The sequence below is a fragment of the Gadus morhua genome, chromosome 16 (assembly GCF_902167405.1).
Source record: "Gadus morhua chromosome 16, gadMor3.0, whole genome shotgun sequence".
Taxonomy (NCBI): domain Eukaryota; kingdom Metazoa; phylum Chordata; class Actinopteri; order Gadiformes; family Gadidae; genus Gadus; species Gadus morhua.
The window spans coordinates 28,352,019-28,640,376 of record NC_044063.1 but is presented as its reverse complement, the minus strand read 5'-3'; the positions used below and the strand labels follow the sequence as shown (position 1 = coordinate 28,640,376).

The following is a 288,358-nucleotide window of genomic DNA, read 5'->3' as shown; positions in this document are numbered from 1 at the left end:
TGTAAATATGATTTTAGTGTTTTCTCACTCCGATCTATTTGTGGTTTCACTGTGCAGGCAGAGGACGAAGCCGCCATCAAAGAATCAATTGTGGACACCACAGTGGGAATATTTGTCGTGAAAAAAGATGCAACCAGTCGACCTGAGGACATTGGGATTGTCCTGGAAGGCCTGCAGATAATGCAAGGAATGGACAACGCTGCATTAGCTGCTGCCATGTTGTTTGGCCTAATGTATGTATTGAACCTCAACTACCCTCCTAGCATAACTGGATGGAAACCATGGACTCCAAGACGATCCGCATCTGCAAGTCGTGTAACACGGGTTACATCTTGCCTCATGACGGTCATGAAATGTGCGAGGGCTGCCCCGGGCATGGACATGCCCTCTTGGCGCTCTCGCCGCTCTGCCTGTGTCAGCACTGTAAGGCGCTGTCGGTGAAATACCGACAGCGCAGAGCCGACACTGCCGCTATCATCGCTGACGGTGCCGACGACTTTACTGTCCCGCTCGACGATGCCCTCTCCCACCTTGCGAACTCGGAGTCGGACGACTCCAACTGCGGCGAGGAGGGGGCGTCCCCCCTGGCTTCCCCTCTCCGAATGGAGGGGTCGGAGCCCGGGGCAGCAGCATTGCCCGTCCCCACCACCTCACTTCCAGTGGTTGGAGCTTTGGTGGCAGAGTTTCCGGGCATTATCGCCAGGGCAGCCACAAATCTTGGCCTTGTGGTGCCCATGCCTCAGGCCCCCCAACGCCCGGACCAGCTGCATGGAATCTGGGGGCTCGAGGCCGCGACACGCCCCGCCCGCCTCGACCCGATCTGGCCGATGTTTCCCGCCATCAGACCGTACTTCAGAGGGGCTGCGGCGGAGCCCGGGAAGCTCGGAGCCCCGGTGAAAACATTCATCCAGGTCACGAAGACGGAGGGTATGACAGACCGGGGTTACAGGGCGGTACCGCCGCTGGATCCCGCTCTGTGCGCTGTCTTTGGAGTGAAGCCGGGGCTCGGCGGCCGCCGCCCCACTCCAAAAGACCAGCTGACGGCCAAGCTTACAGACAGGGCACATCAGTGTATGATGAAGCAAGAGGCTGTTATGAATAACATCGCCCTGCTGGCACATGACATCTCCACCATGGCGGCTGACCCTCATCGTCTGGCCGAACGGGCAGTTGACGTGGCGAAAATTGCCGGTGTCATCCCCTGCTTCTGCTCCACCGGTGCGGTAACAGCGGCCTGGACGGCAGCATGGCAGCACCTCATTCAGAGGAACCTGTGGCTGCAGCAGACCCCGGGCATCCCTGAGCCGATGAGGCGACAGTTGCTGGAGTGCCCCATCAGCCCGGACAGGCTGTTCGGACCCCGCCTTCATCTATGGTGGACGAAATGCAGGCTGCTTCAGCCTCGCCCGGCTTACCAGCGTCGCCCGGCTTAAAAGCCCCGCCCGCCTCCATCGCAGGCTGCGGCGAGCGGCCATCAAGGGCCCCGGGCAGCGGGCTCATGGGGCAATGTCCCGCCCCGCAAGCGCTGGCGAAGGCTATAATGGGGCGAGGGAGGAGCGTGTGACGGCGAGAAGACAACGGCTCTGTTAAGAGCCACCGACCTCTTTACTATAGACGGCTGTTTTCTCCCCACACCCCAGTTAACGCCGGTGCCAATCGACTCAGGCCATTACTGTTTCACACACATCTCCCGCTACATATGGGCAGGCCTTCAATAAACCTTGTATTATTGATCGAGCCAGCCCTTCATTGCTTTTTAAAAGGCAACCTCGCCTTGGCTTACCAGCCCCGCCCGCCTCCATCACAGGTCGCGGCGTGAGGCCAGCAAAGGCCTCGGGCAGCGGGCTCGTGGGGCGATGCCCTGCCCCACAAGCGCCGGCTATTACGGGCCGAGGGAGAAGCGTGTGACAGAGAGAAACACCTCTTTACTAAAGACGGCTGTTTTCTCACCACACCCCAGTTAACGCCGGAGCCTATCGGCCCGGCCATAACTGTTTCACACGCATCTCCCACCACATATAGGCAGGCCGTCAATAAACCTCGTATTATTGATCGAGCCAGCCCTACATTACTTTCCCCTCACCACATCATGCCTGGCATAGTCTCGCAAAGCCAGACCAAACTACAGCAAGTAGAATGGTCTGGAACCAAGCTACCTCGAGCCGTCTATCCTTGGGGAAACTGGGCGGGCCTGTTTTTATTTCTTTAAACCAATCACAATCGTCTAGGGCGGGGCTAAGCCCGGGAAGCAGCAGCGGTGTCCATGCAAAATAGTGCCGGGGGGAAATGCCAGCAACCGGAAGGGGAGGAGTAGCGGTGAAATCCGACGCTAGGCAATAGACGCTGTCCACTTCCGTTCAGCCAGACTATGCCTGGCATGACATGTGGCAAGAAGGCCGCTAAAGCGAGCTCTCTGTCTACGAATGACACGCAGCTCGTTCACAGTGTCAGCAGTCTGCTGCCCAGTCACAGTGTTATTCCTCCTTGCGTCCCAACGCTCAGGAGAGAGGAAGCTACACTCTTGTCACAAGCTGAGCAGGCAGGGCATGGGCTGCGGGGGGGACTCCGGCAGGGGCTCAAGCGTGGCTCGTTTCCATGACGGCCACATCAAAACAAGAGGCTGCACAGCCGCTTTCAGAGCATTACTCAGAATGGCTGAATGCGTGCACCCTGGCCAAATGGATGGACAGGCTGATCAGCAAGGGTCACACCCTGCAGTTCACCTCTGTTACGCCACGATTAAACAGGATTGTGGAAACAACGCTATCATCCATCAATAGCTGTGACTTTTGGCGGAGCTCCAGCAGCTTCTAGCGAAAGAAGTGATTTCCACAGTCGCAAAGGGAGAGGAAATGCAGTTTCGTTATTTCCTGGTACCTAAGAAAACAGGAGGGCTGAGACCGACTCTCGATCTAGCCCTATTCAACAAATGCATCGCGGAGAGAACGTTTCACATGATAACAATCAGACGAGTGTTACAGTGTGTAAAACCAGGCGACTGGTTCACCTCAATAGATTTGAAGGACGCTTACTTCCACGTCACAGTGATCCCCAAACACAGGAAATTCCTGAGTTTCTCATTCCAAGGGTCACACTACCAGTACAACCGTCTCCCGTTCGGCTATTCTCAAGCCCCATGAACATTTCCAACTGCGTGGAAACTGCTCTCCGGCCGCTGCACGCAACAGGAATGAGAGTACTGTTCTACTTGGACAATCTGCTTTTGATGGCTCGCTCAAAGGAGGAAGCAGCTATTCAAACAAAAAAGCTGGTAATTCACCTATCGAATTTAGGCTTCGCCATAATTGGAAGAAAAGCTCCCCCCTCCCCTCACAGAGTGTGAGTATTTGGGGGTAGAGCTGGATTCAGCTGTAAAGAGAGGAAGGTTCTCACAGCAGAGGATGGAGACGCTGTGGACTCTCCTCCGTCGCTGTTCCCCCGGCAGCGTCGTGACAGCCCTCTCTTTCATGAGGCTGCTGGGCATGATGTCAGCCGTTCACACGGTGGTGCAGCTGGGGCTGCTTCACATGAGGCGGCTGCAGAGAGGGTTTTCTCGCCTGCACATCGACCCGGCTCGCCAACGGCGGCGCAAAGTGACCATCCCCCTATCAGTGGGCTGGGCGCACACACTTGCTCCCATGATGTGCTGTTGGACGCATGGCGTATGTTATTCTACGTATGCTATGTTATGCACCTTGGATCAACCCCTCATCTCAATATCTCTGCCGACTTTAACCCTTCCACACACTCATTCTCCTCCTTCCAGCTCCCTGATATCTCAGAAATCACTGAACTCATTCGGAAATCCAAGCCATCCACCTGTCAACTTGACCCCCTACCCACACATCTGGTTAAGGCCTCCCTCCCCTCCCTAATTCCTCTCATTTGTGCAATCATCCACTCCTCTCTTACTGCTGGAACTGTCCCTACATCCTTCAAAACTGCTGCCATCACCCCAATTCTGAAAAAACCTGGTGAAGACCCCTCCAACTTCAACAACTTCCGTCCTATATCCAATCTGCCCTTCATCTCCAAAATCCTGGAAAAGACAGTTGCCTCCCAACTCTATTTTCACCTATCTGACAATTACCTTTATGAACAGTTCCAGTCCGGATTCCGCCCACTCCATAGCACTGAAACAGCACTCATCAAATTCACCAACGACCTCCTTATGGCAGCTGATTCTGGACTGCTCACCATCCTCATCCTCCTGGACCTGAGTGCAGCCTTTGATACCATCTGTCACACCACGCTCCTCAACAGACTATCCTCCATTGGCATCACTGACACTCCGTTTGACTGGTTCACATCTTATCTTTCTGGCCGTACTCAATTTGTCCAACTAAAGTCTTTTAAATCCACCCCCTCCCCCGTCACCTCAGGTGTTCCCCAGGGTTCTGTCCTGGGGCCCCTACTCTTCATAATTTACCTCCTTCCCCTCTGCAATATCTTCTGCAAATTTGACATTCATTTCCACTGTTATGCTGATGACACCCAGCTCTACCTCTCTACCAAGCCCTCGTCCACTCTCCCGCCCACTTCCCTTACTGATTGCATCTCTGAAATAAAAACCTGGTTCACCTGCAACTTTCTCAAACTCAACAGCAATAAAACAGAAGTTCTCTTCATCGGCACCAAATCAACCCAGACAAAACCTGACAGCTTTTGCAGCACTATCCATAACACCTCAGTTTCCCCCTCCCCTCAGGTTAAGAGTCTGGGTGTCATCCTCGACGGCACACTATCATTCCAAGCACACATCAATAACATCACCAGGTCTGCATATTACCATCTACGCAACATCAACCGCCTCCGCCCATCCCTCACACCCCATAGCACAGCCATCCTTGTTCACACCCTGGTCACTTCCCGCATCGATTACTGTAACTCCCTCCTCTTTGGTATCCCACTCAAGTCCATCCATAAGCTTCAACTGGTCCAGAACTCTGCCGCTCGCATCATCACCAGAACCCCCTCCATTAATCACATCACTCCTGTCCTTCAGCAGCTTCACTGGCTCCCGGTCAAAACCCGCATCCATTTCAAGATTCTGCTTCTGACCTTCAAGGCCCTCCACAACCTCGCCCCTCCATACATTTGCGAACTCCTACACACCAATACACCCACCCGCACTCTCCGGTCCTCCTCTTCCATTCAACTCACTGTACCACCCGCCCGCCTGGTCACCATGGGGTCCAGGGCATTCAGCCGATCTGCCCCCCACCTCTGGAACACCCTCCCACCTGACATCCGTAACTCTGACACTCCACTTTTAAGTCCCGTCTAAAAACACAACTTTTTAAACTGACATTTTCGATCTAATTCATTGTCTCCCACCTATTCACCCCACTTGTGTAAATTGTTTCAATGCATCTTGTTCTTGTGTTTGTGTAAGGTGTCCTTGAGTGCTATGAAAGGCGCCTTCAAATAAAATGTATTATTATTATTATTATTATAATACGTCTGACGCATGATACTGGGGCGTATGTAGCTGTTTTTCTGGTACTGATCTGGACCAATGAGGCATAGACTACATCATGCTTCGCCCTTTAACCCAATAGCGATAGCCTTAAAAGGCGAAGCCTATACGACATGGAACGTTAGTTAGATATTGTAACTCTAGATTCTATGAGTATAGGCGCAGCGTTTTAAGTGGTCGGCCTCATTGTCCTTTAAATAGCTGAAGAAAAGCTGTTTATTGGGAGCAGAACGTCCGCCGGCGCCCGCTTGTATCTGCGAACTGCAGATGTGATTGAGGCCCCGCGGACGTGATTGAGGCCCACGCTGTTGGTGGGTTACAAATTCTTCAGTGCTACGGCTTGCGCCTAGGGAAAACCCAATAGCGATAGCCTTAAAAGGCTGCGCCTATACTCACAAGATCTAGAGTTACAATGTGTAACTAACGTTCTTAAAAACAGACTCTATGACTGAGCTGTTGTCCTTGGATCTTTTTGCTAATTGACTTGATTCTGGACTGTTGACATGCAACTCATTTGCTGTTCTTTGTTCTTGTTCTTGCAGTTTTTACATACAGCATGTCTACTGTATTTTCAAAGGAATGTTTTTTCTGGGAGCTCATGCGTGTGTGCCTCGGATTTGCTGTTCTCTCTTAAACTAATAGAGCTGCTGAATGAGCCATGGACCATGTTTGTTCTGTGAATCCACTTGACTTTTGACATGCAATCATGCAACTTTACTTTTTCCTGTATTATTTTTGCAGGATTTACATTTAGATTCTTGGAAGATTCACCTTTGTGGTAGATCTACTGATGTTTGTCTAGGTCTACTGATGTTTGATGTTTGTTTGCTATGCGGTGATACACATTCAAAAAACACTGGCAGTACTTTATCATTTTATTTTAATTAAATTTTTTACCGGTGCAAAGTAAAAAAAAAGCATGATGCAACCTAACATGAAGTTTTGGGATTTCAGTGTTAAAAATGTTTACAGTGTTTTCAAAAAGATTGTTAATTTGGCACAATTGTCAGATTGTAGCAGTTGTGGATGTTTACTGTGTTCTCCTGATTGGGTCCTGCTGTACTGCGTACAATTTGTATGTCCAAACTATTGTCATTTGAAGGTGGAGTCGGCGATTAAGGCAAATTCTTGTTGTCAAAATCAGTGAATATCTCTTTATTATCCACTACCTCTCCGTACTGTATCTGTGCTATAAATCCTTTGTTAGTACTCAGCCTAGGCTCTGTAAACCAAGGACCTACAATATCACATTTACAGAGCAAACAGGATGTGTATTAACTATGGATTCTTATTTTTTTTTGTCAGCAACCAAACCGTACTGGTAGGTAGTGGATCATGAAGAGATATTCACTGATTTTGACAAGAAGCATTCCCCTTAATCGCTGACTCCACCTTCAAATGCCAATAGTTTGGACATGCAATTTGTACACAGGACAAGCATTCTCCAGATTCGTCGACTCAAGGTTACACATGCATAACAATGGCTGTGCTATTTTATTTTCATATCATTAGAATTTTAACCAAGCAAAGTAAAAAAAAAAACTGTTTTGTGATTTCACAGTTAAATGTTGTATTATTTGAAAGAAATACAATAAAAAAAAAACGTTGGTTATTTGTGCCTTATTTATTTTGCAAATGTTATGATAAATGTTTCAGATAAGACATTAGATTAGGATGTACAAAAAGCCATTATTTAAATCAAAGATCTGCACAGAAATATGTGGAAAATTATGCAGATGATTTTTAATTTAATAGTCTCATACTTCCTTGAGCAGGTTAGGTAGATTTAACATGACAACACTAATTGAAATAGAAAAATCATGTTTCTTAAACAGATTATAATTGAATAGCCTGAGCATGTAAAATAAATACAAAATTATATTAAGTCACTTTGGTTTAACATGGGGTAATTACCGGTAAGTATGTTTAACATAATAATAATAATAATAATAATAATAATAATTAAATAACATAAAAAGTCATGTTTGCATGACCAAAAATAATTCTGTCTATCTCTCTAAATTAAATAGTTAGAAGTGAAAATGATTTTAATATGTGCAACCGATGTACACATTTTTTTCATGCATATCCAACAGACTTTTTTTTTCAGTGTACTTTGGGTCATGTGTGAATGGGAACAGGGATCAAAATTCCGGGAAATCTGCACCAGCATTTGGCTTGCTCAAGACATGGGAACATTTCCACTGTTGGCATTGCTGTGTTGAATTTTATTTTATTTATTTATTTAAAAAGGGACAATGCACATCAATTGACATTTTTAGTTGACCCCCAAAATGTAAATGTGCCAGATCTAGCAAAAAAGCTAATTTTCGGTCGGACGGTCAACACATCATCACATTACATTAATAAAAAAAAATGCAAGAAGTACAGAAAGCAAAGAAGAAGGGAGAGTCAGACAGACAGACAGACAGACAGACAGACAGACAGACAGACAGACAGAGAAAAGAGACATAAAAAAATAAAAAAATCTCTGAGAAAAGTACATATAGACTGTTTTGTTAATGTTCAGATATAGACATGACCTTTTTAGCCAGTCTGCAACGTGGACCAGTGCTTCAGTGAGTTTAGTTGCAGCCTGCTGTTTGCTTTTTGCATGCACATAGAGAACTGTATATTCTGCATACATTTTGTATACTCACAGATGGACAGACTGAAGGTAAGTCATTAATGTACAGGCTAAAGAAGATAAAAGTGTCTGATGATTGACAGTGTCAAAAGCCTTCTTAAGGTCAAAAAACAGTGCACCTACTATACCACCCCCATCTAATTGTGACTTGATGTTTTCAAGGAGGAAGCAGTTTGCTGTCTCTGTAGAATGGTTTGTGCAAAAACCAAATTGCATTGGGTGTAAGGGGTTGTGACCCAAATTTAGAAGTGTTTTCAGGTGTTCTGCTACCCATTTTTCTGACACCTTGGATAACACTAATAGGATACTAATAGGTTTATAATTTGACACCATTGTTTTACCACCAGACTTATGGATCGGAGATACCACATCTTTTTTTTCAAGTGTTTGGAAAAGTACTTTGCCCAACTGATAATTGCTCATCAGATGAGCAATTAGGCTAGCAAGGGCGTCCCTCTGCGATTTTAAAAATGTGGTATCCAACCAATACAAATCCTTTGCTTTTGAGTTCCTCAGGTTATAATTTTTATCACCTCTGATTCAGATATTTCCTTTATTTCAAAGATAGGTTTAGCATCATCAATGGGGATGGATGGCACAGTTCCAGTCACGATTCCTTGAGTCAGTTCCTCGACTGAATTTATAAAGAAATCATTAAATGTACTTGTCAAAATATCATTATCAATATTCCATTCACTGTGAGTTCAGGTAAAGCTGTTCTATGTTCTTTATTCCTACCAGTTATTTTATTAAGATTTCTCTATATAAGTTTCCCACGTCCTTGTGCTCCATTAATGATTCTGATAAAAAAAACTCCCTTTCTTAAATTCCTCAGCACCTTATTTCGGAGAGTGGTAAAGGCAAGCTTATCGCTACTATGCCCTGATTTTAGAGCCCTCTTTAAAGCAGAATCTCTCTCTTTCATTTGTTTCCAGATAGTGTCATTAAGCCATGGTAAGGTGCTCTTTTGTCCATGTTTATGTTTCACCTTCCGTGTGAAGGTTGCTCTTATCTCATTAATGCTAGTCAAAAAATTGCTACAGCTATTCTCAGTGTCTTCGCTGGTTAATAGATAACGGCCCCGTTTCCCAAAAGCATCGTTAGCCTAAGTGGTTCGTGAAGTGCGTCGTAAGAGCATTGTACAGTTTTCACAACATTTCCAGAAAGCATCGTTGGTAACGAACGTCGTGAACTCACTCGTAGATAATGAGGACTCCAGGGGTACTCGTAGGATGCTTAGAGCATCGTTAGCCTACTATAGCCTCAGTGACATCACCAGCGGTCATTCCGTGTATTGGATGCGTTTTATTAAATCACATCCAATACCACGGAATGTCAAGCTGGCACAATTTCGCAATATCCCCAAAACAGTGGTTGCCGCTGACATATTACTCATAGACTACTGCTAGATTTAAACAGCAGAGACATGTTAGAAGTCAACAACTGCATAATATATTTCAGCAATTTAAAATTGCAAAATACATGCGCAGCCGAAATGTACCGATCAAACGCCCCGTCACAAGGCAACCCTCTCATAAGGCATATAATAAAATCAAATGATTCCATTGCTCTTGTGTGGGAGGTCGCTTTCGAGCTGCACTTGCTGTCTGCCTCTGATTTTAATTAAACCATCATGGTTAAAATGTCCTCATATTGATCAATAACAAAAGATATAGCCTACTGTACACAAATCATGCTGAGACAAGCGGGTGTCGGAGAATTTCTGCAGGCGTTTTTTGTTGCGATTGTTTGCCATAAAGCACTGTAGATGCTTCGGTGAGGCTGTGATGAAGTTCATTATTTATTGGACCATGTCTAGACAGTTACAAACATCCTTAGTGGAGTGCGCCATCGGCAAGTTGAGAGAGTGGTTTCTGCAGTGAACGTGGACTGCTGCGGGAAAATGTGCTGCGATGCGTGCCTGAACGACACGTGCTTTCCCACTTACATTACCAGCACCATCATAAGGCGTTTTTACACTGCCAAATATGCCGTCGTATGCACGCCTTTTCGCGGCACATTCCGCGCATTTACACTGTCCGAGGTAAATTGCCTGCTTGAGCTAGCACCCCAATTTACCCTCCCAGACCCTACACACATTTGCGATTTATTTGGCTTCATCCTGAAGTAAATGCGACGGCTCTGCGGTTCCGGGGGTGGGGGCTTGGATAGAGGTGTTGCTGCGCTGTCTCTAAAGAGGGAACGCAGCGATATCATCATGAGCAGTTCTAACTGGAGAGAAAGTTAAATCCGCGAGCTGCTGATCATGTGAGAGAAGGTTATGAAGTCGCATTAAACAAAGGCCTTGAAAGATGGTGCGGTCTACGAGAGAGATGCAGAGGAACTTTCCTTACGAGACTTTTGTCTGGATAAAAAACAACGCTACACTCACGTCTGAGTGTAGGCTACACTCAGACTCATCCTTGCATGCGGGTGTCTTCATTCATAAATAAATAAAAACATTCGGGAGTAACCTATGCAAATGATTCTAAAGAGCCTAAAAGAGGTCTAGACTCCGTGCGCAGTAGGGTAGTAACGGTACACGTATTTGTCCCGAACCTTCACGGTACAGGCACTTCGGTGCGGTAACAGAGGTGTACCTCGGTACGTAAATGTGGCGTACATAGCGTTAATATGGCGAATGTAAAGGCTTGTTTTGCGATGCGGAATTTAAAACTTGAAGTCGGAGTTCCACCCGGACCATTTAGCCAAAGTATACTACTTTTTTTTCTGTTGTATCACGCATGTAGTTCGGTAACTTATCAACCCCAGTGTCCTCGGTTGCTAAGCGACATCAACGTCGTTGGCGGACTATTTCTCTGCTGATCAACACGAATGCTGGCAACACATAAATTGTAAAAAGACACACTGTGTGAAGTTATTTTTTTGACGTGTCTAGTTCACCGTCATGCAGGCTGTGTTCAGTCAAATGAATAAATGAATAGTGATCTGTTTTCGGCGCATGTAGGTCTATCTGCCTAAGCCCACGTTGAAATAATTTTGATGTTGAATGTTGATGGCGCAGTTGTTGAAATAAACAGATGATTTCATACAAATCATAAAAGCCTCTCCCTATGTCATTGTGTGTGCGTGTATCCGAGGTGCGTGCGTGCGTGGGGGGTTCTTGATTGACCGATGTTCGAATATTATTCGAATACTTCTCAGCGAATATAGAATAGTATTTCTGCCAGTAATGCACATCCCATTTGAAAAGTTACCATCTAGGTGTTACTATCGCCGTTGCTGTTGAAAAAAAACCGAGGTGTGCAAACGTTTTTTTAAACCTGTATGCGTTGCTATGCCGGCGTGTCTAGACGCAGCGGCATTGAGCTCTCCTTTTCGGTGCTTTTTCTTAGTGTTTTTGTACACAAATTTGTTTTTAAATTGTAACGAGTATCTTCCACGGGAGTTTACTGTTGTCATGGCACCGAATGCAAATGCTAACTCCGCCCTCAGTCAGCTGTACAACGCCATTAGCCTTCAGCAAAACACTCATCCAGAGGCAGTGCATCTCATAGCAGGCGACTTTAATAATGCTGATCTGAAAGTAGTTCTTCCCAAATTCCATCAGCACATAAACTGTGCTACCAGGGAAGGAAACACTCTGGACAAAGCCTACTCAAATATCAAGCATGGTTACAAGACTAAACAGCTACCTCACCTGGGATCATCTGATCACATGTCCCTGCTTCTGATTACAGCATACACCACAATTAAGAAAAAAGCTGTTAAAAAGCCGTTAAAACCTTGCCTGATGATGCCGCACAGCAGCTGCAGGACTGTTTTGGAAATACCAACTGGGCCATTTTCAAAAATCAGGACTTGGAAGAGTACACCTCCACCGTACTCTGCTACATCAAGCATTGTGTTGACACTGACACTGTGGACAGGTGCATCCGGGTGTATCAAAACCAAAAACCCTCGATGACAAAAGACGTCCAGGCGACTTTAATCATGCTGATCTGAAAGGAGAGGGACACCACCTTCAGGTCTGGAGATGAGGTACATTACAGCGCTGCCAGAACCTGCCTGAAGAGAGGCATCAGGGAGGCCAAGACAGCATATAAGAGGAAGATTGAGGACCACTTCAGCAGCAACAACTCACGGCAGGTGTGGCAGGGGGTCCAACACACCACAAACTACAAGTCCAGCAACCTCACAGTAACCAACGGTGATGCCTCGCTATCTGAGGAACTAAACTGCTTCTTTGCCCGCTTCGAGGCTGAGACACTGGAGGTGGCTCCATCACATCCACCAGCCCCCAGCAACGACATCTTCACAGTGCAGGCACATGAGGTGAGGTACACACTACGGGCAGTGAATCCTAGGAAAGCTGCTGGACCGGATGCTGTGACGGGGAGAGTGCTGAGAGACTGCGCTGACCAACTGGCTGATGTCTTCACTGATATATTCAACCAGTCCCTGTCCCAGTGCAAGATCCCTCCCTGCCTGAAGTCCTCCACAATCATTCCTCTACCAAAAACGACATCATGAAGTGTTTCGAGAAACTAGTCCGGAGCCACATCACAACAAGCCTGCCAACCACTTCTAATCCCCACCAATTCGCATACAGAGCAAACAGGTCTACAGAGGACACCATAGCCACCGCGCTCCACACCACGCTGCAACATGTGGAACATCAGGGGAGCTACGCCAGGCTGCTCTTCATAGACTTCAGCTCTGCTTTCAATACCATCATACCAAACAGACTTCTCACCAAACTAATGGACTTGGGTCTTTCACAACCAATCTGTTATTGGATCAAAGACTTTCTGACAGAGCGCTCCCAGAGAGTTGGAGTAGGTGCCCATCTTTCCTCTGCACTTAGCATCAGCACCGGCTCCCCACAGGGCTGCATGCTGAGCCCCCTACTATACACTCTCTACACCAATGACTCCATCCCCAGCCACCCCAGCAATACCATCATTAAGTTTGCGGATGATACAACGGTGGTGGGGCTCATCTCAGGTGGGGATGAGACTGCATATAGGGAGGAGGTCCAAAGACTGTCTACATGGTGTGCGGAGAACCACCTCATCCTCAACACCTCAAAGACCAAAGAGCTGATCATGGATTATAGGAGGAGTAAGCCGGACATTCAGCCCATCTATATGAACGGGGAGAGCGTGGAGAGAGTCTCGGACTTCAGGTTCCTGGGCATACATATTCAGCAGCACCTGACCTGGACAATAAACACCAAGGCACTTATGAAAAAGGCCCAACAGAGACTGTATTTCCTAAGGATCCTCAGGAAGAACAATTTTCAGGAGAAAATGCTGATGACCTTTTATCGCTGCACCATTGAGACTGTCCTAAGCTACGGCATCTTGCTGTGGTTTGCCAGTTGCACTGCAGCTGAGAGGAAAGCCCTCCAGAGGGTCATAAAAACGGCACAAAAAGTCATTGGATGTCCTCTTCTCTCTCTTGAGGATGTCTAAAATAGACACTGCCTCAGGAGAGCGCAGCATCCTGAGAGACTCATCCCACCCAGCCCATAACCTGTTTGAACTGTTGCCCTCTGGGAGGCGCTACAGGGCAATCAGGTAAAAAACAAATAGGCTTAAAAACAGTCTACCCCAGAGCTGTTATTTCTCTAAATAATGCAGAATCATAAATTATTGCATTATCATACCAATTTGACCTTTAAAATTGGCTGACATTTTAAAATGTATATATTTGTCTGAGTTCTTTAACATTCTATATTTATTTTTTAAAAAATAACCCTTTTCTCATTTAGTTTTTGTTTTAAAAGGCACTTATTTTGAGAGCCTCTACCCCAATTTCGTTGCACTTTGTGCAATGACAATAAAGAGATTCTGATTCTGATTCTGAAACCCAGCCCACGACACTCTTTATATAACAACCCCTGTCTGGGAATTCAGAAATGCCAGGTTTTTCATCTGGAACCTCAATTCCTGCTGCCTCTGAGTTCCCTTTTGCCTTTGCAAAAAGGACCTTGAACTCCTCATCCTTCCTCATTGATTTTACTCTCTGTATAACTCCCTCCTCAATGGTGTATGATGTTGTCAAATCAAGGACTTTCTTCTGCAGTGAAGCAGATGCGATGGCAGTCTCATTGAAGATGGGTCTGGTAATCTCCATGCATAGAATGAACTCAAAATCTTTGCTACGCAGGAGCATCCGGGCATCACCTGCTGCAGCATCTGGTGGATCACTGTCAGCCATGTTCTGAAGCAGATTAACGACGGCAGAAAGAACCTTATTCAGGGTCATCTCTGCACGCCCACCTTGTGTCAAACAGCTTTTTCAATTCACAGACGCTTTGGTCAGGATACATGGACTGTTGCATTTTAACAAACGCAGCATGGCATTTTGTAGATCCGGCAAAAAATGTGTAAAGACTTTCCAATAAGTTGAAAAACCTAACAAAATGCTGGTTTGATTTGGCACTCTCCACCAAGACCAGGTTTAGACAGTGGGCATGGCAGTGCACGTATAAAGCTTTGTAATTATGGATCTGAATTCACGACTGCAGACCCTTGTAGCTTCCACTCATATTTGCAGGTCCATCGTAACCTTGGCCCCTGACATCTTCCAATTTCCGTCCATTCGCCTCAAGGAGTGTCATTACAACATTCTCGAATTCCTTTCCCGTTGTTCCTGCTACATCGCAAACTTGTAAGAATGTCTTGTTGATTTCCAACTGATGGACAAAGCGAACAAGGAAGGACACTGTTCGACATGGAAAACATCAGTGGTCTCATCTCATCCAAGAGAATGGAGAATAACTTTGACTCATCTATTTCTTTGAGAATGAAGAACTCTTCTGACATAGGTGGCAAGGGCCTTTGTAATGTCATTCTGTGTCTTATAGGACAGCTTTCAGCTTTCTTTCTCGCCTTGGCATTCTGTAATGATAGGGGTAGCCCAATGCTAACCCCACTCTTAGATCAGCTTTAGTTAGCTAGCTCCTTAGCTAGGAATTTAGGCAATGTGATACAGCTATCCTATAAAAGCACTTGCAGTGTACATTAGTATTTAGTAATGTATCATTGGTGTAGATCAATCGTTACAACTTTAAAGAAAACTTGCTGTATTACCTACCTCACACACTGTAGTAAGATGTCAGAGAGTAACAACTCTGTCTGTATTCAGCATAGATATTAGGCCCCCTAAGACCTCGGTTCTCAAAGTGGGGATTCCGGACCCCCGGGGGTCCGCGGCGCGTTGCCAGGGGGTCCGTGAAGAGCTTGTTGTTGCAACATAACAATACCGGTATTTATGGAAAAAAATTTGGGCCGGTCGTCATTACTCCCGTCGGCGTAACGTTAAACCAATGAACACTCGGCTTTTACATTACGTCAAACTCCCTCAGGCTTTACCTTCACATCTCACACCTAAATTACTAAATAAAAGCCTATTAAACAGGCGCATTGTGTTCAGCCCTCCCCCTGCTTTAATTTTCGGCCAATAGTAACTCTGTTAACATTGCGTCAACCTGTCAACGCATGCTCGAGTCTGCCCTGCGTTCACACCAAAAGATGCAAAAAGATGCCGCGCAACACGATCCCATTTAAAGTGAATGTAGAGACGCGTTGCGGGTTTGCTGCCGGACCACTTGCTGCCGAGAAAACCGGCAGCAAATTTGATTTGCGGCGCGGCAAGATTTGATTTGCAGCGCAGCACGCCCTCGAGTTGCTGCTCGAGTTGAAATATTTCAACTTTTCGGCAGCAAACGCGTGATGACAGCCAATCAGCGTTCAACAGCGTTGCCAAAGCTGTGTTTTGCGTCCCCTTCAAAGCTTCATCCATATATGCATGGCATGCCGAGCAGGCGATTTGTTACGATGGACCATTGGTTACAGTAGGTAACGTGTTTACGTGGGTGAATAATTTAACTGTTTTGCACCACTTTACTATCTCTCTTGTAAACCAATCCTTGCAGACATTTGGAAATAAACATGTCCTCTGCCGTTGTCCCATGTCCATTGTGACAACATTGGGCAATGTTGCCGTGTCATGTTTTTGATGGTTTTGTTAGGGGGGGGGGGGGGGGGGGGGGGGGGGTGTGTGCGTGTGTGTGTGTGTGTGCGAAATTTTTATACACACATTTATTAAAGGTAAAATCTATTTACATATTGTAAAGTCATGCCAAAATACAATAAAATGCTTATTTAACACTATTGTGGTATTAGCACTGAATGATTGAAGCATAAAATAGTTCAAAAGCATCTAACAGAAAAAATAGACATGAGCCTATTACATTTGTGTTGCGGTTATGAGGGGGTCCTTGAAATAATTTCTGCCCTAAGAGACCTGAACATTCTAAATGGGGTGTGGCTAAAACTGAAAATGTAAATCAAGGGAATAGATCGTTTTTAACAATGGGAATTAGTATATTAGCAACATAATCTAGCCTAAAGGGTGTATTGCAAAAACAGGGAGAGTGCAGATGAGATTACTTTATCGTATTTCGAACTTGGCATCTAATTGCGCTTTTCCACTACGGGCCATGGTACGGGCATACTCTTAATCTGCTTTTTGCTTCGTTATCCATTGCAGATTTCAGTACCACTCGATGTAACTGTTCGTCATAGCAACGCCACATGAAAGCAACGCCTCTTTCACATTCCCCGTTCGTCAGCTACCAAAGAGTGGAACGTCTGCACCTCATTATCTAACCACTAGGGGTGTAACGGTACACGTATTTGAACCGAACCGTCACGTTACAGGGACTTCGGAGCAGTTACAGAGGTGTACCGCGGTACGTAAAAGTGGCGTACATAGCGTTAATATGGCGAATGTAAAGGCTTGTTTTACGATGCAGAATTTAAAACTTGAAGTCGGTGTTCCACCCGGACCGTTTAGCCAAAGTATACGACTCCGACTATGGAATCCGACTCTGTTACTACGAAGACCCCTCAGCAGCTCTCCGTTGGGATGTCGGATACGCAATGCAATTCGCCGCCCCATCTATCTTATATCTTGACTACAAACCATGCAAGCAGTGTTGTAAATGAACTTCCAAAGCTTTTCAAATCTTATTTGGTGTTTTATTGGTCCTTAAGGTACAAAGTAAACAATGTACAAAGTAATTAAGGTGCAAAGTCAAACCGGAGAAGTGATTACGGAAATTAATTTTTGTTAGAGGACCAATCACAGCCCTTGCTGTCTCCGTTGCGTTTACCAATAGGTCCATGTCGTCGACGGATAGTTAAAAAACATTGGATGCTCTATGGAGAAGGCTCTCCGTGTCTACGTACAGCACTTTAACATGTACACGCTAGGGATGGGCAACGATCGTCGAATAGTCTGAGTCACGCAGAATATCGAATAATGAATGTGACTATCGTTATTTATTACACGGCTCTTCTCAATGCTGTTGACTTGCATGGGCCTTCACAACTTCCGGTGGTGAATAGCGTCCTCGGTTGCTAAGCGACGTCAACGTCCAACACTACGAATGCTGGCAACAAATAAATTGTAAAAAGACACACCGTGTGAAGTTATATTTTTGACGTGTCTAGTTCACTGTCATGCAGGCTGTGTTCAGTAGAATTAATAAATAATTAAATAAATAAATAGCCATCCGTTTTCGGCGCATGTAGGTCTATCTGCCTAAGCCCACGTTGAAATAATTGTGATGTTGAATGTTGATGGTGTGAGTGTATCCGAGGTGCGTGCGTGCGTGGGGGGTTCTTGATTGAGCAATTTTTTAATATTATTTGAATGCTCAGCGAATATCGAATAGTATTTTTGCTACAAATACACATCCCTGGCACACATATTTGAAAAGGCACCATCCAGGCGTTACTATCACTGTTGCTGTGGGAAAAAAAAACAAGCTGTGCAAACCCAGTTCACGAGTCACGACACTATTTATAAAACAACCCCTGTCTGGGAATTCAGAAATGAAAATGCCATAACCAAGTTTATTGGTGTTTTCATTGTTGCTGATCTACGGCCATTCTCCGTTGTTGACAAACAAGCATATTTAATTTTCCCCTTAACTATGAACCGTACCGTACCGTGACTTAAAAACCGAGGTACGTACCGAACCGTGACTTTTGTGTACCGTTACACTCCTACTAACCACTTCATGTTTTTTCGGTTTGCCTTATTCTTGCTCTAGAGGGCACATTGTTATAATTTATTGTATGAAGGGGCACCAGAGGGCACCCATTTATTTTTTTCACATATAAAGGGCAGCCAATAAGGCACTTTCTCTCGTCTTGCCACTCTTGAGGGCACTTTTTCAACCATGGAGGCACGAGGGGGGGCGGTCGGCCTGCCCCCCCCCCTGAGTCCGCCACTGGTCCTCACGTTCTGGCGTGAACGGAAATCAATGAGAGCAACTGAAAACGATGCCGGTTTGAAACTAAAACTGTGATTCTGAAAAAAGTATAAATGCTATTGAAATTTCCTTGGACAGTATTGAAGATACAAATGTGTAGATTTGTTTAAAGGTTAGAACGAAGATGAACAGTTGAAATCTGACCGAGTTACGATGTCTTAAGTAATTTAACTGTCAGAATGGGCAGATGGTTTAAATGGGACCAACTGTAGAATATGAGGGTTTGAAACTAAAACTGTGATTCTGAAGAAAGTTTAAATGATATCGAAAATCCGTTTAGATATTATTGAAGATACAAGTGTGTAGATTTGTTAAATGGTACGAAGATAAACGGTTGAAAATGGATTAGTTTACGTTTTAGAAGTACCTGAGAAAATGGGACTTTTTAAACTATTCAGCTTTTTCCACTTTTGACTTCCATGTTTAAAAAAAGTGGAAAAAGTTGAAAAACAGGATAAACACTGATAGAAATCCATCATGTCGTTAAAGAGCTGAACGTTTTAATAGTTGAATGGCTTCTGTAGCTGAAAGTATGGCGGAGGAGTCGAAGACCAAAAAAAGGCGAAAGAATAATAATAATAAAGATTTCAATATCTAGAAGGATTTGAAATAAGGGGGCTCCATTCATTCTGCAAGTTCGATGGCGGCAGGCATCCATAAGCATTAAATTACCGGCCTCTGTTGGACTGTATCTTGGCCCTTTTATTGGAATTGCTATGCCGTGTGTGAAAGGGCAAACGACAGAAACGTCAGAGAACATAGCTGCATGAAAGGTTATCCTTTATTTTCCTGGAACTATGTCTGAAAGTGCATTTAAAGATCTCCAAAAGGGGTAGCTGATGACTCAACGATGACACACTGAGAGTGGGTTGGCAAAGCAGATATGCAAACACACACACACACACACACGCACACACACACACACACGCACACACGCACGCACGCACACACGCACGCACACACACACACTGTGTGTGATCAAGTTGCTGCAGGCGGACACCTCCAACACAGACAGCGCCCTCACCACGTTGGTGGAATCCCTCGCTGAGAAGGAGCATAGCATCCAGCGGCTGAAGGAACAAAGGTTCCAGAATGACCAGGAGAAAGGTGAGGAGCTGGTGGCCAGCAGGACTACGGAGAGGATGAAGGTGGAGCATAAGATGGCCCTGGAGGAGACTGCCGCCAGACACAAGACTGGTTCCGAGAGAGGGAGGCACTGAAGGCCCAGCTGTTGGGATTGATGAAGGAGCTGGAAGAGAACCGGCAGGTCGCCCAACAGCTGAGCTTCAACGTCGGTCCCCAGCCCCAGCCAATTGAGACTCGTCAGGACAGACGGGGAACAGCGCCACCTGGACGGGCAGCCCAGCCGAGGCGACGCGTCCGAGATGTGGAGAGGCGGGATCGCATCCGTCAGTTCCAAGAGGGGGAGGAACGGGAGCACCTGATCCGCAAGAGGAACTGGCTGGAGGTGGAGAAGGGGCGTCTGGACGCCGACTGCATGGAGCTGCAGTTCCTGGAGCGTGAGCGGCAGCGCATCCTGTTTGAGCGCCGGCGTGAGCGGTACGGGATCCAGCGGGAGCGGGTCAAGCTGCGCCGGCAGCAGGAGCAGCTACGCTTCGGGCAGGACTACCGCTCCGGAAAGAGGTCCTATAGGTTCCAGGTGGGACACTGGCTGGGGCGGGTTGCTGGTCAGACAGAGGTGCCCCGAGCCTTCATCAAAGGGTGGAGGAGTGTGGCAACCCGTCTCTGGCACAGCGCCCCTGGAGGCCAAGGGGGCAGGTTGTGGAGGCGGTGTATCACAGATTTTCATCAGATGGCGCCAGTAAGAGCATTGGTGCCAATCATTGAAATGCGGAGCACCTGAGGAGCAGGTGGGGAAGCATGCTTTAAAAAGCATGCTTCCACACTCATTCAGGGCTCTCCTGGTTCGCGTGTGTGGAGAGACCAGTCTCGTTGGTGATGTAATTCCACCTGGAGGAACAAGACTGTGGATTCCTCCAAAGCTGGGTTTTGTTTGGTTTGATAGATATATAATTTATGTTTGAATAAAAGTGCCATTTCGGCTTTAAGTAAGCTCCAGTTTGTGTGCTGATTGGAAGGAAGCGGCTCACTCACCAAGCCGGGTTGCCACAACACACACACACACACACACACACACACACACACACACACACACACACACACACACACACACACACACACACACACACACACACACACACACACACACAGGCTCACCAGGCCTGAGGCTTCCTCTTGAGCAGGCCCTGTCTCCTCCACTGGGAGTGGGGGCTCAGGTGGTAGGTCAGCTGACGACAGACCTTCTCCATGGCGCCTAGGGAGTCCCCCTCCTACAGACAGACAGACAGAGGGTCAGACAGCAGGACACACAGGGTGCACTCATACTAGGCCATCTGTACCGTGCCCAAGTCCGTTTCACACCTGTACCGTGCTCAAGTCTAGATCGTTTGGCTAGTTTGAGCACGCCAACCGTACTCAAGTCCACTTCAATTCCGTGGCCTGAGCACACTTCGGAGAGGTGTGCTCAGGCCACAGTACAGATGCTAGTGAGCTGACACGCGCACACGCACGGCTACGCAACCTGAGCTGGATGACGTATAGTCCTTTCGACCCTTCTTTCCCATCGGGGGGGTTCTAGCTCAAGCAGGCAATTTACATTCAGTAAGTCAATACAGTCAGTAAGGTGTCAACTGTGTTTTCTGTGTTGTTGTTTTACTAAGCAGCGGACGCTTGGTGGTGACGTATTACGACGTGATGTCATATAAGAGGCGCCCAGTTTAGATTGCCTAGTGTGTGCACAGTCCAGTGCACAGCAGGGGGTGGGGGCAATCGTACTTGAGCACGGTACAGGTGTGAAACGGACTTGGGAGGAAGACAAGCAGAAAGGCACAACAGGTAAACGGTCAAACAAGCATGCAGACAGACACAACCACAGATATAGAAGACTGGTAGACAGGCAGACATACATAGGAAGGAAGGCCGGCAGACTGAAACGAAAACAGGCAGAAACATTAAAGCATCAAAGATATATTATCAACAAACCATCCACCAAGGACTCGTGGATGGTCCTTGAGATTGGAGGCCATTAAACGTGCAGGGTCTTCTCACATTTTCTTAAGATCATGATGCGTCTGTAGAATTATTAATTTACTCAATGACCTCTAAAAACACATTTTCAACACCGGAGTAACTGAGCCTCGACCAAGGGGGTGAGAAGGGAAATGAACTGCACCCACTTACCATGTTTAAATTCATCTTAGCTGGTGTGTGTGTGTGTGTGTGTGTGTGTGTGTGTGTGTGTGTGTGTGTGTGTGTGTGTGTGTGTGTGTGTGTGTGTGTGTGTGTGTGTCTGTGTGCCAGTAGGGCCAACAGAGAAGGGCATACATCCATCCATCCATATGTAGCTTTTAGGGTTTACACATTTGTTCAGTAGTCCATAAGGATCACAGGTGTGTGTGCAAAATAACATCACTGATACTAGCTAGTCTTCACCTTGGGGTGGTGGCTCCCAGGGGGCCTTCAGACAGATATCTAATGTCTGACAGCTTTGCTCTCAGTTTCTTTATGTAGTTCTGTCTAACAATCTCTATATCCATCTATCCGTGCATCATTCTGTATCCCTCCCTATCCATTCATCCAACCTCTCCTTGATAAACAGACAGATTGAATGACAACTGTTGCAGACCCTCTATCTTTAACTCCTCCTGCTGTTTCCCCTCCTCTTTTTCTCCCTCCCTGTGTTCTTCTCGATTCTCTCCTTTCCTCCCTCCCTCCCTCCCTCCATCCTATCGCTCTCTGCTATCTACACTTTACAGTAGGCCTGTTTAAGTAGTTGGCCAACGAAAGCACATACAAAACCCTGGCCAGACACACAAAGGGCACGTGCCTGTGCACACACACTCATACACACCCAAACACACAAAACAGAGGGGACAGAAAACAAGTAAAGATGCTGACAGAGGGAGAGACTGTGTCTACCCACTGTGTAACCACAGCCTAGGGCAAGCTAATTCCAATTAAATAGATTAGTATTGCACTTCATAAACTGTTCAGCTGAGGCATACTGATATATGGACACATCCATATACAGCCCACATAGCATATTTATAAAATTGTGTGTAATTTGGTTGTGTTTACTTAGAAGATTTATTTAGTTTTCCCAAAAACGTAACTGTAAAATCTATCCAGCCTGACTTTATTGATCTAAGAGGCTCAGCATGTAAAATAAGACCTCCAATTTGGCATGAGTGATGACTGACAACATTACGTGTTGATTCGTTAACATTGGGGCAAAGTGTTGGATCACTTTCAACACAGTGAGGAGCTCCAATGCGTTTATATGAATGGTCACGGGGGGCGGCCAAACACCGCCCACTACGTGAAACTCGCATGTTCCTCCCTAGCCCGACAGAGAAGCATCCGTGAATACTGAGATGTGTGACGATGCTCTGCCCAACGGCACTCCTCTCGTGAGAGTTCGGGGATCGCCCCAGTGGGTCAAATCGGGGCCCACTGATAGGGGAATGGTCACTTTGCGCCGACATTGGCGCGCCGGGTCGATGAGCAGGCGAGAAAACCATCTCTGCAGCCGCCTCATGTGAAGCAGCCCCAGCGGCACCACCAGCAGCCTTATGACAGAGAGGGCTGTGACGACGCTGCCTGGGGAACAGCGGCGGAGGAGAGACCACAGCGACTCCATCCTCTGCTGTGAGAGCCGTGCTCTCATTACAGCTGAATCCAGCTCTACCCCCAAATACATCACACTCTGTGAGGGGAGGGGGGAGCTTTTCTTCCAATTCATGGCGAAACCTAAATTTGACAGGTGAATTACCAGCTTTTTTGTCTGAATAGCTGCTTCCTCCTTGGAGCGAGACAGCAAAAGCAGATCGTCCAAGTAGAGCAGTACTCTCATTCCTGTTGCGTGCAGCGGCCGGAGAGCCGTCTCCACGCACTTAGAAAACGTTTGTGGGGCTAGAGAATAGCCGAACGAGAGAGGGTTGTACTGGTAGTGGGACCCTTGGAATGAGAAACGCAGGAATTTCCTGTGTTTGGGGATCACTGGGACATGGAAGCAGTGGCGGACTCAGACTGTTTGAAGGGCAGGGGCGAAAAAATATAAAGGGCACATTCTGGACAACATGGGGCCCCACCAGCGGACACAGTGGCTTTTCTAACTTGATGGTGTTTTGTTCCCCCAACGGAGCCTTAAAGGCAGCGCTGCCTGGAAGGTCCTATCCCCTAACCTTAGCAAGCGCTGCCTTGAAGGTCCCATTCGGGGCAATTGTTACATCTCCATGTATCACTTAAAAGAATAGTTGGGCTCATAATTTAAACGGGGGGTCTGGGGAAAATTTTTTGCTTCAAAGACACTGTTTCCCCGTATTCTAGCGACTTTATAAACACCAAAATGAGTTGTTCACATCACTGTGCACTTTCACATTTTAGCCAAAGAAAGGAGGATGCCTTACTGCTTTCATCTTTACTAACATTTAAGTAAAAATTAGACTGGAGAAAATTCAATGTGCCGCTACCATACAGTCTTTGACCGCTGACAGCCAGCTACGGAAACATTTAAGGAAGTTTTCCTTCATGTTGAGGTGATAGCTGACCATTATCGTCTCTCTTGCATGAAATGACCTACACTTGAATGATCTTGAACGCTCAAAAATGTATATACATTTTAAACGGATTATGCAAACTGAAAATATTAAGTTTTTCTAACTTGGCATCTAATTGCACTTTTCCACTATGGGTACTGACATACTCTTAATCCGCTTTTTGCTTCGTTTTCCAGTGGAGATTTAAGTACCACTCGATGTAGCTGTTTGTCATGGCGACGCCACATGAAAGCAAACCCTCGCATTCCCCGTTCGTCAGCTACCAAAGAGAGGAACATCTGCACCTCAATAGCTAACCACAACATGTTTTTTTCGGTTTGCCATATTCTTGCTCGAGAGGGCACATCATCATCATCATCAGGGGCAACCTAGGGCACTCATTAATTTTTGTTCACGTGTAAAGGGCAGCCAATAAGGCACTTTCTCTCATTTTCACCACCATAGAGGGCACTTTAGCACACTTTTTCAACCATGGGGGCACCAGACGGGCAGAAGGGCACTAGAAGGGCACCAGACGGGCAGAAGAGCACTAGAAGGGCACTATAAGGACGAGACGAGCAGAAGGGCACAATCAGGGCACTAGAAGGGCACTAGAAGGGCACTGGAAGGGCACTAGAAGGACCAGAAGGGCACTATCAGGGTACTAGAAGGGCACTAGAAGGACCAGACGGGCAGAAGGGCACCATCAGGGTACTAGAAGGGCACTAGAAGGGCACTGGAAGGGCACTTGAAGGACCAGACGGGCAGAAGAGGACTATCAGGGCACTAGAAGGACCAGACGGGTAGAAGGGGACTATCAGGGCACTAGAAGGGCACCAGACGGGCAGAAGGGCACTATCAGGGTACTAAAGGGGGCACTAAAAGGGCACCAGACGGGCAGAAGGGGACTATAAGGGCACTCATTAAGGCACGTCATTGAATTTTCTTGTTCTAGAGGGCACATCATCATAATTTATTGTATGAAGGAGCACCCTAGAGGGCACCTAATCATGTTTTGCACATGAAAAGGGCAGCCAATAAGGCATTTCCTCTCGTTTTCGACACTCTTGAAGGGCACTTTAGCGCGCTTTTTCAACCATTGAGCCATGAGTGGGGGCAGTCGCCCCCCCTGCCCCCCCCCTGAGTCCGCCACTGCATGGAAGTATGCGTCATTCGAATCTATTGAGGTGAACCAGTCACCTGGTTTCACACACTAACACTTGTCTGATTGTTAACAAGTGAAACGGCCTCTCCGCGATGCATTTGTTGAATAGGCCTAGATCGAGAATCGGTCTCAGCCCTCCTGTTTTCTTGGGTATCAGGAAATAACGGGAATAGAATCCCTGTATTTCCGTTCCCTTCGGGACTGTGGAAATCACTTATTTCGCTAGAAGCTGCTGGAGCTCCGCAAAAAGGGACAGCTGTTGATCCTTGGATGACAGCGTTGTTTCCACAATCCCGTTGAATCGTGGCGGGAAGGAGGTGAACTGCAGGGTGTGACCCTTGCTGATCAGCCTGTCCATCCATTTGGCCAGGGTGCACGCGTTCAGCCATTCTGAGTAATGCTCTGAAAGCGGCTGTGCAGCCTCTTGTTTTGATGCGGCTGTCATGGAAATGAGCCATGCTTGAGCCCCTGCCGCCGCTGCGAGGGGAGGTAATATCCTCCTCGCAGCCCATGGGGAGCTCTGCCCGAAAGGGCTGGGTGTGTGTGTCATTAGCAGAGGCATGCCCCGACTGCTCAGCTTGTGACAGATGTGTAGCTTCCTTTCTCCTGAGTGTTGGGACGCGAGGAGGAATAACACTGTGACTGGGCAGCAGACTGCTGACACTGTGAGCGAGCTGTGTGTCATTCGTAGACAGAGAGCTCGGCCTTCTCGGCACATGTCATGCCAGGCATGATGTGGTGAGGGGAAAGTAATGTAGGGCTGGCTCGATCAATAATACGAGGTTTATTGACGGCCTGCCTATATGTGGTGGGAGATGCGTGTGAAACAGTTATGGCCGGGCCGATAGGCTCCGCCGTTAACTGGGGTGTGGGGAGAAAAAAGCCATCTGTAGCAAAGAGGTGTTTCTCGCTGTCACACGCTGCTCCCTCGCCCCGTAATAGCCGGCGCTTGCGGGGTGGGACATCGCCCCATGAGCCCTCTGCCCGAGGCCTTTGCTGGCCGCTCGTCGCAGCCTGCGACAGAGGTGGGCGGGGCTGGTAAGCCGGGCGAGGTTGTCTTTTTAAAAGTAATGTAAAGCTGGCTCGATCAATAATACAAGGTTTATTGACGGCCTGCCTAGCGGGAGATGCGTGTGAAAGAGATATGGCATAGCCGATAGGCTCCGGCGTTAACTGAGGTGTGGGGAGAAAATAGCCGTCTTCAGTAAAGAGGTGTTTCTCGCTATCACACGCTTCTCCCTCGCCCTGTAATTGCCTTCGCTGGCGCTTGTGGGGCGGGACATTGCCCCATGAGCCCGCTGCCCGGGGTCTTTGCTGGCCGCTCACTGCAGCCTGTGATGGAGGCGGGTGGGGCTGGTAAGCCTGGGGGCCAGGAAGAGGAGCTGCCGGCGGCGCCATGACAGTGGCTGTCGGGGGCCTATGGCGGCGACGGGAGCCTGGAGCGGAGCGCTGCTGCCAGGGTGGAGGCAGAGGGCGGGAGACATGTCTCTGGAATATCTCTGCCTCCTCGGAAGCAGCCTGCATTTCATCCACCATAGACAGACGGGGCCCGAACAGCCCGTCCGGGCTGATGGGGCACTCCAGTAACTGTCGCCTCATCGGCTCAGGGATACCCGGGGTCTGCTGCAGCCACAGGGTCCTCTGTATGAGGTGCTGCCATGCTGCCGTCCGGGCCGCTGCCACCGCACCGGTGGAGCAGAGGTAGAGGATGACACCGGCGGTTTTCGCCACGTCAACTGCCTGTTCGGCCAGACGATGAGGGTCATCCACCAAAGCTCCAACCACTGGAAGTGAGGTGGCGGCAGAGACGGGCAATGCTGCTGCCCCGAGCCTCTCCATTCGGAGAGGGGAAGCCAGGGGAGACGCCCCCTCCTCGTCGCGGTCGGAGTCGTCCGACTCCGAGCTTCGTCTTTGAGTCCATAATACCTATTTATTTACTTCAGTATGCCGCAGGATCATCCTGAAGAAAATGGGAGCAGGACGTCCGCCGGCGCACAGTTATATCTGCGGACGTGATTGAGGCCCACGCTGTTGGTGGGCGGGGATTACAAATTTTTCAGTGCTACGGCTCGAGCCTAGGGAAAACCCAATAGCGATAGCCTTAAAAAGCGAAGCCTATACGACATAGAACCATGTGCCAAGCAGCCTGCAAATCAATGCTGCATTCACACCAAAAGACAGGTTTGTCACCCGTTCGTGTTGTCGCCCAAGTTTTGTCGCGGGACAAATCATAATCTGTCGCTGTGCAAGTTTTGTCAGGCGAATTTGTCGCGCCACATCTTTTGCCCGCCAACGGTGCTCCTTGCCAATTCATTCTCAACCATGGCCGAGATAACCACCATTGCATGTCTTTACCTGTTGTGGAAGAGGGAGAAACGTCAGAGAACCCGACGCAGTCTGTTCATAATATTGTAATGACCACAGAAGAGGCAGTGGATAAAGTATTGATTAAACAGCGATTTATTAGACACCTAATAAACCGTTCGAACACACAAGACTGGTAACCATAGCAACGCCAGTCAAAAAACCCTGCAAAGCCCAATCCCTACGAGAGCTCCCCGCGCTACAGCCATCTGGAAGCGCACAGAGCTTTTGGCCGTGATATTATATATTAAATTATATTATATACTATTATATATAGAGCTCCGGGAGTCGCAAACGGCAACAATCACTTTCTCCTCCATGCTGCAGTTCCACACCGGACTGCACTGCAGGGAACGGTTGGCCGGTTGAACGCTGATTGGCTGTTACGTTACGCACGTCACACAGTGGCTACGCAGTTGAACGCTGATTGGCTGTCATCACGCAAATATCCCCGCAAAGTTGAAATATTTCAACTCGAGCGAAAGTGTGCCGCGGCGAATCCACGTGAACACTTGCCCGTGCCGGGCAAAAGTGTTGCGCTGCAAATCAATCTTGTTGTGAGTTTGCTCTAGCCAGAAATTCGCCCGATTCGCATCTCTACATTGACTTTGTATGGAGTCGTGTCGCCCACACGTATTTGGTGTGAACACACCTTCCCCTGCACGGGCGGGCGCGTGCACAAGGATTAGCAGCGCGACACTTTCTCTCGAGTGAAATGAAATATTTGACCATTTTGCCGCGAGATGACAACTAATCAGCGTTCAACAGTGTGGCCACTGAGTGACGTAACGTAACAGCCAATCAGCGAGCAACCGGCCAACCGTTCCCTGCAGTGCAGTCCGGGGTGAACCGCAGGCATGGAGGAGAAGGGGATTGTTGCCGTTTGCGACTCCCGGAGCTCTATATATAATAGTATCTAATATAATATAGTATAATATATAATATCACCGCCAAAAGCTGGTTGAGCCTCCGGATGGCCATAGCGGGGGGAGCTCTCGTGGGGATTGGGCTTTACGGGGTTTGTTGAAGTTACCGGCGTTGCTGTGGTTACCGGTCTTGTGTGTTCCAAAGGTTTATTAGCGGTGGTATCTAATAAATCACTGTCTAATCAATACTTCATTCACTGCCTCTTCCGTGGTCATTACAATATAATGAATAGACTGCACCGAGTTCTCCGATGTCTCCCTCGTCCACAACAGGTAAAGACATGCAATGGTGTTTATCTCGGCCATGGTTGAGAATGAATTGGCATGAAGCACCGTTGGCGGGCAAAAGGTGTGGCGCATTCCCCGTTGCTAAGCATAAAATGGCGGGGGCGAAGCTTCGCGGCAGTGACCGGTTCTCCTTGAGCATCCCGCAATGTCTTGCGATATTGATATCCCTGCCCCACCCCCTTGCAACTGTTTTAACAGCCCCACAGTCGATAAACTCTCCCAGGCAGGGCCGACGGACTGGGAGGGTAATGGTGTGTTCCTGCATCCTCGGACGCCAGCCTTCCGAGTTGCTTTACATTTGTTGTTTGTGGATTTAAATGATAATTTTTCATGACAAGAATTTGACCGTTTATTGTGTAATTGTTCAGTGATAGGCTGTAGAGAAAACACAATGAGAAAGACTGCACGTCTCGTATGTGACGTCATGCTCCCTGCGACTGGCGTGGACAAGACCGACAATCTCTCAATTTGCATAACTGAAAATCGACACATGCCCCGACTTATAATGGTTTTCAACACTTTCGATGCTGTTATTCTCCCCTTGGAAAAAGGTAGTGAAGTGGAGCAGAGAGATCGCCATGTCTGTATAAGAGTGGTGGTGACGTATATCATTCGCGTTGAGAGAAGCAAAGGGCTGTAGTTTGACCCAACGTCATATCCCGCCCCTTGCAAGCCCACCCCCCTTAACCCCCCTGTTGATTCTACTGATGTCTGAACGACAGCGATCTCCGCATATAAAGCAACAAATGCGGCAAAACTGTGGAAGACATGTCCTTAAAATTATTACGCTTGCTTCATAACAAAAGGAGAAAATGATTACGCTTGCTTCATTGCGTAATAGGGGAACCAAAATGTTATACATTGTAACATTATAGGCAAAATGTTATTTTATTATGCACTCAGAAATTTGTTACATTATCGACCGGGGTTTCAAAATGATAGCTATGGTTTAATTACGAATAGTACGAATAATCCTAATAATACTATTCTCCACAGATTCTCTGAAAAAAGGTGTAAACATAATTTCTTATAAAGACAAATCTAAAGGTACGGCCACACTGAACGCGTTACGCGCATTAGAGGCGTTGAAAATCAGCATTTTTGCATAGGGAACCATTGGTTTAGGAGCGTAGATGTGTTACACGCGCTAAAGCAGCGCGTTAGATGCTTTTTACGCACCTAACTAACACGCCCAACCTGACCCGGCCGGACCCGCGGGCCGGGTCTGGCCGATATTTCCCACCACTATCCTCCAGACATGGGGGACTCGAGTCACATGACTTGACTCGAGTCAGACTTGAGTCGCAAATTTGAGGACTTGAGACTTGCTTGACTAACACTGATAAAAGACTCGACTTGACTTTGACTTGGTCTTCATGACTTGAGACTTGACTTAGACTTGAGACAGATGACTCAAAATGACTTTTTTAAAGTTAGATTAAAGGTTGGATGTGGGATTTGCGATAGGGCAGCAGATTTTAAAAATACACAACTCAAATGGTCCTACCCCCTCTCCTTCAACGCTGACTCTGACTCCACCCATTCCAAGTACATGGACGCGCAATCACGCAAGAGCGCGAACACAGATGCGCGAGAGTGAGCCAGGCTAGCTAGGTTGGAGTTTAGGGTTGTCTTCGGTTGTCTTCTAGTGCTAGGTCCAAATGTGGATTAGCTAGTTAGCTAGCTCCAGTAGCTACCGCAGGATAACAACAAACAGAAGCTTGCTCTGGGTCACGAGCTTTGAGTACGTGCACGTGCACGAAGGGGGAGGGGGAGTGCAGTACGACCGTTTGATTGACGTACTTACTGTCCAATGCAACTCCGTGGTTCTGAAAATCATTGGCTGGAGTTTTTCGAGCCCTGCCCGTTCCACAGATGATTAACTTGTTTAATTTTCATGTCAGTAGGCTACTTCTAACTCAGTGGCTGTAAGTGGGTTATGATAAGGATAAGGATTTCAAGTAATTTTCAAGTAAAATTACACCGTCAGAGCCAGAGCGTCAGACTGGGCTGTACCGCAAAAAAATTAAGAGGGTTCATGTTCCAGTCCCCAAATTCCGTTGAACCACTACTTGGACATTTGTGATGGACAGAGCTGCCGTCCGTTTTGGGCCTATTCACATAATGGTTTTGGAATGTTTTGAATAGTTGGAGTGATTGTTAATGTTAAGACATTGTTATTGTTAATGTTGAAATAAAACTCAACTTATGAACCACTCTCTTTACCTATTTTTAAATGTGGAAACTGGGTTAGATCATCAGATTTTTGTATGACTTGACTTGTGACTTGCTTGACCTGAGCAATGACTTGACTTGTGACTTGCTTGATTCTCACCACAGTGACTTGGAACTTGCTTGAGACTTGAAGGTTATGACTTGAGTCTTGCTTGTGATTTGCACATGAGTGACTCCCCACCTCTGCTATCCTCAGGCCGGGTCGGGCCAGGCCTTTGATCGAGCGTTTGTGTTTTTTTTTTTTAATCATTGCTTTACTGGCCTCATCTGAGGAGAAATCTATGCCTCAAACAGAAATATTATAGGCCTTTATTACACGGGACTTCTCAATGCCGTGGAACGCTCCGTTCACTTGCATGGGTAGTACTCCGGTAACTTGTGAACCCCAGCGTCTTCGGTTACTAAGCAACGTCAACGTCTTTGGCGGACTATTTCTCTACTAATCAACACTACGAATGCTGGTACCGAATAAATTGTAAAAAGACACTCCATGTGAAGTTATTTTTTCGTTTTGGCAAGTAGCCTTGTAATAAGCGGGATAATGGATAGAACATCGCCAATCATTGTCGAAAATTATTTTTGGTAAATGTTATATTTTGATTGTGTCGCCTGATACTCATGCATTCAGCGTTGGCTAAAGCGTGGGAACCGTGAGTCTAAAAAAGATCCATTTTGGGTTGATTTCAGCTTTAACACACAAAATAATAAACTATGTAATGAAAAACATAAGAAGAAGATATGTATGATCAAAGACACGACTTTACTATACGTTTCCATGATGTCCTCCAGATGTTTGTGATGCCCGACGGCTGTGATTGGCCGAGTAAAGCAGGGATAATATGAGCTTTGGGCGGATACCTCCTCCCAGAAGAGGCAGCACCATGCGTCTACCAAAGCTCTTTGACCCCAGGCAAAGAGGGCTGGTGTTCGTTTGTTCTTGCTTTACACGACATGAAGAGCAATTATCACCCGAGGAAAATATCACAAGCTGATAAATGACTTAACTGCATTAGTGATGGAAATGATGAGCAGGAGTCTGTTGACCTCCGGACTCTGATGGTCGCTTGTCTCTGTCTTTGCAACGGGCTGTGATACGTTAGACAAAAACAATTGTCTCTCATTCTTTAATAATTTCACCTGCAAACTAATTCTGAATTCCAGTCGGTCCTTTAGTGATGAATATATATTTTATATGAGCTGAATATTGATCGATCTTCTCTCTGAAAGCGTCAGTTAGGATCTCAGCTAACAGCTGTCACTATAAAAACAGGTATTTAACACAATCTTTTTGATGGTGAATGCCATCAAAACATCGAATCGAGCAGCTCATGAAAGCCTCTTCAACTTCAGGTCATGCATTAGCATTTCAAGACACGGTTACCTTCTCGAGGGGGATTCTTTTATCCTTGAATATATTCTTTCATGACATCATCAAACTGTTCCAAGGTCATATTTTAATTGATTTGCAAAAAGTTCATGCGTATTGCATTTTCCTAGGGCAAATGGCAGCCTTTTGAGGATGTTGAACTTCAAAGGCTTGTTATGGCGTCACCTGTGGTTAATTCTGGCCATTCCTTTGCTTCCCCTACTAATTTCTCTCTGTTCATATTTAGTCACCCTCTACAGTTGTGGAAAGTTTGATAAAATGCGACACAGCAGTTTTGGCTGCGTAGTTCATTCTGGCAAAATAGTTAAAACACTAACAATTACAATGTGGTGCCTGGCCCCCTAATAATAATCCTAACCCACTAACCCTACACATTTTGTAGGTCCCCTAATAATAATAATTCTCACACTCAAAGCTGTCATTCAAGTAGATGGTCTTTCACTTTTGTCTGCCATTAGCGAGCCAGACGAGTCTTGTAAGCAGCAGAGACGTTGTGGTTTTTGATTGTTCTGATGGGAATGGCGATAGGAGAACAGATACAACAAGGAACAAAGGGCCTCTGAATAGGTTCTGAGTTTAACTTCTCGAAATTTCATTCTTTATTTATCGAGCTGTCTTTTGTACGTGTTTCATTGATTGTATTTCCTGCTAAGTGTAAAAGTTGTTCTAAGGTTGCAGGCAAGAAAAGAAGAAAAGCCAGAGAGGAGATAAAAAAATAAAAAGAGAGTAAAAGAGAGAAGGGGGAGAACAGAAAATGCCTTTCTTAACTTCTCATCGCACGGTCGCCATGGAAAGCTACTAACCATATCTACATCGATGCTAGGAGACCGATTACAGTTTGGACCTCGTGTTGTGTCCTCAGTGACCTCGGTCTGATTTATAGCACACGATGAGACCATAAAAGGAGAATCATGTTGGAACACACAATGACGTACATTATCATCAACGCTGTACTCTTCAATCCTTTTCACCCAAGAGTTGAAATTCCCATGCTGTTGCTGAGAGGCTCTGGAGAAAAGTCTGTTGCTAAATGTAATCCTGCAGACGACCACTTTCAAGGGGCCAATGGGATCTAGCAAAACACATCCAAGCTTTGCTTTACGTTTGTGTGATCTAAGAGAGAAAAGTTTGAATTGTCTAACGCAAACAAGTGTTATATATCATACATACATCTCCTGCTTCTACTCTCTCTCCTTGCCTCTCTTGGGTTATCTCTTGTCCCTCTCTCTTTCTCTCCCCCCCTGCTGTTCAGCGTCTCTCTGATCTCTGCTGTGTGTGTTCCACTCCAGGTCCTTTCTGTCCTCAGGCTAGCAGGGCTCTGGGCGCTGCATGCATCATTTAGAGCTATTCTCTAACCTAATGGCTTCGGTGAGACACCAACACTTCATCACACCATCCTCATAGTGTGTTTTCATGTCTCTGTTTATGTATGTATTTATGGTGGTTCATGAGTGTGTGGGTACATGCGTTTATTTGTGTGTTTAGAGTTTTCATCTCAGAACATTCACACAAATATGTGTATGGTTAGAAATTTGTGTTTTGGGTTATGTATGGGTGCGTGCGTGTGTCCTACCGTGCGTGGGCAGTGCACGTATCGCGCCAGGCTGATGATCAGGTCGTGTGTTATGGGGTCCACCAGGTTCCTGAAGCTGGCATAGCGGTAAAGAACGTCATCCAAAGAGGTGGACTCCATGCCCAGGTCCTGCTCATACACACACACACAAACAACATGGAAAATAAATGACATAGGAAGCTGACATAACACACGTACATTTTTACACTGCCAAATATGCCTGTCTTGTACCCGTCTTTTTTCCGGCATGTTCTGCGAGTTTAGACTGGCCGAGGTAATATATCGGCTTGATTTCACACCACAATTTACCCTCTCAAACCCTACACATATTGGGGCAGTGGCGGCTCGCCTATAGAGGGCGCTTGGGCACAGCCCTTCCACCGACCTGCCTCCCTGTTTTTTTTTTATTTATTTGTATTTTTTCTTCTTTTTTTCTTAATCATCTTTTTCATTTTGAGAAATAATCTATGTTAATTGCATTCAAATAACGCATTTACTTTAGAATATCTTTAGAATCCTCCATAATTATATCTTCATTCACTTTCATGTTCAACTTATCATTTTGGTGAAGTAGGTGTCTTCCCTGGGGCGCCAGTTCGCTCAGCCCAACAAGCCTGAGTATTTAGCCAATGGTTCCCCGGTTGCTCAGCAGAAAAGTACATAAAATCGCCAATCAGCGTCGTCGAATTGTATGTCTTGTGGGCGCTCAAAATATCGCCCCTAACACAGTGCACCGTCCACCGCACGTAACCGCGCATTTGCCATTACCTCAGAGATCAGCAACATGCCGACTTTGAGTACTGCTACCACTGTTTCCCTGTGAGTTCAGCTAGCCCCAAATTCAGTTAAGTCTTTGCTTATGAATCCCTTCGAAAGAAGAACATTTGCAGAAAAATTGCAAGTAAAAGAACTCGGACCAGAAAAGCCAAAAGTGAACATAACCCAACAAGCAAAAGAAAAGGATAGAGCCTACAAGAGAAGTTTTTCCAGAGTTTGGTTCAAGGCTTGGCTAACTAGCTGTGGATATGCAAATGCAATTTTTTGCTTTCCTTGTATACTTTTTAAAACAAGTGCGTGTGATAGTACGTGGACACAGACAGGGTTGACCTGAAACATCTGTCAGAAAGGATAAAAAAAGCAGAGCGAGCAAGAGTACATATGAACTGTGAAGCTAGCCATGCTAGGGGTAAGCAACTTCTATTTATTCCATTAGCCTATATGTATTTGTGTTTGTTTGCACATTTTTGTATCCAGAGTTGTCATTATTAGACATACTATGCATACTGTATGTATACTGGAGAATGCAGACAGTCTTTTTTTCCCACATTTATGCTTTTTAATTATTACTGTAAGCTTTATTAAAAAATGAACTGGTAGGAGTATGATTTTATTGTATTGTTGAACTGGGACATGTTTTCTGTGGTTATTATTTCATAGGTCTGTGACACCATTATGAGCCATGCCAAGGAGAGGTTTTCTTTCACAAAGCATATCATCAGTGCTACGCTGTTGCAAGGTGACTTGTTCCCACAACACAGCAGAAAGTTCCCAGATTCAGTGCTGGAAACCACGTTGGATGCCTATCCCATGTTGGACGAAACCAGACTTAAAAAAAAACTGTCCCTGATCTACGAGCATGAGGACTTAAGGGGTGCAGTGGAGAACCGGCTTCAGGTTCTAATGGGAAATAACCTGCAAGACAGACTCACACGGGACATTCCAGATTTCAATAAAAGGGTTATTGAGAAATTTGCCAGTCAGAAGGACAGACGAGCAAAGTTCCTATACAAGTAAGAGTTTTCCAAGAGGTCTCTTACTAGTCTCTCTCACTCGCTCTCTCACTCCCCCCCCCCCCCTTCCCGTGAGGTGAACACTGGTTGCAGACCCTCACAACCCCCCCACCCCCCTCCTTCCCGTGAGGTGGACAATGGTTGCAGACCCTAACAACCCCCCCACCCCCACCCCTTTCAAGTGTACTGTATATAGTTCTCTGCAAACCTATGGTGGGATCAGGCCTTCAGTGTGCATATTGTATATAGCCCTCTGCAAACCTATTCAGTGTACATACATACTGTAAATAGTCCTCTGCAAACCTATGGTGGGATCAGGCCTTCAGTGTGCATATTGTACTGTATGTAGTCCTCTGCAAACCTATGTTGGTATCATGCCTTTAGTGTGTCTTGAACAACCACACACAAAAGTTTGCACATTTATATGAATTTTATGGAATTAATATTTCATTGTATTTGTCTAAATGCATACTAATGCAGACTGTAGATATATTTATGAGTGAAGTTTACCAACACAATGGCTTGGCTGTAACACACTCACCCATTATCTCTATCTCTCTCCCTCTCTCATTCCCTCTCTCATTCACTCACTCACTCACTCACTCACTCACTCACTCACTCACTCACTCACTCACTCACTCACTCACTCACTCACTCACTTACTCTCACACACACAGAGAGAGGATGTTACCTTGTGTGTAATTCACCGTTTTTGTTGATGTATCTGCACTCTTAATGTTGCTGAGTTCTACAAGGCAAATAAATTAACTTAAAACTTAGTTCCCTGGCCCCATTCGTCTTTGTAAGTAAATGTTTTGTTTTGCCTTTATTATTTTGTCAGAATGCACCAGAACACTTAGTTTGTTTGTGAAAATCACAAAAAAATCTTCTGGGGGAGGATGCCCCCAGACCCCCCTACAGGGGATTCAAATGCAAATGTTCAGCCCCCCCTCAAATAAATTCCACCAGCCGCCACTGTATTGGGGCTTTCATTTTCATATAAAAGCGATAACACGTCATCACGGTACCAGGGACGGGACTTGGGTAGAGGTGCTGCTGCGTTATCTCTCCAACAGAGACAACGCAGCGATATAAACATGAGTAGTTCTAACTGGAGGGAAGTTTCAACCGCGAACTGCTGACCATCATGGAAGCGAAGGTGATGTAGTCACATTTAACAAAGACTGGGAAAGATGGTGTGATACCAAAGACCTCATTAGAGGCAAAAAATCATTTGTTTTCCTTGACAGTGGTCAATTATACTTCAAGTTGTGAATGGCCCATGCAAGTGAACGGAGCGTTCCACGGCATTGAGAAGACCTGTGTAATAATTAAAATAATAATAATACAAATACACTATATATATATATAAATATACATAATATATATGCATATAGAAATGCAGAGGCTCAGCATATCCAAAAGTGTGAGTTTGGGTGGGGGAAGGTGTTATTTACGGTTCTTTGTAGAATTTAGAAGTAGAGTGGCTTGGGGAACAAAAGAGTGTTTATATCTGTTGGTTCTGAGTTTTGTGAGTTTAAAGCGTGATCCGGATGGCAACAACTGAAATTCAGCCTGTAAGGGATGAGAACTATTTGACAGGGTAGATTCAACCTTTTTTAGCATCTGCTTCTGTTATGAATCTTTTTTTATTTATTTTTTTGAATTTTTATTATTGTGTCATGCATTAGCATGCCCAGCCCACAAAGGCTTACAAGACACCAATATAAGACAACCTAGACAGACCAAAAACCAAAAGTAGATGCTAAACAACGATATAAACCATCCTGACGTTTCATCCAGGCTTGAGTAACAAAAGAGGCTAACTTATAAACATTAAAGGGTTCAGCCGTAGATACAGTATAAAGGAAGTTTCACATAATCTGCTGAACCCAAGGTTGCCTACGTCAAAGCAGGGCAACTTTCGCATTCATGCTGTAACCACTAAGAGAGTAAACAAAGGGAAACTTAGACACACTACTAACCTCACAAATCTCATATCTATTGCCTCCAAACCAAAAACAACCTTAAAGCCTATCAACAACACCATCAGGATGGCTCTACTTAATGTGAGGTCTCTTAATAACAAATCATTTTTAGTTAATGATTTTATTACCACTTCTAAACTGGATTTTATGTTTTTAACTGAAACATGGCTGGAACAAATTAACAGTGCAACCGTTCTGATCGAGACAGCTCCTCCCAACTATAACTTTTTTGATGCATGTAGATCTGGAAAAAGAGGTGGAGGGGTTGCTGCTATATTTAAAAATGTATTTCAGGGGAAACAGATGTTATTTGGTGATTTTCCATCGTTCGAATACCTTAGTGCTGTATTGAAATGCTCCCCCAGAGTTCTCCTATTAATTATTTACAGGCCACCCACATATTCTGCAAATTTTTTCGATGACTTCACAGAATTATTGTCTATCATCTCCACAGAAATTGACTGTCTAGTTATAACTGGTGACTTCAATTTTCATACTGATGATTTGAATGACAAGTGTGCAAAAAAACTTTTTGCCATTTTGGACACATTTGAACTGTCTCAACATGTGAAAGAGGCTACTCATTGTAAGGGGCACACTCTAGACCTGGTTATCACAAAGGGCCTCAATGTTTCTGATCTCTCTGTGACTGATCCTTCCTTGTCTGACCACTTTTGTGTTTTCTTTAACATATCTTTTATTCCCGACATACAGACAAAATGAAACACTGTCAAAAAACGGTATATCAATGAAGATTCTAATGTACTTTTTAAAAAGGCCATCTCCTTGCTACCACCTCTAAACCCATGTTCTGCTGATGATCTTGTAGAAAACTTTAATTTGAAAATTTTGAAAGTCATAGATGTCATTGCACCTTATAAGGTTAAATGGTTAAAAGGCTAGTTAAAAGGCTAATTTCTGGAAAGCAAAAGGCACCCTGGAGAAAAGCTGCTTCTGTAACGGCACATAAAAAGGAATGCAGGAAGGTTGAACGCATCTGGCGTAAAACAAAACTTCATATTCACCATGATATCTATAAAGAGAGCCTCCGTGCCTACAATTTAGACTTAAAAAATGCTAGAGAAACATTTTTCTCCAATATCATTAAAACCAACACTAATAATGCAAAAACCCTATTTGCAACTGTTGACAGACTGACCAACCCCCCAACAGAAATTCCACCTGATCTCCATTCCACGCAGAAATGCAATGAGTTTGCAGCCTTTTATATTGATAAAATTGAAGGTATCAGACGCGCCATCAATATCTCCACGTCAAACAAAAATGTTGGACTACCACCCTGTTCAGGCAAAAATTACGTGGCAAGGATGGCATGCTTTAATGTTATAGACTCTCAAAATCTTGTGGAAACTGTGACACAACTAAAGCCATCCACCTGTTGCATTGATACTATACCTACCAACCTCTTTAAGAATGTTTTCGACTGCCTAGCAGTAGACATATTGCAGATAGTTAACAACTCTCTCCAGTCAGGCAAGTTCCCAAAAGCTTTGAAAACTGCAGTTATTAAACCCCTTTTAAAAAAGCGGAGCCTAGATGCCTCTATTATTAACAACTACAGACCAATATCAAATCTACCCTTCATAAGTAAAATCATTGAGAAAGTTGTCCTCCAGCAACTAAATCACTTCCTGGCATCAACTGGTTGCTATGACACCTTCCAATCAGGATTTCGACCCCTGCACAGCACTGAGACCGCTCTTATTAAAGTTGTAAACGACATCCGTCTTAACACAGACTCTGGCAAAACCTCAATACTAATGCTACTTGACCTCAGTGCTGCATTCGACACTGTAGACCATACATTACTTCTTGAAAGGTTAGAAAACTGGGTGGGGCTTTCAGGCACTGTCTTGAATTGGTTCAGGTCCTACCTACAAAATAGGAACTACTTTGTTTCCATTGGCGACTTTGTATCAGAATCAACCAACGTGACATGTGGAGTCCCACAAGGTTCGATCTTAGGACCCTCTTTATTCAACATCTACATGCTCCCACTAGGGCAAATCATGCAAAATAACAATATTGACCATCATTGCTATGCTGATGACACGCAAATCTATGTATCGCTATCACCAAATGACTATCGGCCCATAGATCTGCTGTGCCAGTGCATTGAGCAAGTGAAGGAATGGATGTGCCGAAATTTCCTTCAACTAAATGAGGACAAAAAAGAGATAATTGTATTTGGTTCTAAAACAGAAAGGCTTAAAGTAACCCAACACCTTCACTCTCTGTCCCTGAAAACCTCAATCAAAGCCAGAAATCTAGGGGTTATCATGGATTCAGATTTACATTTTGACAGTCACATCAAATCAGTTACAAAATCGGCATATTATCGTAGCGTATTATCGGCATAAATGTAGCAAGACTTAGAGGGCTCATGTCCACCGAAGAGTTACAAAAACTTGTACATGCCTTTATCACTAGTAAGCTTGATTACTGCAATGGTCTCCTTACAGGTCTCCCAAAACAAACTCTGAGGAAGCTTCAGCTTGTTCAGAATGCTGCTGCTAGAGTTCTAACAAAGACCAAAAAATTTGATCATATTACACCAATTCTGAAATCGTTACATTGGCTTCCTGTAGGTCAGAGAATTTATTTTAAAATCATGTTGCTAACCTATAAATCCCTACATGGTTTAGGCCCAAAATATTTAACTGATATGCTTCCACTACATCAGCCTTCTAGACCACTAAGATCCTCTGAGACCAATCTGTTAATTATCCCCAGAGTAAACACAAAACATGGGAAAGCAGGATTTAGTTACTATGCAACAAATAGCTGGAATAAACTCCCAGAGGATTTAAGACTTGCCCCAACTCTGAGCACCTTTAAAACAAGACTGAAGACTTTTATGTTTGCTATAGCTTTCTGCTAAAATCTTAAATACATTGCACTTTCTAAAAAGCTTTTTTTTAACTTTGCCTTTATTTTCTATTTTAATACTAAAATGCCTTTTTCTATTTTACCCATTTCTTTGCATATGTTTTTCTTTTACTTATATATCATTTTATTTTATTGTATGACAATGTTTATATGTGAAGCACTTTGAGTCTGCCTTGTGTATGAAAAGTGCTATATAAATAAAGTTGCCTTGCCTTGCCTGAAGGTAAACAAACATTCCATCCTGACATCATCATTACTCCAAAATATTTCAGGGTTTTGAGCAAACAGTAACAGTTAATTTACAAAAGGTACTCTTATTTCATCATAGAAGGGTCAGTATAAAATAAAATGAGATTCATTCTCCAATTCTCGTGAATCACAAAGTTCACAAAGTCTCTGTTCCTCTGGGATCTTTTTAAATCTGCCGACCTCAAGTGCCAATTGGGCAATCTTAATTGGGCAATCAAGGATCTCTTATTTCTTGGTAAATTTGTTTTAACATATAATTCTTTTTCATAATCATGCTTGATTTGGACGTATGTCCGTAATTTAGGTTTTAACATTATATCATTTAACCATTTTTCATTGAAACCGACAAGTAACTTTTTTCTAATTTTGTTTACGCTGCATGATAAATTATTTCTAGAAATTCGGCTTCTTCAGCATGAATCTCTGCGGCCCATGGAGAGTTCTGGACTTTACTCCAAAGGAAAACTTTGTAATTGATCCTGTCATTTGACATATTAATAAAACGATTCCACAGTCTAATCATATCAAACTTTCTCGTTACTGTACCAGGGATCCAACCCATGTCACCCTAAGCAGCCAAAGAGGGAACATATTTAAGAATACCCAGAAAACAACGGATAGCTTTGTTTTGTACTGCATCTGAGATCCTTCTTTCTATAAATCCCCATACCCCAGCAGCATAATTCACAATGGGAGAAACACATGCATCATACAATTGAGAGTAAGTAGAATAACCGAGGTCTTTACATATTTTTTACTTGTTAACAACGGAACCCAAAACTCTACCAGCTGAATCAGCCAGGAGTTTAATTCCATTTTCATAATTTATAAATTCATAGAGTGGAAATCCTAAATATTTAAAAACAGATGTATTTTCTAATGGCATATCAGAAAAAGTTAAGATTTTCTCACTTTTTGGGACACCATTTTTTCTGAATTGAATTATCTGTGTTTTACTCTGATTTATGGACAGTCTCCACCTGCAACACCAGGGGTCTCATTTATAAAACGTGGGATCATTACTAAAAGTGTACATACGCCCAAAAGGCAAGTTGTGAGTGCGCCAAAAAATATTCAGACTTACAAAACCCTGTGTACGCACACCTCTAAGCAATCTTTGCTTTATAAATCACAGAATGCCTACAAGTGTGCGCAGCTGAATCAGCTTCACGTTCCGCCCTGTACACGCCCTTTTTTAACCATAAATGGTCAATGCAAACGACCTGATGAATGAGATCTGCATATAAAACAGACTCAGATCCAATTATTATGTCTTGTCGGAAACAATGGCAGAAGGAATGAGAAAAGCAAAAAAGCGAAATTTCACGGAGGTTGCAGTGGAGACACTTGTGGGTGAGGTTGAGGCCCGAAAAGTAGTTTTGTCGGGCGATCATGGGATTGGGATCACTAACAACAAAAAGCTGAGTGAGTGGCAACATTTGCTGCAGCAGTGAACTCTGTCTGTGGCACGGAGCGCACAGTCCCAGAATTAAAAAAGAATTGGTCTGACATAAAGGTACATATTTTTATGTACCAATAAATCGTTATGGTCCCTGAAAACCCTCTCCCTCCGAATCCTGCCATTTGCAGGGTCCTCCAGCAGTGCCTGTGTGACGCCCACAAAAGTGTTATATTTATTTTTGTGAATCGTATTATACTTTAGTGTTTTTCTGTAATTAACAAGGGTTGCTGAAGTTACATGATTTGTGCATTTCGGAAGGTTGATTTCCTTGGTAATATGGACTTGTTTTACTCGCTCCACACCAGCAGGGGGCAGGCTTACGGTAGCGATTTCCTGTGCGTTATTTGAAAGCTTTCTCATAACCACAGAAACTTCGAACGAATGAAGACGCTGTTGCCCTGTTTCATCCTTTTTTCCTGATTTTCAGGTTGGTAATGTGATAAACAACACTCGATAGAATAAAACCATGTGAGAAACTTAACTAACTATTCTGGCCAAGTAGTTGGTGATAAGAATGTGGTTTTGTCTAGGTTAGTTATCCTGATATGGGAATGTTAAAGCCCATGGTGCAGGTTTTTATTTTTTTATTTTCTGGCAATTTTCTTGTTCGTAATAAACATTGCAACAATTATCCATTGTATTTGATGTTGCAGGGTATCACAAAAAATAAATATAATAAGGAAAAGTAGGTGATATTTTAGCGGTTAGCAACAGGTTAGCAATGATTCTTATTTCTCCCACAATGCATTGCATGACGTCACATGAGGTACTCCGCTTTGGGACGACAGCCGAAGCCGCTAGTGAGAGAGTGACAGTGTCAGATAATATAAGTAAATATATAGATAGAGATAGCCTAGATATATATATAGATAAATATATATATATATATAGATAGATAGAATAATATAGCATAGATAGGTAGTGAGGGATAGCATAGCATAGCATAACATAACATAGATAGATAGTGATGGATAGCATAGCATAACATAACATAGATAGCTGATAGATAGATAGATAGATAGATAGATAGATAGATAGATAGATAGATAGATAGATAGATAGATAGATAGATAGATAGATAGATAGATAGATAGATAGATAGATAGATAGAGAGAGAGAGATAGATATATAAAATGGTTTACTACTGTGTTTGTGGAGAAGTTTAGTCAACCACATTCAGGACATCCATGACCATGACCCCCCTGCCTTCTCCAGTTGTGCCCATGGCCCTCTAGACGGATATCAGCGCAACAAAGAGTGGCTGGACCCAGGTACAGTACTGGTATTATGCACGCTCTACATAGTTTTGTTGTATTTGCTGTCTTTGAGTAATTGTCTGGATGCTTTGACATGTGACCTTTGTGATGAAATTATTTTTTCATTCCCTGGCAATCTCATAACATTCTGTTTACTGTTTATGTTTGCTATAATTCATATGCAGGACAATTTCATGTGTGTTACCATTAAAAAAAGGAATTCTGTCTGTCTATCTTCCTGTCTATTTGTACATTTTCCGTCTGTGTGTCTGTCTGCCTACCTGTCTTGGTCTTTGCAGGCTCATTGGCAGCAGTAAAGTTGGAGAACATAATGATGAGGACTGCCTTACTGAAAGATGTTCGACAGCTGTCTCCATAGCACCAGACCTTCTCCCTTGAGGCTTACCACTCCCTCATCTTGCACTTCGCGCCCAAGCACACAGGGTTTTCATACTTTGGGATGTATAGCAGGTCAGTGCTATCCAATGGAATAAGACTGCCAATTATTATGCCTTTTATAGTAATAATAGTACCTATTAACATGCCTATTGTAGTATTTTGTCAGACATACACCAAGTTTCAAAGGTTTTCTCAAATGTGTTATTTTGTAGGCTTCTCTTAGCGGCGCTGCATTATAATCACAATGCCAATCGCGAGACAGCACGGAGAAGTGACGGGACGGAGAAGTACTGCGTGCGGTATCCGCACTTCAGAAAAGGTGCCCATGTGGTGCGTCCCATGAAAGAGGCAGCCTCATACGGTAAGCAGTGTCATGCAGTTCTAACTTATTTTGAGATGGCGCACGAGACATCGGTGATCAGTGACAATGATCTTTATAAAGTAATATTATTATTATTATTATAATTAATATTGTTATGTCTGCAGGTTATGCAACATCATTAATGAAGGCCCTTTGGGAGAGCTATGCCAATTCACCCGCGGTTCTTCGAGAGGTCAGCGCCAATTTGTCCTCCCATGCACCCGCCCCCATCGCCAAATCCTTCGAACAGATTCCGAAGGAGGAGTCCGTCAGCCTTTACCTAGCCCGGCAGTCACGCTTCAAGAAAACCTAATTTCACATTATTATTTTTTTCCACAGACATGTCCAATGATTTAGTTGTAAGTATTTATTTTAGTTGTTAGTTATCTTCTAACCTACTGTCCCTGTCATCTCATTTGGTGGTGGTTTCCTTCATGCTGCATGTTTTATTTTTCTATTTTTGTGCTTTGTTTTTTACTTTGCACAAAATCATTACTTTTTTTCGTCAATAAGTGCCAATAATTGTCGCTGTGCCCCATTCAAGGGGTCCTGCATGCTGCATGTCTGCTCCTCTGTCTGTGTGCTTGTTTTTTTTGTTGTTGTTATTATTTGCATGAAATTTCTTTGCATGTAATTCAAAATAATTTACCAATCATTATACCTGTGCCTTGTCAACCTCTGTGTACGGTGTTGTCTGGGCTCACCTGGCCAACCTGTGTCATGTTCAGTAACCATTACAAGCAATGCCAATAAACCGTTTTTTTTTTATCCAAAATTCATGTGTTCTGTGCACTTTATAACATTTTAAGGGCAATTGAGCGATCACAACAGGAAAAGCATAACAATTATTTGTATTCATTTTCATCCAAACGAGGCCATTGAAAGCCCTGATAGGTCTGGTCACCACTCTGGAATTGTGGTCTGATGGTTGAAACCAACAAGAGGGTAGAGGCTTCCTTATACTCCTGCCTAAAACGCCATAAGCCCAGCGTATAGCCTGCCTGTACGCAGTGTACCGGTATTGCCTCGGGGAAGTAGGAAAGATTCTTAAGTTTAAAACTCTGTAAGTAGGTTGGAAACGTCATTTTAAGCCTGTTTCTTATGCATGTTTATTGTGTAAGCAACACATCTCCTGTCACCTATAACTGTTGGTTCAAAGGACTAGGTGTAAAAAGATTGGTGAAGTAAACATAAACCATGAACATACCCGTGCGTGCTGGCTTGAAGGGGACCATGATCCTGCCTGAAGTGTGAGTATGCTATGTGTAGCACAAACGGATTCAGGCAGCGTGCCTCAAATCCAGGATGCTGCGTTAGGCACGTTACATCTGCTGGCCGCGGGGTGAGCTCCTCGACCAGCGACCAAAACGCGCTCACCTCCCTAGTAGTCCCTACAACACAAGCTCTCCACCACAGTTTCCATGGGACGACACCGCCCACACAGTCACCTGCCAAACACAGTGACACAGACACGCTTACTACTCTCTCCCTCTCCCGGTAAGCGGTACCCTGACGGTTTCAATGACAATCAATCACGAGGAAAAGAAGTAAGCACTATCAAAAATAATCACTCTGAAGACATGACCAGCCTACTCGGCGTCGGCTATGTTTTTAAAGAACATTTTCACCGGAGAAAGAGGTACAAGCTTAGAAATAAACAGTAGGGGTTCACAGATGGGACTGTCAAGCTAGCCCATATTTAGAAGAAATAGAAGGCATAATATGGCCTCTATTTCTAGATCTTCTGACTAAGTTTAGGGTACTAATCTGAGCCAACGACATAATCAATGTCACTAGATATAAAGAAAACGTTGACTTTCCCTCGATGCTATTCACTGACAGTAAAAAAAAAGAAGTTGTTATTGTATGCACTGCCGTTCATAGACTACTAGCTCCAGCGCTCCTTGCTGCGTTTCTAATTGGTAGCAACTCACAAGGACACTTTACCAACTCTCCAGTCATTCTCCTCTGACCATGCATTTATTTGTCTTTGACGGCCATCGGCACTCGGTATTTCCTCAATTGCCCTCTCATGTCTAACCGGTTTGAAATTATATGGCTGTGGGCCATCATAAATGTTGACTGTGGGTCTTGCCACCTCTTCCTCATCCCAGTTAGACGCCATAGTGCTAGTTCTAGTATGCGTCTACCTCATGTGACGTCATCGCCGAATTGCGTAAAAAATAACCATACTAACCAAAAACTACAAAAACTGGACTTTAACACCATATTGGAGACATTTCTAACTTTATATACATATTTTGAGTGCTTTATGTACCCATTAATCGAAACTTACGGTTAACCTGCACCATGGGCTTTAAGCGCTGTCGTGGCGCACACGTGTTCGCCCGCTTTGTTTGTATATATTTGCATAGACATGTTAATGTTAGCGCGGTTCATGCATAAAACCCTTTAAGTTAATACAAAGAGGTGTTGTACCGTATGTGTTTATTGTAGTGTTAATGGATTTATAGGACACAGGATGTGATGTCGCCCCCTGGTGGTTAGGCGGGGGAGGTTGTAAACAAGGACTGGAATAAAGTCATGCTTCAAGAGCACACGCTGGAAACCTCTCTCCCCACTTATTTCCGAGTTACAACTACCTAACTCTACATGGTGTCAGAAGACTTCAGTTACTCAGTTCGGTTGAACATGGGATTTGGTTTAGCCAAACTAACTGGAGAGAACTCACGTCCGTTTAGTCAGTTTTGAGTTTTTTAAGTTTTCAGCATAGCTAACGTTTGCGGCAGTTGGGAAACTAAAATGGAGCGATTCCAGATTCTTCCGCCACCCAAGTTTGACTTCACGAAGCCAGAATTTGCCCAAGTGGATTCGGAGGTTTGAGAGATTTTTTTGCACAAAATTTTCGGAGGAGAACCAGGTGAACACTTTAATCTATACAATGGGGGATGACGCGGAAGACATTGTCACTTCACTTCATATGACGGGAAAAGAAGCAAGCGAGTACATCACTGTGAAGCAGAAGCTAGAGGGACATTTCGTGGTGAGGAGAAATGTTATTTTTGAGCTTGCCAAATTCAACCAGAGACAGCAGGAACAAGGGGAGACGGTGGACAGTTTTATCCCTTCACTCCATTGCTTGTCAGAGCACTGCGGCTATGGGCAGCTGCATGACGAAATGATTCGGGACAGACTGGTTGTAGGCCTGTGTGATAAAAATCAGTCGGAAAAACTTCAGTTGGACTCAGAGTTGACGCTGGAGAGAGCGTTGACGCGCGCGCGTCAGAGCGACAGTGTGAAAAAGCAACAGGACCGGTTGAAGAGTAACTTCAAGGCAGAGACCACAGACGTGGACAGCGTTCAAGCAAAACACAAGTTCAACATATGCAGAGGGAGTCAGCAGAAAATGCAGGTTAGAACATATGACAAAAGCAGTTATCACGCACAGCCAGGTAATCAGACATGGTGCATGTGGTGTGGTAGAACGCCAGCACACAGCAAAAACCAGTGCCCAGCTAGAGATGTAGCATGTAACCAGCGCCAGAAAAAGGGTCACAATGCAAAGGTGTGCAGATCAGGGGTTCTCAACAAAGTTAACACAGCTGAGTCAGATGAGGAGGGAATCGCTTTCCTAGGCACAGTCAGCTCAGAGGGTGAACCCTGGCTGATCAACCTTAATGTGAATGAGCACACAGCAGTATTCAAGATAGATACGGGGCCTGATGTGACAGTGTTATCTGAAGATGAATTTAAGAAGGGGCAGTTTCCAGAGCTAGAGAGCGCAAAGAAAGTGCTGCAAGGTCCAGGTCAGACGCCCATCACGGTGAGGGGAAAATTCACAGCTACCATAGGAACTGACAGTAAAAACACTACACAGGAAGTGTATGTAGTCCCAGGTCTGAAGTTTAGCCTGCTGGGACGTCCAGCTATTCAGGCACTTGGGCTAGTGGCTAGAGTAGACACAGTGGCACTGGATTCAGTCGAGAGAGTCAAGGAGCTGTTCCCCAAACTGTTCAAAGGGCTAGGCAAGATGGAGGGGGAATACAAGATAGAGCTTAAAGCAGACGCCAAACCATTCTCCATATCAACCCCACGTCGAATCCCGCTGCCTCTCATGTCTAAGGTGAAGATGGAACGTATGGAAGAGATAGGGGTGATATCAAGGGTTGAACAACCCACAGACTGGTGCGCCGGAATGGTCACTGTGCCGAAGCCAGGCAAGGATGAGGTGCGCATCTGGGTTGATCTGACGAAATTGAATGAGTCTGTCAAGAGGGAGAGACACATGCTCCCGTCAGTCGAACACACACTTGGACAGCTAGAGGGCGCCAAAGTATTTAAAAAAATCGATGCTAACTCAGGGTTTTGGCAAATTCCCCTTGCCAAGGAGTCCGCCCTCCTCACAACATTCCTCACTCCCTTTGGGAGGTTTTGCTTTAATCGCCTCTGCTTTGGCATATCCTCTGCACCTGATCATTACCAGAAAAGAATGTCCCAGATACTGGAGGGACTTGACGGCGTCCTGTGCCAAATGGACGACGTGCTTGTGTACGGAGACACACAGGCCCAGCATGAAACACGACTGCTGGCGGTGTTGGGGAGGCTGCAGGAGGCAGGCGTCACACTGAGAGGTGAGAAATGTGAATTCTCAAAAAGCCAACTTAAATTTCTCGGGCAGATCATAGATGCAGCCGGCGTGAGAGCAGATCCTAACAAAGTGAGAGCAGTGACAGACATGGAGGAGCCAGACGACGTGAGCGGAGTGAGACGGTTCCTCGGAATGGTGAATCACCTGGGGAAGTACTTACGTCATCTAGCAGAGAAGACACAGCCACTCCGGGACCTGTTGAAGAAGCAGAACATGTTTCGGTGGGGGCATGATCAACAAAGAGCATTCAATAACATCAAAGAGGAGCTGAGCTCACCACCAGGGCTGGCGCTCTACAACGCAAAGGTGGAGACGGTCGTCTCAGCTGACGCGTCATCGTTTCGACTAGGAGCTGTGCTACTCCAGAGACAGGAGGAGGGCCACCTCAAGCCAGTCGCATCTAGCTCCAGATCAGAAAAAGTACGCCCAGATTGAGAAAGAGGCCTTAGCATTCACATGGGCGTGCAAGCGTTTCTCAGACTTTCTGGTGGGCATCAGGTTCCATGTGGAAACGGACCACAAGCCTCTGGTTCCGTTACTAGGTTCAAAGAGCCTGGATGAGCTCCCCCCACGCATTCAAAGACTCAGAATGAGGCTGATGGCTTTCTGCTACTCCATCTCCCATGTGGCCGGCAAGAAGTTGGCCACGGCAGATGTGCTGTCAAGGGCTCCGTTGAGCGAGGGCAGCCGGAGCAGGAGAAGGAAGTCAACCTGTATGTCAACATGGTCATGTCAACCCTCCCGGCTACAGAAAAGAGTCTACAAGAAATAAGGGAACACCAAGAACGTGATGAAATACCGAGCCAGGTGAAAGGGTACTGTAGTGAGGTCTGGCCAGACAAATCCACAATAGACAGAGCTTACCTACCATACACACAGGTCCAGGAGGAACTATCAGTGGAGAACGGCTTACTACTAAAAGGAAGTAGGCTAGTTATTCCCAAGCCACTACAGACGGACATACTTCAGAAACTGCACGCAGGACACCAAGGCATAGTAAAGTGTCGTGAAAGAGCCAAACAATCTGTCTGGTGGCCGGGACTGTTTACGCAGCTTCAGAAAGTGGTCGAGGGCTGCGACACATGTGCAAAGGAAAGAGTCAACCCCAGAGAGCCACTGCTTCCTACAAAGTTCCCTGACAGACCATGGGAAAAGGTGGGTGCTGACTTGTTTCAGTGGAATGATAACCAGTACCTATTGGTGATAGATAATTTTTCTATCACCAAGTAGCTAAACTGACATCAACAACCACGGTAGCAGTAGTGGAACATTGCAAGTCCATCTTCGCCAGGCATGGCATACCGTCTGAGGTCATGACAGACAATGGACCCCCGTTTGCGTCTGAATACTTCACTAAGTTTGCTACACAGTGGGGGTTCACACACACAACGTCCAGCCCAAGATACGCTCAGAGCAATGGAGAGGCGGAACACGCTGTGCGTACAGTTAAAGACCTCCTCCAGAAGGAAAAATACCCTTATTTAGCCCTCATGGCTTACAGAGCCACCCCACTCGCCAATGGATACAGTCCAGCACAGCTGTCAATGGGCCGGCAGCTCAGAACAACAGTTCCGGTCACTCTGTCATCTCTGAACCCTGGCTGGACTGACATAACCAAACTCAAAAAGGAGGAGCAGAAGAAGCGACAGAGATTGAGTTGGTACTTTAACAAAAGACACTCAACATCTCACAAGTCTGACACCAGGGGACCATGTCTGGATAAAGGATACGAAGGAGAAGGGGACAGTGATAAGACAGGCGGAAGCACCAAGGTCATACGTCATAGACAGTCCCAGAGGGGTCCTGCGCCGCAATCGAAATCACCTCGTCACTACTCCAGTGGCACCAGCAGCGCAGACCATCCTACCAGAGCCGGAGCAACCCACTGGTCAGCCAGTGACTCCAGATCAAACAGAGCGGGGCCCAGTTCAGCCAGGCAGTCCTGAGCGTCCGGCACGCTACCCTGCAAGAGAGAGACAAACCCCAGGGTACCCGAAGGACTTTGTGGTTAAATAGCAGGTACCCCGGGTAAGACTGGGTGGTTTCTAAGGGGCAGAATAAACCCCAACACTCAGTAGGAGGTTTGGGCAGTCTACCCCACCTTCTTAGTTCAGTTTTGCCAATAAATGTTCATATGCTTATTGTTCATGAAACATAGTCTGTTTAATAACTTTACAGGAATGTTCGAGACTGGGAACAGTTAACCTTTTCAATATAGTCTGTTACAGTTAAGTGTTGTTAGTCAGATATCAGTACAACTGATCTTAGAAAGGGGGATGTAGTGTTAATGGATTTATAGGACACAGGATGTGATGTTGCCCCCCGGTGGTTATGCTGGGGAGGTTGTAAACAAGGACTGGAATAAAGTCATGCTTCAAGAGCACACGCAGGAAACCTCTCTCCCCACTTATTTCCGAGTTAAAACTACCTAACTCTACTTTTATGTTAAAGGTCCCATGACACAGGGACGCGGGAAGTCAGTCAGAGTGGGGGGTGCTGAGAGAGAGTCTATATAATGACATCATAATAAATGCTGCGCAACATCCAATGTTTACAGAGACGAGATGACGGGTGACGTCACATTTAGGGCTCCGCTCTGATAAACACTTACTGGTGTGTAAAAATACTAACTCTGCCAACTAGCCACTGTTATTCGAAAACGTTAGCAAGTAAACAATGTGGAAATTAGAGTCAACTCGGCTGATACTGTGCTGAATTGCACTGACTAACAACATGCCGACAAGCTGTTATGGTCCGGGATTATACGCAGCGTTATAACAAGGATTCAGGAGGTTATTTCTAAAGGTTTACTAAGGAAAGTGACAGTAAACGAAAGCCTTCATTTTCATCCAGACTTACGAGTTGTCTGATATGAGGAAGGTGACGATTTCTCCGTCAAGCGAACCGTCCGTCCGTCTTTGCTCTTTTTTTGCCAACCAGTTTACGTGCGGGATTCCAGAATCAAAACGATAACATTCAACGTGTCTATTAATATGGCCGGCAACATTTTACACCAGTTTTAGAATGTTTGCACTACAACAGATGTTGAACACCAACATGCTTATGTAAAATCAGCATAGTAGGCCTACCATATTAAGCTATGGACAGGTCACATACGGAATGCAGGGAATTCGATGTCCGGCTGGTGTTTTGATCGCGAAGTTTTGCCTTCTTGGTGCCAAAAAAATCTGAAAATACTTATTTTCTGCGACACATTGCACTTGTAACAAGCTTGACTTTTCGAATTTTCCCGTCGCGCACACAGCATTGTTCTGGATTGTGCGTTACTACGTCAGACTACACAGACAATGTCCTAAATAAAATGAAATGCTAATATGATAAATATAACAAAAAGGGTGGATGTCAATAATTTCATGAATAATCATGTTGTATGATAAAATTCTACAAAAAAAAAAAAAGTATTGATTCGTTCAGAAAATGTTCTCACTTGCAGTTACAGCCAGGGACCGCCAGGGGGGTCCCTGCCATGACATGCTATTTTATGTACTTCGCCATAATCCCTTTCTCCTCCATGTCGTGGTTCGTGTTCTTGAGGGAGTCAAAGCCAAAGTTCCTTCCCCCCAATTCATTCTCAACCTCGGCTGAGATAACCCCCACTACGAGTCTTGTTCTAGAAATACCAGAGACGAGAGTCCGACGTGTTATGCGCCATAACACCAAAAGCAGAACGGTTATCCAAATAACAAGGAAGTGTACAACACTTGCGTTACAGTCCTGGAGCTCTATATCTAAATAATATCATATGATACATAGATATCTATATCACATGATACATATTATCACGGCCAAAAGCTGTGTGCGCCTCCAGACGATATTATGAATCACAAACGACTTTGTCGGGTTCTGCGACGTCTCTGGTTCTTCCACTTTCACATCAATCTGAAGTAGACTAAACCGCGCGCTGCCTGCTGCCGGCTGCCCGCTGCCGGGTGATGGTGCTTCGCGGCGATGGTGCCTCGCGACAACCGGGCGGCATGTCGCAGTTCATGAACTTCAGCGAGTCAAAGCCAAAGTTCCTTTCCCCCAATTCCTTCTCAACCATGGCTCAGATAACCCCCACTACAGTCTCGTTGTGGAAATACAAGAGACATCAAAGAACCGACAAGAAACACTTGCGTTACAGTGTGTGTATTCATGTGGCACTCGCAAGGTCGTGTCTCATTGGCGGGCCAACATCTCTGGGCGGGCCAGGCAGAGTAAGGGGAGGAGCTTAGATGCTTTGTGACGACATACCTAAAGACATTCAAAATCAGCGCACTTGAGCCTCCGTTTTTTCAAAGGCGAGCAGAACAGCTAGTGCTCGTTTCACACCAAACGCAAGTTTTAGCCACTGGGGGACCATAGGCAGGCTAGGGGAACTCATACTTATGTTAGAAAACCTCCTAAAGTGAGATTTTCATGTCATGGGACCTTTAAGAATGGTTAATGTTTCATATGCATAAGTAATAGTAGAGATGAGCATTTGATACAGTAAAGTGGTAAATTAGTGCTGATTATAAAGACATGTAATGTCACATCTTGGTCTTAAAAGACAATGTATTCAGATTTGCTATTTAATTAATTAGACTATGATTTATGTGTTAATTCTGTATAAAAAACATTGCTTTGGGTTTTGTATGAAAATTGTAATTGGAACTCATTCTAACGTGAATATATATATTTTACGTTTAACCTAAAGATGGTTTATAAAACAAATGCAATTCCTGAAAGAAAATGTGAAATAAAAATAACTACAGAGACTTCGAACGAATGAAGACGCTGTTGCCCTGTTTCATCCTTTTTTCCTGATTTTCAGGAGTATTATCTGTTAGCACGGTGCGGTACCTGTTACACCAGCAGTGCCATGGTGCAGCATTACTCACGGGGCTCACCGCTGTATTTATAGGGTTACGGTATTAAGACCGACCGAGAACACCTTGGATAATCAGTTTGTAATCACCCACGTAAAATGTTCTTGAACATAACCCCCTTTTAATGAAAAGCATCAAGAGGAACGGACAATAATATAACGATTGTGATGAGGAGAATGTGGCTTGGTTTTCCACACTTGGGATTTAATTGACATTTGATTATGTGTTTACAGTGTCACATAAAAATATTATGTTATTGACACATGTTGGACAGATGCTTTATTCCATGCAGTCGCGCCGTCAGTGGACAGTATGGAGGGGACGGGGGACGGGATTAAATATAGAGAATTTTTATTTTGAATTTTTATTTAGATTCTCAGGAGATGTTTCTGGATTTATAACTGTGAAATAACGCAGTTGACTTAAATTATTCTGATTACATAGATTTAACGTGTGATACGGGTTGCAATTAAACTTATGAAGGGCGATGATAAAACATAATCGTTCTTCTCACTCTACATTTCTTCAGTCTGACTTCAGTTCAGTTCACCACCGTCTGTGTCGCCAATTCTCCTTTTCCCCCAAACCATGCGTACGCATGGGTCAGAGTTTGCTTAGGGCTGCGCACATCCTCCCGTCAAGTTATTTTTTTATATATCACAACCTGAGAGGGGTCTGGCTGCATACATCCACCCACACGCTTCAGACATCCACCCACACGAACTTCCGCTGCAGACATCCACCCACAGAAACATCCACCAGCACACCGGAAATTGACGTTTTGCACTGCGCAAGCGCGAGTTGTAAATTATATTGCCAACGTGGGAAAGGGACGGGACTGCACGAAGCTATTGCTGGGTTTTAATATCCATCCGTCTCGGAGGTCCGAGGACGTTGCCTAGCGACACGCACAAACACGCCCCTTTTCCTCGGACGGCGAACTCGCCATCTCGGTTGAACTCAGTGAGCAACTCGAGCAAAATTCGAGCAAAATTCCGAGACAGAATTCAAGATGGCTGCTCCCATTGTGACTTGAAGTATGAACTGTTTTCATTGTGCTTGGACCACTTTGGTGGTTTAAATGGCAATTTCAATCACTCGTATTACTGCAATACCTTACTGCGTCCGTATCTCTGCTTATGGCATATAGCCTACTTATTTTGGAGCGCCTGGTCCTCTGCCAATGCTACCGCGACAACAGCTTTCCGGGCGGCGTCCATGTTTTCCTCCAACGACCGAGCAAAATAATAAAACGCTTGAAGTGTGGGCGTGGCGTCAGATCCGAGATCAGAGTCGGTTCGCAGAGAATACTCGAACGCAGCAATATAGTGGCACTCCATCTCACTCCTACTCGTCCTCTGTACCACTTGTTGGAGTCAGCTAACAGCGTTTGCCACGTGGGCGAAAAGACAAGACAATGTTTCTTTGTTTGTAAATGTTTACTTGAAAGTCTTCAAACAAAATACACGTCTTCAACGTTATAAACTACGGTCTTACACACGGTCAAAAAAATGTGTAGCTTCCATCAATGTCAGACTCCGAACTGATTTACGTTACTGCCGTTACCGTTATAACCATACAGTGACGTCATTACGTAAAAATCCCAAAACATTGAGAATAACATATTTACCATTTATACATCACTAAATTATGCATTTTAACAGTTTTACACATTATGAATTATTATAAAATTACTATAAGCATTTTTAATCATTTTAAACTAAATATTTATTATGAATCAATTATCGGCATATTGGCTCTTACACTACGTGACACGTTCGGTTCAGCTGCACTTGGAGGTTATGGTAGTTGAGTATTCAAAACAACGATACAATTATGAATGCACGAGACTTGCATTTCTTTACCGATCTATTAGTTTCATTAAGTTTCGATTTTTTCATCAAACAAATAACCGAATGTTACACCAACATGAAGCATTTGTTGTTTTAATCCACACTGACCTGGATAACGCTAGCTAGGTTTCATCTTTGCAAGATAGGCAAATGTTTTTTGTAAACGTTGTGTAGCCTATAGTCAGTCTTATTAAACGATTTTACAGATTTGTAGTGTTGCGAGTGTAAACGTTTTTAAGATGTTGACTTTTGTCATCTGTAGACCAAAACAGAGTTAAATTATGATAAAATAATGAGCACGAATTGAATTGACGCAGCTCGTTCCGCTTTAACTAGAGTTGCACCTATCAGCTGTTCATCTCCGCTGCGGTGGCTGAGAAGTGTGATATCATTCAATAGACAAAATCGATCTTTAAATATTCGATCTTCCTGTTTAGTTCATACAATCTGTTTATAACTAAGAGATCATAACACTTGGTTCCGTTAAAAGGGGTAAAAGAGATGAAAAATGTAATAAAAAGGATAAAAGTTAATGAATTACTGTTATAGCCTACTATCCTGTCTCAGAAATGTTCAATGTCCCCCAGTCAATAGGGTGCTGGGGCTCGGACAGTTCATAAAACATATGACAGAGAGAAACAGATGTAAAGTACAGTATGAGGTAGAAATATATCTTATTATTAATTATATGCCAATAATAGATAAAGTTGATGCTCTGAAGGGACAATAATTGCTGCACCCCCCTAATAAATATTACGTTTTTCCATTTTTCAGCCTGTTTTGTGTAGACTACCACTACTGAATTACCGGCCTTTATATAGTTTGCTGTGCTGTGAGAATTTATCGTCTTTATCGTCTGAGGAGGATCTTCAAGTCAACACCATGTTCCTGGGTCGCTGGGTGGACACTCATTGACATTGCTGTGTGTGTTTGTGTGTGTGTGTGTGTGTGTGTGTGTGTGTGTGTGTGTGTGTGTGTGTGTGTGTGTGTGTGTGTGTGTGTGTGTGTGTGTGTTGAGGTTCTGAGTTTGGTTATCTGTTGAGTGTATGACGCGCTTCTGAATAAAGTGTTAAAACGTTTACAATGTTTTGATATTTTTATGACTTTACTTATTCACTTTGGTTACACACAGAGATGATATGATAAATATGTTGGAGGGCAGTCGAACCTTATGATATTAAGACAGCAGAATGTAACATAACTAGACCTTATACAAATATGTCAGGAAAGGAGATGCTCTATAGCGGAATTGTTCTAACTATTCCTGTCCACTTAGTTGCTGTATTTAAAATAATTATTAGCCTCAATCTCTAATGCCCTTCAGCTTTACAATAAAAGTAAATGTGTCACATCAAATATTAAATTGAGATGATTTCAGTAAACACAGAAGGAATTCTTAATTAAGAATTCTGAAAAAGGTGTATGTATTTACAGAGAGAAGAGCCATGAGCTCCAGCTTAAAGTCAACAGCGAGTGTCAAGTCTTCTGTCCAAAACTGGAAGCGTTTATCCGATTTTATACCGTAATTTATTACGTTTATTTATGTAAGCACATTACGTAACGCCCGATTTTTTCATTTTTTTCGATTTCGCCCGTTCATTTATGTAAACACATTACGTAACGCCCGATTATTATTTTATTTTCTGATTTTGCCCGTTCATTTATGTAAACACATATAACGCCAGAATTGTACTTTATTTTCCGATTTTTATTTTTTATTTTCCGATTTCCGGTGTGCTGGTGGATGTTTCTGTGCGTGGATGTCTGCAGCGGAAGTTCGTGTGGGTGGATGTCTGAAGCATGTGGGCGGATGTCTGCAGCCAGACTCTCTTGGAGAATCTTGGCGTGGAAAGTCACGTACGCCACTTTTAGCCCAGTTTTGTGCGTACGCAATGGTTATAAATGAGACCCCAGGCATGTATTAAGTTTAACATATTCTGTAAATCATCTTCCGATTCAGCCAGCAGAACAATATCATCCGCGTACGACAAAGTACCCACAGTTAAAACATTCAAATGTATACCTAAAATGGCATTTTTGATTTCAAAAGCCAGGTCATTTATACAAAGAGAAAACAAACTAGGGGACAGGACATCACCCTGTTTAAAGGGACTCTTACCTTTGTTGCATTTTTACACTTTTTTTGGATAAGGTTAAATTGGTATTAATAAGGTAATAACACTCTAATATGCAAGACAGACCCACCAGGAGTAAAAACAAACAATTATTTTACTCTCATAATATTTAGTGAAAACTTCAACCAATAAAATTCTTCGGACCGAATGACCTTATTGGCCGACAGACCTGTCTGTTTGCTGCATGGATATATACGGTTTTCCGTCTGCTTCTTGTGGCGCATTCGGGCCCGCGTCATCAAGGCGCGTCCTCAACTAGAGGGTTTGTTTTGATTCCACGGCAGACAGTAGCGAGTAGCGACTGACGATGGCAGACCAAAGTGGTCCACGGCGTACTGAAACTGCACCATTCAGTCCGATTAGGGGACTCATCTCGGACTCAGACTCACAGAGTTACCCTCCTCTGGAGCCTCAGGAAGACCTCCAGACTGTTGGCCACCAACTGCACCATTCAGTCCGACAAGGGGACCCGATTCGGCCTCAGAAGCCAAGTGGTCCCGCTCCCCTGGATGATTCTCAGGACCTCCAGACCGTTGGCAACCAACCGCACCACTCAGTCCGATTAGGGGACCCGTTTCGGACTCAGACGCGAAGTTGTCCCGCTACTCTGGAGCTCCAGACCGTTGGCAACCAACCGCCACACTCAGTCCGATTACGGGACCCATTTCGGACTCAGACGCGACGTTGTCCCGCTACTCTGGAGCTCCAGGAAGACCTCCAGACCGTTGGCAACCAACCGCCACACTCAGTCCGATTACGGGACCCATTTCGGACTCAGACGCGACGTTGTCCCGCTACTCTGGAGCTCCAGGAAGACCTCCAGACCGTTGGCAACCAACCGCCACAGTCAGTCCGATTACGGGACCCATTTCGGGCTCAGACGCGACGTTGTCCCGCTAATCATAAAATTACAGTGAGCCCCTGGTAGATATTATGACCCCTGGGAGTCTAAACATAACCCATGGGAGTCTAAACATAACCCATGGGAGTCTAGAACTTTGGTAATGTAGCGACCCTGGGACAGTTAAATACTTTGTGTGTTATGTGTTACATTATATTTCGTTGTCCGTTATGCCAGTTGTTCTATGTGCATGTATTGTACTGTTCTTCTTGTCAATCAGCGTGGGGGCGAATCATTAGGTCAGCTGGGGGAGGGCCTTGGAAGAACAGGAGGGTGGGGGCCTGCACGCGAGTGAGACCGTCTTGGGGGTTGCCGGGGTAACCGGGGTTTGTTTTGTGTCGGTTTTCTGCCGTTGGTTACAATGTTACGGGTTTCAGTGACCTGGTTTTGGTTCATTAAAACTACCTTCAACTACTAATGACTCGACATCATTATGTCACCGGTGAGGTCGTTACAGTACTCAAAAAAAAAATATCACGCTTAGTTTTGTACTCTAAAAAATAACGCTTAGTGGGTGGGGCATTGGAGGAAGGCGGGGGATGATTTGAATGTGCTGTAATTCTCAAATACAACAAAGGTGAGAGTCCCTTTAATACCAAAGGGGGTTTTAAACCAGTTAGTTTGAAAATCATTTACCTGAACACATGCAAGGCAAGCAGATCTCTATTTACCCAATCAAAAGCCTTTTGGAAATCCACAAAACATACAAAAGTAGATTTATTTTCTGCAATTCTTGTCCTGACAATTGTTGAAATTGTATGAATATGATCAATGCAGGCTCGATTCCTCCTGAAACCATTCTGTTCATCAACTAAATATTCCTCTGTTTCCAGATACTCGATCAGCCTAGCATTCAAAATAGGGTTCACACCAAACGCGACGGGGCGACAAGATCCCATACAAAGTGAACGTAGAGACGCATATCGGGCGAATTTTTCGCGAGAGAAAACCGGAGAAAACCGGCGACAAGTTTTTGTCGTGATGACAGCCAATCAGCGTTCAACAGCGTGACAACTGATTGACATGTGTAACGTAACAGCCAATCAGCGTTCAACCGTCAAACTCAGTGCAGTGCAGTCCGGGAACTGCAGCATGGAGGAGAAAGTGATTGTTGCAGTTTGCGACTCCCGGAGCTCTATATATAAAAGTATATAATATAATATAATTGTACATATAATATCCCGGCCAACAGCTCTGTGCGCCTCCGGATGGCCAAAATCAAAATCTTTCCTGCATTCCAGGACATCATTACTTAGGACAACCTCCATAGGTATTTTCTGTATTCTCCTCAGTGTTGGGAACGTTACTTTAAAAAGGTAATTAGTTATAGTTACTCAGTACTTGTTCCAAAAAGTAACTGAATTAGTAACTGAATTACTCTATAATAAAAGTAACTACTTACAAGGGAAAGTAACTATTTGCGTTACTTTAAAAAAAGAAAAAATTGCTATAGGTGAAAGATTTGGACTTTTCTGAGCAGTTTTCACTTGGCCTTAATGCGTTAAATGGTTGAACTGCCCATTCAAGGCCCGGATATGCTTCCAACTGAGGCCCCGTCCACACTAACCCGGGTAAATCTACAAATGCATCAATATTCATCCGTTTAGTCCTTCCGTCCAAACTAAAACGGAGAATTCCGACACTGAAAACGATGCTTTTCGAAAACGATCGCTGAGGTGGATAAATGTGAAAGCGCTGGGTTCGCGTTGTAGTGTGGACAGACGGAGGCTTTCAGAAAAGATGACGTTCGATTGCCATGACACTGCCACAAGCTTGCACTATAGACCGAGAAGCTCATCAAAAGAATGGCAGGTGAAATGCAAATGAGGATCTCTCTGTACATTGTACTAATTTATCTCCAGAAACAACTCGACATATTGAGTCAAACATATTCGTTGCTCCAACGCCGGAGGCGAGCGCTGTACTTAATGTTCTTAAGTGATGGTAAAAAACACCGAAAGACGACAGTTCAAACCGTCGCCTACTTCGAGCGGCGTTTCTGGACAAGACCAGGTCGAAAATGATTAACCAGCTGATCAACTGTAAATAATATCATCTGATCGCGCGCCTGTAATCTAAACAGAGAGGTGTGGCGGAGTAACGTAACCATGACAACAACTGTTTATCAAAATTATTTCAGTGTGGAACGTGGATGCAAAACATTCTGAAAACGATATGAAAACGATAGTGTGGACGGAGATCATTTTCATTTTGATTGGTTATTTGAACTCCAACTTTAAATGTTAACAATAAAAGTGAGTGATCGGTAAATTACATCTTTCTCCAATAAGGTTCATACAGGTTGCAGCATTTTGTTCTATAAGGTCTGTAGCAGTAATTACTTTAAAGGCAAGACAAGACTCAAGGCAATTATGCGGTGTGACTATATAGTCCACCACAGGTTTTCCTCTTACTGATAAGGAAGTAAAATTATCATCATTTCGATTTTTCCTGCCATTTAAAACACAGCAATTAGAGTCCGAAAGAAATTCAAGGAAGGATTCACCTTGGCTATTTAGTGACCGATCTAAGGCCACTCTCGGTGGAATATTGTCTAAATCCCCAATACAATCCTTTTTATCCGATATACGACTATTAAAGTCGCCACAAATATAAATTGTGTCTGTATCCAAAGAATAAACTTGAGTTAGTAAACAACTCAAAAACGTGTTACGCAGGGATTCTACCGGACTCCTTACGGCAGCGGCACGGAACGGCTGCGACTCTGCCCTGCATGCATTTCCACCGGGCACGTTACGGCAGCGCAATGCTGCCTTGCAAGGCAGCCGTATTCACGCGAGATCACAAGATCACGCGATAATCCTAAACCTAATGTACTCAACTCCCACACCCTAAATTACTACATGTTGCTGAACTTCGACAATGAGTCTCTCGTCGTCCATGTTGCCGACCCTCTGAGACCCTTTGATTGATTGACTGCTGACCTGGTGCAACCGGTCATGACGTAATAATGTTGATGTGAAGTTCTGATAGGCTACATGAGCTGAGTATTGTGTTTTATTTTGAAAATTGACCGGATGCTCTATGGCTTTTCACTTCCTGCCCTGCTCGATCTGCTCTGTTGAAATTGACGCGGTTCAGCAACGGCTTGCGGCAAAAATAGAAATGCTACGGAATGAAAGCGCTGCGGGCCACTCCTGGGACACTGCTGAGACGTTCCGTAGCCGCGCCCGGTGGAAATGGTCTCATTGATTAGAGTGGAACCTATCTGCTGCGGTGACCGCGGCCAAGACGTGCCGCAGCCGTAACGCTGCCGTAACGCGTCCGGTGGAATCAGGCCTTTACAGTCTCTTCCCCTTACAGATCCTTCTGGGGACAAATAACAGGAGAAAATCACGAAACTATACTGCAGCTCTCGATGTTCAAACCGTACTCCAATTATGTCGTCCACAGATTTATCCACAACATTTATTTTAAAGCATTCAAAAAGTAAATTTTTAACTAAGAGTCTGACTCGTCCTGAACCCTTTGGGGCACGTATATGTTTGTTTCTGTTGTTTCCAAACCACGTGTAGTCAGTTAACTCAATAACACCATCACCGGATAAATGTGTCTCAATAAGGGAAATAATGTCTGGATTTTGCAATTGTAATAATAAACTACGGAGCCCGCAGTTTGTAGAGGTCCATCCATTTATATTCCAGTGCACAAGAGACAAACAGGATGAGTCATTCCTTACGGGTCGGGCAGCAGCTCCTCAGCGTCTCCATGCTCCGGTGCTCTGCTGGCCTGTTGCAGGTGTTGCTGCCTCAGGTGTGACTCGTTTGATGAGCCTCCCGTTTCCCGACACGTACAAATCCTTTCCAACTGGTAGATCCCGCAGAAGCATTTTAAACTTTGATTCCATGATCCGATCCGTGTGTGACTTAGCAGATTGGACGAACACTCTTTTGAACATCGGGTTGGATTTCAGGTTTTGTCCAGCGAGAGCCCATCTACCTTGCTGTTTAGCTGTTTTTCAATATTATCCACTTTCACCGGGATCACTTTCATCTCTTTTAGCAGTAGGTTAGTCTCTTCCTCGTCCTTAACCTGCGCTCGGTTGCGCGTTTGCTTCACTTTTTCAGCCATCTCAGATACAGTCTTAGGCCCAATCTCATTCCTTTGCTACATAGAAAATCTCAACCCTAACCCTCGCTGTTGCGCGTTCACGCGCCGTGGAGCAACGTCCCAATACCACTTTAAGGTAGCTTGAGGGGTAAGGGGGAGGGCTAACATCCCCTCAAAATTGAGATTTTTCATGGGCACCCTCAAAGCGCTTCAGTTCTGACTTGCTCCCACAATACCTTGCGAGAAAACTGAAAATCAAGAAATATCCTAGACAAGATGGAGGGCGAAAAGATGCGACAGGATTGGAAAAACCCAAATGTAAGTGTTTTCTCTGTAATTAACTAGTAATTATTTTATTAATTATACTCTGCAGCCCGGCCGCGGGCTTCGAAGCCCGGCCGTGGACTCTCGGAAGATTGCGAAAGTCCGCGGCCGACTTTCGCAGAAGATCGCGAGGCCAACTTTCGCGGGCCGCCCGACCCCGGTTCTCAGCCGGCAGCCCGGCCGTCGACCGGGCTCTGCAGCCCGGCCATCGACCGGGCTGCAGACCGGGCTGCATATCATGTCGTATGATATCCAGATCTTCCATGTTCTAGTGACTCCAGGTTAAAAATAAGATTTATACTAATATATTATATTATATTAGTAATATTCTTCGAAGCCCGGCCGTGGACTCTCGGAAGATCGCGAAAGTCCGCGGCCGACTTTCGCGGAAGATCGCGAGGCCGACTTTCGCAGGCCGCTCGACCCCGGTTCTCGGCCGGCAGCCCGGCCATCGACCGGGCTCTGCAGCCCGGCCGTCGACCGGGCTCTGCAGACCGGGCTGCATATCATGTCGTATGATATCCAGATCTTCCATGTTCTAGTGACTCCAGGTTAAAAATAAGATTTATACTAATATATTTATTATATTAGTAATATTCTATAAGTAATATTATATATACTAATATATTATATTATATTAGTAATATTCTATAAGTATTATTATATATACTAATATATTATATTAGTCATATTACATGCTTAATCAATGTATTTTTTGGCAGTACTATATTGTGTACATAGCTATTATATATTGTACATAACATATGGCCATATCAACCAGTTCTGGCATATAATTCCTAATTCCTTCTTATTCGTTTTCTTTCAGGACTTCGTTGAGTCCACTGCCACCAGCCCCCCCCCCACCTCTCCCTCATGCTCCTCCACCCCAGGCACCTCTTCCACCACCCCAGACACCCCTTCCAAGAGGAGAGTGCCAGGGAGCAGGCGAGGCATGAGGAGAGCGAGGCAAAGTTGGCGGAATGGTTGAGAAGATGTGATTCTCCACCATTCTCTCAAAAGCTGAGAGAGAGAGTGTGTGTGTGTGTGTATTTTTAGGTGTGCGTGTGTGTGTATTTTTAGATGCGTGTGTGTGTATTTTTAGATGTGTGGTTCAGTGTTTCTTATTTAAATGAAGTGTTTCTTCTAAAGTGTTCTTGTTCATAACCGATTATTATCTAAGGGTGCACTCACACTAGGCCATCTGGCCGTGGCCTAACCATGCTCAAATCTGCCAGTGTGAGTGTGGCCAGTCTGGCCAGGCCGGGCCAATTTGGCCACTTGGGAGAGGTGTGCTGCTACGGCACGGGCCGCTACGGTACAGATGCTAATGAGCCGACACGCGCACACGCACGGCTACGCAACCTGAGCTGGATGACGTATAGTCAATGCGACGACCACGGACATAATAAAGGCGACGAGCCTGCTTTCCCATTAAACGGTAAACATCGCGTCAAGCAGTTCAACTGTTGGTGTGTTCTCTGTGTTGTTGTCCATTGTTGTTAAAACTCAGACTGGTGGCAGACTTTATTATGGTCCATGCAGCGGACGCTTGGTGATGACGTGTTACGACGTGATGACGTATGTACAAGAGCCTTCGGTGGCCAGGCCACAGCTGCGATGGCCAACGGCCACGGCCAGATGGCCTAGTGTGAGTGCAGGCCAGAGAACAATGGGGCCATTTGAGCATGGTTAGGTGTGAAAACGGCCAACGGTCACGGCCAGATGGCCTAGTGTGAGTGCACCCTAATACCACCTTTAACATGTAGCTAAGTGACATTCAAAATAAAGGTATATTACGAGGGACAAATAGTATTAATATATATATATTTTTTTAATACTTTATTTAAACATGCCAATTACAAAATATAAATACCATTTCAGGTTAAACATCTTTACAATGGGTCTTGCTCGTTGCCCGAGACAATGGCAGCCAGTCTGTCTCTTGTAACATTACCAGGGGTCTGGTTATCTGCTAGGGGGCACGGGGAGGCCATGATGACATCACAGGGTAGGGTTGTCCCATTTGGTAGGGGATCGGTTAGGGGTAGCAATGAGGGGTAGCAATGAGGGGTAGGGTTGAGACAGTGAGCAAAGAAACGGGATTGGGCCTTAAAGTTAGATGGTAGAGTGTAGTGTAAACCATAAATCACTGGTTTGTATTGCAAAATAATTCATTTTTAACGCAGAAAGCCTTGAATAAACAGAAAATGTTTGTCAGAGGCACATGCACCACATCTGGCCTGGTCGGTTGTCACTTCCAGTCCTGTATATAGATATAGTTCCTCCAGGCCTTTCTGCTTAGAACCTGTGATTATTCTAAAGACGTCTCGGTGCGTATCCCTCCTGCTCCAATGAACCAAGAAAGCCGGCTCGGTGACGAAGGGGAAATATACCCCCTCAGTTTTATACAGGCTAGACAGTGAAATTGCAGGGTGTGCCAAGCTGCGACCGTACCGGCTTGGCAGTGTGAAAATGCCTAATGAGTCCATGAAATTAAAACTCATGAGTCGCAGGGTGGGAAATTGCAAAGGAGCAAATGAAATGCAACACAAACTGGCAGGGGGGCCATTAAACACCCTCCCACACATTGTAAACACAAGCAGATTTAAAATGTGGTCATCATCTGAGAGCCAATGGCCGAGAGAGAGAGAGAGAGAGAGAGAGAGACTTAAGAATAGGGATGACTCACTCTGGCTTCGAGGGGAGGATGCATGAGGGGTGGATGCATGAGAGAAGCCCTCAGGCTGATGCACATACTCACTCACGCATACACACACACAGTTAACATTTAATGTTGTATTACCATGCATTTGTAAGCCCCTTTTACCGTAAATATCTCAATTCTATATTTCCTTGAGTACACCTGTTCGCAAACTGTGATGTGTTCCCACCAATATCGACCTTTGGTTTTGTATGCTGGTTTTCATTTCTCTTCACAAAGATTGGTTTAGGAAGGGTGTATGCGATGAGAGGCACAACATGAACATGTTGTACTTTTATCCCCAATAACACAGCTCCGGATGGGTTGGTGACCAGAGGCCTGTTTCAGGTAGCAGGTTTAACATACTCTGAGTTTAATCCTGCGCTCTGAGTTGGTTGACTCAGAGTTCAGGGTTGAAAAGCAACTCTGGGTTTTCGGTTTCAGAACAGGTGATCAGCGTTGGGTTAATCAACTCTGAGTATGTTCACTCTGGGTTGAGGGCGTGCCTGTTGACTATGAAGAGCCATCATCAATGGATCTCTGATAACATGATCAAACATGGACCAAAAGCGTAGATCCACTTACTTTTCCCCCACGGAATTGGAAATTCTAATGAACGTGTATGCCGAGCAGTTACCCATTTTAACAAAAAAAAGCAATACCGCCGCGGCAGCGAGAGCGCGAGAGAGAGCTTGGCAGGAAATAGCTGAAATGCGTGAGTCAAATAAATTAGTAAAATAAAATAAAATAAGAGGAAAGTTTAATATCTTCCACTTATTCAATATGTAAATTGTGTGTGTGTGTGTGTGTGTGTGTGTGTGTGTGTGTGTGTGTGTGTGTGTGTGTGTGTGTCTGTGTCTGTGTCTGTGTCTGTGTGTGTGTGTGTGTGTGTGTGTGTGTGTGTGTGTGTGTGTGTGTGTGTGTGTGTGTGTGTGTGTGTGTGTCAATTTACGCAACCCCGAGTTGCCCCACGAGGACTTGGCAGCAAATGAAGTACAAAAATGTAGTTTAAACAGGTAAACTAATGTTTAATTGAAATCAAATCAATTGTGCTGTTTTGCCTGCTCTACCTAATTTAACAGCTATGTTCAACATGTATTATATATTTGTATACTATATTTAAGCAGTAAATGTAAGTAGTAGGCCTACATTTCCCAGCCACCCCAACACTGCCAATATTTAATAGGATTTAGATATATTAGAAGGCTACACCTAGGCAAAATACATTATAAATATATATGTGTCTTCAAAATAGCGCTTACTGAATATTAGGGTAACATTTTCCTCCATGTAAGCAAATCGAAAAAATGCAGAGGCCCGGCAGACTGGAGGGGGTCCACCACCTGCAGCCCTCACAGAGGCTGAGGAGATGGCCCTCAGCCAACAGAGTATGTGTCCTGTGGCTGAGGGCATCCCTGGGGGGAGCTCCTCTGATCCCCCCCACCCCCCAGGATAGAAGTGCCTTTACAGTATAAGAGGTTGGTTATTCAAAATAATTAAATATGTACACGCAACCCAGCGCGTTGCAAATTAGATGGGGCAATATTCTGGCTCAAGTAATAATTGCACTGTCTAATCATCTTCTTCCAGTTACTGATGGCGTCATCGCCCTACTTGAACCAGATGCCCTCACCAACTTCCATGCAATTGTAACAATTCAAAAGATGCAAAAGGATGCTTTGGAGATCCACATTTTGGAACATAAGTTATAGGTGGGTGAGGTGCAAACTGGGATAGGCTACTGTTCCCTGCTCTAAAAACATACCCAATATAAATGACTTTTTTTTTTTGTGCTTTCAGGAAATAAAAAAATCCTCATAATAGGTAGATTGTCTTTATTAGAACACGGGCTGTGGTGGGACAAGTTATTTTGTTGAACAGTTTACTCAAAGGGTTTTACTTCAGTGAACAATGCAGACGATTATGCTGAGCATGTGCATGTAGAGAAGAACAGCATCTGGTTAAAAGCAGTACCAGGGTCTTTTCTGCCTTGCATTCTTAAAATGAGTTTCTTGACTTTCAGCAGTTATAGGTCCGTGGTTAGTCAGCTACTCTGATCATGGGAAAGCCACAACGTTGAAGTGACTGTAGTACAGAGCGGGTGGGATGCACGGGGCGGATCATTCTGCACATCGTTCCTCACGGAGATTCCTTCTGAGGATCGCAGCCTCTACGTCCACAGGCTCTCGTAGAAAAGGACATGCCATTTCTAACACTTCCTTCTGTCGGAGAGCTGCCTTCAGCCTTATAGACAACAAACTCAGAGTAGGTCTAACCACCTCCCGAGCAGGTTAGGTCCACGGCGTATGTTGCCGCAGCAACTAACTCTCGGTTGCGCTGAACCTGCTACCTGAAACGGAAAACCCAGAGTTTCCACTAACTCAGGGCGAACAAACTCGGGGTTGCCTCAAAACCAGCTACCTGAAACAGGGCTCAGGGCGCTGGCATGATTACAATCCCTCAGGTTCGAATTGGCAGAGAACTCCGGCATTAATGACCCTTTCACAGGATGGATGGAGAATATGTTTGGGAGGTGGAAAGGCATGATCCAGTAAGTGCCCGTCGCGGGTATAATGGCAGAGACCGTGTTAATTGTCACCGGCTGCCGTTGTATTCCCTGCGCACGAGGGCTACTGCATCTGCTGATCACCACAGCAGTGAGCGCTACAGAAGCGCCAAGTGCCATTCAGGCTAACATGGGGATCAGATATGATCCGATGAAAGTGGACGAGACATCACCTGAGGGGGCCGACCCTATCCAGCTGAAATATGTAGAATAGTCAACACCTATACTATTCTAGTAGTAGCGCCTGTATATAAGATAATCAATATCCCGGATTTACTCGAATAACACATTTTTAAACAACTATACCAGGCTATGTTTGTTATTGTGTGGTGTTGCTTGGTTGCGAGTGCAACCCATTATTTCTGTATCACTGCATTGATAATGGGGCGGTTGATCTTCTTTGAGACAGTTGTTTACAGGTTTCCTGTTGCTGACACGACGATGATTGAACGCCTGAAGGAGGCTCCCATGATGTGAAAGTAACCTCTCTGTGAGCTGAGCCCTTGACAAGGAGGGACGAGTCTTGGGTTCATGAATTACAGGCCCCGACGGCGACAGAAGAAACAATGGCTGCGATAATAACAATGTCCAAAACCACCCACATGCAACAGCGCACCAATACACGAAGATCACCTGAACCACCCAAATCCATGCTAGCCTATCAATAATCTTGAATTTTTAAAAATGTTATGACTACTAATTTTGTACTTTACTTTTGCACATGTTGAAAATGTAATGACCTTGTTGCACATAACCAAAAAGTATTAGCTTAGGATTTCTATGGATACTTTTGTTTGTGTGCTGTTTGACCATATGATTGTATGATAACCAGGATACATGTTCATTGTTGTATTGATAATATGACATGTATTACCTATGAGACCCATCAAGGCAAATGCCGTTTCAGTGTTATGGTAATCCGTGGTGGTTTTATCTCTATTATGGAGTTTTCCCACTCGGTTGGTGGTGTTGATGATTTATCCTACTTTGACTATGTTTTCGGTGTGGTAAATGGTGTTTATGATGTAAAATATTATTGTATGGTCATCTTAGATGACCAAGGAGGGATTGTTACGTATTTTAAGAACCTGAGCTGCCTCCACATAGCCTCTAGGAAGCAGATTCAAACGTTCAAGCTGTATTACCCTCACTTAACCACTAGGAAGCAGGACCAAACATATAAGCCGTAAATACTATACGTAGCCACAAGGGGAGCAAGACCTTATTGAAGGCTGCTCCATCCACAGAAGGCAGCACCTTTAGATAGGTGAAGAAGCCGAAGCCATTACGTCACCACGGCCACGCCCACTGCATAGGCCACGCCCACTTGACGTCCTCTAGCGGGTGATTCGAAGTGAAGAGGCCAGAGATCAATAGGTAGACGGCAGAGAGCCACCGGGCCTAAGCCCGGGGGCTGGAAGTAGATCACGGTATTTTCCTCTCCACGCGTTAGATACAATTCCCTCCCTTAAAGTTCATAGTTAACATACCGAAACAAGCCTACTTTAACAAATAAAGTCAGTTAAAAGCAATCCGGGATTGGACAACTTTCTTCAAGAATGCTGCAACAGCATTGTTAACTGAATTTTTAATAATAAACATTATTCCCAGGTAATCCTCGTATGTCTCTGAAGAATGAGGCAATAACACCCTCTCTGAGCGAGACACACACACTCCATAGTATCACATCCAAAGTTTAATTACAGCTTTAATTTCATTCTACTCTACTCTCTCCTCTCACTTGGTTCCCTGTTCTCACTCGCACACGAGGTACAGCCTTCTTTATGAAATTGTGGAGCCTTCCAATTAAACGCCATTGACTTATTTCTACCCTGTAACAATAGAAGAGAAGGAACTTGTAATTGCCCCACTCAGTTAATTAAGTATGCTTATCAATTAGATATATTCAATTATTTCATGATAAAATGATGAAAGCGATAAAATGTTGAATGCGAACCCCACCTTTGGGGTGGTTCTTGTCAGGAATAAGGCCCCTCATCAGTGAGCAGTACGTCTCTGAATAATTAATTTGAGCAACAGTAGGCAGAGTACATTTTAGCATCTCTGAAAAAAAATTGTCTGTGTTGCACAAGCATGGATGTGCATTTGCTTGTGTGTGTGCCTGCATGTCTGTGACGATTGGTGATTGACACAAAATAGGGTGAATCAGATGAGCGTGCAATGTGACTTCAGCAGGCGCGATAACGATTTGGAGCTGCAACAATGCAAATACATCAGCCCTACACAGAAATGAATCCTCCAATTCACTCTTATCTGCTCCCAATGACAGAGTGGCTTAGGGACCTGCAAAGAACACACGCACCACAGGGCACTGGGATTACAGTGGGTTTGGTTTTTTGTGAGTGAACCATAGCGCAATGTTCTAACTTGGGACTCGTGACATGCTGATCTTTTTTAGAACTGGCCAGCTATAAAATATGCATGATTAAAACAAATAAACATAAACTCTGACCTCTAAGCTCTGTAAGAATCCATTCCCATGCTAAACAATCCCTTCCATGTCCCTTCAGGTCAAAGAACACATTGAAGGCCGACTTAATAACCATGGATTGTCCATCTGGAGTGCAGCATATACTGTATCTCGCCGTCTTTGTCGCATATCAAATCCTACGAATAAAGTGGACCACAATAAGAGTGAAGAACGAACTGACCAGCTTCACACGCTGCTTTGAAAACCATCTTCCCTCCGACAAATGTTGCTGTGGCCTGGGATTGATGACTAATGCTACCGAGGATGGAATTGCCAGCATGAAGCTGTCGTTGTTAAAGCTACCAAGGGTGGATTGGCCAGCATGAAGCTGTCGTCGTGAATGCTACTCCGGATTGGGACGGTGCTTGGAATGGGAGGGACCCTGAGGAGAATCCACTGAAGAGGGAGACCCTCTCATCCATTTGGTGTTGAGTTTATTGAACCGAAGTACAGAAGATGCAGACTCACCTCATTAGCTTTTAACTCAGCTCCTGCTTTATCAATCGATGTCTGGTTATCCGCAGCGCGCTGCCACGGCGATTGTTTCCGGGCAACAAGGAGTCCTACTTAGTAATGGGCAAGGCGACAGCGGCGCATCCGCCCCGGCTCAGAGAGACCTTGACATCTCTAACATATGGCGCTTCTTCTTTTATTACATTGTATTGTTTTATTTCCGCTTACGTGCATTGTCTTTGGTACACTGTCGTTATTGCCCTTTTTTCAGGCTGGTTGTTATCCGTCGGTTTTTTGTCGCCCTTACCAGTTCTATTTTTCTCCCCACTGTTTCCTTCCCCCCTCCACAATGACTTACTGACCTGTCAACCACTGAAACACAAGATAAAAAATACAACACCAAATAAATACTAGAAAATGCATTTCCTGCAGAAAATGCGGTGAGTGCTGTAGTACAAAGTGAGGTTGAAAATATTTTTTAATAAGGCCACATAGATTAAGACATAAAGAAACGTTAAATGGCTTAAATCAAGTGAATGGATTTGAACAAAAGTTCAAAAGTCTAAATGGAGTAAACAATGTAAACATGCACACCATTTAAGCACTTTGGCCACTGAAAACTGTTTTTAAATGTGCCTTATAAATAAATGTTACTTACTTACTTACTTACTTACTTACTTAAGAAAATGTAAATGGTTGGAAACAAATAGAGTGACAGCTGAATGAATAGTGCAAAGCATTGCTAAAAATGTAAAATGAATTGAACTAAAGAATCTGAAAGGTCAAATGTATTGCCCTGCACTGCTGGTGTGTGTGTGTGTGTGTGTGTGTGTGTGTGTGTGTGTGTGTGTGTGTGTGTGTGTGTGTGTGTGTGTGTGTGTGTGTGTGTGTGTGTGTGTGTGTGTGTGAGTTAAAGAGAATAGCGAGCCGGTGCGTGATTAAACGCCCAATAGAGCGGGAAAAACAGCCCAATCTGGCAACACTGCCTGAACGTCCTCCAAAAGTAGCCCATTCTGGCGGGAAAATCCACCCAATCTGGCAACACTGCTGAACGTCCTCACTAGGGGTGTGACCGGGTACACGTGTACACGTGTAACTGGTTAGTAAATCCTAACCGTTTAGGAAAAATCAGTAAACAAAAACCAAAAAAAAAAAAAAAGGAGAAATCAAAAATAACACATACTATTTATTTAGCGATTAATAAAGCTACAAATGTTCCACTTGGACAACATTAAGGAGCTAATAAATGCATACGATACATTTTGGGTAACTGAACACCGGGCATTAGGCTACGTCATGTAACGTGTCAATTCACGGTTCCAGTGCTGGCCCCGTGCGTTCACTCCAGACGCAACGGGGCGACAAGAACCCATGCAAAGTGAACGTAGAGACGCGGGCGAATTGGTCACGAGAGAAAACCGGCGACAAGTTTTGATTTGTCGCGCCACACTTTTGCCGTGCACAGGCGAGCGCGTTCACGAGAATTTGTTGCGTGAAAAATTCGCTCGAGTTCAAATATTTGAGCTTTGACGCGAATTTCGCGTGATGACAGCCAATCAGCGTTCAACAGCATGGCCACTGAGTCACATGTGTAGCGGAACAGCCAATCAGCGTTCAACCGTCAAACTCAGTGCAGTGCAGTACGGGGTGAACTGCAGCATGGAGGAGAAGTGAATGTTGCCGTTTGCGACTCCCGGAGCTCTATATATAATATAATAGTATAATAGTATATAATATAATATTTGTATATATAATATCACGGCCAAAAGCTCTGTGCACCTCCGGATGGCCGTAGCGCGGGGAGCTCTCATAGGGATTGGGCTTCTCGGGGTTTGTTTACCGGCGTTGCTATGTTTCCGGTCATGTGTGTGTTCCAACGGTTTATTAGGTAGGCCTATCTAATAAATCTCTGTCTATTCAATAATTCATTCACTGCCTCCTCCGTGGTCATTACAATATTTTGAATATACTGCGTCGGGTCCTCCGACGTCCCTCCCTCTTCCACAAAAGGTAAAGACATGCAATGGTGGTTATCTTGTTGTTGCGCGACAAATTCGAAATTAGGCCTACCTAATAAACCGTTTGTGTTTTTTTTTTAATCATTCCTATATTGGCCTAATCTGAGGAGAAATCTATGCCATACACAGAAATGTTATGGGCCTTTATTACACGGGTCTTCTCAATGGCGTGGAAGGCTCCGTTCACTTGCATGGGTAGTAGTCCGGTAACTTGTCAACCCCAGCGTCTTTGGTTGCTAAGCAACCAAAGACGTTCGGCGGACTATATCTCTGCTGATCAACACTACGAATGCTGGTAACGAATTATAAATTGTAAAAAGACACACCATGTGAAGTTATTTTTTCGTTTTGGCAAGTAGCCGCGTAATAAGCGGGATAATGTAGCCTATAGAACGTCGCCAGTCATTATCGAAAATAAGCCCCTTCAGGGCGAAGCAAGACACCTCCGCTGTGCGTCGGAGTCCTGTTCGCCCTGTCGGTGCTTCTTTTCCCGATAATGACCGGCGTTCTATACGTTATCCCTTAGCCTGCATATATATTTAGCAGAGTAGGCCTAAGTAACAAATGTGTACAAAGTTACACATGAAACCGGGCTCGGGCTCATAATTACAGTTAATGTGTCGGGCCGGGCTCAGACAGAACGTGCACGGTCTCGGGCCGGGTTGGGCTTGATTTTCTGGGCCCGATCTAAGCTCTACCCTCCATTGGTCGTTTTTTAAGTGGACTGCGGTCCACTTAAAAAAAAAAAACGTGTACACGAAAAAAAGGGGTTGTGTAACCGTTTAAATTTTTTTGTAACCGTTCACACCCCTAGTCCTCACGCTCCAGTGTCCACGTAAATCAATGAGACCAACTGAAAACGAAGCCGGTATGAAACTAAAACTGTGATTCTGAGTAAAGTTTAAATGATATCGAAATTCCATTTGGATATTATTGAAGATACACGTGTGTATATTTCTGAAATGGTTTGAACGAAGGTAAACGGTTGAAAAAGGATTGAGTTACGATGTCTTAAAGGTCCCATGGCATTATGGATGCTTTAAGGTCCCCTACTTTATGGATGCTTTAATATAGATATTAGTAGGCCCCAAAAACAGTATTTGAAGACGTTCTCGAAATTCAGCTGTGGTGCAGAATTACAGCCACTACGAGCCAGTCGCACATTGAGCTTTCCCCAAATGCACCCTTTCGGTGTCTGTAGCTTTAATGCAAATGAGGAGGAGGCTGGTCATGGAGGAGGGTGGGGGTGTGGCCCTGAGCTGCCTGCAGCCACGGTACCATGCGCTCTGCAGTGTTGCCAACTTAGCGATTTTGACGCTATATTTAGCGACTTTTCAGCCCCCTTTGGCGACTTTTTTTAAAAAAAGCGACAAGCGACAAATCTAGCTTGTTTTTCTGGTGTTAGTGACTTTTGGCGACTTTTTGAGGTGAAAGCACGTATCGCTATTATCTCTTCACAACGAGCAACGGTTGCCTGCACGGCCCCTCCCCCTCTCAAAGCACTTACAGGCGGCCCAGTCCTCGCGCAGCAGTCCCTCCCAGCTGCTCTGTTAGCAGGAGCTAACAGGAGACGTTCACGCCTCGGCATACGGGCTGCATATGAATCCGCGTCCCGGCCAGCAAGCTGCCGCCGACTGATCCCGCTCCCTGACGTACAGTCTGGGCAGGATAATGTCATATTTTCTTTGTTTAAATAAAATAATAAATCACTGCACTAAATAAATCACTGTGTTACAGTTTGACTCACACTGCCTCAGGCTCAGTCACTTACTCACCTCACCTCGTCCACTGTGCGTGTGTGCCTTTCTGTGACAAATAGGCTACACAAACTGTCTTTACCATGTCGCAGTCAAAACTGTACCAACACAAATATAGAAAAGAGTGGGAAGCAAACACTGCTTTTAAGGGCTGGTTAAAGCTGTTTATTGGAGACGATAGACGAGCATACTGTCACTATTGCAAGGTAGATTTCTGTGCCATGAACTATGTTTTTCTTAAAACGAGGTTGATACCATGCAAACTGTGTCATGTACAGGGCCTTATATCAAGTCTTATAAGTCTCAATTGGATGGTGATGTAATTAGGGCTAATAATATTTTATAATGGCTATGCTATGGAGAAAATGAATGGAATTTTTACTTCCGGTTATGCAAATTATGCGATGACGTCATCTAGCGACTTTTAGGAGAGCCAATAGCTACTTTTCTTACTGAAGAGTTGGCAACACTGGCTCTGTTTACAGTGGATGTATCGCAATGGCGAGGCGCACACAGCCTTTAGCCGTGTTCGGTAAATATTCTAGAACACACGGGAGTCCTGGAACTCTATATCTAAATAATATCATATCATGCATAGATATCTATATCATATAATATAGGGCTGGGCGATATGGGCAAAAATGAATATCTCAATATTTTTTTACTATATTGCGATACACGATATATATCTCGATATATTTTGAATCTCCTCTAGAGCACATCATAAATGCTCGATTCAACCATGTCTGGCATAATGTTGCTACATGTTATAATAATTTGAGTATTCCTGAAACATAAGTCTGCATGTAGATTACATGAAACAAGATATTGTTTAAACTCATTAGTGCTTTCTATTGGAAGAATTTAGAACTTGCACATAAGAAAAGGAAAATCACAGCAAGTTAGATTTACCAACAAAGCATTTATTCAAACCGTTAATTATTTTCGAGCAAAAACAGAGCTCAAAGCCCAACAAATGTGCATTCAAAACACTGACAATAAATAATGATCATAATACAAAATTAAATCAAAGTGCACCTTTTCTCCATCATGTTTTTTACGACTGGTTAACAAAAAGAGAGCTCAAAGCCAACAAAAAAATGCATTGAGCAACCCCTGACAAATAAATAGTAATAATAATTAACTAAATTAAAGTGCATCTTGTTTGCATTGTTTATTACAACATTAAATCCAAAAAATTGTCAAATAATATGTGAAGAAAAGAAGCTAAGGTCAGAAATGTCACTGTAAAACAAACACTTACAGGACAAGAACAATCATGTCACAGGTGTGTGGCAACATATGAAATGAGCTACAGGTTCTGTGCCAAAAACACAAGCCTATCCACAGTTTCAGGCTTGAGAGATGCCCTCTGGCATGTGACAATGTTCCCACTGGTACTGAATACCCTTTCCGAAGGGGAACTGGTGGCAGGCACACATAGATACTTAATGGCCAGATTTTTAAGGTTTGGGAACATGTCTTCATGTTTCTTCCACCACTGCAGGGGATCAGACTCACTGTCAGCAGCGGCAGACTGCAGGTAGGTGGACATCTCTGTGTGTATCTGGCCTCTCTGTGATGGTGTGGCAGAGGCAGAGCACGGCGTAGCTTTTTTGAAAAAACTTCCGAGAGTTTTCTTCTTTGGTGGCTCTTCTTGAGGCTGTGAAACAGTGGCCTCAGCTGCACCCTGGTCAGACAGCATTTTCTCCATCTCAGCCATGGCTCTGAGCTTGATGTCCTCGATCTTTTCCTCTGCAATGTAGGTCGTGTTGAACCTGGGATCCATGAGAGAAGCCATGTCCAGCAACTTGTTTGTTTCAGGGTCAGCAAATTTCTCCTTCAGATAGTCCAGGATGGTGACTTTGATTGACTTTGTCAGTGGAGTGTCATCCTCCTGAACAGCCAAGATGCTGGACTCAAAGAGATGGAGCACAGGCTTGACGTAGGACACTGTGACATAGCCTTCACCTGATAAGGCATCGGTGAATTCGACTAGGGGTTTTAGAGCCTTATTAACGGATTCAAGGACTTCCAGGTCTTGCCAATGAAGAACAAGATGCCTTGTTTTTTTGTCGGAGCCCAAGACTTTGGAAATGGCACGCTCCTTTTCCAGCACCCTCTCTATCATTTTTTGTCTGGATCCCCACCTGGTAGGAGACTCGCTGATCAGCTGGTGTTCAGGAATGTTCAGCTCTTGCTGAGCTTTGGCCAGGTCTCTCCTTCTTTTCCAGCTAAAAGAGAAGCTGCTCACCACCTTTTTGCATAGGCTGACAGCACGGTCTATCCGGGGGTCTTTCATACTTCTCTCTGAGATTAAAAACAAACAAACATTTTAATGTTATAATATTTGTAAAGAAATCCATAATTCTTCAGCAACACCAAATTTATTTTTTCAAACCTAATTTATAATTATCTTTTCATCTTTTGTACATTTTATATTTGATTTTAAAATGAACTCTAACTTCAAATAGTTTTCTTTCAATATACACATGAATATGCATAAATCACATTATTATTTTTATTCTAGTCAATTTTAACATGGCTGATAAAAAAAAATCTAAAATAAATGATGACTTTACTACCACTAGGTGGATACCAGTACTCACCAATTGACAGGTGCAGCCGGTGGCCAAAACACTGCAGTCTTGTCCAACCAATCAGGTTACAAGCTTTAACGATGTTGGCCCCGTTATCTGTGGTGATGCTGACTTGACGGGCTTGTTGTAAATTCCATGCTGCCAGTACTTCCTCCACGCCGTGTGCCAATATCTCGCCGGTATGATCTTCCGGGAAAAAGCTTGTTTGAAGGCACGCGCTCTTCAACTCCCAGTTGGCAATGTAGTGTACTGTGAAACTTAAATAAGGATCACACGTCCTGCTCGACCACAAATCGGTGGTCGACGCGTAAAAAGTCACATCTGTGAGCGTGTGGGCCAGCTTCTCTCTCTCTGATATGTATAGCTCTGGTAGAGCTTTTTCGGCAAAAAACTTGCGACCAGGCAACTCATATTTAGGGTCAAGCGTCTTAACGAGGTTTTTGAAACCAGGCTTTTCAACGACCCTTATTGGGACCATATCTTTGGCTATTTAGTGTGTGACAGCGGCAGTAATTTCTTTCCATTTCAGACTTTTTTTTTCATACGGGACTGCTTTGGAAAAGGACGCAGCCAAAGTCATTTGCTTCTGGGCTGGTTGTTTGTGTGTTGATGGAGATTGGGCCATGCGCTGTTTTTGGCATTCTTCGTTTTGCAGCGGGTGGCATTTCAAATGGTGAAATAAATTTGTGGTGCTGCTTGATCTCGTGGCAATGGTTTTGCGGCATATTTTACATAACACCGTTTTTTGTTCTACATCTTCCTTTCGGTAGCCAAACCACTGCCAGACGACGGATCCTGTACTATTCTTTTTTGAAACCAAATCCTCCGTTTCCATCATCTTTTCTCTCTCTCTCTCTCTCGCTGTTCTCACTCAACGGTAGGAGATGAGTGACCGGTCGCTGTTCTCACTCACCGGTCGCGTGTGTGACGTCACACACGCGCGTAGAATCCTAGAATCTCGCGGGGGGAGTGAGTGTGTTTAATGCATATGAGTCTGTGAGGCAGAGAGCCACAGGAAAGAGCGAGAGAAGGGAACACAACGAGTATGCCGGCGGCGGCAAAAAGAAACATATTACGTGCCAATTTGTATTTGATGTTCGCGACAGGGGCATTTTATACATCGCCTGGAGAACATCTCGCGATACACCGCATATATTCGATATATCGCCCAGCCCTAATATAATATATATTATCGCGGCCAAAAGCTGTCTGAGCCTCCAGACGATATGAATCTCAAACGACCGCATCGGGTTCTCCGACGTCTCTGGTTCATGTCCACATCTATCTGAAGTAGACTGAACCACGACATGGAGGAGAAAGGGATTGTTGCCCGTGGTTATCTCCCGCCAGAGCCTCACCGCCTCGGCAGCAGTCAGCGCTTAATCACCACCGCCTCCTGGAGCGCCGAGGCGGTGGTCCTTCGGCAGCGGGAAGCGGGGCTCAGGCGGGAGACATTCGCGGCCAACAATCCCTTTCTCCTCCATTTCGTGGTTCATGTACTTCAGGGAGTCAAAGCCATGTTCCGTTTCCCCAATTCATTCTCGAACATGGCTAGGATAACCCCCACTACGAGTCTCGTTGTGGAAATATCAGAGACGAGAGTCGGACGGGTTATGCGCCATAACACCAACAGCAGAATGGTTATCGAAATAACAGGGAAGTGTACAACACTTGCGTTACAGTTCTGGAGCTCTATATCTAAATATTATCTATATCATATGATACATATTATCACGGCCAAAAGCTGTGTGCGCCTCCAGACGATATTATGAATCACAAACGCCTTTGTCTGGCTCTCCGACGTCTCTGGTTCTTCCACTTCCACATCAATCTGAACCGCGCGCTGCCTGCTGCTGGCTGCCCGCGGTGGTGCTTCACAGCGGTGGTGCCTCGCGGCAATCAGCGGCAGGCAGCATGTCGCAGTTCATGTACTTCAGGGAGTCAAAGCCAAAGTTCCTTTTCCCCAATTCTTTCTCAACCATGGCTGAGATAACCCCAACTACAGTCTCGTTGTGGAAATTAGGGCTGGGCGATATATCGAATATATGCGATGTATCGCGAGATGTTCTCCAGGGGATGTATAAAATGCCTCTGTCGCGAACATCGAATACAAATTGGCAAAAAATGTTTATTTTTCCCGCCGCCGGCATACTCGTTGTGCTTTCACGCGACGGGGCGACAAGATCTCATACAAAGTGAACGTAGGAACGCGTGTCGGGCGAAATTTTTATTTGCGTCACACTTCCCCGTGCACAGGCGAGCGCGTTCATGAGGACTTGTGGCGCGACAAATTCGCTCGAGTTGAAATATTTCAACTTTGATGCGAATTTCGCGTGATGACAGCCAATCAGCGTTCAACAGCGTGGCCACTGAGTGACATGTGTAACGTAACAGCCAACCAGCGTTCAACCGTCAAACTCGGTGCAGTGCAGTCCGGGGTGAACTGCAGCATGGAGGAGAAAGTGATTGTTGCCGTTTGCGACTCCCGGAGCTCTATATATAATAATATATAATATAATATAATTGTTTATATAATATCCCGGCCAAAAGCTCTGTGCGCCTCCGGATGGCCGTAGCGTGGGGAGCTCATAGGGATTGGGCTTCTCGGGGTTTGTTTAACGCACAGTGTTCCCTTCTCTCGCTCTTTCCTGTGGCTCTCTAAACACACTCACTCCCCCCGCCCATTGCGAGTCCACGAGATTCTCATGGACGCGCGTGTGTGACGTAGTCTGGAAGGCGCGCTGCTGTAGGTGTGTGTACCTCCGACCAGTGAGTGAGAACAGCCAGAGAGAGAAAAAAGGATGGAAACGGAGGATTTGGTTTCGAAAAGGAATAGCACTGGATCCTTCGTCTGGCAGTGTATATATAATAATTATTATTCAAACTGTTAATAAATAATTAACGGTTTGAATAAATGCTGTGTTGGTAAATCTAACTTGCTGTGATTTTCCTTTTCTTATGTGCAAGTTCTAAATTGTTCCAATAGAAAGCACTAATGAGTTTAAACAATATGTTGTTTCATGTAATCTACATGCAGACTTATGTTTCAGTAATACTAGAATTATTACTGACGTAACATTATGCTAGACATGGTTGAATCGAGCATTTATGATGTGCTCTAGAGGAGATTCAAAATATATCGATATATATCGTGTATCGAGATATAGTAAAAAAATATCGAGACATTCATTTTGGCCCATATCGCCCAGCCCTAGTGGAAATACAAGAGGCGTCAAAGAAACGATGTGTTATGCGCCATAAAACCAACAGCAAACACTTGCGTTACAGTGTGTGTAAACACACACACGTGGGGCTCGCGAGGTCGTGTCTCATTGGCGGGCCAAATTCTCTGGGCGGACAAGGCAGAAAAAGGGGAGGAGCTTAGAACCCTTATGACGACATATGGGACCACATTCCAAATCAGCGCGCTTGAGCCTCCGTTTTTTCAAAGGCGTGTAGAACACCTAATACTCGTTTTACACCGAACGCAAGTTATAGCCACTGGGGGACCATAAGGCAGGATAGGGAAACTCATATTTGTGTTCGAAAACCTCATAAAGTGAGATTTTCATGCCATGGGACCTTTAAGAAGTAGGAGTGTCAGAATGGGCAGACGTCTTCAATGAAAACAGCTGAAAACAAAGCCGGTATGAAACCAAAACTGTGATTCTGAAGAAATGTTTAATGATATCGAAATACAGTTTAGATATGTGTCGCTTTGTTTAATGGTTTGGACGAAGATAAACGGTTGAAAATGTAATTAGTTACGACTTAAACTGTTGAAGTACCAGAGGACCTCCAATTGACTCCAATGTTAAAAAAAAGATAGTATTTTAAAAGAAGAATATCTTAAAAAGTGTAAAATATTAAAAAAAAATTAAAAGAAGCACGCGATTCCAAGCTATTCTGAACATTTTAAAATTTTAATGGAGTCTCTCAGAGAAAAATTTAGGAAGGAGATAGGTCCCAAAGTTTGTAGAGAATAATAAAGAGGAAAGAAAGAAAGAAAGAATAAAAGAACATAGTTGAGCGCTGCATGCAGCAATCACCTGATTAAAATGGTTTCTTTGATGGCTTCTGTCCATCACCAAACTCGAGACAATTCGATGTGGGTTAATGAATCGAAACATGTTTTGTTGTAAAACAACACTATATGTGAAGAGAATAGATAATGTTGATCTCTTAGGAACTTGATACTGCTGCTATTGTAATCCGTTGTGCGTTGGCTCTCTACTATAGCGCGGTGGTATTTGAGACGCATGTCAACCCACTATGAAGGATGGATCTAAACCGATTGGCTGCCTGGTGCAGTACACACGCAGTATACATGACCCTTTATAGCTGTTGAATTCTCCCATGTGTAGGACAGATGGGATATGAAGAGTAACAAAAAGCATAGCATATATTTGTAAATCTATCTATAATAATAATATGTTCCATCTAAATGAAGTGCTTATTTTTGAGTCCATTCAAATAAAGACGTTGCGAGATTAGATCGTTTTCTATTTTCCCTTTTAAACCAAACCACAACACATTCCTGCTTTCAACAACGGTCTTAAATATAGTTTTTTAATTTCAAGTATTTTACTCAGAGCATATTACTCAGAGCATTCATCTTAAATAGGAGTACATGAAGAAATTATGCTTTCTGAAACTTTTACATGTTGGTAATGTCTGCATGATGGGGAGCAGCCTACCTGTCTGTCTGACAGGATAAACCCCTGTGTCAGTTTGACAGAGAGCAGCCTACCTGTCTGTCTAATAGGGGTCAAGACCTGTCTGAGGGGGTAAGGACCTGTCTGACTGAGGGGGTAAAGACCTGTCCGTCTGTCTGATGGGGTAAAGACCTCTCTGTCTGATGGGGTAAAGACTAGGGCTGTAACGATACGCGTATCAAACCGAAAATCGCGATACTCAAAGCCACGAACCTGTCTCGCGGTGTGAGAAGGCAGAAGCGCGATATGCCCTTTCTAACTCTTCGGTCAAATTGTCCGATTGAAATTTGCTAATAATTTGTCTAAATAATACTCTGCTGACAGCGCCCCCTCCTATCGATGCCGTAAATATGTGACGAGATGCCCTCTCTGTGATCGCAGCTCTCCGTGGCTACGGAGGATTGCATTTCTCCACAGCCGTCGATGTCCTCATATGCGATATGAACGACATTTATCCAGAGTGGGCCAAGCGCGAAAAAAATTGCCTGTGTGATCCTGTCTCTATTGTTTTGTGTGATTTGACTGGCAGTTTGTCTGCTTATAGGTCGGAATGAAGCGGCCACCGATTATTGACAGGATGGGTACTTTATTCTACCGGACTCGTTCGCTTCTTCACTAGACACACGCGCTACCGCTCGCTCTCCTCGCTCGTCCACTCACTTGCTGACGTCACTCACACACGCAGGGCCGTCGGACAAAGGGGACAAAGGGGACAGTTGTGGGGGGGCCCAAGGCAGAGGGGGGGCCCATGACCAAAAAAAAAAAAAAAAATTTTTTTTTTTATTTACCCCCCCCCGGCCAGTCCCCCCCCCCCCCCCCCCGGCCAGTCCCACCCCCCCCCCCCCCGTCAACAATCGCCCCCCCCCCCCTCAACAACCTGGCGCAGGGGGGCCCATCAGTACCTGAAAGTTAGGCTATTAAACATGTTGCATTCTATACGGCCTGATTATGTCATTATTTAAGCTACATAGCCTAATAAGAAGCGCTAATAAGGATATTTGAATAAACCAACCAAACAGTTAAAGGGGCCCTATTATGCCTACCAGCAAAAAGCATCCTCCAACTGCAATCTTTGGTTATTTCTTTATTAATTTAGCTATACTTCAATAGTATTCTTTCGGTTCAAATCTGTTCAGTGTTCCAAATTAGAGATGTCCGATATTATCGGCCCACCGATATTATCGGCCCGATATTAGCATAAAAATGTAATATCGGTCAATATCGGTATCGGATTTTTTTTGAAAAAAAAAAAAAAAAAAAAAAAAACATGGCACTTTTCCCTTAAATTAAGTTGAAGTATTTTTCTTATTTTGCACAGACAATGTTAACATTTGGAAAGCCTTGTTGCATTCAAGAATGCATCCAGTGGGGCATCACAATAACATTAAGCATGTTGTGTTAATTCCACAACAGGAGAAATGTAATGTTACCTAAATTAGGTTTGAGGAAAAATAACCCAAATATCGACATCGGTATCGGCTGATATCGGAATCGAAAATTTAGAGTTGGACAATATCGCATATCGGATATCGGCAAAAAAGCCAATATCGGACATCCCTATTCCAAATTATTTAATATTAAATGTTACATTAAGATAATTGGTATTTAAGTGTTGTTTAAATAAAATGCTTTTTAAATTTAAAAGAATCGTGGGATGTATCGAACCGTGGGTCAAAAATCGTGATACAAACCGAATCGTGAATTTGTGTATCGTTACAGCCCTAGTAAAGACCTGTCTGTCTGATGGGGTAAAGACCTGTCTGTCTGAGGGGGTAAAAACCTGTCTGTCCGACTGTGTAAATCCTAGCTGTCTGTCTGACGGGGTAAAACTCTACCTGTCTGTCTGAGGGGGTAAAGCCTACCTGTATGATGGGGTAAAGCCTACCTGTCTGTCTGAGGGGGTAAAGCCTACCTGTATGATGGGGTAAAGCCTACCTGTCTGTCTGAGGGGGTAAAGCCTACCTGTCTGAGGCTCTTCAGCACCTCGGTGGCCTGGTCATGTCGGCCCTGCTTGGCCATGCCCATCATCTCCTGGATCATGCCGATGCGTCTCTGGTAGGGCGGGGGGGGCGGCCCCCGGTTCAGCCTCTCCCCCGACCGCAGCAGGGCCAGGATATCCCCTCCCCCGCCACGCTCCTTGGTTGGGGTCCGCCTCCAGCTGTGCTGAGGGCTGCCACCCCCTTCCTTGGGGCCTTTTGGGTGCTTGGCTCCCATGGTTTCACTGGGGTGGTGTCAGCGTACAGTACTGGTCCTACCAGAGATCATATGGTGGTGGTGACAACAGTACTGGTCCTGCCAGTGATCCTGTGGTGGTGGGGGTGGTGACAACAGTACTGGTCGTAACAGCCGTCCTGTGGTGGTGGTGGTGGTGACGACCGTATTGGTCCTACGAGCCGTCCTGTGGTGGTGGTGGTAGTGACAACAGTACTGTTCATCCCAGTTGTCCTGTGGTGGTGGTGGTAGTGACAACAGTACTGTTCCTCCCAGCCGTCCTGTGGTGGTGGTCGGTGACAGTGCTGAGGGCGGCCATGAACCACCACATTTGAGTAAAGCCTACAAGCCAACCTTAAGAGCCCAGTGAGACAGTAGTGAAACAAGGCAGGTGTTCACATCTTCTTGAAGGCCTCAGGATGAGTGAGGGTCTGGAGGAGGTGGAGCCTACAGAACTGTCTGATCATGTCGTAGGTCTCGATCCGAACTTGACAAGATGTGTTGGCTGTTCATACCACTACCAACCTCGTGGAGTGAGTCAACCATTCTGGGGTGATACCATCCCACACACATACTCATAGGTGAGCTTCGATCAACATCACTTTTTTAGTGCAAAAGAAAACTGGACCCACCTCGGATCGTCTCGTCAGGTAGAGAAAGCCTTCAGCCCGACCTGATGGATAATCCAGCAGACCCTAGGTTTGCTTACGGTCGACACCGGGGGCCCGGTCTCTGATCCCGGGATGTGATACGGTCCACACCTTACGGTCAACACCGGGATGTTTTGCAGTCCACACCGGGGTATGTGTTACGGTCCAGTTTACGGTCCACACTTCTGCCCGCCGCAGTCACTTACTTACCACTACATCCAGACGGAGTCATCGCACAATCCCGGAGAAGAATATCCGTGCAACGTGCATTTCTACCTTGAACCCTCTTCTTTTCATCACCTACCACATGTCTTACTCCTGGTGCATCCTTCCAGAGCTAGATAGAGACGAGGCGGGCGTGTTGAGTGTGAAGCATGACCAGGCAGGTCAGTGTTTACGTCTATCTGCTGGGAGGGAGGGCTCTCGATGTAGTCTGCCCCGCCTTCTGCCATTCACGTTTCATCCGCATGGAAACATCTCACGGTTCTTCTGCCAACCTGGACCGCGTCACGTAAACGTTGCATCCTCCGAGTCGATACGACGGATACCGAAAGGCGATGCATCACCTCACACATAAGAGGGAGGTTGTCTGACTTGGAGGTCTCCAGTCTGAATTATGGATCAGACTTCGTTCACTGGATGAGCGCAGGTCTTCCCAAACAAGGCCATCAGAGGGAGGCAGCGATGGCATGGAGATATGTTATAATTTACTTAACTGATGGACTTTAATGGATTGATGGATTAAATCGAGACCAATAAATAACTTGCTATTTTCGACCACGTGATACAGATGTGATCGAAGATTGAACTTTGCAGACATCTGGTGGCTGCAATCGTAATGCAGAGATAGAGTAAGTAAAAAGAACCAAATGACTTAGCTAATACTTACATAAATGTGTTTCGACATTAATCTTCAAGAATGATTTAGTTGATTACCTATAAATATGGCCTAGAAACAAGAAATGAAATTGAGGTGATCATCACCGGCCCAACTCAGCCACAGAATAATTAGAGCTGACCTTTAACGATATACAGGGCATGCGTATACGATGCAGTTTTAAAGTATATTGTCATGGCCTGTGGCCACCCTACCCCTACTGTTAAGGTTGCAAAGTTGGACTGTAAGCCATTAGCTGGTGGTTGGGCGTCAAACTCTCTACTTGTGTACTGACTTGAAACCCTGCAAACACCCAATTTTTCTGCGCCAATACAAAATTACAAATATGAAAAAGCTAAGGAGACAAATGTTTTTTGAAATGTATATTTATGGTTTGCCTTTAATACATGTCTATTTACAGTAGTACGTCATCAACCATTGTTTTCAATAACTAAATGTTAGTTTATTTTCTCCACGTGGGAGAAGAGTTCAGGATCAACACATTTTAAAAACAAAACCTAATCTGCACCAAACCTACATGAAGTATGGTGAATGTCGAGCACAGCTGCCGGTGGCTTTGTTTTTTTTTACTTGATGGTGTCCTGGTGGTGAAACACCTCCTACTCCCTGACCTCCTCCCTGTCCACCTAAGAGCCACCAGTGGAGGCCTCCCTCATCTCCTCCCAGTGTCTGAGGTCTTTCAAAACTGACGTGGTTGGTTCTGAGAACTCATTTCAGAACTCGCATTTAAAAAGATACTCAACATTGACAGATTAAAACCAACTCAAAAAGTACTATGGATTTGATCGTAGGGCCCTGGGATGAGGACTCTTTGTGGCTCATCGTCATGACCGCCAGACTTTTCTTCACAAGTGCAATGCTGAAATGGACTGCCTCATGGGGAGCCTCATCTCCGCCACTGCTTTCTACTCTTCGTCACTGCACTGTTTTCTGCTTAATTGGCAACACCATAAATTAGACATGAACTTTAACAGGGCTTCAAACAGCAAATTATGTTCCTGCACTACAAAGAAAACCTATGGGGCATTGCATTAACAACAGGAGAGGATTGGACCTGCGATCCGGTTATTTGGAATATCAAACAAAACATAAGAGGGATAATTGATTCCAAATGACTCCTGGGCTACATGTAATGTGAACACAAACATTGGTACAGGAAAACAAGAGGGGAAGGGGGGGGGGGAGAGACAGGGATCCCTACAGATGACTCCCAGGAGGGCTACACCCTGAAGACCTCGACCTCGCATTCAGAAGGTGTAACCTGCAGGGGGAGCCTTGTCATCCTTGTTGCTCTCCAAGGAGAATGGAGGAATGCGGACATCAAAGTGGGAGCCGTCTGTCCTCTCGATGCGGAACGTGCCCCTGTGGAGACACGGGGGGAGGGGGGGGGGGGGAGATAAGCACATGGAGAAGCTAATACAAGCTGACGACGGATGGGCTGAGAGGACTCACCACATGTGACCGCTGGGGGCCTGGAGGGACACGTGGCTACTGTACTGGAAGGCAGGCTGTTCTTTAGACAACACGGGCTCCTGGGTGACAGGGATGTCAAAGGGCGTAAGACGCAAGGAGGAAGGCATGGATAGGTCAGACTTACCAAGTCATGGCTGTAAATGACCTTTGAGGCAGGAGCTTATCCAAATCACATTATCACATTTGTGGTAGTACAAACAGTTTCAGTAGATATCATTTAAAGTGCTAGAAGTAAATGTAGCTTAATTGAAGGAGCTTTAAAGCCCACTATTCACTTTTTGGCATGGTTTCTTCATTCAGTTTGTTTGTTTGTTTGTGAGGCAGTGTGTACTGACCCGGCCCACCACACCACGGCCTCGCACTGTCTCCAGGGTGCCGGAGAGGCTGAAGATCCTCCAGTGTCTCTCCCTCAGCTGGACCACCTCACTGCCCATGTTCTCTAGACGGATGCAGTACCTCCACTGCACAACCCAAACACAATGCCATTACTGAGTGAAAGGAGGAGGATGTGACCAAATCCTGTGCCCCTCGTAAAACATAAGGTACACACCCAGTAGACGTGGGAGTTCTGGGCCTCCTGGGAACAGAGATTACAAAAAAAAAACGATTACAAACTAGAACTGCTAGCCGTCATGAAATGTATTCCCAAATAGGGGTGTGAACAGTTACAAAAAATTGTAAACGGGTACACAACCCCTTTTTTTTCGTGTACACGGTTAACCGTTTTTTAATTAATTAATGATTTTTTTATTCATTTTTTAAGTGGACCGCAGTCGCGCTATAGGGGGATTATTTGTTTATCAACACGGCGGATGCGCAAGCAGAATGATCTCAAAAAAGAACATTTGTTTGACCGGTTGCCATGGTTATCTCTGTGTGGTTAAATTGCAGTTGCGGTGTTAATTAGGATGTTGTCAGCTTACTGTTACATTAAACTTTAATCAGAAAATATGGTTATATGCTATAGACCCTATAGTATCTGTGGTATAAAGGCTGGGACGAACTTGAAATTATAAATATGAACACTTTATGTTGAAAGTATGGACCGTCTCGATTCCCATTGAAACAATGGCGCGGTGATTTTATTTATTTTCTATTAAGGTTTTCGTTTACTGATTTTTCCTAAACGGTTATGATTTACTAACCGGTTACACACGTACCCGTGCACACCCCTATTCCCAAGCACACACCACCGACTGCACATCTCAAGCCAACAGGGCCTATCTTGTCTACAGGAGGTGCCATTTCCTCACCCTCATGCCCATGTAGAAGGGGATGACGGTAACGCGGATGTTCTCGGTGGTCTCGCGGTGAACATCCGACAGCTCCAGCCAGGGATGGTTCTTCTCCTGCCACGCCTTCAGCGTGTCTCTGGCTGTAAAAGGAGGAGCTACACACACACACGCATTTAATTCTTTATTTGAATCCACCAATCACATTACAAGATTCAAATATTTCAGAGATAAGATAAGTCATTTTTCAAGGGTACAAAAAACATCTCCTGCGCCACACGGCCAGACTGCTGATATGGAGCAGAACTTTGCCAATTGTTTAGATTTTCTGCTGGAGAGCCCCGCCAGCCTTAACCCACTGAAAACACGGTTGTGGACATGCCCCAAGCTTCCAAAAATAAACACTATTAGCTTGCATTGGTAGCCTAGGTCCCTTAGTATTTCCAGAATGGGCTGGTATTTAATGATTTTATCGTTGAAAGCAATTTCCATGTACAGATCAAACACACAGCCTATCTCAAGTAAGAGCACTTCCCTTCTGTCTCTTTTTAAAAACACAACATCAGGGGTATTTGGGATGTTACACATCACATCAATAGAGCTGTTAAACCATTCCGGCATGATGCGTGAATGTTTGCACATGGTCGGACACACACACACACACACACACACACACACAGCTAAAGGGGATTGGTGGCGATTTGTTAAGTGGTGATATCCAGCTTTTTTTACTTTTCACTTCTCAGGGTTGTGAATTTGCAGCCACACTCGCAAAGCGAGTGACCGATAACAACAGAGTGGGCATCCTGACAAATCACAGTAGACTGGGCTACTCGGGAGGGGAGCCTTAAAGTGACATGATATTAAACAGCCCGTTTTTGAAAGCCGCTGAAATTGGTATTGCAGAAATGAACACTGAGAATAATAAAGGATATTTCTAAAATACAGCCATGTAACCCTATTCTAACCTCAAATGCAATTATTAACCCTAAAAAAGCATGATATGGGATCTTTAAAACAAGTCTGAGTGATGGATATATTCATTCAGTATGATGGACTGAGTGTTTACCTTTGGCGGGGTTGAACAGCAGGAAGCGCTCAAACAGCTCATGCTGGATGGGGACCTGCTCTGTGGAGTTGTAAGGCAGGATGTCTTCGTGGCTCACGTAGTCCAGACCTGGACCACAACACCGGTCAGAGGTATGGACACACACAGAGGGTGAGGAGGATCAAATGAAATGTTCTGAATGATGGACAGGTGTGCCACTCTAAACAAAAGGCCATACACAGGGCTCCAGAGTGCGACCAAAATATTTAAAAGTGCGACTAAAAAAAAATTCAAGGTCGCACTGGTGCACCTGACGCTGCTCGGGTGAATTTTTTTTTTTTTTTGCGCAAGCGCAGCATCTCTCTATGTTTGCCTGATTTGTTGTCACCAATAAGAGACAGAGCTCAGGGCGTTTCTTTGCCTCTGATTGGCTGTCGTCCTTTTCACTGCTCTAACTGTGAGTTCAAAAAATGCGATCGACCTGAGCAGGCTGAGCGCCAGAGTTGCCTAAATGAAACAGAAAAGAAAATAAACATGACAAAACGAGTGAAAATTAAGAGAGGTAGAAACATTGAAAGCTTTTTCATTAAGAAATCCAGCCAAGACACGGAGACCTCGGCGACGGCCCCTGGGAAGATGCCAACTAGCCCCGGTCCTTCGGAGATAACATTAGATTCGGAACCAGAGGAGACAACCAAGTCCGAGATTGAGCCCGGCCCCGAGACTCAAATTAAAAAGCCCAAAATGTACTCTTTCAGACATGACTGGTTGACACAATTTCCCTGGCTGAGATACGACAAAGGACGGAATGCAATGCATTGCATTTACTGTCGGGAGTGCGGTCAGAATATGGCCGGTAATAGTGCATTCGTAGGCGAGGCAACGGCGTTTCATATCGAAACGTTAAAAATACACATCATGTCCAAAAAGCATACAATATGCCGTGACAAATGTGTAGATAAAGTGGCCCCTCCCCCAGCTGCATTTCAGAGGCAGGCAGTAGTAATCAGGTCCTCGGAGGAATCCGAAATTATCATAAAATGTAATGTTGCATACAACATTGCAAAGGAGGAAATGCCGTTCACCAAATTTAAGTCAGAGATTATTTTGATGAAGAAAAATGGATTAAACGTCAACCAGACCTACAGCAATGATACGGCATGTGCCCAATTTATTGGTGTAATAGGAGATACATTAAAGAAGAGGACAGCTGCGGACGTTGCTAAACTGCGTTCAAGTGAGCCGCCATTAGTTCATCCGCGGTTAAGCCAGCCGTCACACAAAATCTTTGTGCGCCTTTACTCTAAACAGCCTTTGGGTGGTATCTCGCAACGTTTTCAAAATAAAACCCTTCACCTTTTTTTATTGGGCTTAAAATAAAGTATTTCTCTACACCTTATTGTTGTTAAAAAATCATTCACATTATATTAAAGTTTAGAAAGCTATAAAAAGGTGACCTTTTTGGCGTTAAAGGCGACGCAATGAAAAATTTGGGTGCACCTCAATTTTCTGCTGGTGCACCTAAAAAAATAAGTTAGGCGCACCAGTGCAACCAATGCAAAATGTTAGTCTGGAGCCCCGATACAGGAGAACAGATTGAGAACAGAAGATTTGATGCTCGTTTGTGTCGTCAATACGTGATGTATTGACGACACAATACTTATGTTTTTTACATAAGCATTTACAGCATGTTAAAAAAAAAAAAGTTGCCAATAACGTGTTCTCTACAATAATCATCCAACAATGTAGAGTTCTATAGAGCAGTGTTTTTTGAACTCTCTGGGTTAAACGTACACCAAATATCAAACCAAACCCTCAAAGCACACCAACTTAAATTCTTGGTAATAGATTAAGAAAAATGTCACAACTGGTGGAAATGTTTCACTGCATTTCCCACATGTGCGCAAATAGCTCACGGCATGTCGGCAGCATACCTGGGATGGCGTACAGGGCTCTGCTGTCGTCATGGTTGGCCAGAAACGTCACAGCCTCTGTCTGGGACCTCTGGGACTGTCAACAACAGCATACAACAATTAGCAGTCAGAAGAAGGACTTCAAGTCTTTTTCGTTCAAGGGGACATATTGTACCACCAGGTGTGAGTGTAATCAGCCCTTACAAAGTGTTTCGAAAATCTGCCCAGTCTGACATCACTAGGGCGTGTCCGCCTAGATCTGTGCTGAATAGATGAGCAACGTTTACTTCAGTCCACTGGGTAGGCTGGTAGACTGATCTATCCAGCACACATCTAGGTGGAAACGCCCACTTGTGATGTAGAGGGAGAGATTATCGAAACGGTTTGCAAGTGCGAATCACACTCGCACCTGGTGGTATACAATGTGTCCCCTTTAACATTGATCAGTGCTTCACACACGAAGCAATAAATACATTTAATTTAATTAATTCATAATTAAGACTTTAATTGTTACACAAGTACAAATGCCTTTAAAGGAGAAGTATAATAAGGAACACCTAGCACAGGAGGATGCAACGCTAAGAGCCCAAATGGCTAATATTGCATTGTCTACTCTAGGACCATAGTGAACGCTTCCAAATCAGCATTTTTTTAACCACTAATATTGCTAAAAATAGCACCAAACCTCTGCAGTAACAACACTAGGGTTCCTACACATAAAACGAAGCATCAACAACTTAGTTATCATACCGGGAGTTTATTAAAAAAGACTGCTTTACAAGTCTGTGCCTTACCGGTGGTAGGTAAATGTTTACCGGAAGTCCATACAAGTCGATTACCGAATAATCGGAGTTCAGGCACAGACTTGTAAAACAGTATTTTTTAATAAACTCCCGGTACGCCAGCTAAGTTGTTGATGCTTTGTTTTATGTGTAGAGACCTTAGTCATGCTACTGCAGAGGTTTGGTGCTATTTTTAGCAATATTAGTGGTTAAAAAAAAATATGCAGATTTGGAAGCGTTCACAATGACCCTAGCCAATGCAGTGTAAACCATTCGGGCTGTTAGCGTCGCTCTGGGCATTTTTATACTCGTTGATCAATGGAAAAAAAGGGTCTGGAGGCCTTATTTTATGTGTTTTCATGCCGAAAAGACACTGGGTTCAATTTTCCCCGTAATTATACTTTAAGTGGACCAGATCATAGTAGCTGAATGCATGTCACCGAGACCTAGCACATACAACAGAGAGCAGAAAGCCTGTGGTGACTCACTATGTGAGGACAGTCCCTGGTATCGATCAGGACCTGGTAGTAGGTGTGAGTCTTCCCCTTAACCTCCTTGGAACCATGGGCACCGCCAGGGGGCTCGGGTTTACTGGAGGAAGGGAGGGGAGTTATACTAAGTGTCCAATAAGCTTAATCCTCTCTCGGACATGGACATCAAAATACACACATGCGAGTGGAGACTATGGCTGAAAATGATCTCCCAATATCATATTATTCAGTAGCTCTCCTGGATAATTAGCAGAATGACAGGGTGTGTATGGGGGTTTGTGGAGGGGCCTTACCTGTCCGAAACAGGCAGAGTGACGTCTCTGTCGTAGAGGCGGGCGTGCCATGGGAACAGAACGATGCCCCTGTATCCGAACACGCTGTGGAGGAACAACTGACAACGCATGGTGAAACTAAATACCTCCCTGTACGATGTGAATGTGTGTTTGCAATGTACGAAGAATCGTGCTGAAAGGAACATTTCACCAGTGGAGACATGAATCTGTATTGAAAGTGGGTCATATATGTAGTCGAAATAGTAACATAAATTTCTAATTTAGTGCCTTCTTGACAGAGAAAAAGCAGACATTAACTTTTTGGCGCTTGTGGATTGAAGCCAACAACTCTCACAAAATCAGTGTTAACTCCCTGAGGGACATAACATAACAGCCAATCAGCGTTCACTGCCTGCAGTCCAGGGTGAATCGCAGCAGGAAGAGAAATTTATTGTAGCCGTTTGTGGACTCCCGGAGCTCTATATCTAAATAATATAATATATTATATTAGGCATCTATAATATAAACTGCTCAAAGGCGCCCTGTGCTCTTCACAGATGAAAGCAGGTTCACACTGAGCACATGTGACAGACGCGACAGAGTCTGGAGACGCCGTGGAGAACGTTCTGCTGCCTGCAACATCCTCCAGCATGACCGGTTTGGCGGTGGGTCAGTAATGGTGTGGGGTGGCATTTCTTAGTGTTCCCTTTATTTTTTTGAGCAGTGTATTATACAACGGGTGGCTTGAATCCAGCGATCTGATTGGTTCCCAACTGTTGTATAATGAGCGTTTACATAACTGCTGTGACGCCCAATCATTTTGTGAAAGTTTGCATATCACTCCGCGCCTGGAAGTAGAAACAGTTACAAAGTAAAAAATATGTTGAATGATGGAGAGGGTGTAAATGTTGTTACTCCAGGAGTGAGCAAGGCGATGGAGAGACTAACGAAAGCTTAGGCACACGGCGAGTGAACTGCTCCATAGGATAAATTGCCGGCGAACCGCTCTAGCGGAGCCTTCTCTCGGAGGGACGCTAAAGTGTGTTGCATAGCGACCGTCGTGCATTTTTAAGGCAGCCAGGAGGGACTACTTTTTTGTATTCTTTAATAAAACAGCTACATTTACTTTTTTTTTTTTTTTTATGTAGTGCGTCTATGACTTTCGTTTTGCCATAATAGTAACCGTTGTATAAAAGCAATAGATCACTTCAGTCAGTGGTATGTGCTCATTATACCACTGTGAAGGGGGTCAGTGGTATAATGAGCACATACCACAGCCTGTCGTGATCTATTGCTTAAATATAATATATACAGTGTTTCCCTCAGACCAGGTAGCAATGTGTGTGTGTGTGTTGGGGGGGGGGTAAGGGCAGATTAGACGTGGAGTCCTAACAGAGGAGGGGGTTGGACAAGGAGTCCAGCCGGGGAGGGGGGGCATTTTGCGATTGCTCATTCGTGTAATCGAGCAATCGCAAACAAATTACGTTTCAAAGTGGACCGGACATTTTTCTGTTGTTAAAATCGCTGGCAGAACGGCCTGGGGATCTAACTCCGTAATATATATAAACTATAACCGCATTTCACATTAATCGTAATTATTACACGGGTCTTCTCAATGCCATGGAATGTTTCATTCACTTGCATGGGCCCTTCACAACTTCCGGCGGTGAATTATATTTGATAATTCACCTTTGCAAGTATAATCATGAGTATAATTGACCGGTGTCAAGGAAAACAAAGGATTTTTTGCCTCTGATGACGTCTTTGGTATCACTCCGCAAGTACCGGTAACTTGTCTACCCCAGCGTCTTCGGTTGCTAAGCGATGTCAACGTCTTTGGCAGACTATTTCTCTGCTGACCAACACTACGAATGCTGGTAACAAATAGATTGTAAAAAGACAGCATGTGGAGGAGGAGCGGGCGAATCCGCTGTCAGTGCGTGTGCATACTGATACGTGGGTTTATCCAATAAGTGCTGGTGTACCCGCGCACCATTGGCATGTATCAGTGCTGTACAGTGAGACAGTTTATCGCATTTGCTATTAAAATATTTAACGTGCGAAGATAAATACAAGTCCACTCGCACCGGTGCGAAAGGGTGAGAAGGACCCGTGCCGAAAAAAAATACGTCTTTCTGTACGACTTTCAATGGCACTGCTAAGCGTGAGTGTGTGGGAGCATGATGGGAGCGATGCATGTAGGGAAATTTATTTTGAATTATAGTCAATCTTTTTTTTTTTTTTTGAATTATAGGCTTGCCAGTTCCGCTGAACTACTAAAAAACTACATTTCCCGAACATTCACACGTTGAGGAAGAGGCTTTGTAACGGTCGCGGGAAATACACTTTTTAAGCAAAACAGAAAAATTAAAAGGTATTTCTCTGTATTCGGAAGTTCTTCATCAAATAAAGATGGAAACTTGGGGAAAAAAAAAACACGTATGGAAGAGATTGACTCGGCGACCACAAGCACGGAACCGGCACCTTCGGACGAAGCCGACTCCACCCATGACTCCGTCTCGGCCAACGGGAAAACGTACAGGTTTAACCCCCAGTGGTTAAAAACGTTCAATTGGCTGGTCTACGACCAATCCAAGAAGTCTATATTGTCTAATTTGTAATAATTACTTAATTTTGTTGAATGTGTTCACCACTTCTGGCTGCTGATGTTTTAAAAGAGGCTCTCATAGTCACTTTACTATTTAATATGTTCATTGTCACTTTACTGTTGTTAAATTTGTTCATATTGTGTTACTTTTGTATACACGTCCTATTCTGTTCATATAGTTATATCTGAATAATTTTTTTTTTTTGACTATAGTATGTGTTTTACCAAAATTATTTTTGTGCTACTGAATTTTTTTGCTTGCTAGCACAAGTGCTACCATTTTAAAAAGTAAGCGTACAGCCCTGCATGTATGCACGCTTGTCTTTGTGTGCGTGTGTGAATGAGAATGACAGGGAGAAAGAGTGCTATGCGGAGAAGAATGAACGGAATGATATTTACGTATATTTAAAAATCACACATTGGCCTATGTATGGGAAACACTGATATAATATCACGGCCAAAAGCTGTATGCGCCTCCGGATGATATTGTAGCGACCCTGGGACTCTTAAAAAGTTTGTGTGTTATGTGTTTGCAATGTATTTCGTTGGCCAGTTGTTCCATGTGCATGTATTGTATAGTGTTCTACCGGTCAATCAGTGTGGGGGGCGAATCGCCAGGTCAGCTGGGGGAGGGGCTTGGGGAACAGGGGCATGCGCATTGAAGGTGTTCTGCAGTGTGTGTGTTTCGGTGAATTAATTGTTGTTGGTGTGTATTTTGGCGTTGGTTACGGCGTTCCAATAACCAGGTTTTTTCCTAATAAATATTTGTCTCATTGATACACATGTATCGAATTGTTTCCTAAATGTTAACTAATCAAATGCTGCTAAGGGTAGGAAGGAGTGTAATTGTGTGCATGGGTATACAGCAGCAGCAGAGTCCATTCTTACCTGACCCGTTTCATATTTGCCGTGCTGTTTGACTGCCTCAAACACACCAACTGCTTCCAAAACCTTCTCCTCAGGCCTGCTCCTGCCAAACACAGGCAACTCTATTACCATAGGACAAGTCTTCATAAGGAGGGTCGTGAGTGGAGGAGAGGCCAAAATACGGGAGCAACCATTTGCCTTTTTTAAATGGTTGGAATAGATGGCCAAGTGGACACGTGGTAAAGAAAAGGAACACGTAATCGGGCTATGGCCACACCTACGAAAACGATATCCCCCCCCCCCCCCCAATTTTACTTGGCAGCGTGGCAGGAATTTCTCCGTAATGATGGACTCAATGGATAGACGCAACTAGCTGTAGAAACGCTGTAGTACACATAACAGGCCTATATGAGGCGCTGTTTCTGCTACAGAAATCCGCCACCAAATAAAGAAGAGAAGGCAGAGTATGGGTATAGACTGCGCGATGTTTACAAACATACAGTTGAAGAAGAAACTAAGAACCGTAACCTAAGGAACAGCAGCCATTTACAACCTAATATTACCCAAACCTGATATTGGTGAAACACAACACTGCCAACGTTTAATACAACGAGCTATGTGTAAGACGGGTCATTTTCAGGGACGTAATGACTTCAAGACAGGGGTAGGAATGCTTATTGACTATCAGGTAATTGAATCACAGGCTGGAGCCTTCAAATATCAATTGCAACACTAGCTCTGGGTCCACTGGTGGATCTAATGCCATTCTTTACGGCTGTCATCGCTCGACATGAAATCTGGCCCAATCTGGCAACCGTGCCCAGAGCTAACTGTGTTGGCTAAAGTCCTTACCATGGTTATCAGCGCTAGCCCAGGAGGACAGCAGACCTTACCGTGAGGACATAAACCGCTTCTGCTGGGTCTTGTTGGGCAGTCCACAGGCTAGACATTGGAGCCGAGGTCTGGTCACCTCGAACCCGTAGCTGTTGTCAACAATACTCAGTATTCTGTGAGCTTGTCTCTTGTTTAAAGTGTTAACAGTGGCTAATAAACCTCGACGTAGTGCGCAGGCGGCCATCTTTATCCTGTCTTCTCCACCGTGCACGGTCTGCTGTTCATGTCCTCCACGCGCAGGAACGCACACGGAGACGCGCGCACTGGAACCGCGCGGTCACGCGCATGACGCAGCGAGAAACACAAACGCGAATGTACGAGTAATGTTTTTTATTTAGTTTAATTACATTTAATGTTTGATATTTTGTACCCATTCTCTAGGGTCTGAAAAGGAATCATTTACACAAAAACTACAACGTCTAAGTAAGACATTGAAGACCCGTTTGGTGTGAGGTCCGAAATAAAATAAAAACAGCTTCATCATAGTTTACTAAAGTGAGAATAACAGATTTATCATGGTTTACTTAATAGAGAATAACAGCTTTATCATGGTTTATTAAAGTGAGAATAACAGCTTCATCATGGTTTACTAATGTGAGTGGTATGTCCCGGTTATATGAATGCGTAATCTATGTATTCAAAGTAGAATTTGTGCTCATGTGGCCGATTTGTTTGGAAATTGTATTTGTTCATTTTAAACTGCTCTACACTTTGGGCGAGATGACATCTACTCTAGGCTATGAATATCCACACCCATCATAAAATATATTGGTAATTTATTTGATAACCGGTGGAAATAATTCTTTATTCATTGTTAGATCTCCCTTTGCACCTTTTCGAGAAAAATGCCAGTGAACTCAGCAAAGAACATTACACCTGCATGGACCCAAGGCATACCGCTACCTCAGAAGCACGCTGCAACTTCCTCTCCCTCATCCACGCTCATTGCAAAGGTATCGTATGTTTTCTTCGAGAATGAAATAAAACCAACCTCTATTAGTTCTAAACAACAATTTTATATGGTCCGGGCTAGAGAGGTTAAAATGAATTGCCAAGTAGTCAAAATGTACAATCATAATGAATTGCTTGAGGAAAATTAGTGATGATTCCCTGGCCTGATAATATGATAGGTACTTTACTTTTTAATTTTTTTAAAGGTCCCATTACATGCTATTTAATGTATTCTTTAATATAGGTATTAGTGGGCAACTAACACAGCATTCAAAGTTGTTCCCGAAATTCAGCCGTGGTGCAGAGTTACAGCTACTCCGAGCCAGTCCCACATTGAGCTTACCCCAAATGCGCTGTTTTGGTGTCTGTAGCTATAATGCAAATGAGGAAGAGCGAGGTGGGTCAAGGAGGAGGGTGGGGGTGTGGCCCTGAGCAGCTTGCAGCCACGGTACCATGCGCTCTGTTTACAGTGGATGTATCGCAATGGCGAGGCGCATTGCGATACATCCACGCCTTTAGCCGTGTTCTGAAAATATTGTAGAACACACGGGAGTCCTGGAGCTCTATATCTAAATATTATCATATAGCCTACATAGATATCTATATCGTATAATATATATTATCACGGCCAAAAGCTGTGTGAGCCGATATTTTGAATCTCAAACGACCGCGTTGGGTTCTCCGACGTTCCTGGTTCTTCAACGTCCACATCGATGTGAAGTAGACTGAACCGCGACAAGGAGGAGAAAGGGATCGTTGCCGGGCAGCGCTTAGGCACCTCCGCCTCCGGCGGTGGTCCCTCAGCGGGGCTCAAGCGGGAGACATTCGCCGCCAACAATCCCTTTCTCCTCCATGTCGTGGTTCATGTTCTTGAGGGAGTCAAAGCCAAAGTTCCTTCCCCCTAATTCATTCTCAACCTTGGCTGAGATAACCCCCAATACGAGTCTCGTTGTAGAAATACCAGAGACGAGAGTCCGACGTGTTATGCGCCATAACACCAAAAGCAGAACGGTTATCCAAATAACAATGAAGTGTACAACACTTGCGTTACAGTCCTGGAGCTCTATATCTAAATAATATCATATAATACATAGATATCTATATCATATAATACATATTATCACGGCAAAAAGCTGTGTGCGCCTCCAGACGATATTATGAATCACAAACGACTTTGTCGGGTTCTGCGACGTCTCTGGTTCTTCCACTTTCACAACCTGAAGTCGACTGAACCGCACGCTGCCTGCTGCCGGCTGCCCGCTGCCGGGCGATGGTGCCTCGCGGCAACCGGCGGCATGTCGCAGTTCATGTACTTCAGCGAGTCAAAGCCAAAGTTCCTTTCCCCCAATTCCTTCTCAACCATGGCTCAGATAACCCCCACAACAGTCTCGTGGTGGAAATACAAGACACGTTAAAGAACCGACAAGAAACACTTGCGTTACTGTGTGTGTATTCACACACACACATGTGGCGCTCGCACGGTCGAGTCTCATTGGCGGGCCAACGTCTCTGGGCTGGCCAGGCAGAGTAAGGGGAGGAGCATGATGATGTTTAGGACGTCATCATGCTTGACAATGTCGTAAACACAGACATTCCGAATCAGCGCACTTGAGCCTCCGTTTTTTCAAAGGCGAGCAGAACAGCTAGTACTCGTTTAACACCAAACGCAAGTTTTAGCCACTGGGGGACCATAGGCAGGCTAGGGGAACTCATATTTATGTTAGAAAACCTCATAAAGTCAGATTTTCATGTCATGGGACCTTTAAAGGTGGTTGTCATCATTGGATGAGAGGCCGGGCCTGAATACAATGATGCTAAACATGTTGGGGCGTAAATTTGAAGAAGACCCTGACAAGCATGGCCATGTGACATTGATGCTGGATGCCATGTCCATAAAGAAGCTTCTGCAGTACAATCCTCGGACTAATCGAATGTCAGGATATGTGGACCTAGGCAATGGCTGTAATGAAACAGATCCTGCCACAGAGGCTCTAGTGTTGATGGTTGTTGGCCTTAAAGGCCATTGGAATGCACCGATAGGCTACTTCTTTACTTCAACACTCACAGCAGACACACAAAAAGAGCTTGTTGTCCAAGCTTTGGAGGCACTACATGACCGTTCCATCAAAGTAGTGAATATTACCATGGATGGACATGCCACCAGCCTGGGTATCTGCAACTTGCTTAGAACTAATCTTAAGGGAAACCCGAAAGACCCCCTGAAGACCAGCTTTACTCATCCTTCTTCAGGTGATGAGGTATTTGTCATAATGGATGAGTGCCACATGCTCAAGCTCGCACGCAATATGCTTGAGGTAATACATTTCTCTTGGTATTTGTGGTGGTCTTTATATTCCCATCCTCTGTATGCACTATCATCATATATCATATACTATTCTTTCGCATATCTTCATGCAGTTGCTGATGGGCGTATCCCTCTGTAGCTGCCAAAACCATGTTTACATCGTGGTTGTACTCGTGCGACTAATGACAAATAATAATTCTGATTCAATTTCTGTAGTCATACCGGACTATCAACAGTGGCAGTGGCAGGATCGAGTGGAAGCACATTGTTGAGCTCAACAATGTGCAAAAAAAGGAAGGGCTGGATGCCGACAGCCAACAAACTGACAGATACTCATGTCAGTTTCAACAACCAAAAAATGAAGGTTTGTTTGTGTTTGTGTTTGTGTGTGTGTTGGGGGGGGGGGGGGGGGGGGGTTAATACACTGAGATTTGTTTTAAATGTAATATGCAATACAAATTCAAATACATTTCTTATTATTAAGGTTTCCCTGGCGGCACAGACATGAAGCAACTCGGTTGCAGTGGCCCTCCGGACACTGAAAGATCTTGGCTACGAACAATTGAATGACTGTGAAGCCACAGTGGAATTCCTTCAGGCACTGCAACACTATGAATCCCTTGAACCTAATTGTCCCAATTGTCTCCCTGCTATACTTGCATGGCAGTATAGCATGTCAATGTTTTTTCAGTATACAAAACGTAATTAGTGTATTGACAAGCAGGCCTCTCTCACTCACTTCCTACTTTCAGCCTCTTCACCACATTTAAGCCAATATGTATTGAATTTTGACTGAAAGGCAATTAAGTTGGATATCTCTATGGATCATCTGATTTTTCCCTCTAGTTGCTAAAGCTCTAGCATTGAATAACTTGTTACAGTGATTAAGATGTATGAATAAACCCAAACATTTCTTTAGATGATTGACAGGCTCTTTGACATATTGAATAGCCGAAACCCTCATGCTATACGATACAAAGCACCTATTGGGAACCTCCATTGGTGTTTTTTTGAGTTTGAGTTTGAGTTCCTGTCAAAGGCTAGGAAGTACTTGCTAGCAGTCAAAGAGGTTACTTTTTAAATACTTATTGCATGTTGTTCTGAATGGAATTCATGATATGCTATTATGCACAGAGTTCACAATGTGTTGTTTTGCACGGAGTTCATGATATGCTGTTCTGCATCAGGTTTAAAGGAAGTTCTGTATTTTTTTAGGTGGAGTTGGTAATATAATGAGCAATGTTGATAATTTAAAGTTAATGTAGTCTTTAGCATGTCTGCTATGATCAGTTCTACAAAACATTTTGGAAATTTAAGGTACCTGTCTGTCATGGGGTTCGTTATAAACATTGACACTCTGATGGGGATGATTCCTCAACTCCTGGAAGAGCAACAATATGTCCTGAACTACCGCTTCAGCCAGGATCATTTGGAGCTTCTCTTCAATTCTATCAGAGCATCAGGTTTGACATATAAGATAAGATAAGACAATATATTATTTTATTCATCCCAGCAGGGAAATGTAGGTGTTCCAGCAGCTAGCATACATACATACATACATACATACATACATACATACATACATACATACATACATACATACATACATACATACATACATACATACATACATACATACATACACACAACACAACACATACACTCGTACAGCGGTTCAATTTCTTGTTATCTCTTATAACTTATCAGCCAATCACATGGAAGCAATGCATTTAGGCATGTAGACCTGGACAGGACAACTTATTGAAGTTAAATCCGAGCAACAGAATGGGGTTTGAAAGGGGGTTTAAGTGACTTTGAACATGGCATGGTTCATGGTGCCAGACGGGCTGGTCTAAGTATTTCAGAAACTGCTGATCTACTGGGATTTTCACTCACAGCCATCTCTATGGTTTACAGAGAATGGTAAAATCTAAATATTGAAAAAATAAAAGGGAGCAAGACAATAGGTCATATCTCTTTGTGGCGTTTTTGTGTGTGGTTTACTATAATTATGGAATAAGTTAATTGCCTCAATGTTAAGTAGCCCTGTGTTGGGTTTGATATCCTTCCTACTCTACCACTCATGTCTCCTAAGGAAAACAGGAAAACATGTCTCTATAAGGAAAACAGGAATGGTTGAAATATCTTAAAGGGTTGTATGTTGCTGTTTGTTTCTCTTTAAGGAGGCTGGAATAACAACCCAACTGCTGGACAGTTCCAGGGTATCTTCCACAAGCTCATCATGTATAGATGTGGTGTCAAGCCGGTGGATTCTGGCAACGTGAGAGGACAGGATGCCACTGTCACCCTGTCAGCTGAGCACTACACCAGAGTCTCCCTTTCCGCTGCTGAGATGTCCTCTGCAGATGCCGCCACTGCTGAAGAGCTGGTTTCTCCATTCCTGAACATTTCTGCCCTTGTAGGGGACCACAGCTACCTCCCGACTCGCTTTGGTGCTCTAGTAGAAAACGCACTGGTCTACATTGCTGGGTTCGTTGTCCGGTGTATTTTTCGCAGCCTGTCCTGTGTTGTGTGCCGTGCCAGCCTGGTGACAGATGCTGTAGCTGTCCCATTTGACCAGAGCTACCATCTGCTGGAACTTCGTAATAACGGTGGGCTGATGATTCCTTCAAAGGGAACTGTAAAGGTCAGTAAAAACATCCATAAGCTCCTCTATATACAGCTAGCATGCTGCCAAACAATGACCAACAGCCCAACCCATCCTCATACAGTCACAGCTTTAACATTTTCTAAATCTCTTTTTGAAGGTGGTGAGAGCTGCGGAGAGGTCAATACGTCAACACTCTTCAGGGAAAGCCCCTGATGAGGTTGTTGTAGCCCACTTTGTCAGAGAGGAAATCGGGACAGAGGACGTCTTTGCACTGGGGAGCCATGTCCAAGAAAGCCAGTTTGGCATTGACAATCACCTGTCCCTCCTCCTGTCGCTGGTTGTCTCTGTCTTAATGCGAATACGGCTGCATCATATCGCCAAATTAACCTCGCTTACCTGGCAGAGAGGAAATTCCCGAAAAAAACTCGAAAAAACCATCCTGTTTCAGGGATTTTCAAAATGACAGATATAGTTACACATGTATATATATATATATATATATATATATATATATATATATATATATATATATATATATACATACATATATATATATATATATACATATATAGTATTAAATGTATAATTGTAAACATACTGTACGAAACTACATTAGGATTATAAATCAATACAAATTATATATAAAGTGTAAATATAGTACATCAAATTATAAAAACTATTATAGACATGTGTATATATATGTACATATATGGATTGTATAAATATATAAATTATAAAATATATAGTATTTTAAGTTGTATATGTATGGATTGTAAATATCAAATATAGTGTCATAAATAAAGAAAATTGTATATAGATAGATATATAAAAAGATGAGGAACACAGGAAGTTAATTTATTAAATATTTATTGTGCTTTTCTTTGTTTTGTATTTTTCACATGTTTAATTTGTATTTGAATGTCTGAAATAAATTCAATCAATAGTTCCAGTTGTATCTCAGTCTGGAGGGTTGCTGGTTCTAGTCCAGTGTGATGTAGTGTTAGAGTGGTTTGAGAGTTATAAGTTAAATGGATAAGATATTTACTTTTTGAGAAATAAAATGTTCATCAGAGTCCAGCAGAAACATTTCTGATAGTAGATATAATCAGTGGCAAGTTAAATGTCATGTGTTAAAAAGGTGGACGGCGACCAGTGTCCGCCTGACGACCGTGATGGGACAGGACACCGGAATGAGGGGGAGGAAGCGGCTGGCCGTCCGGTTGGGTGACCGGGAGGTGATGCATGAGTTTTGGCTCGCCAACATCAGGGACTCATGCATCATCGGACTGGACCTGCTAACCCGCTGAGGTGCCAGGGTTGACATGGCTGGAGCAGCCATCACCGTGGGAACAGAGACTGTGGCGCTCCAGTCCGGACAGGGAGGGGACTCTGGCGGCCGGCGGAGTAGTCGCCGGGCTATGGCCCGGAGTTCTCTGCCTCTGCCCGTTCCTTGCGTTCCCCGCAGGCCTGTGTTTGCCGCCTTTCCTTCCCCCGAGACTGCCGAAGCCGTTAATGCGCTTTGGCTGCGCAGTGGAGTTGGGCTCGACGTGCAGCAGAGTCAGCAGCTGAGGCTGTTACTCGAGGAGCATGGGGACATTTTCGCGGCTCGGGATGAGGATTGCAGGCGGACAGGGCTAGTGCAGCATGCCATCGACACCGGCTCTGCACGGCCCATCCACCTGCGGCCCCACCGATTAGCACTGGCCAAACGCCAGGCGGCAGAGGACAAGGTCCGCGAGATGGCTGCCGGGGGGGTAATGAGCCCTCGTCCAGTCCATGGGCGGCTCCGGCCGTCCTGGTGAGGAAGAAGGATGGTAGCTGGAGGTTCTGCTTGGACTACCGGCGCCTCAACAGGGTTACGCGGAAGGACTCATACCCGCTGCCACGGATCGACGACGCCCTGGACTACATCGGGGGTTCTAGCTGGTTCAGCTCCCTGGACCTGCGTAGCGGTTACTGGCAAGTGGAGTTGGCGCCCGAGGCCAGACATAAGACTGCGTTCACCATCGGGCAGGGGTTGTGGCAGTTTCAGGACATGCCGTTCGGGTTATGCAACGCACCGGCGACGTTCGAGCGGATGATGGAGAGGGTGCTGGCGGGCGTCCCCCGGAGCCATTGTGTCGTGTACCTGGATGACTTGTTGTTGCACGCCCGCGATTTCGGCGGGGCACTGGCGAACCTACGGGAGGTTCTTGAGGCGATCCGCCTGGCCGGGTTGCGGCCAGACCCTGCCAAATGTTCCCTGTTGGCCAGGGAAACGTTGTTCTTGGGGCACGTGGTGAACGAACATGGCGTAGCCACTAACCCGGACAAGGCGGCAGCGGTCCGGGACTGGCCGACCCCCGCCAACACCAGCGAACTGCAGAGTTTTCTGGGCCTGGCGGGGTACTACCTCCGGTTCGTCCAGGACTTTGCCACAGTTGCCAGCCCCCTCCACCGCCTAACCGAGGCGGGCCGGCCGTATGTCTGGGACGACGCCTGCGCCACGGCCTTCGCCCGACTCAAGGTGGTCCTCACCGAGGCTCCAGTCCTGGTTTACCCCGACGCTGGTCTCCCTTTTGTCATTGACACCGATGCCAGTAATGTGGGGGTCGGTGCGGTCCTTTCCCAGGGGGTGGGGGAAGAGGAACGTGCCGTGGCCTACTTCAGCCGCACTCTCAGTCGGGCGGAGCGCAATTACTGTGTGACCCGGCGGGAGTTGTTGGCTGTGGTTCTGGCCGTGAGGCATTTCAAGCCATACCTGCATGGCAAGCGCTACCTGATCCGCACCGACCATGCGTCTCTCACGTGGCTCCTCAGTTTTAAGAACCCTGAGGGCCAGGTGGCTCGATGGTTGGAGGTTTTACAAGAGTACGACTTCGAGATCCAGCATCGGGCGGGGCGGCTCCACAGCAACGCCGACGCACTCTCCCGACGGCCCTGTGCAGTCCTGGTGTGCCTCTACTGCCTGCGCCAGGAGGAGCGGGCCAACGAGTCTCCGATGGTGGCGGCTCTCCAGAGCACCGAGGCTGCCCAGACCATCGGCAAGGCAGAGGGGTGGCTCCCGCTGTCGGCGCGTCAGTTGGAGCAGCAGCAGCGGGCCGACGAGACCCTGGCACTGGTGAGGGACTGGCTGGAAGCGGGGCAGCGCCCCAATTGGCCGGAGGTGTCGGCACGAGGACCAGAGGTAAAGGCCTACCACTCCCAGTGGGGATGCTTCCAGCTCCATGATGGGGTGGTCTACAGCAGGTGGCATGACCCTAGGGGTAAGGGCGACATTCTGCAGCTGTTAGTGCCCTGTGTGCTTCGTCCCCAGGTGCTGCCGCTAGTCCACGGCTCGTTGGGAGCGGGGCACTACGGGAACGCTAAGACCCTGCATCGCCTGCGGGGGCGGTTCTACTGGCCGGGTTGTCGACGGGACATCGAGCTGCACGTCCACTGTTGTGACACCTGCACAGCGCAGAAGCGCTCCCACGCCCCGCTCCACTAGTACCTAGTGGGAGCACCTATGGAGCGGGTGGGGGTCGACGTCCTGGGGCCATTCCCAGTCGCCGACTCCGGCAACCACTATGTCCTCGTGGCCATGGACTACTTCACCAAATGGCCTGAGGCGTATGCGGTGCCGGACCAGACTGCGCCACCACCGTAGAGAGGCTGCTGGAGGAGATGTTTGCCCATTTCGGGGTCCCTGCTGAGCTCCACAGCGACCAGGGGCGGAACTTTGAATCCCAGGTCTTTGGAGAGGTCTGCCGGCGGGGTGCACAAGACGAGGACGACGCCGCTCCATCCCCAGAGTGACGGTTTGGTGGAGCGGTTTAACCACACCCTGGCCACCCAGCTCGCCGTCCTCACCAGCCTGCACCAGAGGGACTGCCCTAAACTGCGGAGCCACTGACAGGGGCCTGGGGAAATCCTGGGTTAAATTTTCGCCGGAATTACGCTTCAAAAATGAATTCTGAGTGGCTTGCATGTTCCAAAATTATAATTATTTATTTTCAGAAACGGCCAGTATTTTGCCCAGCTTTGCTCTATACAGGGGTGTACAAACTTTTTTCAAAGGGGGCCATATTTGAACAATTTAAAAACCTTGAGGGCCGAATGCCTCTCCCGAGATAAAGATAGACTTTATTTTCACCTATACAACAAAATTGGGAGAATTATATATATTATACATATAATTATAATATCTTTGGACCATAATAAAGTCACATGCAAATTAATTGCATTTCATAATTTTTATTTAACGATATGCAATAGTCTGCAATAGACTTCAATTTGACAATAACAAATGCTTGAAGAAAAAAACACCACATAAGGAACAAGCATTGAGGAATAGCTGTCTAAGTTAATTTGAGAAGACATGTATGATTTCATGACAAATTCACCAACTGTATTGCAACAATTGCAGTCAAATAAAAATATTGTCTTTTCTTCAATTTCATTAACCCAGAACAGTAGGAAACTAACAACAATTTGACCATAAAAAATGCACATGCAAGAAATAAACATACAGGTCTCTCACAATTTCCAGATCGCACCACACAACCAAACTTGTTGTTTCAACATAAGATTTGAGTGTCCATGCTGCCTTGAAATTTTATGCCAACATAACTAAGACAATAAGTTAACTTAAATAGATATTGCTATTTGACTCAACTCCATATTCAGTCCATATTACTTGAAACCGTTAGATGTATGTTTTAAATAGCATTATAAGTAACAGTTTTTTGTTGATGCAACTACAAAACTAGTGAGTTGTACTTACATTTATGAACTGATTGAATATAAAGCCCATTCAGGATTACTTAAATGTATAGTTTGATGTAGCTACAGCAGCCATGATGTAGTAATTCGTCCATGCGATTGCTAACCCTTATTAGCCTACCTGTGGGGGGGAGGGGTCAGATTCATGGGGGTCGCGGATGTGGCTAGCACTAGAATGGTGCTGCCACCATGTGGTGAAAAGAGAAATTGCAACGGTGGCAGGCTGGCAGGCCATAAATAATACATTTTCGTAAGGGAGCCGGTCTTTGGACATGCCTGCTCTAGAGGAACACAGGATTCATGGCTTAAGTAGGCAACAAAATTAATTAGGCACAAAGGTTGTCTTAAGTGGTAACCTCAGAAAATACCTCATGCTGCAGGTTAGATTGTAGAGATGCAAAGTGGGCAGATAAGAGCAGGTGAGTGGTGTGCTGAGGATTCATCCCAAGCTTGGTTTTGATTGGTCAATTTGTCCAGGGAGAGTTCTACTTTGAGAGGCTTTCCAGAATTACTTGTTGCTATGGTTGGTTGCATGGTACGCTTAGTTCTAGCATACTGGTAGTTTTTGAGTCAAGAACTGTTAACCAGACAGAACTGCCATGGGAATGATTGGAAATGATGTCCTATAATAATGATAATAGCATAATAATGTTACATTTCTGAGAAGCAGTTAACTATATCTATTTGCCTGCCAAGTTTCACATCTCTAGCATAGAAATGTGATTACAATAAAATACCTACCAACACCAGGCCCTTCGGCCCTGGAGCCCCCCATGACGGTCCAAGACAACATCCTTTGTAAGACAAGTAATACTTTTAATGACACAAGAAGTAGATACAGCATGTGGGGAAAAAGGAGATCAAGTTAATAAAAAAAAAAAAGATGACAATTGAATAACATAACGGTTGACAAATAACTTTGCTATCAATACCAAAGCAATTGGCATCAATCAATACCCAAACATCAACGCTAAAACTCCCATTCAAATCGTTTGGTCCAATCACCAGGTCCCAGATTTAATGATCTCAAAGTGATCAAGAACAGATAGATATGTTCATATTCGTGATGATCATTCAATGAGAACGTTTGCCGTCGAGGGCCCAGGGTCCTGATGTAACCTCTATGGTTCTCCTAATTCTCCTTCCATGGTTCGGACCAAGACGTAAAGCTCTGCCAAACCGACAACAGACGTGGCGATAACTGCAGCAATCACCCTCTGGAACCAAAGCAAAGGAGTTAATTTGTGTTAAAGAAGAAAACATCCAAACTGTCCACAGTAAGAGGGAACCACTGCACTTTATCCATGATTTGAATGGACATGTACATCAATGACTCCATTTTGAAAGCTGCTCAAACAATGCAGTGACAGGAACTCAAATAGTTTGTGTGTGCATAGTTCAACACACTGAGTAAAGGAGTCAGATGTTATCCAAAGCATACACTGATTGCTGACTCATATCCAAAAGGTTTGGAGAAAGACCTATTTCTAAGCATAATTAGGCATAAGTCACCATTAAATAATTATACATTCAATACATATGCACAAAAACTAAAAGTTGTCAAAGGAAGCGGAAATTTTATGCAATGACACCGCTAAGATAAAGTGCTTGAATTTACCGCTGAAGTCTCAGTGAAGATATACTGGCTGCCCATGTAGGAACAGGCAAACGTTGCGGCAACCGTCACCAGGAAGTTTAACACCGTCACAACAGCGGCCTTAGCTGAGCGCACTGCGAACAGGAATGGTATGATAAAAAGTGAATACATTTATACTGCAGTTTTCAAGTGCTTTAGAATGATTGAACATTATAATTGATATAGCATATTCTTACAATACTTGTATTTTAGCTATTACTTTTCCTTCCATGACTGCCCTACAGACAGTTCATGTGCATGTTGGTTGCGTATTGCTCAAAAGACACCTTGCCAGGATGTACCCACAGGATCTCTTCTAGACGACCCACTCTACATCATGAGACATTCTTGTATTCTTATAGCCCACTAGGCAACAATGCTTCTCACAGAGACAAATTACATCGAAGATCCATATATATAAGATTAAGTATATCTATCTATCTATCTATCTATCTATCTATCTATCTATCTATCTATCTATATATATATATATATAGATATATAGATATATATATATATTAGGGACAAACCTTGCATTCCAAAATCTGCCAGTGTTCCATTCCGGTTAATTTCCTTGAAGGTTAAGAGAGATATATAATATTATACTTTTAGATAACTACATTTTTGTATTCCATTAAAGTGGTCAACAGGGATGGCTGACTAAACTTAAAAAAATTAACCCTGCCAATACCCTATATTTTTTTGAGTAGGTAATGTGCATATTCAAGCAATATCGATTTGGTTACAAAACAAAATATCTCATTACGCATGTTTTCATGTCTCATGCCTTTTAAACCACTTTTTGACGAACCTGAAGAGTGAAGGCACAACAGTTGTACCAACCGCATGGACAGCATTAACACCACAATTCACAATATAACACAATGTGTGTAACATCGTAATAACTTAACTAACTCAAAAAATAAATAACCATTTCAACAATTCAATTCTAGAAAGTGTACCATTGTGGGGTAATCTCTACGATGATGTTGACCCCTTAATGCCGCGTTTCCACTGCAGGGTGCGGAACGGATCGGATCGCAAAGGGGCGGTAGGGAGGGGGCGGTATAGCCCAGCTCAGTTCCGAGGTCGCGTTTCCACCGCCGACAGTACCCTTTGTGGTAGGCCGGATGTCGATCGCCGCGGCAGCTACGTAAACATCGTAAACAACGTCTTCCTCCGCAAGAATGCAGACGAACGTCTCCACGTCCTTGTTCGCCCAAGCAAGCTTTTTACGCGACATGTTAATTGTAAAGAATAATACCTCGAGGCTACTGTTTGTTTGTTTTTATCCCCGCGTCACCCGGAAGTGACGATTCTGTCGACCAATCAACGGAGGGGGGGTGTAGCTAGAATTCCAGGGTACCCTTTCAGGCGTCTGGTCTCGTTTTGGGTACCGCAACGGAGGAGTCCCTAAAATGGGGTCGGAACGGGTACGGCATTTGGCGGTGGAAACGCGATCCGACCCGCACCTTTGCGATCCGATCCGTTCCGCACCCTGCAGTGGAAATACGCCATAAGATGACCCTTGAATCTATGTAAATGCATCATACATGATAAATCATGATCATTGCCAACAAACCCATGCACCTTGCACATGGTTGTCATGTTAACAGAAGTCACCTGAGTGTTGACATTACGCGTGATCCTGTGATACTCCTCATTCGCCAGCTTGGCTTTAATCTTCTCGAGTCGGGCCACCAGCTCAGGGTTCTGGTGTGAAGAACATTAGTATCATACGATATAATTGACTGTCATTAGTACTGTATCTATATGTAGTAGATATACTATCATTAGTATACGTGTTCGGTATGAGTTCAGATATAACTACGATACATTATGTCGGAAACATTGATTTACTAAAATAACTCTGGAGTTCTGAAAGCAACGAGCACTGCAACACTTAAGGCTGAGGGTTAGAGCAAAGGGTTGTAATGGTATCAAGACTTACCCTCGGATGCTTCACTACCTCCGGCAGATACGGCAAGCTGGTCTCCAACAACTGGTACAGGTAGAAGGGATGCCCTGAAGACAAAAGGTCAAACTTAAACTTATACGAGTTCTCAAGACACAGCAGGTGATTATACATAAACCTAGGCTGGGTAGCCCCGACAATTATGCCGGCGATTAAAGAAGCACAAGGGTCTGGAGAAGAGCAATACATTTATTTCTACTTCCGATACGTTTTTGCGGGAGCATATCACCGAGCTGGCATTTCCCCTTGGCGCGCTATTGGCTGGTTTAACACATTGACGACAGGGAAGCGTACGAGGCCCGTTGATCACGCCTCTTGTGCTGAAGAAAATGACAGCAGCTTCCCCAGACTAACGTGCAATCCAGTGGCGGACTCAGGGGGGGGGCAACCATCGTGGCTCAATGGTTGAAAAAGCGCGCTAAAGTGCCCTTCAAGAGTGTCAAAAACTAGAGGAAAATTCAATGACGTGCCTTAGTGAGTGCCCTTATAGTCCCCTTCTGCCCGTCTGATGCCCTTTTAGTGCCCCCTTTAGTACCCTGATAGTGCCCTTCTGCCCGTCTAGTGCCCTGATAGTCCCCTTCTGCCCGTCTGGTTCTTCTAGTGCCCTGATAGTCCCCTTCTGCCCGTCTGGTGCCCTTCTAGTACCCTGATAGTGCCCTTCTGCCCGTCTGGTCCTTCTAGTGCCCTTCTAGTGCCCTGATAGTGCCCTTCTGCCCGTCTGGTCCTTCTAGTGCCCTTCCAGTGCCCTTCTAGTGCCCTTCTAGTGCCCTGATAGTGCCCTTCTGCTCGTCTGGTCCATATAGTGCCCTTCTATTGCTCTTCCGCCCATCTGGTGCCCTTCTAGTGCCCTTCTGCCCATCTGGTGCCCCCATGGTTGAAAAAGTGTGCTAAAGTGCCCACTATGGTGGTGAAAATGAGAGAAAGTGCCTTATTGGCTGCCCTTTACACGTGAACAAAAATTAATGAGTGCCCTATAGGTTGCCCCTGATGATGATGATGTGCCTTCTGGAGCAAGAATATGGCAAACCGAAAAAAACATGTTGTGGTTAGCTATTGAGGTGCAGACGTTCCTCTCTTTGGTAGCTGACGAACGGGGAATGCGAGGCGTTGCTTTCATGTGGCGTTGCCATGACAAACAGCTACATCGAGTGGTACTTAAATCTCCACTGGATAACGAAGCAAAAAGCGGATTAAGAGTATGTCAGTACTAGGGCTGTCAAAATTGCTCAAAAATGACATTCGAATGTTCGTTTGGAAAAAAATCACGAATTCGAACTATTCGAATATCTGGTTGCCTATTTTACGCAGTTGCCGTCAATATGTCAATAATGCGACAAAACCATGGTTCAAATTAGTGGGATATATATATATCCTATAAACAGCCCAGTAACGTGGAGGCCTAATCATGAAAAGCCACAACTTTGTATAGCTTGCATTTCACCACCACACCTGCAAGCGCGCAAACTATAGTAATCTGAAGAAGACGCCCGCTTCTGAATGTTACAAAGTATGCTAGTGGTAACGTTCCTTGCTTTGCTTACCATTTATCGAGAAGGCCTATTAAAATCGATAAAGAAAAAAATGCATGTCGCCTACGTCTTTCACCATGCCAGCGAAAGGGCCAGCACTACGCACCGTTCGGATTCATGAAAAAAAAGCTGTCTCGGACTTTGCCGAGAACATTGCGTTATAGCAGCTTTCACCAGCCAGACTACTAGCTCCCTGAGCTCTACTACGGATGCTTATTGAATGGCATAGCCGGAATACCTATATCCAAGTACGGAAACCCCGAGGGGATAAAACACATTCGCTCTTCACAATACTAGTCTGTTACACTTGTACCGCGGGAGTGTTTTTTCACATTCGAATATTATGAGGGACATCGCGAACAGACAGAGGCTCATTCACAAAGCAGATAGAGGCGCTTGTACCGCGGGAGTGTTTTTTCACATTCGAATATTAACTTTCACGTTCGAATTCGCGTTTTTGGATACATTTCTAACGAATATTCGAACTTCGAATATTCGTTGACAGCCCTAGTCAGTACCCATAGTGGAAAAGCGCAATTAGATGCCAAGTTAGAAAAACTTAATATTTTTAGTTTGCATAATCCGTTTAAAATGTGTATACATTTTTTGAGCGTTCAAGATCATTCAAGTGTAGGTCATTTCATGCAAGAGAGACGATATTGGTCAGCTATCACCTCAACAAGAAGGAAAACTTCCTTAAATGTTTCCGTAGCTGGCTGTCAGCGGTCAAAGACTGTATGGTAGCGGCAAATTGAATTTTCTCCAGTCAAATTTTTACTTAAATGTTAGTAAAGATGAAAGCAGTAAGGCATCCTCCTTTCTTTGGCTAAAATGTGAAAGTGCACAATGATGTGAACAACTCATTTTGGTGTTTATAAAGTCACTAGAATAAGGGGAAACAGTGTCTTTGAAGCAATTTTTTTTTCTGGGGGAGAACCCCCAGACCCCCCGTTTAAATTATGAGCCCAACTATTCTTTTAAGTGCTACATGGAGATGTAACAAGTGCCCCGAATGGGACCTTCAAGGCAGCGCTTGCTAAGGTTAGGGGATAGGACCTTCCAGGCAGCGCTGCCTTTAAGGCTCCGTTGGGGGAACAAAACAATCAAGTTAGAAAAGCCACTGTATCCGCTGGTGGGGCCCCATGTTGTCCAGAATGTGCCCTTTTTATTTTTTCGCCCCTGCCCTTCAAACAGTCTGAGTCCGCCACTGGTGCAATCTATGATTGAGCTTGGTCTGGCAATAGCCAGACTAACATAAACCATGATGAGTGAACACAACGCAGCACGACTAACCATTATCTCGAAGACAATTCTTTAGTTTTCTTAACGTCGCAAATGAGATCCTGTCCTGATCTCTCTTCTCGACCAGTCCCTTCAGTTCGGCCCGCAGCTCCTCTGGACAGGAGAAGCCATTCTGTTCCAGCAGCTCCGTCAGCCTGAGTCTGACTCCGTCTCCTACTTCAAAGGAGGAGGCCATCGCTGGGGAGGTAAAGAGGTCGCTCCTGGTGACAATGTGGTTACACGTACAGCGTTAACTCTCAAACCGGACGGATGATTGTTTAGGCTCTGGTACTACCGTTCAATTAAAAATCGTTCATATGAATATTATTCCGTTGGATATATCAACTGCTCGTTAGACGCTGTCAGGACGGCTGTAAACAAGGTCGGAGGACACAATTTTCTTCTTCTTCTTCTTCTTCTTCTTCTTCTTCTTCTTCTTCTTCTTCTTCCTAATGTTTTATGGCGGTTGACAAAAAACTTTTTAGTGGATTACCGCCACCTACTGGTATGGAGTGTAGATCGGGACTTTTACGCATTCCTGAATTTTATGAATAAATAAATAAAATAAAGAAATCAAAGAAAAAAACAAAAAAAATAGATTCTCTCTATTAAGCTAGTTCTCCTAAGATACTGAAACAAAAAAGGATTACATTTGTCCTCAGAACTTCTTCGTAAAAGATCCTGTAAATCATAATTCAACTTAATTTCTTTAAAGATCCCATGCCATGCTATTTATGGATGCTTTAATATAGGTATTAGTGGGCTACAAACACAGTATTCAAAGACGTCCCCGAAATTCAGCCGTGGTGCAGAGTTACCACCACTCCAAACCAGTCGCACATTGAGCTTCCCCCAAACGCGCTGTTTCGGTGGGCGTGTCAAGGCAGGTCAAGGAGGGGGGTGGGGGTGTGGCCCTGAGCAGCTTGTAGCCACAGTACAATGCGCTCTGGTTACGGTGGGCGTGTCAAGGCAGGTTAAGGAGGGGGGTGGGGGTGTGGCCCTGAGCAGCTTGTAGCCACACCGCTCGCACAGCGCTCGCCGCTCTGTTGACGGTGGATGTATCGCAATGGCTCGTAGAAACCCATATTATACATAGATATCTATATAATATATGATGTATATTATCACCTGGCCCTGCATGCGCTCTGTTTACGGTGGATGTATCGCAATGGCTCTTATAAACCCATATTATACATAGATATCTATATCATATAATCTATAATATATATTATCACCTGGCCCTGAGCAGCTTGTAGCCACGGTACCATGCGCTCTGTTTACGGTGGATGTATCGCAATGGCTCTTAGAAACCCATTTTATACATAGATATCTATATCATAATATATATTATCACGGCCAAAAGCTGTGTGAGCCTCCAGACGATCAAACGACCGCGTCTTCTTCAGATTGATGTGGAAGTGGAAGAACCAGAGACGTCGGAGAACCCGACGAAGTCCTTTGCGATTCATTATATCGTCTGCACACAGGTTTTGGCCGTGATAATATGTATTATTTGATATAGATATCTATGTATTATATGATATTATTTAGATGTAGAGCCCCAGGACTGTAACGCTGCTGGAGTTGTTAGGATCTAAACAACACGTCGGACTCTCGTCTCTGGTATTTCTACAACGAGACTCGTAGTGGGGGTTATCTCAGCCATGGTTGAGAATGAATTGGGGGAAAGGAACTTTGGCTTTGACTCCCTGAAGTACATGAACCACGACATGGAGGAGAAGGGGATTGTTGGCCGCGAATGTATCCCGCTTGAGCCCTGCTTCCCGCCGCCTCGGCAGCGGTCAGCGCTAATCCCCGCCTCCTGAAGCGGTGGTCCATCGGCAGCGAGGCTCCGGCGGGAGACGACCGCGGTCAACAATCCCTTTCTCCTCCATGTTGTGGTTCATGCCTACTTCAGGGAGTCAAAGCCAATGTTCCTTTCCCCCAATTCATTCTCAACCATGGCTGAGATAACCCCCACTACGAGTCTCATTGTAGAAATACCAGAGACGAGAGTCCGACGTGTTATGCGCCATCACACCAACAGCAGAACGGTTATCCAAATATCAAGGAAGTGTACAACACTTGCGTTACAGTCCTGGAGCTCTATATCTAAATAATATCATATAATACATAGATATCTATATCAAATAATACATATTATCACGGGCAAAAGCTGTGTGCACGTCCAGACGATATAATGAATCACAAAGGACTTCGTCGGGTTCTCCGACGTCTCTGGTTCTTCCACTTCCACATCAATCTGTAGTAGACAGAACCGCGCACTGCCTGCTGCCTGCTGCCGGCGCAAGGCACCACCGCCCGGCTGCCCGCTGCCGGGCGGTGGTGCTTCGCGGCGGTGGTGCCTCGCGCCGCGGCAACCGGCGGCAGGCAGCATGTCGCAGTTCATGTACTTCGATGTCGTTCTGCCATTGCATTCAAAATTCTGTAACTAGCCTGTTACTACGAACTAAGCAACTACCATACACGATTAGCATTTAGCACTAGCTCAATCACGACTCCTTCAGAATTCTTGTGGGTGGTTACGAACCAACCAAGTGGGCAGGGCCATGAATAATAGTTTGACAACGCTACGTCACAGTGTCACCTTATCCAGATTGGCTCATTTCTTCTGCCTTTTTCCTTTCATTGCCTATTGCATTCAGCAGACACACTGCATAGATTTCAAACTTACCACAGCTCACAAACTTATTCAGACCTATGTTATTTTACAAACAACAGGAAAAATGTGATTTTAATGGCATGGGCTCTTTAAGATTCAATATCAGTTCCCTTCTCTCAGCATCATATTTTTGACAATAAAGCATAACATATTCTAAAGTTTCTTCTTCATTACAATATTCACATCTTCCCGAATTGGGTTTTCCTATTTTAAATAATTTACTGTTTAATCTTGTATGACCAAAGCATTGCCTGGATATTATTGTTTCCTCTTTCCGGGTTCTCCACGTGCTTGTCATCACGCCTACTTTTCTCTGAATTCTGTGTAAGTGTAACCACCTTCCTTTTTTCTCTTCTTCCCGCTGCTTTTGCCACCTTTCTATCAATTTATACATTGGATTGGATTGGATTCAGTTTATTGTCATTGTGCAGACACTGCAGAGTACAACGAAATGAGGTTTTGTGACCAACCGGAAGTGCAAAGGAAGCAGTAAAGTGCAGTTTGTACATGAATTATCAGAGAATTATCGGAGCAGCATAGTTACAATAAGTGCAGTAAATATAAATAAATATAAATATAGCAATATAAATATTCAAGTAGAGGGATAATTGTTCAGTCAACTAGCATGGATATAAATAGAAATATAAATAAAAATAGAGTACTATGGGTGTTGATACAGGGGATATGTAAATTCAAGTAGAGGGATAATTGTTCAGTCAACTAGCATGGATTAGTGCAATGAATGGCCGCGGGGGGGGGGTAGAGTTTAGGAGGGTGACAGCCGCAGGGAAAAAGCTTCCCCTAAACCTGCTAGTCCGGGTCCGGAGAGACCTGTAGCGCCTCCCAGAGGGGAGGAGGGTGAACAGTCTGTGGTTGGGGTGAGAACAGTCCTTGCACATGCCACGCGCCTTTCGCAGGCATCGCTTGTGCTGGACAGCCTCGATGGATGGGAGTGAGGAACCGATGATGCGTTGCGCAGTTTTCACCACCCTCTGCAGGGCTTTCCGGTCAGAGACAGAGCAGTTGCCATACCATACTGTGACACAGTTGGTAAGGATGCTCTCAATGATGCTGCGGTAGAAGTTCACCAGGATCTGAGGAGACAGATGGGCCTTTTTTAATTTCCTCAAGAAGAAGAGACGCTGGTGAGCCTTCTTGATCAGCTTAGAGGTGTTGAGGGTCCAAGAGAGGTCCTCTGAGATGTGGACACCTAGGAACCTATAGCTGGTGACGCGCTCAACCTCCGTCCCGTTGATACGGATGGGGGTGTGTGTGCCACCTCTAGACTTCCTGAAGTCAACGATGAGCTCTTTCGTCTTCTTAGTGTTGAGAGCCAGGTTGTTGTTGGCGCACCATGCAGTTAGGTGTTGGACCTCCTCCCTATAGGCCGTCTCATCGTTGTTGCTGATGAGACCAATCACCGTAGTGTCGTCTGCAAACTTGACAATCGTATTGGAACCATGTATAGTTGTGCAGTCGTAGGTGAAGAGGGAGTAGAGGAGGGGGCTCAGCACACAGCCCTGTGGAACGCCAGTGTTCAGGGTGAGGGTTGAGGAAGTGTGTTTATCCAACCTGACAGACTGAGGTCTGTTGGTTAGGAAGTCCTGTATCCAGGTGCAGAGGGAGGTGTTGATGCCCAGCTCAGTAAGCTTGGTGATCAGTTTGGAGGGGATGATGGTGTTGAACGCTGAGCTGAAGTCAATAAACAGCATTCTGACATAGGTGTTGCTGTTGTCAAGGTGGGAGAGGGCGGAGTGGAGTGCCGTGGAGATGGCATCCTCTGTGCTCCTGTTCTGGCGGTAGGCGAATTGGAAAGGGTCCAGTGTGGGTGGCAGACAGGTTTTGAGGTGAGCCAGGACTAGCCTCTTGAAGCACTTTGAGATGATGGGGGTAAGTGCAACTGGGCGGAAGTCATTCAGGCTTGCTGCAGTGGAGTGTTTTGGCACCGGCACGATGGAGGAGGTTTTGAGGCAAACGGGGACAACTGCTTGGGCTAGTGACAGGTTGAAAATGTCAGTCCAGACCTCAGTCAGCTGCACAGCATAGGCCCTGAGAACCCGTCCGGGGATACCATCAGGCCCAGCAGCCTTCTGTGCATTAGTCCTGCTCAGTGCTGCACACACGTCAATGGGGGAGAGAGTGAGGGGCTGGTGGTCTGCAGGGAGCACAGCCTTGATGGCCACCTCCCTGTTTTCCCTATCAAAGCGTCCATAAAAGTGGTTAAGCGCATCAGGAAGGGTGGCGTCACTGGATGGGGGGGAGATGTTGGCCGGTTTGTAATCCGTAATGGCCTGGATGCCCTGCCACATGCGTCGGGTCTCAGAGTTGCTCTTAAAGTGCTCCTCGATCCTCAGCTTGTAGCAGTGCCTGGCCGCTTTGATGCCCCTCTTCAGGTTAGCCCTGGATGAGCTATAGGCCCGAGCATCACCTGAACTGAAGGTGATGTCGCGTGCCTTCAATAGGAGTCGGACCTCTCTGTTCATCCAAGGCTTCTGGTTCGGGAATATGGTAATCCGTTTGAGGGTGGTGACACTGTTGATTTCAGAGTTCATACGTTTCAGAACAGAGGATGCGTATATATCAATATCCGTGTGGGAGTCGATGGTGGCCTGAGTGGCAAAATCCCTCCAGACAGTGCTACCAAACCGCTGCTGAAGTGCAGAGTCTGCTCCCTCTGGCCAAACCTTGACTGTCCTCACTGTGGGTTTCACCCGTCTGATGAGTGGGGAGCATATTGCATTGAGAATTGAGAAACGGCCATTGTCATAATGGCCGTTTCTCAATTTGCGTACTTGTGCGTGCTCGTGTGCTCATGGACTCGTGAAACGTCATCAGTCGTTGCCCGAGCACTGTTCCAATTCGAAGCACGCATCAAGCGATTACTGTCGTAAAACCCGGAAGTGTTCTTGATGCGTGCTCGGATCTCGCCGTTTCACCAAGCATGCATCGGAGGTGGCTCGTGTGTGCTTGCAATCGCTATAAATCCCAGGATGCATTTCGCACTCGCAGCAATACGATGGCAGACAATATGGAGAAGACGCACAACTGTAGCTTAAGTTACTCTTAACTTATATATATATATTTATATAATATAATAATAATAATAATAATAATATAAGATAATATATAAATATATATATATAAAGTCGTGTGTGTATAGCTTATACACATGACAGGACACGCACATCTTTTCAATTTTTATTCATTCAGAATATTTACATACTATTTGAAAATGAAAGAGGCTGGGATTTAGTTTTAGATCATTTGTTTATATTGTTCAGTAGTATATGCCTAAATGAGGCCATAGCACAGTTAACGGACGAGCAGAGGTGGTGACGTCATCGAGTCCGCTGCTGTTCCAATCGCAGGTACGTACTCGCGTGCTCGCAAGTATGTGCTTGAAGTACAGACTTGCCAAGTAAGTGCTTGCAAGTCATCGAGTCCGTAGTACGCGTGCTAGGAATTGAGAAACGGCCATACTGTCAAAGGTACTGCTTTACGGCAGTTTCTGAAGCACTTCGGCACTTCCGTATTTCCCTTTTCCCGCAACGATAACACCAGCTGTTGGAGGTAAGGCTTTTTATTGCTTAATACCAGTGGCAGCTGGTGAATTTTATTATAGGGGGGGCAGAAGGTTTGTAAACCAAACCCCGGTAGGGGGGTCTGGGGCCCTCCTCCCCCCGAAGATTTTTTTGTCTTTTTCACATAAAAACGAAGCATTCTGGTGCATTCTGACAAAATAGAACATTTCCTTACAAAGACGAATGGAGCCGGGGAACTACGTTTTTACTAAATTTATTTGCCTTGTAGAATTCAGCAAGATTAAAAGTGTCAATAATAATAGTAGGCTATAGTAATAGTATAAATGCACAATTTAAATATATATTATAAAAAGGCATATTGGTCTATCAATATCTAAGCTATATTATTGTATGTACGTTTTTATTACGTATATTTATTCTGTTCAATGAGATGTTAACTGACAACATAGGCTTTTGGTTGTAGCAGCCATGGTGACAAAGGCTGGCTGCCACAGGTCGCTCATTCAGCCATACCTCTGGTTGGTTGCGACCGATTGGCCGCAAAAAGGGTCGCAACGCTTTTATGGTCGCCTGCCAGAGGCCAGTGGCCAGCGGCCAGTGGCCAGCGGCCAGTGGCCAGCGGCAGCCAGCCAGCCGACACCAGCCAGCGTCGCAGCCCGTCATTACGTCGTATAATTATCATAACATCGTACTAAATCCTACTAAAATGTTAAAATGAAAGAGGCCGATTGCGTCAGTAAGTTTGACGAAAAGGGGAAAGATCTATCTGACCGTGGAGAGAATCAAAACACAACCCCTCGATTAGGCTACTAACCTATAGCACCACTTACACCACTGTGGCTTTTGTGTTGATATTGCTACACTATATCAAAATATATTATACTTTATCTTTCTTCATAGGATATTTTATTACTCTTTGACATTTATAAACCAATAGGCCCTGCAATATAATCAATACAAATTTGTAGCCTACGCATCACTGTATTACAGTTAATTTAAAATTAATTAGAGATGGATAGACCAATAGGCCTATTTATTTATATATATTATAAAAAAGCATATTGGTCTATCAATATCTAAGCTATATATTATTGTATGTACGTTTTAATTATACTGACGCAAGTGTATTTATTCTGTTCAATGAGATGTTAACTGATAATAGGCTTTTGGTTGTGGTAGCAGCCATGGTGACATTGGCTGGCTGCCACAGGTCGCTCATTCAGCCATACCTCTGGTTGGTTGCAACCTATTTACCGCCAAAAGGGTTGCAACGCTTTTATGGTCGCGACCTAGTCGTTCAGCCTGCCAGAGCCAGCTGCCAGCCGCAGCCAGCGGCAGACAGCGGCCAGTGGCTAGCGGCAGACAGCGGCCAGCCGTGGCGGGCCTGACGTCGGAGCCAGCCAGCTGATACCAGCCAGGCGTCGCAGCCCGTCATTACATCGTATAATTATCATACCATCATACTAAATCATACAAAAATGTTAAAATGAAAGAGGCCGATTGCGTCAATAAGTTTGACTAAAAGAGCAAAAATCTATCGGTCCGTGGAGAGAATCGAACACAAGCCTTCTTGATTACTAACATAGCGTCACTACCTCTTTCACCACTGTGGCATTGTATTTCTGTTGCACTTATATTTAATTCTATCACTCTATAATGAAGAACTTTGTGCATAATATACCCAATTAGGCTCAATGACATTTAACAAAACAAATTAGGCTATATATAAGATATAAAATACATTATTTGAATACGCCCGAAATTACCACTAATGTATTTTATTGATACTGATAGACCAACGATTTCATCATTTTAAACTGTACTTCAATATAAAAATATTAAAACAATCGCTGTGTCCCAATTCATAGGACGCATCCTTCGTAGACCGCGTCCTTCGAAGGATGCGGCCTTCGTAGACCGCGAAGGACACTCCGAAGGCCGAAGAAATGGGACGGTCTAGCCTACGGAGCATTTCTGGTTTACGTAACAAACCGTTACCGCCCTTTCACTTGCGTGACCACGCGCTGCTCCTGTCACCTAGCAACCCTGACAGCTGAACTGACCTGTTAGTAAACAGAAGTTAAACCGGACAGCGCGAAAAAAAGAAACCAACAAAAATTATTATTGATCATGTTTTTGTCTATAGTAGTTTTATAATAATTGTTGTAAATAGTCACATGAATGTTTGTTGTCAATAGTTTTATTGTTGTATATATGTTTTATAAGTTATATACGAATACATTAGTCCAGTGGTTCTCAATCTGTGGTACGCGTACCACTGGTGGTACGCGAGCGCCATCTAGTGGTACGTGGAGTATGCGCGAAAAAATTTAAGCAATCGGTAATCGTTACATAAACGTGAATGTCCAGCCACACAAACACTAAACACATCAGTCACACGGTTTCTAAATGGAATTAAAATTAAACTAGGCTTTATTTCTCCTTATTTCTTTCTGTGTGTATGTTGCCGTTGTTTTTCGTGTGCGTGCGCACCGAAAAGAGACGTTACTACGAGCCTCTTCTTTGAAGCATGTTAAACCGGCATAGTTATAACTGCTTTAATGATGAGTGGGGGAAGCAAAAATACTGCAAACTCGTTGCAATCTTGGCTCCAAGGAAATATAAGGAGTAGAAGTGTGTTACAAAATGAAGTTGCCAACAGTCAAGGTGATCCTAGCGCTAGTGCTAATAGTGCTTGCAGTGATTTGCGCAGTGAGGTTTCAGCACCGGATAGCAAACGACGCAAAACTGTAAGGAAATACCACTCGAATTACATTAATCTTGGATTTACTTGGACTGGGGCTGAGGATGAACCAAGACCACAGTGCGTTGTGTGCGGAGATGTTCTCAGCAATGAATGCATGAAGCCATCACATCTCACTCGGCATCTTTCCACCAAGCATCAATCACTGAAAGAAAAGCCAGTTGACTTTTTCATCAGAAAACGCGATGAGCTAAAGCAGTCAAAATCAACAATTAGGCACAGCATTACACCCGTTGCCAAAGCTCAGGAAGCTTCCTATCGTGGCAGCCTTCTTATAGCAAAAGCTGGTAAGCCGCACACGATTGCTGAAGAGCTATGTTTACCATTCGCAAAAGAGATGACGAGCATTATGTGTGGGGAGAACGTTGCGAAACAGTTAAGCTTGGTGCCGCTCTCTAATGACACAGTGTCACGGAGGATACAAGCGATGTCAGAAAATGTTAAACAAACACTGGTGGAACGCATTAAAGACAGTCCCTACTTTTCTATTCAACTTGACGAGACCACCGATGTTGCAGATTTGGCCAATTTGCTTGTGTTCGTCAGATACGAATATGAAAAAGCAACTCATGAGGATTTTCTGTTCTGTCAGTCTCTTCAGACGAGAACTACAGCTGAGCACATCTTTCAGCTCGTGAATGCCTTTTTCCAAGAGACTGGGCTTGATTGGAAAAAGTGCGTCGGAGTCTGCACAGACGGTGCAAGGGCCATGACAGGTCGCCACAGCGGAGTGGTGGCCCGAATCCGGGAGGTGGCACCTGATGTGCAATGGACTCACTGCAGCATTCACCGCGAAGCTCTTGCCGTGAAGAGAATGCCCGCAGAACTAAAGGCTGTTTTAGACACAGCTGTCAAAGCAGTCAATTTCATTAAATCCAGACCGATGCATGCTCGCCTTTTCCATGTCCTCTGCGATGAGATGGGCAGCGAGCATGTCCAACTTCTGTTGCATACAGAAGTGAGATGGCTCTCAAGAGGGAAGGTGCTGTCGAGGCTTTTTGAGTTGCACAGGGAGGTCCAAGTGTTCTTGCAGGACAAAAGCTTCCCCTTATCAGGTGTGTTTGATGACACTTTGTGGCTCAGTCAGCTCGCCTACTTGTCTGACATTTTTTCCCGAATGAATGAGCTGAATTTGGGACTGCAGGGACTCTCTACCAGTGCCTTTGATGTCCAGGACAAAATCAGTGCGATGCTGAAAAAGCTTGAATTATTCCAGATAAAAATACGGACTGGTGATGTGTCTGCGTTCCCTAATCTGGAGACGTTTCTCTCTGACAATGACCTCAGGCTCGCTGATCAAGTCAGGGACAACATTGCTGAGCACCTGAAATCTCTCCGACAACAGTTCGCTGAATATTTCCCTGCGATTGTGCAGGGGAATACATGGATGCGCAATCCGTTTGTTGTTAAGGCTCATGACGTCCTGGAGGAGAACCTATCGGCTCTTGAGCAGGAGCTTTTAATTGAACTGTCCTGTGACGAGACATTGAAGTCAACTTTCAGAGGCCAGACATTGCTGGACTTTTGGATGCAGCGACGAGGCGAATATCCGGCGCTTTCGGACAAGGCCGTGCGCTTTCTAATTCCATTCGCCACCACTTATTTATGCGAGAAAGGATTCTCTTCTCTCGCCTGCATTAAGAATAAATATAGAAGCAGGTTGGACGCTGAACCAAGTCTGAGGCTAAAGCTAACCGCAATCGACCCAGACATCGCTGCACTCTGTTCACAGAGCCACGCCCACCCCTCTCACTAAGCATGATAGGCCCAGGGTCGTCATTATCCATTTCCATTCTATTTTTTTTCTTCTTCTTATAAGTAGCCTACATTCCATTTAAATGCATTACTCGAAAATATCACAGTAGGGCCTACTTTTCATAATTTTCAATGTTCAATTTATCTCTGTAAATGGTTTATACAAGGCAATTTGCTTATGTTGTTTGACTCCAGTATTTTAATATTCGTGTTTTGATGCAGTACAATTTACACTTGTTAAACGTCACTAGACTGACTGGTATTTTATATCCCCATTTGCTGGGTAGGCCTATATTTTGATGCAGATCAGTTGTTAGTATTGTCACGTTGTAAGTTTTTTAAATACAATACATGAGTTTACATTAGTTGCTTCAGTCATATGAACAATAAATCATTAATATTAATGCCTTCTGTGTAATCTCTATGTAGTTACTGGCCTACGCTACTTTATTTTAATTCTGGTGGTACTTGGAGAGCCAAATCATTTCTAAGGTGGTACTCATGGTAAAAAGTTTGAGAACCACTGCATTAGTCAATACAAAAAAGTTAGTAAGGGTATTAATAAATAGTTAATCAAAAAAGTTAGTTAAATAGTTAGTTAACTAAGTTAGTTTCAATAAATATGTAAATAATAATAAACAATGTGTTAAATATAACAGAACATAAGTTATTTGTCCACCAAACGCTCCAAAATTGAGAAAAACCTATCCATTCTTTCCCTGCTTTCCTGGGCTCTTCTCTCCTCTGCCTCCCTTTGTAGCCTCATGTCCTCTTTTATTAACTGGAACATTTACATTTTACATTTACATTTAGGGCATTTAGCAGACGCTTTTATCCAAAGCGACTTACAATAAGTACATTTGTCATAAGAAGTGCATCAATATATCGCTGTCGGTACAGAAAGGATGTTCATAGAACCAAGTGCAAGTACCACAATCGCTAGGCTAACCCATTCCCCGTGTTACAGCCATGATAGCAGCTACTGCAGTTGCTACACAGTTAAGTACTATAATACAATACAATACAACACAGTGTACAATGGTTGCCAGAAGGGGGAGGGTGGCTATGCAGTCGAGGTGGACTCTGAACAGGTGAATCTTGAGTCCTTTTCGGAAGATAGTGAGCCACTCTGGAACATGTCTTCCTCTCTGTCCCTCTTTCTGGACCTTGGCCCTCGCTGTCTTTCCTCCTCCTGATCCTTGTCCTCCACCTCCTGATCCACCACTGCTGTAGGCTACTTGGCCCTGGTGTGTTCTCAGGGATGGAGGCAATTAGGACAGGGGGGTTGGTGGAATGCCTCTGTCCCAATACCTTATCCATGGGGACAAACCAGGGCCAAGTGGCAGCAGTGGGTTTCCCACCTACCCCCTCTCCTGACCCTGGATACTTGCAATCCTAAGGCAGAGTAAATCAATCATGGCAGTTAACAACAACAGCAGTATCAAAACAAATTGGAACAGATTTCTGGGGATGTTGCATCTGTCCTGCTGTTTAATGAGGGCTAATTTAACTAACCTTTACAAGATGGTCAAATGTAGATATATAAATGGCCTATAATAATTTTTATAAACTAACGATATAAATAAACGATTGTTTCCTTACCCCCAAGCCACACTTGCTGAGTAGGCTATTTCACCCCGGTGAACCGCTCATCGTTCTCCCCCCTCAATAGAATAAATCGAGCAGTATGCTGCTGGCTCCCTAAACCAAAACCAAATGTTAGAATTAGTTTTGCTTTACACTACCAAACAAAAGCAGCTTAAATAGCAAGATAACGAAGTTAACTGTGTCATCAATCCCAACGTCTGTAACGGTACGGTCTGAAAACGGTCCACAACCTGTGTTCGCGTTGGTCCATTTATCTAACGTTACAGAATAGCAAATTATCTATATAATCGCCACAATTTCGGTAAATATAACCATTTTGACCTCTTAAATTTGAAACTACAGGGCTTAACGGGTGTTCTTAGTTAACGTTACAGCGTCACTAACTGTAACGTTACCTAACTTATATTGCCTATTACTTTAATGAAAAAAGTTTTAAGGGCCCTTGTTTTTTTAAACATTTGTATCGTTAAATACTCGAGTGACTAGAAACCAAATACTTACATTTAAATGCAAAACTTAAATCGCCATTCTCCGCCATCTCCATCGATTGAGTGCGCAATGAATCTTGGGAGGGATACGTTGGGCCGTGAAGGATCTTGGGATACGTTGGGCCGTGAAGGATACAGCCGATGCATCCTTCAAATCCGGGAAAAGAAGGCTGCATTCGTAGGCCGCATTTGAAGGACCCTTGGAATTGGGACAGCACTTGGCGCGTCGCTGTGACGCAATCGGCGTCGACGCATCCTTCGAATGCAGCCTTCGAAGGATGCGTCCTAGGAATTGGGACACAGCAATAAAGAGCTGTAGGTAGCTTTCGCCAGAGAGCATGGCTTTCTGGTACTTCAACTGTCACAAAAAACCCGTTAATAACATGCAAATTCACTGATTAAGGACCGCCCATAGACTTTGAGCGACCGAGCCAGCCAGCGACCAAAACGGCAGCCAGACGAGAAAACGGCAGCCAGACGAGCGACCAACACAGCGACCAATGCGACCTACGTCGCGACCAATGCGACCTACGTCGCGACCAATGCGACCTACGTCGCGACCAATGCGACCTACGTCGCGACCAATGCGACCTACGTCGCGACACACGTCGTTGGCCACTCAGAGAGCTCGGCCCTACTGGGAAACGGTGTGAAAACTGTACGATGCTCGTACGACCAACTCTGCGATCCACTTAGGCTAACGATGTTTTCGGGAAACGGGGCCCTGGTTTGATCCGGTTTCTAAGGCTTTTGTACACCGTTAAAGTTACGTCAACAATTTCTAAATGTTTAAAGGCCCACTATGCAGAATCGGCCATTTTGAAATGGTGTTTTTTTGTTACAATAAACCCATCCTTTTTTATAGTTGACGGGAGATGTTATATCCTAGATTAGAATTGTTTTATCTTTGGTTGTTGAACAGAATGATCAGTGTAAGAGTGTTGGCCAACATTATACATAACGATAGCATGAACAATTTGCGCAGCAATCATGCGTATCTGGGCCCCGTTTCCCAAAAGCATCGTTAGCCTAAGTGGATCGCAGAGTTGGTCGTACGAGCATCGTACAGTTTTCACACCGTTTCCCGAAAGCATCGTTGGTAACGAACGTCTTGAAAACGCTCATAGCTAACGAGTGCTCCAGGATACTCGTAGGACGCTAAGAGCATCGTTAGCCTACTATAGAGTGAACTCATTATTGCATGCGGGTGTCTTCATTCATAAAAAAATGAAAACATTTGGTAGTATGCAATAATACAAATTATTCTAAAGAGGTCAGAGACTCCGTGCACAGCCCCGCCTTCCCCAGTGAACCAAGAAACCCGTGACGAACGGGGGATTTGACCCCCTCGGTTTTACACAGGAAACTTGAGATAAGAAGGTGAAATCACTGGGCGTGCCAATAAGCTACGACCGAACCGGCTCGGCAGTGTAGAAAGACCTATAGCCAGGGTTCGAGTTAGGTGGGAGGCAGTGGGAGCTGAGCTCCCATAAAGAGAGGTCTGGCTCCCATGAAAGCAGTAAACTCAAATATCTTTGGGGGTCTCGGAAAATACAGCCGCATAATATTGTAATTGCAACTAAAGCTATTTTCCCTTCCACATGCAGAGTAATATTGACGGTAAGTGGGGTAATAGAACGCCGGTCATTATGAAAATAAGCCCAGACAGGGCGACCCGGACACCGACGCGAAACGGAGGTGCTTCGACCTGACGGGGCTTATTTTCGATTATGAGCGGCTACTTGCCAAACGAAAAAATAGCCTAACTTCACAAGTTGACTTTTTACAATTTATTTGTTACCATACGTAGTGTTGATTAGCAGATAAATAGTTAGCCAAAGACGTTGACGTCGCTTAGCAACCGAAGAAGCTGGCGTTGTTGTAAAGGGCCCATGCAAGTGAACGGAGCATTCCACTATGGAAAGCCAAGAAGGCCACAATCCGGACCTAGATTGGCGCGGTAAAAGTGCAAAACCGTACGGAATCCGTACGGAAACCGTACGGTTTCAGTACGGATTCCGTACGGATTCCGTACGGTTTCCGTACGGTTTGGCAAGAATTCCGTACGGTTTTGAATGACTAATAGCCGCGGCTATTAGTCATTCACTCCGGCTATTAGTTATTCGCTCCGGCTATTAGGTATGCAGAACGAGCCCCTCCCCTTCTTTGCTTGACCACTAAGTTTGAAGGCTGTCTAACCAATCAGTGAAGAGAAAGACCAGACTAAAGTAACGCATTGTCGAAACTAGAGCTGCAGTGCCTCCATGTTTCGCCGTAACATAAGGCTGTGTTGTCTTTACGAGTTTCACTACAATGTAATGACCACCACTAGCTAGTGGAAAATATATTTGTGTATAGTACAGTGATATATTTGTATATGTTAGGCTATATATTGAGATGGCAGTCCCTCATCCCCAGATTGTTCGCGATATGCAGTAGCCAGCTCGGCCATAACATTACAATATTTCATGGATGCAAGCAAGCCAAGACAATCGATCTATATCTATTGCCTACATGACAACACGCAGACACACACACACACACACACACACACACACACACACACACACACACACACACACACACACACACACACACACACACACACACACACACACACACACACACACACACACACATATTAAGCACACTGGTAAAGCAATAGGAGCCTGCATTGGCTAAAGTTGTTGGGATGCACCTTATTTTATAACAGGGAGGGGCAAAGTTGTGCATTACAATGCAAACACGACAATAATTGGCACCGTTCTTGCGCACTCAGAAGAACATGAACTGAAAAAATGCCAGGTATATAGCATATCGGAGACGGGTACACAATCAGTGCATTTGCAAATGAGAGCCTGCAGTAGGACCGATCTTGTGACATTATTTAACCATCCATCTACAGCTAATACGATCAGACAGATACATCATTGATCACATAAAAGCCCACAACAAGCCCAACATCACCACGGCAGGTGCGCTCTCTCACGCACATTCACACAATCACTCCAACTTCTCCAACTCCAAGGCAAGGCTGTTACACTAAGACCACAAACAACCACAACTAACCAGCCTACATATCCACAATAATGCACAACAATCAGTTCTATGCATTGCGTCTATCTTCTGTTTGGTGCACATGGCTAATTTGCATAGTTTGCACCGGACTGTCGGCTCCGCTTGTCAAAAAAATAGAACGTATTTGTGAATAAATGCTTTGAATTCTGAATACTGGACTTGGTGAGCTTGAATAGGCTAAATTTAAGTGACCTTTAGTGAGATGGCCTAAAACGGAATACAAATGAATTATTCTAGGACATATAGGCTTTCAGGATCAATTCAGAGGTTCAACTGTTCGGGATCGGGTGTTGTCAGCAGTAGTCATTATGCGCTAAAATGGTCCCTGCCAGTGTTTTTCTATTCTGATGTTTGTGGATGAATCTTTCAGCTACAGCTTTGTTACAGTTCCTTGCGATGGTTTGCTAGTTTAACTATACAGCAATAAATCAAATGATGTAAGATGATGTGTCCGTTGCGTGGCTGTCATGTGAGAGCCGTATACGCATTTTAAAAACGCCTGTAATCAGCGTGACTCACGCTGATGTTTTTAAAATCACATCATCTTACATCATTTGATTTATTGCTGTATAGTTAAACTAGCAAACCATCGCAAGGAAATGTAACAAAGCTGTAGCTGAAAGATTCATCCACAAACATCAGAATAGAAAAACACTGGCAGGGACCATTTTAGCGAATTCAAAGCATTTATTCACAAATACGTTCTATTTTTTTGACAAGCGGAGCCGACAGTCCGGTGCAAACTATGCAAATTAGCCATGTGCACCAAACAGAAGATAGACGCAATGTATAGAACTGATTGTTGTGCATTATTGTGGATATGTAGGCTGGTTAGTTGTGGTTGTTTGTGGTCTTAGTGTAACAGCCTTGCCTTGGAGTTGGAGAAGTTGGAGTGATTGTGTGAATGTGCGTGAGAGAGCGCACCTGCCGTGGTGATGTTGGGCTTGTTGTGGGCTTTTATGCGATCAATGATGTATCTGTCTGATCGTATTAGCTGTAGATGGATGGTTAAATAATGTCACAAGATCGGTCCTACTGCAGGCTCTCATTTGCAAATGCACTGATTGTGTACCCGTCTCCGATATACCTGGCATTTATTCAGTTCATGTTCTTCTGAGTGCGCAAGAACGGTGCCAATTATTGTCGTGTTTGCATTGTAATGCACAACTTTGCCCCTCCCTGTTATAAAATAAGGTGCATCCCAACAACTTTAGCCAATGCAGGCTCCTATTGCTCTACCAGTGTGCTTAATGTGTGTGTGTGTGTGTGTGTGTGTGTGTGTGTGTGTGTGTGTGTGTGTGTGTGTGTGTGTGTGTGTGTGTGTGTGTGTGTGTGTGTGTGTGTGTGTGTGTGTGTGTGTCTGCGTGTTGTCATGTAGGCTATAGATATAGATCGATTGTCTTGGCTTGCTTGCATCCATGAAATATTGTAATGTTATGGCCGAGCTGGCTACTGCATATCGCGAACAATCTGGGGATGAGGGACTGCCATCTCAATATATAGCCTAACATATACAAATATATCACTGTACTAGACACAAATATATTTTCCACTAGCTAGTGGTGGTCATTACATTGTAGTGAAACTAGTAAAGACAACACAGCCTTATGTTACGGCGAAACATGGAGGCACTGCAGCTCTAGTTTCGACAATGCGTTACTTTAGTCTGGTCTTTCTCTTCACTGATTGGTTAGACAACCTTCAAACTTAGTGGTCAAGCAAAGAAGGGGAGGGGCTCGTTCTGCATACCTAATAGCCGGAGCGAATAACTAATAGCCGGAGTGAATGACTAATAGCCGCGGCTATTAGTCATTCAAAACCGTACGGAATCCGTACGGAATTCTTGCCAAACCGTACGGAAACCGTACGGATTCCGTACGGATTCCGTACGGTTTTGCACTTTTACCGCGCCAATCTAGGTCCGGATTGTGGCCTTCTTGGCTTTCCATATTCCACCACCTCATTGAGAAGAGCCGTGTCATAATAGCCCATACCTCCTATATCCCCCCCCTCCCCCGTCAAAATTCAGCGCAATGGAATCATAACTCGAACCCTGCCTATAGCCTACTTCATCCTGCCCAACGATATGGGCAGGATCTAGACCAAGCTCTCCTAAGCGGGTCAGCAATAGCCGTGTTTGAATGATAGTGAATGTATGGAACGTTGCATTTTTAATGTCTACAAATATTCTATACTAGAGAGCCAATCAATGAAACCTTAACTCGGCTCTCTTGCTGCGCAAAGTAGCCTATGTTTCAGAAATCAGCACATTAAGATAAATGTAGTTGTCACACAAGCTATTTTGGATTTTTGTAATACGGAATTATTTCAGGGGGGGGAAATGCCGTGAATAAATGTATGCACAGGGCGTTCAGGATTAGGACTGATAAATATGTCTGCCTAGGCCTAATCAATTGTGTTTTAATATCTTTAGCATTCATATTATTGCAGTCTATTATTTTCGTCGGCTACTCTGCTGTTGGCGTTGATGGGGGGGGGGGGGGGGATATTTTAACCCATTTGAACACCATTTTCCTGCGACATTCCTGCGTCTTCTACATAGCCCGTTTCAGCACCGTGTCAATGGACAGTTACAATCCTACGATCATCGTGAGTGCAGTGAAAGCGCGTTCACGTTAAGAGGAGTTTCAGGAAACGCTCCAAAGAAATTATCGATGGTTCGAAAAATCCATCGGGAGAATGATCTTACGAGCGAAGATCCATCGTTATCGGGAAACGGGGCCCAGAACGATAGTTATGTTATAACTCTATTTCTAAGATAGTAGGTGTAGCAGTCTAGGCTTCGCCTAATGGAGAGGAGAGCAGGTAATGTATTTAACATCCGCAGCGCTTAGTGAGGCACAGACACATGTCTGTCAAAAATAGTATTTTCTGGACTAACAATAATATGGAACCAGGAATAACGTGGTCTAGTGATAATAACTATTATAGTGAATACAACTACATAGCGATAGATACATACAAGTTATTTCCCAATCAGATGAATACATACGTATTCATCTGATTGGGAAATAACTTTGTTTCAACACAACAAGATAAGACAGAATAAAATCATTAACTCCAATTAGACAACAGAAACCTAGTGCGCATATACATTAAGTGCGCAACTAAAATAGTTACATAAATGGGTAGATGGGTAGATATTGGGTGTAGGCAAAAAAAACAAGGTCCAGTGGCGATATGTGTAAGTAACAGACTGTGATCTGCAAATAAGAGGAGGTGGGGGATGGGGGTGGTAGTTACGCATTGTGAAGTCGGAAAGCAGTAGACAGGACCTCTACTGAAATTTTTTGGGGCACTGAGACAGAAGGAGTCTCTTGCTGAACTCCTCTGCCTCTCTAGTGTCATGGTAAGGATGAGATGTGTTCATGATGGCCAGCAGTTTGGTCGCCATCCTCGTCTGCGTTGGTCGATGTTGGAATCCACAGCTTTGATGATGCTGCTGCTCCAGCCACATCTGCCATGAAGAGGGATCGTTCGACCACATTCTGGTGGAACTATCTTTAACTGTCAAATGTATAAATCCATTGGTTTGTCATGTTTACTTATTTGCTTACTGATCTGCGTTTATCTGTTTTGTGAATTGGACGAGCTAAAGCTTCATAAACCGTGCATGTCGATGCATCGGTGAATAAGGATTGCCCTCGTGGACACACATGAAACAAGCTACAGAATGGAAAACAATAACACCAAGTAGTCTGTGTCAAAACAACATAATTTAATACAGCCAAATACCTGCCCCAAATGTTTTTATCCACTCAACACTGAACCCGCCCAACAGATATGGCCTCAGATATAGCTTGGATAATATTTTCATAAGAATCTAATCCTTGTCTTGTGAATAAGCACACATCTGGTTTTATCAGTTGGATTAAATTTGCATTATTACATCTGGAATACAAAAATATAAAAGTATCTACTAAAGATCTGAGATTTGACACTCAGATTAAGGATTTATTTGAAGATTATTTGGTATTAAAAGTGATTATGATATGCTGAGCTCACTCTCCAACAGTAGACACTGATGCCCCAACATTGAGTTCCTCTGTCATATCTGCCTGCATATTATTACATCTCATGTAATACTTGAAGAACTTAAATCCAGGCAGCAATTGCAGAGGCTGTAAGCTGATAGACCCTGAGCTGCAGATTGAATTCAGTTCTTATCATCCCACTCTTTTCCATCCATCCCCCACCCCCCAAAGGATTTAGGATGCAATTAATAGAAAAATAAAAACAATTTCTCGTACAATAATAACTATTCTTTGTCAATTAATCAGTGCTTGGAAATATAATACTTTTCGAGGTCACAGCATAAATGCATGGTGGAACTGTTGTCACAGAGAACAAAACAGACAAATCTATATCATGTGCCAGCCTGAATCCGGTGTAGGAACAAGCGTTCAAGTTATTCATACTGTAAGCTTGCGTCTGTATCTACCAAAACGCATACTTAAAGATTGACACAGACTTAACAGTATGGTCCAAACATCAAATACATTTATTCCTTAGAAATTAGTACATAACACAACAGTCAACAAAGTATCGATGGAATTAGACAACATTTTAACCACATAAGAAATGGTTGTGGGAAATTCACACAAAAGTCACTTGGATAATAATCTTACAGCATGGTTCAGCTCTTCTTCTCTTTCTGTTGCTAAAGCCATTAAGTCCAACGTAGTTATCTACATGATTTAACTATTTGGATATTAAGTTCTACTCAAAACTCCAGGAAGTTGGTGACAATAGCAGCGTTGTAAATGAGGTCTGAGATATAGCCCATAGAAGTCTGAGGCCCCGTCTGTGGGTGGTGGTGATGGTGGTGGTGGTGGCTGAGTCCCTGGGATCCGTCCCAGTACACCTGCTGAGGGTGGGACGGTACCACTTGGTCCACTGACCTATGGCCCCTGCAGCCTCTGGTGAGTCCTCCAAAGATGGACTGATCTCCGGCCTGCCCTGGAAGCACAGGTGGGGGTTTGACGCCCGAGCCCTCAGGCCTGTGGCTCTGGGAGGTTGAGGTGTGGTGATGGTGGGGTGGCCTGCTTTGGTGCTGTGGGATGAGACCAGAGAGGGAGACGGGGAAGTTGCCCATGTGGTTCAACTTACTCTGAGGGTCCTCCTCCCATAAAAGCATCCCAGAGAGTTTATATGGAGACTGGGGAGGGTGGGGGTGGTCATGGGGTGGGGGTTGATGGTTTGGATGGTGATGGGGGAGGGGGGGGTGGTGGTGGGGATGAACGGCTGGTGAAGACGAGGAGCAGAAGCCAGAGTTGCTGCAGAGCTGGAGCCAGTCGGAGAACATCTGTTGACCTTCATCCAAGGACTGATTCTGCTCGGAACGAAATAGGCCACCGATGGTGTTTGCGGTGTGAAAGGTGGAGGTGGAGGAGGTGGTCTGTCCAGGGGAGGGCAATTGGATTCTGTGCTGATTGGTCTCTGGATCTCCCCTAGCACCCAGGATGGTTTTGGACGACTTTGGGAGCCTGACAGTCTTGATACTTCTGGCTCTTCGGTTCTGGAACCACACCTATGGAATGGAATACTGTTACACATTCTACCTTCATATACCACCTGACCCCGCCTTTAAAAACGGTTTGAGGTTGGTTAGGAACATATCAGCCAAGAGAAAGGTTCTACACCCAGTGGTGTTGTGGTTTGGTTCTTATTTAGACAAACTAAGCTGTAGCCTATATAGACAACACATTGTGGGACAGTCATACGTATTGGAAGCAAGAATCAACGAAGGAGATTGGTAAAGGCATTTGGCAGCCTGATTTATGTTTCAATTGAAAAGGCGGCCATCCCGCTCCTGCAACCCGCCGTTAATTGGTTCGTTAATTAGTTGCCACACCCACCTGTATCTTGCTCTCAGGCAGGTGTGTGTGCTCGGCCAGGCGCTCGCGCAGGGTGATGTCTGGGTACGGAGTCACAGCGAACGCCTGCTCGAGCTCGGACAGCTGCACGCGGCTGAAGATTGTCCTTTTGCGCTTCCTCTGGCCCTCCATGCAGCCTGCGTATTGTGGCTCTGCAATGATCAACACAATATTGGGGAAAACCTACGTTCGGTTGTTACGTAATAATACCGCCTATTCTGCACGCTTGGTTTGTGAAATAAAAATATAGGATTGAAAAACTAGGCCTATCGTGGATTCGGGAAAAGTATCACCATTGGAAATATTTAAGAGGAAGACTGGTGTCCATGAAATGTAATGTATTATATTAGTACTAATAGTAGTAATAATAACAATGATAACAATAATAATAATAATTAGAATAATTACTATTATTGTTATTATTATTATTAAAATCCAAGTATGTTGCAAGGATATATTATTATTTATCAATAGGGCTAAAAACCTGTCTGACATACCTTTATTTTCTCCAAATAACCCATTCAACTCCAATTCTTTGTGCTTGCAGTTGAGTAATGAGGAGTTGGATTCCATGAAGAGAGCCATCAAAGTTTAAATATCCACTGTGTGTCTCTTCTCCGGACCTGCTGAGAATGATACGAGGGCTCGACTGGAAGTGTGTCACTTATAGCGGAGTTGTTACTCACGCCCACCATCCCGTCCAGGTGTTGTTGTTGGCTGGTGCGGCCCAACCCCCCTATAGGCCCTCCAAGTCTCTAATCCCCTAACCCTGCGTCACATTGATGAGGTTGCTTTGAGTCTTGGCCCAGATAAATGACGTGCGCAGCGGTAGAATTGCGCATCGCTGTGTTGTCCTGTGGTCTGTGTGGAGGACTACCCTCTCTCTCTCAGGATAAGAGGGTCTCTAGAAGAGGATAATGGGGTATCTAGAAGAGGATAGTAGAAGAGGATACGGGGGTAAGTGGATAGTATAAGAGGAGGAGGATAGGGCCGGAAGTCAGTGCCGCGCGTCGGGAAAAGGCATCATAGGAAACATGAATCTCTGCATAGAACGCATATCCCTCTGCATAGAACGCAGATTTGATCAATGATCAGATGATCTTCCGATACGCTTATTGAGAGATATTGCCATTCCATTCCATTGTCGCCTACAGTTTATTTCTGGTACAGAATTTCCCTAATTCCCTTTCAGACGAAATAGGCATAAGTAGGCCTAAATTAAATGTATGTAAGCCTAATGAAATAATGATGAAATCAATGGTTTCACATAATTTCATTGGACCAAAAATATTGACAATGTAGCTTCAATGTGGAATTTTCTTTAGGAAAGCGGTTTGTGGGCAGTGAATTCAGGCCTCACACCTCTTCTCCCTGCAGTGGATTGACTTTATGCTGGTCGCTCTAGATTGTTATTATTGATTGTTATTATTATTATTATTATTATTATTATTATTATAATAGATGTCTTCCTGAACACACGTGTTAATGACACAAATAGCGCACACAAGAAGTCCAAATCGGGTTCCAAGAAAACACACATCATTAAATGGTTTTACACACTTATGCCTTGGATAATTGACAGTTATATTGACTCGTTCACGCATAATTTAAATTCCTTTGATGATATTCAAAAATGCTTTATAATAAATGTGATTCTCATTTGTATGCCTGTCAAAATCGACTAGGCTTATTTATGAGACCTAAACAGTGAAGAACACAGCGAAGTGCAGATTAAAATCACAGAGGCATTTTTTAAACAATTGACAGATTTAGTTTTATTAGACTAACACAAATATGATCTTAACCTACTATGAGATGAGCTCCGGAAAACACAGTAGGTCCTGTCCCATTAACGCTGTTGATTGCAAGTGTCTCAAATAAAGAAAAAGATGGGCTATGCTAAACATTGGATATAAATGTATACATATTTTGGTGAAATGATCCCAATAAAAATGTTACTATCTGTAATTTAACTAACCTTTCCTAATTTCCTGATTGTAACCTATGGGCTACACACCCCACACAACTATGCTGAGTCAAGTTATTGATGGTAAATGAATACAAGGCCTATCGAAAAAAAAAAACGTTTAATATATCCCTGTTTGCAATACAAAGGGCCAAATAAATGCTGTATAATTTCATAAAACGAATTAGCTTGAGGACCTATGTTTTGTATTATCAATTCATACACGTAAACAGCAAGTCAACCTACACACTACCCCAATGTAGCGTTCTGAGACACACGCACATCACCGCAGCCTTCGGTAATGTACTCATTCTGCCACCAGGTGGCGCTCTCTTCTATGTAAAGCAGGGAATTGGATCGTTCTTTTGCGGTCCTTCACTCAAACTTCCGCAGGTGGTTGTAGAGGGACTGGACGTAGGTAAACACACACATGGGGTCTGGTTTTCGCCCCATGATCATCATGTCTTCCACTTCAATCAGACGGTCACAGCCCGCCTTTGCCCTGAGTACACACAATGATAGACCAATTATTGGTAAATGAATGACCATCATATAAGATTGGTTTGGTTCTGGTTATTGATGTCTGTGTTGTAGACTGGGTTAGATAGGTCTATACCTGTGTGTGTGTGTGTGTGTGTGTGTGTGTGTGTGTGTGTGTGTGTGTGTGTGTGTGTGTGTGTGTGTGTGTGTGTGTGTAAGAGAGAGAGTATCGTAGTGAGTGTGTAGAGCAGGGGTCTCAAACTCGTGGCCTGCGGGCCAATTGCGGCCCGCCGGACGATATTTTGTGGCCCCCTAATTGACATCTAAGTTTAGTCACTTTCTTTTCTTTTTTTTTTGCTGAGTCGCTGCGCTTGCCCGGGGGCCTCATTTATAAAGCTTGCTGCGCACATAAACCTTGCATAAGACGGAGGTGAAATGTACATAGGCCAATAGTATGGCTTCTCCCAAGTGTGTGTGCGCTGGAGATACGCCCTTCTCTCCTGTTTGACTCCTCTGATGTATTTCGAGCTTACTGAAGCATCTGAAACTAACCGCTTAGCAACTGAGTTCCTCAAGTTGTGGAACTTAATATACCTGAGCATGAAAAGTGCTTCAGTTTTTCTCACTGCAAACGTTGGTAGGCTATTTATAGAAAATGTCTATGTTTTGACATGTTTGATTGCATTTTATAACTGTATGGGCCTGGATACGTCGGTAGGTGTGTGTGTGTGTGTGTGTGTGTGTGTGTGTGTGTGTGTGTGTGTGTGTGTGTGTGTGTGTGTGTGTGTGTGTGTGTGTGTGTGTGTGTGTGTGTGTGTGTGTGTGTGTGTGTGTGTGTGTGTAAGGGTGAAAGGGTGTTTTGTATCAAGTTGAGGCCGACACATATTAATTGAAATTTATATATCATGAAAAAAATCATGTTATACATTTAGGAAATTATTACATGCATCTCTTCTCAAAAAACATTTGACCCTGGAAGTTTATACTACTCAGTTTCTCTGCCGCAATCATCTGCGCGTCTAGGGCTTTTTTCTTTTTTTTTCGTCCCCTGTTAAAATGATGAACAGATGAAGAGCAGCAGTGATCAGGAGTAGGCAAGAAAAGCCATATGTTCAGAAGGACAGTTCATGTTCTGAAGAAGGTTCATGTTTTAAAGAGCCGTTCATGTTCAAAAGAGCCATTCATGTTAAAAAAAAAAGCATTCATGTTGCAGAACTCTTAATAGTAAAGCTTGAGAAGACTGGATATTTGTACTTTTTTGTGGAATACTTGATGCGGCCCAGCCTTACCCAGACTACCTCCAGCGGCCCACAGGTAAATTGAGTTTGAGACCCCTGGTGTAGAGAGACTTTATGGTAAAAGATCTCCTATAGATTCCTGAAAGGTGTCCACATGTTGAGTTATCATGTGGTCATGTGTGTCCGCATGATGCACACACAATCAGTGTTGGTTCAGCAGGTCAGATGATTTGAATATAACAGAGTCATAAGATCTAACATAGGGATATTATTGTGCTATTGTATTAACTATTTACTCATTATGGTTTTATTTTGCTAATGCTATTCATTATTATTAGCTCTTAGTAATATCAGATGTGAAATGATCTTATGCTAGAGTTCGTTAGGCTTTTCAGTCATTAACCTAAATCCGTTGGTTGCTCTTACTCTGCCGTTCCGAAGGCCAGCTCAAAGTTGTGTTTTCGGGCGGCCGGGGACAGAGAGGTGTAGTCGAACTCGGAGGGGAAGAAGGAGTGGACCAGCGCGCAAAAGGCCAGGCCGTCGCTCCAACTGGACGAGAAGTTCTGCAGCTGTACACTCTGCAACAAAGGAGGGAGGAGATGATGTGACACCACACACTCACGTTTGTGTGTGTGTTTGTGAGTGTGAGTGTGTGAGGGCACACACACACTAGGCCATCTTTACCGTGCCCAAGTCCGTTTCACACCTGTACCGTGCTCAAGTCTAGATCGTTTTGCCAGTGTGAGTGCGCAACCTGAGCTGGATGACGTACAGTCCATGCGACCCTTTTTTTCCATTAAAAAATAAACATGACGGCTGGCGGTTCACGTGGGTGCGATAGTGAAGTTGAGTTTTTGATCAAAAATAGCCCGTTCGTCACGGCGCGGGCTTTCTTGGTTCACTGGAGAAGGTGGGGCTGCGTACGGAGTCTAGACCTCTAATTTGCACACTCGCGAATGTTTTATTTTTATTTTTATGAATGACAGCCACATGCAAGAATAAGTTCACGTCTGAGTTTAGCCTACAAACGCGACAAACTATTTACAAGTGCAAAAACGCCAACATATTCTTTATTTTGCTGACCACTTTTTTTTATCCCGACAAAAGTCTCGTAAGGTTCCTCCTCTGCGTCTCTCTCGTAGATCGCACCATCTTTCAACGTCTTTGTTTAATACGACTGCATCACCTTCTCTCGCATGATCAGCAGCGGTGGGGGGGGGGGGCAATCGTACTTGAGCACGGTTAGGTGTGAAACAGACTTGGGCACGGTAAAGATGGCCTAGTGTGAGTGCGCCTTGAGTGTGTGAGAGAGAGAGAGAGAGAGAGAGAGAGAGAGAGAGAGAGAGAGAGAGAGAGAGAGAGAGAGAGAGAGAGAGAGAGAGAGAGAGAGAGAGAGAGAGAGAGAGAGAGAGAGAGAGAGAGAGAGAGAGAGAGAGAGAGAGAGAGAGAGAGAGAGAGAGAGAGAGAGAGAGAGAGAGAGAGAGAGAGAGAGAGACTGAAATTAGATTCAACAATATAAAAATAAATCACACCATAATCCACTGATTGTCCAATCAAACCTTTAATATTTGGTATTTGATTTAACTACAAAGTGTGTTAAGAATTGTGATGATAGCAAAGTCAGATTCCATGAGATCTATGGGTATTTCAAGCAGGAGTTTTAGTACCGCTGTATAGCAGACATTCAGTCTATAGCAAGCAGACCTATCTAAAGCTACCATAGTAGAATATTATCAGTTGACTGACCAACCACTACAATTTAGTAATTGGCATAACAGTAAGATGTTAGTATTTTCAAGTGTGCCCGTCGTCAAAGAGTTGTAATTCAGACGTCTTTCCCTCTGAATGAACTGAGGTGTGCACTGTGTGTTTCCATGAAGAGGAGTGGGGTGGCCAGACACAAGTAACAGACTGCCATAGCACAGGCACTGTTTGAACTTTATGACGCTATTGCTCCATTCATTTCCCATCCCGTCGCTGTAATCGATCAAGCAGATGCAATTTCTGAATATATCGATCTGACTTTTATTTCCAGACCCCCTTCTGTGTCACTTCTTCTCACTTTGTACGAGATTCTCCACTCCCCCTATCTCCTCCGACCTGTATAATTTCCTAGAGTCTCCTCTTTCACTCAAATTATACAAACTCTGGTAGTGGTCTACCAGACAACTCTCCAACAAAAAAATAGCCACTTTGTTGCTTGACAGAAAGGGAAACTAGTCAACCCATTTCTTCTTCTCTTTTCCTGGCTCTGCCCCGTTTTTATTTAGGCTCTTATTTTGTCAGGTTACCTCTGGTTGTTTGTTTAGATGGAGCTAGCTTGCTCCCAGTTAATGAGGGCCCATATGAGGGCCCTAGCCATGGAGACATGAGCTCACTGGTATGGGCAGCTGTGAAAGGTGAACAGGGCAGAATCGGGGCCAAACATCAAAGACCCCTTAACAAAATTATGGTAATGCTCACAGACAAAAAAACAGATAAAGTCACACACACATTTACACACACACACACACACACACACACACACACACACACACACACACACACACACACACACACACACACACACACACACACACACACACACACACACACACACACACACACACACACACAGGATGCTGCCTATAGGATTGGCCGATGAATTACAATGAAGTACAAGCCGTTCTGCAAGGGCCATGTGTAGTTGATTAGCCCAATAGCAATGCACTACAATGAAGTGAATTAAAGCTCCAGAAAGGCCTGGGCAGACAGGACTCAGGCAGATCATTACTCCTGTGAGGGCAGCATCTGTTACTAGGGAACCAACCTCCTGCTGGGATAATGGCTGAACCGTATACAGCACTGGTAAAACCTGAGGTCTATGGTGTAAACATTCTAGTGGCCATTCATCTCCACACAGACCCAGCATATGGTCACCTGGTATCCCAGGGTCTTGGATCGGCACCAGTCCAGGAGGATCTGTTTGATGCTGCTGGCGCTGGACACACCGAAGCTCTGGGAGCGCTGGAGTTTAGGTTTATTGTCGGGTGGCTGAGGGTGGCTGGAGACAGGGGGAAGGACTATTATGGGGGTGTTCTCTCACATGGTGGGAATTGAGTAGAGATAATGTTGGATAGAAGAATCCAAAAAGCAGAAGGGAATGAATTTCAGAATAAGTTAATACAAACAAAATAAAGAAACAAATGAGAGAAGAACTTTATGAACCCCTAATGGGAAACGAGTGAGGTAAAAAATGTCATTAATGAAGATTGAAAGCAGGTACTTATAGAGGGAGTGAAGGAAAGGCTTGGACTAACTGGCTGTAATCGGATTAAGAGCTGCATGTAAACATACTGAGAGTGGAGAATGGTGGGATGAGAGCAGAGTGACTACCTATTTGTCTCAGCCTCAAGTCTTTCAAAGATTGATCGACGGGCCTGAGCACCAATGTTACGTGGCTGTTTCTGTGACCTCACTAGCTCCCGTCTCTTCTCCACTACCTGTCCAACGGACGGCTCTCTGCTGCAAACAACCAGCGTAGGTGTTAGTGAGCTTCCATAGGTACAATCGTTTCACTGTTACCAATAGATTTTTTCCCCAAAATTACTTCCGCTGTTGTGTTGGCTAACACGGTTAAAGGCATTATTTCAGGATTAAAATGGTCTGTAGGCATTTCAATCTTCTAGTCTAGTCTAGCCCCATTTGAGAGAACCCGCTATATTTTTTCATCAACCCTTGTGCTAAATAGTCCATATATTTTTCATGCATGAGGAAGCGATATGAATGAAGAACTGTCTACCGCTTGTCTCCAACTCACCCCTCACACGGAGCCAGGCCGGAGTACGTCACAGACTTAGCTGGAGCTGAGTTGGTCTTGTCTGCCAAAAGAAAAACAATACTTTATACCTCAGTATCTCAATATCAACAAAGAGCATATTGTTATTATTAAGATCTGTCATAAGATGACCAATATCATCTCATGTGGTCTGGGAGCCTGCCTCACCAGGAATTCTGGGAAATCCCAAATTTCTGATTGATGCAGGGGTCCAGGCTTTGGCTGTAGACACTGAGGCAAAGACAGAGCGACATGTAAAGATACCTGCTCAGTGCTCACGCTACTCAAAACGAATAATGCATTAGGTTAGGAGCCAAAGATATGGGATAGGAGGACAACTTCAATGAGATGCCCACCTGGCTGACAGTATGACTCTGTTGACTGGCTGGCGGGAAGCAAAGCCTCTGTGACACATGAGGACTGGCAGCCAATGGGGCTGCGAGGAGAGTCTGGGCCCCTCATCTCGGCCACTTTGGTCACGGCTGTCATGGGGAGGTCGAGCATCCGGGAGGACACTGCAGCTGTGTGCTCGTGGGGCAGGTTGTTGGGTGGGGAGCTCTGTCCATGCACCAACATTGGGCTTTCTGATAAGTGGGTTAGATATACTGTACATCTATAATATCTCAATGGCATCAAAATGGCAAATTATTTCGCCATTTTGACATGGCAAAATAAGTGAACGAAAACGGGAACATAAAATAGAAAACACAGAAAAGTGTTAGTATCTTGGAACACTGGGACCACTTGGACTCCTGGGACGCGACTCCTGACCTGCATGGGCCGTGTGTCCGTTCTCTGGCCCGGAATGTTTCAGAGCGGGGTCCACTTTGATTGGCTCCTCGTGGTCAACGCTCTGCAACCCACACATATAGACAATGGTCCTGTGGTCAACACCAGACTGCATTACCACTCATCCTTTAAAATGTTTAACACACCTTTTAAAAGTAAGTAATTCTCATGAAACTATTTATTGTGTCTTGCACAAAGCATTCTGGCCCTTTGGTGATCTGCTGGTCTTTACCACAATAAGTAATATAGACGTCTCTTTGTTGAGTCACTGTTGGCAAACTTTACATATTTGTCCTCAGATGATTCCAGCACGAACACAGAAGGCTTTTTTCGGGGGGGCTGGCTGACTTTCTGTAATATACAGAAAGTCGGGGGGGGGGGATTAATTAGGACCACCAAGGGTAACTTCTGTGGACTCCTGAGGTTTCTCATTTGTTGTTTAGAGTCTGCTATCCTACACACACACACACACACACACACACACACACACACACACACACACACACACACACACACACACACACACACACACACATGCAAACCCACTAACCCACAAACACTTTCCAAGTAGACCTGTCGGCATATCTGCAAACACACATTTTTTGTATAAACACAAGGACATATATATGAGGGGCCGTCTGGGACATTATTCAGAATAAGCATGTGCATACACAAATGAAACCAAAGTCATTCACATACTATACTGAAAACCTTGCACACATACAAGTGAAAAGTTTTTACATACACAACTGAAACACTCTCACACAAACAACTGAAAAATTATCGAGAGACGCCGAGATCGTTTAACCACCGCGGTTTAGCCACCGCGACCACTGACATACCATGGCATATGCCGTTCTGGAACGGTAACTGCCGTTCTGAAACGGTAACTGCCGTCGCGACCACTGACATACCATGGCATATGCCGTTCTGGAACGGTAACTGCCGTTCTGAAACGGTAACTGCCGTCGCGACCACTGACATACCATGGCATATGCCGTTCTGAAACGGTAACTGCCGTTCTGAAACGGTAACTGCCGTCGCGACCACAGACATACCATGGCATATGCCGTTCTGGAACGGTAACTGCCATTCTGAAACGGTAACTCAGACCTGCAAACTCCTCAGAGGAAAAAAGGTGACAGCGTCACGGGGGGATTTTTTTTTTATTGTAATATACAAATGACACTAGTCTGAGCGTGACTTAACAAAACTCAGCATACTTTATCAAAAATCAATGTCAAAACATCCTTGAGGCTTATAAAAAATATTATATTTACAACTGTCACAATTTTTTTATTATTATTTTTACCTATTATTGGAGAGACAAAAAACAATTATTATTCTGTGAAGTTGATGAATTGTCACTTTTAGGTTTTCTACCCAGTTACCAAAAAAAGAAACACTTGGAATAGTATGCACTGTGGCAAGCACATGGTTTGCATGTGTGTTACTTCGAAGGCAAAAAAAATCTAAAATACAAGAAAACACAAAAACCAACATTCAACCAGTGTGGTATGGCCCCTGACTCTCTGAGGGAGGGGGTAGCTACCTCCAGGTACCCCCTCCATGCCAGGGCGCCCTGAATTTATGTTTATTAACAGCTCCTCCACCGGGGTCAAGACAATTTGAGGGCCAGATCCAGTCTGCCGACTGTCGGCCTTTTCACGATTGGCTTAAAAAAATTGCTTATTTCAATTTATACCAATACGATGGTGGGAAAAGCTTACCAGTTTGTATGTTTTTTATACTTCATTTTTATACTTGATCCGCTGACCGCTTGGAAGCCATCGGAGTACATATTTTTTTTAGAAGAAAGGGGTTACGTGGTAGGATCTTTAAGAATGCTTAACTGGGATATTTATATATTCATGGCTCAAATATTAACGATCATGCTTTTGACGTGTAACTAACGCATTGACGCGGTCAGCGATCCGCTGCCAGGCTTTGGTTCTCCGGGTTGCAGAGGCTTTAGCGTTCCCTTTTCCGGGTTGCAGAGGCTTTAGCGTTCCCGTGATAATGTCCTTCTCGTCGTCATAGCTCCCCAGGAGAACCTGAAGTTCCATTTCATTGAAATAAGCGGCCCGTTTCGCCATTTCGATCAGGGTTTCCATGATCCATACATCACGTCTTTTTAGGTTTGGCGGTGATGCGCACAACCCTTACCCTGTGTAACTGCCTCTGTGTCAGTCAGCGCAGTATTTCTGAGTTATTTATTTTGGTAGGAACCAAAGTTCTCTAAGGCGGAACCTTTGTTTTTGTATCGCCCGTTTCCGTCAGGACATACTTTAGCGTAACACTCATCAAAAAAGTCCCCTGATTTAGTACATGTTTTTCAGTGCTGATGCATCTGCAAAATAGCTCTTAGCATCAAGATAAACAATCCTACAGAGTAATGCCAAGCTACACAACTTTCCTCATGCAATGCAGCTACTAAGGTATGTTTTGCTGACGTTTTTTGTGTGTGTTTTCCGTTCTTGTTTGTATTAAATTGTTTTTATACAGCTAAGGGCTAACACCGTTAAGGGCTAACACATGTTGGGCTTAGTTAGATTGGTCTTTGTGTTTTGTTGTATTATATGTAACCAAAGTGTATTGTGTATACAGTAGCCTAATTGAAAGTGACGACATTACCAGGACAATGTTGGGATATTACTGTATGGCTTGTTATTATTTTGACTAGTGATTATTGTATTTGTGTATTATGTTTTTTGATTACAGTTTTCACGGTCTGGATGAACCAAATAAATCCTGCCAGTAAACAAAAAGGAAACTCGTTGCTGTCGTTTGTACTGAGGGAATTATAGTGAAAACTTAGCTGCTCACGAAGACAGAACCAAAGAGCAGTGAATGACAACAGTAAGGCAAGTAAGATGTCCCGAAATGGCGAAGAGCACACAATTGCAGATGTACATTTCCCAGACATGGAGTCACACGCACCTGACAAGACAGAGTGTGTGCACGAGCACAGCTCAACCGTGCAGCCACAAGCGACTGAAGGCATCATAGTGGACAACCCCGCTTCCTCAGAAGAGCCACCATTAGGCCAAAGAGTCCGCAGAATGACGGAAAAGGGTCAAGAACAGCATGATGAGCAAGTAATAAAGGTTGCACATCGGTTCAGTGTGTGCTATGAGAAGTGGAAGGATGCCACTAAAGAAGCCAACCAAGCGCTGAGTGGAAAGTGCTCAGACGACCTGCTAGATGGACAAATTACTAAAGTACGCAATACCTCTAGGAGTCTAAATGACGTTTATGACGATTGGAAACGCCTTGAGGTTCCTGACCTTAACACACGTCGCAAAATCGACACCTGTGAAACAGTAACAAAGAAGATGGTTAAGGATGCAATGGACCTTATAGATGCAAGGGAGGAAGCTACAGCCCATAGGCATACTACAAGTCAAAGACATGAAGAACATCGAGTCATTGAAGAGGTAATGTCTGTAGCCTCAGGAAGGACAGGCACTAGCTCTCGCCACACTAAGTGCTCCTCTGCAAGCAGGAAGAGTGCAGCTGCTGAGGTTGCTGCCAACAAAGCCACCTTAGAAGTACAGCTGGAGCAAGAGCATTATATTAAAGAGCTTCAGAGACTGGAAGTTGAAGCCGCTCAGCTAAAAGCCAAACAAGAGGCTGAAAATGCAGAGAGACAAAGAGTGCTAGAAGCCAAGCGCAGAGAACTAGATCGATTGGAGACTATTAAGAAGCTAAAGGCTGCCGAGGCACGACAGCAAGTATATGACCAGAGTATACATTCATGTCCGGCAACTAAGGGCGACGGCTCAGATGAAGAAATAAATTATCTTCTCCATTGTGGCTCTGTGAAGAAAGAAGAGGAAGTCAAGCCTCAAACTATAAATGTTCTTCTCCATCGTGTCTCTGTGAAGAAAGAAGAAGTCAAGCCTCAAACTAGCCCACTGCGGCACCATTCTACACCACCAGCTGTAGCACAAGCAAGGCAAGAAAACAAATATGAAGATGGCACAACAGCTCTCGTCAAAGCGCTCGCAGAAGCCATCAGTGCGAGTCGCATTCCTCTACCTGAACCTACAGTGTTCAGTGGTGACCCACTCCGATTCAACGACTGGAAAGTGTCCTTTCAGACGCTCGTTGACAGGAAGAACATACCAGCTGAAGAGAAGATATATTATCTACGCAAGTATGTGGGTGGATCTGCTAAAAGGGCCATAGAGAGCTACTTTTTACTTGGCACAGAGCCAGCATATTATGCAGCATGGGACATCCTAGAAGAGCGATACGGCAATCCATTCCTCATCGCCAAGGCCTTCAGAGAGAAGCTCGACGCGTGGCCCAAGATAAGCTCCAAAGGCAGTATGGAACTTCAAGAACTCGCCGACTTCCTGCGCTGCTGTGAGGCAGCCATGTCTCAGATCAGAGGTCTTGAAATACTTAATGATTGCAACGAGAACCAGAAAATTCTCTCTAAACTCCCAGACTGGGTGACTTCAAGGTGGAATAGGAAAGTCATAGAAGCAGAAGAAGACACTCACATGTTCCCGAGCTTCAGCCAGTTTGTCAAGTTTCTCACACGTGAAGCTAAAATCGCTTGCAGCCCAATAACATCTCTTCATGCTCTTAAGCCAAGTGAAAGGATTCCAGACAAGTGTGTAAAGAGCGGAGGTCCTGGAGCAAAGGTGTTAGCAACCACCTCAGATGAGAAAGCCGTCGTCACAAGCTGTGTCTTCTGTGAGAAGGCAGGACACAGTCTACAAAGGTGTTACAAGTTTATGCAAGGGACAATCTTGGAGCGAATCAAGTTTGTTCAAGAAAATAAATTGTGTTTTGGCTGTCTCAAATTTGGCCACCGATCTAGAGATTGTAGAGAAAGAGACAGCTGCGACACCTGTGAGAGAAGACACCCAACTTGTCTTCATGACGATCGCACCAAGGAAGAAAGGATGTCTACAAGATCTGACAGAGCAAGGTACAGTGACAAAGACAAAGAAGAGTACAAAGAAAGGAAGAATGAACAGTCACAAGACCAGTCAGAGAGACCATCACGTGAGGCGACGGCACTTAGAGTCATCCAGAATGTTGGAGACACGCATACCTCCACAATAATTCCAGTGTGGGTGTCATCTACAAGTGTACCAAGTCGTAAAGTTCTGGTGTACGCACTCCTTGATACACAAAGTGACACAACCTTTATCCTCGACGAGACAGCGAAGGCTCTCAATGCTAGGAGTGAACCAGTTCAGCTAAACCTCTCCACGTTGGCTTCAAGAAACACAATCGTGTCCTGTCGGAAGCTAGCTGGTCTACAAGTTAGAGGTTTTTATTCAGACAAGATAATCACTCTTCCAGTGACTTACTCAAGAGAGTTTATCCCTGCAAACAGAGACCATATTCCCACACCAGATACGGCGAAAGCATGGCCTCATCTTGAACACATTGCAGATGAGATCGCTCCTCAGCAAAGCTGTGATGTCGGCCTGTTAATTGGCTACAACTGTGCCCAAGCCCTCGTTCCAAGACAAGTGGTGCCTGGTGAGGAACACCAGCCGTTTGCACAAAAGACAGACTTGGGCTGGAGTGTAGTGGGATATGGCAACCCGTGTCTCAACTATGGAGATGCAATTGGAATAAGTCACCAAGTCATGGTGAAGCAAGTGATGCCAGGTCTACCGTCCTCTTCAGACCTCACAAAGGAAGTGCACTATGTCTGTAGGACACAGATCAAAGAAGTTCTCTTACCTGCAGATGTCATCAAGATGCTGGAGTCTGACTTCGTTGAAAGAGAGTCGGAAACCAGCCCCATCTCTCAAGAAGATCTAAGGTTCCTGTCAAAAATGGAAAAGAGCATCAAGTTAAAGAGCGACGGTCATTACGAAATGCCGCTGCCATTCAAGAAAGAAAGACCTAACTTACCTGATAATAAGATCTGTGCTATCCATCGTCTCAGGTGCCTAGAAAGAAGGCTGAGAAGAAACGACCAGTACTACAAAGACTACAAGACCTTCATGGATGAGACCATAAGACGCGGAGATGCAGAAAGGGTCCCGGAGGAAGACATCCACAAAGCTCCAGCTTGGTACATTCCGCATCATGGGGTGTATCATCCACAAAAGCCTGGGAAGATACGCGTTGTCTTCGATTGCTCCGCCAAGTACCAAGGAACGTCCTTGAACGACCACCTCCTGACGGGTCCTGAGTTGACAAACACCTTGGTGGGAGTTCTGTATCGCTTCCGAAGAGGTCCTGTGGCAATCATGTGTGACATCGAACGCATGTTTCACCAGTTCCATGTTAAGGCAGAAGACCAAGATTACCTGCGGTTCCTTTGGTGGGACAATGGAGATCTCGAAAGCCAACCTTCCATCTATCGGATGAAAGTCCACTTGTTTGGTGCAGCATCGTCACCTGGCTGTGCCAACTATGGGCTGAAGCATGTCGCTGCTGAAGGACAAGGAAACTTTAGTGACGACACCATAAAGTTCATTCAACGGAACTTCTACGTGGATGATGGATTGTCAAGTGTAGCATCCGAAGACCAAGCGATCCAACTGGTGAAAGAAGCAAGAGAACTTTGCAGCACAGGCAAACTCCGGCTGCATAAGTTTATCTCTAACAGCAAGAAGGTCCTAGACGCAATCCCAAAAGAAGAATGTGCTGCAGCTGCCAAAGACAAGGACATGGCACTGGGTGAACTGCACATGGAAAGAGCACTCGGTGTGCAGTGGTGCGTGGCTTCTGATGAGTTCCAGTTCAGAGTAATCGTCAAGGAGAATCCACTTACTCGAAGAGGAGTCCTGTCCACAGTCGCTTCAGTCTACGACCCTCTTGGATTTGTGGCACCGTTCATCTTGTTGGGAAAGCAGATCCTGCAGCAGATGTGTCGTGACAAGCTCAGTTGGGATGACACCTTACCTGATGACCTACGACCTCTGTGGGAAAGCTGGCTTCAAGACCTGCGAAATCTAGCCGAGGTGAAGATTCCAAGATGCTACGTTCCATCAAGCTTCAAGGTCCAACACTACGAACTCCACCATTTCGCCGATGCCAGTGAGTCAGGCTATGGAGAGTGCTCGTACCTCAGAGCAGTGAGTACGTCAAGTGAAGTCCACTGTTCCTTTGTAATGGGAAAGTCGAGAGTCGCTCCTACTAAGGTCACAACCATACCAAGACTCGAGCTGTCAGCAGCAGTGGTAGCTGTCCGCACCAGTGACATGCTCAAGAAAGAACTGGAAATAGAATGCCTACAAGAAGTCTTCTGGACTGATTCAAGAGTGGTCCTTGGTTACATCAATAATGAAGCCAGAAGATTTCACGTGTTTGTGGCAAATCGTGTGGAACGCATCAAGCAAAGCACAGAGTCTACACAATGGAAGTATGTGGCTTCAGAAGATAATCCAGCAGACTACGCCTCAAGAGGTCTCACAGCAGAGCAACTGGTATCCTCTAACTGGTTCACAGGCCCAGACTTTCTTTGGCAGAAGGAGTTACCAAGTGGAGATGTCAAGGTGGGAGAGATCACATATGACGATCCTGAGCTTAAGAAGGTCCAGGTTCTCGACACCCAGGCGAAAGAAGTCAAGTCGCTGCTAGATCGCCTACACAAGTTTTCAGACTGGTCCAAAATGGTGAAAGCTATCGCCAGACTCCAGCGCCATGTGAAAGAAATTAAAGGGCTTCAGCCAAAGTCCTGTGAAGCCTGCAGTTTGGAGGAAAGGAGAGAAGCGGAGTTGACAATAATCAAGATGGTTCAAGAAGCAACCTTCTCACAAGATATACAGTTACTCCAAAGTGACAAGGAGACGCCAGTCAAGGGCAAAGCCAATAAGTTGCACCGGTTAAGTCCATTCCTGGATGACCAAGGTGTCCTCAGAGTTGGAGGCCGCTTAACTCATGCTGCCCTACATCCACAGGTGAAGCATCCAGCGGTCCTTCCAAAGGACAGTCATGTGTCAAATTTACTTGTCAAGCACTATCATGAAAGAGTGTACCATCAAGGACGAGGAATGACCATGAATGCGCTCCGATCTAATGGCATATGGATACTGGGCTGCAGCAAGGCTGTATCATCCCATATCTACAAGTGCACTAAGTGCAGGAAGTTCAGAAGATGCACTGAACAGCAGAAAATGTCAGACCTTCCAGAGGACAGAATGGAAACAGCTCCTCCATTCACCTACTGCGGTATGGACTGTTTTGGACCATTCTACGTAAAGGAAGGAAGGAAAGAGCTAAAGCGTTATGGATTGTTACTTACCTGCATGTGTTCCAGAGCGGTTCACGTTGAGATGCTTGACGATATGACCACGGATGCCTTCATTAACGCATTGCGTTCATTCATCGCCATTCGTGGAAAGGTACGTCAGATAAGAAGTGATCAAGGAACAAACTTCGTCGGAGCAAGACGAGAGTTTGCTGAAGCATTGAAAGAAATGGATCAGGAAGAGCTCAAGCAGCTTGGATGTGAGTTCATCATGAACACCCCAGCTTCAAGTCATATGGGTGGCGTCTGGGAAAGACAAATTCGCACCATAAGAAGTGTCTTGACGTCCATTCTAGAACAGTCAGCTACGCAGGTTGACAGCTCCTCTCTAAGAACGTTCCTGTATGAAGTCATGGCAATAGTGAACAGTAGACCTCTGAGCACTGATTGTCTAAATGATTCATCCAGTCCAGAGCCCCTGACACCAAACCACATTTTGACCATGAAGTCCACGATACTCGCTCCACCTCCTGGGAAGTTCGTCAAGGAAGATCTATACCTACGCAAGAGATGGCGTCGAGTTCAATTCTTATCCAACCACTTTTGGACAAGATGGAAGAAGGAGTACCTCCTGAGCCTCCAACAGAGACAGAAGTGGACCAAAGATCGCAGGAATGCAAAGGTCGGCGATGTTGTACTCCTGCAAGATGATACTACACCACGTAACCAGTGGAGGATGGCAAAGGTTATCGAAGTGTACCCAGGAAAGGATGGGAAGGTGCGAAGACTCAAGTTGCTCATCAGCGACTCAACCCTTGATGAGAAAGGAAAGCGTATCTCCAAACCTGTCCACCTGGAAAGGCCCATCCATAAGACGGTGACGCTGATGGAAGCAGACTGAAGACTCCGACCTCTCTCTTTCTTTTCCTCCCCTCTCTCTCTCTATCTGTCTCACTACAGGTGCAGTCATGGTGATCGTTCTCTGGGGAAGCCAAGGACTGAAGTTTAGTTTTTTTTGTTTATCCTTTCTACGCAGTATGTTGTCTCTCAATAGTTGAAGAAAATCATATACATGTGATATGTTTTGGTGGGAGTGTAACTGCCTCTGTGTCAGTCAGCGCAGTATTTCTGAGTTATTTATTTTGGTAGGAACCAAAGTTCTCTAAGGCGGAACCTTTGTTTTTGTATCGCCCGTTTCCGTCAGGACATACTTTAGCGTAACACTCATCAAAAAAGTCCGCTGATTTAGTACATGTTTTTCAGTGCTGATGCATCTGCAAAATAGCTCTTAGCATCAAGATAAACAATCCTACAGAGTAATGCCAAGCTACACAACTTTCCTCATGCAATGCAGCTACTAAGGTATGTTTTGCTGACGTTTTTTGTGTGTGTTTTCTGTTCTTGTTTGTATTAAATTGTTTTTATACAGCTAAGGGCTAACACCGTTAAGGGCTAACACATGTTGGGCTTAGTTAGATTGGTCTTTGTGTTTTGTTGTATTATATGTAACCAAAGTGTATTGTGTATACAGTAGCCTAATTGAAAGTGACGACATTACCAGGACAATGTTGGGATATTACTGTATGGCTTGTTATTATTTTGACTAGTGATTATTGTATTTGTGTATTATGTTTTTTGATTACAGTTTTCACGGTCTGGATGAACCAAATAAATCCTGCCAGTAAACAAAAAGGAAACTCGTTGCTGTCGTTTGTACTGAGGGAATTATACCCTGTGTTAACCAACCCCGAGTTGGTTGAACTAATGCATATCCGCTGCTGTGGAACCGAAAACTCTGGGTTAGTCGGCACTGGGTAAATTAACCTAGAGTTCAGCGTTGACTTGTTAAACCTCCGTTTTGGAACACCCCTCTAGACGAGTGTTTCGCAATCTCTCTTGCGTTGTATGGCCGCATGCATGCGGATGCGCATGCGCGGTAGCCAGGCGACCGCCTCATCCAATGGCGAGCTCAGTTGGCGCTGTGTGCTTCAAAATTCCGATTGGCCCAGAGAAATGTCAATTATATGAAAGATTCTGAAGCAAGTGCTGAGATTCCGATTGGCCCAGAGAAATGTCAATTATAAGAATGATCCAACAATTGTTCGCAATTCTGGACCCCCCCCCCCCCCCCCCCCCACTGACATACCATGGCATATGCCGTTCTATTTCATGTAGGCTACGCCGTCTAGGCTTCGCCTTATGGGCTTGTCCCGTGCGCGCGCTCGCGCGCGCTGAAAATTCAAACTATGCACCTATCAGCGTGGGCACCGCCCACATTTCCCACGGTATCGTGTCTATGTAACGCGGTGTATACCGTCGCTCATCCTCCCTTTTCTTTCAGCACTTGTGCTTATCAGCGAGAAAATGAGAACTACTATTATGAAGATGAGAACTTCAACACGGATCTCCCAAGCCGGTGGCAGCGGCTCGGGCGAGGCCGCGGACAAATGGCCCTTTTCAGGGCCACCTGAGAGCGCTCCTAGAGTTAGGTCCTTTTCAGGACTCCTATGCGCCTCCTGTCCCGCCTCCCTGGCACCGGGTGACGGGCACTTGGCGTGCTTTTGGTGCCTCGGCGCCGACCACGCCGCGGCTGCTATGGTGGCCCCCGTCTCCTGTGTCGCCTGCCGGGAGCTGCCTGAAGAGGGGATCCTCTCCAGGCATCTCTTCTTTTCCCCTGCGGTGGAAATGGCTGACGCCATCGACCTATTCGGACCTGACGTCGACGATGGCATCATCGACGCCTCCCTGGACGACGTCTTCGGCGACTCGGCGTCCGGTTTTTCCCGCTCTCGGGTTACAACCGCCACCGTCATACAACACGAGGGTCCGCGCCGGATGACCGATCTCTTCCGGGAGATCATGGGTGAGGCGGCGGCCATCAAAGGGATTCCCATGCCGGCCCCGCCTCTCGCCCCCGTATCTGACGATATGCAGGGCGAGTGCTTTCGCACCCCATCTTTTTCCCGGCGGGTTACCCAGTGCCCCTTGTTCCCGCCTTTGCAGCACTTGTTTATTGCTGCCGGTGAGGACCCTTCGACCCTGAAGGCTCCGGTAAGATCCTACACGGATTTCACCAACGTGGAGGGGTGGGCCGATGCTCAGGCGAGGGGGATCCCTCGTCTGGAGCCTCCCCTGGCAGCGCTTCTCTGTCCGGGCGCCGGATGGCTCCTTAACGAAAAGCCGCTGCCCCCCGACCGCCTCCAGAAGCAGATTGTCGGCCTAACGGACAGGGTGTTCTTTTGTGCCTCTCAATCCGCGGCGGCGGTCAACAACATCGCCCTGCTCTCCTCTGCCATGGTCTCCTTGTCGGCTGACAGGGAGGCCTACGGCCCGGAGGAAGCCGCGAGATGGCTGGCGGTTTCCCGCTTTTCCAGCGCCATCCTCCAGTTATGCCAGCCGATAGCCGTTTCGGCCGGCCAGCATATGGCGTGGGCTACCATGATTCAAAGGGTCATATGGCTCTCCCACACTGCGGGGCCGGAACGAGAGCGGGCCAGCCTCGTCCAGGGTCCACTAGCGCCGGATGGCCTATTTGGTCCCAGGTTCTCCGAGGAGCTCGCGCACCAGCAGTCAGTCCGTGAGGATCGTTCCCGCCAGCAGGCTGAGAGGAAGCGGGGTCTAAGCCGGTCCCAGCGTTCCATGGGGCCGCCTCCGACTCCAGCCCCGGTGCAGCAGCCGCAGCCGCCGCGCACGGGGAGAGCAGCAGCGCCACGGACAGGGAAGTTCCGGACGCTTGCTCCTACTTTTTCTTTCCCTATTAAAGAAAAGAGTAAAGACCGTTCGGCCGAACGGCAGTACATGGTACCTAAAGAGCGATATTCCCCAGGCCACCTGCGCCCTACGCTTGTGGTGCGCTCCTCCATGTTGCCTCTTTCCCCCTCTCAGCCCGGTGGCTGTAGGGTGGCGGTCGGACGGCGTGTTCACATGGCCTCTGGTTCACCTGCTTCTAAGAAGCGGCGTCCCTTGGAGCCTCGTGGACGGATCAGAGACTCGTTGCACGGTCTCCTGGTTCCCCACATTATAGGTGAGGAGATGGGTCCGCGCGCTGTGGCTACAGCCTGCGGACAGCGCATGCGCACAGGTGCTGCGGCCGGTCGGCTCGCTCCCTGTTCAGCGGGCACGAGCGCGACGTCTAGACAGCTCGTTGTTTTTACAACTGCTAGTTGTGGTACGTCTCCTACGCTCGCTGAGCCTCCTCCCTTTCGTGGGAAGCCCCCCTTGGTCCACACGCAGTGTGAAGGCGGTAGGGGCAGAGGAGTACGGGTTATTCCTGGACGGTCTTCCTCAGCTGTCGGCTCGCCCTCTCTCCAACCGCTATGCGTGTTGGCAAGAGCGGTGCGTTCTGCCATCGTGGTTGGACACCACGTTGAGATGGGGCCATCCCATACAGTTCAAGCGTCGTCCCCCACCCTTTATGGGGTTGGTGGAGACCACGCTACGGGACCCGGCTGCGAGCACGGCTCTGGCAGCAGAGGTGGCACGTCTCTTGGTAAAGGGGGCCATCACTGTCGTTCCCCCCCACGAGTCTCACCTAGGTTTTTATTCCCGCTACTTCCTGGTTTCCAAGAAGTCAGGGGAAATGAGACCTATTCTGGATCTTCGCGTGTTCAACAGATTCGTTGCCACGAGGAAGTTCAGAATGCTCACGGTCGGAGCATTGTTCCGGTGTGTGAGAGAGGACGATTGGTTCACATCCCTGGATCTCAAGGATGCTTACTTCCACGTCCCTGTTCGGCAGGCGCACAGGAAGTTTCTCCGCTTTGCCTTTATGGGGATGGCGTACGAGTACCAGTGTCTGCCGTTCGGCTATTCCCTGGCGCCGCGCACCTTCTCGAAGTGTGTGGAGACGGCGTTGGAACCGCTCAGACGTCAGGGAAAGAGGATTCTCTTCTACCTAGACGATCTGCTTATTCTGAGCAACTCAGAAGAGACCGCGAGAAGGGACACCATGTTGGTGATAAACCATCTCTCCTTCCTGGGTTTTGCCATCAACTGGGAGAAGAGCTCCCCGCTCCCCAGCCGGCAGACAGTCTACTTGGGGCTTTGCCTAGACTCAGCCACCATGACTGCGATGCTTTCGCCTCCTCGGCGAGACGCCATCCTGTCGGCGCTCTCCCGTTTTCACGTTCGCAGAAACTTGACCGCACTGTCCACCATGCGCCTGTTGGGGCTGATGGCAGCTGCCCACCCCGTGGTCCCCCTGGGTCTGCTTTTTATGCGCAGACTCCAGCGGTGGTTTGCTCGCCAACGGTTGGACCCCAGGCGACACAAGCTCAGGGTGCTCCTCGTCCCCCGTTCGGTGTCGCCAGACCTGGAATATTGGAAATGACCCTCCGCCCTTCTCAAGGGTGTTCCACTGGGCAGGGTGGCGTCCTACGTAGTGGTCTTCACGGACGCCTCGTTGACGGGTTGGGGAGGAACGTGCCTCTCTCACTCGGTCGGAGACGAGTGGCGCACGCCCCCTACAGCACACATAGATGTGTTGGAGCTCGACGCTGTGAGGAAAGTGCTGTTGCATTTCTTTCACCTGGTGCGCGGCCGCCACGTTCTGATCAGGACAGACAGCGTGTCGGCGGCGGCGTACATCAACAGACAGGGGGGAGTCCGCTCCCCTGCTCTCCACCGAAAGGCGGTCGAGCTCTGGCTTTGGGCTCATCAGTATCTCCGCAGTCTGAGAGCCCTGCATATCGCGGGCGCCCAGAACTTTGGGGCGGACCTCATGTCTCGAGGCGGTCCCCGCCGAGACGAGTGGCGGTTACATCCCGACATTGTCAGACTGATCTGGCAGAGGTTCGGGACAGCGCAGGTGGACCTCTTCGCGTCCCGGGAGAACACGCACTGCAGGTGGTGGTTCTCCCTCAGCCCTCGGGATCTTCCCCCGTTGGGGGTAGATGCGTTGGCACACACACCTTGGCCGCGGGCTCTCTTGTATGCGTTTCCCCCGCTCCAGCTGATCCTTCCTCTTCTGGAACGGGTCAGACAGGAGAGACTGTCCCTGATATTAGTGGCCCCGGAGAACCGTTCAGCTCTGTGGTTTCCAGAGCTTGCCGCGCTCTCGCGGTCGGCGCCTTGGCCAGTACCATTCAGGCCGGATGCGCTTTCACAGGCCCACGGGACGGTGCACCACCCGCCCGATGTCTCGGGACGGCTGTTGGTTTGGCTCCTGAGAGGTTGATCCTGCAGGGCAAAGGTTTGCCTGAGACGGTTATCAACCCTATTCAGAGTGCTCGTGCGCCTTCTACTTCTTCCCTCTATGCGGCGAAGTGGTGCGCCTTCTCTAATTGGTGTGAGACGAACCACGCTGTCCCATCTCAATGCGAGGTGGGAAGCGTGCTTTCGTTTCTGCAAAACTTATTGGAAAAAGGTTTGGCCTTCTCCACTATCAAGGTCTATGCGGCAGCCGTTTCGGCTGGCCATGCACGCTGTGATGGTGGACCGATCTTCAGCCATCCACTGGTCAAGAGATTCTTGCGTGGGGCTAGACGGGTTAGGCCTGTTTCACGCGTGCTTACACCACGCTGGGATCTCCCCACCGTGTTGCGCGGATTGTCCAGGGATCCTTTCGAGCCTCTCTCCCAGGCCCCTTTGGATGCCCTGTCATTCAAGACGGCGCTCTTGTTGGCCTTGGTTTCTGCCAAGCGGGCCGGTGAGCTAACCGCTCTGTCTGTCAGCCCGAGTTGCTTGTTGCTAAACGAGGACAGCTCCTTCGCGTTGCTCAGACCTAATCCTGCGTTCCTCCCGAAGAACATTAATAGTTCTTTTCGGTCGAGGGATATTGTGCTTAAGGCTTTTCACCCCCCGCCTCATTCTAGTGAGGCGGAGGCGGAGTTGCATCTCCTGTGCCCGGTTCGGGCGTTGGCTATGTATGTGAATCGCTCGGCAGCGTTCCGCTCCACACAACAGTTGTTTGTGTGTTATAGCGACGCTAGCAGGGGCCGCGCTCTCTCTAAGCAGCGGTTTTCTCGCTGGGTATGTGAGGGTGTTTGCCTAGCCTACTCTCGGCAGGGCTTGGCGCCACCGTTGGGCGTTAAAGCTCAGTCCACACGGAGCGTGGCCGCTTCAACGGCTCTACTCAAGGGCGTTTCGGTGGAAGACATCTGCGCGGCTGCGTCTTGGTCTTCCCCCGGCCCCTTTGTCCGTTTTTACATGTTAGACATGTCCAGGGGCTCACTCGGCAACTCTTTGCTAGAGTCCGGGACCCCTTTTACGTCTTAAGAATATAGACATGTTCTTTAAAGCGGCGTGGTTGGATTTCCTCTCGCCGGCTGGCGAGTTGGTCTTGATTACCAGTCTCTTACTCTCCCACCTTTTTTCAAATGAAAAACAAGGCTAGGGGGTTTTCTATTGGCTCGCCAATTGTCTGGTGGTTTTGTTTACCAGTGAGGCACTCCCGCCGTTTTCTTCAAATAAGAAACGGCCGAGAGAGTCCCATTATTGGAGAGCCGAATTCCGTAGCTCCGCCCCCGGTGGTAGCGGACCTAATGGAAACCGTGTTGCTCTGGTTTTCTTTTCCTTTTCATGGGTTCCATGAAGCACGGAATAGAGCCGGAGTCTTTACAGACTCACTTTTTTCTCCCTTGATCATTGCCTTGCTTGATCTAGGAGGAATTAGTTTTTATAAAGCTGTTGTGTTTTACACTTCCTTGGCTTTTTGAGTCTTAATGTGCTCTGGTGACTTAGGTCGTTTTGACTGGGGTCCAGCAGGAGTACATTGATCGGGCTCCGCTCGCAGCTTCACCTTAGCCCATAAGGCGAAGCCTAGACGGCGTAGCCTACATGAAATAGAACGATAGTTATGTTATTATAACTCTAGTTCTATGATTGTAGGCGTAGCCGTCTAGTTTCCCACCTGCTGTACCCTCCAAATGCTGAAAGAAAAGCGTGGAGGATGAGCGACGGTATACACCGCGTTACATAGACACGATACCGTGGGAAATGTGGGCGGTGCCCACGCTGATAGGTGCATAGTTTGAATTTTCAGCGCGCGCGAGCGCGCGCACGGGACAAGCCCATAAGGCGAAGCCTAGACGGCTACGCCTACAATCATAGAACTAGAGTTATAATAACATAACTATCGTTCTGGAACGGTAACTGCCGTTCTGAAACGGTAACTACCGTTCTGAAACGGTAACTACATAACATAATTGGCTTGCCAGCGGAAAAACTTTTGGCCTGTATGCCATGATACCACTGGATCATGTCGATATAGAAAGGTTTATGACACTGGATCAGGGTTAAATGATAGGAACCTATAGGCCTACTTAAATGATTTGGTTAAACACCAATAAGAACAAATGCAAAACTTAATATTTGGCCTATTGAATAGTTATGAGCTGAAGCAGTCATACAGTAGGCTTTATTATAGGCTACGCTACTAGAACATCTTGATAAAACACGAGTGGAAAAATGGATGACTGTAGCCATAGCCTACAGTGCCACCCCTATAGGGACCTGGCTCTGGTGCACTAACCGGAAACTACGATCGCAACCGCAATAAACATCTCGCTTTGAACGGTGAACTCTTTACACATAGTAGTTATAAAGCTATTAAAACAACAAAATGACTCCATTAATGCAGGATACGTGGAAAATGCATGGACCTATTAAAGAAAATGCGCCGACGTTGGCTCAGCCTGGCTCCGCCTCTTCAGCTACGTAGCTAAGATCGCTGCCGTGGAGCACGAAAGGTGTACATCAATCCACACTCATCGGTTTGACCGTTTTGAGTATACCATCCGGGTCCTTTCACTACACTTCCTTTCGCCCTGATCTTAATTGAAACGCACTACGTACTCAAACTATATAAAAAAGTCATACTAAAATAAAGTATAATGACTGCGGATAGTATGGATATTGGAACAAAGCAATAGACTATAGCTCTATGGCCACCTAGAAGGCTAGGCTATAACTACCGTCACCGGAGCAAGTCCGGCTGTTTTCAAAAGCATCTGTCATTACAAAAGCAACAACAAACAGATCGGAAATATCCTAACAACAGCACGGACGAGAGAAACGTGTAAATCCCTTTATTTACGGCGTTATGTTGTGATATTGTGTCAATAAATACCAAATATATATACCTTTACATTTATGGCAATACCTGTCTTGAAATTATACGGAGGAGTTATGCTGGTGTCACATACCATTGTTGGGAGTGCAGTTACCGTTCCACCTGAACGGCAGTTACCGTTTCAGAACGGTAGTTACCGTTCCAGAAAGGCATATGCCATGGCATTACCGTTTCAGAACGGTAGTTACCGTTTCAGAACGGCAGTTACCGTTTCAGAACGGCAGTTACCGTTTCAGAACGGCAGTTACCGTTTCAGAACGGCAGTTACCGTTCCAGAACGGCAGTTACCGTTCCAGAACGGCAGTTACCGTTCCAGAACGGCATATGCCATGGTATGTCAGTGGTCGCGACGGCAGTTACCGTTTCAGAACGGTAGTTACCGTTTCAGAATGGCAGTTACCGTTCCAGAACGGCATATGCCATGGTATGTCTGTGGTCGCGACGGCAGTTACCGTTTCAGAACGGTAGTTACCGTTTCAGAACGGCAGTTACCGTTCCAGAACGGCATATGCCAAGGTATGTCAGTGGTCGCGGTGGCACATGCCACATGCCAATAAACGATCTCGGCCCTACTGAAATTATCAGCTCACATACAAAACTGAAAAGCTTGCATAAAACCTAGTGAAACCTTTTACATGGACTACTGAAATTATTTCACACATACGAGTAAAATGTTCTCATATAGGCCTACACAGCTGAAAAATATCCTCTCACAGACATATATGAAACCATTCACACACTATACTGAAAACCTCACACATACACAAGTGAAAGCTTGTACATATGCGGCTGGTAGGACGGTTATGATGGGAAGTGCAGCTTGGTCCCGCCCACTGGCACTGATTATCTAGATCAGGTGGCGCTTCCCTTCAAAAAGAGTTGTGAGCCGTGGACGGGAGAATAATATGACGGTGTGGATTGAAGCGAGAGCCCCTCGATGTCTCTGCTGTGCAAACAGGAGAACGTGAGTCTTGTTGGAATGTTGCGTTTGTTGGTCTTTAGCGCAGACTCATTCTTATGGAGTAGCACCAAACACGGTCCACTGTATGTTTGTAGCCTCGGCTTGTTGTCTGTGCGTATGGTGACCAGTAAATGGTACACGCAAGCTACCGAAGCTTTGCTTGCATAATAGCGAGTAGTCTACACGGGCGTGCAGCAACGTAAGTTTATCCATTCCATTTCCGTAGACAGTCTTTACAATCAGAGATCTAATCATGTCTAAATTATCACTAGGATTCAGAAGCAGTCCAGAAGCATAATCAGCTGACTGCAGCCCTCGGAATGACTTGAGGATTGTCTTCGTCTGTTTAACCAGCCACTGTTTTTCCTGAGCTTAATTAATTGTTTATTTGTATTTACTCTGATGTATGAGTGCCTCGAATATTTGCCACAATTGTCTTTGGCTGACCAGAAGACTTGAGCGGGTCTAGGGGGAAGGTCTGCTAGTAGTAGCCTGGTTGCCTAATTGGTTTGTCTGTGTCTTTGTCTGTTTTTTTGGTTACTATATATATATATATCTATATCTATATAGATATAGATATAGATATATAATATTGTTCATACATCAGTCCCATTTCTGTTTCTTCATTGGACATAACCTGCATAGATAAGGGATTGCTGTTTGGTTTTCTAGCTTAGTGGTACAAATTGTGAGGTTCAGCACCCCCCTGGGGGTTACAGATACACAACTGAAACACCTTCACTCAAACAACTGAAAAGCTCAAATATTTTAAGCAAATAAGCTGCCCCCACATAGCCACTAGGAAGCAGGATCGAACACAAGCTGCATTACCCTTACATGGCACTAGGAAGCAGGATCGAACTCATAAGCTGCAATAACTACTCCAGCCACAGATGGCAGCACCTTTAGACAGGTGAGGTAGGCGGAGCCAATACGTCACACAGGCCATGCCTACTTCACATAGGCCACGCCCACTTGATACTAACCAGCGCGGGGTTCAGATTGAGGGCAGAGACATAGGTGGACCCGCAGAGAGCCTCGGGCCTATGCCCCGGGGCTCGAAGTAGTTCTTCAGTATTTCTCTCCACTCGCAACCTGGTCTCACAGGAATCCGTGAAATGACTACGGACGAATAACTCGAAATCCGTGGACACATCACGGAAACACGCCGATTTCCATGATGTGGCCACGGAATTCGCTCCAATGCAAGTTAATGACGCTGATGTTCCGTGGCTCACACACGGATCCCCGTTTCAACGAGCGAGTCGACCACGGGGGCTTAACTCAAAACCCGGGGTGGTCTCACTGAAACGCTTAAATTGTCCTTGTTGTGTCCACGGAAGTTGCTCCAATGCAAGTAAATGACAATGATATTCCGTGGCACACACACAGATTCCCGTTTCAATCTGTGTGTGTGCTCCCGTTTCAATCTGTGTGTGTGCCATAGGCGTAGCGGCCATATACATTGGGGGGTACAAGTCCCCCCCAATGTTCAGACATGCCCAAAATGTCCCCCCCAATAAATCGCTGGGAATAGGGATATAGCAATTCAATATTTCTATCGGTAGAACACTTAGGTTTTCACTGAAGTACACTCCGTTCCCTGAACGCATCTCTGCACACAGTGCGCGCCGCACACCCTAAATAACTCAATCCGATTCCATCTACAGCTCTTACAGCCAATGAGAATATGGCTGTTCGGGCTAGCTAGCCAATGGGATAGATCCATGATTTGATTCGTCCCCGCACGTGCGGATCGGTGACGTGACTCGATTGCATTGGTCATCAACCGTCTTTTTTTACATGACCACGGAATCAAAAACATCAACAACAGCAAATGAGTGGCGTGTTGCGATCGAAAACACAGGTAAGTTATGAAGCTTTTGATAGTGTCTCTCAAATTTCGTGGGTTGTTGTCGCTTCTCTAGCGAGCAGCATCATTAGCTATGTGTTACCTATGTAATAAGCCAGCTAGATGACGTTGGCCCCGGCCCCATTCCGTAATTCAAACACCTCATTATGCCGACGTCTCAATGTTCCGAAATGTTCCCCATTAGATCTAAATGCATGGGCAGTTTGGTTTTGAATGTGCTGGGGACAGAGATGCATTCGGAAGTGCATTTTCAGAAGTGCTGGATGCACTCGTTTTTCTCTCTTTAGTGCAGTTAATGAAGGGTTCTGAAGGTTCTAAGCAATTTATTTATGACGTTTCCAAACGTTTCCAAAAAGTATCGGACATATGACCCACTATGTTCTGCTCCATGTATCCAATGTTGACAACGTGACATGACATGGCTAAGCTACCAACATAAACAAGAGGAGCTAGGAAAGGAAATTAACTGCGTGTTCAAGTTCAGAATGGGGCAACCGTGTGGCTACACTACACACAGCACTACAAAAATCGTCAAGATTGTATTTGGTGCTGCTTAGTGTGAGAGAGAGCGAGAGACAGAGAGAGAGGCCTGATTCACAAATTAACAAATGCCAGTTACAGTAAAGGTGTTGGCAAGCTGTAACAAATATGCATTAGCAACCTTTGCTGGTTTAAGTGAATTCACCATCCTCTTTAGGGTAACTAGGCTTGGAGGTGTGGAGAGCGAAAGAGAAGAGCAAATGATTGGGAGTAGGAGAAGGGAGGTAAGGATGATAGTAGAATCTCATGTTAGCTAGGCCTGCCTCAAAATTGGCTCTGTGTCACACACGCACTTGTGTATGTCACCATGGGTAAATCTTTCACATGCTGCATGCACTGTAGGCCTACGAAGTGCACAACCATTCTCAGCACTCCACTTTAGGAACTATCAATGTTGTACATTGTAACAACAAGCCTGCGTGAAGTTTTAACTTGTCTCTCATGATGTTAGTGCTGCTTGTGTTATTTCACAGTCGTCATGAGCAAGAGGAAGCAAGAGGGTTGCAGAGACATTCGGCAATGTTTTGCCTCGTCTCAGAAAATAAGCAAAGTAAGTAAAGAGGGGTGAGAAAATGAGAAGAGTTAACCCATCAGTTGTAGCATTACAGTACAGTAGAGTTAATAGACTAGAAAAAACTAGCCATAGAATTATTGTCATTCAGATCAAAAGTGGTTTGTTGACTATCTGAGAAAGGAACAGTACTTGTTATCTGATAATATTTCGTCCCTGTGGCATGTCCACTTTGGTGGATGAAAGGATGAAAGCAGTGTGTGTCAATCTGGTAGTGACATAGAGGTGAGTAGCCTAAGAGAGGAGTTCTGAAAACTAATAGAGCCTTGGCTTTTCCTATGTTCAATGCAATTTGTAAGTTACTTTGGATAAAAGCGTCTGCAAAATGATTGTCAAAGAGTAAATATTAATGGTTTAAACCGAATTGTGACATTAGAGCAGAATCCTGTTGGCAGTGGCACTGATGTCTATAGTGTGTTTCAGTAGTCTACTGGTAAATAGTTTGCTGATATCTGTGATATTATTCCTTCCATGTTTCCTCTGTTGTGTTCAGAGTAGAGCTAGTGAGCCAGCGGGAGAGACAGAAAGTTTGGAGGATGAGAGTTTGTCAATCTAGTGGTGGCATAGAGGTGAGTCGCCTAAGAGAGGAGTAAATATGAAAGGTTAAGACCGAATCATGACATTCAAGCAGAATCCTGTTAACACACATGTATATAGTGTAGGGTTGTCAAAAAAATGTATACTCGGATACTAATCGATCAAAATTAAAAAAAATAATATCGGATTAGATACTTATGTGCAACAGTATCGATACTAAAATCGCTATCTTCATCTCTTTTTTTTTCTCGCCTCCTTCAGATGACACACAACTCTACACAGCAGCGTTGCAGTTGCTAATATAGCAATATAATCATTATTAAGTCAAGTTTCATTCAAGGTTACAAAACATTGTATAATGTATGTATTCATAGATTAATCCATAACTAATCAGAAAACATTTAGGTTATGTCCTTGACATGTCTAATTCTTTAACAGTGCATCATTCAATACGGCTAATGGTTTCACCATGAGATTAGCTCAGTGCGCTCTCTCGTGAAACTCATCTATGTACTTATTAAACAAGTGGATGAAAATATCAGAAAATCTATGTTTTCTGAGGGGTAACAAAATTTTGGGGTGACTTCTATTTAGGTCCATGAGATAGATGCACCTGGGTGGGTTTTACTCAACATTGGCAAATGTGATGGTTATGCAATAAAAAATGTAATGGAAGTAAGAACTGGCTGGATTTTGTGTCCTTGTTGTGGTGGTGCAGGTGTTTGTTTGTGTGTGTTTTGTAAAAAAGACAAAACATCAATGAATGTAATGTGGAAAAAAAGGACTGGATTGGTTGAAATATTGAGGAGCACAAAATGTTATATTTAATTTAAAAAGTAAAGGAAAACAGAGCTCTGAAGTATACGTATGTGTGTCAACTAGGGCTGTAACGATACGCGTATCAAACCGAAAATCGCGATACTCAAAGCCACGAACCTGTCTCGCGGTGTGCGAAGGCAGAAGCGCGATATGCCCTTTCTAACTCTTTGGTCAAATTGTCCGATTGAAATTTGCTAATAATTTGTCTAAATAATAGTCTGCTGACAGCGCCCCCTCCTATCGATTCCGTAAATATGTGACGAGATGCCCTCTCTGTGATCACAGCTCTCCGTGGCTACGGAGGATTGCATTTCTCCACAGCCGTCGAAGTCCTCATATGCGATATGAACGACATTTATCCAGAGTGGGCCAAGCGCGAAAAAAATTGCCTCTGTGATCCTGTCTCTATTGTTTTGTGTGATTTGACTGGCAGTTTGTCTGCTTATAGGTCGGAATGAAGCGGCCACCGATTATTGACAGGAATGGTACTTTATTCTACCGGACTCGTTCGCTTCTTCACTAGACACACGCGCTACCGCTCGCTCTCCTCGCTCGTCCACTCACTCGCTGACGTCACTCACACACGCATACGCACACTGCCATTCTCGCGCACACACATATGCTACTCGTAACACTATGCCTCGTTATTGCGACGTTCATGTTTTTCCTCATCTATTGAAAGTTAGGCTATTAAACATGTTGCATTCTATACGGCCTGATTATGTCATTATTTAAGCTACATAGCCTAATAAGAAGCGCTAATAAGGATATTTGAATAAACCAACCAAACAGTTAAAGGGGCCCTATTATGCCTACCAGCAAAAAGCATCCTCCAACTGCAATCTTTGGTTATTTCTTTATTAATTTAGCTATACTTTAATAGTATTCTTTCGGTTCAAATCTGTTCAGTGTTCCAAATTATTTGCTATTAAATGTTACATTAAGATAATTGGTATTTAAGTGTTTAAATAAAATGCTTTTTAAATTTAAAAGAATCGTGGGATGTATCGAACCGTGGGTCAACAATCGTGATGCAAACCGAATCGTGAATTTGTGTATCGTTACAGCCCTAGTGTCAACCTTTTCCTAATTTCAAGTCTTCCACACTCCCAGACTGCTTGGTCATATCCAGTATTAAAGTGTTTTAAACATCCATCCCTAAAAAGGTCTTCAAAATTAGGTGCAAGGTATTGAGATTTTGCTCTCAGAGTGCACGAGATTAATGCATGTTCAAAATCTTTGCCTGGGGGGGGGGGGGGGGTCGGACCCCGCCCCCAGGCATTTGTCCCCCCCAATGTTGAAACCATGGCTACACCTCTGGTGTGTGCCCCATTTGACCACAGCGGGGGCTTAACTCAAAATCCGTGGTGGTCTGATGGAATCACTTCAATTGTCCGTGATGTGGCCACGGAATTTGCTCCAATGCAAGTAAATGACTGTTATTCCGTGGCTCACACACGGATATCGGCGTGTTTCCGTGATGTGGCCACGGATTTCGAGTTAAGCGTCCGACCGTAGTCATTTCACGGATTCCTGTGAGACCATGTTGCCACGCGTGTTGGATACAATTCACTCCCTTTTGCTTCATAGTAACCATACCGAAATACTTATAAAGTGAGTTAATAGCGATCCGGATTGGACTGCTTTCTTCAAAAACGCGACAATTTGGTGACCCCGACGTTCTGGGAAAGGACCGAGGTACGAGGCTTGGGAGATGCCCGGCGGGCGCAACGCTCAGCAGCTCTTCCGCAGCTCAAACTCGCTCCATATCTGATTGATCAGATCGTGGTGCACAGTCCAGTCTCCTAGTTGGGGACCCCCCCTCGATATTATGTCTGCCCCTCCGTTCAGGACACCGGGGACGTACACTGCTCTGATGGAGAGCAAGTGTGAGTGTGCCCAGCATAACGGCTGACTCGCTATGCTCAACAGCTGTGCCGAGCGCACGCCCCCTTGGCGATTTATGTATGCTGCTGTCGCCTTGTTGTCCGTGCGAATCATTACGTGTTGATTCGTTAACATTGGGGCGAAGTGTTGGATCACTTTCAACACAGTGAGGAGCTCCAATGCGTTCATATGCATGGTCACGGGGGCGGCCAAACGCCACTCACAACCGGAAACTCTCATGTTCCTCCCGAGCCCGACAGAGAAGCATCCGTGAACACTGAGATGTGTGACGTTTCTCTGCCCAGCAGCACTCCTCTCGTGAGAGTTCGGGGATCGTCCCAGTGGGTCAAGAGCTTTCCGGGGCTCCACCACAGCCCCACGGGTCGGGACGGGTGGGGCGTGTCATGGCCTCGAGCCCCCAGATGCCATGCTGCTGGTCTGGGCGTTGGGGGGACTGAGACATGGGCACCGCAAGGCCAAGGTTTGCGGCTGCCCTGGCGATAATGCCCGGTAGCTCTGCCACCAAAGCTCCAACCATTGGAAGTGAGGTGGCGGCAGAGACGGGCAATGCTGCCGCCCCGGGCTCCGACCTCTCAATTCAGAGAGGGGAAGCCGGGGGAGACGCCCCCTCCTCGTCGCGTTCGGAGTCGTCTGACCCCGAGCACACAAGGAGAGAGAGGGCATCGTCGAGCGGGACAGTAAAGTCGGCGATACCTTCAGCAATGATATCCATCTAATTATGCTACAGGATCGTCCTGAAGAAAATGGGAGCAGAACGTCCGCCGTGGGGGGGACTGCGGACGTGATTGAGGCCCACGCTGTTGGTGGGCGGGGATTATACATTTTTCAGTGCTACGGCTCGTGCCTAGGGAAAACCCAATAGCGATAGTCTTAAAAGGCGAAGCCTATATGACATAGAACTAAGAGCGAGTGATGCTCTTATTCCCACTCTCCTTGCTTGACAGGTCCCCCGATGTTAACGCTGAATTTCATACATTGAATTTCGCAGCTGACTTTGGCATGTGGAATTTGGGGACGTTGAAAATATTTAAGTAGAATTTTTTAAGTTTAATATTTGATTGTGAATTCTTTAAAGGGGACCTATTATGCTTTTTCGACTTTTATGACCTATAAACGTTGTTATAATGATTGATAGTCATGTTTAACCATGCTAAAGTGTCAAATAATGACGTACATGCATTTCAACGTATTCCCTGCTCACAGTCTGGGGTGGCTGTGCAGAGCGCTAAACACTCGGGACAACGTTTGCGATTCACTTGTTCACATTTCCGGGAAATCATCTACGCAGATGCACTCCTGCCACGCCCCCATATGCCTGGTCAAACTGCCCGCGCGCGCGCTTCAAGGAAGGTAACCAATCACAACGGAGTTGGGTTGGCAGGAGGGGGGCGAGGGGGCGGAGAAGGGCGAAACCGAGCGTTGACAGAGAATGCTGAAAGCGCCCAGATGTGAGGAAGAGTTTCCCGAAAATCAACATTGTTTTTTGTGTATGGTTAAACATGACTATCAATCATTATAACAACGTTTATAGGTCATAAAAGTCGAAAAAGCATAATAGGTCCCCTTTAACATTGAAAAATAAAGCTGAGAATTGATATTGAAAATGTAAAGATCTAAATTTAGAGGCAAAAAATCCAGATACGTTAATTCAATGCATAAATATTCAGTGCTTAGAATTCAATGGCTTTTTATTTTCAAAATCCAATGGCACAGATTTACTTCCGTATGTATGTGAGAGAGAATTTTTCAGCTGTGTATGTGAGCACATTTTTACTAATACGTGTGAAAGCATTCCGCTAGTCTATGTAAAAGGTTTCACTAGTTTTTATGCAAGCTTTGGTTTCATATGTGTGTGAGAGGAAATTTTTCAGCTGTGTATGAGAATATTTTACTGGTAGGCCTATGTGGGAAAGCATTTCAGTAGTCCATGTAAAAGGTTTCACTAGTTTTTGTGAAAGCTTTTCAGTTGTGTATGTTAGCGTATCATTTTTCAGTTGTTTGTGTGAGTGTTTCAGTTGTGTATGTCAATGCTTTTCACTACGTGTGTGAGGATTTCAGTGAAAACGGAGGGCGTTTCAGTTGAAACGGAAGGTGGTTGAAAAAAAAAGCGTGCAATTCAGACAAATAATCGACAGACATGCTATAGACACAGGCGCTAAACTGATGTCTGCTCAACAACAGCCTAGAGGTAGCCTATCAGAAGCAGCTGCATTACTCAACAATATATTGGCCTCAGCGGAGACCAACAGAACCCTGTCGAATGCCACAACAATCGGGCAGCAACCGAATGTTTTAATGCCATGTGTGGACACGGACAGTCAGCTAGCATAGATGTTCTCATCTCGCCAGCGTAGCAGCTTGCCACTGGCAGGTGCAGCTCAAGCCATGAGAGAATGTGCACCACGTTATCAAGCGCAGCAGTGCTTCGGCGGATGGACATCAGGCACACGGAGAAAAAGGTAATTGGGAAGATTTTGAAATTATCTTTCATTTGTTTCCGAGTTTAACTTGGGTACCCAGACGTCCCGGTTGTACCGGGACAGTCCCGATTTTGAGTTGCATGTCCCGAGTCCCAGCAAAAGCTTGTTTGGATGAGGCATGAGGGAGCACACTGCCACAAGCTGTGACTGAAGATATTTGCAACATGTTGTGTTTGTTTGTATCCCTTTTCATCATTTACAAAGACAGCACATTTTTCTTCTGCTACTTGAATAAAATATTTACAATTTAAATTAGCCTATTTAAAATTGAAAGAATATTTAATGTTCTGCGAAGTAAAGGGCACTTGCAGCCTCTCATCAGAGGCTGCATTACCCCTACCTACAGTGTCCCTGTCAGTACACAACGCGAGTCGACGTCTTTATTTTAATTGTGTTTTGGCGACTACTGAATTTGTGATAAAACAAAGAATAAATGTAATTTTAAGGCTGTTTTCATGTAGCCTAGTTACGTTCTTATTTCAGAGCTAGGGCACAGCAGCATAACCATTTCAACAAGGACATAATACTACTCGCCAATCCATCATGGGGAATAGTGTACAAACAAGGTGCAAGATTACGGCTACACAAACATGGCCACACCCTCAGTGCCTTTGAATTCCAGAAGGCCTGGGTCCACCAGATTGTTATAGAACTCATCAGGGATGGCTTCGGTGAGCACATTCCGGAGGATGTCAGGTAAAGGCCTATTTTTTTCTTCTTAATTTGTATGTTTAACATAATAATCTTTATTTATAGACCATTTAAAAACAATCAAGTAACACCAGCGCAGGGGCGGATCTACTGGGGTGGCATGGGGTGGCAACTGCCACCCTAAAAAAAGCCTTGCCACCCCAGCTGCCACCCCAGTTGGCAGCGCAAAATTCATTTTTTTTTTTTTTTTTTTGCTTTTACAAGACTTTTACAAAAGCGAGTTTCAAAAGTCCGACTGCAAGTGAATGCAACCAGGAAATATTGCCCCATCCCGCCTGCCCACCCCCCTCCCCGAGACTCCCGCCGGCACTGATTTTGAATACAAGGAAGGCGCGAGAGTCCTCCAAACGAACAAGCGGCGCGGCAGAGAGACTACATTCTTGAGGTAATACTGATCAACCATCTATCTATGAAGAAATTATAATAATTAGAAAAGAGCAGGGCTGTGTATTACAGAAACATCATAGTTAAAGACTTAAGTTAAGATTGGAATGCCTTATAGCTGCATAGCAGGCGCGTGCCGTATGGGCAGGTGGGGCGGCGAACTCCCTGCAAAAGCATTCTCCCAAAAAAAGAGTTCCTCAGTAAATCATTGCTCCAAGTTTATTTTTAATAATGTGATTGTCACATTAACTATCTATAGTTTCTGTAGGCTTTCCGACTATTTTTGTTCTGTTGATATCAAATTGATGGTGGCGATTCTAGTTGAGTTTAACGTGTCATGTAATGTGGGGCGGCGGAGCTTAACGACCGCGTCCCTCCGTATGTTTCTCGCATAACCCTGCAGGCTGCAATAAGAATTGCAATCCGCGCTAAAGACGCGCTAACAAACACAAACCCTTCTACACTCAGCTGGTTTTCCTGACCGTTAACTTCATGTGCCTCCTTTTGTATCAACAGTCATTCGATTTGATTATATTAAACTTTATTGTCATTGAACCAAGTAACAGGTACTTGGACAACAAAATGCAAGTCATCTTCTGTAAATTATTTACAAATGGCCATCTCTAATCTACTTGGTTGCACACCTGTCTGAACTTTTATAAACCAATATAAGTCATCAATAATTAATAATAAAACAAGCTGCACATCAAGAGCAAAAAAAATAATAAGGTAAACCCAAAAGGTCTTAAATACTTAGAAATTAAAGATATAAAAAAAGAGAGGGAAATCTTTGATAGCACTTCCCCTGAATCCCTATTTGGCTCTTCCAAGCATGCAGGTAATACACTCTACTTTGGGAGTTATTCTATGTCACCGCACTTTGAGGGTGGCATTGAATGTAAATTATTGGAATCTGTGAATAAAGTGATATTTGCACTCAAGTTGGACTGATGATTGACATCTGATAGGAATATCTCATGGACCAATACCAACTTATTGTTAACTAAAGTACATATTGCAGCTCTTTGTATATATTTTTAGCCCCATGCCCCTGCGGGTGTAATAGTGCAGGTGTTTGTTGTAAGGCAGGTTGATTTTGTAATTATTCAGTAATAATTTATTACATTTTGTCTGAAACCTTTTATGTTTAAATGTAAGGCTTTACTCATCCCACAATAAATTAAATATAATGTTATTGAGTCAAAATATTTAAATGTGGGGGCTTTCCAAGTAAATATTGATTGATATGGCTTTAATTAAATCGGCATACTGTATATACTTCTGCCAGAGCGTGCCACCCCTCAAAATCTCCTGTCCCCCTCTTGCCACCCCTTGAATATTTTTCTAGATCCGCCCCTGCACCAGCGTACAACATATTGTTAATCTAATCTAAAAGCATTTTTGTTGTAATATCCCCATCTTCTTTGTAGCATCCAGTTACTAATGGCTTGTGGCAATAAACTGGTGTCCCCTAAGATCCAGGAGGGACAGGAGCTGAATGGGATGTTAATCCATAAGGTTTATGTAACCAAAGCCTGCATGTGAGACCATAAAGGAACCTTTTAGTAAGTTAGCTTTTTGTTGTTTACCACTTAATAAATTACGCAAAATATATAAATATTAGAGCTGTCAGTAAAACGCGTTATTAACGGCGTTAACGCAAACCAATTTTAACGGCGTTAAAAAATTTATCGCACGATTAACGCAATTATTTTATTAAACAAAAAAAATAAAAAATCTTTGGCTCAAAACAAAGAAGCAGTAGCCTGAAAGCTATGTTCAAATGACATTTGTTCAAAGCAGTCGTTTAATTGCACTATAGGCTCTTTTTTTGTATCGTCCTGTTTTGATCAGTATATGCCAATGTTGTTATCAATAAAAAATCTTTTGCACAAGGCAAGCCGATGCACTTCACCATGTTGATAAAGAGAATTAAAATGAGAAGAATTATGGGACAAAAAAATCAAGGGATATTTAGCATAGAAAAATAATTTGCGATTAATCGTGAGTTAACTATGACATTAATGCGATTAATCGCGATTAAATATTTTAATCGCTTGACAGCTCTAATAAATATCCTTTGAAAATGAAATGTACAGTTTATTGCTTGCTTAATTTCAAATCTTTGCTTTTGATATTCGATATGCTGCTATTGATATTTGAATTTTTCCTTTCTTTGTTTAAGACTGACGGAAGAAGAAAATGAACTTTCCCACGTCATTACCTCATCAACGTCAACGTCAAGCATGCTTGCAACTGCTGAGGACAGTGATGATGATGGTCATGTAGTTGATGGTCTGTAAATCCACATGGGCATTAGGGTGACCACCTGCTAATAAGCCCAAGGGGGGACAAGGGGTATGTTTCGGGGGGACAATGGGGGACACTGCCTGGTGCGGCGGTGCCCCCACCTCACGGGCAGACTCACTGATAGTGGTTTACCCATTTCTAGCACATACCACCTTACATGATATATAAGAAATGCCCTATTCCCCTAAACATGTGTAATTACTGATGTATGCTCATGAATAGGCCAACCAATGTGTATTTTTTTCTAAATAAAGATTCAGAATACTTTGAACATTCAATGAATTGACACACAGATGCACTTCCACTCACGATTTACTTTAGCTATTCAATTGTATTTATTTTTCATTACAATTTATTCACTTTAAATAAATTCTAATGTGAAATTATAGGATTAACAGGAATTGTAGTTGCTCAACACCACAGGAACAGTTAAAAAAAAAAAAAAAAAGTCTTAACTCACGACTCCAGAGGTTCACGGAAAGAGAAGGGGGAGGAAGGATGGTGAACTTGCATGTTAGTAAAGGAAAAAAAAAAGTTCAGTGTTCTGGGGACATCTTTAGGACTTTGGGGACACCTTTGGGACTCAAACCTCTTCACCTCTTCATCTGAATCAAATGAGGAAGAAAGATAAGAGACAGAATTAAAGCAACATTCATTTTTATAAGCTTCCAAATGGTTTTCCAGTATAGACAGAGGAGTGCAAACCCATCACCATCACAAGGTCACAACAATACAAAATGGTGCCAAGATACAATCCTATGAAAAACAATGACATATTTTGACCTAAAAGGCTACTGTTTCCGTAAAGTGACACATTTGCACATCAATCTTCATCTTAGACAAATGGGGTCTTACATAACTAGGTTTCTACTTTCTTGAACTTGCATTTCTTGTTGGAGCGTGCAGCATTGAGGAGAACCTTCTCTTTCACTACATAAGTGTAGAAGTCCTTGCAACTGAATGTGAAGTTGCTCTTCACCTGGATTTCTGACTTGATGAGGTTTACCGAATATCTGTTCCTTGTGTCCGTCCAGCATCCTGTCATCAGTGAAAAGACCCTCTCCACTGAAGCATTGGTGATTGGTACACTCAAGAGGAAAAAGCTAATGCTGTCATGTTTGGTGTGTGTGTGTGTGTGTGTGTGTGTGTGTGTGTGCTTGAGTAAGGTGGCCCACTTCTCCACGACTGGAGCTCCAGACTGCACGATGGCCTGTTGGTGTGGCAGAACGACACAATACTCATCATATGAGTCCATGTCGCATCCATGTCCAACTTCTTGTTTAGCTGCAGGACCGCTACAGCTTCACAGAGATGGGAGAAGTTGAATGGGCTCTTCTTTAGTGCCAGGCTAGCCAATTTCTTATGGTAGTTGGAGTCTGAGAAGTCATAGCGCTGCTCCAGGTAGGTGAGAGGACTGGTAGAAGTTGCACATGTCCTCTCTGAGCACAGCTGCCTGTAAGTCTGGAAACTGCTGGAGGAGTACATCCGTCTGGGCCCCAAAGAAACCATCCCTCTGTCGTAGCTGTAGCTTGGTTTTTAGGGTGAACATCATATCGTAGCGCTCACAGACAGTCCCATCTTCTCGCTCCAGCACCAGCACAGTGTCGTGGAAAATCTTCAGCGCATTGCTGAGGAAGGACAGGTAAACCTAAAAGACGTAAAGAGAGTCAATGATCCTGTGTGCTGGCACTGTTTGCATTATCATAATTTCATGTAATAATACTTGGATGAAAAAAAACCGTTGAGTGCTATTAAAGTGAATTACCTGTAGATCCAGGGGGTTGCCTTCACCATCCTGGTCATCCTTGAACAGCCGCCATAGTGACTTTGGGCACCCGTCCTCTCCCAATGAGAGAAAGTAGGTCTTGATAGGAGCCCAGCTTTCGTGAAGCCTCTTCACTGCAGGACACAAGCTCAGCCATCTTGTGGGCACATTTCTAAGCAGGGACTGGTACTCTATCTCCACAAAGGTGCGAATTGACTTAAGTTCCTCAGTGCGTTTGGCAGATGAGGAGAAGTGGCTAAAGGTCTTGTTAACGACATTTTCAATGTTGATATTAAGCCGATCTCCTGCGTGTTTTGCACAGTTGTGAACGATGTGGGCCACAAAGTTTGCCTACAAAATGCAATTGTTCTCTTTCAGTTTCTGGAAGACAGAGTTGTATCTCCCGTAATTCACACTAGCATTGTCAGCGGAATACGCAGATATCATGTCTAGACCCAGTCCATTTTCCTCCAGCTTGGTGACTATCTGGTTGTGGATCGCGGCAGATGTTTCATCACTGTCATCATAAAAATCAAGGACCTTCGTCTGTACTCCCAAGTCTGGCGTCCAGTAATGCACTGACAGGGGGAAGAGCTTGGTGGTCCCATGATTGGAGGCGTCTGAAGCCACTGAGAAGGATGGCGTGTGGGCTGTGGGGACACACACACAGATGGGGTGAACTTAAAAGAGATTCTCTAAAAACAGATTATTGTAAAAAAATAAAAGATACTGCTTTACTGTTTTGATCATTATTGATTTTATATAAATATGATCTATAGAAATATTTAGACTTTTTCAAAAATTATAGTTTTGTTTAGTTTGGGAGATAACGAATAGTGAAATGTTGACTTTTGACATACCAGCAGAAGAAGATGATTAGCTAACAATAGCTAGCTAATGTTACACAAATAGCTAACACACAACAATGTTACATCCATGAACATAACTTTAACTTTACCTTTGGTTGTGCTCGTTGCTCATTCAGTGGTCTTCTGAGGACTTTCAAGCAATCTTCGACGGAGGCAGGGGTAAGTACATCCGTGACAATGGCTTCTGCCTTCGTCCGACCACAGGCCATCCTCTTGGCAATGTCCGAGTCTGGATAAATCGTTGTGGCTAGCTTTGTGCCACAACCTCCTGCTCGATATGATGTAGCGTGTTGGACAGTGTGATACACACTCGTCACCTCTGCAGCAGTCACTTAGTCAGCTAGAAAGTCGTTTTTAGGTCGGAGGAAAGCATCCATAGATTGGATGTCTCTTTCTGTTGGACACGTTTCTTGTGAGTCTCCGTGAGTCTGTGTCGTTTGCAGAGGTGTCAAAAGTATTCACATTCATTCATTTCACGTTCATTTCTCAAGTAGAAGTATAGATACTAGCGTTTCAAAATACTACTGTAGAAGTTGAAGTATCAACTCAAGCTCGAGTAAAAGTATAAAAGTACTTGTTTCAAAACTACTTAAAGTATTAAAGTATAATGCAAGGGGAAAAAAATGCCATTAAGGACTAAAGCTTAGGCCGTGCCACAGGGGCCTATAGAATTACAATCAGCTTTTTTGCCAAGTATGCTCACACATACAAGGAATTTGGTCTCAGCATTTATCCCATCCCTGAATTAGTGACACACACACAGCGCACCTCTATAGCACACTGCCCTACTTCTCCCAAAAATACATTTTTCCAAAGGCCATCTAATGACTATAATGTTAATGTTGAAAAAATTGGGATGCACCTGTTTCAGACACATTTATGCCCATTGATAATGAACGCATATTAATACAATGCAAATACATTAAAGAACCATATATGTGTACTACTGAGCCTTAACATGTGTTTCATGGAGCGGAAGATATGATGACTAGTTCACTGTAAGTATTGGAATGGTGCAGTCAAACTTCAAAGGCATGTTATCAAAAGCCTTTATTGGGAATGTAAATGTATGTATCCAAGCTTAGCTGCAGGAATGTAAGATGTAACGAGTAAGAACTTGCCGAACTGGTACGCACCATAACAAATCAGCAGTGCCCAGCTGACGGTGCTAACCAAACTTTTGCTAGTGATTAAACATTTCCTGAAAAAAAAAAAAAATATCTACACCAGCATCTACATCTGTTAGCACAGACCATGCAACAAAAAGTTACCAATATGCTTTTTCAAATTAGATGGCGAGTTTTTGATGGTACTTGGGTGCACAGAGCTTGCAGCGCATTTGAAATTGGTTGTTTTTGCATCCAACCATTTCAAAAAATTCTTCCAGGTACGGCCCGGGATGTCGAAGGGTTGCCTGGTCTTCTTGGCTACCAACCTCCTCACTAGTACTTGGTTGGGACATTTCGCTCATCTACGTCTGCTATTTCGTAGCTGAAATGTGGCGCGATTTACGTCATGTCTGAGAATGTAGCCGGGCTCTGGTCATGCGCAGGTGCCATGGATCGCGTGTTAACCAATAGGGAGTCAGAATGGTATATGTTTCTATTCAACCAATCAAATTCACTCTATCCGATGGCGCGAATTATCTGGATAGGTTTTTTTGTTTGTGTTTTTTTGACCGCCGGCAGAATAAAAACAAGCCGAAATTAAATAGGAGTAATGAGGCCATTCTTAAAAAGTAAGGAGTATAAAGTACAGATAAGTGCGTAAAAATGTAAGAAGTAGAAGTAAAAAGTAGGCTGAAAAATAATTACTCCAGTAAAGTATAGATACCCAAAATTTCTACTTAAGTAAGGTAAGGAAGTATTTGTACTTCGTTACTTGACACCTCTGGTCGTTTGACATCGTATTCCCCTCCATGTCCGATTGAGAAGGACGTTTTGTAAAGGTCACAAAAAGCCCTCTCGGTATCCCCCTCAACATCTTTCAGCCACAAATATTAATTTTCCCAGGCTTTCTTGTACCCACACCTTCTCACCTTTTTTATTGGAATTGGCAGTGCATCAGACTCAGTCTCTTCCGCCATTTTTCGAATTGGAAAGCGCGCGTCTAAAAGTTCCTTCCCAGTGTGTGTCTGGTATGCACGTGCGTGCGCTGTCATGACAACAACAAAAAAGTTGACAACAACCTAGTCAGCAGTTCAACTGAGAGGTGGGTGTGGCAACAATAGTGTGCTGAACTGTCAAGTAATGTTCGTTTGGCTGCCTGGGGCTCCAGGATTAGGGTTGCCAACCGTCCCGGATTGTCTGGGACGTCCCGTATTTCGGAAGATTTTGATTTGTCCCGTACGGTACAGCTCCTGTCCCGCATTTCAATCACAGCCTCGTCGGCCTTGTCAAGTTGTCAATGGCCATATAGGCTACTAAACCAAATAATATTTAAACTAGTGCTGTCAAGCGATTAAAATATTTAATCGCGATTAATCACATTAATCCCATAGTTAACTCACGATTAATCGTGATTAATCACTGTTTTTTTTAATGCTAAATATCCCTTCATTTCTTTGTCCCATTCATTTTTCTCATTTTAATGCTCTAATCAACATGGAGAAGTGCATCGGCTTGCCTTGTGCAAATGTTTTTTTATTGATAACAACATTGGCATATACTGATCAAAACAGGACGATACAAAAAAAAAGCCTATAGTGCAATTAAACGATGAACATACAAACATACTGCCTTGAACATAGCAGTCAGGCTACTGCTTCTTTGTATTTGAGCCAAAAAAAAAAAAAAAAAAAAAAAGTTAAATAATAAATTGCGTTAATCGTGCGATAAAAAAATTAACGCTGTTAAAATTGGTTTGCGTTAACGCGGTTAATAACGCGTTTAACTGACGGCACTAATTTAAACCAAATAATACTGAAAACCAAATAACATTATTCTAGAGCGGAACATAGTAAACCAAATAATATTATTCTATTATTCTCCGCGCGACCTTAGGATATAATTGTACCATTAGTAGGGATCTCCGAGCGGGTCATCCAAGGCGTGCAGTCTCCCCTTTCCAACGACTGAGATTTGACTGGAGCGTCTCGCACAACGCGTTGTGGAGACTGATGCAGACTAGAGCTAGCCCCCCAGAGCTAGCTCAAGCTAATGCTGCGTTCAGGAGAACCCGGAAACCAGAGAGCGCAATTTGATGAAAAGGCAAAGTAGCGTCACCATGAGTGATGATAAGGCGGCAAAGCTTGCCGCAGAACTAGATGAACTAAAGAACAGTCTAGCAGGTAATCGGAAGATGGATATTAACATGGAGTACGGGGATATGGATCCTAAGAACTCAAAGACATCTCTTTTTATCCTCGCAAAGGATTTCTACAAGTTCTCATTGAAGGCCTTAGATGAGCTGAAGAAGGTGTCGGCCGACTCCAGCTGTGACTCTGATGTTCCTGCACTTGTTAGGAAAGAGATAACAGACCTACTCCCTGGCCTATTGAAAGAGGCTCTGAGTGATCTCAGAACTGCACCAGTGAGTGCCTCCAACGTCACGGTGACTAGCGACCAGCCAAGCGAGACCTACAGCCTTTTCCTCGAGAGGCAAGTGGTAGGAGATGAAGAACCTAAGAAGATATCTCACCAGGAATATGTGGACGTAGTGAAGCGAGATCTCAAGACCTCTGTACCCACGATCCCTATTCTGAAGACTCAACGCCATGAAGTTAAAGGAGCTGTTAACATGACTTTCTCGACCAAGGAGCACCGGGACAGTGCAAAAGAAGCTCTGGAATCGAAGTACAAGGCTACCTCAAAGACCACAGAGAGAAAGAAGCTGGATCCTAAGCTGACAATGTTTGATCTGGAGGCTGAGTACAGCTGTGGTGAGGACCTAGAGAAGAAGATCCTAGAAAAGAATCAGGGTATTCGGCGGCTGAAAGAAGGAGAATTGTTCAAGGTTGTTTTCCTTGACAAAAAGACCAAGGATTTTGCAGTACTCCAGGTTTCATCTAGAATCAGACAGTGTTTGAGGGAGTCCGGTGACTGGATACATGTAGACCTCCGACAGCACAGAGTCAGAGATAGGTACCATGTGGTACAGTGCTTCGACTGCCAGGAATACGGACACATGAGTGGCTCTCCGTACTGTAAGAAGAAAAGTACACCTGTCTGCTCGTATTGCGCTGGTTCACACACTTCTAAAGACTGCCAAAGACGCAAAAGTAAGGATACTGCTGCTATCAAGTGTAGTAACTGCAGCCACAGCAACAACAAGAGAGAGAAGGATAAGTGTAGGACACACACAGCAGCTGATAGGCTCTGTCCCTTCCACGTCAAAGAGAGAGCTCAGATCATGGGGAGGACCTTCGGGAGTGATGAGGCAAAAAACTACTATGTTCAGAGGTCAAGGGATCTTCAAAAAGAACTTGGGATAAACTAATACTGGCAAGTTTCAACGCACACTCCATTGTGAACAAAACAGTTGGTGTTCTTGAGCATCTTGCAGACCAGGAGATTGATATATGCTTTGTTCAGGAGACTTTCCTCCGGCATGCAGATACTGCAAAGCTACAAGAGATCAAAGACTATGGCTGGGGAATAGTTTCTGACCCACGGAAGCACCGTTCTGGAGGGGGTATTGCTGTTATCTACAACAAAAACCTCAAGCTGAAGTCCAATACTAATGTTAAGAAATACAAATCCTATCAAGTAATGGAGACTGTTATTGAGACCGAGAGTGCGATGCTACGTCTGGTAAATATCTACAGGCCACCGTACACGAAGAAGGCTCGGTATACTGAGTGTTTTTACCTCTCTGACCTCTCCAATAAGCCAGGAACTCCAGTTATGGCCGGCGACTTCAACATACACGTTGAGCGACCTGGTGACCACTACCCTGAGAAGTTTTTGACATTACTTAGCCAACATGGACTTCAACAGTGTGTGCCACTGGTGCCAACGCACAATCTTGGAGGGACACTTGACCTTATTATCACAACAGATGGGTTTAGAGACTGTGTGCACTCTATTAGTGTTGTAGACTCGGGAACATCATCGGAACATTCTTTGGTGAGAGCAGAAGTTTCAGCTAGTGTCTGACATCTTGTTGATGATGCTAGGAAAATCAGTTACAGGGACTTTAACGAGATTGTTATTGATGATTTCAGGGAGGATATCCTACAATCGGATCTGTGTCGATGGAGCAAGTGGTGCTCTGCGAGCCTTGAGGAATCTGTCTCTCTCTACAACAAAGTACTGCTGGAACTCATGGACAAGCACTGTCCGGTTATCAACAAGACTGTCAAGGGAAAAGATCGCCCCTGGATGGATGAGGAGCTACGTGTATTGCAGAGGAAAAGAAGGGCTGCAGAGACAGCATGGAGGAATGGAAAAGGAACACACGATGATTATGTCAGGCTCAGGAACGGTTTCCAGTATTTAGAGAAGAAGAAGAGGATCGCCTTTACCAGAAAGTCTCTATTAGCTTCTGCAAGTGACACGAAATCCTTGTATAAGAAAGTTTACAAGCTGACTGGTAAACAATCCCAAGTCCTGCCTTCTAGTAAAGATACAAAGAAACTTGCTGAAGACTTTAAGGAGTTCTTTGCAGATAAGGTGAATACCATCAGATCCAGTATTGAAGCTGAAGCTGAAGAAGAAAACCAGAGGAAACCAGCAGATGATGATTTTAAGTACCCTGTGGGAATAAAGTGTGAAGCATTTGATCACATCAGCAAAGATTCTCTGTTGAAGTACATCTCTAAACTGTCCAGCAAGTTCTGCTGCTTAGACCCTATACCAACATTCCTCCTGAAGAAGTGCTCAAACGAGCTTGTGCCCATTCTACTGCACATTGTTAACATCTCGATGATGCAGGGTGAGTTTCCTAGTGAGTTGAAGAAGGCGGTTGTCAAACCGACCCTAAAGAAGAAGGATGCAGATCCGGACTGCTTGAAGAACTATAGACCAGTCTCAAACCTTCCTGTTGTCTCTAAGCTTCTTGAGCGGATAGTCCTAGACCAGCTGAACAGCCACCTGCAGACCAACAACCTCCACTGCCCAGTTCAGTCTGGGTACAGACCAAATCACAGCTGTGAGACGCTGCTTGTGAAGATGACTGATATCTTTAGGGAAATTCATGCAGATAATATTGTTATTGTTGTCCTGCTGGATTTATCAGCGGCCTTTGATACCATCGATCATAAGAGACTTCTAAAGAAGCGGGAGAATGAGTTCGGTATAACAGGTTCTGCCCTGAACTGGTTCAAGTCCTATCTCAAGGACAGGTCCTTTGGTGTGAAGATTGATGTATCCATCTCTAACCTGCTGTGTCTACTATTTGGAGTTCCCCAAGGCTCACTTCTAGGACCCATCCTGTTCATTCTATACATGAAACAGTTACAGAAGATAGCAGAGAAATACGGTCTCAGTATACAACTCTATGCGGATGATTCCCAGTTGTATATATCATTCCACCCAATGAGACCTACTGAACTCTGTGATATTACAGCTAGGATCAACAACTGTCTGTCAGAGATAAAAAGCTGGATGATTGAGAACTTCATGAAACTCAATGAAAGCAAGACGGAGCTGCTCGTGATGGGTAAGCCGCTTGTTCTCAAGAAATACAACCTTGAAGTAAAGATACAGTTTGGTGACACTACCATCACACCAACTATCTGTAAAGGAGACAGCTGGAAAAGCCTGGGTGTTCTCTTGGATGCATCACTGAACATGGAGAGACAAGTCAACAATGTCAAGCAGAAGTGCAGCTGGGATATGACAAACCTCAGAACCATCAGACGGTACCTTGATGAGAAGGTGAAACTCATGCTGATCAAGCAGCTAATCATCTCTAAGCTTGATTACTGTAACGCTCTGTACATGAATCTCACGAAGACAAGGCTTAGGAAACTCAACTCAGCGTTGAACACAGGTGTACGTTTCATCTATGACATCACAGATATGAACGTTGACCTCACTCCTTACTACAAGAAGGCTCACATCCTCCCAATTGAACAACGGATATTTTTCAAAGTATGTCTTCTCTGCTTTAAAGTAGTGAATGGGGTTGCCCCAGTGTATCTCCAGGAGCTTGTCACAATGGGTAGTAATGATCCGAACTTGAGGGAGTCAAGACTTCGTCCGGCTGACGTCGTTCAGATGAAGCTACCAAAGATCTCCAAGCTGAAAGCAACAAACAGGCGCTTCAGTAACTATGCACCAGAAGCCTGGAACTCACTTCCATCTAGATTGAGAAATATTGATAATATCAGCATTTTCAAGGGCCAATTGAAAAAAAATCTTTTTGAACATCTGTAGGCGTACTTTCATGTTTCCTACTTGAAACAGTTTATCAGTCTTCCATGGAGTGCTATATATTTGCTTCTACCATATGTTTTTGTTAAAGTTAGGAGTGTAGAGCCGCCCTGACATGGGCAATATTCTGTCTATTTTATATTAAGTCTATTGTTGCATATGGGCGGGATATAAATATTTTGTTTCGTTTCGTTTCGTTTCGTAGAGCGGACCTTTTCTTTAAACGCGCCAAAACTCACGCAATTTGCTATGGTTACGGTGCGCAGTGGGTAGAGTAGCTGGCCACTGAGCTGTCAAAATGAGCAGTGAACCCCCCCAAAAAAAAAAGACTCTGCAGCTATAAAAAAAAGGTTGTGGGTTAAACCTGTTAGCAACGACGAAAGGAATGTATTTTGCACATTATGCCAGAGAGAATTTGCCATAAGCCATGGTGGCAAGAACGATATAGTTCGCCACGAAAACTCTGACGTGCCCAAAAAGGCTGTGCTAGCCAAAGGAGCTAGCAACATTACCACATTCTTCACCTCATCTATGGCTGAAAAATATAAAATTGCAGCAAGTGAGGTAACTTATGTACTGTATATCATACCATCAAACACGGCCTCAGCTATAACAGCACAGACTGCGCTGTGAAATTAAATGAGACTGTATTTCAAGACTCATTAATTGCCAAGAAGATGCACTTGGGGAGGACCAAAGCTGAGATGATCTCAGTGAACGTCTTAGGACCAAGTACTGTGGGGAAAATTGTGACTTACCTTTCTCCAGCCGAAGGTGAGCCCGTATATTTTTCAATTGCCAGCGAAGCCTCGAATAAGGGAAATAGAAAAATGTTTCCAGTATGCATGAGGTATTTCTGTGTCCGATGCTTTTATGAAGACAGCGATGAAACGGCAAAGGGCATACACCAAGCTCTAACGACCTGCCTGGAAAAGTATGAGCTGAATATTAGAAACATCACTGCCTATTCAGCCGATAATGCGAATGTAAACTATGGGAAACATCACTCTGTTTACCAATTAATCAGCAGCGCAAACGATGGCATTCTGAAAGCGAATTGCCCGGCCCACATCGTTCATAATGCCTGCAAGCACGCCAGCGATCAGCTGTCAGTGGACATAGAGACCATTGTCTTGAAAATATATAGCCTCTTCTCAGTGTCTGCCTCTCGAAGGGAGGAATTGCGTTCATTTTTTGCATTTGTCTACATGGAGTGGCATGAAATCCTGCGTCATGTTTGCACACGATGGCTCTCTCTTCATCCAGCTGTCAATCGTCTCCTAGAAACTTGACCTGCTCTTGCCTAATATTTCAGGTCCCTTGGGGAGAACTGTCCAGTGGCATTGAGGAAAACGTTTGAGGAGGAAGTTAACACAGACACAGCTGAGATATATCTGTGCTTTTTCCACAATGTGGGATGTGTTTTCGATCTACTTTTTAAGAAGCTAGAATTGACAGATCTCTGCATCAAAGATGTGTATGAAGAAGTAAAACAATTCAAAATGAAGATGCTCCAGACAAACAAGAAGTTTTTGGACTCCAGACCAAGAGGCTGATGGAGAAACAGTTGCCAGCACAGAGGTCCAAGATACAACAAGACTTTGTGAAGTTTTATGACTCAGTCATTGCATACATTAGCAAGTGGTTCGACTTCTCATCAGACAATGTAATGGTGAAACTGACACCAATTGGCCTGTATGATGAGCTCTCCTTTCCTGACCTGGAGCAGATGGTGGCTGCACTAAAACTGACAGACAGAATCAAAATGGATCAGCTGCATGAAGAGTTCTGTGCTAGCCGTGAGGTAATCCAGAAAGCTACAAAAGATACCACAAAATCCACCAGTGAGAAATGGGTGGCAATTTTCCAAAATGTGGGAAAAGACAACATGACCAACATGTTCAAGATTGTCTCATTTGTGCTCAGTGTGCCAGGCTCAAATGCCTTTGTTGAGAGGATCTTCTCCCTGATGGCTAATAAATGGTGGAGAAAGAAAGAAACAGATGCAGCACAAGCTGATCAAAAATGAACTTCTAGTTACTGTCAACTGTGACTTGTCCTGCAAGGAGTTCTACCTGGCTGTGTAGAAGGATAAAAAAATGCTTGAATCAGTCAGGAGTAGCAAGAAATATCCGCAGTAGCCTAGATGGTGAGTCTTATTTTGATTTGTTTGGTTGTTAATTAATTGCAATTTCCTATGTATGCAATTCCCACTTATAGCCTTACACTAGATAACTTCATAGATTAAGGGCAGTATTTCTCAAACTAATTTAATAATTTGTTTCTGTAATTTACTGCAGGGTAAGGGGAGGTCCATGAGACAGTTGAGTGGGGATAGAAACGGAGAGACAGACAACAAAGACGCAGACAACTGGATAACAACAGAGACACACACAGACAAGACAATAGTAAGAAACGACAGAAAGAGGTCAGGATAGCAACACCAAAAAAATGTATGAAAGACAAACAGTTAGGACAGATGGAAAATAAGAAAAATGTTCTACACCCTTTGTAATTGTAAAAGTTATAATAAAATGTTTATATATAACCTACATAAATGTCTGTCTTTCTTCAAAATGCTATTTCCCCCCAAAGTGGTCCATTCATATAGGCCCTATCTTTCATAACCCAGATTATAGCACTTATTTTTTGAAAAGACTGAAATTCGTTTTTTAAAGGCCAATCATTATTACTGTGAACCATCCAAGCAAGTACAGAAAGGGTTTGTCCTTTAACACTTTGAAATTAGTAGGTTTATGTTAGGCGCGCGCGCATGCACACCTGGAAGAAAGTGTCCTGCATTTGAGGTTGAGAAAGTTGGCAACCCTATCAAGGATATAGAGAGCGACCAACTTTTTTTTGAGCAGGCATTGATTTCGCGTGACACAGTCTCAATTTGCGGGACGCAGGGTTGGGCATCAAAATGCTGTGTGCGCACGTGCTACGCGTGACGGGTGGTCACCCTAACAGGCATGCGCAGCCATGGCACCACAAGGCCTGGTACAAGTTTCAGCAGTCATACTAACCCAACTAGCAGAGATATTGAAAACAGCTCTGGTACCAACCACGCCACCAGCAGTGCTTTTATGAGACCTAGAGCAATGGAAGGAAGAGATGGCAACCCTCGCACTAGCAGTGATAATGAAAACGGCTCTGGCACCAATCACGCCACCAGCAGTGCTGTTATGAGACCTAGAGTAATGAAAGGAAGTGATGGCAACCGTGGCAATAGTGGTCTTGATGAAGACTACTCTTCATATTTATCACTTGTGGCTACCTTTCCTGACGATTCTTCAGATGATGAAGATTTAAACCAGGCAATAATTGCCAGTATGGACGGTCAAATGTGAGTAGCACACACAGGATGTGAGCTTGCCTTTTCATTTTAAGATTATTGTGACATACACATTTTGGATTAATTGGTTGCTTATGACCAAAGATTTCACAAAATACTGGTCACATTATTGTGTTTCTGATCATTATTATTTTTGGTGTTGTCTTTATAGTGCAGAAAAGCTCCCGGTTGAAGAGATACTGCTGGAACTGTCAAGCAATATTAGCTAAAAACAGCGGTGCAATTTAATATAAATCGAACCGCTCTCTGGGAGGGAGCCATACGGGGCTTCCAAAGGGTATCTTATGACCCCAACTTGATGATCTTTGTAAAATCCTCAGATGACATGGGGAAATTTGAGGAAGTGGGTTGATTTAGGAGGGCCAAGGAGGGAATTCTTCATGCTGCTCATGGAGACCATTACCAGGTCACGTATGTTTGAGGGAAAAGAATAATAATATTACGCCATTTTAATCCATGGTGATTGAAATCCATGACTTTATGTAGTAGTGAGTCTTTATGTATAATATTTCCTTCCTTGTATTCCATTGTTTTACAGCTCTAAGAGAGGACTGGTACTACACAGCTGCCAGAGCCATTACTGTAAACTTGGTACATGGCGGTCCACCACCAAACTTCCTCTGACCAACCCTTTTTTCTCAGCTGGTTGATGGTTCAGCAAATCCTGTCCTAGAAGACATAGCTGACACGGAACTCTTGGAAAAAGCCAAAAGTCAGTTGGTAGTTAGATCTTAAATGTTACATTGTATTAGAATTAGGTTACATTACAATGTTCTCTTAGTATTTTGTATGTTGAGAGGGAGTATCGGTCCAGTCTAGGGTGCCCATTGTTGAATTACCTTGAAATGCCCATCCCTACTTCATTCAACATCTTAATAATAACTTGTGACCATAAAGTATCCTCCATAACAAGCCATTCTGCTGCTCCTTTGATGCTAGGTATCTGAAAGTACAACCCTTGAGGACCTTGAGAAGTCTATGGCACCTCTGCTTGACTACTTGGCCAATGCAGGATGTCTGAGGCCTATGCAGTCAATAAGAGACAGGGATCTGCTGGTAGATGAAATTGTCATGTTTTAGGTCATCCATAGGTGCAAGGTACATTTCAAAGGCAGGCAGTGCTGATTCTTTACAGTCAGGATAATCAGAAAAGGCTTCAGAATTGTACGTGTGTGTGTGTGTGTGTGTGTGTGTGTGTGTGTGTGTGTGTGTGTGTGTGTGTGTGTGTGTGTGTGTGTGTGTGTGTGTGTGTGTGTGTGTGTGTGTGTGTGTGTGTGAGCATGTGCATGCGTGCCCGCGCGGAGGGTGTAGTATTTTTGCTTGAAATGCCAATCCCTACTTCATACAACAATTTTTAAATGGCTAGTAGCGCTTGAACCACAACAACATGGCATTTATATGTGAGAAGATGACATAACGTTGAATACACTGGTTAATACATGGATGTGGTCAATGCATGGTTTTGCCTTAGAAAACTACATAAAATAGTGTCATGCGGTTTATATATAGTGCGGTTAATAGTCAGGAAATTACGGAAGTAACCCTGATTTAAATTCTGCTAAATGAATATAATTGTTCCATGTTCTTTGCACAGATTCTGTGAAGGCCTCAAAACAATTGGGGTTCTGGAGAAAATAAGAAGGCATCCACACAGCTTTCGTCCCCTGTTCTGCTTTCAGCCAAGCATACTTGACGGCTGACCAGGTGGAAGATCTTTTTAACATTCATCTGTCTCTGGAAGTTGAGCAACAGAACTGCTGAGGAGACAGTTGTTACCTTCTGGAGAGACAATCTCCAGGATGCAGAAGGTAATTGACAGTTTACTGTGCATCTATCTTTTCTTTCTTTTAGAAAACATAGCTACATCACAAAAACATTATAGCTTAAACGTCTTTATTCTATTATTGTATTATTGTCACGTAGCACCTTGAGATTGTTGAAAGATGAAAGGTGTATAAGAAATTCATTAGCTATTCATTTTTTTGATGCTTTGGTTTTGAGAAGTAAAATACTCTTATTGGACAATTTATTCAGTATCAGCAGACGTTATGGTTTAGTATTTAGCTTAGATGTTGTCATATACACTTTATTTGGACCAACTACCAATTATGTTTTTCTGTTTTTATATAAGAAGAAGGGCCATCCAAACTACAAAAGACTTTGGCCTTTGCAACTGAAGCGTCTATGCATGGGCGTCAGTTTGGTTTGAAATGTGCTGGGGACAGAGACATTCGGAAGTGCATTTTCAGAAGTGCTGGGTACAATGAGGATGCACTCTTTTTTCTCTCTTTAGTGCCGGTAATGAAAGGTTCTGAAATACGGCATACCCATGTAGCTAATTTCTAAGGAATAAAATGTATACATAATCTGTCTGGCACGTTTTATGAAGAAAACGTTTCCAAAAAGCATCGGACATTTGACCCAATATGTTCTGCTCCATGTATCCAATGTTGACAACGTGACATGACATGGCTAAGCTAACAACATAAACAAGAGGTGCTAGAAAAGTATATTAACTGCGCGTTTAAGTTCAGAAGGCCCAAACGTGTGGCTACACACAGCACTAAAAAAGTCGTCAAGATTGAAAAAGAAAAAAATATCTGTTGCATAGCAGAACGCTGTATCACATCATGGGCTGGCTGTTCTCAATACACAACATGCATTCCATCCAATCTAGCCTACATCAGGCCTTCTGACCAAAGCTCAGGCACTCCCCCCCACAATTATTCCAGATTTCAAGCAAAGCAAGAATGACCAAAAGTCACTTTGTGTCAACAAGAGACTGACTCCACCGACTATCAATTGCAAGTTGCAATTGATAGCCGACAACTTTGGTGCAAAAAAAACAAAAGACCTCGCCACAGCACCAGCAAATCTTAAGCAATAAATATTGCGTCTTACCTTTATTTATGTGCCAGTGGTCTGCAGATGCATCCCGTGGTGTAGCATACCACATCCATTTAGTTCTGATACTGATACTGTCCATGGTACTAGCAAGCTGCTCAGGTGCTTTTACCTATGTATTCAGGCTAAAATGACTTGATTGTCTGATGCCTCATCATCCCAGCCAAAGAGTATTGGTATTATTAGTAATGGCTACTTGCCAAATCGAAAAAATAACTTCACACAGTGTGTCTTTTTCCAATGTATTTGTTATCATTCGTAGCGTTGATCAGCAGAGAAATTGTTTGCCAAAGTCGTTCAGCATTCCACTGCATTGAGAAGAGCCGTTTATAAAATAATTGACAGCTGAACGTTAGGAAGGCCCATGCAAGTGAATGGAGCAGTCTACAACATTGAGAAGAGCTGTGTAATAAGTAAGGGATAATGTATAGAACGCCGGTCATTATCGGGAAAATAAGCCCCGACTGAAGGGGCTTATTTTCGATAATGACCGTCGACGTTCTATACATTATCCCGCTTATTACACGGCTACTTGCCAAAACGAAAAAATAACTTCACATGGTGTGTCTTTTTACAATTTATTTGTTACCAGCATTCGTAGTGTTGATCAGCAGAGAAATAGTCTGCAAAAGACGTTGACGTCGCTTAGCAACCGAAGACGCTGGGGTTGAAAAGTTACCGGACTACTTGAGGAGTGATACCAAAGACGTCATTAGAGGCAAAAAGTCCTTTGTTTTCTTTGACAGCAGTCAATTATACTTAGCAACGGCGAATTATCAAATATAATTTGACGCCGGAAGTTGTGAAGAGCCCATGCAAGTAAACGGAGCGTTCCACAGCATTGATAAGACCCGTGTAATAATCCATAATAATTCAAGTCGGTTATTTGTTTTTTTACAAGTGGTGGGTACAAAATTAATCTTGACGAAATCTGGTGGGGACGCGTCCCCAGCGTCTCCGGCTTAATCAACGCCTATGTGCCTGTGGAACCACCTATTGGCTTTTCCCCAGCTCCCTCTGTCCAGTTCATTCATAAAGGAGATGACAACTTCTCCTCTACACCAATGTTCCCGATGAGCAACACATGTGTTAACTGCATCAAGTTGGCCCTACTTGTGTCATACCATCTGTTTAAGGCAGGGGTTCTCAAAGTTTTGACAGCTGTTTTGACGCCGTCAGCATCCCAGTGGTAAAAAAAAACATTGCACGTGGACCTCTGGGAGTGAGGTCAAGTGAGGTCTAAATCACGAAACTGAGGTTCATCCTTTCAAAATAATGTACAGTCGGATTAAAACTAAAAAAATTATAATTGTTTCAAATTTTTAATTGAAAGCTAGAGAGAGTAGACTTTTCTCTTTATATTTATTTATTTTTGTTTAAATTAATATTGATATAATAATCTGTATGTCATTGCGGGCCACGAGGAATGTTTCTGCGGGCTGCCATTGGCCCGCAGGCCGCACTTTGAGAACAAATGGTTTGACATTGCATTAGGAAACACATATGGGTTTGGCAGGGACTATATCTCAGTCAGTGTGTCTTGGAAAAAGTTAAAAAGGACAGCCTTGCCTTGCCTTCCATTTCTGAATGCACACTTTACCTTAAAATGATATTGCATTTGCATTTTTTTGAGTGAGTATTGCCTCATGATGCATTTTATATTTCCAGTTTTAAAACCAGTTAAAACAATGTTAACCTTTCATTTTTAACATGTCTCGTTATCATACTGTTTCATATCAACAAAGTTACATTGTGAAGCCAAGTTACATTGTGCAGCCAGCATTTGCTTAATAATATTAATAAAACAAAAAAAACGTTGTCTATTTTAAGGGTAAGGTCCATATTTTAAGGTCCAACTAAGTTGTAAAAACTTAACATAACTTGCTAGTCACTGGAACAAATGTAGAAGCGAGGAAAAACATTTATCCCATGCTTCCCATCATTTTCAAGTGGATTCACTTGAGCACTCTATAAAGCCTCTCCTGACCACAATTGTTGGACTCTTCTCTCTGCAGTGACTCAATGCAGTGCAGTGCATCAGTAAAAAAAACTTGCCACATCATCTCCATTGCCCCTCACCTCAAAAAATAACCTTTGGAATTGAAAAACAAAGAGGATCAGATGAACATACATTGTAGTTTAAGTACCTGATCTTCACACTTCAGTACACTAGTACCCGATCTTCTCATGCAGTTGCTTCGGTTAGGCTACCTGTAGGCTGTTGAGCAGACATCAGTGATTTACCAACCACCTTCCTGTTCAACTGAAACGTCTTCCTGTTTAACTGAAATGCCTTCCTGTTCAACAGAAATGCCTGTCCTCTTCAAACTTTTACTAGTATGTGTGAAAGCATTTCAGTAGTCCATGTAAAAGGTTTCACTAGTTGTTACGAGAGCTTTTCAGTTGTTTGAGTGAAGGTGTTTCAGTTGTCTATGTAAAAGCTTTTACTTGTGTGAGGTTTTCAGTATAGTATGTGAATGGTTTCATATGCGTGTGAGAGGACATTTTTCAGCTGTGTATATGAGAACATTTTTCTCGTATGTGTGAAAGCATTTCAGTAGTCCATGTAAAAGGTTTCACTAGGTTTTATGCTAGTTTTTCAGTTGTGTACGTGAGCGTATAATTTTTCAGTTGTTTGTGTGAGAGTGTTTCAGTTGTGTATGTAAAAGCTTATCACTTGTATGTGTGCGAGGTTTTCAGTATAGTATGTGAATGAGTTTGGTTTCATATGTGTGTGCGCATGCTTATTCTGAATAATGTCCCATACGGCCCCTCATAGATATACACGCACACACACACACACACTGGTGGATATTTATACACACACATCTCATACACAACACCCAGATATACAAACAGTCCCTTTTGCATAAACACCCCCACTTCGTGTCATGTCCACCCAGCACACCGGTGACCTGGTTCAGCAATGGCCAACAGAACGGTGTTCTAGAAGGGGGGGCGGGATTCAAGTGAGAACAGATGACAAGGTGGAATGTAGTCGTCATTTAAGACAACGGTGGGGGGCCCAGGTTGAGATGATATAGGGAAAACACTGAGGACTTGAGCAGCTCATCATGGAGACAGCCTTTCCATTCCTCCAGGGTGTGTACATTGCAACCTCACATCGCAATCAACGCCTCCAATTTTGAAGAATAGGTGCATTGCAGTGATAGTTATTGTTTGACAATGATGTTATTTTGTTCATTGCTCAGTACTTCATTGTGTTGTGTTTGAAACGGCCACAGCATTTCTCATGCCATACGTGGCAAACAAAGTTTTCATGAGCCGAGCTCAAGATTTGTACGTGGATTTAGTATATGCAAAAAAACCACTATGATGCATTCTGAAGGACTAACACACACACACACACACACACACACACACACACACACACACACACACACACACACACACACACACACACACACACACACACACCACGATGAGGCGTCTTTACCTGGAATAACCTCATGGTGGAGGGGCCTGATCAGTCTCTATCTCTCTCTAGGTCAATCTCTCTCTCTATTTCCTCTATTGTCTCTCTGTCAGGCTGTGAGCTTAGCCTGCAGTGCCGGGGTGGTAGTGATGGAATGGGACACCAGAAAAATAGCCTAATGGTTGCCTGGACCAGGGTGGTGAGACGGTCATGAAGGTGTTGCTCAGGCCTGGACACAGCCGTACAAGATGAAGAAAGTTGAAGGTTTAAAAGACCGTCCTCATTGCATCAGACCCATTGGCTGCAACCGCTCCAAACTCCCTTGACCAGAGTTTACCTGGACCCTGCATAGGCTCCTCCCTACCTCCCACCGACCTCATCCTCCGTTACTCTTCTAAATAGACTCCTCTTACTCACTCATTGTATGTTGTAGGTCCTGACATATAAAAATAATAATTTAGCATTGTGTAGCATCTTACCCTAGCTGTCTCTGTAGTATACGTGGAATGGGGTAACCCAGCGATTGTGAATGCTTGGCCCTTGGTTCTACGAAAATCCTTACTGTACCGACAGCGATATTTTGTTTCTCTTTCTTCTGATAAATATACTTATTGTAAGATGCTTTGGATAAAAGCGTCTACTAAACACCCTTAATGTAAATAATGTAATTTATGGAAGCCGAGGGCTGCCATGAGTGGTGTTATATGTTTGTGTATTTAATGTGATATTGAGAGAATAACTTGTTATCTGGACTTCACCGACATGGTTTTGTCATAAAAACAAATGAATGAATACTTTATCTCAGGATCACAGTCGTTTAACCGATACGGTCGCAACCTCAATAAACGTCACCGTAGTTTACTTATTTGAAAGTTGTCTCTAATGGAAAGTTACATTTTAAAATGTGGTTTTGATTAAATATAAGTAAATGCATTAATCTGTAAACAGTTGTTCACCTTCTGCAATTATTGCTCCCTTCTTCTCACCAGTGATGTCAAGTGAGATGCCATTCACAAACACTGTTAAGTAACATTGGGCCAGACAACAATGTTTGACATGAAGCCCTCACAGTTAAGTAGGAAATGGACTGGTACAAATGTTTAAGATCTGTTCATCTCTCCCCCTGATAAGAACATGAGTACGAACTGTTGGGGAGAGCTTGTCTTACACGCTGCCTCCCAGACAGCGTGTTTGACCGCTGGGCGTTTAGGCCCACGATTTCCCACTGGGACCAGAGAGAGAGCTTTTGTTCCTTAAGTTAATAACCTGAGACACTACATATTTCTGGTCTAAACCATTCTCAGCAGGGGCCCGGTTGTCACACTCTGTGGAGGATTGAGTGTTATTGAGGAGGTGTGAGTTTTACTGCCAAAGACCTGAATCCGATTAAGGTAAGCATGTTCCAAAAGCCTAACTTGGCTCAGAATGGGACTCCGGTTTTTACCCCTGCTGGAGAGACTTTTATTCTGACAGGATAGTAGGGGTCGGGCTACCCCGTTAGAATAAAAGTCCCTCCAGCAGGGGTGAGCTCACCCTGTGAGCCCGCCTGAGTTATTAACCTGTTTCCAGGGAGATGATGACGGGAACCCGGCCTTTGTCTGGAAGTTATTAGGAGAGCCAACCAGGGGTAGCACAGGGAGTGGCGGTGTCACGTTAAAATTGTACCGGGGGCGAAAATTGTACCGGCCTACGTCATCGTTTGTTTACATCCTGACAACCTGCCCGGCAACAGACGACGCGATGCAGAAAACATGTTTCCAAACGACGAAATAACATAATACAGATAGCGGATCGCTATCTGTATTATGATAGATAGCGATAACACTTGTTTTTACTTTATATTTGTATTGTATTTAATTGTTTAATCGAAACAATAGAAAAATTGCCCGCGAAACGGGCAATCGCGTCAAATGACAAATGTTTTGCCCGCGAAACGGGCGATCGCGTCAAATGACGTAGGAGGGTTCTTGAAACATAATACAGATAACGGATCGCTAGATAACACTTGTTTTTACTTTATATTTGTATTGTAATGAATTGTTTAATCGAATTTAGCTAGTAAACTGAGTGTTTTAAGCAGGTTTCATAGTCTAGAATGTTCAAGAACCTTCCTACGTGATTTGACGCGTCATTTGACGCGTCATTTGACGCGTCATTTGACGCGATCGCCCGTTTTGCGGGCAATTCTTTTTATTGTTTCGATTAAACAATTCAATACAATACAAATATAAAGTAAAAACAAGTGTTATCGCTATCTGTATTATGTTATTTCGTCGTTTGGAAACATGTTTTCTGCATCGCGTCGTCTGTTGCTGGGCAGGTTGTCAGGATGTAAACAAACGATGACGTAGGCCGGTACAATTTTCGCCCCCGGTACAATTTTAACGTGACAGCTGCATTCCTCCACACACACACAAAAATACAGAAGCGCTCTCACATACACACAAACATACACACACACACACACACACACCAACACACTGTGGCAACCCGTCTCTGGCACAGCGCCCCTGGAGGCCCAGGGGGCAGGTTGTGGAGGCGGTGTACCACAGATTTACAACAGATGGCGCCAGTAAGAGCATTGGTGCCAATCATTGAAATGCGGAGCACCTGAGGAGCAGTGCTGTGTTCCAATACCCGTACTTCCATGAGTATACTTAAAGGAAGTACACTATCTGCACTATCCGTACTCACTTGAGTACGCTAATTTTTCAGATGTGAGTGCTGTTCCAAATCGAGTACTCTGTGGTGCACTTACCGGAAATGACGATCACGACTGCCGCCGTGGCTCCTCCCCCGCAATAAACATCCCGCTTTGAACGGTGAACTCTTTACGCCTAGCAGCTATAAAACTATAAAAACTACAAAATGACTATTAATGCAGGCTATGTGGAAAATGCGCCGACTTTGGCTCAGCCTGGCTCCGCCTCTTCCGCTACGTAGATAAGATGGCTGCCGTTGAGTACGGGGAGTGTCCTTCGATCCACACTTCACGATTAGCCCGTTTTGAGTACGGCATCCGGGTCCTTGAAGTATACTTCTTTTCGCCGGATCTGAATTGGAACGTACTGCGTACTCAAATTTTGGCTAGTAAGTGCGGACAGTACGGGTATTGGAACACGGCCCAGGTGGGGAAGCATGCTTTAAAAAGCATGCTCATTCAGGGCTCTCCTGGAGGAACAAGACTGTGGATTCTTCCAAAGCTGGGTTTTGTTTGGTTTTATAGTTATCTAATTTATGTTTGATTAAAGGTGCCATTTTGGCTTAAATTAAACTCCAGTTCGTGTGCTGATTGGAAGGAGGCGGCCCACTCACCAAGCCGGGTTACCACAACACACACACACACACACACACACACACACACACACACACACACACACACACACACACACACACACACACACACACACACACACACACACACGCATGCATGTGCACATGACCGCAATCACAAACACGTACATACACATTCAACAACACACATGCACGCATGTGTGCGCTAATCCACATAGATTAATGCAAAAAGGTCATGACATCTCCTAACTTTACTGGTTTCTTCTAGACACACACACACATGTACACACAAACACACATACACACAAACACACACACACTCCATCGCCCTGTTTTCTATTTTACTATTTTTTTTAATGGGACTGCATCTTCCCATTATCTCCCTTTTTTCTCATGGCTGTTATGGGAGTGTGTGTGTGTGTGTGTGTGTGTGTGTATTTATGAAGGCGACCAGGGTGTACAGACTGCTGCAGTTTCTTCATTGTGTAAGCAAGAGAGAGAGATGGAGGGAGAGATTTTTGTTGTCTCTCTCTCTCTCTCTCTCTCTCTCTCGCACTCTCACTCTCACTCTCACTCTTTCTCTCTATCAATCTGTATAAAATGCACACAATATCTTTGAGGCTTACTAGGGCCCAACAGGGCCAGATGTTGCACACTCTTCCCTTCATTTTTTTTCTCCTCAAAACATGTCAAAGGTGAATGACCTCAGTAGAGCGAGTCATGGAAACAGTGAGTTAACTGGAAGAGACAGAGCTCCCAGAGTTATATGGAGGATGACTGCAGACTCCCCTGTTCTCTTCCTTTTTGCAGAGCAGCTAATGATGCATCATGACAACATAGACATGACTGTTTTGTGTTCTGTTAGATTCAACTCTAGCTATGGAGTCAACATATAACATGTTATATTCTGGTCAGCAAGGTCAAATCTATAGCATACAGGAAATCACACCGAAGACATATTGAAAGGGCAAACAGAGATTATGTTATGCAGTACTGGCCTGTATAAGGTATAATATGGAATGAAAGACACACATTGTGGTCATGAGAGCAAAGGGCTATGGTTTCACCTTTTGTAGTCCTTCTTGACCTTCTTGACGCAAAAGACTATGAAACTGAATATGAATGAGTGAAGTCTATGTGTGTAAATCTGCAGGATATATACAATATCTAGTCATCATAATGTAACGCTGTGTTGCAAATACCCAACAAGAGAGATATCACAAAATATCACAACAATGCACCACTATCAATAGCTATCACTATTGTAGATCGACAACTCAAATACTTTAATGAATTCAACAGGAATCATGCTACATTTTCTCTGAGAATCGATTCTTGCCTCAACAAATCCTTGGAGTAATAACCCTATGAACCAATAAGTCAACATGTATGGAGCGAGCATTGACAGGGAGATGTTTTGATCAACTATGACACGGTAGAGTATTGGTTTGAAGAGGGTAAGAGAGAAAGAAGGACAGAATGATTTCCTCAAGGCAAAAATAATCTTGAGTGATGCAACATGTGAAGCTTGCGCTGCATGAGAGGATAAATCAACCCACTACTCTGTCTCCATCTAACACAGTGTTGAGGGATTAACGGTTCCAGGCTACAACTAAACGGGAACAAAACCCCAGCAGGAATTGCTTAATTGAGAGACTTGCATTGGAGCAAAATCCGTGGCCATATCACGGAAATTGGCGTGTTTCCGTGAGGATTCCACGGATTTTGAGTTAAGCATCCGTGGTCATTTCACGGATTCCTGTGGGACCAGGTTGGGTGTTTCAGTGTGTGTGTGTGTGTATGTGTGCTTCCAGTGTTCATGTATAATGAGGTTAATCAATAAGAAGAGGGGGCATTGTTGAAGGACTTTTTTTGATGTTGTTCAACTCCTAATCTTATTTAACTCTCTTTGCTGATAGGTTGCTCAGCGGTAACACAGCTGGCTCTCTTACATGCAGACTAGTCATACAGAAGCACGCAAATCTACATGTCCACCCACACACATAAGCATGTACATAAACAGACCCCCCCTCCCCCCCACACACATACACTCGTACCAAGACACACACACACACACACACACACACACTATAAACAATTACGGCCAGCTCAATGTCATCTTCTTCTCCTGCTTTGAAAGGCGTCGATGGACATTTGCTGCTGCACACAAACAGACAGTGGGGACGATGGGGACGGCAGGATGAGGCATCAAGTAAAAACACGTGAGTCTGAGGACGACAAAGCCTTGAGGTGCAACAATTACACATCAGAAAGAAAGAAGGAATCTGCCATGTTTATAGCTTCTCCTATCTACTCAGCTTAGCTGATGCCAGTCAAACCACTGTCTCTTCTCTCCTTTCATCAGGAGCAGAAGCTGGAGTTGGTTTAAGGATAGACTCTGGCTGTATGCACACAAACACACACATACACACACAAACGCACACACAATCACGCACATACACGCACATGCACAGACACACAGACACAAACAACGACACATATTTTATGTACTTTATTTGATTCCACATTACTAGTTAATATCATTTTAGGAACCAAATGTGATGAATTATCCAACAACTATTTGACCAACAAACATCTTGTTATGGGAACATTAAGGGTACAGGAAACATCTCCTTTTCCAGATGAACATGCTCCCTATAACAGCTGATATTGAGCAGTACTTAGCTAGCTGTCTGGCCCTTCTTTTACTTAGTCCACTGATGTTAAGTCCACTGACCACCAGCCTATGCACATGGCCTAGACTGCCAAAGACAAGAACGATGAGGACACATTTATAGCCACAGCTTTCAATGGCAAATGTTAGAGGATGGTATTTCAGTTTTTTTGAACAATAGGATTCCTCCATGAACAGGTCAAAGGCACAGGCTACTTCAAAGAGTCTGACTATTTTTTCCTCTTGTGATATGCAAATGATGTCTGGTGTGTTGGGAATTCCTGAAAAGCAGTTTGTGGATGTGTTAAACCAGTGGGACTTGACAGAGGTATGTTTGTATAGTTGTTCCTGAGGAGCACAGGGGATCTGGGCAGCGATGAGGTCCACCAGTCTGTCATGTCTGGCAATATACAGTACTTTGTAGGAAGGGCAACTGTTCATGATGTGGGCTACTGACTCCAGCTGTTGTGGTGGGTCATGTAGCATGCAAAAAGGGGAAAGAATAGATGGAAACCAGAGGGAGAGATTGTATTTTGTGGGGAGAACCTGTAGGCGTGCCTTCACACAGAAGATGAGTATCTCATCACTGATGGTGGCATTATTGTAAATGGCATGTGATGTGGAGTGATCTGCACAGGTGAGTTTGGCTAATTTTCCTTGAAGTTTAAGGCTGGACCAGTACTCCATATTGTGGCCCCTTTGGATGGTAAGAAGGGTTTGCCTGGATGTTGATGGTAACAGGAGGTGGGTGATGTTATTGTGTTGCAGCCTGGCTTGCACTGTGATTGATGGGTCATCCACCACTGCATCGGTGACCTCTACTGGTTGGTGGTTGGAGGTCCATTTTAGCTCGGTGCCTGTCCTCCAGCACAAATCATTCAGGTCACGCCAGTCTGATGACACACCAAATCCCTGTGCCTGGGTATCCAGCTTGCCACTGCTCTTTCTTCTGAAACCCAGGAAGTTATCCTCACCACTGCCTGCACAAGCCACTTTGCGTTTCTTAAAGTCCAGCAGTAATGATGCTCTTGCCAGGGGCCTCATATACAAAGACTTGCGTGGATTTCTGAGTAAAACTTTGCGGACGCCAAAATTTGGAAAGCTGCTGCGCACAAATAAATCCGGATGTATCAATCCTTGCGTAAGCACGATTTCACGCAGATTCTCTTTGTACATCCCAATTAACGTGAAATTGTGCACACGTGCACGAGCCCGACTCTCCGCCCAGTCTCCTCCCTCATTTAATATGCTAATTAGTATAAACAGGCCTGCAGTAGTGCGCTTGTTAGGAGAAAGGAGATAATGGATAAAGCAAGAAAGAAGAACTTTAGCGAATGCGAGGTGGAAGTGCTGATTTCGGAGGTAGAGGCCAGAAATAAAATCTTGTTTGGCTCTCTTTCCTCCGGAATCAGCACTAAAACAAAAAAACTGGCGTGGGAATCGGTAGCAAAATCTGTTAATGAGGTTGGGGCGGAAAGCCGAACTGTGGCGGATATAAAAAAAAAGTGGTCGGACATAAAAGTTGATGTCAAAAAAAAGGTCTCTGCCCACCGGAGAAGCGTGGGTCAGACGGGCAGCGGAGCCGGAGTCGGGGAGCTCGCCCTATTCGAGCAGAGGGTGGCCGCAGTGCTGGGGGATCGGCTCCTTTTTGGCGTGGTCCCGCCAGCCGAAGGGGATTCCGACTTGGCCCAGGATCCCACGGAAGGTACAATTGTTTTCATATATTTGAAGAACTTTTATACCTGCTAGTATAGGCCCTAGCCTGCATTTCCGTATACATGATTAATGTTTAGCCAGCAATAAAACGCGTTCTCCTCAATGTGATTGTAATTTATATACATTCTTTAATCACAGACAGCCAAGGACCAAGTGGCGCACAGCTGATGGTGCCAGAGGAAGACCCCCAGCCAGGCGTGTCCGGCGTCTCCGTCTCCACTGCCCATTGCCCCCCTTCTGCTGCCAGTGGGAAAGGCCGGGTTTTAACTCGCGCTGTGCTGGACTCGCAGGAGGAGATCGTTAAGGGAATTCAGGAGATGAATTCGAACCTCAAAGAAATAACGGAGGCCTTACAAGCAATTAGTCTCACATTCAAAGAACTAGTTAAAAAATGAATGTTGTCTCCGTTTACCTTTTTTATATTCTGCCTATTAACTGCTGCCGGATTCGAATGGCCTCTACATTGGGCTGCGCATTGTTTGGTCCGGGGTCTGGGTCTTCTGGGAGGTCCATTACCTCGCGTAATGGCACGCCGTGCCTGTGCGCAACATTGTGCAGAACCCCACATGCCTGCACAATGCGGCACACCTTTTCAGGGTGATAGAGCAGCATTCCCCCGCTCCGGTCAAGGCAGCGCCACCGGCTCTTCAGCTGCCCTATCGCTCTTACCACGACTGTCCGAGTGCGTGCATGGATATCATTATATCTCTGCTCTCGGACAGTCTGTGGGTTGGCGAGGGGGGTTAACAGCCATGGCCGTAAGGCGTAACCGCTGTCTCCTTAGGAGTAATAGGTACAATTACAGCATAGGCTACCCAACATGTCTAGATTTCAGTAAATTCACTTTAAAGTGTTTTAAATTGCTTACCAATTAGCCACCCATCACACACTCTTCCAGCCTCCAACCTATTCCCAACCGAGCTGTTTCTCAGGACGAATGAATCATGGGTTGACCCAGGCCACCTTGCCACGATATTCGTAAGGCGCATTTGGGCATCACAGATTATTTGCACGTTTAAGGAATGGAAGTGTTTCCTATTAACGTACTCATATTCCCCTTCAGATGGCGCCTTTATTGCAATGTGTGTGCAGTCGATCGCTCCGATTACATTGGGAAAACCGGCTATCGCTGCAAATTGCGCTTTGATGTTTGCTTGGTTTACTGCATCATATGGAAACCGTATATACCTGGCTGAGATGCGGATGATCCCGTTTAAAACAGGCGGAATGGCGCGGCTCAGAGCTCCCTGACTCATTCCTGACCGGTCAGCCAATTCCCTCTGGAATGATCCTGTTGCTAGAAAACCAAGCGTAGTCAGGACTTGTATTGGAACTGGCAATGCGTGACTCCTCGCCGTCTGCCTCTCCAAACCCGGGCTCAACTCAGTACATATTTCCAAGAGGATAGCTCTTGGAAATCTGAATCGGCTGATAAGCCAGTCATCATCATGAGCCAAAAAATCGTAATAATCACGGAACACTCGTTCATTTCGAATGTGACCATTCGCAATATCTTCTAATAAGGCCAACACTGCCATTGTCAACCTATCGATTATTGCCACATTTTGCACCTGCTTTTATATTCTCATTTAATTTGATGCATGTTGACGATAGGTTGTTCCCATACACCCAAGGTGTCAATAATATACACATAATTCGAAATTGGCCGACTGGTTTATTGATGGATTGATTTTAAGTAACAATCTTGCGCTTAATCCACTCAGCATCATATAATAATATTGCAGTCAAGAATTTCACAACAAATGTGTGAAGAGAGATCATATGTCATGCGTGGTCCGGAAAATATGTAACGTTTAATAAACAAGCCATCACTGAAAATAATATTGCTGGGGGTTCCTTTTAATTTCCTTTTCATTCCAATATTGACAATTTAGTTTTATGGGTCTGTTTAAGTTTAGCCTAACAACAGTGTCACATTATGCGTCTCGACAACAATAACGCATTATTGAAGTGCATTTAAGATCACGCATCCCGATGTTCAAATCCACTTTGAACTCGCCTCATATTGCAATATTACTTCTTGACTCGTGATCGCGTAGGCCTCATGTTGTTGCGCTGATTTGCCTCTATGTGCCGCCAACTGACAATGCAGCAGAAATGTGCGTAAGCCAGGCATTTAGTTTGCGTGGAGAACCGCACTTTCTCACGTCAAGTCAGTCTTCGTACATCCGAACGTTTGCGTGAGAAGTTGCTTACGCAGCTTTTTTGTGCGTAAGCAAGCTTTGTACATGAGGCCCCAGGTGTCTTACACTGTTGTCATCACAGTTTAGCATATTGACTAGATGTGACTGTCTTGCTGCTTTGTACTCCCACATACAGTTTGGAATGCCAAGCCCACCGTCCTGTTTCTTCTGGAAAATAAAACATTGTGTAGAATGTGTGTTGAGGCCCAGCCATTTCCTTACAACTTGCACAGTTTTATTGTCCATTGTGCGCAGATCTTTTTGTGGGATATGAACATTCGCGAAGAGATGTTGTATTTTGGCGAAGGCTATATCTCTGATTGCTTGGACTTTCAGAGTTGCTGGGAGAGGTGAAGTGTCAATCAGGTCCAGTCTGCTAATAAACTGCTGAACCAGATTGGTCACTTGTTGACTCCAATCTCCCGCGATGTTGAATTTATGCCCTAAGTAGGTGTAGCTTTCTTGTCTGGCATACACTCTGAGTGGCTGGCCTAACATGGTGAGGGAAGGAGGTCGGTCAGTCTTGGCTCTATACCAGCGGTTGCCTCCGCTCCTCCTCTCCCAAAACACTGCACATTTACTCTGTTTTACTTGTAGGCCAGACCAGGAGAGGAAGCTGTCGGTGCAAGCCATCATGTTCTTTATGACTCTCTCATCACGGGAGGCAATGACCACATCGTCAGCATAGCCCTGGACTGGGTTTGGTGACAACACTTGGGGTGGGGCATGTGTGCACAACCATTTCAGCCACTGGTTGATGGCAATGATAAAGTTGACTGCACTCCATGGGCAACCAGTTTTAATTCCCACTTTCAATTTTACAGTTAGGGTGAGGTGTTTACCACAGATCACTTGCAGATAGGAATTACTGTAAACATCTTTTACTATATCACAGTAGATCTTTGGCAGGTGTATGTCCTCCAGTGAATTCAACATGACCTCATGAGGCAGTGTACCAAATGCGTCCCTAAAGTCCAAGAATACCACATATAATTTGGCAGAGTCATGTTTGAAGTCATCAATCGCCGTCTTTAAAGAAAAAACATGTTCATTCATGCCTTGACGTTCAATATAGGCCTTTTGCTTACTTGTTAAAGTTCCTGAGTCAACAAGCCATGGTAATATTCTGGACAGGAGGCACTTCATGAAGACTTTGTACACAGTTGGTAATAATGAGATGTCCCTCCATGTAGAGGGGTCATTGGGTACATTGTCTTTCTTTGGTATTCTGTGTATCAGTGCTCCCTTCCATGAACAGGGGACTTTACCATTAAGCAAACAGGTGTTAAATATGCTTCTCAGGGTGGGACATGACATTTGCCTGGTGAATTTTAGGGTTTCATAGGTGACACCGTCTGAACCACTTGCTGTGTTGTTGGGCAAGTTGAGTATAACTTTCTCTATCTCCTCGACTGAGAAGGCCGATGGTTAGTGGCGGGGGTTCAGTAGCTGTAATGTCAATGTCATTATTCCACGGGGGCAGCTCGCGCAACTTTGTTGATGGCATAGACTCGCATTTTTGTCGATAGTAATCATACACCTGCTCAGGATTACCCGACTCAGGCGGAGACGTCGGGAATATGCAGTTGTTTAGGATGATATCAATTGCTTTTTTTCTGCGGTGTTGCCACAGGTAAGTAAGCTTGTTTTTGCTTACCATGTGTGGTGTTTTCAGATGTTCTTTTGTTGCCGCGGCAATCGATGGCTGTATCACATCTCGCAGAAAACGCAATTGACGCTCAATCCATTCAGCAGGGTTATCGACAGGTGTTTTTCGTGCGTTATCATCCAATGGTAGAGTCTTTAATATCCGTATCACATATTTCAGGAGTGGTATTCCAAACTCTCGTCCATCCATGCGCTTTATGGAAAAAAAACAGTTTTTAAAAAAGACTCCATGAAGGATTTTAAACATCCGCGTCCATTTCCGTTTTCAACATTTCAAGTTTTGTTTGTCCCGTAATCTCTTTGTGTCCAGGCCTTGTCTAAACAGTCTTTCATGTTGTTGTAAATCATTCCATTCAGTATCCGTGAGTAATCTCTCGAAGTTGGTAAAATCCTGAATGTTGCATGCTGATGATCGCTGTTGTGGGGTAGGGTCTAGGACTTGCTGGACTTGCTGGCGTTGTTTGTAAATTTTACCGCTTTGTATTGCGTCTTTAAAAGCGCACTTAATGGATGTTGTTAAACACATAACAAGAAGTGTAGTGATCAGAATCATGTCGGAAAAATTCTCTACTTTAACGACGGCAGTTACGACGGGTGATGTGGCCTAGTGTGGAATTTAGTCAGAGGTCAGACTGGCGTGCGCTCTACTCCGCCGCCATGACGGCACACACACACACACACACACACACACACACACACACACACACACACACACACACACACAGAAACTTACACACACACACAGAAACTTACACAAACACACACACACAAAAATACACACACACGCTAACATGCACAGGCAGAAACACACACACACACACACACAGACACACACACACACACACACACACACACACACACACAGAGACTTAGTCGGTAACCCTTCCTTTTACAGTCCCCTAATTACTAGGTATTTACCCGGTAAATACATGGTAAATTATAGTGTATTACTGGGTAATTACCACTGGTAATAAGAAGGTAAATACAGAGGTAGTTACCCGGTAAATACATGGTAAATCATAGTGTATTACTGGGTAATTACCACTGGTAATAAGAAGGTAAATACAGAGGAATTATCCGGTAAATTATAGTGTATTACTGTGTAATTACCACTGGTAATAAGAGGGTAAATACAGAGGAATTACAGCTGATGTACCAAGTAAAACCTTCACTATTACCCATCAACTCAACTAAGTAGCATGTAGTTGTAACTGTTTTAGGTTGGTAATAACTCTGATATTGTGTACTTCCTACGAAATTAGGCAACCAATTCTTAGAAACACCTATTATCCAAGGTTTATGTTGGCAACAGCCCAAATTTAATGATGTACAATCTAGAAATTAGCATAGTACTTTACAATAAAATACTTTTTCTTAGTTATTATTCATAGCTACACCCATCTAGAAAGGGTTTATTCGATTTACCACTATGGAATTACTTACCTGGTAACAACCTCTGCAGGAATCTGTTTTCCTCTAGTGTCATGGTACATCTTCTTAAATACTGGGTACGAAGCCGTTTGTTTCCATGGTATTACCAGGTTCTTACCATATAATTTATAACAGATACATTCCGTTATCCATGCAGTCAACACAAACTTGTACCATGTACGTTCTGCGACGTTACCAAGTAAAAAACGACAATTTACCCAGTAATTAAGCTGAAACTGTACTGTAAAAGGAAGCCTCGTTTGTTTCCATGGTATTACCATGTTCTTACCATATAATTTGTAATACATTATTCCCTTTTCCATCTAGTCAACACAAACTTTTACCATGTACGTTCTGCGACGTTACCAAGTAAAACACGACAATTTACCCAGTAATTAAGCTGAAACTGTACTGTAAAAGGAAGCCTCGTTTGTTTCCATGGTATTACCAGGTTCTTACCATATAATTTGTAAGACATTATTCCCTTTTCCATGCAGTCAACACAAACTTGTACCATGTACGTTCTGCGACGTTACCAAGTAAAACACGACAATTTACCCAGTAATTAAGCTGAAACTGTACTGTAAAAGGAAGCCTCGTTTGTTTCCATGGTATTACCAGGTTCTTACCATATAATTTGTAATACATTATTCTCTTTTCCATGCAATCAACACAAACTTGTACCATGTACGTTCTGCGACGTTACCAAGTAAAACACGACAAATTACCCAGTAATTAAGCTGAAACTGTACTGTAAAAGGAAGCCTCGTTTGTTTCCATGGTATTACCAGGTTCTTACCATATAATTTGTAACACATTATTCCCTTTTCCATGCAGTCAACACAAACTTGTACCATGTACGTTCTGCGACGTTACCAAGTAAAACACGTCAATTTACCCAGTAATTAAGCTGAAACTGTACTGTAAAAGGAAGCCTCGTTTGTTTCCATGGTATTACCAGGTTCTTACCAGATAATTTGTAATACATTATTCCCTTTTCCATGCAGTCAAAACAAACTTGTACCATGTACGTTCTGCGACGTTACCAAGTAAAACACGTCAATTTACCCAGTAATTAAGCTGAAACTGTACTGTAAAAGGAAGCCTCGTTTGTTTCCATGGTATTACCAGGTTCTTACCATATAATTTGTAATACATTATTCCCTTTTCTATGCAGTCAACACAAACTTGTACCATGTATGTTCTGCGACGTTACCAAGTAAAACACGACAATTTACCCAGTAATTAAGCTGAAACTGTACTGTAAAAGGAAGCCTCGTTTATTTCCTTGGTATTACCAGGTTCTTACCATATCATTTGTAATACATTATTCCCTTTTACATGCAGTCAACACAGACTTGTACCATGTACGTTCTGCGACGTTACCAAGTAAAAGACGACAATTTACCCAGTAAGTAAGCTGAAACTGTACTGTAAAAGGAAGCCTAGTTTGTTTCCATGGTATTACCAGGCTCTTACCATATAAGTTGTAACTGGTTATTCCCTTTTCCATGCAATCAGCAACCATATATGTTCTGCAAAATCGTTCACCAGTAGTTAAGCACTTTAATTGTTGTTATAAAACCCCAAACCACTGTTGATGAAAGGCATATTAAAATTAAACAAAATCAAAGGCTTATCTTTCAAACAATGCATATCTCACAAACAGGCACTGAACACTGAAGAAATCGGACAAAAAAAAGAGCCGTCCACATTAACTCAATTTAAATGTTACTGATGGTGTTTTCATAAAACACATGACATTGTTATGCCAAGTGACCACAAGGAAGACTGCTTCAACCTCTTCAATTTGAATAAGCGGTGCATGCCATGCAGCAATCTGCCTATGGGAGCATCTTTGTGGTAATTCGCAAACCAATGAGTCCACTCGATGAATGAGAGTTGACTCTTTAGTGTCTTCTCTGTGAGGTATCCCTGCAGTCTCCACATCTGGGATTTGAAGGCTGACCAAGACCTGACCAGGTACCTCCAAATCTCCCCTTCCATACTGCAATAAAGAATCAGAAGACAAGAAAATAAACATTAGGACTGTCAATTAATGAACATTTCTAGAACATGTAGAACTCAAAGATTATTTTGTTTATTAGTTAAAAAAGGATGCTGGTCCTCTGGCCATTGTGTTTGGTCATATTGAAAAGAGAAAAAGGCATAGCCATAAATACAGTTAATAGGACGGGAGGGGACAGGCTGTTAGCTCCGGTTAGCACTTTAGCATCGAGCTAGCGGAGCTTCTGTCATTCAAATAACTCGGACATGTTGTTTAAAACCTATAACACCAAATTTATTAAAATATCCGGATTTAATCGGGCTCTCTCCCATAAGTACAGTTAATAGGATGGGAAGAGACTCTGTTAGCCCCGGTTAGCGCGATGCTAAAGAGCAGCTCTACCGGAGCATGCCACCTCAACAGGTGCAAGTTAGCCTCCGGTTTGATATTCGCCAGATATTCGGTTAACCACCCAATCGGATTCATCAACATAAGTGCAATACATTACGGGCTTAGTATGTTGAGGACGGTGCATCGCGAAAATCACAAACACATGTTGTCGCCATCGATGTCTGTGCAACAACGTCATTTACGTTCTGGCTGCTACCTGTTTTAGGGACCGTCAACAAGTTACACATACCGACTGGTGGCAGAGACGTTACCATGGAATTGTTTCTGGAAATAAATCATATAAAATAATATAAAAATCACTAAAAAATACATTTTGTCACCTGATTGTAGTAGTAGTTGCCAATGGTGGTCTGCTACTTACTGCAGGTAACTTTGCTAATATATTGCATCATTGTTAAACGGAATGCAATTAATAATTTCAAATATAGTTTAGTCGATTTTTTTTCGAATATTAAACTATTAACTGCATTATGATTAACTATATTGCAATATATTTGTGTGATTAATTTCCTGAAACAATTCCATGGTAACGTCTCTGCCACCTATCGGTGAGTTTAATTTGTTGACGGTCCCTAAAACAGGTAGCAGCCAGAACGTAAATGACGTTGTTGCACTGACATTGATGGCACCAACATGTGTTTGTGATTTTTCGCGATACGGTGTCCTAAACCGTCCTCAACATACTAAGCCCGTAATGTATTGCACTTATGTTGATGAATCCGATTGGGTGGTAAACCGAATATCAAACCGGAGGCTAACTTGCACCTGTTGAGGTGGCATGCTCCTGTAGAGCTGCTCTTTAGCATCGCGCTAACCGGGGCTAACAGAGCCTGTCTCTTCCCGTCCTATTAACTGTACTTATGGGAGAGAGACCGATTAAATCCGGATATTTTAATAAATTCGATGTTATAGTTTTTAAACAACATGTCCGAGTTATTTGAATGACATAAGCTCCGCTAGCTCGATGCAAAATGGCTAACCGGAGCTAACAGCCTGTCCCCTCCCGTCCTATTAACTGTATTTATGGCTATGCCTTTTTCTCTTTTCAATATGACCAAACACAATGGCCAGAGGACCAGCATCCTTTCTTAACTGATAAACAAAATAATCTTTGAGTTCTACATGTTCTAGAAATGTTCATTAATTGACAGTCCTAATGTTTATTTTCTTGTCTTCTGATTCTTTATTACAGTATGGAAGGGGAGATTTGGAGGTACCTGGTCAGGTCTTGGTCAGCCTTCAAATCCCAGATGTGGAGACTGCAGGGATACCTCACAGAGAAGACACTAAAGAGTCATCTCTCATTCATCGAGTGGACTCATTGGTTTGCGAATGACCACAAAGATGCTCCCATAGGCAGATTGCTGCATGGCATTCACCACTTATTCAAATTGTAGAGGTTGAAGCAGTCTTCCTTGTGGTCACTTGCCATAACACTGTCATGTGTTTTATGAAAACACCATCAGTAACATTTAAATTGAGTTGATGCAGACGGCTCTTTTTTTTGTCTGATTTCTTCAGTGTTCAGTGCTTGTTTGTGAGATATGCATTGTTTGAAAGATAAGCCTTTGATTTTGTTTAATTTTAATATGCCTTTCATCAACAGTGGATTGGGGTTTTATAACAACAATTAAAGTGCTTAACTACTGGTGAACGATGTTGCAGAACATATATGGTTTGTGTTGATTGCATGGAGAAGGGAATAACCAGTTACAACTTGTATGGTAAGAGCCTGGTAATACCATGGAAACAAACGAGGCTTCCTTTTACAGTACAGTTTCAGCTAACTTACTGGGTAAATTGTCGTGTTTTACTTGGTAACGTCGCAGAACGTACATGGTACAAGTTTGTGTTGACTGCATGGAAAAGGGAATAATGTATTACAAATTATATGGTAAGAACCTGGTAATACCATGGAAACAAACAAGGCTTCCTTTTACAGTACAGTTTCAGCTTAATTACTGGGTAAATTGTCGTGTTTTACTTGGTAACGTCGCAGAACGTACATGGTACAAATTTGTGTTGACTGCATGGAAAAGGGAATAATATATTACAAATTATATGGTAAGAACCTGGTAATACCATGGAAACAAACAAGGCTTCCTTTTACAGTACAGTTTCAGCTTAATTACTGGGTAAATTGTCGTGTTTTACTTGGTAACGTCGCAGAACGTACATGGTACAAGTTTGTGTTGACTGCATGTAAAAGGGAATAATGTATTACAAATTATATGGTAAGAACATGGTAATACCATGGAAACAAACAAGGCTTCCTTTTACAGTACAGTTTCAGCTTAATTACTGGGTAAATGGTCGTGTTTTACTTGGTAACGTCGCAGAACGTACATGGTACAAGTTTGTGTTGACTGCATGGAAAAGGGAATAATGTATTACAAATTATATGGTAAGAACCTGGTAATACCATGGAAACAAACGAGGCTTCCTTTTACAGTACAGTTTCAGCTTAATTACTGGGTAAATTGTCGTGTTTTACTTGGTAATGTCGCAGAACGTACATGGTACAAGTTTGTGTTGATTGCATGGAAAAGGGAATAATGTATTACAAATTATATGGTAAGAACCTGGTAATACCATGGAAACAAACAAGGCTTCCTTTTACAGTACAGTTTCAGCTTAATTACTGGGTAAATTGTCGTGTTTTACTTGGTAACGTCGCAGAACGTACATGGTACAAGTTTGTGTTGACTGCATGTAAAAGGGAATAATGTATTACAAATTATATGGTAAGAACATGGTAATACCATGGAAACAAACAAGGCTTCCTTTTACAGTACAGTTTCAGCTTAATTACTGGGTAAATTGTCGTGTTTTACTTGGTAACGTCGCAGAACGTACATGGTACAAGTTTGTGTTGACTGCATGGAAAAGGGAATAATGTATTACAAATTATATGGTAAGAACCTGGTAATACCATGGAAACAAACGAGGCTTCCTTTTACAGTACAGTTTCAGCTTAATTACTGGGTAAATTGTCGTGTTTTACTTGGTAATGTCGCAGAACGTACATGGTACAAGTTTGTGTTGATTGCATGGAAAAGGGAATAATGTATTACAAATTATATGGTAAGAACCTGGTAATACCATGGAAACAAACAAGGCTTCCTTTTACAGTACAGTTTCAGCTTAATTACTGGGTAAATTGTCGTGTTTTACTTGGTAACGTCGCAGAACGTACATGGTACAAGTTTGTGTTGACTGCATGGATAATGGAATGTATCTATTATGAATTATATGGTAAGAACCTGGTAATACCATGGAAACAAACGGCTTCGTACCCAGTATTTAAGAAGATGTACCATGACACTAGAGGAAAACAGATTCCTGCAGAGGTTGTTACCAGGTAAGTAATTCCATAGTGGTAAATCGAATAAACCCTTTCTAAATGGGTGTAGCTATGAATAATAACTAAGAAAAAGTATTTTATTTTAAAGTACTATGCTAATTTCTAGATAGTACATCATTAAATTTGGGCTGTTACCAACATAAACCTTGGATAATGGGTGTTTCTAAGAATTGGTTGCCTAATTTCCTAGGAAGTACACAATATCGGAGTTATTACCAACCTAAAACAGTTACAACTACACGCTACTTAGTTGAGTTGATGGGTAATAGTGAAGGTTTTACTTGGTACATCAGCTGTAATTCCTCTGTATTTACCCTCTTATTACCAGTGGTAATTACACAGTAATACACTATAATTTACCGGATAATTCCTCTGTATTTACCTTCTTATTACCAGTGGTAATTACCCAGTAATACACTATGATTTACCATGTATTTACCGGGTAACTACCTCTGTATTTACCTTCTTATTACCAGTGGTAATTACCCAGTAATACACTATAATTTACCATGTATGTACCGGGTAAATACCTAGTAATTAGGGGACTGTAAAAGGAAGGGTTACCACTTAGTCCCTGTTCACACAGCTAAGATCTTTGTGTAAAAACGCAGAAGTCTTGCAGGTTTGAGAGAAATAGACTGAGGGCAACAGGGTCAGAGCACGACCAGATGGACACAGAGTTTTCGGTGCCTAGAAATGCACTCTTCTCAACCAGGTTCTAGGGTGAAAAAGTGAAAAACGCCCCCGCTGCCTGCGTTTTCGTTTTAGATTCATGAGAACCCAAGATACAGAAACGGTGACGTCATCGCCCTACCCACCAGGTGGGCAACGTTAGATTTCCGTCTAATTTGTGTTTGATTCTATTTGTATTATTTTTTTGTAGCTTTAAATACAGCCCCATGGTAATTATAATTACTAACTGTACATTAAAAAGTATTTTCTGAAATGTTTAACAACTGTTGTTGTTGTTCTTCGGTTTCTTCTTCTTCGACCGTATCTTTGCATACAGCACGCAGGCTTGATGCCCATGCTCTGCCTCCTCTTCTTTTCTTTTTGGTGGAGTTCTGTTACAGAAACAGCGCCACATATAAGCCTAGAATATGCACTACAGTGTTTCTACAGCTAGCTGCGTCTTTGCAATGACTCAATCATTAAGGAGAAATTCCTGCCACGCTGCCAAGGAAAATGGGGGGAAAAGATTGTCTTTTATTCAGATTGTGCTCAGCTGCTTCCAATTCTCTTCAACGTGTAAATATTTACCATTGTACTTAAAAAAAAAAAAACTTAATCAAAAAGATGAGGAATTTCAGCTTTTGACATCATAGACGAGATGGTCAGGAAAGCTGAAAGATGTAGATCATCAACATCATCGGGTCCCTCTAGCCTTGGCTGTGTGTTTATGTGCGATGTTACGTTTTTTTAAAGAATAAGAGTGGACTGAAGATCTTGTGCTTTCCTCACCATGGCCTGAACACACGAGGATAAAGAGTCTCCTGAGCCTTACAGGCAACACAATCTCCTGGAGTGCTACACATGTATGGCTGCTACCTATATGCTACCTGAAATAAGGAATATACCAGAAAACAACGCCCAACCACTTATCTAAACAGACACCAGGAACACAAAGCTGTTCTATTTCATGTGTGTGACAAAGAAGTGTTCCAAAAGGCTGACTTGGGCTTTTTAACCACACATTCCACCCCACACCACAACAAAACACAACCGAGCACATCACAACACAAGACCCGGCCACACCAAAAATAAAAAAAGCACTATCATGCTCCATTTTGCCTCCCCCGTGGAACCTGTCTGTGTGCATTATATAAATATATATTATGTAACACTTCATGTATTTTTTATGAATTGACAAACAGATCAAAATGCGATTACTCTAGTTCCGTGAACGGTTTCTGCTCAGATACATCCACAGTTCTAGTGCACAGGCACAGGCTCAAACCTGTCAACAGATGATGGACAACACTTACATTGGCCTTGCTGTACAGGGCGAAGGTGGCCCTGCTGGAGAAGCGAGCGGTACCAGGGCAGTCGCTGATGCCCGGAGCACTGGTCATCTTGGAGGTCACTCTGGGGCCCGGTGGGGGGCAGACGGGCTCTGGGTATGACGAGGAGCCAGGTGGCAGGGAGCTGGTCGGACCCCTGGGACACATGCTGCCCTGGAAGGGGAACTGGACCTGGCCCTTCCCGTGGACCGCCTCTGTTACCTCCTGGTGGAGGTCCAGCCCAATGTCGCCGTGATGACGGTTGTGGTGGTTTAGGCTGGGGTTACCAGTGTCGTTGCTGTGATGGCTGTTGTTGGTGTAGATGTCGGAACAGGTGGAGACACCTTGATGCTCATACGTCATCCCCGACAGCAGCTCCACCTGCTGCGCGAGGGCGTCCAGCTGGGCCCGCAGCTGCTGGTTCTCCTGCTGGAGCTGGGCCACCGCCCGGCCCAGCGGGGCGTCCGCCGCCTCCTCAAGACGCCGCTCTACGTCAAGCTTGAAGGCGCTCACGTCCCCGTGGATCTCACGGATGGTGCCCCGCAGGGTGTCCTCGTAGCGGGCCAGCGCGGCGCACACCGTCTCCCCGCCCTCCGGGGCAGGAGAAGGAGGAGGTGTGGAGAGGTGGAGGGCTGTTCTCACGTCCTCCATGGCTGATGGTGGCACAGCAACGACAGAGACCAGGACCCTGGGCATGGGCCCTCCTGGGGCTCCTTGTACAGGTGGTGAGAGGTCCGGGGCCCTTGTGGTAGAGGAGCAGCGTTGGGATTGGGTCGGGGGCGCGGGGGGGGGGGGGGGGCAGAGGTTTCTCTCGTTCTCCCTTCCTTTTAAGGCAGCTATCGGCTCCGCAATGATTCAGAGAGACAGGAAAGGGGCAAGTCTTTGCTTTCTAGGCAGAGCTCTCTCTCTCACTCTCTCTATCTCCCTCTTTCTCTAGCTCTCCCTCTCAGGTGGAAGTATGTGGCTTGTGGCTTGCAAATGCCAATCAGTCTTGACGTATCTCAACACATAATCCAAGTAGAGTCCTCGGTAGAGTCCTGTTACCAAGGATAAACAAACCAAAAAACGATCAGGAAAATCAAATCAGTTAGAAAATACTTGATTGGTTTGTGCTGTTCTCCAAATAGCAGGATCTAAAACAAACATCCTGATAATCGTTCAGAAATGGATTCAACAAACCGCTAAAAACTGCATTTACAAAACACACAAGCAGATTGAAGGCATCGAAGCTGAGCAACATTTAGCAACAGCACTGCTGAGGGAAGTGAATCCAAGGAGCGAGTGGGAGAGAGGAAAGACATGTGTTTGAGGCCAGCTTGGCTTTGAGGTGCCATAAAACAAATGGGAGGTGAGGTCATCTGAACTGCGTCACACAGCTGCCAAATGCACACTCCCATGCCTCACTGTCTATGAATGTATGGCCCAAATTTGTGATGATACATATGTGTGTTTGTGTGTGTGTGTGTGTGTGTGCTTGTCTGAGTGTTTGTCGATGTGGGTTTGTATGTGTGTGTGTGTGTGTTTGTCTGTGTTAGTTTGTGTGTGTGTGTGCCTCTGTTTGTCCAAGCATGCCTGTGTTTGTCTAAATATGTGTGAAGAGTGAATTTGTTTGTTTAAGTGTATGTGTTTATGTGAGCATGCATGCGTGCATGGATGCCTGTGTGCGTGCGTGCGTGTGTGTGTGTGTGTGTGTTTTTACACACGCACCCATGCAATAATTCCTACCCGGCTCTGTAGAACTCCCCAGGTTTCCTTCTCGCAATCCTGCTCTATGTAGGAGTGTGTGTGTGTGTGTGTGTGTGTGTGTGTGTGTGTGTGTGTGTGTGTGTGTGTGTGTGTGTGTGTGTGTGTGTGTGTGTGTTAGCTCTGCTCTATTCTGTTCAGCAGGCTGTCTGGTTTGAACTTTTCCTTCCACTCTGAAGTCAATATCTCCTCCTCCTCTTTCTGGACAGGCGGAGAGAGGGAGAGGGGGAGGAGACAGATGAGGAGGGGGAGGAGCACAATGAGGAGGAGGAGAGAGATAGGGAGATGAAGAGGTACGTTGGAGCAGAGGCCTGGAGCTAGAGGGGGTGGGGGCTCTCCAAAGTGTTGTAAGGAGGAGTTGTTTATGCAGCCATTCTCTTCACCTCCCCCAGCTGTTCTCCCTCTTTTACTACGACTAAACTGCAGGCATGTCAGTCAGCCACACCCACCCCAAGCTCTGTTACAGCAGGGTGCCTCTCGCTCTTGCTTGCTCTCTCTCTCTCTCTCTGAGTCATTCTCGCTTACTTTCAATTCATCAGACCAATGAATTTCCCAGATTATCAATAATATATCAGGACAAAATGTTTTTTGCCCACTCTGTTTTATCTGTAACCTTTACATCTATTTGTCTTTCCTCACTCAGTTAATTTTTTTTGCAATGTACAGACAGACAGATGGACACACCAATCTGTACTATAGCTGGCCACTCAGTAACTGAGACTCTTGTCTCTCTCTCTCTCATCTTTGTTTTTTCAGCCATGTTGTCTCAGCACACGAAAACATTCACTTTCCCCCTTTCCTTCCCTTCAATCCGCCCCCAACACTGCTATCTCTCTCTCTCTCACTCTCTCTCCCTCCCTCTCCCCCTCCCTCTCTCTCTTTTCATTCTCCACAGCTTAGGCTCTATCTTATTGTGGTTGAGAGAGCGTGAAGCCCCGGTGATAAGGACACACTGGGGCCTATCTTGCACCGAGCGCAATTGACTTTCTACACCAAGGTCCAGTTACTAAAAATTCCTTCCAAGAAAGGTCCGAACCTACCACGTCCTAATAGCCTTCTTTTGTCAAATATAATCAACACGGCATATTACCTTATAATTTCAGATGTATTTATTTTCAATTTCCAAATAGCTTACTTTTAACCATGAAAAACTAGCAATACAAAGTAACGCATATTAACATTTCAAGTAAACAAAACAGGTACATTAGGCCTGCAATTCAAACGAACATAAAAAGTGCATAAGGCCTACATGTGAAGCAAGCAGAACAGGAACACTAGGCCTACACTTCAAATAAACACAAAGTGCATTAGGCCTAAATTTCAAGTAAGCAAAACAGTGTCTCAAGTGGTGTTAGACCCAACAGGTCCTCACAGATCTCTTTCTTGTCTTGATGAAACAATCGCACATAAACCAAAAGCTGGGCAATATCCGTTACATCTGAAGACGAGTCAATGGCTAAGGATGGGTCACTCTGAACAGCCGCATGAAGCTGTGACAGTGCGTCATCTGATAACATTTCGGATTTTCTGGTTGTCGTTGCAGCTCACATTGGGATTTGCTTTATTTTTTCACACAATTCATCCCTTTGTTTACCTTCAAGTAACGTCTCGGCAGCAGCGTTCAAGCACTCCTTCACAACAGTCGTGTCACTGAAAGTTTTTTTATGTTGCCCCAAAATCCATGCAATCTTAAGTGAGCATTCATTTGCACGTTGCTGGCCGGTAAATGAGTGTGTGAAGACACACGTAGACCTCTCATACTGAGCTCTCAGCTCGGTATTTTCCACACTCTTACTTCTGACTTCTGGGGATACTTTTCCTCGAAGGATCTGTGTTTGGATTCGTAATGCCGCTTAATATTCCCGCTTTTTTATCAGCGCCACGGTTCCAACACATAAAAGACACAACAATGAAGTATTGGTCAGTCCATTCATCTTTAAAAAGTCTGTTTTCGGGGTCAACTTTCCTTTTTCCGAGCAAGCCATTTTCTCATTCGAAATCGCTCTTCCGGTAAACTTTGAAAAAAAAATTTGATTGGCTATTTTTTGAGAGACGCTATTACGCACATGCCGTGACAGACGGAGGGAGGGGGGGGGAGTTCGGTGAGTGCATGATCTTCGCTCGGTGAAGATCATTGCTTTTTGCTGTTTTTATGCTGTACAACAGACTATTCTGCCTTTCAATTTGTATTTCAGTGAGAAATGATTTTACTAACATAATCATGCTTTGTATAGTGAAATCATAAAAAAACTAATAATATTTAAAAAAAATGACTTTTAATTTTTTTTTATTATTATTTTAAATTGGTCATGGGTCCGGATAGGACCGTCACTTGGTCCGGACCCGGACCGCGGTCCGCCGTTTGGAGATGCCTGTTCTACACCAACGTATGCATTGTTGCTAGTTGGCACCGATACAAACCCGCACACAACGATTTGCCTAATTGAAATATTATGATGATGATGTGGATTGTGTACAAACAATAATAAACTTGAGCAAAGAAGGCTATATCCCAGCCTTCCAAAACCAAATCTTGTTTTAGGATAAATTATAACGTTGGTTAAATTATTTGGGAAAGAACAGCTGATACAGCGGTAATAAGTTGTACTTTTAAATCAATGCATCTGCAAACACCGTAAAGCGAAAACATATTTTCTTGACACAGATGTAGCCAGTGGAATTAGATGCCACACAGGACACAATGACTTTCGGGGTTTCTTGTAGCATTAATTTATTTTAGAACACAATGATTTTTTGTGTCAGAGTGTTATATATTATTTTTAACAGATCATTTATACTGTGCTCAAAAGTTGCACTTCAATTTACATCAGCTCGATTAATAAAGAAAGGAATAAAACAAATACAATACAATTCCTAGGCCTAATAGAAAAATACAGTTAAATAATAGCTTAGAAAATAGTGCAGAAAATACGGCAGTGGCATGACTTTAAACAGGAAATGCAAAATAACACTGGTTCCATACACATTTCACCACTATAAACATTAACAGGCCAATCAACAATGCAAACATTAAATGATTCACTTCACACATAATATACACATTGACTTATAATGCCAGAATGTGCCCATAGGCCACTCCATTAGCCCAAAATGGAGACACACCTTGTCTTCACGGCAAAGACCAACACTGTCAAGATGCTAACAACCGGAAGAAGGGACGAGGATGCACCGGCCGCAGCATTATATAGTCAGACTCAATACTGCCACCCTGCGACCAGACGGCCAAACCACCCGCAATCCCATTCCCAAGTTCTACATCCTATATGACTGTACCACCCGGTTACATACTCCCCTGCAGCAAGTCAACGTCCTCGGTGACTACAGAACTTACAGGCTCACCGAAAAAGTCCACACAAAACGGCTGTGAAGAGAAATGTGAAAAGACCAGTACACAAGTTTGTCCAAACCTGGCTGTCTGCGCTGACTGATACAGCATTACAAGATGACTTCGGAAGGTGAAATGGGTTAGAATGAGACCCCGTTGTTGCCCTCTTGCCTTTTCTAACGGCAGGTCTAGGTGTACAGGCCTTACTTTGTACACAATCATTGTCTGGCAGTGTATGCCTGTCCCCATTTGAGGTGCTTTCACCATCCCTGTCATCACTGTTATTTGGATACACATCATTATCCACATGTTCTGTTTCAGTGTCAACATTTCTCACCTCTGGAGAACTTTCTTTAGATCCCTCAAAGTCACTCTCATCTGAAGATACCGATGCAGCTGATACATCAACGTTGTCTTTTCCTGCACCATGAGGCAAGTTTGGCAGTTGCACAATCTGAGAAGGAAAAACTTCTTCAACAACAACGAAATCAGGTCCAAGTGACTCTGGAATGTCCTTGGCTACAGGCTGGGTTATCTCTCTAGGTCGTCCTCAGACGAGCCCTCCATCGTTGCTTCCAGTCATCCCGATTCTCCATACATCTGGCCAGTTCATTGGTACTTTGCGCTCCTGCATCCTTCTTGAGTACATCCACGAATGTGAGTCTAGGACGTCCTCGAGACCGATGCCCATGGGTTGGTTCCCACAGTACCAATTTGCTGGCAGCTCTTGGTGTCTTTGGCAGTGTCCTGCCAGTCTCATTCTCCTGGCAGCTACTTTCTCACTCACCCTTGGTATTCCTTCATACAGGATCCTGTTGGTAACATGTGTACTCTTGCTGATGTTAAGTACTGCAAGCAGCATTATGGTGTAGCACCGGTCTAAAGACTTCTGCAAGGTTGGCTTCAGGGACCAGCATTCGCTGCCGTAGAGGAGAACAGACTCTACCGTTGCATTGAAGAAGCTGAGTTTGATTTGACGGGGGAGGTTGGAGTTCCACACACAGGTCATGCCGTTCAGGGCCCTCCATGCGAGTGCCTTCTTCACCTTTAGGTCCTGCTCGGTTGAGTTGACCCATGAGCCCAGATACTTGAAGTCCTCGACTTCCTTCAGCACAGTGCCACCAGTTGTTGTCAGCGGTTGATGCTCCGGTGAGATGTTGTAGGTGATGACCTTTGTTTTCTTGGCATTTAGCCTAAGGCCAACCTTGGCACACTCCAGCTCCACTCTGTTCAGGAGTTCCTGTGCTTGCTCCACGTTGTTGGAGAGCAGGCTGATGTCATCCGCGTAGTCCAGGTCTGTCAGGACAACAGTAATCTAGCTTTAGTTCTTGGTTTTGGAACCGGTCTTGGACAAGGACGCAACTCTGACCTATGAACCCTCTTAACTGGACCTCCCTCAACAGGCTAAACTGTGTGTGTGGTACCGCAGATGTCAACTATCTTGTAGACTGTTGGACCCCATGCGTCTTGAATCTTGTGTCTACCTAAAGGGCGGTGACGTAGAAAAACCGACTGCCCAATGTCAACAGGAGGACAATACACCTTCTCATTTTGCAGTGTGATTCTCTCAGCCACCTTCTGCTCTGAGTATACTCTCGCTTTCTCATGTGCCTGTCTAAGTCTCTCCTGATGAACAGTAAACCAGTCCTGTTTCCTGTCTGAAACACATTCACGTCCTTTTAACGCATCTACGGGGAGATGTGGCTGCACCCCAAAAAGCAGAAAATATGGCGAATACCCTGTAGAGGAATGAGGAGTGACATTGTAGGCATACACTAGTTCAGGAATGTGCTGTGGCCAACGCCTTTTTTTCTCTGGTGGAAGCGTCCTCAGCAAATCATGCAGGGTTCTGTTGTATCTTTCAGACTGAGCGTTTCCTTTTGGCCTGTAAAGAGTTGTCCGTGTCTTTTTAACCCCATAGAGTCTTCAAAGCTCTGCTATAACTCTCAAAATTCCTACCTTGGTCTGAATGAAGTCTCTCTGGAACCCCATATTTCATGAACCACTCCTTCAGCAAAACTTTAACTGTTGTGTCAGCTTTCTGATCCTTAGTAGGATATGCTTGGGTAAACTTTGTGAATACGTCTGTCACAACCAGGACATTTTCTCGCCCTTCTGAGGTTTGCTCCAACACTGTAAAATCAACCGCCACTACTTCTAGTGGTCGAGGGGCCAGAAAAGCTTGAACTGGTGCAAGGATTTTTGGCTGCGGCATCTTGGTAAGAATGTGTGGTAGAAATTAAGGAGTATATTCTATGGTAAAATTATCATTATTATGAGGTCTGTATATCTAATATTGGAAAGACACATGATACCTACAGAGCCTGGATTCAGAACAGATGGTGGGACACATGAGCAGGTTGACCTCAGCCTTCAGCCCTATGATTATTTTGACTACAGAGTTAATGCATGCTGGCCTCAGACTGGTGTCCAAAATCACTTTTGTTGATAATATTCTGAGACTGATGATTGATGAAGATTGACGTGGGCGGAAACCCCCATTGGGACAAAGAAATTCTTGTATGTATGCGTGTATAAAGGAGAAGCTGAAACCGATGTTCGAGCAGTGACTCTATAGACCTACTCAGGCTGTTATCGTTGTTGTTGTTCTTCACGATAAAGTCTTTTTTCAATTCTTGCTCCGGACCCCTCGATTTCTTTTACTCTCTCTCTCTTAAATTAGTCTAAGTTTTTTATATCTCGGTTAATCTTCAATATATTTGGCGTCACGACCAGGAGGAAATAGGGACACTAGCTGCCGGGCCAGAGGACGGGACGCGAACGGATCATACGACCAGAGCTCAAGGGTAAGTTGTCTTGCCATACATAGGATAGAGTCGTTTGATCTGTTCTTGCCCCGTCTGAAACGCTCAGCAGCAGGTAAAGTGTCTCTTCGATCAAACGAACCAAAATTATAGATAAATGAGCGAGTGAGAGATACGGGGGCTCCGGGAGAGATTGACGTGCGCGCGCACATGGGCCATACGCGCGTCTGTGGTTCTAAATTACCAAGACGCTTTGTGGCTCCCTATTTTGATACGAGTTGTTGTTATTTGGTGTTTTGGTGTTTTGGTTAAATAGGCATACTGTAAGTCCTGTGACTGTCTTGTGGAGGAACGAATTAGTGGAAAGTTCTAACAAGGACAGGGCCAGCAGGCCCGCAGGTCAAACGAAACAGACCTGTAGGATTTTTCTGACAGTATCCTATTTGGAGTTGAGTTGTCAGTTGGGAATGAATTCAGTCGTTTTTATTTGAGGAGCTTTCTTGGGATGCTGACTAGTGAATTTTAAATACTCATCTTAGTGCAGTTGACCTGCAGATCCTGCACCAATGATGGTGAATTTCTGATTCCGATCTTGCTATTTTGAGAAAACAGGCTTCTCGCACTTTTTGAATAGATAAGTCTCTTGGTTGGGATACCGCTTCAGGTGATTAGCTAATCCTGATCTTGGTGTTTTGAGAAGTTTCTTGTTTGTTCTTGATCTGTTCGAATGGTTATGTATTCAGCCATTATTTTAAAAGAATGGGCTTGTAGTTTGACGTTCCGTTTGAATGAGTTTGATGTGAAATGAAAGGGCCAGTCTGTAACTCTGATCTTGGTGCTGTGTGGCAATAGGTTCTTGTTTGAAATTCTGGTCGATTGATTATCCATCCGAATGTTGATGTTTTAACCAAAAGGCCAGTTTCTACGCTCGGTCAACCTTTTTCTTTGTAATTAATTGCAAACAATTCGGACATTTTTCAATATAATATTAAAATTGTATGAATCGGTTTATTGTCTGTATTTAAATCGTGGGAGAAATGGGAGAAAGGAACAGCTAAAACAGGCACGATATGGCCCATGGGAGGGACCTTTGATCCAATAATGTGTAGGGACATGGAGGTAGTAATAAGGAACTACAAACCTAATAGAAGTGGTAAAAAGGCCTTAGAGATGAGAGACAGGGAAAGGTTAGTGCTAGCTTTGTTCGAAATGGAGGGAGAGAGGTGGCGCGCATTACAACGAGTGGCCAGAAAAATTATCACAAAGGAAGAAGAGGCTCAACCTTTGCCTCTGAAGCTTGAGCCACCGCCGTACAAACCAACTAACATGCATCCACTGATAACAGACAACGTGGAATTTAAAGGGGAAGTCACACTAGATGAAGGAGATAATAAATGTAACACACAAGGGAGGGTCAGTGGGGACCCAGGCACAGAGGTGTCAGGCAGCAGTACATCAATACAAAGCCCCCTAGTACTCCAGTCACGGGGGAAACTAAGGAGAGCACGAAGGGGAAGAAAGGCACCCGACACCCTCCCAGGTAATTATCCCATTCTAGTCAAAGGACAACAGGTCCAATATCAACCGTGGGGTTCACAGGACCTGGAGGGAGTCATTTCTAAACTCCCCAACATACATAACGGGGCATCAAAATGGGTTAGAACATTTGAGGAACTCACAGTGGGAAAGTTAATTGCAGTGGGGGACCTGAAAGCTCTGTTGGCAAGAGTATTGGGGTTATCTAAGATGGAGTCTGTACTGAGGAATGGAGGGTTGGATATAATGGACGGAATGTATGATGGGACTACGCTTGATTGCTACAGAGTGGCGATGTGGACCACACTCAGAAGGGAGTTCCCGACCCATATCGATCATAAAAATATGAGAGGCCTCCCTATCAACGACACAGAGAATCCTGCATCCTACCTGCAGGCCCAAGTAGACAGATGGCGCATGGAGACGGATGAGGATCCTGAGATCCATCCGGTGTTCTCTGTCATGTTTAGAAACTCTGTGATAGAGATTCTACCTAGCCCAATCAAAGTTAAGCTAGATGATGTGGTTGGACTGGTTACAAATAAACCACATAGAGACTTCTGCGACCATGTGGTTCATGCAGTGGAGAAATATCGGCAAAATAAACACAAAATACAGGAACAAAGCAAAGAGGTGCAGAGGAAGCTATCTCAGCTTCAGTTGGAAGAACTCACAAGAAGAGAGAAAGAGAAGAAGAAACAGGCGGTTGTTTCAGAGCCTGTTGAAACAATATTGCAAGCCGTCCAGCAGGGCGCACCACAAACCCAACCTCCTTAACAGGCATTCTCTACCCCAGTACAACAGCCTCAGAGCCAATGGTCACCCACTCCACCATTCATATACACCATTCAGATACACCTACATAATACTGGGAACCCAACAAATGGAAACAGGCAGAATCAGAATAAGGGGCCCAAAGGTCAGTATATAAACAATTTACAACAAGGACACCAAGGACAGTTTAGAAACAATCAACAACAAGGATCCCAAGGACAACGCAGAGGTCCTTTAATATGTTATGGGTGCAACATGGAAGGACATATTAGGAGGAATTGTTTGGCTAACCCCTATCCACCACAGCAAGGACAGGGTAACAGCTATCAGGGAAGGCAGGAACAAGGAGGTAGCTACCAGGCAGGTCCCTTTATGGGACAGGGATACTAGGGGTGCCCTGAGAATCCACAGGGGGAGGGTCAGCTTGTAGCAATCACAAAACAAGCTGATGAGGAACCGATACTGCAGGTTCTGATAAATTATAGAGGCATGCCAATGATGGCCCACACTGGAGCCACTAACACTTGCGTAGGTCCAAATTATGCCTCTCACCTCCCCATGGCAGGAAAATTCACCAAAACTTTAGGATTCTCGGAACACACGCAGTTAATACCTATGACAGCTCCAAGTCATAGGTATAGCTCCATTCTTATTTTAAGTTGTATATGTGAGCGAATGAGTGAGGAGTAAGTGAGTGAGTGAGTGAGTGAGTGAGTGAGTGAGTGAGTGAGTGAGTGAGTGAGTGAGTGAGTGAGTGAGAAAGAGTTACATTGAGTTGAGTTAGAGGGGTCAGATGAAGTGATTTGTGAAGAGTGAGACAGAGAAGAGGAAGAGTGTGTGGATTGGCAACGAGAAGTGGCGATGAGATTGGAGAAGGCTTTCCGGTTGGAATTTTCTTTGGGAGAATGATATCTTTCAATGGTCTTTTAAGATTAATAATCTAGTTTTGGAGTGTGTCCAAAAACGAATAAACCAGAAAGGAAAGGAAAGGATTACTGAAAGTGAAAATGGTTATGGAGATTTGTGAAAGCAAAGGAAGTAGGTAAAGAGAGGTAAAGAAAGTTAGAGAGAAGGAACGTAGGTGAGGAAAACCCGCCGGTGGGGGTTGGACAGAGAGAAAACAGAGAGAAAGTGACTGAATGTGCATTGTACTGAATACATTATTTGTGTGCTTGGATGTACTCTGTATTTGGTTCCTGAATGTAACCTATGTCCACTGTTTTAGAGAAAACATAGAACCACCACTGGGATTGGTGATTCTGTGGCTCTTGGAGACTCTGCATCGCGTCGGAACACCATGTGGTATAGATCATTACATCTTGGTACACAGAGCACTGGTGAGACAACGGGTTGGATCAGAGGGAGAAGGTGTTTGGAGAAGGGAGAGGAATGCAAAGAAAGCAAAAAGGGCGGACGCGGACCGACGCAGAGGTAATAAATCAGTGGAGAGGAGGCTGGGGGTCTGTTTAGCTCAGGAAGTAGAGGGTGTCTTGTAACCGAAAGGTTGCTAGTTCGATCCCCATCTCCTCCTAGCTGAGTGTTGATGTGTCCCTGAGCAAGTTACATGGTGATTACAGGATTTAGGAATAATTATTTAGACTCCAAAACATGAGCAATTAGCGTTAAAAAATTGTCTGCACACCACACTCCACAGGAGTCAATGGGTTCAATGGCGCCAGGGTAGAGTGACTCATCAAAGGAGGAGCAGACCCAACCCATGGATTCTGCGTGGATAGGTGGATTTTATTTTGGTGCTTGGGCCTGACGAGGTCTAGGGGCCGAGATAACAACACAAACTAGAACTGCAAGCAGTTATGCAGGGGTCCAAGAAGTGTGCATTTCGCCGGCACAACGCGACAAGAAATGTGCATTTCGCCGGCACAACGCGAAGCAAGTATTCAAAACGCTACCGTGAACAACATGTGGATATAAAGGTTTTGACTGTGGGAGGTTCGGTGTGGGAGTTATAGCCTAAAACGCGTTTTCAGAACATTCCATTGGCCAAATAGGAGATAGACAATGTCGTCGTTTTTTGGCGCCGCCCTGTGGCGAAATTTTCCAAAGACAATTTTCCTTTTTCAAATAACTCCCGCCCACATTAATATTTCTTGGCCATATTTTCTATATAGACTCGGGATTGCCCCTTGATGGTTTCCCTCGGGTTTGAAGAACATTCCTCAGGCCAATTAAAAGATATACAATTTCCTCGTTTATTGCGCCCCCTAATGGCGAAATTTTCCGAAATTTTTATCGAACGACATTAAGGTTAGCACCAACATGTTTCTAAAATGTGGACTCGATCCGATGTCTAATTTTGGATTTCTTTGGATTTTTGATATTCCACGTCTAATTTAGCTAATAAACCAATATTCAAAACGCTACCGTTTCGTCGTCAAAGGTCGCATCAAAAAAGTGTTTCGTGCATTCTTTGCGTGTGCGTCTGAAGATATCGTGTGCAAAGTTTGGTGTCGATTGGTCAAGAAATGTGGGAAGAGTAGGGAAAAAACTGTTTTGCGGTTTTTGCGATTTTGCGAAAAAAAATTATTGACGCAAATGGGCGTGGCCTATGCCAAAAGATGCAGCAGACTCCAGTGAATCTGTGTGTACAAGGTTTTGAATGTGGGAGGTTCGGTGTGGGAGTTATAGCCTCAAACGCGTATTCCTTGGTATAGCGCCACCTAGTGGCCGGCATGCCTGGATTTTGTCGTCTGCATAGTCTTCAGGGACCTGGATCTATTCATGCAATTGGCGTGTCGGCACCATTTACGGTCTGGGCTGTGGTACCACTTCTAGTTGGGAATAATAATAATAACTAGAACTGCAAGCAGTTATGCAGGGGTCCAAGAAGTGTGCATTTCGCCGGCACAACGCGACAAGAAATGTGCATTTCGCCGGCACAACGCGAAGCAAGTATTCAAAACGCTACCGTGAACAACATGTGGATATAAAGGTTTTGACTGTGGGAGCTTCGGTGTGGGAGTTATAGCCTAAAACGCGTTTTCAGAACATTCCATGGCCAAATAGGAGATAGACAATGTCGTCGTTTTTTGGCGCCGCCCTGTGGCGAAATTTTCCAAAGAGAATTATCCTTTGCCAAATAACTCCCGCCCAAATTAATAATTCTTGGCCATATTTTCTATATAGGCTCGGGTTTGCCCCTTGATGGTTTCCCTTGAGTTTGAAGAACATTCCTTTGGCCAATTAGAAGATATACAATTTCCTCGTTTATTGCGCCCCCTGAGGGCGTAATTTTCCGAATTTTTTATCGAACGCCGTTAAGGTTAGCACCAACATGTGTGTAAAATTTGGACTCGTTCCGATGTCTAATTTTGGATTTCTTTGGATTATTGATTTTCCACGTCTAATTTAGCTCATAAACCAATATTCAAAATGCTACCGTTTCGTCGTCAAAGGTCGCATCAAAAAAGTGTTTCGTGCATTCTTTGCGTGTGCGTCTGAAGATGTCGTGTGCAAAGTTTTGTGTCAATTGGTCGGGAAATGTGGGAGGAGTAGCGAAAAAACAGTTTTGCGGTTTTCGCGATTTTGCGAAAAAAAATTATGGACGCAAATGGGCGTGGCCTATGCCAAAAGATGCAGCAGACTCCAGTGAATATGTGGGTACAAGTTTTTGACTGTGGGAGGTTCGGTGTGGGAGTTATAGCCCCAAACGCGTTTTCCCTTGGTATAGCGCCACCTAGTGTTCGGCGTGTCTGGATTTTGTCGTCTGCTTAGAACTCAGGGACCTGGATCTAGTCATGCAATTGGCGTGTCGGCACCATTTACGGTTTGGGCTGTGGGCACACTTTTAGGATATGCACGTCGGAATAATAATAACTAGAACTGCAAGCAGTTATGCAGGGGTCCAAGAAGTGTGCATTTCGCCGGCACAACGCGACAAGAAATGTGCGTTTCGCCGGCACAACGCGAAGCAAGTATTCAAAACGCTACCGTGAACAACATGTGGATATAAAGGTTTTGACTGTGGGAGCTTCGGTGTGGGAGTTATAGCCTAAAACGCGTTTTCAGAACATTGGCCAAATAGGAGATAGACAATGTCGTCGTTTTTTGGCGCCGCCCTGTGGCGAAATTTTCCAAAGACAATTTTCCTTTGCCATATAACTCCCGCCCACATTAATAATTCTTGGCCATATTTTCTATATAGACTCGGGTTTGCCCCTTGATGGTTTCCCTTGCGTTTGAAGAACATTCCTTCTGCCAATTAGAAGATATACAATTTCCTCGTTTATTGCGCCCCCTAATGGCGAAATTTTCCGAAATTTTTATCGAACGACATTAAGGTTAGCACCAACATGTGTGTAAAATTTGGACTCGATCCGATTTCTAATTTTGGATTTCTTTGGATTTTTGATATTCCACGTCTAATTTAGCTAATAAACCAATATTCAAAACGCTACCGTTTCGTTATCGAAGGACGGATCAAAAAAGTGTTTCATGCATTCTTTGCGTGTGCGTCTGAAGATGTCGTGTGCAAGGTTTGGTGTCGATTGGTCAAGAAATGTGGGAGGAGTAGGGAAAAAACAGTTTTGCCGTTTTCGCGATTTTGCGAAAAAAAAATTTAGACGCAAATGGGCGTGGCCTATGCCAAAAGATGCAGCAGACTCCAGTGAATATGTGTGTACAAGGTTTTGCATGTGGGAGGTTCGGTGTGGGAGTTATAGCCCCAAACGCGTCTTTCCTTGGTATAGCGCCACCTAGTGGCCGGCGTGTCTGGATTTTGTTATCTGAGTAGCGGTGCCGGACCTGGATCTAGTCATGCAATTGGCGTGTCGGCACCATTTACGGTTTGGGCTGTGGGCCCACTTTTAGCGCGGGAAGTATAACTAGAACTGCAAGCAGTTATGCAGGGGTCCAAGAAGTGTGCATTTCGCCGGCACAACGCGACAAGAAATGTGCGTTTCGCCGGCACAACGCGAAGCATGTGTTGAAAACGCTACCCTGAACCTGTGGATACAAAGGATTTGACTGTGGTAGGAGTAGCGAGAAGTCAGTGTAGCGTTTTCGCGGCGAAATTTTGCAGACGATATACAATTTCTTCGTTTATTGCGCCCCCTAATGGCGAATTTTTCCGAATTTTTTATCGAACGACGTTAAGGTTAACACCAACATGTGTGTACAATTTGGGCTTGATCCGATGTCTAATTTTGGATTTCTTTGGATTTTTGATATTCCACGTCTAATTTAGCTAATAAACCAATATTCAAAACGCTACCGTTTCGTCGTCAAAGGTCGCATCAAAAAAGTGTTTCGTGCATTCTTTGCGTGTGCGTCTGAAGATGTCGTGTGCAAAGTTTGGTGTTGATTGGTCGAGAAATGTGGGAGGAGTAGCGAAAAAACAGTTTTGCGGTCTTTGCGATTTAGCGAAAAAAAATTCTAGACGCAAATGGGCGTGGCCTAGGCCAAAAGATGCAGCAGACTCCAGTGCATCTGTGTGTACAAGTTTTTGGACTCTGGGAGGTTCGGTGTGGGAGCTATTGCCCCAAACGTGTTTCTCCTTGGTATAGCGCCACCTAGTGGCCGGCATGTCTGGATTTGGTTATCTGAGTAGCGGTGCCGGACCTGGTTCTAGTCATGTAATTGGCGCGTGTGCACCATTTACGGTTTGGGCTGTGGGCCCACTTTTAGCGCGGGAAGTATAACTAGAACTGCAAGCAGTTATGCAGGGGTCCAAGAAGTGTGCATTTCGCCGGCACAACGCGACAAGAAATGTGCGTTTCGCCGGCACAACGCGAAGCAAGTATTCAAAACGCTACCGTGAACAACATGTGGATATAAAGGTTTTGACTGTGGGAGCTTCGGTGTGGGAGTTAAAGCCTAAAACGCGTTTTCAGAACATTGGCCAAATAGGAGATAGACAATGTCGTCGTTTTTTGGCGCCGCCCTGTGGCGAAATTTTCCAAAGACAATTTTCCTTTTTCAAATAACTCCCACCCACATTAATATTTCTTGGCCATATTTTCTATATCGACTCGGGATTGCCCCTTGATGGTTTCCCTCGGGTTTGAAGAACATTCCTCAGGCCAATTAAAAGATATACAATTTCCTCGTTTATTGCGCCCCCTAATGGCGAAAAATTCCGGAATTTTTATCAAACGACATTAAGGTTAGCACCAACATGTGTGTATAATTTGGACTTGTTCCGATGTCTAATTTTGGATTTCTTTGGATTTTTGATTTTTCCACGTCTAATTTAGCTAATAAACCAATACTCAAAACGCTACCGTTTCGTCGTCGAAGGTCGGATCAAAAAAGTGTTTCATGCATTCTTTGCGTGTGCGTCTGAAGATGCCGTGTGCACAGTTTGGTGTCGATTGGTCAAGAAATGTGTGACGAGTAGCGACAAAACAGTTTTGCGGTTTTCGCGATTTTGCGAAAAAAAATTCCAGACGCAAATGGGCGTGGCCTATGCCAAAAGATGCAGCAGACTCCAGTGGATATGTGCGTACAAGTTTTTGACTGTGGGAGGTTCGGTGCGGGAGTTATAGCCCCAAACGCGTATTCCTTGGTATAGCGCCACCTAGTGGCCGGCGTGCCTGGATTTTGTCGTCTGCCTAGAACTCAGGGACCTGGATCTAGTCATGCAATTGGCGTGTCGTCACCATTTACGGTTTGGGCTGTGGGCCCACTTCTAGGGGGGAATAATAATAATAAAAAAAATCCTTACAAAAACAATAGGGATCCAACCTGTTGGCTTGGACCCCTAATAATAACTAGAACTGCAAGCAGTTATGCAGGGGTCCAAGAAGTGTGCATTTCGCCGGCACAACGCGACAAGAAATGTGCATTTCGCCGGCACAACGCGAAGCAAGTATTAAAAACGCTACCGTGAACAACATGTGGATATAAAGGTTTTGACTGTGGGAGCTTTGGTGTGGGAGTTATAGCCTAAAACGCGTTTTCAGAACATTGGCCAAATAGGAGATAGACAATGTCGTGGTTTTTTGGCGCCGCCCTGTGGCGAAATTTTCCAAAGACAATTTTCCTTTGCCAAATAACTCCCGCCCACATTAATAATTCTTGGCCATATTTTCTATATAGACTCGGGTTTGCCCCTTGATGGTTTCCCTTGAGTTTGAAGAACATTCCTTCTGCCAATTAGAAGATATACAATTTCCTCGTTTATTGCGCCCCCTAATGGCGAATTTTTCCGAAATTTTTATCGAACGACATTAAGGTTAGTACCAACATGTGTGTAAAATTTGGACTCGATCCGATGTCTCATTTTGGATTTCTTTGGATTTTTGCTATTCCACGTCTAATTTAGCTAATAAACCAATATTCAAAACGCTACCGTTTCGTCGTCGAAGGTCGGATCAAAAAAGTGATCAATGCATCTTTGCGTGTGCGTCTGAAGATGCCGTGTGCAAAGTTTGGTGTCGATTGGTCAAGAAATGTGGGAGGAGTAGGGAAAAAACAGTTTTGCGGTTTTCGCGATTTTGCGAAAAAAAATTATGGACGCAAATGGGCGTGGCCTATGTCAAAAGATGCAGCAGACTCCAGTGAATATGTGGGTACAAGTTTTTGACTGTGGAAGGTTCGGTGTGGGAGTTATAGCCCCAAACGCGTATTCCTTGGTATAGCGCCACCTAGTGGCCGGCATGTCTGGATTTTGTCGTCTGCGTACACATCACAGACCTGGATCTAGTCATGCAATTCGCGTGTCCGCACCATTTACGGTTTGGGGTGTGGGCACACTTTTAGTGCTGGAATAATAATAATAATAATAACTAGAACTGCAAGCAGTTATGCAGGGGTCCAAGAAGTGTGCATTTCGCCGGCACAACGCGACAAGAAATGTGCATTTCGCCGGCACAACGCGAAGCAAGTATTAAAAACGCTACCGTGAACAACATGTGGATATAAAGGTTTTGACTGTGGGAGCTTTGGTGTGGGAGTTATAGCCTAAAACGCGTTTTCAGAACATTGGCCAAATAGGAGATAGACAATGTCGTGGTTTTTTGGCGCCGCCCTGTGGCGAAATTTTCCAAAGACAATTTTCCTTTGCCAAATAACTCCCGCCCACATTAATAATTCTTGGCCATATTTTCTATATAGACTCGGGTTTGCCCCTTGATGGTTTCCCTTGAGTTTGAAGAACATTCCTTCTGCCAATTAGAAGATATACAATTTCCTCGTTTATTGCGCCCCCTAATGGCGAATTTTTCCGAAATTTTTATCGAACGACATTAAGGTTAGTACCAACATGTGTGTAAAATTTGGACTCGATCCGATGTCTCATTTTGGATTTCTTTGGATTTTTGCTATTCCACGTCTAATTTAGCTAATAAACCAATATTCAAAACGCTACCGTTTCGTCGTCGAAGGTCGGATCAAAAAAGTGATCAATGCATCTTTGCGTGTGCGTCTGAAGATGCCGTGTGCAAAGTTTGGTGTCGATTGGTCAAGAAATGTGGGAGGAGTAGGGAAAAAACAGTTTTGCGGTTTTCGCGATTTTGCGAAAAAAAATTATGGACGCAAATGGGCGTGGCCTATGTCAAAAGATGCAGCAGACTCCAGTGAATATGTGGGTACAAGTTTTTGACTGTGGAAGGTTCGGTGTGGGAGTTATAGCCCCAAACGCGTATTCCTTGGTATAGCGCCACCTAGTGGCCGGCATGTCTGGATTTTGTCGTCTGCGTACACATCACAGACCTGGATCTAGTCATGCAATTCGCGTGTCCGCACCATTTACGGTTTGGGGTGTGGGCACACTTTTAGTGCTGGAATAATAATAACTAGAACTGCAAGCAGTTATGCAGGGGTCCAAGAAGTGTGCATTTCGCCGGCACAACGCGACAAGAAATGTGCGTTTCGCCGGCACAACGCGAAGCAAGTATTCAAAACGCTACCGTGAACAACATGTGGATATAAAGGTTTTGACTGTGGGAGCTTCGGTGTGGGAGTTATAGCCTAAAACGCGTTTTCAGAACATTCCATTGGCCAGGTGGGAGATATATTATTTCGTCGTTTTTTTGCGCCCCCTTGTGGCTAAATTTCCCAAAGACAATTTTCCTTTGCCAAATAACTCCCGCCCACATTAATAATTGTTGGCCATATTTTCTATATAGACTTGGGTTTGCCCCTTGATGGTTTCCCTTGAGTTTGAAGAACATTCCTTTGGCCAATTAGAAGATATACAATTTCCTCGTTTATTGCGCCCCCTAATGACGAATTTTTCCGAATTTTTTATCGAACGACAATAAGGTTACCACCAACATGTGTGTAAAATTTGGACTCGATCCGATGTCTCATTTTGGATTTCTTTGGATTTTTGCTATTCCACGTCTAATTTAGCTAATAAACCAATATTCCAAATGCTACCGTTTCGTCGTCGAAGGTCGGATCAAAAAAGTGTTTCATGCATTCTTTGCGTGAGTGTCTGAAGATGTCGTGTGCAAAGTTTGGTGTCGATTGGTCAAGAAATGTGGGAGGAGTAGGGAAAATACAGTTTTGCGGTTTTCGCGATTTTGCGAAAAAAAATTATAGACGCAAATGGGCGTGGCCTATGCCAAAAGATGCGGCAGACTCCAGTGAATATGTGCGTACAAGTTTTTGACTGTGGGAGGTTCGGTGTGGGAGTTATAGCCCCAAACGCGTATTCCTTGGTATAGCGCCACCTAGTGACCGGCGTGTCTGGATTTTGTCGTCTGCGTAGTCCGAAGAGATCGGGATCTAGTCATGTAATTGGCGTGTGTGCACCATTTACGGTTTGGGCTGTGGTACCACTTTTAGGGGGGTAAGTATAATAATAATAGGAAGAAAAATCCTTACAAAAACAATAGGGATCCAACCTGTTGGCTTGGACCCCTAATAATAATAACTAGAACTGCAAGCAGTTATGCAGGGGTCCAAGAAGTGTGCATTTCGCCGGCACAACGCGACAAGAAATGTGCGTTTCGCCGGCACAACGCGAAGCATGTGTTCAAAACGCTACCCTGAACCTGTGGATACAAAGGATTTGACTTTGGTAGGAGTAGCGAGAAGTCAGTCTAGCGTTTTCGCGGCGAAATTTTGTAGAAGATATACAATTTCCTCGTTTATTGCGCCCCCTAATGGCGAAATTTTCCGAAATTTTTATCGAACGACATTAAGGTTAGCACCAACATGTTTGTAAAATGTGGACTCGATCCGATGTCTAATTTTGGATTTCTTTGGATTTTTGATATTCCACGTCTAATTTAGCTCATAAACCAATATTCAAAACGCTACCGTTTCGTTATCGAAGGACGGATCAAAAAAGTGTTTCATGCATTCTTTGCGTGTGCGTCTGAAGATGTCGTGTGCAAAGTTTGGTGTCGATTGGTCAAGAAATGTGGGAGGAGTAGGGAAAAAACAGTTTTGCGGTTTTCGCGATTTTGCGAAAAAAAATTCTAGACGCAAATGGGCGTGGCCTATGCCAAAAGATGCAGCAGACTCCAGTGAACATGTGTGTACAAGGTTTTGAATGTGGGAGGTTCGGTGTGGGAGTTATAGCCCCAAACGCGTCTTTCCTTGGTATAGCGCCACCTAGTGGCCGGCGTGTCTGGATTTAATTATCTGAGTAGCGGTGCCGGACCTGGATCTAGTCATGCAATTGGCGTGTCGGCACCATTTACGGTTTGGGCTGTGGGCCCACTTTTAGCGCGGGAAGTATAATAACTAGAACTGCAAGCAGTTATGCAGGGGTCCAAGAAGTGTGCATTTCGCCGGCACAACGCGACAAGAAATGTGCGTTTCGCCGGCACAACGCGAAGCATGTGTTCAAAACGCTACCCTGAACCTGTGGATACAAAGGATTTGACTGTGGTAGGAGTGGCGAGAAGTCAGTGTAGCGTTTTCGCGGCGAAATTTTGTAGAAGATATACAATTTCCTCGTTTATTGCGCCCCCTAATGGCGAAATTTTCCGAATTTTTTATCGAACGACATTAAGGTTAACACCAACATGCGTGTAAAACTTGGACTCGATCCGATGTCTAATTTTGGATTTCTTTGGATTTTTGATATTCCACGTCTAATTTAGCTCATAAACCAATATTCAAAACGCTACCGTTTCGACGTCAAAGGTCGCATCAAAAAAGTGTTTCGTGCATTCTTTGCGGGTGCGTCTGAAGATGTTGTGTGCAAAGTTTGGTGTCGATTGGTCAAGAAATGTGGGAGGAGTAGGGAAAAAACAGTTTTGCGGTTTTCGCGATTTTGCGAAAAAAAATTATAGACGCAAATGGGCGTGGCCTATGCCAAAAGATGCAGCAGACTCCAGTGAATATGTGGGTACAAGTTTTTGACTGTGGGAGGTTCGGTGTGGGAGTTATAGCCCCAAACGCGTATTCTTTGGTATAGCGCCACCTAGGGGCCGGCGTGTCTGGATTTTGTTATCTGAGTAGCGGTGCCGATTCTGGATCAAGTCATGCAATTGGCGCGTGTGCACCATTTACGGTTTGGGCTGTAGTATCACTTTCAAGGGGGGAAGAATAATAATCCTTACAAAAACAATAGGGATCCAACCTGTTGGCTTGGACCCCTAATAATAATAACTAGAACTGCAAGCAGTTATGCAGGGGTCCAAGAAGTGTGCATTTCGCCGGCACAACGCGACAAGAAATGTGCGTTTCGCCGGCACGACGCAAAGCATGTGTTCAAAACGCTACCCTGAACCTGTGGATACAAAGGATTTGACTGTGGTAGGAGTAGCGAGAAGTCAGTGTAGCGTTTTCGCGGCGAAATTTTGTAGAAGATATACAATTTCCTCGTTTATTGCGCCCCCTAATGGCGAAATTTTCCGAATTTTTTATCGAACGACATTAAGGCTAGCCCCGACATGTGTGTCAAATGTGGACTCGATCCGATGTCTAATTTTTTTTTTTTTGGGATTTTTGATTTTCCACGTCAAATTTAGCTAATAAACCAATATTCAAAACGCTACCGTTTCGTCGTCGAAAGTCGGATCAAAAAACTGTCTAAGGGTTTCTTTGCGTGTGCGTCTGAAGATGCCGTGTGCAAAGTTTGGTGTTGATTGGTCGAGAAATGTGGGAGGAGTAGCGAAAAAACAGTTTTGCGGTTTTCGCGATTTTGCGAAAAAAAATTCTAGACGCAAATGGGCGTGGCCTATGCCAAAAGATGCAGCAGACTCCAGTGAATCTGTGTGTACAAGGTTTTGAATGTGGGAGGTTCGGTGTGGGAGTTAAAGCCCCAAACGCGTATTCCTTGGTATAGCGCCACCTAGGGGCCGGCGGGTCTGGATTTGGTCGTCTGCATAGTCCGAAGAGATCTGGATCTAGTCATGCAATTGGCGTGTCGGCACCATTTACGGTTTGGGCTGTGGTCCCACTTTTAGGGAGGTAAGTATAATAGGAAAAATCCTTACAAAAACAATAGGGATCCAACCTGTTGGCTTGGACCCCTAACTAGAACTGCTAGCAGTTATGCAGGGGTCCAAGAAGTGTGCATTTCGCCGGCACAACGCGACAGCAAATGTGCGTTTCGCCGGCACAACGCGAAGCATGTGTTCAAACGCTACCCTGAACCTGTGGATACAAAGGATTTGACTGTGGTAGGAGTAGCGAGAAGTCAGTGTAGCGTTTTCGCGGCTAATTTTGTAGAAGATATACAATTTCCTCGTTTATGGCGCCCCCTAATGGCGAAATTTTCCGATTTTTTTATCGACCGACATTAAGGTTAGCACCAACATGTGTGTACAATTTGGACTCGATCCGATGCCTAATTTTGGATTTCTTTGGATTTTTGATATTCCACGTCTAATTTAGCTAATAAACCAATATTCAAAACGCTACCGTTCCGTCGTCAAAGGTCGCATCAAAAAAGTGTTTCATGCATTCTTTGGGCGTGCGTCTGAAGATGTCGTGTGCAAAGTTTGGTGTTGATTGGTCAAGAAATGTGGGAGGAGTAGGGAAAAGGCAGTTTTGAGGTTTTCGCGATTTTGCGAAAAAAAATTATAGACGCAAATGGGCGTGGCCTATGCCAAAAGATGCAGCAGACTCCAGTGCATATGTGGGTACAAGTTTTTGACTGTGGGAGGTTCGGTGTGGGAGTTATAGCCCCAAACGCGTCTTTCCTTGGTATAGCGCCACCTAGTGGCCGGCGTGTCTGGATTTTGTCGTCTGCCTAGAACTCAGGGACCTGGATCTAGTCATGCAATTGGCGTGTCGGCACCATTTACGGTTAGGGCTGTGGACCCACTTCTAGGGGGGAAAAATAATAATAATAGGAAAAAAAAACCTTACAAAAACAATAGGGATCCAACCTGTTGGCTTGGACCCCTAAAAATCCTTACAAAAACAATAGGGATCCAATCCTGTTGGCTTGGACCCCTAATAATCCTTACAAAAACAATAGGGATCCAACCTGTTGGCTTGGACCCCTAATAAAAATCCTTACAAAAACAATAGGGATCCAACCTGTTGGCTTGGACCCCTAATAAGAAAAATCCTTACAAAAACAATAGGGATCCAACCTGTTGGCTTGGACCCCTAATAAAATATTTCCATCGAGATTATGATAAGTAATAGACAATTTATTAAAAGTTATCTTATAATTTAGAAAAAACAATCGGCAATACTTAAAAATTAGACCAAATAAGTATGATAAAACGTTATCCAAATTTCTAATTTAGGTTATCCACAATGACAAAATGTCATTTAAAATAAATAAGCAAAATAAAATAAGAAAGGATGTGTGTGTGAGCCTGTTCTCGTGTGTGTGTCAGGGCTGCCAAGGTAGGGGAGAATCCTCTCCTACTCAGAGTGATGGGATACACAAGGGGATACACAAGCATACTTCAGATAAAACAACATGGTTAATTAGTAAATGGAAACAATGTATCAATTCAGTGTTGAATAAACTAGTTAAGATCAACATAGAGGGTTTGGGTTTGGTATAGTAGTGAATCAAAATGTGGAAAACACTAAATGCAATCAATAGGTAGAATAAAAGGTTTAATTAGGTCGTCCAATTTAAATAGATAGTGAAAGGCAATCGGGTGGGATTATGAAGAGAATTGTGATTTTGAGTAACGGTTAAGACAGAAGTGAGTCGCCCAATATTGAAAATGCAAGTTTTAATATTGTGATTTTTGTTTTCTTTCACATCTCCCTGGTTAAAGACAATAGGTGGATTGACGCCACATCTGCTGGGAAGGAGTCATACATGCTATGTTGTCAAATTGGATTCGGAAGTCGTGGCTTTACCTTCAAATGCCACTAATGCTGTTGCAACACTTTAATAATTTTAACTCTGATAAATTATCTTTTGTTTTATAGTCTCCCTGATGTGTATTCATTAAGCACACACATGGCTGCATAAGGCAGATGCGGCTGAAGACTCTGTCTCCATCCCTCCACTTTGCGATCTATACCACCATATAGGTGGGGATTGATCGTATCCCAGGTACGGCATCCTGCAATAAGCCAGTATGGAAGGCTGGTTAGCCAACGACGGGTAAGATCCCACCTTGAAGCCCGGGACAACCTAAACAGGCACAGTCACGATTACTTGGCAGAGTCACTGTGAGCACTGGCTCACTTGATCATGGAGTGACGGACTGCAACCATCATAGGAAAAGCCGGCTGATGAAAGGTGGAGGGGGAACAGGAGTCAGATATGTCAGCTATGGCAGCAGAAGTGGTCTTGGAACGGGGCATGTCGCGTTTTATTTTATTTTACCTTTGTGGTATAGAAGCCCACTAACGCATGTACGTTTTTTCGGTTTAGTGCATGACTTTGGAACAGCGTGGTTTCAGGCGGCTGATGGTAAACCCACCCATATTGGGCTTTGGATTTGGACATACTGGTTTCGATTTCCCTTCCCAAAAGATTGGTTTCAGTTTGCTGATGCTTAAGGTTAGACGTTTCGACGTTGGTTGCACCAATGCCGTTCTTAGATTTGCTTATCATTCAATGCGCATGGTTTCGACCATTGCGCAAGGGGGGAGGTATTGAGGAGAATTAGGAAATTTTTTGAAAACAAGGTTTTTCTTCACCATACTTGCAAACAATTATTGACATCCAGCTAAATGAGTGTGAAATATTTGAAAAAACTGTGTTCAACAGATGGGTAGAAGCAGTCCCATCAGAAGACCAAAGTGCGGCTACGGTAATCAAGTTTCTGACTAGAGAAGTCATGTCAAGGTTTGGAATTCCGTCACAACTTAGCTCAGGTGATAGGGCAGCGTTTATTCAGAAAACACTCAAACAAGTGATTTAACATCTGCATGTCAAATAAAGACTAGTCCGTGTCTACATTCCTTAAACCACAAGGTATGGTGGAGAGAGGAATGGGACGCTTAAGACAAAGATTAACACAATTAAATTAGAGTACTAAATTAAAAGGACTAATGCACTACGACTGACACTAATGTGTTATCGCATGAAAACTAACAGAACGATGCATCTAACCCCGCATGAAATGCTTACGGGTCGACCCATGCCTTCACCTGTCATTCGAGGGCCTCATAAAGGACCTCCATTAGAACAATTGGAAACTGAATTAAGAAGTTATATGGGACAACTAACTGGCATACACAGGCTTATTTTTCAACAAGAGAAAGACAGAGTTCCAGAGTTGGAGAAGGAGCCACCAAGGGGGGTGGAGCCAGGTGCCAGGTGACCAAGTGTATCTCAGAGTGTTCAGGAGAAAGTGGAACGAGCCCAGGAGAGAAGGACCATACAAAGTCACCAACGCAACACCAACAGCCATCCAAGTGGAAGGAAGTGCCACGTGGTATCATCTCAACCACTGCACAAAAGCCGCTCAACCCAAGTCCAGGGATGAGTGTGAGGAGGAGGAGGCAGACGCAGACACACCTGGGGCTGACCAGCTGCCCCAGGACCAGATCCAGTCGAGCCAAGAGATTCAGCAACATGATGTTGCTGAAAATGGGGAGCCTGTTTCTGATCCTTTACGGGTTGTGCCAGATTTCGCTGGCACAAGCACAGACCCCGAGGAAGGATGAAACCACGGGGACAACACAAACCTGGAAGGGCCAGGAATTAGGGGCTGGTACTGAAGGAAGCCAGAGAGAAACACAGGACAACCCGGCCCCAGCTCACTCAGGAACATTCAACAAGAAAGGGAAAATTGTCTTATATGCTCAGATACCACCGCAGAACCGAGTTAATGAATTTGTGTTTACTGTTATGTCGGATAACCAACCGTTATGTGCATTAACCTTCCGCTAGAATTATGAACATGTGCATAGGAAAAATCGGTGTGAAGTAAATATCCAATTTAATCCAATGAAATGGTGTTTAACAGTAACGTCAGGAATACATGGGGCTATAACAAAAAGTATAAATTAAATATGAGAGAATATATACTTCTTAAAGCTGTGGCTTGGCAATACAGACAGGCCTTAGATTGGCTTTTAGCAGAAAAGGGGGGAGTTTGTGCTCATATAGGTGAAATGTGTTGTACTTTCATTCCAAATAATACTGCCCCAGATGGATCATTCACACTTGCGATGAAGAATCTAAAACGTTTAAGAAAGGAGTTAAAGGATAATGCAGGCCATGATCAGGGAATGTTTGGATGGCTTGAAACAAGGTTTGGTATGTGGGGAATGATGTTCGCAAAGATAGGTGCAATACTCCTAATAGTATTGACGGTGATGGGTCTGATCTTCTGCTGCTGCATTCCCATAGTCAGATCCGTAATAGCATCCAGGCTTTCAAAGGAGATGGCCCTCATTGTGACTGGCATAGAGGAGTCGGGTGACTGGGAGAGGATGCTCTATGGGGAGTTAGATTGGAGTGAAACTAGAGAGGAGACCGGAATGTGAGAATCGGACATCAGAAGGAGGTCCTATTTTCTTAACTGGTGACCTCTCCATGTGAACCACAACCATTTCGGACAGTTTGAACAAATGGACATTGGACTAATGGGTTCCAGGGCCTGGTGGCTGCGAACAGGAGCAGCAACCACAATGCCCTAACCCCCCACGTTTATATAGTATACCGGTACATGACGATAATCAGAACTATCCAAATCTATGCAAGCTTGTTGACAATCTTAGTTTTTACTTCTTTTTATTTTGATTTCTATTGTTTACTTATTTTTTGAAATGTAATTTTTTGAGTTTCATATTTTTATGTCATATATTCTGAAATGCTAATTTTCAATGCATGCTGAAAATACTATGTTATGTGTGAATTCTAGTTAAACATTTGATAGATCTTTTTGCCTTAAACAGGTTTAAAATCCTGAGAATTATACAGGTTGAGATTCCTGAACATGGTTAAAGGTTTTTAATGATCAAATGTAGTGCAAAATATAGCCTAAACGACTGTTACGTTTTTGTTGTGATCTTATCTTACAAAAAAGGGGGGATGTGTGGTAGAAATTAAGGAGTATATTCTATGGTAAACCATGATTATTATGAGGTCTGTATATCTAATAGTGGAAAGACACATGATACCTACAGAGCCTGGATTCAGAACAGATGGTGGGACACATGAGCAGGTTGACCTCAGCCTTCAGCCCTATGATTATTTTGACTACAGAGTTAATGCATGCTGGCCTCAGACTGGTGTCCAAAATCACTTTTGTTGATAATATTCTGAGACTGATGATTGTTGAAGATTGACGTGGGCGGAAACCCCCATTGGGACAAAGAAATTCTTGTATGTATGCGTGTATAAAGGAGAAGCTGAAACCGATGTTCGAGCAGTGACTCTATAGACCTACTCAGGCTGTTATCGTTGTTGTTGTTCTTCACGATAAAGTCTTTTTTCAATTCTTGCTCCGGACCCCTCGATTTCTTTTACTCTCTCTCTCTTAAATGAGTCTAAGTGTTTTATATCTCGGTTAATCTTCAATAAATGCACCTCTCACAGTTTTTAATGCAGTTTTCAACATCCTCACATAGCCCCACCCAGAAACACCTCTCTCTTAACAGGTGTATAGTGCGTTCTATGCCCTGATGTCCCATGTTGTTGTGTACATTCTGTAGGACTTGATCTCTCAAACAACTAACTAACTAGGGCCCCGTCCACACGAAGCCGAAACAGGCGAAACCGTTATGGTTTCGATCTATCCGGTTTCGCAGTATCTCCGTAAAGACGGAGTCAAGCGAAACCGGGTAGATCTGTAGAAACGCTGTAGTACACATTCCAGGCCCATAAGGGGCGCTGCTTCTGCTACAGAAATCCTTGTTGTTGTGAGTTCTGAGACTCCGCGGGCTTAACAGTCATTGGCTAGAGGGTCGAGCCAATGAGGGGCGATGACGTCATGGTTTACGGTTTCAGTCGGTTTCAGGCGTCCACACGAATCCAAAACGAAACAGGGTAGATTTGAAACCACCTCCGAGGGTGGTTTCAGAAGTTTGCGGTTTCGGTCAGCGGATTCGCCGGCTTCGTGTGGACGGAAGGCCGAACCGTACAAGACCTTGCGGTTTCGCCATGAAATCGGCTTCATGTGGACGGGGCCTAACACAAGTAACTGCCACACTTCACCATGACGTGGGTCATGAATAACCCTGTATAGCAACCCGTCCCTTTGTTGAATGTTTCTCCACTGTTTTAACAGTCTTTTCACCTGACTTGACAGGGCTGTCCTCTCTTTAGGCCCTGGCCTCCTCCCCCGATCCCAAAACACTCTAAATCCCTTTAGAGTGGAATCACTGGCCTGAAACCCTATTAGCTCGTCCCTGGTGTAACCCGGCAGCGTGGGTGTGTTGCATTGCCCCGCACTATCTTCACCAGAAACCGACTCTGCAACCTGGATCTGTCTCACTTTGAAACACTCAAGACCTTTAGTGGCAAGGCCAGGATCCAAAGCTGTTCCTCTCCAAATAGGGTTACACACTGCGAAACAATTGTCAAACTCTGCATCATGGTCTGTTTCAGGCTCCCCTGCAACTCCTGCATCTGCAGCTGCATTGCTAGAACCAGGACGATACTTAACCTCGAAATCGAAAGCAGACAGTTGTGCTACCCATCTCTGCTCTATAGCACCCAACTTGGCTGTCTGGAGGTAGCAGAGAGGGTTGTTGTCAGTCAGGATAACAAACTTTGCACCGAGCAAGTAACCCCGGAATTTCTCAGTAAACCGCCCATTTTAGTGCAAGTAACTCCAACTTCATGCTACTGTAATTCCGGTCATTTTTCTCAGCCTGACGTAGTCTGCGGCTAGCATATGCTATGACCCGTTTTTTGTCCACCTGCTGTTGACACAACACAGTGCCTAATCCGTTCTGGCTGGCATCTGTCTCAACTACAGAAGGCTTTGTAAAATCTGCAAAGCCCAAAATGGGGGCTGACGTAAGTTTTTCCTTTAACTGCTCAAAAGAAGCCTCACACTCTGGTGACCACTTTGCACCAACCTGGTGACTTACTTTTCCTGTTTTCTTCACACCTGAACATTTGTTTACTAAGTCATGTAGTGGCCCAGCAACTTGTGAGAAACCTTTGATGAATCTCCTGTAGTAACTGCAGAATCCAATAAACGACTGCAGCTCTTTAACAGTGGTTGGAACTTTCCAGTTCTTAACAGCGGAGACCTTGGATGAGTCAGTCCCTACACCCTCTGCTGACACCTGGTGGCCCAAAAACTTCACTGAAAGTTGTAAAAATTCACACTTTTGTTGTTTTACCTTAAGACCAGTCTCTGCTAATCTCTTTAACACTGTCTCAAGTCTTTGCAGGTACTGTTCAAATGTCTCAGAAAAAACAATAATGTCGTCAAGATACACCAAGAGTATCTGAAAAATGAGATCATTAATTTTGACTTGCATAAGTCTCTAGAAAGTCGCTGGCCTGTTACAAACACCGAAGGGCATTCTCACATACTCATAGAGACCAAATGGTGTAGTGAAAGCTGTTTTAGCGCTATCTCTCTCATGCATGGCCACCTAGTGGTATCCACTTGCTAGATCAATGGTGGAAAAGAACTGTGCAACCCTGAGTTCATCAAAACTCTCTATTTCGGTAATCGACACATAACCTCAGACTACCATCTGCCTTTCTCACAAGCACTATTGGCGAAGCATAAGCTCTGGAGCTTTCTTGAATGACTCCCTTTTTTTACAGTTGGCCAATATGTTCTCTGACTTCACTGTACTGTGTGGGGGGGATGCGTCTGTATCGCTGTGTGACTGGTATGTCGTCTGTAAGATGGACCTCATGTTGTACGTTGTCAGTGTAACCCAAGTCTTCTTCTTCTTTCACAAACACAAAAGAGTATTTCTCCAACAACAAAGCCAACTGTGCTTGCTGTTCTGAGCTACCGCCTACATTGAGCTCGGCTAAAATAGACTGTCCATCTGTAGAAGCTTCAGGACACTTGTCGATACTTACTTGTTCAGTATCTGCTGAGATTCTTTGAAACTGTACTTCACAAGACTTTGGCTTTTCACACTATCTACATGAGTCAAAACCCCTAAACGGGTTCTTGGCTTTAGCCAAGAACATCAGACATGTTCATTACTTGTACGGGGAAAATGTGACTCTCAGAAGAAATCAAGGTTGGAACAACAACCAAATCATCAGGCACGGCTGTACCCACAGACTCCAGCAACAACAAAGGACCATTCTCACTCACAGTTCTGAGTCCCGTAGCCATGACTGCTGCAGCAGATGAAGCGGGCACATGAACTGCACCCTTACCAGCTACTCTAGCAAAAGAGGGCCTGTCTGTTACATTTACAGCATGGACATGATGAAAAGCCTCTTTTCAGCGTGACTCAAGTCGACCCTGTATTGTGGTGTCAAACTCTGTGTGCACTAACTCCCTACATTTTTTGCCGATGTTCATCCCCACGAGACCTTGAACAGAGGAAGAGTGTGCAGAATCTTTGACTATAAGAAAACCTCGTTCCGGGTCAGTCAAACCCATTGCCTCAACATCGAACACCACATAGGGTATGTCTAATCCATTTGCTGCAGTGATTTTAAGCCACTCAAAGGCCGGATGCACATTTTCGCCCTCTAGTGCCAAGTGTTCTCTAAAGGAATCTTCAGAAATTGTGCTGACTTGGCTCCCTGTGTCATGCAGGCATGATACTGTAACACCCCGGAGTTTCAACTCAACAGTCTTGCATTCCCCAACTGCGTTGAGAATGCGTCTGTCCCTGGTGCGTCTGTCACGTCTTTTCCTGAACCAACTACTTCCCCCCGACTTCTGTGGCTCATGACAACCGAGGGTAAGGGTTTTCCTGCGCTACAGAAGGATCATGCGTGATAACACTTTGGCCCCTTCTAGCCTGTGGGCATTGTCTCGCAATGTGGCCCACGCCTCCACACTTGAAACAGATAGGCTGGCCATCGGGTGTAAACTTAGGCTGGGATCTAGCTTGATGCTGAGGCTCCCGGTATGTCGGTTGAGTGCTACGCCTACTCATTTCACTTACAGCGCTAGTTAGCTCAGCGAGCGTTTTAGTTAACTCTGCTAGTTGTTTTTCCTGATGGGCTACTGTTTTTTGGACATCGTCTAATACTGTGCATTGGACATTGTTTGTTTTAATGGCGGAACTCTGCGTTTCTGAGACTTCAGACTTAACATTGCTGCTCTTTACAACTTTGGGCTTACGAGACTTGCTGTCCTCCATATCCCACCGGAGGGCTTCATCCCTCACATCTAGAAGGCCAGAGCCTGGTCTGTCCCTAACCATCTTCCGGAGTTCACGCCATAGCGCAGCATCTCCTAGACCCTCAATGAACTGATCCCTGAGAACAGTTTCCTCATTAGCGACTGCACCTGTGGACTGCTTCATTACAGAGCTCGGGACAATGCATGGGAGTAATCATGGAGGTCTTCCCCGTCAACGGTTCTAAAAGATCTGCAAAAGCTATGTGGTGCTGCGTTTTTCCCCAAAAGCATTTCTCAAGTAGGAAAAACAAATCACTAGGAAACACAAACACTGGCCCCTCATGCATAGTCTAACTTCTTCTAAGGCAGGACCACGTAGAAGAGATACTATGTAGTCACACTTTTCTTCTGGTTTCTGCTCTCTGGACCTCAAGACCCTTTCAACCTCTTAATTCGACTGATCTCCCATCTGTACCACCCTCCCCACTAAATGGTGTGATGTGACATTCTCTTGGAACATAGATGTACGAACGTGCGGGGTTACTATTATCCCTCTGAGCCCTTGTTTCAGCATTTTACCGGGAAAGCTCATCACACAATCTGGCAATCTCTTGCAAATGACCCTGCATTTCTCCTGTAGCCACGCTACTTATACCTGGAACCTGGCTTGGCTGGGCATTTTTAACAATAACAGTACCCTCATTTTCAGATTCACTCGACATGATGAGACCTTTAGGTCTATGCACAGTCCGGTTATACTGTGAAGCAACAATTTAAATTGTGAGTTAAGGATACTGTGAACTGAGACAATCTTTAACTTGAAGTCCTGCGGAATGCTCTTCTTTGCAGCTGAAGTTGTGAATCCTCTGCACAGATGCTCTGGGACCGATGAGTTGTCTCTAACCGGGAACAGCAGCACACCTTGGAGCACCTCAGAACGTCTCACACTGCTCAACCCCTCCACCGCAGGCTGGCCTCACCAACTCAAGCACCACAACTCAAGCACCACTACCGTATTTTCTAAACCAAAAATAAATCACTCTGTTGCCAATTAAAAAAAATAGATTTGTTCTTGCTACACCCTGGTACCAAATTATGTAGCCCGTGGAATTAGATGCCACACAGGACACAATGACTTTCGGGGTTTCTTGTAGCATTAATTTATTTTAGAACACAATGATTTTTTGTGTCAGAGGGTTATATATTCTTTTTAACAGATTATTTCTACTGTGCTCAACAGTTGCACTTCAATTTACATTAGCTTGAAAAATAAAAGAGAGGAATAAAGCAAATACAAGAAAATGCCTAGGCCTAATAGAAAGATACAGTTAAATAACAGCTTAGAAAATAGTTCAGAAAATACGGCAGTGGCATGACTTTTGAACAGGAAATGCAAAATAACAGTGGTTACATACAAAATTTCACCACTATAGACATTAACAGGCCAATCAACAATGCAAACATTAATTGACTCACAGACCCCTTTTTTCCATGACGAAAATGAGACTAAGACGAACGTCACCAAAGCCATATAAAGACTAAAATGTGACGAAAAATGTAGACATTTTCGTCAGACGAGAACTAGACGAGACTAAATTGTTAGTGAGTGGACGAACAAAGTTTCAAAACATGCTTTTTTCCCGCCAAGTATAATATGCGTGCAATGTCAATCAAGAGCTCAGCGATGTGCATTTCGCCGGCACAACGCGACAAGAAATGTGCATTTCGCCGGCACAACGCGAAGCAAGTGTTCAAAACGCTACCGTGAACAACCTGTGGATATAAAGGATTTGACTGTGAGAGGTTCGCCTGCGTTGGGACCGCCGACTTGGGACCGTCAAATATCCCAGGATGCATTTCGCATTCCTGTTTTAAAATATCAGTGTAAGCTATAAAATAGGCTATATAGGGACATTTTAAAAGTATAACAAAGATGGAGGCCTATTATTTACATACTATTTTAAAATGAAAGAGGGGTTTTGCTTTATACAATTTGTATAAATCGCTGGAGGAAACCCATCGCAACTGTGCCTGCATATTATGTGGCTTGTGTGGACTTGGGACCATCAAATATCCCAGGATGCATTTCGCATTTCTAGTTATCTAGTTTTCGTCGGACTAAAACTAGACTAAAACCTTTTGAGTTTTCGTCAGACTAAAACTAGACTAAAACTTTCAAAGATAGAAATGACTAAAATGGGACTAAAACTAAGAAGCATTTCGTCAAAAAGACTAAGACTAAAACTAAATCTAAAATGCCTGCCAAAAACAACACTGTAATAGAGTCATTTTGTAGTTTTTATATCCTTTTATAGCTGCTAGGAGTAAAGATTTCACCGTTCAAAGCGTGTTCGATTTGGAACAACACTGACATCTGAAAATTAGCGCACTTAGTGAGAGCGGATAGTGTACTTTGTTTAAGTGTACTGATGGAAGTATGGATATTGGAACACGGCACAGGATGCACCGGCCGCAGCATTATATAGTCTGACTCAATACTGCCACCCAGGGACGTCCTTAGGGGGGGGTAAATTAGGATGATTCTAGGGGTGCAGCACTGACGGGGGTGCCCCAGAGGACACTGGTATTATTAAAACTATATGCAAAAAAACAACAACATTAAATCATCAAATTAAGGTGGTTTGTTTTGTTTTTTTGTTGTGGTTTGTTTCTCAATTTTTACAAAATCATTAGAAAGTCTTCACCCAATTATCACCCCTCTCATTTGTCATTATTTGGTACAGCCCAAGTCTTACACTACTGCAGAGCAAAGTAGCAGCCAGGCAGATCGTGGTGAAGCAAGTGCAGACTGCTAGTGTCTTACACTAGCAGTCTAAAGTCAGTTTGTGTGTATCCCGGTCGGTGAAATGAAGAAGTCCGGTTGTCAGGGGAGGAAAGAGAGGAAAGAAAGAGGAAAGAGCTCAAAGCGGTCGACAGTTCGTCACCCAGTTTTTTACCAAGAAAGGTATATTCCTTCCCTCTACACTTTCCCAACAACCTGATAACAAGCCTAGCCTAGCAGTAAGCGCTACTGTAGCTAAAATAATTACAGCCTGCACTGGATGATAAAGCTGAAAATATCGTTTGCATTACCATTCACATGATATCCAATAGCCTACCTATCTACAAAAAGCCTACATTATTTTTACAAGTCGAGCGGACTGTTTAATAACTCCTGTATGCAGGCATTGCCAAGCAACGTTGCCATAGCGTCTTCATAGGGTCAACGTCTTCCCTAGGGGTAAATTAACACTTTTTAACCTACACCCTCCAGCCAATCAGAATCTAGTATTCACCCAGACCATGGTATAAATGGAGATAATGCAATGATTAACATTCCATACTGCTTGCCAGCATGACAGCTGTTGACATTAGCTAATGAAAACTGCCCTCATGCACAGATGCAGCCCCAGGATTACCCCCCTCAGTTGAAAGGCAAGAAGGTGAGCCTATGTGCAATCCATGAACAAAAGTCTTTGGGGTTAACATTTATGTAAACAGATTTTGAATATTTTGATTGGCTGCATTACAATATTAGCAGACATTAAACTAAGGATACTTACATTTTAGCGGACTTTTAAGTTTTAAATCAGCTAAAATTACAAGTACTCTACCGTTAGATTAATAGCTGCTATTTTTTGTAGGCTAATGCAGCAAATCAAAACATACAATTACATATTTAGTCATGCCCAGCTCAATCCAATCAAATAGACTGTTGACAACATTGTTTAATATGTTCAGATAATTATGAGACATATTCTGAATTATATGATGTATCTTAGAGTCAGGGCCCTCTTCAAGCCATGATGAACCCACAGAAGAAACCAGTGAGGTTGAAATAGAAGAAGGGGAGAAGGAGGACAGTCCAAGTAGAAGCAGCACTGATGAGGAAGTGGAGGAACCAAGTGAGGCTGAAATGAGGGACACGTCAGACAGATGTGAGCCACAGGCTGATGAGCCACATGTACTGGTCTCAGACCCAGATCAGCTGCTTTCTGTTGACCCAGGTTTGTGGCCAGCAAGATTGACTGATAATGACAGGGCAAGTATTGTCAGAAAGATTGCTGTTAGGGAAGATGAGGAGATGCCCAACAATGGAGAGGGAAAGCCTTTCCCTGATTACCTTAAATATTTCAAGACACCAAATGGCAGGGAAAAGGTAAAGAGGTATTGGTTAGTCCATAGCAAGAGTTTGAATGCACTTTTCTGCATTCCCTGCATCCTCTTTTCACATTCATTAAAAAAGCCCTCCCATAGTTCCCTGAATAGTTTTGAGGGATACAAAATGAGCAGGGTGAAGTGGCAAAACTTGTGGACAAACTTGAAAGTTAGAGTTATACCAACTAAGATTTTATATTTTACAAAATTCAAAAAAGTAAGTCAGGGTTGTTAACTTAAAGGTTGGGTATGGGATTTGCGAAACGCCAGCAGATTTTGAAAATACACAACTCAAATGGTCCTACCCCTTCTCCTTCAACGCTGACTCTGACTCCACCCATTCCAAGTACCTGGACGCGCAATCATGCACGAGCGCGAACAGAGATGCGCGAGAGCGAGCCAGGCTAGCGTAGGTTTTCGTTTAACAACATGGCACTACATTCAGCTGTAAATTGCACCCAGCACCGCGGGAAGTAGGGGTGCTGGGGGTGCTGCAACACCCCCTGTCCGAGGCCCTGTCTTATCACAGAAAACGATCATTTCTAAAAACTCCGGCCAAAGTGGAGATTTCTGAAAACGCCGGTTATGTGTTGCCGTGTCAACGGGGAGAAACGGGATTTTAGGTTCTGAAGCGTCACATTATGCACCAGGAAATGCTTAACGTGATGTGAGCGCCCGCTGTACCGTATTGGTCCGAATATAAACACAAACCCCATTGTAAGACGACCTATATTTGGAAAAAAGATTTGAAGACCAGATCTTGTTTTTATGAATAAATAAATTGTATTCATTGAAATAATATACGAAAATAAAAAGGCATAGAATAAAACACTGCATTGCCACTAAACAGTAGTGCAAATAGGCCGTACTGATGTGTACACCAAAGACTATTCCCGACACTCCTCTGCCCCGCTGTGTTCGCTCTGGCTGTGTTCGCTCCGAACTGTTTCGGCCCATGGCAAAGCGAGTCATCCTCGCTGCTGTCCAAGGCATTTTGAGACGCAGCATTTATTTAATGCTCATATGACCTAGTGCTGAAAAAAGGTTATATGAAAAAGTGTGAGGGGAGCGTTGGTGCGCTAAACTTGTTCTGTGAGCAGCTGGATGTGAACCATGGTGTGAAGGAAGTGAACACAATGATCGATTTTCAACTGTCCGCGCATGCACTGGTGTAATTGAGCTGCGCTGCTATATATTTTTTTATCAATGTAACGAGTTGCGAGTCTAGTGCAGGCTGAGTTTTTTTTTCCAGCACATGAGAATACGTTCCCGCGGCTATGGTTGCACCAGATGTTATAAACATTCAACGGTCACATAAATCATTACTATTTTTAGAAAATGTATGTTTGTTTCATATAATTGTATTGGAAGTCCTGGTTTTCACTAGGGTTGCCGCGGTGTGGACATTTTCACACCGAGTAATACACTTGTCTCAACACCGGTATTACCGAGTATAAACGGTATAAACTTTGAAACTAGGTCAACCGCCACACAAGCATCGGTTTTTAGACCCTTCTTGTCCTTCAGTTGCCGCCAACGTTCGAAAGCAGCGCCTAGGATTATTCTTGATTTCGGTTTTTCTCTTTCAGCGTTTTTATTATCAATTACTCTCTGAAAAAGAGTTTTCCTTCTCTTTGCTGGTGGTGGTGGTGGTGGTGGGGATGGTGGCGTCTTGTCTGCCATGGAAAGTGTCTTCTACTGCTAGGTCCAAATGTGGATTAACTTGTTCCAGTAGCTACCGCAGGATAACAACAAACAGGAGCTTGCTCTGGGTCATGAGTACTGCACGAAGGGGTCGCGCGCGGGGGAGGGGGAGTGCAGTACGACCGTTTGATTGACGTACTTACTGTCCAATGCAACTCGGTGGCAATGGAAATGATTGGCTGGAGTTTTTCGAGTCCTGCCCGTTCCACAGATTTTCATGTCAGTACTTCTAACTCAGTGGCTGTAAGCAGGTTATGATAAGGATTTCAAGTAATTTTGCAAAAATGGCCAAAAAAGCGAATTCCATACCCAACCTTTAATATTTCAAATTAAGGTTAATATTATAATAAAAAAAACATCTCAAAGAATGCAAAACTAGTTTTAAGTTCACTTTATTAAAATTAATAATTGGAAACTTCCATTTTGCATTATTGAATGTCAGACAGCAATAGAACAAGCAACATGTAGCTAGTTCAGCAGCAGAGAATCGCTGTCTAAATGCAGCAAACCAAAGTGCAGAACAAGTTCGACATTATGGTCAAACTTGTTCTGCACGATACGGGAGCCAAGGTTAAACGGTGACGCAACTCTCGTGCCTCATACACCGCACGATCCCGAGAGCTGCCTTTATTTAACACACACCCACAACACACAGCGCACCGCACACCTAACCAACGGACATGCAAGTCTCGGTAACGGTGGCGGCAACACTACGCACAATAAACAACACACAAACAATAAAGACCCCAAACCCGTTAACCCCACTTAACCTAACAGAAACAAATTGACAAAAGGCAATAAACCCCTTTTTCCCAACCGGCATCACGAATACCCAGACTCCCCGGGGGGTAGGAGTCGCCACAATATTTACCATCTGAAAATTCCGTTAGGAAACCCCGTATTTTCCAAAGTGTCGAAATGCGCATGTGCACCGTAGTTGGCCCAGCCTCAGACAGAGTCTGACTTAAACCCGTGTTTCTTGCTAACAAAGATACTACACTGAGCCCAACTCTTAACCCAAAACTCAACATTGTTGGTTGGACTAAATTGCATTGCACAGTTGACATGAATACTTAATGTTTTATATTCATTTTACTCAGAAATCATAATGAGACCAACAATTTTAAGTTTTCGTTTTTACAGTGCACGAGTCCAAGAATTCAGAATGAATTCATAGAATTGTGTGGGCTAAGAGTCCTGAAAAAAATCCTAAATGAAAGGTCGGAGGCCATCTATTATGGCATTATTTGTGATGCAACCCCAGACATTTCTCACACAGAGCAAAATGTTTTGCTATTGAGATATGTTTCAACATATATTACCGGTGAGAATGAATGGGCAATAACGGAGAGGTTCATCAAATTCTGAAATTTCAATAAAAAAACAGGAAAAGAGATAGCCGACATGATGGAAAATGTGCTTTTGGACTTACATAGACATTGGAGATTGCAGGGGACAAGGATATGATAACGGTGCAAATATGTCAGGCAAAATAAAGGGTGTTCAAGCACAAATTTTGAAAAAAAATCCCTTGGCAACCTCCCCTTGTGCCTAACGCACATTAAATCTTGTTGGTGTACATGCTGCACAGACTAGTACAGAGGTTAAAACCTTCTTTGGCAAGATTGAAGCTCTGTACAAATTTGTGAGTCCAAGTCCGGAGAGATGGGCCATTTTCAAAAGAATCACAGGATGCTCACTTCATCAATTGTCTGACACCCGCTGGATTGCACGAATTGATGCAGTGAGACCTGTGGCAAAACACTTGCCCGGAGTGATTGAGGCTCTTGCCTCCATTCAGTACGACCGTTTGATTGACGTACTTACTGTCCAATGCAACTCGGTGGCAATGGAAATGATTGGCTGGAGTTTTTCGAGCCCTGCCCGTTCCACAGATGATTGACTTGTTTAATTTTCATGTCAGTACTTCTAACTCAGTGGCTGTAAGCAGGTTATGATAAGGATTTCAAGTAATTTTGCAAAAATGGCCAAAAAAGCGAATTCCATACCCAACCTTTAATATTTCAAATTAAGGTTAATATTATATAAAAAAAAAACATCTCAAAGAATGCAAAACTAGTTTTAAGTTCACTTTATTAAAATTAATAATTGGAAACTTCCATTTTGCATTATTGAATGTCAGACAGCAATAGAACAAGCAACATGTAGCTAGTTCAGCAGCAGAGAATCGCTGTCTAAATGCAGCAAACCAAAGTGCAGAACAAGTTCGACATTATGGTCAAACTTGTTCTGCACGATACGGGAGCCCAGGTTAAACGGTGACGCAACTCTTGTGCCTCATACACCGCACGATCCGGAGAGCTGCCTTTATTTCACACACACCCACAACACAGCGCACCGCACACCTAACCAACGGACATGCAAGTCTCGGTAACGGTGGCGGCAACACTACGCACAATAAACAACACACAAACAATAAAGACCCCAAACCTGTTAACCCCACTTAACCTAACAGAAACAAATTGACAAAAGGCAATAAACCCCTTCTTCCCAACCGGCATCACGAATACCCAGACTCCCCGGGGGGTAGGAGTCGCCACAATATTTACCATCTGAAAATTCCGTTAGGAAACCCCGTATTTTCCAAAGTGTTGAAATGCGCATGTGCACCGTAGTTGGCCCAGCCTCAGACAGAGTCTGACTTAAACCCGTGTTTCTTACTAACAAAGATACTACACTGAGCCCAACTCTTGACCCAAAACTCAACATTGTTGGTTGGACTAAATTGCATTGCACAGTTGACATGAATACTTAATGTTTTATATTCATTTTACTCAGAAATCATAATGAGACCAACAATTTTAAGTTTTCGTTTTTACAGTGCACGAGTCCAAGAATTCAGAATGAATTCATAGAATTGTGTGGGCTAAGAGTCCTGAAAAAAATCCTAAATGAAAGGTCGGAGGCCATCTATTATGGCATTATTTGTGATGCAACCCCAGACATTTCTCACACAGAGCAAAATGTTTTGCTATTGAGATATGTTTCAACATATATTACCGGTGAGAATGAATGGGCAATAACGGAGAGGTTCATCAAATTCTGAAATTTCAATAAAAAAACAGGAAAAGAGATAGCCGACATGATGGAAAATGTGCTTTTGGACTTACATAGACATTGGAGATTGCAGGGGACAAGGATATGATAACGGTGCAAATATGTCAGGCAAAATAAAGGGTGTTCAAGCACAAATTTTAAAAAAAAATCCCTTGGCAACCTCCCCTTGTGCCTAACGCACATTAAATCTTGTTGGTGTACATGCTGCACAGACTAGTACAGAGGTTAAAACCTTCTTTGGCAAGATTGAAGCTCTGTACACATTTGTGAGTCCAAGTCCGGAGAGATGGGCCATTTTCAAAAGAATCACAGGATGCTCACTTCATCAATTGTCCGACACCCGCTGGATTGCACGAATTGATGCAGTGAGACCTGTGGCAAAACACTTGCCTGGAGTGATTGAGGCTCTTGCCTCCATTCTAAGCACATGCAGCCTTGCGAATAAAGCTAGAGCTGATGGTGTCGGTCTGAAGAATTATTTTCAGTCATTTGAGGCCATTGTACTTCTCAGCATTTGGGTTAAACTATTGCAGTGTATTGATAACAGAAATGTGATTCTGCAATCAGGCAAGATATCGCTGGAGGTAGAGGCGGCCGATGTGAATGCACTGAAAGGTGAGATGCAGGCCTTAAGAAATAGATGGGATTCTTTCCTCTGAGGCATCATTGATTGATCAGCAAATTTATATTCCACCTCAATTCAAAGGAGAGGTCAGCCGTGAGAGGAAGAGGAAGAGGCTCCCTGGTGAGACCTCAGAGGAAACCCAAACAGAAAGACAGTGCAGTGCAACATTCCGAAACACTGTGTTTTTCACCGCCATTGACCACATAATTAGTGACTTAGATTCTCGCTTTCAGACCATAGCAAATATTGTTGAAGAATTTGCCGCAATACTTAAAGTGGGCCAGTTAAGTGACAGTCGTATTGCTTCTTTGAGTCAGCCACTGATGGCTAAATACAGAAAGGACCTCACACCTCAATTTGAGAGGGAAATCATACATCTTAATTCAATATTTAATGCCACGTTCCCCTCAGTTTGCAGCTGCCTTGGTCTCTTGAATGCAATTTATAAAATGCAACTCCAGAGCATTTTTGGAGAGGTCTGCATTGCTCTTAGGATTTTTTGCCCTCTCCCAGTTACTGTTGCTGGTGGAGAAAGGGTAGCCTGGTTCTACCAGACTCTCGTACTTCACTTCATTTCATTTGTACAGAGAGTCTGGACCTAATCAATTGACAAATGTTAACTCACTTGAAGGGGGGTGTCTGTTGAAGTTTAAAATGATTGGATCTGCCCAGTGCCACTCTGGATCTGCCGTAACCAATCGCTAACGTTTGGTTGTGACGTATGTCATGCGCCGGGAATCACGCGCAGGTTGTACACAAACCAAACACCTTGCGCGTCTGCACGAAAATGTCCGTCAACGACAGCTGCAGGTTTTGTTCGTCGAATTTAATTTATCAGGGAAAAATTGCACATTGTAAATCAACTACCGACCTACAACAACAACTCAAACTGGCGCACAACTTTATCGTCATTGTTCTCAGACATGCCCTCTGTTCGCTGATTGGGCGCCGCTGTGGTGGCGCCAGAAAACCAAATTACATACAGCAGGTCCAGACCTAGTACTGAAGGGAAATTCAAATTGAGCGGAAGTACTTAGGCGGGCGGAGCCAGGCTAGAGAAAGGGCATTTAGTAAACTGAATCTTATCAAGAATTATATGAGATCAACTATGTCTCAGGAGAGGTTGAACACCTTGCAATACTCTCAATCGAACATGAGCTGGCTCTGTCACTTGACTTTAAGGATTTGATCAATGATTTTGCTACCCGGAAGTCTCGGAAGTTGGATTTTGGCATCTAAATTATTAGTAAAAAAAAATAATAATAGGGAAAAAAAAAAAAAAATTAAAATTCATAGGGAAAAAGCTATGAAGTTTTTTATACGTCTTTTTTTCATGACGTTCATGTATTCATATAGTTTAGAAATATCTGTACAATATTGCTATTGTTTTGTTTGTATTATTTTGATATATCCTGTTTGTTTTCTTACTGGATTGTTGATTACTGTATTTACTGTGTCTTCTATCAGTCTATAAGTTTGACTGAATATGTTAGCACCCAAGGGGTTGAATGCGGAAGCCTGTTTACTGAGAAGTTTATTCTCTATTAGCTTATTTCTGTCTATAGTTACTACAACCCAGGTAAATGTGTAGCTAAATACTAACATCTAGTGTACAAAGTAGCCTAGGTAAGTAGGTAGGTTTATCATGTTGTTATTCAGTTGTTATTCATTTTCTTCTGATGATAATGACTACCCAATTTTGACCCAATATTACCCAATATTTAATGATTATAAAATATGAATGAATATCTAACATTAAAGATGTAGGCTGTTTTTTTTGGGGGTTGGGGAGGGGGGGGAGGGCTCCATAACTGAATTCTGTCAGGGGGCCCAGAATTCCTAGGGACGTCCCTGCTGCCACCCTGCGACCAGACGGCTACACTTCCCGTTGCAAACCACCCGCAATCTCATTCCCAAATACTACATCCTATATGACTGTACCACCCGGTTACACAGACATCGGGTACAAGCCCATAACTTTTAGGTTTGATGAGTATTTGATCGTGTGAAAACATTGTGGTAACCCTTCCTTTTACAGTCCCCTAATTACTAGGTATTTACCCAGTACATACATGGTAAATCATAGTGTATTACTGGGTAATTACCACTGGTAATAAGAAGGTAAATACAGAGGTAGTTACCCGGTAAATACATGGTAAATCATAGTGTATTACTGGGTAATTACCACTGGTAATAAGAAGGTAAATACAGAGGAATTATCCGGTAAATTATAGTGTATTACTGTGTAATTACCACTGGTAATAAGAAGGTAAATACAGAGGAATTACAGCTGAAGTACTAAGTAAAACCTCCACTATTACCCATCAACTCAACTAAGTACCGTGTAGTTGTAGTTGTGGTAATAACTCCGATATTGTGTACTTCCTAGGAAATTAGGCAACCAATTATTAGAAACACCTATTAAATCAAGTTATAATTGTAGTTGTTAAGTGTTAATATATGTGTCAAGTGTTAATATATGATTACGCCCTTACTTTGAAGGGACAACGTGATGACGTCACTACGTTTTTGTGAAGAAACCCGTGGGTCAACTGTCCCCGTTGTTCTGTTGTTGTTGTTGGAACTGACTGGACAGTAGTCAGTCATGTATTCTAGAGAATAAATACGCCAAAGGCTAAAGAGAACCTATCGATCTGCTTATTATTCACCACACAAGAGAAGAGGAGTCACCGCTCCATCTAAACTTAACAGGTTATGGGCCCAGGAAACGCTTGGACACAATGAAAGTATAGCAAGCATCTCGGACAGATTACAGGAAGAAGAAGTTGCCGCGCAGTATAGACACGGAACTTGGACATGCTTAGGCTAACGTGAATGCTTTGTGTACCAGCTTGGAGATACGTGAGCGTTTAGATTCTCGGAAGAAGTGAAACGTGAGTAGCGAAGTATAACGTGAAAGCTAAAGAAGATAACAACCTAGCTTGGCAATGAAAGTATAGCAAGCTAAGAGACTAGCAAAGAGGCTAATAGCCCCCGAGTGAAATTGGCGCGTAAGCAAAAATGGCAAGCACAACGGCAGGAATCATTGGAACAAAGCTCATATTCGATGGATCAGAAGACAAATATGAACTGTGGGAAACAAGATTCCTAGGCCACTTGCACATTCATAAGCTGAAAGGGACAATATTGAATGAGCCTGCCGGAGCCAACGCAGAACAGCTAGCCCTAGATGGCGCGAAGAATGCTGATTGTTATGCTGAACTGGTAAGACTGATAGACGATAAGAGCCTATCGCTGATCAGGCACGATGCAGCCGATAGCCCTGGAAAGCCCTGGGAATATTGAGGGAACATTATTCGGGAAAAAGCAAGCCTGGAATAATCAACTTGTACACGCCTTTGACCAAGTTAAGCATGATAGAGAACGAGAGTGCTACTGACTATATGATAAGAGCGGAGAACGTCATTACTGCTTTGAGAGATGCAGGGGAGACCATGAGTGATGGACTGACCATAGCCATGGTATTAAACAGACTACCAGACTCCTTCAAGCCACTCGCCGTCCATGTAACAGAGAATGAAGATAATGTTACATTCACAGACTTCAAGAGAAGGCTACGGATTTATGAAGAGTCAGAGAAAATACATACCTTAGAATCTGTAGACAACGTGATGAAGACGAGTGTGAGGCCAAGCTGAGGCCCCACCAAAATGCACGCCCGCAGCAGCAGAAAAAGTGAAGACACCGACGTAATATGCTACAGGTGTGGACTAAAAGGACAAGTCAAGAGCTGTTCAGCACCCAGGCTCTGGAACTCCCTCCCCCCACACATAAAACAGTCAGACACCATAACAACCTTCAAGTCACAACTCAAAACTCACCTGTTCAAACTCGCACACAACGTCTAACTGATCACTGTTTTGATTGTTTGTTTGTTTTGTTTTGTCTTGTTTTTTTTAATGTTTTTTTTATTTTTATTTATTATGTTTATTTATTTATTTTTTCGGCAATGTCTTGTTTTTTTTAAACGATTTATGATGACTATATGCTCTGTAAGGTGACCTTGGGTGTCTTGAAAGGCGCCTCTAAATTAAATGTATTATTATTATTATTTATGATCCATAAAAGTGTGGTGCGGTTACTGCAAGACCAACACACACCAAGAATCTATATGCAGAAAAAAGAGGACTCAAGATGGAGCCAGAAGAGTCGCAGAGGAACCAAATAGCAACCAGGATCAACTCTTCAAGGTCAACCACACCAAAAGAAAGAAACCACCGGACAATGTGAACATGAAGGACATCATGGTGGACGGGGGGGCGACATCCCACATTGTCAATGACATCGGAAAGTTCAAGAGCTTCGATTCCGGCCCGAGTCCCATTCAGTGGAGTTGGCTGACGGAACCAAGTGCAGCGGAATAGCACCACGGAGAGGAACAGCGATGATCTACCTACTAGACAACGCCGGACGCCAGCACAGAGCGCTCCTTTGAGACGCGCTGTACATACCTTCATACCCACACGACATCTTTTCGGTTGCAAGAGCAGTAAACGGAGGAGCGACGATCACCTTTCAGAAAGAGGACAGTCGCATGGTTACCAACAATGGCAGCAGGTTTGATATCTATGAAAGTCAAAATTTGTTTTACTTGCCAAATGTAGAAATTAATGTTGATCAATGTAAACAATGTGTGTGTCATGATGTAATACAACCCGGTATCACGCGATTTCGTGCTCATGCGCACGAACGTTAATCTATTGAATCGTGTTCCAGAGCACGATAGTCAGACTTTTTTCGTGCTACACAGAACGAAATGTAAACCAATGCATTCTGAATGGGAGTGTTCTCAGACAATTAACGTGCTCCACAAAACGCTACGAGCAAGAGAGAGAGGGAGGGACAGAGAGAGAGAGAGAGAGCGAGAGAGAGGCTTAATCAGAAAGGGTGTGCGCAGATAGTACAGTGCACCCTAGTTATGTTTATGCCAAAACCACAAATTCTATATATATATATATATATATATAGCCTAATTTTATATATTGCCTATATATATATATTTCAGAGGCGATTTCTCTAAGACTGCAAGGGAAGCTCAGCTTCCCCTAAAATTTCGAATATTAAATTGTCAAATATGTATTGTTGTGTTAACATTTCATTGACTACAAATTCGTTAAAATACGTTCATGTCGAAGACGAGTAACATAAGAATCTTATCCAAGACTGACTCGATTTTGTTAACTTCTCATACATTCCCGTAATGTCAATGCATTAGACCGTAGAAGCCGAGCGTCCATTCACTTCAATGAGACTGCATGGAACAGTTTTTTTCATTGCCTCGAAACTCGACGGTCATTGGATAAATGCCCAGATTTGTCCCGCCCCCGGACGCTCAGCGTCTCTGGGGGTGGATGGAGCAGAGGGCTGGCCTGGGCTAGCCTGGACGCTGGGCTTCCGCGTTATGATTGGAGGATCAGTCGAAAGTCTGAATCACTTTTTGATTGACAGCTATTTTGAGATATACACAGTCACTTCACTATCTGAGTTCAGTCCCATCGCGGATTTTGCAAGTGAAGTCTCATGACAAACTGCAACACATTTCTTGGTATTTGCTTGGCGAAATTGCTTCCATTATTAATTTAACACATTTATTGTATTTCCTTGTTTCAGTTTAACATACTTTCCGCATTTCCTTGTTCCGAGATTAATATAGTTTCGTTAGTTCGTTCATTTATACTGTTGGCTAGGTCGGAGTGAACTAGCCAGCTAGTAAGGTGCACACGATGGCAGACTATGCTAATATCGTCGACCTGATTTTGGCGAAGCTATTTGACAGTCTTCCTTACGAGGAGAAATGTAGGATTAAACAGCAGGGCAGATCAACACCTAAGATTGATTTGGTGCAAAAAGTAGGGAAAGGTAACAGGTCTTTTCAGCTCTCCTGGTATGAGAAAGTTAGCTGGCTGACTGGAAGTGCTGTAACAAAGAAAATGTACTGTTGGCCATGCATCTTGATGAAACCATCTCAGGGATGTGTTGTCTGGTCAAAATTTTGTTTTGGGGATCTGTCTAACTTTGACAGGGCATATAAAAGGCATGAAAAGAGCAATGAACATGTGAGTGCATGTGCAAGGTTAAGCTGCCTGGGCAGGGTCAGGGTTGAACATGCACTCAATGAAGGTGCTCGCATTCAAGTGGCAAAACACAATGAGGCAGTCAAACAAAACAGGGCCTTCCTAAACCGCCTTATTGATGTAACTTCCTTGCTTGGCCGGCAGGAGCTATCATTTAGGGGGCATGATGAGAGTAGTGAATCATCCAACAAGGGGAATTACAGGGAGTTCACAGAAACACTATCTAAATATGACTCTGTCCTGGCCACACAATTCCAGTCATCAGCTGTGTTTTCTGGTATGTCTCATTCCATCCAAAATGACTTGATCTCTGCCCTTGCAGCCACTGTTTCTGATGAGATCAGAGATGAAATTCAAGCTGCTCCCTTTTTTGGATGGCAAGTGGATGAAACAACTGATATTGCTTGCCGTGCCCAACTCTCTGTCATTGTTCGCTATGTTGACCATGCCGGTAAAATTCAGGAGCGCTTTATTGGGTTTTTTGATGTTTCTGGGGGGCGAGATGCTCAGTCTGTTTTTGAGGTATTAAATGAAAACATGCAGGGCTACAATTTTAGGGATAAACTTGTGTCACAGACATACGATGGGGCTGCTGTCATGGCTTCAGCCCTCAATGGTCTGCAGGCCAAAGTGAAGGCAATTGCACCCAGTGCAATGTTTGTGCATTGCTATGCACACAGACTTAATCTGGTGCTGTCACAAGGGGCTAAATGCTTGTCTGAGTGCAGAGTATTTTTTGCATCACTCTCTGGGTTTGCCACATTTTTCTCTAAATCCACAAAGAGGACAAATTTTCTTGAGTCTGCAGGCTGTTCAAGGTTGCCCAGAAACGCTCCTACTCGATGGAATTTCACATCACGGATAGTGAACACTGTGGCAAACAACTATGATGGCCTCCTGCAGACTTTTGATAACATCATTGCAGATAAGACAATGGATGATGACACATTGGATTGTGCCAAAGGTTTTGTGAGGAAACTGGAGGATTTTGAGTTTGTGTTCATGTTGTACACATATGAAAAAATCTTCTCCGAGACTGATGTGGTCTTTGATATCGTCCAGCAGAGGGCCATGGATGTTCTTTACTGCAAGAAAAGAATTGAGTCTCTTCTTGCTTTTGTCAAAGAGAAGAGGTCAGAGGGGGATTTCCAGGCTGTTTATGAGAAAGCAGCAGGTCTCACATGGGACCCACGAAATGAGCCCTTGAGAAAGCGCCGTCAATCCCAATTCCAGGATCCCCAGGAGCGCTACAGAAATCTGTACATGGCTATCCTTGACAATCTGATGGAGCAGATTCCTCTGCGTTTTTCAAATTTGGAAAGTTTGCACTTCTTAGAATTAGTCAATCCAGGGAAGTTTGATGAAATGAGAGAAGTGTTTCCAGAGGAGGCAGTCCAGAGTGTCCTGGAAAGTTATGGCCAATACTTTGATTTTGGGAGACTGAGGTCTGAACTTCAAGTCCTGTATTCAAATCAGGACTTGCAGGGTAACAGGGGAAAGCTGTGTGATTTCTTGCTTTTTCTAAAAGACATGGAGTTGGACAGTGCAATGCCTCAGTTGTATAAACTGTTATCATTAGTGGCAACAATTGGAGTTACATCTGCGGGTGTAGAAAGGAGCTTCTCCTGTTTAAAAAGGCTTAAATCTTACACCCGCAACACAATGGGCCAAGGCCGTCTAAGCAGCCTAGCTCTGCTGGCCATTGAGAGGACAATGGTCAAGTCCCTGGAAAAGACGCCTACTTGGTACAACAGGGTCACAGACCATTTTCTTGAAAAGGAACGGAGGGCCGAATTGAGGTATAAATAAATTGACAACTATTTTGATGTAGGCCAAAAATGAGCTTCCCCTCTTTAAAAGACCAGCAGCCGCCACTGATATATTTATATAGGCTATATATATAATCAGGCTATAATTATATTATTTAGCGTGTAATGAGACAATCTATAGCCAAATTGTCGAAGACGCCCGAGAATCTCCGGAAATATCAGCATGGGAAATCGGCGCATGAGACCCATGAACCTATAAAGAAAGACGTCATCTCAAGCGGGAGAGAATGTTTGCAGTGCTGGTTTGTGTCACGTAAGTACAGGGCTCTCAAGTCTCATGCATTCGGCGTGAGACACACGCAATTCAACCCATGCACACGCTCGAACCTGGTCTCACGAAAATACTAGACATTGTCACGTTATTTGATCTATTAAAACGTGATCATGGTCACGCATTTTCTAAATTTTGTATTTCAATTGGAAGTATTTGTCGTGTCACTAAGCACGACTTCCACACTAAGGCCGTTTCTCAATTCCAAGTACGCAAACTACGGACTCGTGGACTTCGAAGTTCGTACTTGGCAAGTCCGGACTTTAAGTACACACTTCCGAGGACGGGAGTACGCACCTGCAATTGGAACAGCAGCAGACTCGATGACGTCACCAGCTCAGCTCGTCTGTTAACTGTGCTACGGCCTCATGTAGGCATATAATTACTGAACAATATAAACAAATTATATAAAACTAAACACCAGCCTCTTTAGTTTTAAAATAGTATGTTAGTATTTTGAATGAATATAAACGAAAAGTTACGCGTATTCACACAGCAAGCCAGCTGTACCCTACATATAAACAGTAGGGCTGTCACTTTTTCCAAAAATGAAATTCGAACGAATTTCGAATGTCCATAATTAATTCGAATACATTCGAATTAATGTATTCCCCCCCCCCATAGAACACGACAACAGTCTTGATTTTTTATGTTGCTCTTTTTATTTCTTGTGGAAATCACGTATTCCTACTGAATTCATAACAGCACAGGATAAAAACACATCTTTGATAACACATTTGTAAACACAACAAGAGGAAGCTCCGACACACAAGTGCGGCTGTCTTTTACACATTAACAATAACTAGCGCGGCTGTACACTCTGTGCTGCTCCGCTCGGCAGTTGTTCCTCTGCTGCTACATTTCGGTGGTAAGCTAGCAGATGAGTGCGCAAATTTGATGTTGTCGATAAGTACGACAGCTCTCTTTTACAAAGACGACAAACGGCCTTGTCTTTGTTTGTGACTTTTCCACCCACGGTGTAAAAGCCAAAATGCTTCCATACGCTGCTTTTTAAATGTGATGGTGTCGTTATGGTCCGCTCAGCATTGTACTCCTCGCAATTCTCCATTGTTAATCGCAGTTTTTTAATAGCCGTATCTCGGTTCGCGTTCTCTTCAGTTACGTTTTGTTTCAAAGCCCTCTTGGCCTATCTGTATCGAATGTTGATTCAACATTCGATACAGATAGCCAGGCCAAGAGGGTCGGCAACAGGTCAAACTGATATAAAATGTTAGCGCGCCCTCTGCTGGATCGAAAGCAGACTACTTAAAATGGTCTGAAGTTCTTATGAGACGGCAGCACACACACACTTCGAATTTGAACATTTCACCCCACCTTCGAACGAATATTCGAACTTCGAATAAAAAGTGACAGCCCTAATAAACAGTGGCTTGAAAAAGATTGTATGAGATTGCCGTTTCTCAATTTTCCTATATAGCCTATTATTATATTATTGGAGAGTAGGCTATTGATATAAGAATTACGAACGAGCGAGAATAGAATAGAATAGAAACACACACACACACACACGATCAGATGGATCCGACCGGGATTTGCGTTGCGATGGGTTTCCTCCATCAGCGAATATCAATCATAACTATAAATATACAATCATATACAAATTATATTAACCTTGTTTACATAATTATTATGCACATTAGAAGGAACTGTATACATTCTCCCTGTATCTTAAAATGTATACGTTCCTCTCTCCAACTGAGAGAGGTTGTGTAAACTTGTTTACAGCCATGTCTTACAGACATGCAGACATGTCCAATTTCCACCTATTGTATTACAAATTTACTCGGCCTTAGGTCACTCCCACTCCCTACCCACAATGAAAACGTTTTCCTATAAGAATCTTGTTCATCTATTGTCTCGCTGAATGTATCCTTGGTAACTTTGCTGCCTGTACTTTTCCCATTTATTTATTTTATTTTATTGGTTTAGTTCAGGGACATTGCACACTAATCGACATTCAAAATGTAAGTGAGCCAGAGTTAGCCTGAGAGGCTAGTTTTCATTTGTTGTCCCCTGCCAGATATTCAAAAGGCAACCTAAAATTACAGAAATAAAATGCATAAAAACAAAGATTAAAAAACAACATAGTCGTAAGAATGAATTGACAGACAATGGCAAACAAACAATAAAATAAGCAGACAATAAAACAATAAAACACAGTGTACATTAAACATTTTAGGAAAGTGCAAAAAACAGTAGATTAGGGCTGTTTCCCAAAGTGAAGGCTGCAGCCTTGCTAGGACGCATCCTTGCTAGTTTGTAACGTTTGTAGCTTTTGTAACGTTCAGACATTGGAACGACTTGGTAGTGTGGAAGCGCTTCCGCTTTTTAATACTGCGTGTCCGCTTGTAGACACATGTGCGCTTATGAATAAAACATGGCCGCAATCAAGCTGATCGATATTTATTTGACTTTTGTCTGTTATGAATGCGGTCATGTCTCCTTCGCATGGAACCTCTTTGGGGAAGTCACAAAAGCTTTGTTGCGGTTGATCGAATCGTCTTTATTAAAAGGAAAATCCATTCAATTTTTATAAAACTAAGTGAAATTGTCTGAGAACTTAATTCATCTTACTTCATGCATCACATTTACAGTACGGTTGATTACTATTATGCAGGGGGGAATAGACAAAGAAAGAGATGATAAACATGTATTTATTTGGATATATTATTTAACTGATCTGATTCATTCATTCATATATGCCTACAATCTACCAGTGCTTTGAACACATAAGTATATCATATAAAATACAATTATATACGTTCATTCAAAATTACAAACATTGCAAATGATCGGTTGTGCATTAATTTTACAACATTGGATAGTGGCACTATCCCTTCCACCGGTAAACAAATGTTTGTGCGCCACCCTAAGGCGCACAAAAGCCTCGGTTTGCTGGGCTGACCCTAAAAAAAAAAAAAAAAAATAATGTAATCTTGTGAGTGAGTAAATTGACATTGGTGACAGTGGAGTTTAACACCAGCTATGTCCATGCAAAATATAGCAACGTATCATTAAGTTGCAAAAACGTTTGAAAAGTGGCACAGGTCTTTAGCCTTGATTATTTGCATTAACATGATGAATCTATAAAAAGCAATACGGCACAAAATATTTCTGAAAGCTAATATAACTTCACTTCATTTGAACGTGTACTGCTCTGCCATTTTCAAGAACCCGCCCAGTGAACGCAGAGGATTGTGGGTAGTTTTGGCTCGTCTAGGATGCAGCGATGCATCCTTGAAAAATCTCGGAATTCTCAAAAACAAAGGACGCAAAAATGGCGCGGCTTTCGAGTGTCCTCAACATTGGAACAGTGCTTGTCGGCGTTCTATGACGTAGCGTCCTTAAAAGGGCGGCCGTTGAGCATGCTTCCTTGACATTGGGAAACAGCCTATAGCTCGACAAATGCACCTACAATAAAAACACATTCAGCAGCATAGAACACAAACATGCAGAACAAACATATATAGCAGCATAAAGCACAAACATGCAGCACAGACATACAGCAGCCTAAAGCATAAGCATGCAGCACAAACATATACAGCAGCATAAAAACACAAACATGCAGCACAATTAACTTAGACACTAACATGACCTGCACCGGACAGGAGCACACAAGAGACAAGCAAGCAGGACACAGCATTTACCAAGAAGTCGGCAGAAGAAGCAATTGCAGTCCTAGTGTGTACATAATTGATGACCAATAAGCCATATTTTCAGCTGTCCTGAAAAGGGATGGTAAGAACTAATTTCTCTAATATGAGCTGGTAGTGAGTTCCATTCCTGTGACGCTGTAACTGAGAATGCTGAGTGGCTAAAGGCACTTTTTCTAAGGGGTACTACACAGTCTCCCCGGGACGAGCCTCTGGTTGTCCGGTTTGTATTTGACCTCGGAGTGATACACTGTTGAAGTGGTAGGGGGCTTTGTAGTGCAAAATTTAAAAAATGAGGCAAAGATTTGCATACTTTATTAGGTTGTCCCAGCTCAGAAGTTTATACTTTCTTAAAATTAGACAATGGTGGTAGGTGTTTGACTTCCGGTCCAAGACTTTCAGGGTTCGTTTATACAGTGTTTCAAGTGGTTTAAGTGCTGTCTTATTGGCTTGTGCGAAGCTGGTCAAACAGTATGTGAAATGTGACATTATCATAACATGCATATAAATCTTTGCTGCATCAGTTGTCATTGAATTTCTAATAAAGCGAAAATTCGATAAGTTAAACTTAACCCTGTGACCTTCTTTTTTTACATGAGATTTGAATGACAATTGAGAGTCGATTAGGAGGCCAAGGTACTTGAACTCAGAGACAACTTGTAATTTTACTCCTGACAGCATTATGGCTGGGTCTGGAGTGCTACATTGCTTTTTGGAAAAAAACATGCAGACTGTTTTTGATCATGATCATGCTTTAAGATTAAATCAAATATTTCGCTGTCCGACGTGTCCGCGAGAGAAGTTTCTCTTCATCAAATGGCTTTGTCGGCAGGATCCCAATATGAGATCCTCAGACTGGTAAGTTATGTTTTGTTAAATGACTATATCTTGCCATTCTGACCCTCTGACGGGATCCGGAATTTGGAAAATAGATGAACACATGCGAATAGTATCTGACCCGGACCTTTGGAGGCGATTAGCACTAAAACAAATATTCAGCTCACTTCTTAATGTGACGTATGCAGGGGTGTTGGCGGAGGTTTATAACGACCTTGGACTGCAACGTTTTGAGATTCCTATGAGCAGATGTACAATACTGTTGGTAATTCCTTTGTATTGACTCTACTCGCTAAAATACGACTCTTATTAAGGGTAATAATCCCTCCAGAGAACTTCGTACATTAACAAGAAAGAGGGGATAAGTGGACATCATTGCCCTGCCTCTGGTATGATGAATGTATACAAGTGGTTTATTTCATATAAGAGTGAATATGACGCCCTCGGGAAGAGCGATCTAAAAGCATGAGGTTTCATTTAAATTCTTGTTTAGGCGGAGGCTCTGTCTGATATTTTTTGCTAAAATATCCAATAATTAGGTATCCCTACGAATTGATGATCCGTACTACGTAGGCATCAAGGATTGGCCGGTAGTACACTGTTTGTTCCTACGAATGGTAAGCTTGTGCCTTGTGGATCATTAGCAAGATTCCGCACTGCAGACTCTCTCTTGTTATGTGACGTATGTCGGAGTGTTGGCGGAGGTTTATCACGACCTTGGACTGCAACGTTTTGAGTTTCCTATCCGAGTGGATGTCCTGTACCATCGGAGATTCCTTTGTATTGGCTCTACTCGCTAAAATACAACCCTCATTAAGGCAAGGCAAGGCAAGGCAACTTTATTTATATAGCACTTTTCATACACAAGGCAGACTCAAAGTGCTTCACATATAAACATTGTCATACAATAAAATAAAATAAAATAATAGATAAGTAAAAGAAAAACATATGCAAAGAAATGGTTAATATAGAAAAAGGCATTTTAGTATTAAAAAAAATAAAGAAAATAAAGGCAAAGTTAAAAAAGCTTTTTAGAAAGTAAGGGTAAAAACCCTCCAGAGAACTAGGTACATTGATAGAGTTAGGTTGGTAAGAATTCCAAGAAAATTCCATTCAGTAAGTAGTAATAAACCAGTTTGGGATCCCACATACGGCCAACCAGTTTTGGACCTCAGATGAATGGGTAGTGTATGTCCCTCGGAAGATAAGCAATTCTGACCCGGACCTTTGAAAACCGTTTTTGCACTGCTCGCGGCCCTTTCACTGGTATGATGAATATAGACAGGTCTATTTCAAATAGGGGTGATGATTGCGCCCACGGGAAGACCAAGTACGATGAATTGAGTGGCCTCATGTTGTTTGAGCCTGAATGAATCAATGTACACAAAATAGAGGAGCCTCCCAACCTAAAGACGGCGGAAAATTTGATTTAACTGTTCAACTTTTCTTGTCATCTTACTAAACTTATCTTATTTCAGAAAAGTGGACGAGTCGTAAAACTAAATATAATAGAGAGATAACGTCCGGCCTTTACGGACGAAAACAGTGCCAGCAGGTAAGTATGGCACTGAAACACCCTCGGTTGTGAAAAGAAAAAATATATAAAGAACATCGTTGTGTCTCATCCCAATAGTTATGTTATGTATTTTTCGCGCCGTGTTTCTATCCTTTCATTCCATGCTTTGCTTTCATGTTGTCTACAACCTCTTGTAGACCCTTCTTCTCTCCACAGCGCTGGAGAAGCAGTTTTACGCCGTCCCGAAATTCTAAATGTATTCGAATGCGATTGTAATAGATTTACTGCTGAGTTGTATTAATCAACCCAGTCTCACCAATATGCGTACAGATCGCACGGTTTGACACTTTCAAAATGCGTGAAGGTTGAAGCGTATGCGTCCTTTGAGACACCCTTTGATATATAAGAGACCCCAAGGTACAGCTTACTTACATTTTCTCGACTCAGTCACCTATTGCATCACTTCCTTTAGGGCTTCGGCCTCCTAATTGATCATTGTAGTATAATTGAATGCCCTCTTTCATATATATGATACCTCCACCACTGGGACGTGGCAACAATTCTCCAAATCCATATGGGGAGGGGGGGGGGATGCTTGTGGACAGTAGGGGTGTACACTAGACATAAATAGGAAGCAAACTCAGGAGAAGGAATGACCTCACAAATATTTATTTAATAAATTGTTTCAAATAACCCTGCCTCGTTAAATCAATGAGCTTGGTGTTTTGCTTTCAAAAATAGGTTATAGAAGAAGTCTAAACTGCAGAAAATAAAAACATCCAAGCTGGAATTGGACCTTGGAATATCTGTCTATTTTTTAACCATCGGACCCTAGTTTACGACAAAAACAACACAATTGACGGCAGCTCCTTTGCCGCGTGGTTTTTAGAGCCATGTAAGGATTAGAGGGGGTGGTTGATAGCAACCACCATAGCAACCATGACGGTCAAGTGACTGGATGCAGCCCCGTTGAAAAAAATAGAATACCACCCTACACACCCAGGAGCTTCAAAGATGCTTCAAAGATGCACATTTTTCTGCAATAATCCAAAATCCAATGGAAAAACCCGTTGGCTTTTTGTCAAGGGAACCCAGGGCGACGCTCACTTCCGGGTTGGCCAACATACGTCATCCCTCCACCACTCTATACTGTAATAACACATGTTGAAGTTGAATGATAATGAATGAATTTATTCTTTATTCTGCCTTAGTATTCATTTATTTATTTAGCAGCGAAATGCATTGTGTGTGTGTGTATGTGTGTGTGTGTGTGTGTGTATAACACGCTATTTTATGTTGAAATGCGACGTAATCCAGTGTTCACGAAAACGTACACTGTCAACGTATGCTTTTGGCGACTGGGTTGGCTCTCAGATATACATGTTTCTAACAAGATGATATCATTAAAAGTTACATAAAGTAACGGTTTAATAACACAAATGCAGGAAACACGTGAGCTGCTAGTTTAGCGAAAGCAGCGTCCCTAACAACCTGACGTTGTTGAAACATGCGAGCGAGCCGATAAAATCTTCTTAATAACTATAAAACTAAAGATCAGACACAATCACTGACTGAAGATTATGCAAGTAAAAAGTATATTTCTCGCTAGAAATGTTATTAGAAACACGTTTAACGGTGAATCGGTCCTAAAATATTGCATTTCCCATTCAGATAATAAAGATTAATAAAGATCATACACATTCACTGACTGAAGATTATTCAAGGAAAAAGTAAATTTCTCGCTAGAAATGTCATTAGAAACACATTTAATGGTGAATCTGTCCTAAAATATTGCATTTCCCATTCAGTTAATGCTGGGTTTTGCGCATCATATGCACGCGAAATGGACGCATCCGCCCTCCACAGTAGTTAATGCTGGGTTTTGCGTATCATATGCACGCAAAATGGTCATTTGGCGTATGTACTGCACGCATTTTGAAAGTGTCAAACCGTGCGATCTGTACGCATATTGGTGAGACTGGGTTGGTATTAATATGATCTGAGAGATCGTATAGATTTTTTTCCAGATAAATAGCAATGTCCAAGGAACGCATGCCCGAAAAACGTAGCAGTTCAGGACACTGATCCAGAGCCAGAGGACCATTCAACTCTACAGAAGTTTTTTCTTCAAACAGGTTTGATTGACAAACCACGAGTGAGTACCCTGAAACTAACATAGAAATAAATAAATCAGGCTCCTTTGAGGCATTGACTTTACTCTGATTTACAAATTTTGTACAAAATATATTAATATCATTCAGTTAGGTAACATTTCTTTGTTTCTTTATCAAACAGATCTGTGATCTCCATTTACGTTGAGTTCCACATGTTTTAAAATTATTAAATAACATTAACATACTTTTAGCATTAAAGAATTCATGAAGTAAAACTATAACCCAAGTGATTGTGTTTTGTTTCGTATATCCCTATCTGTTGTATCAGCTGTGTGTGTATTCCTTTATTTGTATTAATTTGTTAATGTCTGACTCCCACATAAGGAAGAGTAAAATGGGCGCCCATTCATCAAAACGGGACGCTAAGGTGACAATAACGGTATCTAAGCAAATTATAAAAAGATCGGACCTGGTAAGAACCCGCTATGGTAAGAAAAAAAACGATCCTATAGTGCCACCAAGATCCCCCGCAGATATAGTTTTGAGAGAAGAAGGCATATACTCGGTCTTTCCATTTACTTATGATTTGTACGAATGGACAGATGGCAGTTGGCCAATAGGTGGTTCTTTTGATTCTTGCAAACTACAAGAATTAAAAGAAACAATAACATCTGGAACAGATCCGAAATGGGATTTTCATTACACACAGAATTGTTTTCATGCATGGATTTGCACGGCAAAACGTCACCCAATACCGAAACCAGCTAAACAAGACTTAACTCCAGAAATCGCGTCTAACATTTTCAAAAAAACTATGCAAATCAACCCAGATTGGCCAGAAGTGTATAGAACAGCTCTGTTGAACATAACAGCAACTAGTAATGCAGAACATGTTGATAAATTAATGACTGAAATAGAGTTAACAGCCGCAGAATTAGACGCTATTAAAACAGCCCAAAACAACATAAAAGACAAAACCGTCCTCGCTACACTTTGTGTATGGAGCCAACGTCAACTCGTTATAGACCTAAACAGATTGCAGAAACTAGCGCGTAAAGTAGGACTTTCCGTTAACCAAGACTGTACAGGATTGTTTCCCAAACTGCCCACAGACAACGGACTAGACGACACCGAACTCACCGCAATAGCAATCGCAACCCGAAAATCCAAAGAATCGAATCAACTTGGTGCTTCAGGTACAGCGTCTAGCGCTGTACCAACAATACCAATTACAACCACTTCACAGTCGTGTCAAATTGAGCAATGCCCGAAAATAACAATAGGCGACACCGCGATATTGAAACCTTGATCACCAAGTGAAGCGCAATCAATGGCCAAAGATGCTCCAGATCCCCTTCGCGCGCCAACACCTTTTTTACATTGGTTGAATCAAATGTGTACAATTTACAGTCCATTACCAGGAGACGTGTTAGGCCGCGTTCACACTAGACTTCTTTTTTTAGAAAAAAGCGCCGCCTTCTGCGTCTTTTTTACATGCAACTCTATGGGAAAAAGCAAAACGGCGGACGCCTTTTCAGAAAGGCGCCGCCTTTTATAAACTTCTAAAAAAGCGCAACCTCCGACGCCTTTTTGAGTTCAATTTTCTCAACTTTTCAGAAAGGCGCCGGGTGACGTCAAGCGCCTTTTTGACAGCTGACCAATCAGGACGAGGAGAGTAGGTACACGCGTACCTTCCCTAGTAACATTCTATCTTAGTTACCGGTGCCCTCTAAAAAAAACCAAGATGGAGAAGGTACCAGTAGAGACACTCGTAATTGCTGTGGCTCATTATACTGAATTGTATGATTTGAGTCATAAGAGGTACTCAAACATCCACCACAAGGAGTCAATCTGGGAACAGATCGGCAGGACTTTGGGTTTTTTTGACAAGTACACGTGAACTCTCATTCAACTGACTCTGATTCAACTGACGTTACTTTGTATTCATCGATATCGTAACCCAACCTATTAATTGATATCGTAATCCGCCCCAGTTTTTAAAAGTGACAACCCATTATAAACCTTTATAGATCGAAAAATATTTTATCAATCAATCTTACATATTTTAGTAACGGTGGGTGTCTAGATTACGACTGGTTACGACTGGTAACTTGTTTGGAATTTCAACTGAACTTTTTTGAAAACCGTGTGTTCCGTTATTTCCCGTTGTGTTAGAATAGCGATAGATAGCCACAATAGGTATAACGAGTGTAGACTTATGCCAGGTTCATTTTTATCATAGCAAATGCATGCAGCAGAAAGTGGAAATACTTGAGGGACAAGTACAAGAAGGAGAAGAGAGAGGAGCAGGAGAAGTCCAGGAGTGAAGCTGAGGGGGGAGTCACGAGGAAATGGAAGTACCTCCATATACTGGAGTTCCTAGAGCCTTATAATCAGGACAGGGAGACCACCTCTAACTACCATCCGCAGAAGGCAACAGTTATCCTAAATAATATTTGTTCAGAGGCAGGACAGGTAATTAAGTAGGCGATTATTAGGAATGTGTATACAGAAAAGCAGTGTGTATGGGGTTAATTCATGTATAAACCTGGAACATGCTAATACTTCTAATAATGTTCTAATAAGTGCTGTGTTGGGTTTTATTTAAATTTTTACTACAGGATCAAGCTGAGGAAAGCCTTGACCTAGAGGATAGCCTGATGCTTTACGAAGAGACCCCTGAGGCAACCCCTGAAGCAAACCCTGAAGCTGAAGTGACCCCCATAACCCGCCTCCCTCACCAACTTGCGCACCTTACCGGGACCCTTCACCGAGGACCACGTCTATTGGCAGGGGGAAGAGGAAGGCACCACAAGATATGACCGCATACCAGGCCCAAATTCTTCAAAGAATTGACCACTCTAAATACACAGAGACACAACATTACCTCCTCAGTCTGGCACCCGCAATTGACCGGTTAGACCCGCGAAAACAAACCCTGGCAAAGCTTCGGATTCAACAAGCCTTGTATGACATTGAATTTGGAGAATAGTGTATACTATTCTCCAAATTCAATGTCATATAAGGCTTGTATAGTATAAAAATAGTGTTATATAAAATAGTATAAATATAGTTTATATAGTAGTAGTAGTATATATATATTGTATAGTATACAATAGAGTAATATAAAATAGTATAAATATAGTTTATATAGTAGTAGTAGTAGTATATATATATTGTATAGTATAAAATAGAGTAATATAAAACTAGAGTAATATATGTAGCATATAACTAGAGTAAAATATTTGTATATATTTACATCATTATTGTATTTGTTATTGTTATGATTATTGATGAAAATAAACCTATAATTATATTTACTTTACCTGCAGTCATTAATCACATTGTTGACATTGCCTTGACACATTGCTTAATTTGTTCTTTAAATGACAACTCACAAGACCACACCTCAACTGATTTAGTTTTTAAAAGTTTACTGAAGGGCATGTGGGATGTGCAGGGGGCGGTTCTGCCAGGGGACTTGACCAGCTTCAGATGAAAAATAAGTTGTGAAGTTGGTCCTCACAGTAATGGCCTCGTTGCTGGCGTTGTTGCTGCCAACCCTGCCAATACTTCTCATTCCAGCAGATGGTTCTGCTGGACCAGTCAGTGCCTCTGTAGCACCCCCCCATCGCAGAAAGTTGTGTAGTATACACGTTGCCTTGACAACTGACTCTGCTACCTGTGGTGACACACTAAGCACCCTCCGGTATATCCTCCATTGCCGAAGGTACACTCCACCATTCTCCTGGCGTGAGAGAGGCGGTAATTAAAAACACGCTTTTCCCCGTGAGTGTGCCCAGGGTAGGGGCGAAGGAGATTTCTCCGCAAGGGGAATGCCTCGTCCGCCAGGAAAACATGAGGAATGGGCCCCAAGTTCTCTGCTCCAGGTAGGGGGGCATCCCCAGGGAGGTTGAGGGTCACCTGCCGCAGGGCAGACCCAAAGGCAGAGGCAGCTAATGTTCCTCCATCACTATTTTTGCCATAGGCTCCAATGTCGACCACCCTAAAACGATAGTGGGCATCGACTACCGCCAACAGTACAATGGAGAATGACTTCTTGTAATTAAAATAAAGGGAGCCGCTTAATGGAGGTGCCTCAATGACAACATGCTTCCCATCCATTGCCCCTACGCAATTGGGAAATGCCCACATTCTTGCAAAATCCTCTGCAATCTTCCTCCACTCAGCCTCTGTAGGAAAGGCCAGGAACTCCCCAGACAGGCAGTCCCAAATGGCCTCGCACACACTCCTGACTATTCCAGCCACAGTGCTTATTCCTACTCTAAAGTGGAAAGCAATGGACCGGTAAGAGTTCCCTGTTGCCAAATACCTAGGAAAAAATACACACACAAAAAAGATTGTTGTTAAAATGTGTTACAAAACACACTCACTCAGAGCCAATGATGTACTTTACCCCCTCCTTAACCTGGTGTCTCTCTCTCTAACACACAGACACACACACACACACACACACACACACACACACACCTACTGTACCCTCTCCTGGTGTCACTATATCTTATTTATTTATGTGTTTATTTGAAAAGGGACAGTGTACATTGATAAACATTTCCAAGAAAATGTAAATGCACGGGAATTAGCTTGGTTAAGGCTAGGTTAAGTTTTCATCCTAACAGACAGCTCTCTCTCTCTCTCTCTCTCTCTCTCTCTCTCTCTCTCTCTCTCTCTCTCTCTCTCTCTCTCTCTCTCTCTCTCTCTCTCACGTTAGTTAATGTTACCCACCTCAAACAAATGCAAAGCCGCTCGTCTGGGCTGATGGTCTCCCTGAGATGTGTCTGCTTTTTTGAGATCTCTGGTCCAATCCTCCTTAGGAGATCCTCAAATTGGCTCTTGTCCAAGCGAAAAAAATTCTTGAACCTAGCATCGTCTAGGCGGAGCTCCTGAATTAGGTGGCCGAATGCCCCCTGCGACTCCCTATTGCGGAGGATGTCGTGCACCCATAAACGGCGCCTTGGCTGTTCCTCCCCCTCCTCCTCCTCAAACGCCAAAGCTAAAGCAATTAATTGTAACTGATTCGCCATTGTGTCTTTTAGCCTATCTACTTCAAAAAGTAACCGACGGAAAATGATAATAACGGATAATGATGTAACGATAGAATGTATGATTACCGTTGTTAAGGTTACAGAATGCTCGCACTGAAGCCCTCAAAAGGCGCTCAAAAGGCGCTGAAGGCGGCGCTTTTTTCTTAAAAAAGAAGTCTAGTGTGAACGCGGCCTTAATCATTCTAAAATTGGCATACGATTCAAAATGGCAGTTAGTTCGAGAATTGTTTCATGTCCCTCAAAGAGCCGAATGGGGATCAGAAGAAAGGGGAAACAACATCTCCCTAGACATTTGGTTGGACACAGTCTGTGAAAGAGTGGTAAAAGCCGAAGCATCAAGTCAAGCTGACTTTTCCATAGTTACTCACATGATGCCCCCGTAGAATTTTCTCAACGTTTTAGACACATATGGGAGGAAAGCGCTGAAATAACAATGGACTCAAATATGATGTTTACTGTACAAACGTTTATAAACTGCCTTAACCCACAAACTCGCTCTCTTCTTATTCTAACTGATTTGCAATGGCAGGAAAAAACACTAACTCAACTAACCACACAATTGGCTAATATGGAACGCTTAGGCATGTTTAAAGATAAAAAGAAAACTAACCAAAGTAACCATCAAGCAGGAATGTTTCTACAGCACAACTACAAAGAACGGAACAAAAGACCGTTCAAAAAACAGACCCAGGAGTACAGAGAACGTACTAATGATAACGACCAAGACCAACACGATTTTAATTCAAAAGAAAGTCACGTTAAAGATTTTAATAAAACAGAAAACCATAACCACAGCGACTGGTATGGAAAGGACACACGTGAACCCCCCAGATGCAGTTACTGCGAAAAGATTAGTCATTGGGAGAAATATTGCAGAAAGAAACACAGCGATGAGGCCAAACCGTCGGCCCCGCCCATGGAACCAGTCCGTGCCTCCCACACCATGAAGAACCCGCTCCAACGCCAAGGTGAGTATAATCCTTACTAGGACCCCTTGGAGAAGGAAACAACGATCCAGGCAACGCTTCTTCAACTGTCTTCCACCCCCAACGAAAACCCTATGATCCGTGCAGGTAGGACAATACCATTTTGAATTTCTTGTCGATTCTGGTGCTACAGTAGCCTGGTTCTACCAGACTCTCGTACTTCACTTCATTTCATTTCATTTGCACAGAGTAGTAGTAGTACTGAAGGTAAATTCAAATTGAGCGGAAGTTTTGGCATGAATCTAACTCCATATCCTTCCTTCCATTACGCATTAGTAAGAGGAAACATTGGTCTGTGTGCCAAATAAGTGCGTGTGCTGGAACACTAGTTTATGATGAATAGATTGAATAGGAAATTGCTGGAGCTTATTCATAGGCGCAGGTCGACGAAACGAAGCCTGAAGCTAATCAAATTTTTTTTACAGAAAAAACACGTCCACACCAGGAGCGACCATAGCGTCAAAGACGCTTTGGTCGCTCACAAAGTTTCGCTGCGGATTTTTCTGTTCGCTTTGGTCGCTCAAGTCGCTCATGACGTACAATTCAATTATGCAGACGCATTTAAAGGAGCCGTATGCGTTTAGTAGGCCCTACAGACAGCCATATCAAATAGTGAACTCTCCCATACACCTTGGCCATATTGCCGAGACGGTTTTGCTTGTTCGATAAAGTGCTTCGACAACAAGTAGGACAGTGATTCCCCCCAATATACAAAAAATCCTAAAATGTAGGCTAATTACAACCGAGAACAAAAAACCCTGCGTGCTGTAGTAGTTAAAATATGTTTTACTGATCTGGATCTGCAAATCATGATCTGCACTCATTCGTCGCATTCAAAACAAATAGACATTAGCGCACATGGCTAATTTGCATACGTGCACAGGACTGGTTGGCTCCGCAAGGCAAATAATGGAACATATCTATCTATCTAGGCCTTTCTGTCTATCTATCTATCAACGCGTGTCTAGTTTTAATGTGATGTATTGTGTGTATGTCCAGTCAGACTTGTTCTGTGTGGTCTTGTAGGCTATGTCCTGTGTGGGACGAACCACCTAAATGGATTCCCGACGATTTGTGTCGTTTGGTATTAATAAAGACTTGACTATCTATCTAGACTATTTAATTAAAAATTATTCACCTCAGGCTCCGTGAATAGTGGGGAATAGAGGGATAAATGACAAGGGATATATCTCTTGTCTTTTATCCCTCTATTCCCCACTATTCACGGAGCCTGAGGTGTGAGCCTCGTCTTGTCGATTAGTTTGTTTATGTGACGATTTCAAAAACTTTTTTGGTTTTGTTTAAAGCATGCTACACGCGATTGGTTGGTTAGATTGGTGGCATGGAGAGCAAATTATAATGATTCCCGCTTAAATACGAACGTTCTAGATGTAGCCTATAAATACTCCCGCTTATCATCACTTGATATCCAAACCACTATGGCGTTTCGATCTCTGAACTGAAAAAGGGTTGGGTCGTACAACACCGGGTGCCCAGTTACAGCCGCGATTAATACTTCAGCCGACATTTTGTTCAGTGAGTGAATAAAGGTAGGTAGGAACCAAAGTGCCTGCCGATGTTCCCTGGGATCCACGCAAGCGAAGAGCGTCTACATTCCGATTGGCTGTCAGTGTTTGGTAGCTGAAGCGAATAATAGTCATTTGCATAAAGTTAAAAAGTTTTCAACTTCTTTTTGACGCTCTGGTCGCTCAACTTTGGCCGCTGGTAGCGTTGGTCGCTTTGGTCGCTTTGGTCGCTCTTGCCCATAGAAAGTGAATGACTTCCGGCGATTTGGTCGCTCAATTCGCTTCTGGTGTGGACGGACAGTTAAGCAGTGGCGTGCACAGACATTTTGGGGGGCAGGTGCTCGGGGGGGAAGGGAAGGGCACTTTTTAGCGCACGCGGAACACCTTATTTTAAAAAAGTTACACGCACATGTTGAATGAAATTTTACTTTTATTTGTATCATTCTCTACACGTGAGTTTCCTATAGAAAAAAGTCACACCACCAACAGATAAAATCCACATCCTATATTAACTATATATAGTCATTGTTAAGTCCCAAGATGAACTCTAGACATCTCGGCGAAGTAGATAAACTTCACTTTGCCCTCCACTGTCTTCTGTTTACCCTCCACTTCTTGCTGCGTACTGCTTTAAAGCAGCATCCTTCTTGGTGCCATGTCTTTAAAGATGTTGATGACCTCACTGTGGTTTACCTCAATGTCTCTTTCAATGGCAAGCAAGAGAAGGTCAGAGAGCCTATCTTAGTTTCGTTTTTATGATTTTCAGCTTGGAAAATGATCTTTCAACTGAAGCAGTCGTCACTGGTAATGTTGCATATATTTGGATAATTTTGACAAAGGCAGGAAAGATCAGCTGGCCATTGTTTTCCCTCAGTATTGCAAATATCTCTTGTAGGTTCTTTGAAGTGAAGCTGGAGTGGAAGACCTTTAGTTCTGTCTTAAGCTGCTCCTCATCTTCTCCATAGAACTCACAGAGAATGTGCACTGCTTCTGTGGCTTCTGTGTTTGGTGTGCCTACCCAGTTAGCATGTACAGTTAAGGGCTGGAATGACTCAATGATTCTTGATGTAGGGCTTCCAGTGTTCTCCCCTTTGAATCTCCTGTTCATCTCCTCAGTCATAATATCCAGGAAGGTGAAGTACACGCTACTCCTGAAATATGCCTCCACTGACTCAAACTGAGCTCCTACTTGAGACACTGTTGGGTTGTGTTGGTAACGCACTGGCACTTTTCGTTTCCTCTCCTGACCAGGCACCACAGTAGGTACTGGAATATTGAAACTCTCTGCCTTTTCTGTTGCACATCCAAATATTTCTCCAAATTTCTCCTCAGACCTCATGGAGCTCAATGTGTGAAGAACACCATCAATGACCTTGTGGGCTGTGGAATGGTCCAATCCCTCTTTCTGGAGGGAATCTGATGCCATAGCAGTGACTTCAAACACTGGGGTTGTGATCTCCATGCACAGAATGAACAGGAAGTTGATGGCATTCCTGTACATCTGCGCATCACCTCTGGCCAGGTTTGGTGGGTCACTTTCAGTGATGTCATCCAGGAGCATCAGAACAGCTTTCAGATTTTTCTGAAGTGCCTTCAGGCTCTTTTCCCTGCAAGCCCATCTGGTATCTGACAGCTGCTGAAGTGCCAAGACACGCTGTCCAGGAAACAAGGACTCCTGAAATCTGACTAGGGCAGCATGGCGCTTTGGGGAGCCCTTTGCAAAAAGCATACAATTTCTCCACCAGGTTGAAGAAGGTCACTTATCATTATGTGCACGAATCCTCGCTTGTAGGCCTTTGTACATGCCACTCATGTTGGCTGCTCCATCATAGCCTTGGCCATACATTTTGCTCAGCTCTAGGCCATTCTTCTGGAGAAGGGACAACACAGTGTTCTCCAGCTCCTGGCCTGTAGTGGAGTCTACGTTGCAGACTTCAATAAACCGCTCCTTGATTGTCATGTCATGCAAATATCGCACAACAAATGACACTTGCTCTTTGTGTGAGACATCAGAGGTTTCATCAAGGAGGATGGAAAACATTTCGGCCTTTTTTATTTCGTGGTTTATCTCCCTTCTGATGTAAGTGGCTAGTGCTGCAATGATGTCATTTTGGCATCTGTTGGAAAGCAGTGACACCTGGGGCCTAGTCTTGGTGTCTTTAGCTTTGGAAACCTTTTCCAAATGCATTTTCAGGACACTGTCATATCGAGAAAACACATTCACTAATTCACGGAAATTGCCACGGTTGTCACTGGACTCACTCTCATTATGCCCTCTGAATGCTTGTCCCTGACGTGCAAGATACACTGTGAGGTCAATCAATCTGGTCAGGATTTCCCTATTTGCCTGCCTCTCTCGCTCTCTAACTTCCACCCCCTTTACATCTGAAACATCAAATGCAGACTGGAGGAGCTTATTTGGAAGTTGGTCCATCGAACCATGCTTGTCATGTGCATCTCTGTGATGGAGTGTTGCTTGATTTTTTCAAGAGCAGTGCCCCACTTTCTGATGCCATCAGTTGTCCAGGCTGTTTTACTTTTGTATTTTTCCTCGGAGGAAAAGCCGACAGCTAAAACAATGCATGGAATTACCAGCAGGGGAGTATTCCAGTCACACATTCCCTGAAAACCACTGCTTCTGGAATGATCTCCCCTCTGTATTTTTTGGGTATGGTATATCTGGCTGGCATGGGCCCCGACTGCAGCGCATCGAAATGTATTCATTACCCTTGATTTTAAACGCAGAAACATGTGAAGGATCCGTTGGATAAGGCAAAGTCGCTATCTTGCTCATCTCTCTTCTTCTTTCATCTTGGCTCATCTCCCTGTTTTCCTTCATCCACCTGCTCTTCCTCATCCACCTGCCCTTCCTCATCCATCTGCTCTTCCTCATCCACCTGTTCTTCCTCATCCACCTGCTCTTCCTCATCCACCTGTTCTTCCTCATCCTGCTGTTCTCCCTCATCCTTTTCTGTCTCTGTGTCTTCCCTGAACTCTTCCTCATCTCCTGTCCTGGTAGATGTTGATGGTATAGAGCTTCCCTGCTGTGGCTGGCTACAATATAATAATAATAATAATAACCATTATCACAATAATAATAATAATAATAATAATAATAATGATAGCTTCAACAAATATGCCACATTAGTTTAAATATGAGCTATTTACAGCAACATGACTGGAAGTCTTGACTTATGGTAGCCTACAAAATAGCTATTTTAATGCCTGCTGATTTTGTACAAACCACTTAAAAATAAAATGTGATAAGACTTTTCAAAACCATTAGCCCAAAGGAGCAGATCAATAGCATATAGCCTAAGGCACACAACAGTTAGTGACTTTGACTCTGACCTTCCATCGTGTGGCTTTCCTTTCATCCAGGAGAGCAGAGAGCTGCTTCCCTGTGCTGCCTGCTGTAGCTCTTTTATTCGTTCTTTTTTCAGCCTCTCTTTTCTTGGCATTGTGCTGCAATTAGTAAATCAAAATCAATATACAATTAACAAAGAGACCAAAAAGTACGAGAAGAAGGAGTTAGCTGCTAACTGTTGTCATTGAATAGGCCTACAGATGGGCATTTTTCACATGAGGAACTTCCCGTTTTTTTCTGCCACAAATAAATGTGTTAATTTATGTTGCCTGACAAAACCTATACAACAGAAAACGTTCGTCCTAACACATTTGCAGATTTGCAATTGCAAACTCTACCGAAATAATTTGTAGCCTAATAAGCCTATGGTCGTCCTTATCGGTCGGCGTTATCTGTCATTGGGCTATACAGCGTAAAACTTTATCAGGTGACCAGTCGGCTAAAAATGCTTAGTTGTTTGTTGCTCTATGAGACATTTTATTGCACAACAAAATGATTAGGCTACACGTTGGGCTTAGAGGGCAAACTATACGATTTTCCTTGATCTGTATGTTACCTGGCTGGTGGGAACACGGGAGAAGATGCCTGTCTGCGACCGTGCCTGCTATGCTGGAGACGCTTCTGTTTACTGAAGCGCATGTGGTGCCCTGCGCGTGCCAGCGCGAGTGCAAGTGACAAAGGAAGAGAATTGAGTCTGGTCTGTGCAAGGGAGACGTGGCTCATTTTTGGGCATTGTTTCAGTTGTTTTTAATCGCTTAGGTTTTTAAAAGATCATTTCAAAACCGGCCTCAGTAAAATGTTAATAATAAAAAAAATATATAAAAAAAAAAAAAAGTTTCAAAAGGGCATTTTCGTTGATAAAGGGCAAAAGTCCTGGTGCGTTAGCACCACCTAGTGTCTATGTGTGCACGCCACTGCTGTTAAGGCCACAAATGAAATGCAATCTCTGCAATCGCAGGATGAAATTGAAAGAAGACAAGGGAGGAGACAATTACAGTTGGTAAGAAAAGGTGTTAATATCAATGTGGATTATTGATGCATATTGACAGCCTAAGCTAATTGATAAAATATGTATAGACTACAGTAAAAGTACATTAATTAGGCTCCCCCCCCACCCCCTGTTTCTGGGAAGCATGTCCCCATGCTTCATAGTCCTATCATAAAGCCATCGCGCATTACCAGTGAACATGCTTCTGACTGTCTCATGCACTATCCCAAATCTATCCTGGTTTACTGTTATCCCAATATGCCTATTTACATGTTTTATACTATTTTAATAGGATATGTCAACGAGCAGTGCACAGAGGGCATAAGAGACAGAAATCTGTCAGGCACAGGTCCATATTCAGCCGTTCGAAAACCTCTCTCTGTGACTGGATGCGGTCCATTCACAGGTATGACTGTATACAATTGTTGCATTCGGTGCACATTGCAGACAATATACAGTAAATACATTTAAATCAATGTTTACTTTATGTTTATTTAGATTTTCACAGGGACTACGCATGAGACAAATCGATATGATGGCTGACGACATAGCAGGGAGCTCTGCTACCCTCACTAAAATGTCTAAAAAGTTGCGGAGGGTCTGTGTGACAGCGATTGAAAAATTTAGAAGACGGAGAGGACAGGTTGGTGGATGGAGAGAATTCGTCCAGATTGATGAGAGCCATTTCCGACATAAAAGAAAGGTGTGTTTTGTCTTTCCGCCGCATCTCTTTCCGTGGCAATATCGGCCAATTTTAATACATAGGTGGAGTACAATTGGCTGCTTGAGCACAAAAAAAATTATGTTGGGTCTACAATTATGAAGCCTATTCACAGTTATTCGGGTATTTGCGTTATGTTTCGTTCTTTGCTCTCATCCATTTTGTTTGCTTTTTTTAATTACATTAATCCAACAGTATGGAAGAGGAAGAATGGCTGGAGGATGGAAGAGGAAGAAGTGGGTCTTTGGTATGTTGAGTGTGAGGAATGACGGGAGAAAGAAGGGTAAGCCAATACTGCGGCTGGTCGAAACAAGATCCAGAAGACACTAGTGGTGGGGGAAAAAATCGATTCACTTCAGTATCGCGATATTTTGCATTCGCAATTATATCGATACAGTAGCGCAAAGTATTGCGATATTTAATTATATAATTATGTGTTTTACTTTCGGGTTTTCTCTGACTTTACTCTGATAATATTACATTTCCATATTACAACCACAAGGTGGCGCTTGTTGCGGTGCTTTGATGACGTGCATTAAACAACAAATTAGGTGGTGCTTTGTTACCTTGCATTCAACAAATTTAAATGAAAATGGCTTCACCATCTCTACCGATTGTACACGAAGCTCCGTCTTCTTTTAAGTCGAAAGTGTGGCTACATTTCGGTTTTTATCGAAAATGTAATACTAGTAAAGACCTTGACATGCAGTTTGCCATCTGCAAAGAGTGCCGGATGAAAATTAAGTATTGTGGGAATACGACGAATTTGAGAGTGCATCTCACAAGGTACCATTTAGAGTTAGCGATAGCGACCCCTGAGGAACGACCCAAAGTTGTCCTACCCGCAAATCAACGCACCTTGGACCAAACTAAAGTGATAAAGTTACCTCAAAACTCTGAAAGGGCAAAGAAAATCACTGAGGCAATAGCCTACTTCATCCCCAAAGACTTACAGCCTTACAGTGTGGTGGAGAATGAAGGTTTCCAGAATCTGCTAGGCATACTGGAGCCCAGGGGTCTCATTTATAAAACTGTGCGTGGGATCGTTACTAAAAATGTGCGTACGCCCAGAAGCCAAGTTTTGCGTGCGCCAAAAAATATTCGGATTTATAAAACACTGCGTACGCACACCGGTACGCAATCTTTGCTTTATAAATCACATACTGACTATAATTGTGCGCAGCTGAATCAGCTTCACGTTCCGCCCTGTACACGCCCCTTTTTAACCATAAATGGTCAATGCAAATGACCTCATGAATGCGATCTGCATATAAAACAGACTCAGATGCCGGTATTATGTCTTGTTGGAAACAATGGCAGAAGTACTGAGAAAATCTAAAAAGCGATATTTCACGGAGGTTGAAGTGGAGACACTTGTGGGTGAGATGGAGGCCCGAAAGGTAGTTTTGTTCGGCGGTCACGGGATTGGAATCGCCAACAACAAAAAGCAGAGTGAGTGGCAAAATGTTGCTGCAGCAGTGAACTCTGTCAGTATAGCACGGAGCGCACAGTCCCAGAATTAAAAAAGAAGTGGTCTGACATAGAGTTACATATTTTTATGTAGCCTACCAATAAATCGTTATGGTCCCTAAATACCCTCTCCCTCCGAATCCTGCATGGTCCGCCAGAAGTGCCATATGGTGCAGCATTACCACGGCGCTCACCTCTGTATTTATAGGGTTACGGTAATAAGACTGACGAGAACGCCTTGGATAATCAGTTTGTAATTACCCACGTAAAATGTTCTTGAACATAACCCCTTTTTAATGCCTGATTTGTCATGAAAAGCATCAAGAGTAACGGACAACGATTGTGATGAGTGTGGCTTGGTTTTTCACACTTGGGATTTAATTGACATTTGATCATGTGTTTACAGTGTCACATAAAAATATTATGTTATTGACACATGTTGGACAGATGCTTTATTCCATGCAGTCGCGCCGTCAGTGGACAGTATGGAGTGACGGGATTAAATATAGAGAATTTCTTGTTATTTCTATTCTAAGGAGATATTTCTGGAGTTATAACTGAGAAATAACGCAGTGGACTTAAATTATTCTGATTAGGATTTAACGCATGATACGGGTTGAAATTAAATTGGTGAAGGGCGATGATAAAACATAGCCTAATCGTTCTTCTCACTCTGCAATTCTTCGGTCTGACTTCAGTTCACCACCACACCGTCTGTGTCGCCAATTCTCCTTTTCCTCCAAACCATGCGTACGCATGGGTCAGAGTTTGCTTAGGGCTGCGCACATTTTCCCTTCAAGTTGGTTTTTTATAGATCACAACCTTGGCGTGAAAAGTCACGTACGCAACTTTCAGCCCCGTTTTGTGCGTACGCAACGGTTATAAATGAGACCCCAGGTATGTGATCCCCTCACGTAAATATTTTACCG

The 288,358-nt window shown here is 44.1% G+C and overlaps 8 protein-coding genes and 2 long non-coding RNA genes across 22 annotated transcripts in view; 4 read left to right on the top strand and 6 right to left on the bottom strand.

Annotated features, from left to right (window-relative positions):
- The window catches only part of lrrc75a (leucine rich repeat containing 75A), a 133,906-nt gene extending 47,388 nt beyond the window's left edge, over positions 1-86,518 (bottom strand). Inside the window, exons 1-3 of the mRNA XM_030381626.1 lie at positions 84,440-86,518; positions 33,998-34,126; positions 20,680-20,792 (exon numbers count right to left, since the gene is read on the bottom strand). Of these exons, the coding sequence (XP_030237486.1) occupies positions 20,680-20,792; positions 33,998-34,126; positions 84,440-84,691 (494 nt within the window). The 5' untranslated portion in view covers positions 84,692-86,518. The remainder of the gene's footprint in view (positions 1-20,679; positions 20,793-33,997; positions 34,127-84,439) is intronic.
- A 65-nt stretch (positions 86,519-86,583) lies between these two features.
- On the bottom strand, positions 86,584-98,082 carry poldip2 (polymerase (DNA-directed), delta interacting protein 2). 2 transcript variants are annotated; one of them, XM_030381628.1, is made up of 11 exons: positions 97,816-98,082; positions 96,944-97,019; positions 93,469-93,566; positions 93,173-93,275; positions 91,924-91,999; positions 90,011-90,118; positions 88,963-89,099; positions 88,260-88,286; positions 88,045-88,170; positions 87,689-87,768; positions 86,584-87,598 (listed from the first exon to the last, which is right to left on the bottom strand). In XM_030381628.1, exons 1-11 carry the CDS (start codon positions 97,998-98,000, stop codon positions 87,484-87,486), a joined length of 1,131 nt encoding a protein of 376 aa, XP_030237488.1. In that variant the 5' UTR covers positions 98,001-98,082; the 3' UTR covers positions 86,584-87,483. The 2 variants fall into 2 exon arrangements, with proteins under 2 accessions (XP_030237488.1, XP_030237487.1); XM_030381627.1 differs by having other exon boundaries at positions 96,944-97,025; positions 97,816-98,069.
- LOC115561507 (uncharacterized) lies at positions 97,858-104,174 on the top strand. 6 transcript variants are annotated; one of them, XM_030381632.1, is made up of 7 exons: positions 97,858-98,130; positions 98,635-98,769; positions 101,018-101,082; positions 101,289-101,436; positions 101,557-102,535; positions 103,256-103,719; positions 103,841-104,174. In XM_030381632.1, the coding sequence occupies exons 5-7, from the start codon at positions 102,346-102,348 to the stop codon at positions 104,144-104,146; spliced, it is 960 nt and encodes a 319-aa protein (XP_030237492.1). In that variant the 5' UTR covers positions 97,858-98,130; positions 98,635-98,769; positions 101,018-101,082; positions 101,289-101,436; positions 101,557-102,345; the 3' UTR covers positions 104,147-104,174. The 6 variants fall into 6 exon arrangements, with proteins under 6 accessions (XP_030237492.1, XP_030237491.1, XP_030237490.1 ...); XM_030381631.1 differs by having other exon boundaries at positions 100,536-101,082; XM_030381630.1 differs by lacking the exon at positions 101,018-101,082.
- Positions 104,175-107,882: 3,708 nt separating this feature from the next.
- vma12 (vacuolar ATPase assembly factor VMA12) lies at positions 107,883-115,291 on the bottom strand. The gene is made up of 6 exons (XM_030381637.1): positions 114,860-115,291; positions 112,014-112,087; positions 111,686-111,775; positions 110,593-110,635; positions 110,045-110,157; positions 107,883-109,643 (listed from the first exon to the last, which is right to left on the bottom strand). Exons 1-6 carry the CDS (start codon positions 115,041-115,043, stop codon positions 109,548-109,550), a joined length of 600 nt encoding a protein of 199 aa, XP_030237497.1. The 5' UTR covers positions 115,044-115,291; the 3' UTR covers positions 107,883-109,547.
- An 11,604-nt stretch (positions 115,292-126,895) lies between these two features.
- LOC115561512 (uncharacterized) lies at positions 126,896-127,942 on the bottom strand. The gene is made up of 3 exons (XR_003979933.1): positions 127,701-127,942; positions 127,194-127,292; positions 126,896-126,986 (listed from the first exon to the last, which is right to left on the bottom strand). It is a non-coding gene; the product is annotated as an uncharacterized LOC115561512 (long non-coding RNA).
- Positions 127,943-135,289: 7,347 nt separating this feature from the next.
- Positions 135,290-136,880, bottom strand: LOC115561511 (homeobox protein OTX1 B-like). Its single transcript, XM_030381638.1, has 2 exons — positions 136,645-136,880; positions 135,290-136,316 (listed from the first exon to the last, which is right to left on the bottom strand). The coding sequence occupies exons 1-2, from the start codon at positions 136,792-136,794 to the stop codon at positions 135,510-135,512; spliced, it is 957 nt and encodes a 318-aa protein (XP_030237498.1). The 5' UTR covers positions 136,795-136,880; the 3' UTR covers positions 135,290-135,509.
- Positions 136,881-138,410: 1,530 nt separating this feature from the next.
- smtnl (smoothelin, like) lies at positions 138,411-260,678 on the bottom strand. Of its 6 annotated transcripts, none has more exons than XM_030381622.1 (10): positions 260,580-260,678; positions 215,693-216,744; positions 144,935-145,016; positions 144,520-144,768; positions 144,332-144,394; positions 144,146-144,206; positions 143,722-143,850; positions 143,266-143,389; positions 140,773-140,924; positions 138,411-139,130 (listed from the first exon to the last, which is right to left on the bottom strand). In XM_030381622.1, the coding sequence occupies exons 2-10, from the start codon at positions 216,401-216,403 to the stop codon at positions 139,004-139,006; spliced, it is 1,698 nt and encodes a 565-aa protein (XP_030237482.1). In that variant the 5' UTR covers positions 216,404-216,744; positions 260,580-260,678; the 3' UTR covers positions 138,411-139,003. The 6 variants fall into 6 exon arrangements, with proteins under 6 accessions (XP_030237482.1, XP_030237481.1, XP_030237480.1 ...); XM_030381621.1 differs by lacking the exon at positions 260,580-260,678 and adding an exon at positions 217,415-217,609; XM_030381620.1 differs by lacking the exon at positions 260,580-260,678 and adding an exon at positions 217,433-217,609.
- On the top strand, positions 147,128-154,860 carry LOC115561502 (uncharacterized). 2 transcript variants are annotated; one of them, XM_030381619.1, is made up of 2 exons: positions 147,128-147,390; positions 147,674-154,820. In XM_030381619.1, the coding sequence occupies exon 2, from the start codon at positions 147,826-147,828 to the stop codon at positions 154,027-154,029; it is 6,204 nt and encodes a 2,067-aa protein (XP_030237479.1). In that variant the 5' UTR covers positions 147,128-147,390; positions 147,674-147,825; the 3' UTR covers positions 154,030-154,820. The 2 variants fall into 2 exon arrangements, 1 of the variants encoding a protein (XP_030237479.1); XR_003979932.1 differs by lacking the exon at positions 147,128-147,390 and having other exon boundaries at positions 147,432-154,490; positions 154,774-154,860.
- LOC115561508 (myb-related transcription factor, partner of profilin-like) lies at positions 202,152-203,046 on the top strand. Its single transcript, XM_030381636.1, has 2 exons — positions 202,152-202,610; positions 202,760-203,046. The coding sequence occupies exons 1-2, from the start codon at positions 202,208-202,210 to the stop codon at positions 203,014-203,016; spliced, it is 660 nt and encodes a 219-aa protein (XP_030237496.1). The 5' UTR covers positions 202,152-202,207; the 3' UTR covers positions 203,017-203,046.
- Positions 260,679-282,826: 22,148 nt separating the features above from the next.
- On the top strand, positions 282,827-286,969 carry LOC115528937 (uncharacterized). Its single transcript, XR_003973407.1, has 3 exons — positions 282,827-285,644; positions 285,737-285,941; positions 286,155-286,969. It is a non-coding gene; the product is annotated as an uncharacterized LOC115528937 (long non-coding RNA).
- Positions 286,970-288,358: the final 1,389 nt, after the last annotated feature.

Coding starts and splice junctions, on each gene's coding strand:
- LOC115561511 (XM_030381638.1), bottom strand. CDS start 136,794: ATGGAGGGCCAGAGGAAGCGCAAAAGGACAATCTTCAGCCGCGTGCAG. Junction 136,317..136,644: donor TGCCTGAGAGCAAGATACAG/GTGGGTGTGGCA, acceptor TCCATTCCATAG/GTGTGGTTCCAGAACCGAAG.
- vma12 (XM_030381637.1), bottom strand. CDS start 115,043: ATGGCCTCCTCCTTTGAAGTAGGAGACGGAGTCAGACTCAGGCTGACG. Junction 110,636..111,685: donor CGCGTAATGTCAACACTCAG/GTGACTTCTGTT, acceptor TTAACCTTCAAG/GAAATTAACCGGAATGGAAC. Junction 109,644..110,044: donor TCTTCACTGAGACTTCAGCG/GTAAATTCAAGC, acceptor CTTTGGTTCCAG/AGGGTGATTGCTGCAGTTAT.
- LOC115561502 (XM_030381619.1), top strand. CDS start 147,826: ATGTCCCGAAATGGCGAAGAGCACACAATTGCAGATGTACATTTCCCA.
- poldip2 (XM_030381627.1), bottom strand. CDS start 98,000: ATGGCCGCCTGCGCACTACGTCGAGGTTTATTAGCCACTGTTAACACT. Junction 90,119..91,923: donor AGCCCTGTACGCCATCCCAG/GTATGCTGCCGA, acceptor GTTGTGGTCCAG/GTCTGGACTACGTGAGCCAC. Junction 87,769..88,044: donor GCCGTGGTGTGGTGGGCCGG/GTCAGTACACAC, acceptor CCTGTCACCCAG/GAGCCCGTGTTGTCTAAAGA.
- LOC115561507 (XM_030381630.1), top strand. CDS start 102,346: ATGTCTGCTATGATCAGTTCTACAAAACATTTTGGAAATTTAAGGTAC. Junction 102,536..103,255: donor CAATTCTATCAGAGCATCAG/GTTTGACATATA, acceptor TTTCTCTTTAAG/GAGGCTGGAATAACAACCCA. Junction 103,720..103,840: donor CTTCAAAGGGAACTGTAAAG/GTCAGTAAAAAC, acceptor CTCTTTTTGAAG/GTGGTGAGAGCTGCGGAGAG.
- LOC115561508 (XM_030381636.1), top strand. CDS start 202,208: ATGGATAAAGCAAGAAAGAAGAACTTTAGCGAATGCGAGGTGGAAGTG. Junction 202,611..202,759: donor GGCCCAGGATCCCACGGAAG/GTACAATTGTTT, acceptor CTTTAATCACAG/ACAGCCAAGGACCAAGTGGC.
- smtnl (XM_030381622.1), bottom strand. CDS start 216,403: ATGCCCAGGGTCCTGGTCTCTGTCGTTGCTGTGCCACCATCAGCCATG. Junction 140,925..143,265: donor CCAAGACCCTGGGATACCAG/GTGACCATATGC, acceptor CCTTTGTTGCAG/AGTGTACAGCTGCAGAACTT. Junction 139,131..140,772: donor CTGGCCTTCGGAACGGCAGA/GTAAGAGCAACC, acceptor GTGTGTACTCAG/GGCAAAGGCGGGCTGTGACC.